Here is a 249,492-nt window from a genome sequence, read left to right on the forward strand (position 1 = left end):
GTCCTGGTTTCTATCCCCGTCTGGGTCTCTGTGTTTGCTCTTCTCTCTTGTGCTTTCTCGCTCTCTCCGTTTTTCTTTTTCTCTTTTTGCATCTCGATCAGGATCTCTGCGACGGCGATCCAGAGACTCTCCATCCCTGTATTTCCTGTGCTCCTCTTCTCGTTTAGATCTTCTTTTGCTCTCCTCATTGTGTGCCTGACAAAACAATGACAGTTTTTTTTATGGGTTGTGCTTTTAAAACTTGTCTTTTTCTTAGACACAAACAAACTGCAGATTACCTCGATGTGCACTTTTAAGTCATCAGACCTCCAAGTATCTTCTTTTGTTATTTTCTAATGAGAGGAAGGGGACATGGACAGCTAATATGTTACAACTGTGCAGAATGAAGCTCGATTACCTAATAAACTACTAACTAAACACAGCCTACTTACAAGCTGATTCTTTACATACCAAGTGTTTTATGATGAAGTGACGGTTTGATATTGAAATAAACAGATTTAACTAAAGCAGATAACTTGAGCAGTTTTATTTGGCTATCGATGAGTGGCTAATCGTGCTGTTCAGCTTTAACGTTTTCAGGAATAACAATCGCTGCACAACAGCTGCTCCAGACGGAATACGATTTGCTTTACCTTCACAGGGTCCATCACTTCAAAGGTCCTCTTCTTACTTCTCGTGTTTAATACAACAATCACAAGTTTATGTTGACAGCTTTCACCGCCATCCCGCTAGACGGCTAAAGCGGCTGCGCAGTTTAATGCTACTATGGTAACCTGCAAAGCCATGGTAACAACAGACTATTAAATCGAGCAAAGAGCAATCGCTCGACACAACTATTACTATGGTAACACTGTCGAATTTAGACAATATTCGAAACATCGAACTAAAAGACGTGTTTAAAAATATGACATAGCACAATGACATAGTGCTTGCTTTGTACTATACACTTGCACATATCTACAGTCATTGGCTACTTGTTAAAATAAATTAGTATATGTTGACGTCCTCCGTGTTTTCCGAATAATTATGGCATTCAATTTTTACCAAAAAAAGTGTTGACTGCTTTGTACAATACATTTGCTGATTGCTAAATTAGCATAGCCTTACTAGATATAAAGATATTGTAAAAATTGTACGAGTAGTAAAATTCAGCATATGTCTACTGTTGTGTTTTATTTGTGTCGTCCTCCTGTCGTGCGTTCAGCTTAGTTTACTAAAAGCAGCAACTTTAAAATAAAGAATAAAACCGAGATGAACGCACGACAGGGAGGATGACACAAGCACACAGCACATTTTGGCACAAACAGTCTATCAGAAAATAAGAAACAAGCAGCTTCTTGTTATTGTTCGTTAATTAAGAGTTAACACTTCGCTGTCGACGCCTCGTTGTTTGTGTATCTGCAGCTGCTTGGCTCAGGGGGGCGAGTTTGCGCTGTCTGCGACACTCACTGACCTCCTGAGACCCGCTCTGTGTGTGTGTGTGTGTGTGTGTGTGTGTGTGTGTGTGTGTGTGTGTGTGTATGAAGCGTCAGCTGTCAAGTTATAAACCAACACTACAGAGCGCACCAGGCAGCAAGAACACACCAGAGGCTCAGTCCGGTCTCCAGTTATGCACAGCTAGATTAAAGCCAAGCGAGACACTATCCGCGTCAAAATGGACTGGTTTACGGGCGAACTAACGTGAAAATATCCTTAAATTGTTTTAGCTGAGCGGGTGTAACGTTACTTGAACCTTATAGGGTACCGCGTGCACGGGATGGTCTGAAGTGTTTACTCTCGAAGCTTTTGCATTGAAGCGCAATGTACACTTTTGACAGCCGAGCGTAACATTTCGTCCGCTCTGACTATGACAGAGGACATAATGACGGCTGTGCGCGGAAATCTTCCTCAAACAGCAGACGCCCCGGGACAGAAGGATAGCGGACAAACTGAACCGACAAGCGGGGCGATCCCTTCCTCCTCACCCGCGGAGCTCAGCCGGGACTCCGCGTCCTGCACCGGCGAGCTGACGCGCACGTGGCTGCAGTTCGCCAAGACCTTCGTCATTATCTTCCCCATATATGTCTTGGGATATTTTGAGTTCAGTTTTAGTTGGCTCTTAATCGCACTCACGATATTTTTCTTCTGGAAGAGAAACACGAGGTGTAAGAACACTAGGTTGAACAGAGCACTTTCTATTTTTGAGCAAGAGGACACGGTTAAACAGGAGCTGGAGGCAACTGAGTTACCATCATGGGTGAGTTATTGATAACGTTTACTGTGTTTCAAAACATCAGAGTCAGTACACTAGAAAAGAAAGGAAAATTAAGAGTGAGTTTATTTTTATTTTCTAAATAATAAAACTGTCCATCCCCAAAGCTGGACTAAAAAGACAGAATGGGTCCTCTTTAGTGGAATTTGATGAGATTGCTGTCCATGTCAACATGACATATTACTTGTTTAGGCCTTTGTGGGTGGTAATGCTGTTTACAGTTTTACATTTGGTAAACAAACACAGGATATTTCCTTGATCAAAGTTGTTTTGCTTCATTCAGTCTTATTAAACTTGGACGTCTTTGGCTTTCAATGTTCTTCTGTCCATTCAGCAAACTCTGAGTGCTTGAAATATATATGATCCCAGGCTGTCAGACATAAGGCAGAACAATACTTTTTGCCCTTTCGCCTGTGAAGGTGAACAGTGTTTTTTTCCAAATGATGTAGCATGTGTCTCTACCAGTTTTCTATTTTTAACTTGTATGTAAGCATTATCTTGAGCCTCTGCTCATCATGGCTGTAATCAAAAGCCAAGTGCAACAAAGTAAATATATGTTATGCAATGAGATATTTGGACCTGAAGGGACTGAACCAAGGTCCGTCTGTGTAGTTGAACATGAGGATTCAGTGTGCTGCAGTCTGTATACTATAAAAATGTAATTTGTACAGAATAATGCCATAAAAATGTACAGCATGTAAAACTGTAAATAACCATTAAGTAGTTAACTGTAATAACCTTACCATATATGTTGAAAATTGTATTATATGTCATTCAATACTGTTAAAATTTAGTTTGTTTTTTTGCAAGTAAAAACCACAAATTGACAAAATTTACCACGAAAGACAGTAAAATTACATCTGATTATATCTTCAGTTTTTTCCCCCCTAATTTTAAATAGATGTGCTAAATGACGGAAAAGTTAGATCAAGATGGTATTGGAGGATTGTACTCAACCTGCAGCCTGTTTCTGGCGAAACCATGTAAAGTGTTTTAAAAGGGAGATGTTAGAAATTATTTATTAAAGGTATACTCCACCCAAAAATTTTGTAATTAATTCAATTCATTAATTAATCACTTACCCCCATGTCGTTCCAAACCTGTAAAAGCTTTGTTCGTCTTCGGAACACAATTTAAGATATTTTGGATGAAAACTGGGAGGCTTGTGACTGTCCCATTGACTGCCAAGTAAATTACATGGTCAAGGTCCAGAAAAGTATGAAAGACATCGTTTATTAAATTATTATTAAATTAGTGGTCAGTCAATATGGAATTTCCAATCATGGATTCCCAAAGTGTCGAGTTTGCATGTAATGCATACAGTCTTCTTGTCTGTGTAGTGTTAGTCATTTATCAGATACATTTTCTACATGGTCTCACAAGCACCCACTACCATCTCTTCATTTAGACTTCAACTTCTCCGAAGCCTTAATCAAATTACATTCTGGCATGAGTCAACTTGTCTGTGTCAGATTAGAAGTCTGTTGAACTGGTTTATGCCGATGAGTTTGAAGTTGTTGTTTTTTTTGTTTTGTTTTTTTTAAGAAAATGTTTCTGAACAGTGGTGTTATGGTTTCTGTGATTATTCACATTTTGTGGTGCCATGCTTTTAAACCAAGATGTATCTTCTGAAACATTCAAGACTTGTTTGTCCAGTTTCTCTGTGGTTCCTGGAAAGCGTGTGATGCATGATAAAGATGCACTTCTCTGTAAGTGGTGTCTTCAGCATGTCTTAAAGAGACATGTTATATCTCTTGCCTAAAAGCTTCAAGCTTGCTGCACCAATGTCTAGTAAAATGCATTACATAGTTTAACATATATATTCTAGCATTTAACAAAAATATGTTAATACATGTATTATCTTTTTTAATAAATCTCAGTGATCACAAGCAATTTTTCTTTTTACAATTTTCAATGTCACATGACAGCTCTCTGTATGACTATTTATTGGAAAACAAACCATTTACATCACAGATTATCAGATTCTCCTCAAATTAAGTCACTGTCAGGAATCTAGGCTATACTCAATCTATACACCTCCACATTAATGTGGCAACTCTACAATCTCAACAGTCTCATCTCCAGCCAGATTTTTTTTTAAAGGAACATTCCAATAGATATCTGTCTATGGTCTTGACAATGAAGAGAAATTCTCAGAAATCTCTAGTGACCATAGAAACACAGTTACCATGGGAACTTTCAGTGTCTTTCCCACATATCATTAATACTAAACAAAATAATCAATAATCATTTTGGACGGACACCTGAAGTCTAGTGCTGTTCGTAGTAGCTCTAGCTGCATCCAGACCTTTTTGCCCTGACTGATGGTTATATGCTACAGTATGTCCGTGGGAGAGCTTGCTGAGGAAAGTGCTGTGCTGTCATATATGGTACTCTGCTCAAAGCTACACCAACACTGTTTTACGATTAAAATAATTTCAGAGTGATTGCACTGCAGAAGGAAGTCACATACCCCCACTTTTTGCCTCTTGAGATTACAGTAAAGATGTTACTTTTCTAGGACATGTACACAAGGGGGTTAGCGTTATAGGTGCCGAAAAATGCAGTTGTCACAAACCAGATGTGGCTTACCTGAGATTTTCCTTTCAGCTTTTGCTTAATGTCTTGGAGAGAAGCGTTTATGGTTTTGCAGCTGTGTTACCATAGTGATGAGATTCAAATGTGCCCTATACATTTGTTTTGCTTGCGTGCAGCATTTGTTTTATAATTTAAAGTTTCAGTTCTAAGATGTTAAATTACAGGGGTCTTTTGTGGTCAGTAAGACTACATTCAGACTGGAGGCAAAAGTGGCCCAAATCCTTTTTTTTTTTTGCTGATAGATTTATTTATGTTTTTGTTTTCATAACTATGTGAACAGCACAAACCACATGAAATGAAATCTTTTTGGTTCTGATTTGGGCCGCTCACATACAGGTCTGATGTTTTGCAGTGCGACCTCAGTCGGAACAGTTATATCATAATTCATGTGAGGTTTATGCCACATTAACATTCTTTAATAAGAATTCTGCATTGACAGGAGTCATGCAAAGACTGTACATACCAGAATATGAAAGAAAACTGCAAAGGTAGTCAGTGGAGAGACAATGAGCGATTATAATAAGTATTACTGTTACAGCTCTTAAAGTTGATTGGAAACTATATGAGGGAAAAACTTTGCTTTCTTTCTCCTAATCCTTGTCCTCCCTCTTGTCTGCTCACAAATTTGCTGGCTTCTGCTGCACATCACCTTATAAACGAATGCATAAACTGACTTCAGTGACCTCCAGATTTAGTTCTGAATGACAATGTGCTGTGTGAAGTCTTTGTTATTCTTTTGTGCATGTGGGTCAGTTCAGGACCATGACCACTTCACACTCGAATCTGTCATTGGCCACAAAAATAATGTGACTATCCAAACCAAAAAATGGATCTGAACAAAATAAGGCTTGCAGTGTTAATGTAGCCGGAAGTTCTTTGTGTGGTCATAGTGCCTGTTGGGTGGAAGATAACTGTATTTTTGATAGCTGATAAGTTAAAAGGGTAGTTTACTCGATTCTGATTCTGTAGTTTACTAACCTTTATGTCATTTCAAACCTGTATGACTTACTTTTTTTTCTATAAAACACAAAAGGAGATATTTTGAAGAAACTTTTTTTGTCTATATATTGAAAGTAAATGGGGTCCAAAACAACTCTGGATCCCACTGACGTTATTGACTTTCATTGTATGGTACTGCTTGAGAAATAAAAAAAAAGTGCAGTGTTAGTGTGTCATCTTGCTCCCTTCCACTGTATGAAACAAATGCAGGCTAAACATTAGATTTTTCGCATGCAGGGATTTAACTGCAGCTACACTCATCTTTGATCCTATTGCTTTACATATAGACATGATCATACCACTGAAGTGAAAGGAAAGAAGAGAATACACATGGGTGCCACTTTTATGTATAGAGAACCTTTCACATGTTTAGACAGAAAGTCTTTTTATTTTGTCATACATTGACTGTTTATTTTTCATGCCATCTGTGGACCAATGGTGTGTGTGTGTGTGTGTGTGTGTGTGTGTGTGTGTGTGTGTGTGTGTGTGTGTGTGTGTGTGTGTGTGTGTGTGTAATAGCCAGATGGGTTTCTTCGTTTCTTCTTCACTGCAGCACATTTACAGAAGCAGTCTGGTTCCTTCTTTGTTTTATTAATATGATAAATTTGTCTATTTCTCCACCAGGTTCATTATCCAGATGTGGAAAGAGTTGAGTGGCTAAATAAGGTGAGAGAATTATTAGGTACTAATTGCCTGTCCCTCATAATTTTTAAGTGATCATCATCGTCTATAATCCAGTGTGCTTTGCTCATGTTACACTATACATAGAAACCATTTTTTCACATTCTGTGTCAAAATCAGTGGCTTTTTAAAATATTCATTGTACATGTACACTCAGTGGCTCCCAGTCTTCATAAAACATGCCTGATTTGAATATTTCATTGGAATTTTGCCCAGCGGCGTAATTTATGTACCTGAATGGCCTCATGCTTCTGCAAAGTATGTCTGCAACTTTCAAAATCATGCAGAATTATTTACATGAAACACTGCAGAATCACTTGTTTTTTTAACATGATAAAACTGAGAAAGACAAAAACACTTATTGTACTGTATCATACTAATATTACAACCTAAATTTTCACACACGCATTTTGAAGCTACTTTTTCACTTTCACTTTTCTCACTTTTTTCACTTCACTTTCATAAATGTGATATACATTATATCAATGTAAAAACATTTTTAATAGTCTTTTTTCATTATTTGGCTATCTACATCACTAACTTATTTAAATTGTTTTAGACATTATTTCTGTTCTCTTAGACACGGTGTCCTACATTTAGTATTTAATAATTCTGTTTGTGCTGTACCAGCCTGACTACCTGTTCTGGTGTCGTGTAGAATAGTTTTGCAAATGCCTAGAGTATTTACAGTTAGTCAAGTTACAACATGTCCTCAGGCCTCTTTAAATGAAAACTCTCAATCTTGTATCACACAACCTTGTTGTGGAAAAAAATATATTTTACACACATTGAAGATTTTGTTTTTAGTAAATGTAGTCAAGAGAGTATCAAACAACACTTTTCTGATAACTAATGAGTTTCAGACCAGCTTATTTATCATACTCAAGTCAGTAGCTGTAAGAACTGAAGATGTCTTAAGTGCCTCAGTTTACTCAGTTGTAAAGTACTCAGCAGATACACTCTTTGCCTTTCAGACAGTGAAACAGATGTGGCCTTACGTGTGTCAGTTTGTGGAGAAGCTGTTTAAAGAAACAATCGAGCCAGCAATCAAAGAAGCCAATGCCCACCTTAGTACGTTCAGCTTCACTAAGATTGATCTTGGAGATCAGGTATGCATGCTCACTGAACATTCAATGCTCACAAAGTGCATCCTATTAGAGAACATGTAAATCTTTGTTCATGATGTTTAATGTAACATCAGTCAAGCTGGATTTTGTTTTATGGCACTTTAGACATCAACATACTGCATTTTTTTTTGGCTCCTTTGCATCTCAGTCAGCTTGTGTTTTAATATATCCAGTTATTCAGAGTGTAATGTTGAAAAGAAATACCATCAGTTGGCAGCATGACTTAGCAGTTAATCCACATGAGGCAACATTTTGTGGTTTTGATCAGACAGACAACATGAGTCTCCACCTCTTCTACCCATTATTTCCTGTCACCACTGTCCCTATTAATTATTATAATGTTTTTTAAATTAAAGAAATCAGTAGGCATTGCCTAGCCCATTTACTCAATATAACTCAATATAGGGGCAATGGATTTTATAGCTATAGAAATATTTTAGCTATATATTTTTATATTGTGTAAGGGATTTATATATTTAAAGGGCACAGTGGAAGTACAGAATGGCAGCGTTTTTAACAATTCAAGGTCATGCTATTATACTCCATCACAGAAGGTTTTCTGTTGTAACTATTTATATTTATAATTATTTATTTATGTTTAGTGCAGTTCATCACCTAGACATTTAGTTATTCTTGTTTTGTAGTGTTCTCTTTTCCTACAGAAAACCATTTTTCATTCAAATACTGTGTATGTTATTTGTGGTATAAGACCATCTTGCATGTTTTATTAAAGATAAAACCTTGCTTAAGGACTTTGCACTGAAGAGACATTGCACTAAAAAGCTATATATTGCATCAGGAGAAGGAAGGTTGACGTAAGAAATTTAAACCTTTTGGAAAAGCTGACCACCTGTCAGATGGAAATAGTTTATGTTGTCAGGGCTCTGTGGAGGAATGCATGCTGGTTAAAGAAATGTCAACCTCCTGACGGGGCATCTGTGCTCATCTCTGTCACAGCCTCTCAGAATCAATGGGGTTAAAGTTTACTCTGAGAACGTGGATAGACGGCAGATCATCATGGACCTTCAGATCAGGTGACATCACATTAAATATGCTATGCTGACATCTTTAGATCTTTTATTTAACTTTCTGGTTGTCGTACAGGTTTTAATATTTGTCTTTTCTTTTTAGCTATGTTGGAAATACTGAAATCGATGTGGATGTCAAAAGGTACTACTGTAGAGCAGGGATCAAAAGTATACAGGTATATTGTTATATATTCTCATAAAACATTTTAGAGTGATAATTCTCTGCTCTTGTGCCACATACAGCAGTAGGATTGCACTGTTATTTGTTCACAACAGATAAACAGCAGCTGTTATGTATGGCATCTTCCACTGAGTTTGTCTCCATGACCCAATGGATTATGTTATCCAAGGCCAGAGAGTTAATTTGTTGGATACAGGGAAGTTCTTTCCTATATTATGATGCAACCACGTGTTTCATGGAAAGAATCCAGTCGACTGTAGAAGGGAGCCTATTTTTATTTTTACAGAAAGGGTGTGTGTGTATTTTTAGGGAGGCGTGTAACCAAATACTAAAATGCCCTTGTACCGTTTGTAGTGCATGATCAGATATATACACACATGCTCACACATTTACCGTTTTGTACTTGATTTATGGACTTGTTTCATTCTGTCACATTAAATGCATACCAGAGTAATCTCTCTGTGTGATAGCATGCTGTGTTTATGTATGATGCATTTTTTACTATATAGCAAGGAGGTCTATAATACCTGGAGAGAGCTATTAGCATTCCCATTAATCTCTACGACAGTTACACAGGGAAGTGTGAGACAGCCCTCTTTGCTTCATAGACACTCAGTTTCAGAAAAAAATAATTTCACATTTCATGGCTTTTAGAGCACTCATAAAATAATTAGCCACTGGTAAAAGATGTTCAATAATATAATGAAATGCTTTTGTGTTTTACGTGTCACAAAATTCGAATTAGTGAGTAAGGCAAGTTTAATTATAAAGCACCTTTCATACATAAATTTAAAGTACTTTACATACAAATAAGAAATAAATAAAAATGTATTGAAAAGAATAAGTAATAAAATAGTAATAGAATAAAACAAATGAGAAAAACATTATTATTATTATCAGCTATGACATGCTCACGCCACAGTAATCACTGTATTGCAGAATGAATAAGGAAGAAAAGGCACTTAATATACTGTACACACTGGCTGATCTTATATAACCTCTCCCACATATCATGATTCCATGAAGGACTACTTGAGACAGGACATTCCCTTGAGTTATTTGTTCTCATTAGCAGCTCTTTGGTACTGAATGATTGTTCAAAACAGAAGCTCTTTATTCTGTTGCTCAGAGCTGAAGTGATGGTTGTGAAGGTGAAATGTCTACCACCGAGCATGTGGAGTGCTGTCAGAAGCAAAACAATATATGCATCAGTGTTGAGATGCTGAAACATTCATCATCTGCCTGGGGCACATAGTGGTTAGATTGACAGCACTGCTTTCTCACACCAGAAATCTTTTTCTTGTTTTCCAAAAAAAAGAATACCCACGCTTAGAACAAAATAAATTTACATGAGATATAAATTTGCAGATATTAAGATTTTTTTTTTAAAAATGCAGTTCTGTCATTCCATTTGAGGACTCCTAGGCTGATAGTGAGTGTTCTTAATTAAGGCAGCAATACTTTCATTAATATAATCTGGTTAATGCCAGTTTTTATTTAGCTTTTTTAAATGAGGATATTTCATATTGCATTAGTCAGTACACGCCAAACCTCTAGTGAGAATCCATACCAGTGTTTTGAATTTAATGTAATGTGTCTGTCTCTCTTTCTCTCTCTATTTGTGTACTTGACTGCATGTATGAATAGCTACATGGAGTTCTGCGGGTGATTCTTGAGCCACTTTTGGGGAATATGCCGCTGGTTGGTGCTCTTTCCCTCTTCTTCCTAAAGAAACCAGTGAGTTTACGAACTATTTGTTACTACCTTATTAATATTGTATGTATTATTGCCTGGTGAAGACTGAAGTGATTGAAATGTTGTTTTGTTTCTGATCAAGTTTGGAACTGTAAAATCAGTGTGTGGACATGTATTCCCTTTTTTCACATTTGCTGCCTCTTGTCCTGCACCTATATTTAACTTGGATTTGAATGTGAGCATTTCACCAAATAACATTGATTTTACCATAGCATATAAAGGGGCCTTGTCTCTGTGACGCTGTTGTTTGTAGTTATTCAGCTCTAGAAATACTCTAGAAACACTTTTTGTATAATCCTAAATGTGAATAAGCATGTTTCTACTGCACATACAAAGTCCTGGGTGAGTGTTAGTAAGGAAGGAGCTCAAGGAAGGAGTGTGTTAAGTTTCTTGTTAAACAGCAAGAAATATTTTCACTTTTCAAAGTGCATCATAGAGTCTTCGGTAACAAGTGCATGCAGAAAGTCTAGGAAGAATTAGTTTTACTTCCTTCAGCTGCATGTTGCGGTCTGTCCAAGGGCAGCTGAAAAACTTTGAAATATATCTACAGATGTTCAAAGAAATCATTGATGGAGGGGAATAAGTCAAGAACTAAAGAGTTCTACAGTGAATTTCATTGTGTGGACAAAATTTTTGACACATTTCTCAGAATATATATGTTTTAATGTTCGACAGAAGAAGAAAGTCATGCAGGTTTGGAATGACATGAAAGGATTAGTTCACTTCCAGAATAAAAAAATCCTGATAATTTATTCACCCCTATGTCATCTAAGATGTCCATTTCTTTCTTACTCCGCGCAACGCGTAGCTAATGTAAGACGTGCATTTGTGGTTAAAAAGTATATACATTTTTCTTTTTTTTAAGAAAATTACAGATTGTTTTGCTAGATAAGACCCTGAAGGATAAGCTGAAGGATTGGCCACCATTCCTTCAGCTCATTCTGTTCATTATGTGGAGAAAAATCCTGGAATGTTTTCCTCAAAAACCTTATTTTCTTTGTAACTGAAGACAGAAGGACATGAACATCTTGGATGATATGGGGGTGTGTAAATTATCAGGAATTTTTTTATTTGAAGTGAACTAACACTTGAAGGCTGATGACAGAATTTTCAGAATTTTGACAGAACCGTACCTTTAATGTGCTCATAAAACCACGATCTATTGCTTTAAAGATCGTCCTTGACTAACTATATATTTTTTCACACACTCCATGAAGTCCACTTTAGTGGCCTATAAAGGATATTAGACCATTTTTCGAGACACCTTTGACATGAGGTTAGTTAATCGAGGGAGGGTATCCTCAATCAATTCAGCAGATCCAACGGCAATAACACATATAAGAACTTTGGGGAGTACAACTGATGCATAGTTGTTGTATAATTGGAAGAAAATGTTGTAAAGGAAGAGAAGGTTATTAAAGACATTTGTCTTTTTCAAAACTGAATGATTAAGATTCTATTTAAAGGTTTGCTAAACAGCATAAAATGATCTTAAGAGCTCTACCATGTGCATATAGCAGTGGCAGCCAGTCAACGTCACTGACCCAGATTCTATTCTTTCAGTACCAGATTAGTAGCAGGGCTATTTTCACAGCTGGTTATCACAGCTCAGCCTGATATATAGCTCACATTCTGCTGTTGTTCCTGAATGAAGGCTTGAATGTGGAAGGTATAGGAAAACTGAATGAGTTTTGAGTCCTGTGTGAGGTGTCCAGTGACCTGCGGTCTGACTGTAGTTTGTGATGCACTGCAGAGGTGGCCTCTCTTCATGTTTTCCTCTGCAGTGTGGGCGACACTGAATCAAATTCACAGAGGGAACAGGGCTAAGAGAATTTTTTTATATTGCATTTATCCCTGTTTTAATGGATGGTTTCTATTTCTGTGTTTTATTTTCTTCTATCCTTCACTCTATCTTTCTTGTTTAAGTTCTGGCCCACTGGGACACTGATTGTTCTCATCACAGTAAAAAATAGTACATAGTATTGTTATTTATGTGCTGGCTTTAGGGTGGAACTTGACATCCACATTGATATTAAATCACTGCCACAGGCATGTTCAGACATATTTTATTGTTTGTCATTTTGCTTTATCTGATTTGTGCTCATTTGTCTCCTCTAAACAGATATACCTGTATTTTCTCTGTGTTAGCAGTGTGTTTAAGTATATGCTTGATTCTCTCTTTTTCATTCAGCTTTTGGACATAAACTGGACAGGCCTCACAAATATATTGGACATTCCAGGGCTTAAGTAAGTGAAATTTTTCTTCCTACAATGGATTGTATTTTAACTTACTAAGACAACAGTCTTTGTTTCATTTAACTTATTTTAACTTATTTTCATACAAAGCATTTTACATAACCTGTGATTTGAACTATGGAACTCTTTACCTATTGAGACAAGGCAAGCAAAATCCCTTAGCATTTTTTAATCTCATCTCAAAACTTAGTTATTTAGGGAAGCTTTTACTTGATTTTTTGTATTCATTTTATATTATTTTATTTTTAATTGTTTTGAATGTGTTTCTCATCTTCTTGCTTATTTTATATTATTTTTTTCTTATGGTGTATTTTGTTTTATTTGTTAATGTAATGCGCTTTGTGATGTAACATTTAAATGTGCTATAGAAAATAAAGATTATTATTATTATTGTTTTCATGTTGGTTAGGCTTCTGGTTCTGTTTTGGTCAAAGGGCCTCTACGTTTTATAAATCTATGGACAAAAACTAAGAGTCTAGACCTCTTTTTTTGTTTTTGTCTTCATTTAGTTGCACTTGGATGTTGGCCTGTTTATTGTAGATAATTGAAAGAGCCTTTGTTCATCAGTTTTAGTGGATCATCAATGTTTAGTCAAGACATCCTTCTTTCTCTCTAACGTATGTTGATTTTAATTAACTAATTACCTTTTTGGCCACTTCATCTTAATTTATATTACCAGTCTGACACTCCTAACTGAATTTATGTTTTATACATAAAAGTTTATGCTTAAATGCTTGAAATTAGTTTTGTAGGCATTTAAATTGTGCCTTCATTTAAATTTCTTAATAAACCTGAAGAGAATATATATTTCATTGGTATGGTACACTTGATATAAGATAGCTGATTGATTTGTTTAATACCTTGCCTTAATTACCTTAATGCTATTGACGATAGTTTGCTTTCTATTAAAAATTATGAATGAAATGAAAAATGAAATTATTAAACACTTTATTCCTTTGGCTGTGTTATGGAACTTAATGTAATGTAAAATTAGTAATAATATTACAGGTGATTATTATTATAACAAGATAAAGTTGCAAAATCAAATATCATTCCAATATCAAACTTGCTAGTGACCGAGAAAATGTTTGCTTAAAATGTATATGTATTTATGATCATGCATCATAAACGTAATAGAGTAATTTCATTTTGATCAAGGCAAGGCAAGGCAATTTTATTTCTAGGGCACATTTAAAACAGCCACTGCTGACCAAATTGCTGTAGAGTATAACATAACTTCACAAAAACATATACCGACAACATAAAAATGTTAAAAGAATTAAACTGAGTTAAAAGAATAAAACACATCCCCAACAATGCAATAAAATAACAAGAAATTAAAAGCTAAAGAAAAAAAGATAAGTCTTAAGATAAGATTTAAAACTTCCAATATCAGGAGACAGCCTAATATGTGATGGTAAGTCATTCTACAATCTTGGGGCAGCAATTGAAAAAGCACGATCTCCTTTTAATTTCAAACGAGATCGAAGCACAGAGAGCATCATGCTATTGGAAAACCTTAATGTTCTAGAGCAATTTCTAGGGAGAAGAAGATCTGTAATATATTCAGGAGCTTGACTGTGTAATCCCTTGTAAGCAAACAGTAACACCTTATATTTGGTAAAGTGAGTTACAGTAGTCAAGCCTTGAAGTGATAAAAGCATGAATCACATTCTCCAAATCCTTTAAAGTTAAAAAGGTTTTCAACTTTGCGATAGATCTAAGATGATAAAAACTGTTAATAAAAACTGCACCGATTTGTTTATCGAATTTTAGTCCATTACCAAAAATCATTCCTAAGTTTTTTTTACATGTGCATGGGAGTTAGCAGATAGCAAGCCTAATTGATTGTTGATCAGAGTAATAGAGACCGGTGGGCCAAAAACTACAGTCTCAGATTTGGAGTCATTCAGCGTTAGAAAATTTGCAGCCAGTCAAGATCTCACCTCAACAATTCAACAGAGATAATAAGTTATGATTACCCCTATAGTTTAATGGAAAATAGACCCGCGTGTCATCAGCGTAAAAATTATATGGAATATTGTACTTTTGAAAAATACGACCCAGAGAAAGCTGCTATAGTGAGAACAAACCTGGCCCAACATAGAACCCTGAGGCACACCACAGTTTAAAGGAGCTGAGGAGGAAGAGAAATTTCCAACCTCCACCGAAAATGATCTGTCAGAGAGATAGGATTTAAACCACTCTAGTGGAGAACCTTGAATACCTACACAAAGTCTTAATCTTTCAAGTAGGATTGCATGGTCAATAGTATCGAAAGGTCTAAAAGAACTGCTGCTACTAAAAGATCATTCAACACCTTTAACAAGGCTGACTCTGTACTGTGATACCTCCTAAAACTTGACTGATACTTGTTTAACAGATTATTGGAATTGAGATATTCAGTCAGTTGATGAAAACCACTTTCTCCAAAACTTTAGATAAAGAAGAAAATGATCACATAGGGCGGATCACATGGTTCAAGGCTGGCCTTTTTCCTAAGAGGATTTACAACTGCATGCTTTAAAATGAGGGGAAATGTGTTTTGGTATAGACTACTATTTATTATGGTAAAAATAAAAGGTTCAACAGTGTCTAAAAACTCCAACAGCAGACGAGGAGGTACAACATCAAGAGAACAGAATGAAGGCTAAATTTTCCAAAGAACTTCAGAAAGAAAGGAGGGGGAAACTGGTTCAAACTCAGACAAAGAAACTGGACATGGATCAGTGATAAGAACATCCAAGTCAGACTGTGTAATCTAAGAACAAATAAAGTCAATTTTATAAAAAAATTCACAGATTGTGGGTGAGGCATCAGGAAATTAAAGCGAGGAAGGATTTAGAACCTGATGAATAGTGTTAAACAAAATCTTTGGACTGTGAGCATGTTTTGCAATCAGACTTGCAAAATAACTTCCCTAGACATCTTGACTAAGCACTTACCATACAGTCTACCATACAGTCTCTCATGTCTCGCTTATCCTTCTTCCAGTTTCTTTCAGCCTTCCTCCATTCCTGTCTAGAAGTTCTAGTAGCATTATTAAGCCATGGTTTCACCTGAAGTTTAAATTTCTTCATTTTAAATGGGTCAACAGAACTCAGAACATTGCTACAGAGAGTATTAAAATGAAAAAGTTGCTCATCCACAGACAAATCCAACAAGGAAGACATGATAGGGCAAGCATCACTGGTAAACACATCTGCATACAAAATAGCAATATAAGAGTTTACAGAGTGAATTTTGCAACCACAGGGTATAGAGTCAACCATTGGAGTGTTGAGGACAGAGATAAACAATACTGGTTTATGATCAGTGAGACAGAAGTCATCAGTCTGCAGATCGGTGATTGAAAGACTTAATGAAATAACCAGATCCAATATATGACCCTTATCATGCGTAGGCTTAGACACAGACAAAATCAAATTAAAAGAGTCAATGATTTGAAGAAACTCCTGATGTTTCAACCTGCTCTGTTCACTTCAAATACAGCAAATAAATATTGAAAAATGTTTACTGTTTTGCCCTGCAATGTATTCAAAATTAAATTATATTAATTACATTTATGCATTATGCATGTAGATTAAAGGTACCCATTTTTTTCCAGTGTTTTCCCCAGGAATTATTTAGATGCATTAACTAAAACAGTGTTTTCAAATAGCCTTAATAGCCTCTCTAATAGTGTTCTCTGTAATGGCAGATTAGAGAGATCCTTAATGTGTTGCTATATCATACTGTCTTGTAGTTGGAACAGATTCATGAGTGTTGTGCTGATCGTGCACACACACACACACACATACACACACAGACAGGTGGATGAGTCATTACACCCCTCTAGCTGTTCCTTAGCGCAGGCTACTGTGTACAGAGGTGGTCCATAGGAATGTACTGTATATGCTAGTATATTGAAGAGCTCCTTCAAAGTTTAAATAGTTGATACTGTTTGGGAGCTTGATGTCAAGATAATCCTTATTGCAAACACCGCAAACAAACAAAAGTACTATTAGGCTGTTGTAATTAGCACTGCAGCATTGAGAGTGCTTGTCTTAGGGTATTAAAGTTTATTGGTGCTGCTTTGGATCTTCACTGTACAAGTGCTGCTCCCATGTCAGCCCTGCTGCTTGCATCATATAGCTAATGTAAGACTGAAGAAAAGTACACTGATCTTATATCTGTCAGTCCAGGCAACCATGATACCATAATGCAGTGTAATTCTGTGCTATATATCTGTGGTGTCCCACTGTTTAGGACTGGTGAGTGATTTTTGTAGCCTCAGAGAGCGCTATGCTTGCATTATGAATATGTTTGGGGAACTACATCTGCTTGGCAAGCAAATCAATAAGAGAGTTATGATCGTCATTCTTTTTTATTTTTTTATGGTGTTTATAATTTCTGTTCAGAGTATTGTGTTTTATTACAGAGGAATAATTGAAGATATTGAATAACAATGAAGTTGCATTTTATCACAGAATTTGGGAGATTAAATGTCAAGTGTTGCTGACAAGAGAGATGAGAAAGTAATTTTGGGAAAAACAGACTGGAGGCAGGTGTAATGAAAGCATGAATGTGAACAAAATAGATTTTGGTAAATATAGAGACAGGCTGTGATAAGTGAAATAAGTTGAGATTTATATAAAAATAAATAAATCAGACTAAAGAGTTTTTAAATCTTGAATGATTGAATGTAGTTGCTCAAGCTCAACAAATTTAACTCTGATGTGGATATAATATTAGGTGTTGAACGAGCTTTGAGCTTTCTGTCATGGATTCATATTTGCAGATCGTATCTGCATCAGTCCGGTTCAGCATTCTTTATTCTGTTGTTGAGTGTCATGTTTCATTATTGTGTAGATGAGCTGGGTTCCAGGGAACGGATCAACTGGATTAAGCTTGAAGCTCATTTTTGTATGTTGAAATATAAGTATGCCAACAATGCACACAATGGTTAATGTTTCTTTCACCTTTTAGAAGTGTCCTTGGTTGTTTATAAGTTGAAATGTCCAGCTGTTGAAATTTGCCTGCTGCAGTGTAAAATCACTTAAAATGCAAAGTAAACAAATGTTTTGGAAGGGAAACTACTGTATTCATTGCATAAAAGATTATGATTAAGTGTATCGCCACTTTTGGCAGACATGATGAGTTTATATATGATGAATAATAAATAAAAACACTTGGTGCTCGTTTAATGGCATTGTTGTTGTTGTTGTTATACATGTCTTTGTTCAGTTGTTTTCTGATTGCGTTGTGTTTTTGATAGAACTAGAGGTGTTTTGTTGAATGAAAATGAAAGCTAGTTGGTGTTGACTACAGCCATGCTCGAAATTAGTAATTGCTTTTGTGATTAACTTAAATTTTAAAAACAGCAAAGCGCAATACTATACAATATACTGTAATCTATAATAATATAATACAGCATATTTGTATTGTAAAAAATAGTTATTTACTGTCTAAAGTTGAATTGGACTTATTCATTTACTTATCTTTAGCTATCTGTAGATATAATAGTATATGGCAGTTCTCTAAATTTACAAACACACATTTGTACCTTAGGTTCACTTATTACTATGGCAAATGTGATTTATCGTTCTGTACAGTATGTCCAGGCCTACTTGCCTGTGTTTGTGTGACTTGAGGAAACCCAGGCAGCACTGACAAAACTGCATCCTTTTCAACAAAGACAGTCAACAGCCCAGAAACAGGTGTATGGTTAAAAAGAGAGAGGAGGCGCTGAGGAATGTCAGCAAAAAACTCAAAATGGCATTATTGTTTCGGTGTGTTTCCTCTCCGTTGCTTCTCCCCTGATTGTGCTTGTATTTTAACAAGGCCTTGGTCTGTTTGTTCTGGGACAGACAGGCTGCAGGCCAGTTAGATGCATATACTGTCACACCAAATGTTGCTGTAGGAGTCTGCTGAAATAAAAAAAAAATGTATTTATGCTAATGTTACAAAAATATACTTAGGGGGTCATATGATGTTGCTAAAAAGAACATTATTTTGTGTATTTTGGTGTAATGCAATGTGTTTATGCGGTTTAAGGTTAAAAAAACACATTATTTTCCATATAATGTACATTATTGTTTCTCCTCTATGTCCTGCCTTTCTGAAAAGCGTCTTTTTTTTTTTTTACAAAGCTCATTAATCTGAAAAGTGAGGTATACGATGATTGGCTAGCTATCCAGTGCATTGTGATTGGCCGAATGGCTCAAGAGTGTGACTGAAATGTTACGCCCCCTTAAATACTGTGGTGCCGTGTCCCAGTAGCACGAGGCTCAGTCCAGCTGCTCTGCTCGCGCACATCCCATCATCGCTTTCTTTTAGCAGTTCAGTCAATGTACTGTTATGAGTAACTGAATAACTCTGGATATTGTTTTTTTTCAAGTCAGAGGGAGTGTCAGACACGTTTATAAACCGAATAACTTAAGTAATTTGTGGATTAATGCATACTGGAGACACGAACCGTTTCAAACAATTCAGTTTGATTCAGTTCGATTTGGTGAACTGGTTCGACCGGTTCACTAAGAAGATCCGGTTAAATAGAAAGATTCTCGTTCTCGATCTGGACATCACTAGATGAGACAAAACCAATAAAACACTACAAATGAGGCATTTGTTGCATCAAGTGGGTAATATAATATATAAGGACTTATACTTCTATATATCTTTTTAAGTGTTGCGTTGCATATCGCGCTGCATAAACATAAAACCATGTCTGCATTTGTAATCGGAGAAACAATAAACAACAAGCCTGCTCTACACTGCTGAAAACTTACATTTGAATCATCATTGGCAAATTATTAATATAGAAAAAATGTACTTACAGGCTGTGAGTCAGAAGCGCCAGGCTGTCCTTGCAAAGTTGAAACTGCCCAACTTTATAGAAACAGCCTTTGTGCCACAGACGCATTGCAGGCTAGTCTGCATGTTCAGGAAACAGTCCTCATCCTCCATAAAATGCACACCACACATATGAATATTTTGGTTTAAATGTTCTGGAACAGTGTTGTAAATACAGCTTAACCAATGATTTCTAGTTGTCCTCTTTCGGAAGGCCAGACAAAGTAGTTTTGCATTCACAATGAAACACACAGCGACTCCACAACATGGCAGCAGCGGCAACAGCAAGAATAAAAGTTACACCCTCTTTCTTTGAGTGAACGTTTGGGCGGCATAATGCTAATCTTCCCACATTGTGACGTAGACATGTGGAAGCGTGTTAGAATGAGCCATTTTAGGAAGGTGTGGTTGACTCTTAACTTTTATAAAGAATATCTCTTTGGATTTGAGACTTCAGTCTTTGCAACTTCACAGATCTTCTTCATGCACCAAGAGCTTGTTACTCTCCAAAGAGAAAGGAAAACATGAAATGGCATCATATGACCCCTTTAAAAAAACAGTGTCAGATGATCTTTGGCTTTTGTCATATTGTTGGTTAAGTCAGCAGGTCAGCGTTTGAATGTGGTTTTTGTGGTTTGCAATACATCTGGGAGGTAAAGGAATGTTTTTTCTTTCTTTCTTTCTTTCTTTCTTTCTTTCTTTCTTTCTTTCTTTCTTTCTTTCTTTCTTTCTTTCTTCAAATAATTTATGGAGATCAGTTAGACTTTGTTTTAATGCAACTTCTAACTTAAGACAACACCAGCTAGTAGTAAACAAACTCCTTTTAAACTGGTTTAGTTGCCAGCCACAGAAATGCACTTTCTACACCGCACTGAACAAAACACCAGCTTTTGAGTGATGACTCATCTGAACACCTCTGATTGGCCACTGCATTCATAAGCTCAACAGAATCATGTGTGATTGGTTATAATGCAAAGCGCTATAAAATGCATCTGTGTCTGGCTCAGTGCCAGCCTGCGAACGCAGTTTTGAATTTGGCAGCTGGTGATGTGCCGCAGTGAATGTTCTAATCACACCAGTGTGATCATATCAACTATATATAAAAAAATATATATTTCCAAATCCAGTTGTGCTCCGAAATCTGAGGGGCACGCATCTCCTCGGTTTGAATGGGGATGACGCCTCTGATCATAACACTGCCTGTATAACTTGTTTTCAACTATGATGTATGAATTATTAAACCACAAAGGAAAAATACCTTAATATTGTCTATAACATCAACACAAGATTTGAGCTTTTTCCCCACACAATTATGCATTATGAGTTACACATCTGTCCATTGCGTAGAAGATTATGGTTAATATCCAGAAGTACATCACCACTTTTGTACTTTCAAGGAAATTTTATTTTATTTTATTTTATAAGTCATTATTTCTTTTTCATCGGCAGTGGCTTTTCAGACCACATGATCCAGGATATTATCAGCACTTACATGGTGTTGCCTAACAGGATCACTGTACCACTAATAGGTGAGGTTGAACTGGCACAGCTCCGTTTCCCCATGCCAAAGGTGAATACACATACACACACACACACACACACACACACACAAACATCCACATCTCAACAAACCCTACAAATGTTTGTTCATATTAACATTCATTAACCTCTCATTGTCTTTTGCTATATTCTCTTTCAAACTCATTAGGGAGTTCTAAGGATTCATTTTCTTGAAGCTCAGAATCTGGAAATTAAGGACACATATCTGGGCGGGCTGATCAAAGGCAAGTCTGACCCCTATGGCATGCTGCTGGTCTGCAACCAGCTCTTTAGAAGCAAGACCATCAAAGAATGTCTGCACCCCAAATGGAATGAGGTGTATGAGGTGAATACATATACACACATGCTCGTTTACTGCGCTCATAAGTCTCATGTACATACACTGAAATGTGCATGTATGTGGTTTATCATCAGGCACTAATATATGAACATTCCGGACAACATCTGGAAATTGAGCTCTTTGATGAAGACCCAGATAAAGATGACTTCTTGGGCAGGTGCCACATTCATTTATATGGCTGAAATGTACAATGTTATCTATCGTAGACCTTTTTATAGATGTGTTATGTTTCTTTTATTTTGTTCCAGTCTAATGATTGACTTGACTGAGCTGCATAAAGAACAGAAAGTTGATGAGGTAATGCGGTCACACTCTTGTTTTTGTTGAGATTAATTTATAGCTCACAACAAATGTCACCATCAGTTCTATTTCAGCACCGTCTTATTAATAAACTGACTTTGAAATTCCAAATTTGTTGGCTGTATTGTAAGTAGGTTTAAGTTTTAAGTATATTTTCAAACTATTATGTTTTCATTCCAGTCATTCATAAAAATGCCTCCACTTTTATCACTCTGATGCATGGATTATTGAACCACAAAGAAAAAGAAATCTAATGTAGTCTTTTTACTTCAATACAAATATGGTCATCTTCTTTTCCACAATTAACAACCAGAAGTACATTCTTGTCTCATTCATGAACTGACTTGAGCTTCCATAGATGCAGACATTATCCTGTATTGATAATGAGTTTCTTTGTTTATCCCAAAGAAGAGATTATCACCAGTTGTGTAATTTGTTTTGAACTCTGTAGTATTTCATCATTGGCTTGGAATGAATTGAATGTTACTTAAGCCCATAGCTACCATTCTAGTGTGCTAATCACATTTTTTCTGCAGTGGTTTGACTTGGAAGAAGTTACTACAGGCAAACTTCATCTCAGATTAGAGTGGCTGTCATTGTACCCGAGTGCTGAGAAACTAAATCAAGTATGCACATACATGCACATAGACTGACTGACATTGATAGACATGACTGTAAACATACACTGGCTAAAACTTTTATCATTTCATTCTCGTCATCATCATTTGCTCTATCTTATTAGGTACTATGGAGCATAAGGGCCAATGACAATCTTTCCTCAACTCTGCTAGTTGTTTACCTGGACTCTGCCAGTAATTTGCCGGTAAGAACCGTAGTGATACATAGGTTCTGTCTGAGGATCTGCCATAGGACAACAGAAAATATCCTGCGGCAGATACTTTCTTGTTTACTTTCAGTTTCATTGTTTTTATATTCTACTTTTATGAAATGCTGGAAAGAGTTACTTACGTTCTTTGATATTCTAGTTTGATATGAATACAAATGTGAACAAACTGCAGTTTTAGACACCCTAATGATTTACATGCAGTGATGTTGCTCCCCAGGCTGTATCTTGCAAGGTGCAATTATCATCTTGTTTCCCCCTAAAGATATTATTCACCCAAATATGAAACATCTATCATCATTTACTTGCCCTCATGTTGTTCCAAAACTTGCTTTCTTCTGCAGAACACAAAATAAAAAAAATTTATAGTCCGTGCATACAATGAAAGTCAATGAGGTCCAAAACAATATTGCAATTTTCATTGTGGGCTGAACTAGCATTTTAAGGAATGTTTTGTATTTAATTGAGACATTTTAATTAACTATAAAGGTAATTATTAGTTTGCTATGACTGATGTACAGTGCCAACTTTATTGACGGTTTACATTGTGCCTTCCTCCTCTACTGTAAGAGTGTCTTTGAGGGCAGCTTTGGCTGTGGAAACCTAAAGGAGAGGAGGGCCTCTGGCCTAGTCTTTTGTGAGAACCCAGACTCTCTCTGTAGAACGTTATTTGTGAGTGTGCCAGTAATCTGCATCCTGGTTCTCGTGATCAAGCTGTAGCTGTTTACCTAACATTGTGACTAGGCATTGCTTCCATTCAAGCTGTTCTTCAGTAACAAACAAGCAACACCATTTACGTTGATCTGATGCATGTAAACTGCCATTTTTACCTGTTGGGCATGGTTTGTCATCCAATAAACAATGAACATCACATTTCTTAGATCTTTGTCCCATTCAATACTCCCATAATCACTTAGTAACTGAGTGATGTTTGTATATTTTTATTATACGTTTTTTTGTGTTTAATCTGTCAGAAGCCAAAGTTTAAATATATAGCTTTTGTTTTTACAGTCACATTAAGTCACATGATTAATCTTAATAAAGCTTGGTCATTCTTAGACATATGATTGACGTTTCCTGATCTAGGCTTAGTGAGCAGTCCAAAGAGAAAGGACAATTTTTTGGAGGTCTTTTTGTCCCTGCCAATATTGTTACAATGATTCGATATGCATATGTATTTGTAATATTTATTTGACATCTGTAGGGCTGGACCAAATCAAAATACTCATCATTCTTGCATGTGCTCTTGCTGTATATTAACTTTCCTATTCTCAAATTCTCTCAATCCTTCCTGTGGAAAGACCAATCCTCTTGACTTTAACCCTGATGGCCCCAAACCCCCTTATAAAGGCCTGAAGGTATATTGAGAATGCATGCAGTTTATATAGTGATGTAACAAGCATTGCACTCGCATCTGGACCCTAAGCATGAGTTTACGTCTTTTATGATTTGTTTCATTCTTTTGTTGTTTGGGTTTATTTCTCAATTGTTTCTCCAATGTATTCTTCCCTCATTCACCACTGCATGTGTTCAAAGACTTAGCAGATGGTATTTACATTTTCATAGATGAGTTTAAAATAGACTTCTTACCACAAAGCACTATTAAGGAGCATATCTTTAAAAAAAGGCTAACTGAGCTATGATGTAATTATGATTAACCAAACTAGTGCAATTAGCTCGTGTTACCAGAGAGCTGAAGTTGATTCTTTAACTATTAAAGGAGACTGGTTGTATTATCATACTGTACATTTGAATGTTTTCTTTCCATTTTTGTTCAGCAGTCTGGGAAGAAAGTGAGCATAGATCCAAATCCTTTTGTCAAACTGACTGTAGGACAAAAGATGTACACCAGCAAGGTAACATTCATTAATCAGCTTTAACCTGTTCATGACTAGCAATACACATACAGTATATCCAGTCCTGTTTTGCTCCTGATTTTCAGGTAAGATATAAAACTAGTGATCCGCTGTGGGAAGAGGCTTTTCACTTCCTTATCAAGAACCCGCACACTCAGGAACTGGAAATTGAGGTATTCTAGAAGGGAACACCCTAAAAGAATAAATATTAAATTAATTAATAATTACTAAAATAATGTTATTTACGCAAGTCTACCGTAGTTTACACTAGGGGTTCAAAAGTTTGACATTTTTTAAAAAGAAATGAATACTTTGATTCCACATGGATACATTAAATTGATCCAAAGGGATCATAAAGATGATTATAATGTTACTTTTTTTTATTACAAATACATTATGTTCTTATAAACATTTTTCATGGTTTCCACAAAAATAATAAACTGTTTTCAACATGGATAGTAAGAAATGTTTGCGCACCAAATCAGCATATTGGTATGATTTCTGAAAGATCATGTGACACTGAAGACTGGAGTAATTAAAAAAGAAAAATCAGCTTTGCCATCAGAAGAATAAATTACATTTAAAAATATATTTAAATATATGTTTTTTTATTTTAAAAATATTTCACAATGTTACAGTTTTTACTGTATTTTTGATTAAATAAGTAAAGCCTTAGTAAACATGAGATACTCCTTTCAAAAATATATTAAGAAAATTCTGACCCCGAACTTTTGAACAATAGTGTATTTCTCAGTGGTATATCATCAGTGTCAAATGTATTGCTATATATCGCTCAGTACAATGTAGAGTTGGTTAGAATGAAATACTGTTAATTTTGAAAACCGCTCAAGAGATTGTAGACAGTGTGTTCCTGTTGGGTTTTATGTGTCTCAGGTGAAGGATAGTAAGCACAAGTGCTCTTTGGGTTGTATGCGGGTGGCACTTGGTTCTCTCCTGAAGGAGGCGGACATGACGCTGAATCAGCAGTTCCCCCTGCAGAACTCTGGCCCCAACAGCACCCTCAAACTCAAAATGGCTCTCAGGGTTGGTGTGTCTGTATGCTATTAAAAGATATTGTCTCATTTTTGTGTGTATGTTTCATTCAGCACTTGTGTCAGACATGTAGTCCATGTAAATATGTTTTCATGTAAACAGGTCCTCTGTTTAGAGAAGGAGGTCACATCCAGCCAGCCGTCATCTGTCCGAGTCAGACGCACTAGTCAGAATAACACTTGCATGTCTCCACAACCTCAAACAGCCACTAGCACCAGCAACTCCACAGTCATCCAGCCGTCACACAACCCATCTTGTACCCTTGCACCAGACACCCCTCAAGAGAAAAGAGGACTGGATGGTTCCCCGGTGCGGATAGCAGAGGCAGGCCGCAGCGTCTCCAGTCTAGAGATAAGCAGCTTGCACAAGAATCAGTTTCACAGAGACTCTATGCCTAGTCTGGCCTCTGACATCTCGCTGCCCTCTGCCACACTGGAACTGCAGCAGAGGTTACAGAAGCTACAAAAGTGAGTCTGTGTCCGTGACACACTGATACCTATATACAGAAGTCATTTTGTTAGAAGCCACACTGGTGCGTTCTTTCTACTGTGTATGAGAAACACTTAAAGCCAAAACACTGCCAAAAGTGAGACACAAGCTATATCCAGTGCAGTGTGAACCATCTACACGGCACAATGAAGGAACATGTGACACTGAAAACTGGAGTAATGGCTGCTGAAAATTCATCTTTGCCATCATAGAAATAAACATCATTTTAAAATGTATTCAAACAGAAAACACTCATTTTAAATAGTAATCATATTTAACAATATTATTGTTTTTGCTATATTTTTCATCAAATAAATGCATCTTTGATGATCATAAAATACTTCTGGAATGATTGGATTGTAAAAAGTCGATGTTAAATACCAGAAGATATCCAGGGTGGTTGGAGGAGAGAGGTTTAAAACCTTAAAAGTGCTTTGTATTTGAAGTCAGTTTAATTTGTAATGATGTGGATCAAGTAAATCATGCAGAATGCAAACAGGAACATTCAAAATATATTTTGAATTCATGTTGACTTGTGGCAGATAAAGTTGCTGTTTCTCTGTTACAGCGGCTCTGGGCTGAGCAAGTATCCACTCGGTGAAGTCCAGCTCACTATCCGACACAGCTCACAAAGGAATAAACTTATTGTAGTGGTTCATGCCTGCAGGTGAGAATGCCACTGAGATTAACCTTCATCTTTCTGTGTTTTATAGTACAACTTCTAATCATTTTGTGTGCTATTTTTTGCAAAATTTTTACTTTTACACTGAACAAATCCAGTATATTAGTGTTTTTTTGGGGGGGTTTTTTTTTTGGTAAATGATCAGTGGTTAACTCTCTTGAACATTAACAACAGTGTGTGCAAATAAAGGGGGACATGTGTTTGCATTTGTATGTTTGAATTTATCTAAATGTGACGCAACAGGTCCTTGTGAAAATACTTGTCTTGCTTTTGTGTGAATATGTGTTTCCATGTGTCTTAACCACAGAAACCTCATAGCACTGACTAAAGATGGCTTGGACCCATACATCCGCCTGTACCTGTTACCAGACAAGAGCCGCAGTGGCCGCAGAAAAACCAGCACACTCAAGAAGACGCTCAATCCTACATATGACCAGTTGTAAGAAACACACTAAACTCAAAGAACATTTTAAAATCTGCAATTATGTTCTTTATAATAAATGGTGCAAAAGATTTTTTTTAAAAGAGGTATACTTCAGCAAACTTTTAAAAAGATTACTTTTTACAGAAAGAATGTACTCAAGTGCAAACGGAATGTTATGTTTTCTAACACTTAATTGCATGTTAATTGCAATTAAATCAGAATGTGTTATAGTTTAAATGTATATTAAATACATTTAGCTGAACTTTAGAGTGTTTTTGACCCACTTTAACCAATACTTAAAGGGATACTCCACCCCAAAATGAAAATTTTGTCATTAATCACTTACCCCCATATCATTCCAAACCCCGCAAAAAGCTTTGTTCGTCTTCGGAACACAATTTAATATATTTTGGAAGAAAACCGGGTAAATTACACTGTCAAGGTCCGGAAAAGTATGAAAGACATCGTCAGAATAGTCCATCTGCCATCAGTGGTTCAACCGTAACGTTATGAAGCGACGAGAATACTTTTTGTACGTGAAGAAATCAAAAATAATGACTTTATTCAACAATTTGTCTCCTCTGTGTCTCTCCTTATGAGGCTAGGAGAATTTTTTTTGTTATTGTATGAACGCAAACTGCATACACAGTGTTAGCCAAGCCACAAGGATATGTTTTCTATGTGTATTTACGCTTTGATATGTAAGAAAACTGCGCATCATTGTGTTGACGCTGACATAGAAGAGCGTACGCAGTTTGCGTTCAGCAGATGTTCTCCAAAATGGCGCTACGGTGGTGCGGAAAGACACAGAGGAGACAAATTGTTGAATAAAATCGTTGTTTTTGTTTTCTTTGCATACAAAAAGTATTCTTGTCCCTTCATAATGTTATAGTTGAACCACTGATGGCAGATGGACTTTTCTGACGATGCTTTTCATACTTTTCTGGACCTTGACAGTGTAAGTTACTTGGCAATCTATGGGACAGTCACAAGTCTTCCGGTTTTCATCCAAAATATCTTAAACTGATTTCCGAAGACAAACAAAGCTTTTACGGGTTTGGAACGACATGGGGGTAAGTGATTAATGACAAAATTTACATTTTGGGGTGGAGTATCCCTTTAAGTACATCTTTATATGTAATTTTATAATAACTTCTATTGTCTTTGAATGGTTGAAGTGTACTGATAAATACCGACAAGCATTTATAGTAAACTACTGATGTAATTTCTATCGAAACTTATGAAACATATGCAGTGTATTTACATATATTTGTAATTACACATTTGTAAAAATGAAGTTGCAGTTCAGTGAATTTAAAATATATTTACTTGATATCGTAATATTGAATTAATCAAAAATCTCTCTCTGTGCTTTAGTATGTTAGCCAACATAATACACAAATGAAGTGTATTTATTTTAAAACACAGAAATAGATTATTAAAACATTATCAAAACAATAACAAGTCTGCTGCACATTCAGTACAATTAAGCACACTTATTTTTCACAATCCATGTATCTCATTCAGCTCGGATTAGCAGTGTTATCATACTATCTGCATTCTTTTCAACAGAAAAGTGCCAGTTTTGATTAATCAAATTAAATTAACCTTGACAATAAACATTGTAAGATGTTTCTTTTGCTTGACATGGTACCATTTTAATGTACAGTATTGAGTAAGGTGGTAAATAGCAAGGTGATAATAAGTGCAGTTGAGGAGGAAATATGAGGAACTACACTGTTCATTGACTGTCTGAGGAATAAATGTTTGTAAGAACATTTTTTAGAACTTTTTTTCTTTTTTAACTCATTTAAATTGCATTCAAATGAGAAGAGGACCCACCAGATTGAGTCTTGTCTGCTGTTTATCTTGCTGTATGCATTTGCATGACATTCCCTTCATATTAAATCCACAACGGAGCTCCTTACTGAACAGAGCTAGTTAACCGTTTTACCCTCCAAACCAAGTCAGCCAAGACTTTATAATGTACTGTATGATGCAACTGCCAATGTTTCTGAGAAATGTTATTTTTGTTTAATTGCATTGCTGAAGGTTTCTCGATGCCAGTTGTCTGCATATTCAAGTGCAGATGCATGTAGCATAGTAAGCCAGTAACTATAGTAACAATCTCTTGTTGTGTTGCTTTTGTCAGCTTTGAGTTCAGTGTGTCAATAGTGGAACTGCACAGGAGGACTTTGGATGTCGCTGTCAAGAATGGAGGAAGACTTTTGTCCAAACACAAAGTACTACTGGGCAAGGTAAAAAAAACATTGATGCATTCACATTCCCTTTGTTTTCTCATTCTGTTGATCACTGGCTCACGGATGTCTTTGTCACAGGCGGTTGTGGACTTGGCAATTGAAGACATTTCTAAAGGATGGACTCGATGGTGTGATTCTCATTCATTTGTACAGTCACTCTTCTAAATGTACTTTTTCCTGATTACAAAAGCTTCCTTTATCTCTCAGGTATCATCTGACTGAGGATGGATCGAAGAAGATAATTCAGACGTAGTGGTTCATGCTAGAAAGCAGAAATGAATGGAACAGCAGATAACTGGGACATGTCACGGCACGCACGGGATAGAAGCTTTAGTAGCAGAAGAGCAGCGCTGGACTAACTAAACCAGGCTACTTCTACTGGGATTTACACTGGCCTATAAAGTGTCTCTCTCATTCTCACCAAAGCTAAAATTGCCACCTTAAGCATCAATGGCCCACTTACTCTCTCTTTCTCAAAGGATTCAATCTGATTGTCTTTTTTGTTTTATCTGCTTGTTTTTGTTTTATTCATCTTATTGGTATTTGGACAAATAATTTCACTTTTTTACCCAAATAGTTACCTATGGAGTTAAGAAACAATGATAAAAAAAAAGATTATTTAGATCATTAGATTTATTAATATTTATGTTGCTGGAAAGTCAGATATAATTGTAGCATTGTTGTTTGTTTGAGGCAGTATATTACACAAAACACATGGCCAAGGGCAAAGGACACACGCATACGTTTTTATGTATATATGTATGTATGAACATTTCTTTTTTTCTTAGATTTTATGCTTTTTCTATCTCATACAGCTATGGGAATTCTAAGTTATGTTCAGATCTTCATAGATGATCCACTGATAATTTATTTTAAAAGTATTTTATTGTATCCTGTTGCAGAACATAAAATGAAAAGATTGTACAGAAATGTTTGATACCCATTTTGTCTGCAACAGTTTTAAGAGGAAAAGCAAAATGTGTATTTTTGTATGTGACATTTGTAAGATGACAATAGCTTGGTTACAGAGTGTTTTGCTTACGGATTGGTTAAAGACTGTGAAATGGCTGTTGATATTATTTCCAGCCTTATTCTTCTCTATGCATAATGCATGATATCATTAAAATATGAAATTCAACTTGAATCTCTTTTGGAGATACAATTTTTTACGATTGCTGTGACAGTTTTTTTCAATACTTTTAACAACTTTCCTAAACTCTTAACGCACCAACACACCTACAACACACAATTGTCAAAAAAGTTCATTTCATACTCAAAATCACACATTGTAAAAAAAAACTTTTAATTTTTAAAATGCAATAATACATTAACACAATACACTATGACTACCGAAACACTGCAAGTTCATTTCATACTCAAAATCACACACCATGTCTAATAATAATACATAACACTATAATTATGAATACAAAAAATAATATACACCGAAACACTGCAAACATGTCTCAAAATCAAATAATTATTCCAAAACACTAACACATGTTCTCTTCCAAAAGGAACATTTAGTCAATCATAGCACAATGGCATAAAAACACTAACATCAGACAGAATTACAGAAACTGCATCATTTTATTAGGCCTGCCCTTATACAATAGACAGTATATTGTATTGATCATAGATTGTGTTTTGCACTGCAGATTCTTTGAAACCTCTCTACATTTTAGTGTTTAGTAAATGCATGCATTTTGTTTCTTTTGCTGCAGAAATTCAGAACAAAAAAGCAAATGAACCATCTCAGGTAGCTTTATGTATGGTTTATGAAAAAAAGAAGATGGCAGAATCAGAATTAATGCAGTAAATGCGTTATTTGCAACAAGACATTACTGCAAGATAACAAAAATATGTAATACAGCTGCCATCTATTATGTGAAAAAAAAAAAAAAAAAAAAAAATATATATATATATATATATATATATATATACACACACACACAAATCATATAAGCCACAGGGGGAAAAAAAATAAATAAATACAAATAAAGTAATCTTCTAATCTGTCCGGTCTTCTGCATTTGGCCACGTTCTCATCCACATCACATCTGATATCTTCTCTGGCAAGGCATCTTGGGAAGATTCTTTTGGCATGCCTTATCCACGCCTGCAGTGTTCAGCTGTGATGTCTTGGCATACAGAATCCATTGCATTCAGGAAGGACATTTGATCCTGTGGATGATGGTCAAAAACCTTCCATCTCCAGGCTGAGGAAAACTCCTCAATAGGGTTGAGGAAAGGGGGGTAAGGGACAAGAAAAATGGACATCATTCTCGAATGGGTGTCAAACCAGTCTGTGACTGCACGGGAATGGTGGAATGCCACATTGTCCCATGTGATCACATATATTGGAAAGTGGTCTGCCACCTGTCCCCTTTCTACCGCTGCCACAAGTCTTTCGTGCAGGTTTTGTAAAACAGGAGAAGGCGGTCAGTGTTGTAGGGACCAATCTCACATGTATGCAGAAGTGCACTTTTACACACAAGAACAGCCCAAAGTGGTGGTCTTTTTTACATACCATATGGTGATGCACTTGAAAGAACCTCAACACCTGAGTGTGTTTCCTAGCTATAATTTACATATTTGCATAACTTCAATCAGCTGCTCCTCATAAACAATGGAATAAAATATAGGGGATATTTTTGTTTTTCAGGTTACAATATGAACAGCTATTTACTTTGACTTTAGCCTGTAAGTTAGGTTTATAACATGATGTTAACTCTTCTGACCTACAGTGTAAAAGCATTTGTAAATTTGGCAGTAAAAAGCCATTGTTTTGCTCTTGGTTGAGCTTGTTTGTAAGAGAAGTTCAAGTTTTTAAAATTTGTGTTAACTGAATGCATTTTGTGTCAAAGCAACAAGAAATGTGTTAATTGTAGAGAACACAGAGACCGATATTGTGCTAACTGTGTATAGAATTTTGAAAATGTGACTACAGATTGGACAAAGGGATGTTAGCAATTGGAAAAAAAACTGTAAAGAGCCTGAATGCTTTTTTATCTTTATTGTCAATTCATTTTTTTTGTTTTGTTTTTCAAGGTATATTTTAACATGTTGTGTGGAATGTGTTGAAGCAACCTAATAAAATATAATGTTCAATATTTAGGCCTTTATTAGGTCCAGCAATACTCAATTATAGAACATGATACTGATAAAGAGCAATATTTTCTTATAACTGTAAAATCTAACGTTTCCTTGGCTTGGTATTCCAAAAAGAGGGAAAACAGATTAAAGTTGTATTATTATTTTTCTTTTATTAATATTTTTCTATAACAGAAAAGTATGTCATTACAATATAATGTATAATCTGTAATATCTCAGATAATTCTTCACCACTATGGCTCTCATGGTTTCACCAGTGTTGGACACGACTTTGCTTTTGGCTCCATCTGCTGGACATTAGCTGTTAGTTGTGGACATTGCCGTAGTAAATGAACAAGCCGATGCTATGACACAGTAGTTAGCGTTTGAAGCGTTATCTAAATAACGTTCTACAGAACCATTTTTAGTAGAGATGATGATAAATCTGCTGCATTCAAACTCAAGCGCCGTCCATCTTCTCTACAGCAGGTGGCGCTGTCACATTAAGAACGGCAAGGACGAAGCGTTACGCCTGGCGTCACGACTCTTTAAGTTTAAGCGGGTATCTCTGAGGCTCTAATCTTCTAACGTTAGATGTAAACAACGTAACAGGTTTGCCTTGACGGAAAATATTTATTACCTGTCCATGCATTATTACAGTTCTATATCATTTCAACATGTTTCTTTTTTAATTATATTCAATGTGAAAACTGCTTCACAGATATCACAGATTTTTATTTATTATTATTATTTTATTTTATGCTTTTATACACTGATTGTATTATTTAGGAAGGGAATTGTACTTCTTGCCAGTGGATTTTGCAGCATATAGGCAGGGCTGGACTGGGGTCCAAATTCGGCCCTGAACCTGTCCAGCCCATGAGTTCCCCCATGAATGTTTTGCTGGGTTGTATTTTGTCAGATAGAAATGCACTTGTCAGTAAAGCAATGATTTTGAGCTAGAATGCAAAATAAATAAATAAATAAATAAATTGTCATCCTTTCCTCACCCTCATGTGATTGCAAACCTGTGTGACTGACTTTCTTCTGTGGAAGACAGATATTTTGTAGAATGTTACCAAACCATTTTGCTTATACCCTTGATTTCTACTGTATGGACAATGTCTTGAATTTCTCAAATTATCTTCTTTTTTTATGTTCCAGGGTAGAGAGAAATTCATACAGGTTTGGAATGACATGATGTTGAGTAAATGGTAATTTAAATTTTTTTGGGTGAACTATCCCTTTAAGAACTTGAATATGTGTAAATAATACAAACTGAATTTATATAAGACACTGATATTTATCTTTAATCAGGCTCTTACTGAAACAACATTTTACTTCTATTAAAATTAATTAGAACTAAACATCTAAAGAGAAAAGTTCTGTCTTATAATTAGTAGGCCTATTAGTCAGATGGTGGTCACAAGAAGTAAAACCATGGTAAATTACTATGGTACTGAATTGACAAGCCTATGTGTTGGCATTTTTTTCAGTTTACCTCTTCACGCAGTTTACATTATCGTGGCTGTTTCAGCCAGCATCACTACAGAACCTTTAATGTTCTCATATATCACACGACTATAACAATAATTCTGTGTCACATCTGAATGGATGAAGCAATCATACATTTTAATGACAAAACTAATTGAATTGAATGTGTCACATCTGAATGGATGAAGCAATCATACATTTTAATGACAAAACTAATTGAATTGAATGTGCACGTGTAGTGTGATTCGAAACTTAAACGATTGTGACTGCAGTAGCACGTTTTAGCATGATTAGCAAAGTGCTAGAATGGCGCTAGCATGTTATCGCATGAATAGCAAGGACTAGCAGGTCATAGCATGATTAGCGATTGACTAGCATGTCACTAGCATGTTTCTAGCATGATTAGCAAGTGACTAGCATGTCACAGCCTTGATAGCAAGTTATAGCATGTCGCTAGCATGTTTCTAGCAGATTAGAAAGGGACTAGCTGTCGCTAGCATGTTTCTAGCATGATAGCAAGTGACTCGCCATGTCCCTAGCATGTTTTTCGCATGATTAGCGAGGTGGACTAGCATGTCGTAGCATGGTTTCTAGTGTGATGATTAGCCAAGTGACTGAGCATGTTGCTAGCCTGTTTTTAGCATGATAGCAAGTGACTAGCATGTCACTAGGCATGATTAGCAAGTTACTAGCATTGTTTCTGCATGATTAGCATTGGACTAGCATGTTTCTAAACAATTAGCAGTTGCTAGGTAGATAGAATAGATAGATAGATAGATAGATAGAGAGATGATAGATAGAAACAGTCAGATAATAGATAGATAGATAGATAGATAGATAGATAGCTAGATAGTAGATAGATTAAATCGTTGATAGATTAAGATCGATAAGATAGATATATTCGTCAGATAGATAAGTAATTTTTTTTAAAAGATAAATGAAATATTATATAAAGTGAATGCTTATTAGAGGCGAAACAAAGGCAGTTGTTAATGTAGGTTGAAGTATGCTAAAGTGTGCTTATTCACAAGGCATTAATGTAATGTACTTAATGCACTTTGTAAATTACGCTGTATACTGTGTATAACAATAGACAAGCAAGACAGTAAGTTGGCTTTCTATATAAAAGGTTATGAGTATGAGCCACTGTTTGGGTGACTATATGATGCTGTTGTTTCTTAGATATAACAAGTTTACTTTCAGATTTGTAGCTTTAAACATATTCAAAGACAATAAAGAAAGCAAAGTCTATGGATGCAAGATCACAGGAACAAGAGCTTTTTAAAACACCAAGTATTTTTTTGAAAAGATGCAGTTTACTTTCAGAGTAAAGAAAGCAAAGTCTATGCAAGATACAGAAAGAGCTAAAACACCAGTCTATATTATTCAGACGATCACACTGTTCACTGCTGAGAGAGGCAGGAGCTGTGGGAGAGACAGCTGAAGTTGCTGCAGCACAGCCTCACTGCTCACCGTCCAGAGCACTGGATCACTGGAGACGAGGAGGACGCGGGCGACATGGAGGAAGAGATTTCTGAGGAACAGGTAAGACTGCTAATGTTTCGAAAGAGACGGAAAACCAAGATCTTTTTGGTAAGGTGTCAAAATGACAGGTAGTTTGTTCTTGTTTCCTTTCAGATACAGACAATGGCTGTAATAGAGGGCATTACAATTGTTTCTACAGTCTCTGTAGACATTTTGCAGGAAAATGACACTTACACTTCTCTTCTTGAATGTGCCCAGATGCTAAACAGTAAGTACTTGTAATGTAACTCTTGAAAAAAATGCAAAAATGTGAAATAGTATTATGATTTAAATGAACTTTTGTTTTCATTTGTTTTATTGTGCTTTTATTCCTGTGCTGGCAAAACTGATTTTTCAGCAGCCATTACTCCAGTCTTCAGTGTCACGTGATCTTTCAGAAATCATTCTAATATGCTGATTTGCTGCACAAGAAACGTTTATAATTATTATTATCCATGTTGAAAACATGCTTAATATTGCTGCTTAGTATTTTTGTGGAAACGTGAAACTTCTTTGATGAATAGAAAGCCAAATAACAGCATTTATTTGAAAAAGAAGTATTTGTAAAATAAATGTCTTCACTGTCTCTTTGATCAATATAATGCATCCTTGATGAATACAGTAATAATAATTTCTTTATAGAAAATGTAATAGGTTAAATCCAAATGGTTGCAGATTTGATCTTATTTGATGTCATCATTGTCATAATTCCAATTTTTTTCTTAAATAGGGTTGTAATGTATTTCCTCCATTGTTGTCTTTTATTCCAGGTATAGAGAGCACTTTGCCACTGTCACACACACCCCTCCAGCAGGCTGTTCATTGGCTGTTTGAATGCTGGTGGAGACGGTATCTAAAAGGGAAGGAGGAGCTTGGATGGACTGCTTTCCTTGTCTGTTTAGAGAATACTGTTACACTTGAGAAACCAGTACTAGAACAACTTTATATCCATTATATATAATAATAAACAGGCAGATCATTTGATATTCTATATTGTGGATGAAAAGTGTTCATGTTCTGGGTATGTTCCCAGGTCAGTGAGCTCAGAAGGCTCTGTACTCTACGAGAGGTGCATCTGAGAGAGGGTAGCAGGTCATTGATCCTCTCCTCCAGTGTTTCTTTAGGGTCTCTCATATTAAATAAGAAGAGGTTTGTGAATATGTGTTTGTGGGCTCATACATCTGAGACATTATTTTCCACTGTAGATCATTTTTATATAATTTTGTTTATTGCTTATTTTTCAGGGGAAACAGTTCCTTGCCTTCCTTTTTTCTTGGAACGATAACTTCATTCGGATGATTCATGAAACTATTAAGAATCAGCTGCAGTTTTTCCCAAAGTATTTCAAACACTCATGACCTCTTGTTTTATAATGCCGTGCTTTGTAACTTTGTTTATGTTAAGAGACAATACGAAGGGGAGACAGGCCACTTGTAGTATGAAACAGAAAACCTGCTAATCTCAATATATAAAGTCGTGGCCAAAAGTTTTGAGAATTATATAAATATTAGTTTTCAAAAAGTTTGCTGCTAAACTGCTTTTAGATCTTTGTTTCAGTTGTTTCTGTGATGTACTGAAATATAATATCAAGCACTTCATACGTTTCAAAGGCTTTTATCGACAATTACATGACATTTATGCAAAGAGTCAGTATTTGCAGTGTTGGCCTTCTTTTTCAGGACCTCTGCAATTCGACTGGGCATGCTCTCAATCAACTTCTGGGCCAAATCCTGACTGATAGCAAACCCCTTCTTTCATAATAACTTCTTGGAGTTTGTCAGAATTAGTGGGTTTTTGTTTGTCCACTCGCATATTGAGGACTGACCACAAGTTCTCAATGGGATTAAGATCTGGGGAGCTTCCAGGCCATGGACCCAAAATTTCAACATTCTGGTCCCCGAGCCACTTAGTTATCACTTTTGCCTTATGGCACGGTTGCTCCCATCGTGCTGGAAAATGCATTGTTCTTCACTTAAACTGTTGTTGGATTAAGAAGTTGCTGTTGGAGGGTTGTTTTTGGTACCATTCTTTATTCATGGCTGTGTTTTTGGGCAGAATTGTGAGTGAGCCCAATCCCTTGGATGAGAAGCAACCCCCACACATGAATGGTGTCAGGATGCTTTACTGTTGGCATGCACACAGGACTGATGGTAGCGCTCACCTTTTCTTCTCCGGACAAGCCTTTTTCCAGATGCCCCAAACAATCGGAAAGGGGCTTCATCGGAGAATATGACTTTGCCACAGTCCTCAGCAGTCCATTCACTGTACTTTCTGCAGAAGATCAATCTGTCCCTGATGTTTTTTTTTTTTGAGAGAGAAGTGGCTTCTTTGCTGCCCTTCTTGACACCAGGCCATCTTCCAAAAGTCTTCGCCTCACTGTGTGTGCAGATGCGCTCACACCTGGCTGCTGCCATTCCTGAGCAAGCTCTGCACTGGTGGGCACTCCGATCCTGCAGCTGAATCCTCTTTAGGAGACGATCCTGGTGCTTGCTGGACTTTCTTGGATGCACTGAAGCCTTCTTTACAAGAATTGAACCCCTTTCCTTGAAGTTCTTGATGAACCTATAAATTGTTGATTTAGGTGCAATCTTAGTAGCCACAATATCCTTGCCTGTGAAGCCATTTTTATGCAATGCAATGAGGGGACTGCACACGTTTCTTTGCAGGTCACCATGGTTAACAATGGAAGAACAATGATTTCAAGCATCACCTCCTTTTAACATGTCAAGTCTGCCATTCTAACCCAATCAGCCTGACATAATTGATCTCCAGCCTTGTGCTCGTCAACATTCTCACCTGAGTTAACAAGATGATTACTGAAATGATCTCAGCAGGTCCTTTAATGACAGCAATGTTTTTTTTGGGATTAAGTTAATTTTTCATGGCAAAGATGGGACTATGCAATTCATCTGATCACTCTTCATAACATTCTGAAGTATATGCAAATTGCTATTATAAAAACTTAAGCAGCAACTTTTCCAATTTCCAATATTTATGTAATTCTCAAAACTTTTGGCCACGACTGTAGATGCTAAGTATAGCAGATACAACAATAGAAGTTTACTCTATAATGCGCATGTACATTAAATGCCTACCAAGAAAATAGTTGTCTAGGTGTATTAACAAGATGGGAGTCCAGATAACTGACTTTCTGTGGAATTGACCGTCATTTGCGATGTATCTTTTTAATGCTTTTTAGCAAGTAAATGACTCAGTACACCTTTAAAAAATTGAAATTAAATGGACCTTTACATATTTGATGGGAAAATTGCATGACACTACTTGAGTATCAGAGTTATCAGGTGATCACTCACACAGAATCATCTTCTCCACACAAAACTTGTCCTTATTAAAACAAGCCAAGCAAGACCTTCAGTAGTAACCTTCACATATAAGAGTGGTCTCTGTACTATCAAAGTACACTGTGCATTATGATCTGCTATTTCTTTTGATTTTTTCCCCCTGCTGTACCTACAGGACGCTGTCTGTTCATGTGGCTGAGATTTACATCAGAGCATGGAGAAAGGCATCAGGTTCTTTTCTAGAGGAGACTGAGTCCACCTGCATTCAGGCCTTGGTTCTGAAAGTATTTCTTTATTCTTTAAAAAAAGTCTTTGAGAATTATAAGCTATGAACCAAACCAACCAGCTACGAGGTAAATCGCAACATTACAAACTTTGAATAAAAGCAAAAAACTATTTCTTTGCAGAATCATGAGTAATGTAGTTTTTCAAGAGGAATTCGGCTGTTATGAATATTTAAAAAAATAAGCTGAAGTAATGCAGGCTGGTGGCTTTAGCAAAAACATTTACCCTTGATTAACAACCTTGTAGAAACAAAATCAGACCAAAAGCATGCACATCACTGGAAAAACTCTCAAACAGGGTGCTTGATAAAAAAATATATATACAGGTCCTTCTCAAAAAATTAGCATATTGTGAAAAAGTTCATTATTTTCCATAATGTAATGATAAAAATTAAACTTTCATATATTTTAGATTCATTGCACACCAACTGAAATATTTCAGGTCTTTTATTGTTTTAATACTGATGATTTTGGCATACAGCTCATGAAAACCCAAAATTCCTATCTCAAAAAATTAGCATATCATGAAAAGGTTCTCTAAACGAGCTATTAACCTAATCATCTGAATCTACTAATTAACTCTAAACACCTGCAAAAGATTCCTGAGGCTTTTAAAAACTCCCAGCCTGGTTCATTACTCAAAACCGCAATCATGGGGTAAGACTGCCGACCTGACTGATGTCCAGAAGGCCATCATTGACACCCTCAAGCGAGAGGGTAAGACACAGAAAGAAATTTCTGAACGAATAGGCTGTTCCCAGAGTGCTGTATCAAGGCACCTCAGTGGGAAGTCTGTGGGAAGGAAAAAGTGTGGCAAAAAACGCTGCACAACGAGAAGAGGTGACCGGACCCTGAGGAAGATTGTGGAGAAGGACTGATTCCAGACCTTGGGGACCTGCGGAAGCAGTGGACTGAGTCTGGAGTAGAAACATCCAGAGCCACCGTGCACAGGCGTGTGCTTTTGAACCAGAAACAGCGGCAGAAGCGCCTGACCTGGGCTACAGAGAAGCAGCACTGGACTGTTGCTCAGTGGTCCAAAGTACTTTTTTCGGATGAAAGCAAATTTTGCATGTCATTCGGAAATCAAGGTGCCAGAGTCTGGAGGAAAGACTGGGGAGAAGGAAATGCCAAAATGCCTGAAGTCCAGTGTCAAGTACCCACAGTCAGTGATGGTCTGGGGGTGCCATGTCAGCTGCTGGTGTTGGTCCACTGTGTTTTATCAAGGGCAGGGTCAATGCAGCTAGCTATCAGGAGATTTTGGAGCACTTCATGCTTCCATCTGCTGAAAAGCTTTATGGAGATGAAGATTTCGTTTTTCAGCACGACCTGGCGCCTGCTCACAGTGCCAAAACCACTGGTAAATGGTTTACTGACCATGGTATTACTGTGCTCAATTGGCCTGCCAACTCTCCTGACCTGAACCCCATAGAGAATCTGTGGGATATTGTGAAGAGAAAGTTGAGAGACGCAAGACCCAACACTCTGGATGAGCTTAAGGCCGCTATCGAAGCATCCTGGGCCTCCATAACACCTCAGCAGTGCCACAGGCTGATTGCCTCCATGCCACGCCGCATTGAAGCAGTCAGTTCTGCAAAAGGATTCCCGACCAAGTATTGAGTGCATAACTGAACATAATGATTTGAAGGTTGACTTTTTTTTGTATTAAAAACACTTTTCTTTTATTGGTCGGATGAAATATGCTAATTTTTTGAGATAGGAATTTTGGGTTTTCATGAGCTGTATGCCAAAATCATCAGTATTAAAAACAATAAAAGACCTGAAATATTTCAGTTGGTGTGCAATGAATCTAAAAGATATGAAAGTTTAATTTTTATCATTACATTATGGAAAATAATGAACTTTTTCACAATATGCTAATTTTTTGAGAAGGACCTGTATATATTGATAATGAAAACAGAAAAAAGTTGGCACACCTAGGCTCCAAATATACAAAAATGTAATAATGGACTATCACACAGGTGACGTTTCGAGCATGCTGGCTCAAGATCTGATGAAGAGCCTGGATGCTCGAAATGTCACCTGTGTGATAGTCTGTTAACATCATCTTAGCTCACAGTAGGTCTGTCTGCATCACTTTATAAGTTATCATTAAAAATTTGTTCCCTGTGGAGAAAATGATTGGGATTTTTACTTTGGGAAACTGACAAATTGACCCTTTGTGTCTCTATATGCTCTCCTTGATGACCCACAGCCCCTCGTGTGCTCTTCTGCAGTGCTGGGTGGATGTTCTGCCCTGGCTCATTGCTGGGAGGTAATCCCATCCACCATTATCACTGACCTCCTGGAGAAGCTCATCCTGCAGCTGGCCAATGACACAACCTCTCCAGATGTCCACTGCTCCGTCTTCACAGTAAAACCTCAACTGTCTTATCAGTCACTTGAGCAAAGTGATAAGAGAGCTGGGGAGAAAAATTGGGCAACAATTTAAAGCCATTTACACATCGAGAAAAGGACAGTCTCCTCCTGAGTAATTTCAGCTTGATTTAGTCATTTTAGAGCTTCAAATTAAAAGGCTACTTGGAGTGAATGGAATGTACCCAACCATTAATTAAAAGTTCAGAGGTTAGCACTGCTTACAAAGACATTTTAACCTGAAAGAGAAAATACATTTTAAATATGTTCACAGTTCATTTAAACTTTTTACTTTTGTGCTATATATTTTGAATGAATAAGCCTTATTATAGCATGTTTTTTTTGCCCTGCAGTGCATGTCTTTAATTCTGGATAACAGTTTATGGAAAAACTGTTACCTGCTCTGAAGAGTAGCCTCCATGACAGCTCTGAAAAGGTGTGTGTTGCCTTTGTGGGCATGCTCCTCAAGATCAAGGCTGTATGGGCAGCCAAGGTAAGACAAATATATGATTATGATGAAAAATAAGTGTTTAATATATATGTATACATACATATATGTGTGTGTGTGTGTGTGTGTGTGTGTGTGTGTGTGTGTGTATGTATGTATATATGTATAGGGCTTTCAATCCATTAAAATTAATCACATATTAATCGCACATCGAATCTGGCCAAATTGCCAAAGAATTTACCAAAAGATTAACAAAAAGACTATTTAACAAAATATTATTTAATATGCTTACCTATATCATATGATATAAATATGAGACAAAAACGCATACAGGAACATTTTTGCCCCAATCTCTTGAATTTTAGAGGCAAATAACTACATTCTGTAGGCTACATCACACAGTGAGTTGTTGCCCTGAATCGTGTTCATCCTCAATCAACTGTATATGTGTGACATCAAAGTACTGCAAGAGCTGTAGAGAGTAGATGGCTCTAGAAAGTATATGAAAAAAGAGCTTAAATTACATTCCATTAACAGATTAACATTATTAAACAATTTATTTGTTCTCTCACCAAATTTGCTGTTAAAATTTTAGTACAAAAATAAAAAAAAATTGTTAATACAAAATATTAGAGTACTTATTTTTGCCTATTTTTTCCTACTTTGTCATGCTACAGTTTTAGAAAGTTCTCCTTGTAGTCAGGCTGATGCTGGTGATCCGAAAGTGCCTATGTGTGCATTCAAAGTGCAGGAGATAATGAGTTTGCATCTAGCAATAAAGAAAACAGACAGATGCAGTTAAAACCTTAAAATTTTTATTTGTGGATTTAACATTAATGGTCTAAAGAAGAACTGTAAAAATTCTAAAAATCATATTTTAGAGCTTCTTGTATTTAAGTTTTCATAATCCATTAGAAAAAATACATTACATATTAATTAATAAATCTGTATGAATGAAATGATTTATTTAATTTACAAGTGTCGTGTTTGTGATTTTTATTCATGTAAGCTGTAGCTTCTGGCCTTTAAATCAAAACATACTCATAATTTTATAACATCAATGCTACTTTATTTATTCAGAAACACAAGTATCAATGATATTTGTGTATTTTACTTTTATTTTATTACAAGTAGGCCCTAAATAAATAATAGGTCTTACCGGGTGGGCATTAGGACCCGGGGGAGGCTGCTGCTGCTGCATGCGCAAGTAAGGGTTGACTCTATCGCACACCGGACGTATCAGTCTGTACTTGTATTCTAAAATTAAATGCGGCAATCCAAACCAGTGAATCGAATCACCATTCAGGCAAAGGTTTGCTTCAAGAATGACCACACTGCTGATGTGATCTTATCACTATCACACACTGAGAGCACATGATGTCAACTATTCTTATCGGCAAAGCATATCGGCATCATTTTTTTTAATGTTAACATTTTAAGCCTTTATCATCAGAGTCCAATAACTTTCCGATAATATTATGCATCCCTATTTAAAAGAACAATATTTATTTGAAATAGATATATTCTGTAACAATGTAAAAGTTTTTACTATTGGTTTTGATCAATTTAATGGATCTCTGATGGGGGAAAAAATTTACTTCCTTTTAAAAAAGACCAAACTTTCAACTGGTATTGTATGTACAGTCATATATTCTTTAAAAACTGAATCTCTTAAATGTTTTCCAAACTGCCGAGCAACGATGGGGAACTTCAAACAGCTATAAATAATAATATTGTTTATGTTTGTCATTGCCACTAGATGTTGGAGGAAGTTCTTTCAGTGCAGGACACTGTCTCCATGGCCAGCCTGCTGGAGACCTTGTCATTCTATGGAAGAGTGTTCAGAAGTCTCTCATGGCTAACCAAGAGGCCTTCGAGTACACCATGTCAAAGTTCTCATCTGTTCTGCCACAGTATCTTAAAAACTTTCAGGTAAGACGCACATTCACACAGGGAACCAAAGGACGATTCAAAGAGCAAAACTGAACACTTTAATCACATCTTTAAAGCTGGTGCAATATGGTTGCAACATGACGCAGTTTTGTGCATATGTGTGTGTGCAGGAGGAGCGGTGTAAAGCCCCTCTCATTCTTCTAGCCTCTCTACTTCCTGCCTCTGCTGTTCCAGCTCTGAGGTTAGGAGGACTCTCCCCCTCAACTACCCCTCAGTGCAGCTCATATTGTTAAATGCCCCATTTTAAACCAATAGTGCATTAATTAAAACACCCCCTTGACATAAGATGATTCTGAATTGTAATTTTTTGTAATTTTCTGTAATTATTCGTGCAAAGGACAGTTCAATGAAGAAAAGAGCATTTCAAAATCTTCTTTCCTGCTGAGTGTTTAGCACAATCCGCATGGTGTCTCAGCCATCTCCCCAGAACAGCAGGTTGGCTCAAAAGTGAAATGCCAATTCTGATTCCCATTTGATCCAATAGGCGTCCTTTAATGCTGGTGGGATTGAGTGTGTTTTCAAGGCTTTAGAGCGATCTGTAGGGCAGTCTGGGTGTATTGCATGACTGTGTTTTCCTCTCTGCAGGAGTAAAGTGATGTCTCACTTGAGGAGTTTGAGAGCGGGCACCGCTGTGACATCATACAGTCAGTCGGTGGAGTGTCTCTGTAGTTGGGGGCAGATCAGCCATATTGTGGAGCTGATAGAGAACTGGCTTGTGGTGGCTGCACCTGTGAGAGCGGTAAATAAAGTGTCCATTTGGGTGGGTGGGTGGGGGGGTCATTAGGTTTTTATGGTATTTTCATATCCTTTATGATCACTCACTTGTCAGCAAGGTGATGAAGATACAACTGGCAAAGTGCATTTTGATGGGCGAGAAGAGTCGAAACCAGATCTGGGCCTAGACTATCTGGATTATCTGCTCCTGCACCCTACAACATGAGACTCTCTGTTCACACAGCCGCTTGATCAGATCAGACCGCTCCATAAGGCCCTCAACAAATGGAAAGTGCAGAGGTTTGATGATTGCTATTACAAAGAATTGGTGCTAATGTACTCTTTTTGTGATATTACTGTCATTAGTTACAAAATCAACATGGTAATTTTCACAAGTCTTGCTTTGAAGATACTGCTGCACAAAGCCGTTCAGCTAAATGACATGATGTTTTTGGCTTTATTATATTAGTCAAAGGCTGTGATGAGCTTATAGAATTATTTTGTTCAAGGGAAGTTGTATTTACTGAGGTCTTCAGATATTATGTTAAAATGTTCTGCCTTTATCAGGGCCTGAAAAAGAACTCTGAAAAAGAACTCTGATTTCGAACTCTGAATTGAATTTATTTAAAAAAAGACAAGTAAACAGTCAGTAATAAAATAAGAATAGATTAGTGTCACGACACCAGACACTGACAATTAGGGATGACAACACAGCACGTGTCTGTCAGCAGATAAAATAAAATAAAATTTATCATAAACTAGGTTAGTGGATAATTCGGCAACAAAAGTTATTCTAGAAGAATCAGTGCACAATAATTTTAGAAATCCAAACATTGTGAAAAAATATTTTGTGGGGAACAAATAAGTGTTGCACTAAATATGGTAAAATGTTACACATTTCTATTTGTATTATTATAAAATTAATTCATTAAAAACATTCATGAATGTATTTATATGTAAGTATATACTATAAAATTAAAATACATTTCTTTTAAATGTATAGCATATTTTTTAATAAGGCAACAACATATGATAGATACAATAGGACAAAACAAATACAGTGCAGCACGAAGTGCTTACAATGTGCGCATCCTGTGTGCAGAATGATGCACTAGAAGCAACACGGCATCAGGCTGTGACTCCGTGTTGCTTCAAGCGCGTCATTCTGCAAACCAGATGCACACATTGTAAGCACTTTGTGCTGCACTGTATTTGTGACGCACAGCACGCAGCAATTTGCATTAAAAAGTGGAAAGCACAAAGGGAAGAGGAATTGATGTGTAGTGTATTACAACAGTTTTAAATTTCAGTTACTGTGCATGTTAAAAAAAATGTATAGTCTTTTCTACGCCTGTGTTTTGTTCTCACAGACAGCCGGTAGCAAGTAACAAAACAACATTAAACTCCGGCAAGAAGATAAAGTCCTTTACGCAAATTCATAGACATGTATTTACAAATCAAGTATAATAATGGGGGAACAGAATGATCTCGGAGAAGGCTTTACTGAGCTGACTGTCGTAACCGAACGTGACCAGGGTTTAAATGCTGAACGAATGACTGACAGCCACAGCTGAGAAAAGAGTTTGTGTGAACTTTAATGTAAGGACTTAAATATTCTGGTTGAAAAGTTTTTAAGTTATTTTTATGCGTAGCTCTGAACCGTACTATCTTTTTGGAACTATTGTAATTTCGCTTTTGTTTATGTGTGCAGTCACTGTTGTTTTCCTCCCTGAGCGGAGCAGAGGTCAGCGTGGAATACATTCAGACAGCACTGAGAGCTTTTATCCTCCATGGCCGACTCAGTATCCATCTTCAGCACAAAGTGAGTGTACTGCAGTAACCCCACTGCATTCACTCTTTCAGTCCTTCACACTCCAAACAAAGCCAACATTTACTGAACACACTCACTCAAGCGATGTTAAGATGTGAAGAGAGGTTTAAAGAAAATAAGTTGTCTGTTAGTACTTTACCTGTACATTCTCAAGCACTGAGGTGACATGACAATTCATTTCAGCAGTTTAAGTAGGTCTCAGAATCTCAAGCTTATAATCCAGTATTGATGTCTTCTATCTGTCTTATGCTGAACTGTGCAAATGGTTTTCATTGGACATGACTTGGATTTTGTTAACTGCAGAACAAGCAGTAGTTGCCTGAATGGTCTGTAAGCTCACTTTCAGATTGAACAAATAAAACTCATAATCAGCACCTCTTTCTGATCCTATAGTACCCAGAGGAACGGGAGTTCCTCAAATCCCTGGAGCATTCAGTGTCCTGGGTAGAGAAAAGAGTCCTTCGTTTTCTGGCCAGCTCCAGCAGTGAGCAACAGTTGTCCTTAAGCAGGAAGACCATAGAAGTGAGTGGAATGATCAGTGTGAATTTTTTTTTTTTTTGTCAAATTGTTGGCAATTTGTTAATTTAAATTGTCATAATATTTCGCAGTATTACCTTTCTTATTGTATTTTTGATCAAATAAATTCAGCCTTGGGGAGCATAAGAGGCTTCAAAAACAAAAACAAAAATCTTACCAAAAAACTTTGTGTACATGCAAAACATTTGAAGGCTTTATACAACGTTGTATATTAAAAAAGTGCTTTCCTTGTTGAAAATGATAGACAACACATGCGGCCTAATCCTAAAACTAATCCAATTTCACAATGAGTTGTGCAGACACATAAGATTTTGTGTTGGATGTATATAATTTCTTTCCCTTTCTGTATCATTGTCAGAGTTGATTAACAGTGTGCAAGAATGTGCTGCGGGTTTCTGTAGGAGACAGTGAATTCAGAGACCATTCACTGCAGCATGTTGCCTCTGTACTGCAGACAGGTGAGGATTAAGTATTTATGCTGATCTAGGGCCCAGTGATTGTATGAGTTGTGTTTAGTCAAGATACAATGTTTGACCACCTTCCCACAAAGGTTTACAATAGAGTGCTGCAGCTGTGATGCCAAAACCCGGAGGACCCAGTGGATTTGCCTGAGATTTTTCTTATGGGTTTTTCAATTCTTGTTTAAAATAAGGTCTGTAAGAATAACTTGAACTGCACACATTTACACCCACATGTTCTTGTGTAGTTACCCATTATAAACATTATAAAAAAAAATATTAACTAGGTCTGGGCAAGTAAACGCATTAATGCATTAATTAATTAACGGCAACAATTATTTTATTGTACATTAACGCAGTTTTTTTATTATTATTATTATTTTGAAAGTCTGTTGCTCACTGGCTCTGAATACATATACAGACAAACCATGGGTCACAGGAGTGGTGGGATGTTGATCAATACTGGTTTGGGATGGGCGTTATCATGCGTCTCAACCAATGACAGCATTTAGGCCTGACTCCGTGTCTACACCGGACATGAGCGGTGATGCTGTCTACACTGGATGCAGTGCGACACGACAAATCCTCAACAGTAAACTGCTGCCTCATTCCATCTATGACGTACTGTCACAAAATTCAAATGATTTGCAATGGTCGTTTTGTTGCGTCCAGTGTAGACATTAGTTATTTACACTGCACATGTCGGTGGCACTTTACGGGTCCGATGAGGTTATGTTCCGTCCTCCATGCGGTGCCAACTCACACCTGGAGCATTTCAGAAGCGAAGCAACAGGATTCGCAAGACTACATAATTTGCCTGTCCGACGTTGTTTGTCTTGATTATTTGTGTTCTAACATGGCTAAGTTGGCTAAATGTATATGTTTTGTACAGTTTAATTCTGTTTATAGTTGTATTTTTTGCTAAGTTCAAGAACAGGTGAACGTTCGTAGGATCGCAATGAATGACGGCACATATGATCCTCCCTCAAGACACACCATCACAAAAAGTAAACACAAGTTGAATGAAAAGGAGATTTTAATTTGATCACATTAATGTTCAAGTTGAGATTTACAAAAAAATATTTTAACTGCTACTATGTAAAGGGAATACTGCTGAAAAAGCACCTTATTTGTTTAATGTGTTTGCAAACCAAATGTTATTGCACTTTTGTTCATACAGCGGTACTTTTAAAAGTGAACAATACACTACTTTTGAATTCATTATTGAATTTTGTGCATAACAATACGATTAATCGCGATTAATTGCAGAAAAATCATGCGATTAATCACAAAAAAAAACAAAAAACTAAAAGGTAAATCATTGCCCAGCACTAAAATTAACATAACTGCTTTAAAATTTCCACTTTTAGTATGGCTATGTGTAATTTACATTGCACAGCAAAACATCCAAGTATTGTCAATTTATATTTATCACAGACTTTGTTTTATTCATAAACTACAAAACCCAATTATGTAAACCCATAGGAAAATCTCAAGGGACCCCCTAGGCAAATTATTTAGAGAAAGGATACATGTGCACCCCTCCTGTGCTCGCTCTGTTACCAGGTAACTTTAAACAACAGCTAGAACTAAAAGCCTTTGTTTATACTGTTGAACACTTCTGATTCATTTTCTGGTATGTTCTAGGTTTTTTCTGTCTGAAATAATCTCCTCCATTGAGTCAGAGGTCTTCGATAGTATCACACAATGGTCTGCAGTTACACACATTCTGACCATCATCAAACAATGTGAGTTTTTGTTACTCATTTTTTGCTACTGTTAAGGCCCATCCAAGAAACACCAAGACAAATAACTGTAAAGATGACTAGAACTATATTAGCATCTGCATCTATGGATATGTCATTCTCCACTTTAAATGCTGAAGCTCTTCAAAGGATTCTGATTATCATTCATCAGCTGGGGAAAAAAAATAGATCTGAAAGTGATTCCAATGATTTGTTCCTCTGTGTTGTTATCATTGTAGTTATGGTTTGGCCTTCCCTGTTCACACAAAATTTTAACAATTCTTAAAACTTCATAGTTATCATCCTTGGTGTGAAAAGGCCTTTACTTGGTTCCAACACCTGAATGCTTGATAGTAAAAATGTGAGAACTTTGTATAAAAAAAATATTCTTTTGAACACATTCTCAAAGATTTGTAATCCCAATTAATTTCACACAGCCTAAAGCATATAACTACTCCAGTGGTGTTGGACTTGGAGAAGAACGAGTGATATAAACTGAAAAATGAGACTTAGTTTCATTTGTTTCTTTGATAAAATCCTACGAGTACATGATTGTTTACCTTTCTGCTCTGTTCCTTACAGCCGATGCATTTATTGTGGAGTTGAAGGAAATTGCTTTGTCTGTACGCAGACAAACACAGAGCCATTACAACATCACTGCAGAAAACACTGACAATATACAGAGGTAAAAGATTTAGAGGTCATATTGTGAAAGCTGTCGGAGTCCTATATACATTGATGGCTGTACAACTGTTATTGTTGTTTTGCTCTCTCTCTCTCAATCTTAGGACCATCTATGAATCCACTGTCAGGATGCTGAATGACATCCTAAATCCATGCCAACAACCAAACAGTTAAATTGACAAGCTAATAATTTAGAGTTTATGCATATTCCCACAAAATCCTTTATTCCTTATTTTGTTCTCTCTGTCTTGCATGTTTTTGTTTTCCACTCTGTATATAAGAACATTCACAAAACGTCATCTTGGTTCACTAGGATCACTATTCATTTTATTATTTTTTTGTACATTTTCAGATGCAACATTGTTTCCATTGCATATAACTGTAGGTTATAATCTTATCAATCTACTTAAAACCTTCTGTATTGAAGACATTTCAGTGAATCTGGTATATCTTAAGATACTTACGTTTAAGGTGTCTTTGATGAAACATGTCCCTCCTATTTACCTTTTCTGCTTTATCCTCAGATCCATTCCAAATACTGGTCTGAGATGTGTTATACTACTACTTTTCCTTAATAAACTAGAAGTGTACAGACAAGTAATTGCTAAATGTAAACACTGAGATATGTATGTGAATTTTTTTTCTAATCTGAGGTTTTTACAGTGTCACAGCTTATAATCATGGTGTGAAATAAAGAAAAAGCACACAAGATTAAAATTGATTTTGAAGAAACTGTTGCTCAAACCTGAAAGTAAATGGATGGATTGAGACTTTTCCTCTTTTCTCTTTTTCTCCTTTTTGATGTCTGCTTTTCTTCACATAACCCTAGTAATACATTCCCATTAATGCTCAATTAAAACTCTGTCCCATCTTTTAATTAATCAAGTAAAAAAGTGAATTGAACCCATAACCATTTAGTCTTTGCTATCAGTCCATTGTGTAATCTTCATTTTCTCTGCTTTAGAGGGTATGAATGGAGATTGTTTGACATGCTAGATTATAGCATACCTTTGACTTGTTTATTCGCCACACACGTGGCATGTGATTTATTATTGTAGTGCGTTGTTTGTCAAGAACATCACACCAGAGTTTCGGTAGGGGGCACAATCTTTGAGCAAAATAACTTCGCTCGAGAGCCACGGAGATAACCTCCCTCAACCTCTTCTGCCTGATAAGAGAAGTGCGGTCCATCGCTTCAAACTAAATACAACTGACTGCAGAAGTCTTAAAAAACACATCGAGAAAGCGCATGTAGCTAGTGACGTCAGTGGCTGAGGCGGGGCGCTGACCGTGGTGCTGAACGCTCCTCGCGCCTCTTGAGTTGAGTACAGGACCCGGGGTAGCAGAGCATCAGTCATCTCACTATCCTCAATCTCATTCGCCTCTGACCTACTTCCGCTCTAATCACATCACCCCTGAAACGTGAGAGGCGCTATGCCGAATTAACGAGAGCTGTTTGGGCTCGATGGGCAGGATGGCTTCTGTGCGCGCGCTGCTCCTCGCCGTGCTGTCTGTCCACGCGCTCGCCGTTGCACTCGCGGACAGGAAATTCGGTAAGTTAGTTCAACATGACGCCCCAGTAAGTGTGTGATGTTTGTCGTCCTTCCCTTTAGGAATAAGCCAACTTGTGTTTGTGTACTGTATCTGTTTTCCTTGAGTGTAATGAGGTTAATCCAGCAGTTTGGCTTGCAGAGCTTGATGTATGCTTTTTATTATTTTTTTTATTATACATGACTCGATTCATAAATGTATCCAACTGGTTGGTTAACAGCGTGGTCACATAAAATCCTTCACCCTTAAGTTATGAGATTTTACAGCCCTTAGTGATTTGATTCTGGGTCACATGTACCTGAATCAGCGTCCTTGTTGCTTCTGGAGCAATTTCCCCATCAACCAATCAGATTGCAAGGATGTAAAGGACGTGTACACTATCAACTTATCATTTGTTTATTGCACTGGAGAAAAAAAAAAGCCCAGCAGCTTGTCATTTGGGAAGTAGCCTTAAAGGGGTAAATGTGTACATTATTTGGGATTATGGTACTAGTTTAAGGGCACATAATACTATTCCAAGCTACCAATATGCACCTATTACTGGGTGTATATCTATTTTTTAGGTTACTGTCCCAGTGATGAGCTGAAACTACAGATTTTTGCATTTCTGACAGTGTATTTTAGTAGTTGTTAATGATGCTGAAACTCTGATAGGATTGTTGCTCCAGGACAATCAAAATCTGCTGTTCCAGTAACGTGTTCCGGTCCTCAATAGAAAAAATGGTTCATCTCTATGCTTTACGACAGTTACCTCGGAGCCTTGTTTCCTTGAGCATGCAGAGCGCATAGGGTCGCCAGACAAATGGGAGATCGTTCTAGTGCTCCTCACTGAAGGTGGATTACATAATTGCGTTACGGTTCATTAAAGCATCTTGGCAGGCTTCATCTTTCAAAGGCACAGGCCAAGAGTGAGAGCCAGCCTCGGCTGGGAAGGACTCGGCTCGAGCTGTAAACAGATACAGCTTTACATGCTTCATGAACCGGTGCATTCACACATAGATAGTGAGGGAGCATTGATCATTGAAGAGACGATTGACTGCAAACTTTATTAAAGATTGGAGCCTTCAAAGACTTGGGCTGGTTTGTATGACATTTTCAACATGCCATGTACATCAAAATTTTGTTATAGATCAGAGCCGTGGCATAGTGGGCAGACCATGTGCTCACGGGAATACAGGTTTGATTCTGGCTTGCGTCATGTTAAGATCACATTCTCAGTCTCTCCCTCTCACCAGCAGTCTTGTTATAGACTTATTTACTTTATCATGCAGATCTGTATTCGTTATTTGAGAGCATTTTAAATATTGTGTAAGGGCTGATTTATATTACATTCACTACCCTGAGAGTTTAAATCATTGTTTGCAAGCTAAAAGCCAAATCACAGCTTGTGATTCTGAAGTTTTTTTTTTCTTTTTTCTGGAATGCACAGCGTGTTACTAAATGATATGCAAATACTTAGCTGGGTTTGGTCAGCAGCATTGTTGTTAAGCAAGCTGTGGTTGGAGAACAAGGCATCATGTGATGGGTGTTTAGAAACAGGCACACTCTGCGGCTGGGATGAGCAAGTTCTGTGAAGCCCTGATGAATAGAGCAGTTAAGCATCTCCAAACAGTCTGCTGGAGGCTTATTTCACTGCATTCAGACTGATTCTGGGCCTTCAAATTTCTCCATCTTTCTTTTTATCTCAGTTTTTTGGTTGTTCTGTAGGAAAATATCTGGTAACACCATAAAGTCTGTATATTTATAATGAATTATAAGGATATTCTTAATTAATCATTATGCATACATATAATGCCTTTTAAAAACCCTTATAAAATATTGTATCTAAAACCATAACCATTAAAAATGCTTAAAATAAAAGTTTTTTTTTTTTTTTTATTAAATAGGAAAACTTTAACATTTTTAAAAACAACATAAATGTTGTCTTGGCAACTAACACAAATAAGTTTAGGATGAAGCACAAATTGACTGCCCTGGAAATCAATAAAAATTAAAACATAAACCTAAAAAGTAATATTAAAAAAAAGGAATAAAAATAATGAAAGCACATAACAAAATTACAAAAAAAGTACACACTTAAATGTTACTCATAAAGTTGTAGTAGTGTACTGTGCAGATCTTAAAAAATGTTGCGATATGAGATATTTATAACCACGGGAAATATAACCCTTTCAAATTTAAGTGGAAATAACATGGTGTATGTTGTGTTTGTTTAAATCATCATACTCTTTAATGTCATAACGTACTGTTATAATTATTTCCAATGGCATGGACACAGAGTGCGATGCTAGATTTTTTGGACGGGAATTACAGATTCCAGAGACAGAAACGGAGTGAGTCAGACTTGTCCTATGAGAGATGCAAATGGTCAGAGGTTCTACATTTTTTATTTTTAAGGTTTTGTTATAGTCTTAGTGATGGTTGTTTATGTACACACACAGAAGCACATTGTTATTTTTAATAAGTCCCACTGTGTATTATGTTTACGTCATCTAATGAAAATGATATAGGAGATGGTAGTTTTCCTGCATCCTCTTCAGCAGCTCCATGAACTTCCTGTGAGGAGATGGAGAGCGTGGGAGATATTTCTCATCGCAAATGTACAGGAAGCAGCAGAGATTCAAACTGAGTTGTTTTAACAGAACAGATTATTTATGGGTCACTTAGAATCTCTGGTGCTTCCTGTACATTTGAGGTGAACAATATCTCCCACACCTGACACACTTAGCTCATGAGCTGACATTTTCAAATACAAATAACTGACAGTGTTCTTCTCTAGTCTCATGAAAACGAATATTCCGTTGAGTACAATTTATGCTCAAGCAGTAGCACTCAAGGCATACTGTTGTTAACCACAAAAACATACATGAATAAAATAAAAAGAAAAAAATACAAAATAATCGGATTGTCCCTCCTTTTCTTTAAAAATAGCAAAAATCTGGATTATTGTGAGTCACTCAATTTGGAAGTGAATGGGGCCAGTTTGTAAACATTAAAATACCCACCATTTCTATAGTGTAGCCACAAACATAAACATTATGCTTGTTAACATGATTTTAGTGCACTGTAAAAATGACTTGTAATTTTAACAGTAAAAGACCAAAAATTCTATGGTAAAAACCTGAAAAGGCCTGTTGGATTTATTTATTTATTTTCAACTGTAAAATGTACAGGTTATTCTGTAAAATTGTTACATAATTGTTACATGATACATGTTTTACTTTTTTTACAGAATTATTCTGGCAACTACAGCTACCAGTTTTATTCTATTAAAATTAATTAAAAATAAAAAATACAAAATTTAAGTTAAAAATTTAAGTTAAAAATTACTTAAACAACACTTAAAATCACCATAAAAATGACAGGAACACATTTACAGCTCAAGTAATAAAGCCAGTTTTATCAGACAAATTGAAGTGCTTTTATAAATGTATCTGCTATCCTCTATCCTTCACATCCTTCACTATCCTACTATCCTTCACATTTCTACTATCCTCTAAAAACTGGCCCCATTTATTTCCTTTGTAAATGCCTCACTGTAACCTCAATTTTTGCTTTTTAAATTTATTATTATTATTATATTAAGAAAACAAGGGACTGTTTTCTTAATATACTATTATATATTAAGATATTAATATTTGTACTGTCAATTGAGATGAACTTATAAGGAATATTCCTTCAATGTTTAGATAGTACACCCTGACCTCAGCTAATGGTCAAAGTCTGCTTGAGGCTATATATAGGCTATACTGTAGGTCAGAATAACTCCATTATATATACATAGATAAATGGACAAAGTTTGAGATAGGCATGACCCCCGGTCATTTATCTCAGTCAATTTGTATTAAATAATTCATTATCAACCTCTGTCTCCATATCTCATCCAAGCCATTCACTGAGGTCTGTTTAAGAGAGAGATTATTTCTGTGAGCCCTGTGAGGTTCAACTTCTCAGTGCGTTTAATAAAGCTGCTGTCAGGCAGGTTAGAAGAAAAGAGAGGATATGATCAAATGTGGACAGCCTGGCTGAATTTCATAGCCTGGGTCTCATCAGGCTTATCTCATGGAGAGGCCTATGGCCTTCAACATAAAAATGTATTTTAACTGATGTTTAAAAGAAAATTAGTTGAGGTCAGCAAATAAGCAACACCAATCAAATATCTATTTGAGATAACATAACAATAAATAATATATAGTAAATAGTAGCCTAAAGAGATTTTTCAACATTCATCCTGAGTAACAAGCTTAATCAGCATGGTGCTCTGCTCATTTTCCAGTGAAATGCATGTTTCTCATAATATTTAGAATCAAATTATTACAAATCAAACTATTGACTAGGATAAACAGGTGTAAATTTGTTAAATTTGCAAATAAGTATTACTGCTTTTCCACAAGCTTTACAGTTGATACTTGCTGTATCACTGTAATTTAAAAGTCAGTCATATAAATTTTAATAAATGTTTTTGTTTTTTTACATTACATTGACATTTAGTCATTTAGCTGATGCTTTTTTCCAAAGCGACTTACAAATGAGAACAATGGAAGCAATTAAAATCAACAAAAGAGCAATGATATACAAGTGCTATAACAAGTCTCAGTTAGCTAAATGCAGTACGCATCGCAAGAGTTTTTTAAATAATATAATAAATTAAAAGAAAATAGATAGAATACAAAAAGATTTGAAAGCTAGTGTTAGGTTTTTTTTAAGAACACAAGCAGCAAATGAATAGAGTGCAAGTCTAAAAGGGTTAGTATTTTTTTTTTTTACCACCCCTAAACTACTTAAAGGGATAATCCACATAATAAAATTGAAAATCTGTCATCGTCTACTCACCTTCATGTCCTTCCAAACCTGTATGAATTTCTTATGTGGAATGCAAAAGATACTTTGAAAAAAAAAATCTTTATTTTTTTCATACAATGAAAGCCAGTGAGGTTCTGTCATTTTGAACCCCACTGAATTTCATTATGGGTACAAAACCAGTTAAAAAAATAGTGTTCCAAAGAAGAAAGGAAGTAATACAATTTGAAAACAGCAAGAGTGCGAGTAAAAGAGAAATCCCATTAGGTATGTCTATTTTTGTTGGCTGTTTCTCAATGAAACTGTCAAGAGAGCCTCATAAAGCTCCGAGTGTCACTGCTAATCGTCTCAGTGTGAAATCTGATTGTTTCTGAAGCACTGCCTGAGCTGAATGTGTCTGTCATCCCTGTCCTGTTTTTGCTAGATGAGCTTTTGTATCTGTGTGTGGTCTTGTCATCTGCCTTTGTTGGAGTGTGAGATGGAGAGAAAGTCCTTCTTTCTGCTTATTTGTGCAGACACAAGCTGTTATCTCTGAATGTATCCCAGCATCCTTTTAGCCCCCCACAGTGTCTAGCATTCTGGCACACACAGGTAACACAGACAGCAATTATAACACACTAAGTAGTATGTGTGTGTGTGTGTGTACTTCTCTGATATATCAATTGTGGCATAATTATCCATTTTACTGATTGTATAAATAATCAGTGACTTTTTAGATATTGGCAAATTATGAAAAATCTCATTCATCATGTGATGGGGTCACCTCACCTTCCACCCGCTGTTATTTCACGTATGTGCTTTCTGCAAACCAGAAGGACAGGCCATTGAAACCCACCCATGCGTGCTACAGTGGTAAATGTAATTAAAGCAGAGCTGTGACTCGAGTCTCAAATTTGAGGACTTGCAACTTGACTCGACATAATCAAAGAAGACTTGTGACTCGACTTAGACTTTGACAACCATGGCTCGAGACTTGACTTGGACTTGAGCCCTGTGACTTGGAAAGTCTTTATGCCTACTTTCTAAAAACAGAAAACAGAGTCGTGATAGGCTGGTTACTGAAGCGTATGATAACACTGGTACGATTAGCGTGGCTTTTGACACTGAGCCAGAGAGGGGTTTGCCCAGTGAGCGCTTGTCAGTGTTTTCACCCACATAATGTGTTAGGCTATTTAATGTTTCAGACATTTAAAATACACATTATCACTATAAATCATTTATAGTAATAATAATAATAATATACACCAATGTATATGGAAACGTAATAAACCTTTCAAAAAAAAAAAAATTTTCCCGTCAAACGCGAATATTTAGAAAGCCAACCTATAAAGTTCACTCTATTTTTCTTCCTGTTTACAAGCCACGCACTTTCATGTCTTTCAGAAGAAATGGATGAATTCACGTGTTGTAAATCAGACAGGCTTCATGGTAGCAGATAACCCCTAAACTAAGCCATCAACTGTGATCATTATGAATTAGTTTGAGCCACAAAATACATTCACTTACATATATTTGAGAATCTGAATATACAGTTTTGGTGTGAATAATTGTGACACGTGCAGTTTATTTGCAGCCATGACATATAGGCTACTCATAAACTTGACATATTAACTCATATATTATAATTATTGTTATATATTTACTTTTCAGCTTCATTAAAGTTATATTTCTGACCTACGTCAGTAGGTGGCGATAAATGAGTGTCTGATTTACGTATTAGCAAGTTATTAATTGACTCAATTGATTTATTAAAATCACTGAATCATTTACAAAAGAAATGGTGAACATGAAAGAAAGTATTCATTCACTTAGGCCTACGATTTGTTCACAAACAATGATTCATTCCTCCATGAAACACCACTTATTATTATATCTTTATTATTTTTTTTTTATTTTTTTATTATTTTTATTTTAATTTATTATATTTATTATTTGTTATTTACTGTAGGAATTAATACAGAGACACTACTTTGGGCAAACAGCACTAATGACTTTTTTAAGACTTGAAGAATAAAGTTGAGGACTTGCAACTCGACTTGGACTTACCTATCTTTACTCAGGACTTGACTTGGGACTTGAATGCAAAAACTCAAGACTTACTTATGACTTGCAAAACAATGACTTGGTCCCACCTCTGAATCAAAGCATCTTTTCATACCACATGGTACAAGCATCCATACACAAAAACTACCAGAAATAGTCATAGCACGTCATATTTTATTGAAACACATTCTTGTATCTACAGGTGTGTTGTTAAACAGCAGAGAAAGCTTTGTCATTGAATGGGTATTAGAGAAAGACATGAGTGTGTGGATGTGAAGTGGACATAAAGGGTCCTATCTCACTCCCGGCTCAATTGGGCGCCATGCGCAATGCAAGTGTTTTTTGCTAGTTTCAGCCTGCACTAGTTATCATTTTCACGTCCTGCACCACGTTGTTTAAATGGCAAATGCATTTGCGTGCCCATGGGCGTGCTGGTCTGAAAACGAGGTGTGTTCAGGTCGCATTGCTGGTGCTTTGCTATTTTGAGGCAACTGAAATAGACTGCGCCATTGACCAAAGGCTGGTGCAATATTTTTCTTTGTTATTTAAAGAGCGCGTTAGTAATATGTGCCTATAGGTGGGTGCACAACGTGCATACAATTTGCTTATTACACACACAGGGATGCGCAGCAGCACACAAACATTTAAAAAAATAAAATAAAAATTTCAATTGCACCATTTAAATAGCAAACACCGCCATGGCGCGAGCGCAACTGGCTTTTAAAGGGAATGGGAGATGAGACTCTGATTGGTTTATGGCATGTTACACCCAAAACACACCCATTACTCATTAAGAGAACAGTGTCTACACTTTTAGACTGCTGACCATTTTTCTTGTCCTTAAACTAGCAAAAGGGGATTCAGATATGCCCTAAGCGCAACTGTGCTGTACACTTTAGACCATGCGGTTGGATCGTTAAAATAGGGCCCCAAGTTTCTGATGTCAGTTTGATTTGGATATTTGAGCTGTTTTTTTATGTCAATGATTGATGTCAATTTCAGGTCTTTTGAACAACATTTGCCCACTGGGACATGTTTCAAAAGGAGATGTGGCAAATCGATGCTGTCCAAGGCCTCAGTTAAGAAAAAATTCTACTTAAACTTAATCAGGCTGACAAAGAATTCTTATTGTGCTATACTTCAATCAGGACCACTTCCGTCAAGTATATTTATAACAATTATATTGCATAAAGTTAGTGTTGGCGGTATGGTTATGTTCTGGGCAACACTCCACACGACTGTCCATGCAGCCATGCTTGGACAGAGCGGGGAGAGCAGCAAGACAAACCCCCCTGGGTTACAGAACAGAACCATTATATGCATACATAATTACAATTCACAATTACATGAGTTGTAAATGAAATGTGATAGAGACTGCTTCCAATGAAGAGACTATAAAGAAAGAACAAAGTTAGATTGGATTACAGGTTCAGTTGGTGGAGTTGGGGTTGGAGGAGGGAGTTAATTGCAAGCAGCGATGCGACGGAAGAGATGCTGAAGAATGGGAATTTAAATAGACCGCATGTGATAGGTGTCAAGACTGGATTGGTACACGTCAGGAACAGCTGACTGTTGGCTGATGCAAGCGTGACTAATGTGGCCTGACTGAACTAACGCGATGCTGAATATTTCAATCAATCACACAAATCATTGATGTCAATGTGATGTCCACATGACATCAATTTGACATCTAAACCATGACATTTATTTGATGTAAACCGAATGTCATTGAACACATTGGCCTGTATACACATTAAACCAATTTCAGTATTAACTTCATATTTTCACCCAAGAAATTGCTGTTCAAACTGACCTTAAAATTATACAGCATCTTGATGTTATTCAGCATCTTGAGTTCCATCATGCTTGCTGTAACAAAACCGTGTGCAACAATCTGAGTAAGTATTATGTAAATTCTTGAATTATTTCCCTAATGACCTAGATGTAGACGTGCTTTTTACAATCCTTTCTTAACAGATCTTGTATTTCCCATTGACCTACATACTACTGCAAGCAATGCAGTAGCTGTAATTTCACACATTAGACTATGAGTTATTCTGTATTCAGTCCAGAAGCTTCCTGAGCTTTCCATATAATTTCTTTTGGAGTTCAGCATATATTTGTAGAAGGAAAGTAAGGAAAAACACTAGCCCAAAACCGCAAACTTAAATCCAACAGTGTCTCATGCATCACAGCCCAATGCCCAGGTAGACAACAATTTCTCAAACTTAAACCTGGCAGTGCATTTTATTTCATTTCTCATCCATGCCAACTCGCAACTTATGTATCATGAAATTTGAAGAATCATTATCTACATGCTGTCAATAGTATTATATATTTGAGAGCTGAGATGTTTGCTTTACACAGTGACTGATTACTTGGACATTCACAATTTTTCTCCTCACAGACTTACTTTAACAGGTATTGTTCAGCACTATGGCGCAGGTGTTCTGAGATTGTTTGGTTCTTAATAAGGGCATTAATGACTTATTTGCCATTCAGGCCACTGCTATACTGAACATAAATACATTGTTACATCAAGAGAATCTTGAGCAATATTTTGGGTTCAAATTCAGTCAACAGCATTAGTGGCATAATGTTGATTACCAAAACGAAACAATCGATTGAGCTTACCTTTTATTGAACCCAGCATATTCCTTCAAACAGACCAACTGGCAAGATATTGCAGTTAATAAAATCCTTTCCTACTTCTCTCTCTCTCTCTCTCACACACACACACACACACACACACACACACACACACACACACACACACACACACACACACACACACACACACACACGCACACACACAACAAAGCGGTCCTGACACTCTCTCACCTCTATCTGACAGCTGGTATTTGGGCAGAGTAAGTGGTCTCACATGTCCTTAATCATCGTCACTCATGTCTGAGCATGTGGATTGACTTTGCTAATTAGAATGTTAGTTTTCTCTATGGTATGCCATGTCAGTGTGTGTGTCCACAGGCATTTTGTCCCCCTAAAAGAAATAGCTCTCTTTTCTCAAAAATATGTTGTCCGTTGTCTTCTATCTTTCATTTTCTTTCCTCTCTCTCTCTTGTGTATACATCTAAATCATTCAGCAGGACAGAGGGAAAGGTCACACTGTCTTTTCCTGACTCCCATAGTCCCACCAAGTCTCTCACATCTTTAATTCATAATGATAGGTTGATTTCTGGAGCTCCCTAGTATGTAATTGCTTTCAGCTGGACCCAGAAAAAAGGTGATGCTCTGCTTAAATTCCCACTAACAGCAATTTAATCGATTTTAACTCCTGTACAGAATGATGCTTATTATGTTAATTTGTTTCATTTACAAAGGAAAAAAAGGTTTTTGTTTTTATATAGTTTTGTTCTTTTCAGATAGCTTTGTTTCCTCTTGGGTTGCAATGAATTTGCCACCTTGGAATTTTTATCTGTATTCTGAGTGGTTTGCAAATATCAACCTTAAAGTTTTTGCATTCCATGTACTTTGTAGATAGAATCTTTTTGTTTTCTAAATAAAAAGTCCCAAAAAATCACATTATGTAAATAGGTTGTCACAGAATAACTCAATTTTGACAAAAATGTCAGATATAATCTTAAAATTCCAAGGTGACAAAATGTTTTATACGACTCCTTGAGAAATACATGACTAAGAAAAAAGCAAAGCAAATGTTTAAAGAACCTTGTTTTGACTGGTGGTGGAAGAAATGCCTAAATAATCTACTTAAAGATTTAAAGATACTCTACCCTTATTTAAAGATAATCAGGGTATCTCTAAAGATTTAAAGACAACTATTTCTTTTAAGCTTCTAAGTGCAAAAGTACAAAACTGTTTGCTTTTGTGTGTTCTTTAGTATCAAAAAAGTAGAAATACTGATTTATTAGTACTATTGTTCTTTGCAGTTTTGTATAATTCTTTCTTAAGTAATACACCTCTTTGAGGATTGAGGGCTCCGTTGTTTTCTGATTGCTTTTTGACAAATAAATATGCATGATTTGCAAATATGTATAAGAATTGTCACTCAGGATTTTTCATTCTGGTAGTGTGTGTTATAATTTGTCACAGCTAGAGTTTGTGTTTTTAATATTCTGCTGCAGTTGTCATCAGTGATGGATCCATGGTTCAGGGTGGCAGTGCTTTCTCCCGCACACTGCTCTGACACGCACACCCTACACATGCTGTGAACATCTTAAAAAACAAAACAAGAAACAAAACTGAGCAGTTCTCTGAGGAAGAAAATGGAATCCATAAGTCTCTGCAAGAACTCCTGTCACCGGTTCCTTCAGTAACCCATAATAAACCATAAAGGCTTTGAAGCATAATATTCATCTATAGGATATGGAGTAGGATATTTATGGCACCTTCATGTTTCTGAGAAACCCCCAATGATGTTGAGTACTTTATTATTGTCCACTATCACCATTAATTCTTTCAAGTCAAGATTGTTGGATAAGTAACATTTTTCTAGGCTTCTGGCAATATTGACAACAGCAGTTTCATTGGGTAAACCATACACTGTAAAAAAAATGATTGTGATTTTAACAGTAAAAGACATTAAAAATGCTACAGTGAAAACCTGTTAATTGGTTAATGGTGAGATACTATATACGGTAAATAACTGTAATAGATCTAACCTTAAATTTAATGTAATTACAATTACATTTCATTGTCAACAATTCATTGTATTGTTTACAGTGAAAAAACTTTAACTGACATACCCAGAATTCCCTGCATGACACTTTACATTTGATTTTTTTTTTTCGTTGAAATAACTGTTTCTTCTTAGTTTTTTTCTTATCATTTGTGTACATTATGTTTTTATCTTACATCGAATGTTGTTAAATTAATGTTTATTGCATTATTTTAATACCATGTGTGTTAATATAATGGTTTTTAGTATTGGTGTGAATGACATTGTGTGGCTTATATATTAATATTTATATCCTCAGCTTGTAGAAAAGCTGCTTGTGATGAACTTTGATTCATTGTGACGTTCACCACCTGTTTTTGATGGTTTTCAGTGTATTACAGAGTCACAAAACAGATGTTAGTACTTCAATAGGTTGGTATATTAATATTATATCAGTTAATGAAATACGGTTTTAACTGTAAATTTACGTGAAATCTGTTAAACCTAAAATATATATATATATATATTTTTTTATGGAATAGTTCTGGTAACCACAGCTGCCGGTATTTTACTGTAAATGTCACTGATTTTTTTTTTTTTTTATAGTTTAGTGTTAATAAACTTAGATTATGATATTAGATTCTGTCCTCTCTTTACACTGATAGAGAGGGCCAGATTGAACATAATGTATGTGGGTGTGTGAAGATTATTTACGTGTATGTGAGCAGTAACATTTTTAATGAGACTCAGTGAGCACAAAACTCTCCTGTTCAAGATGTGCTATTAATTTACTCTCGGGTCATGTACCCTGTCTGTGTGCAGAGTATGCAGCTGAAAACAACACTGCTTCTTTTCCATTCCACTCTCATTTCCGCCTTCTCTCTCTACTACCCCTTCCTCTCGCTTTTCCTGTCTTATCTTGATTTGCCTCTTTGCTTTACCTCCCAAAAGCCCATTTAGCAAGGTACACCAAGTGACAGTGTGAATCTGTAAACAAGCCAACAAAAAAGTTGAAGGAAGAGAGAGTCATGTCCTTGGCATATGTCACAATGGATGGTAATTGGAAGAGTCTTAATCAAATGTCTCATATGGTTGCTACACACCTAAACTGTAACATGTAATTCCTCCAGTGAAATAAAGATCTTTATAAACTGAAAAAAAAAAGACCAAAAATTGGTGGTACAACAGCAATTGGGTAGCACCCTTACAGGGACATATTTGTACCTTATATACCCCTATAGGGTGCATATTTGTAGTCGTGGCCTAATGTATAGAGAGTCGGACTTGTTACTCAAAGGTTGCAGGTTCGAGTATCAGGTCCGGCAGGAGTTGTTGGTAGGGGGAGTGAATAACCAGAGCTCTCTTCCACCCTCAATACCATGACTAAGGTGAGACCCTTGAGCAAGGTACCAAACCCCCAACTGCTCCCCGGGCGCCCCAGCAATATTGCTGCCCACTGCTGTGGGTGTGTGTTCATGGTGTGTAGGTGTTCACTACTGTGTGTGTAAACTTGGATGGGTTAAATGTAGAGCACAAATTCCGAGTATGGGTCACCATACGTGGTCACACGTCACTTCACATTTAGAGTAGTAATGTAATCAGTAGTAATATAATCATATTATTAGTATTTTCTGAAACAGTTAGCTCCATTTCTTGATTCTGATTGGTCAACAGCTGTGTTTTATTCACGATAAAGAATTGCTATGACCACTGTGATGGTTGTGTATCACTGCACAATACCCTTAACAATCAATTGCAAAACAATCAATATAGCCAAGTATTATCAGCAAAATTAACTGTTTATTTTTATGTAATGAGTTATGTGTGACCCCTGATGGCATTATTTTGCGTCATTTACCCTTAATTTTGAGGCCACGCCCTTCCCGCTGTCAAAGAAAGTTTTAAGAGATGGGAGATACAATAATGTGGTGTGTGTCTGTGTGGAAGCCATGGTTTCCAAAGTGTGGAGGGAATATTACTGTATTTATTAGTTTTCAGTTTTTAGATATGGTACTGTACAGTATGTCCATCAATTTACACTGTACACTTGCAAACTCACGCTGTGCTGCGAAACCCACAGTAAAAGACAGAAAACATCTCTGCATTATTTCTCTCATGTTGAGAAATAAGCAAGATGTATATGTGTGAGGAAATATCATACATGTTTTTTTTTTTTTAAATAAATAAATAATTGACACAGCGGATTAGAATAGTTCTTGTTCTCTGTTTTTATTTGAGCTCCATAAGATTACCCCTAGGAACTTTCTCTTGCCATTAACTGTCACTGTCAGGAACTATTTTTTTTAGCAGAAGGATAGCATTTAATGAATTTACTGAAAAATAAGTAACATATCAATACATAAACTTGCATCGTATTGAGCTTCACATCGTACCTAACAATGCCCTTCACCCGTGACTTATTCACAATACAGTCAGCATGGCCTCTCATAGCTTACGCCCAATTGATTTTTTTTTTCAGAAAGAAACTGACCTCCGTGTGCTTTTTTCAAAAAAAAATTTTCCCTCATATCTCCCTCTACTAATATTTAAGAAAAGGAGTCATAGAGTTGCTACAAAACTAATTTCAGTTAAGATAAACAATACCCAAGACCATTTCAATGGAATAAAATCAATGAAAACACATTTCTTACAGCCATAAGAAAGCACTGGAGGCCTATTAAAAACACTGCAATGATTCTTTCTGCAGCATGCGGAATAGTAAAGAAGGGGGTGCTAGAGGTCAGGTAAATTCATTGGCCGAATTTGAAATGCATCCTCGGGATGAAGTGATCCTGAAGGATGGCAGGTCTTTTTCTGTGCTTGTTGATGGAATAAAACATCTAGACGCTTTCCTGAACTATAAGATAATTTTTAGCACATTTATTGCAATATAACATTTCTGAAAACGAGTTTATTAATTATATTGGTTATCAACATCAGTATCTCCTTAGCTACTGACTCTAATCCAAGGCATAGTATGGAATAAAAGTCTTAACAAATTAAAACACAAAGAGTTACTGTGAAATGCTTTTGTTCCAAAAATAAATCCATGTACTTCCAAAGGATCCATAAACTTTTTATGTGTAGTCACCATCCTAGACTTCTTAACATATATGTGGGCATGAATAATCTCTGGAAGTATTTGTTGGTACTTCGTACTGTAAGTAATACAATAATTTTTATTTTATTTACAATAAAATGTCAATAACGCTTTCATAAATATAGCAGCGTATACAATGTTCTACATTTACAATATAGCTTTTTGATAACTAATTAAGGCTGTTAGTTGTTGAATGTTATAATTACACTTATAGTGATAATGTAAATATCCTGAGAACAACAAACTGTGTAATTATATATAGTACCTGTTAGTTCAATTTACATCCTTATTAAAATTGTCTACAATAATTCCTGGCCAAAAATGATTAAACAAGTTACATAAGTGAATAGAGTCCCCTACCCTCCATGGATCATAGTGAATTAAAAATTCAGAATCCAGGTCACTTGGAACTGGTTATTTTTAACCTCACCAAAATCCATTTTCACACCACATGTAGTTAAAGGGGTCAAATGATGCGATTTCAGTTTTTCCTTCCTCTTTGGAGTGTTACAAGCTCTTGGTGCATAAAGAAGATCTGTAAAGTTGCAAAGACTAAAGTCTCAAATCCAAAGAGATATTTTTTATCAAAGTCAAGACTCTGCCACGCCCCCCTAAAGCGGCTCGTTTAAACACGCCCCCACATAGCTATGTCACTATGTGGAAATATTTGCGTAATGCTGACCAAATGTTAGCGCATAGAAAGACGGCGTGGTTTCAGCAACCACAGTTAGTGCTGAAGCAGCCATGTCAGGAAAATGCTTTGTGTTTCTAGGTGAAACAAAAGCAGTTAATTTGGCCTTCTGAAAGTAGATGCATTTAGGAAGCTTTAAGATTACTTACAACAGAACAGCAATGCATTTTATGGACGACCGTTTTGTGAACCTAAGAGATGAGGTAATTCTGACTTTGCTCCGACAATCTGTCTCTTCTGAATCAGCTACTGTAAGTATGTTTTGGTATTAGTTTAAGTATTTGCTATTGACTGTTCAAATGTGGAGTTTGGCGCGCCATGTGTGGTGGTGTGTGTGTGTGCACGTACACATGCGTGTGTGAGAGAGACGGTCACATCACAGTGGAGTCAGCTGTCCTAGCCGTCTGTGGCTTGTGTACTGCAAACACATATGAGCTTCATCACTGTGTCTGTCACACCACTCTGTTACCCATTTGGGCTTGAACTGATGGTAAAACTAAGGACATTATTTAATGTCTTTACATTTATTTAAAAAAAAGATGAAACTTGCGATTATGGAAAGGGGCGTTACATTTTCGACGAGTGCTTGAGGTGATCGACCAATCACAATGCACTGGGTCAGTTGGCCAATCAGAGCAGACTGCGCATGTCAGAAGGAGGGACTTTGTAGAAAACAACATGTTTGAAAGAGGTGGGGCATAGAGGACCTACAATAATGTACAGTATTTGAAAAATAATGTGTTTTTTGAACATTAAAGCATGTCAACATATTCTGTTACACCAAATACCCAAAATAATGATCTTTATAAAATCATCATATGGCCCCTTTAAGACAGTAGAATTAGTATGGAGTGCAAGTGTTTTTAGCATCTGTTTCATACATATAAACTGTTATTTAGCATAAAAGGTGTTGGATATCCACAAAAGGCAGGAATTTAAGTGTTTATATATCTCCCTGGCTGAATAAAACTCTAATTCATGCCATAATCGCTCAGTATGCAGTTCTGCAGGTTTGCTTTAATCACCATAGAATGGGGCTTCACACACACTGCTGTTGTTGTTCATCCTCACAGACTGAACCTCTGGGCAAATGAGGCACTGTGTGAGTGGTGGGAGGGTTAAAATGGATTCTTCATAAAGATGTCAGCCTGTAGGCTTCAGTCAAAGTGTCTTGCTGTGGGAGGGGTGAAGAGTCAGATGAGCTCGGAGTAAGAAGGAAATTTTCATCAGACACAAGCACAAAATGTAATCTGTACTAGACTGTTGCGTGTTAAGAAAACTATAGAATTAAATGTTTGTTTAATTTTTTTCTATCCCTCTGTGTGACACTGTACTGGTACAACTGGCATCTCAGTTGTGTATGCTGTAAATTGAGTGCAAGAGTTATTTCTGAAATCACGCTGTTGTAAGTCTCCTTTTTAATGATAACTTGTAATCTTTTAGGGACAAACAAACTGTGCGCTACGCTCACTTGCATATAAACTTTTTTGCTTCAAATCAAAGTTTGTTAATCACCTTGTAAATATTGTGCAAGGCCAATTGATTTGTAAGGGTCTGGACAATTTTTTTTTCCTTAGCAGAAGCTTTAATTATAATAACGTAATCTTTATGTCGGGTTAGTATTTTAATAATGTCCACAAAACCATTATCCCTTACATATTGTCTTATTATACAATATTGTCACTGACAATGACTAACAATCTCAAAACAAGTGTATTATTTAGATTGAACCATGGTAATCTATCGCTGAAGTGTCCCTCTGTAGTGCGCTGTGCCATGGGAGCTTCTTGTCTTCCCTAAAAAAATAGACTTAAGATATTACACTTTAATTATGTTTTCTTTTAATCAACCTCAGGAGCCAACAAGCACAAGCCGGCCAGGGTGCACAGACAATCTTTGGAGATAAAAAATTGGTTTGTCGATCTGATGTAGGAGCTATAGTAGCAGGCAGAACGCGTTTATCCAGACAGACGTCAGAGTGAGGATCGGGGGTAATTAATATGGAATGCTGATGAGAATTTTGACAAGTTCTAATAAAGAGGCTGAGTGGTTTGATTAGACTTGAGTGCCCAGGAGTAATTACAGAGCTTTAAACAGTGTGTAGAGCAGAGTTTAGTGTGGGACTGTCTTCATGTTTAATAGAGACAGAATCTTCACTTGACTCTCCCTCCACCATTGAGAGGCCATTTATTACAGCCAGCTTTCTGATTCAGCATGCTAATATCGGCACTTCATGGCATATCTTTTAGCCAGATTTTCTGAGTAGATATGAGGTGTTTTGCAGACTTTATTTTGCTCTAGTTTGTTGATTCCTTTTGGCTCCTTTATGGATTAGGACTTATCCAGTAATGACAGCTGTGAGGGCATACAGACAGGGACAGAGAAAGACAGATAATAGAGCAAATGTGTGAGTTATAAAGTGATTTCAGAGGCTTGAGAAACGAGAGAAAAATGAAACATTTCTCTACTGTGAACGATGTAATAAATGTATGTGGTAATGAAAAAGGGAAAGGCAAAATGCTAGCTCTGATTCTTGCTCTCTTTCTCTTCCTTTCAGGGACATTTGTCTTTCCCTTGTGCTTTATCAAAGGACAGCTGCTAAGAGTCCCTTGGCCATGCACGCGCGCACACACACACACACACACACACACACACACACACACACACACACACACACACACACACACACACACACACACACACACACATACGTTGGCACATGTACAAAGCTCTATAATCTTTCCTCTTGTCACCTAAGAGCTCCCTTTCAGTCCTGTCTCCATGGAGACAGCAAACTGTTTTGTGTCACAGTTTGTGTTCTGGTCGGTTCAGCCTCAGCAGTCTGTGTGTTCGCAGCTAATCCTGCCTCATCTCTCTAGAGCTGATGTCCACATTAATTACATGAACTTTTGTCATTTTCTTTATGTATCCACCATATCGGTGGTCAGCAGGGAGACCTGTCTGTTTCATTCCTATGAACTCCAGAAATGATTCAGAGGAAGATGGCACTCAGTGATGAGTGACTAGGTCAGTGGAATTACACTGAACCATGAAAGGCTTGCAAATCACATGAATTCAGTAGATCACATGCTGCGGCATCACACCTCTCTTCCTCTTTTGTCATTTATCCATCTGTTATTATTTTATATATCACACTCCACTGACACTTTTTCTTTAATGCTCTGTGCCTTCCTGTTCCTCCCCTTTACCTACTAATCATTATATATTTTTTATCTGAATATGAAAATAAATGACACGTCATTATTATGAAGATTGGAGTGATAATTTACATGATCAAATTCAACAGCAAGAAATGTATATAGTGTTGATGTACAGTTCAACAGCACAGGGAATTTTCAATCTGGGATTTAGGTGGTGGGATTTTTCTGCACGTTGCATCGTTACGACAGTAGGTGGCGACAAGTAACTGTCAGCTGAGTCAATGATTAATTCACTCAATGATTTATTCACTAATTTAATAATTTACTGATTCATTTAACAACAGTGAATCATTTAGGAATTAAATAAGTGAGCCACTGAGTCGTTTACTCAACTGATTCGTTGAGCATAGGCCTACTGATTCATTTAGTACTGCCATGACTGTGTGTTGCCCAGAGGCGCAGAAGGTGAAGCAAAATATAGGCTACTCATGATATTGATCCTAAAATGTAATTTACTCAATAGTAACTTGTTTACTGAATTGCTATATATTGGAAAAACAATATCACACTTGCTATATAGCTGTTGCATGGTCTAAAATTATAGCCATCCAGTGTCAAACCAAAGTGTATTTATTATAAATAAGGATATTTCAAATCCTGTTTACTACTCAAATTAGAAATCCCACTAATTAGAAGTCTGTCTTACATGGTTAATTTTCTGCTTCCTCGGGTTGCATTCCAGAAATTGATCAGCAGAAACTTGATGAGCTGTACAAACCGCTTTTATGAATTCCCTCACCCATTTTAGTGGCTTTCCATACCAGTGTTGATTTTTGTATTTTTTTCCCCACAGGTTGTCTGTTTGAAGATGAGGTATGTGTGTCGTATGAAGTCTGCATCAATGGTGAGTTGTTAAAAGATTATACATTTTGCGCTTTCACCCTTTAAAATAAATGCTTCTCATTAAAACTGCAGAAAACTCACAAATAAAGTCTCTTCCAAGCTGGCACTCTACTACCCACAGAGAGCTTTACAGAGTGCATCTGTCTAACTTTTTATGGCTATAAATGATCTTGTGTTTGGATTTATTTTCTGGGGACATGTGTTTTTTATCAGTCTGCACAACATATAACTGCTGCAAAAATGTAGGCTAGTTTTTCATTGGAACAAAACGGTTTGTGTATGTTAAACATTTAATTTTACTGAGAAATGAAATGTCAGGTTAATATAAAAGTTTATTTATTTATATTATTTTATTTGTTTTGGGGAGTTTAATCAAAATTAATTTTGAAATTATGTTTTAATTATATTGTGAAATGCAACCAGTAAGTTTCCAGCCTTACCTGTGCTGGTGTGATGTGAATGTATCTTTGGAAACCAAGAAAGAGCTTCTTATGAGGAGTGGTTATGGTATTGTAGTGTTGAGGTGGCTGGTTTGTCCTTATTATGGAATGAGGTCAGGCCGTAACTGCAGATTGATCATTGATGGACAGCTGGCTGGTGTGGGACTACCATCTAACATTTCCCAGAATGCAAAGCAATGACTGTGTGGCCTTTAAGAGAGAAAGTGAGGAACTGAATGGAGACTTGGCTAGTAAAATGGCCTGTCAAGTTCTGTAGGCTGTAGGCTGTAGGTGAAAAGAACCAATCAAGGTTTCTGTCAGCATTTAAATGGTTCTTTACTTGTCTCTGGTTATAGTCTGGTCATGATTATCAAGTAACTGGTTTATTGTCAACATCTCTGACTTTATGCCTAAATAAGAAGCTTTAATTTGTAATCACCCTTTTTTTAAAATACTGTCCGAACTTATTTATGGTTGTTCTTTATTATGTTCTTATAGTATTTATTTATTTATATATAATATTTTATTTCAGGTGTTGTAATTATTATCAGCATTTGCAGATGCTAAAAGCTCTACATTTGATGGTTTGATGTACACTAGTGTTGTCGCTATACATAAATTTGAACAGTACCATAATCAAAGTATTGTTTTATTCACTCAAACTCTGTTGTCAGAGAGAAGAGAGTGAGAAAGTGCAGCTGGTATCTGTGTATCCATAATATGGAACAGTTTCAAATATTTCAGTACTGAAACATGGAAAAGTCAATATTGTTTTTTTTTTACAATGCTAGTATGATATATTATATGTAGCAGCACAGTGCATTGGCCAAAATAGTTAATGATACCTGTAAACTTAGTGGCTTTTTTAATCAAAAGTTAAATGTAAGCATTTCTTTCATTTGTTTAAAGCTGTGTTTGGAACCATGTGTATGACGATTTTCTCTTGACGTGGAATACATTTAAAGCTCAGATAAGATAAGCACCATTTCAAGCTATTCACTTCAATTAAACAAAGCAGTGAAGAGTGAAAACCTAAGTACTTTGGGAGCGCTGTCAAACCTTAGGACTTATGAAGGAACTATCCCAAGGACTGTCAGGGGACTTTTATCTCCCCTGAGTTTCTGTCTCCATCCTTTACTTCATGTTGTTGCACAATCTGTTCTCTTGAGAATGATTTGGAGTGACAAGATTTATTTTTGATGGATGGGCTGCTTATCCACTCTTTTTAACAGAGACAGAAAATAAATCTTTAGATTGAATGTGCTTGATCATGCTGCTTTATCTTTATACCTTCTGATGTTGGCTCACCTCAGATCACCTGGAGCAAAATGAAGGCCATCAGTGGCTACAAACAGGCCCATAATCTGATAATGTGAGAGATTATAGACAGGGTATCGAGATGCAATTTTAACTCTTTTTCTTTTCAATGTTAACTCTAGTGTGATAGCAAAAAACCTTTTCACCTTCATGTGAGACCCCGTCAGTCCCTCTACTACCTCCAGCACCCTGTGAGGCGTGATTATTGTGGGAATCACCCACCTTACTGTCAGGTAATGTTGTGACACTGCAGGGAATTGTCCTGTCTCAGTTCCTGTTCAGTTTCTACACAATATATGTACCAGTACAACACCTGCTCATGCCACCTGCAGACATTCACAGGCTTCTCCGTTGACAATGCAGAGCATTCAGGAGACAGGAAGCTAGTGGTGGACCCAGTATTTTGGCATGAGTTAGAACAGCCTGCAGCTGAATAGAAAGAAGAAGAAAAAACAGAAAGACACATGAGTTGGTGGAGAAAACATGGAGCTCTAGAGGACTGTTAAGACCAGTCATCATTCAGAATGAGGCGGAACAGTCTGGGAATTCAATTAATAATCTAGACAGGGCGTTGAACAGCCAGAGCGTTGAAATGTGGACTGATTCAGTGCTTTTTTCCCCCCTGTAGTTTGTCAGTGAGCCCTTAAAGGTTTAGCTCACCAAAAAATGAAAATTGTCACCCTCATGTTGTTCCAAACCCATAAGACTTTAGTTGGATCAAGCAGTAATAGTTGAGTTTCCATTTACTGTATTTGATGTGCTCTATATACAGTATATATTCTATGTTATATATATATATATATATATATATATATATATATATATATATATATATATATATATATATATATATATATATATATATATATATATATATATATAACTTATTAAATCTGTTTATAACATAATGTGATCATGTCTCTTCAGAAGATTTTGATTAAACAACTTGATTCATATGGATAGCTTCAATATTCTCTTATGAATCTTTGAAGTGTGAAGTGGGTGAATGGAGGGGCGGGTCAGAAATCTCTCAGGTTTTATTAAGACTATCTTTATTTGTTTTGAAGGTAAATCACTTTGGAGTTGCAGAAGTTTTATTTAGTGGGTATTTATTAGCAAACATCTATGTCCAATTGTATGTTAGCCTTTATTCTCTGAGTAATCAGGTGCTTTTGCGCTATATTCATTTTCTGCTAATTTCTTTGTCAGTGTTTGTACAGACATTCACAGAGACTGCTGTGCCATCATCAACAGCTTGTGCTTGCCAGTCTATTATTGTGATATTAATCAGTTTTAGATTTGCCTTCCCCTAAATGTCTTGTGAAAATGAAACCAGCTCTGATTATTTGCCTGTTATAATGGTCAGATGGTTTGTTCTCATCTTTAGTGGGTGGTTCTTGGCTAGAATAAGCTGTGAAGTGGACCAGACTTTACACCGGTAGTGAAAAGTCTGGCTCTGTGAGACTAGGAAGTGTTTAAGAAGACCAGACAGTGTGAGTGGGTGTATTTTATTGTCACATTGTATTCTTCTACTGTATGCTTGAATTATATTTGAGATAGAAGATTACACCAGTGTTGACTACCACGGATATGTTGACAGGAGTTTCTAAGTAACTCTGAGGATGTGCTTTTGATAAATTGCAACTGGATAAATATGTGATTATCAAGGAGAGCACTCTGAAAGCATTAATTCAGTAACAGTTTAATTCAGGTAAAACTGTGTTGCTGTCAGAGCAGTTAGTGCTTTATTTTAGATATATGCTGCAGGTCTATAGTACTTTTAAAAGAGAGTTTGTGCACAAAAAAGAATATGTTCAAATGTATGAGCCAGCAACTGTTAGTAGTCTGTCAAAAGGTACAGATTGGCCATCATGAGCAACATACCTTAAAGAGCAGGTCATATGGTATTTTAAAGTGTCCCAATATTGTATTGGAGTCCCCTACATCAGGTTTAAATGCATCTAAGGTCAGAAAACATTGTAATTTTCTCAGAATATACATTTAATATTTGAGTCATTTGCCAATGATTAGGAAATGATTCGTTTCAAGCAAGTTCGGAGCAAGCCCCTCCCTTCCTCAAGCCTACTCTGCTCTGATTGGTCAGCTGGCCAAACCTGTTGTGATTGGCACAGAGATGAGTCCTTGAGCCAGTTAGCCAGCTCTACCATTGACAAAGCACCTTTACATAAAACAATAATATAGTCAATCCGTTCTTATAATGACATAAAATACAAAAACACTTATGCAAGCGAATCGTGCCCACAGCTAAAGTTTAGCTGCTAAACTGTGAACACTAGGTGGATACGTTAGCCGACTGCTAACGTGACTAACTGATTAAACAATACAAAATTGTAAACCAAAATATGTCTACTGTAATGTTTGAAGAACGACAGGCAAAAGACGCTTGGTCTTAACTTTTAATCAGAACGCAGAACAGTTGTATCACAGGAGCACCAGCCGAAATTACTCATCTCTCCCGCATTAACCCTGTAACTGCCAGTGTAGCACAATAAACAGCAGTTTCACAATTATTATAAAGTCTGTGTGCTACACTACATTCTTTATTATTAAACAAAGTAATTAGAACAACGTCAGTCTACAATAATCGACATATTCTTAGGTTCACTGCGAATTTTTAGAACTACTTGAGTAAGACAGTAATATCATGCTTTACCTGGAAACCTAAAGCTGCACTAGGTATACATCACATATTGGCACAAAAAAATTATATTTTGAGCACTCAATTGAAAATGTACACCTAACGTATCAATCGTACTACTTACAGGTCGTGGTTCAGAGAGCTTGTCAGTCCAAATTAAGAAGATTAGAAGCCAAGGAAGATAAAAGCCCAGATTAGAGAAGCAGTTCTTGATAAAATGACAAGCACACAACAAAAGGCTCGAATTGTATTTCTGTGGTATCCTTGAACACTGTGTCTTCTCAACATGATGTAAACGCACTAATAGCAATAGTGTTTGTGGGCAGATCAGACTCTGTTCGTATTTCGCGGGCAGGCGGGGATTATGCAAATGTGTTACCCTGTGACGTACACCGGTAACAGGCAGAAGAGTCGAAAATATAACGACTCGTTACGGCAATTCAGAACCGACTCTCTCTTTTGAGAGACAATATCTTTATTTATCATGCACTTTTTTGATTAACAACTTTGCAGATTGTTTTCATTTAAGGATAGCTACGTTATAAACTGCAAAAGAGAGATTTTTCAAAAACCCATATGACCTGCTCTTGAAATTCATGAATATACATTTGCCTGCAAATCACTCTTTTCTCATTAGTCTTTGATGTGAATATGAATGTTACTTTATGTGAGTTGTGTGGCACTCCATTTATGAATGCATTTTTTATTAATTTTTTTTAAGTACTATAATGTATTAAAAATGCATGTATTTTGCTAGATGCTGACAATAACACAAATGACATTCATTACTAATAGATTTAGTCATATTTCTATTTTATGACAACAGTTATTTATGGCGTGTCAGTTCAGATCCCCAATAATGCCAAAAAAAGAGGCCGAAAAAGGAGCCTAAATACATTCTTCTAAGAGCATTTCAGTTTTGATTTATTTGTTCTTGTTGAGATGCCAGCTATTGATCGTCTGTGATCTGTCTTCTACTCTGAATGATAATTACACACTGAGATCATCCATAAAATAAAGTATTTGAAAACATTTTAGTATCAACGGGAATCATATTAAGATGTTAATGTTAAAACGGCAACAGTAAAATCAGACATACAGTACAGTGTGGTACGACATAATTTGCATTTCCACCAATGTGTTTGAGGACGTGCTACACAGTATGTGCTGGAAATTGTCATCACACTTATTTCGCTACAAACTGCCTGCCAACTGCAATATTTCTGGCTTGCTCTGTTATGAAAAAGCTTTTCTCAAAGGAAGAAGTTGACCAGTGAAATTCTTCAAAGGAAGAATGCAGGAATATTCTAAAACTAACGGGACAATTCAAGGGACATTCAAGCACATTCATGGAGGCCATTATTTACCTATGCCATTAAATAACTAAGAGTCAAACAATATAAATCTGTCACTGCCTAGGATTTTTAGAAAATAAACAAACTCGCAGGAAAGCTGCCAATTAGTCCCTTGACCAATTAGACCTCTTCAAAAAAGAGATATAAAACATCTAATAGAGTAACTACAAGCACACACAGGACACTCAGTATATTCAGTATCAGAATGCAAGTCATTATCCGCTTAGACAATCTAACCTTTTCTAATATTTCCTTTGCCTTTTGCCGACTAGAAATACATCTCTCTTTCTCTCTCTCTGTATATATATATATATATATATATATATATTCTCTTATATATATATATATGTATATAAGGACTGTGGTGGTAATAATATGGAAAATTATTTCCTGGAATAGCTTTAAGTTTGAGTTGATGTATGAAAAATTAACAATGAAGCTTCACAATGTTTTTTTTTATTCTCGGTGCAAAACATGCTAAATTCATGGTTTGAAGTTTTAATCATGGTTCTGTGTTATTTGTTCGATTCAAAACAAGAAGCCAGGCTTGTTGTTTTTATTAAATAGTTATTTTGGTGTTATTGGCTTGCTTTATTGTAACCTAAGCTCTCACTCTAATGTGTGACCAAAAGTCCTCATAAGGTGTCATATCTATTATTGCAACACGTTTTGTTGCAAGAATGCAGAAATGGGATAACAAATGAAACAGAAAAGGAAAAACTGCTTGAAGAATAAAACCACCTATTGTATTCTACACAGTGATGCTGGTGAAATAATTTTGGAATCATTATGGTAAAATTATACTGCCTGTGTGAAGAACAGAGATGTATTTCTAGTCAGCAAAAGGCAAAGGACCTTTGAGTCCTATAGTTAAAAGGAACTGGTAGTTACTCTAATATGCCATATATTGCTGCTTTAGTCTTAGGTTGAATAACACAAATTTTGTCTTTCATATTGTATAACTCTAGTGAATCTGTCATGAGACAAGCATTAATTTATTGTTGTATCTTTATTTCAATCATTCGGATATTTCAGCGGTCAACTGATATATCACCAATATATTTTAGCATATTTTCAATTATCGGTTTTTCTGTTTAGGTAAAAGAGTAGTTCACTTCCAGAATGAAAATTCTGTCATCAATTACTCACCCTCCTTTTGTTCCAAAGCTGTATGAACACAAAAGAAGACATTGTGAAAAATGTTTGGATCCACTATTTACTGTATTTGTAGTCATTCAAAAAAAGAACTGTGAAAAAATTTGAAGAATAGAATAGAATTGAAGAATGGAATTGAACAGAATTGAAGAACCAAGAAGTTGCTATCTGAAGTTTAATATTTAATTTACCAGTTTTTTTTATTTTTTTATTTATTTTTTATACCAATTTCAGTTAAAAAAAATTGATATTAACTCTCAAAATTAAAGGTTCCAAAATGAGTGTTCACAGTGTTGTCACAGAAGAATCATTTTTGGTTCTCCAAAGAGCTTTTCAGTGAACAGTTCTAAAAAGAACCTATTTTTCTTAGTGTGTGAAGAACATTTTAATTATCTGCAGAACCTTCTCCCACTATAAAGAACCTTTTGTGCATTGGAAAGGTTACATGAATGCTAAAGGTTTTTCATAGAACTATAGATACCAATAAAGAACCTTTATTTAGAGTGCTGATTAATTTTCAAATTATTTATTTCTAATTTACTAAATATTATCTACAATAAATATAAATCAATATCAATTGACCATAATAATATTGCATTGGTGCGTAATGTCTTAGTAACCATTACACTGCTGTATGGGCTTAACTTTCAATGAGAACTACAAATGAACTAATTGTCTGAATGAACAAAGGCCTCAACATATCCAGATAAACTACTGAATTTGTGGTTCTTAATGCTGCAAAAATGGACTCCTCTTCTGTGGCACTGGCTGTTCTTCATCTTCATTAGTATCACTCTGCGGTCCACTCTGCATGGTGAAATCGATTTTCTGCGGCCATCCGTGGGGTCTGTCTGAGACTCATTATAGTAATGGTTTTAACATCTTTGAACAGCTGACTGGGTATCTGAATAAATTTGAAGCTCTCTGTTGTTCATTGTAGCTGTTGTCTCACATACTGTATAACTGAAGCCTCCTGTTCTGTCTTTATCTGCCCATCTCATGACTTTTATACCAAGGTCTCGACTGACCAGCAGACAGGGAAAAAAATTCAGGAAAAAGAGCGAAAATTAGAATTACTATTGATTTGGTTGCAACATCGTGTTTCACTTGTTTCATCGATTAACGTAATTGCCTCAGTATTGTCAGTGTGAGACGTGCCTCACTGCCTCATTCCCAAGAGCTCTGTTCGCAACCCCATGACCATTGAGGAGGAACTCTTGAGTTATTGTTATATTTGTGAATCTTTGGCTATATTAGAGCAATTCTTTTAAGATCCTTGCCATCTCTGACAGCAGCTCAGTTAAATGTGGTTTTTAATGTGATGGGTTAGGAATCATAACTTGAGAGGAGGACAGGAGACATTTCAGTTGTTTCAGAGTTTACTCCATAAAAGATTTCTGAGTATAGCAGATCCAGGGACCTCAACTGTGCTATAATAGTGTCCTGTCTCTTCCTAGAAGAAGTGTTTCATAATCTGTTTACTCATGGGGAAACAAAAGAGATGAGAAAAGAAAACCACTTAGCAAGTCTGGCATCCACAATTTGCTTGTAATGCCAGTTCCTCAAAAAAGGGAACATCTTAGATATGAGACACAAGTTTAACGTCTCATTTTTCTCCCTTCTGCCTTTGTCAAATACACTGGCAGAGTAGATTTACTGTACTGTGCAGAAGTGTCACATAGGAGAATTTTCTAGTTACTGTGCATTTGCATTTTTTCCTAATGTTTGTTTCAGTTCAGTAGTTTCAGAAATGATTTGAAATGTGGTCTGCTTTCTTATTACATTCCTAATGCTCTCAGTCTGTTCAGTAGTGTCATTTGCTTAAAATAGTACTCCGTTTTATTTGGCTGTGTGTATTGATTTGAAATCCATCAGTTATAAAGCCAATGCCTACTGGCTTCTTGTCTTAGTAAGAATTGTGTTTTAGTAGAACTATGGTTAAAATGTAATTAAAATAATTGATTTTTAATGATGCAGTCTTCAGTGGAGCTACTGTATATCTACACATGAAATAATAAAACAACTCAAACAAAAAACATATACAATTTGAGCAATAACAGATTTAGGCAGTATCTACTACTACTATAGACAATGGATATATTTAACACAGTCATTTGCCAATAGCAGAACTGTTCTGTGTGTGTTGAGTGTATCAGTGGCCCATTTTGCTTGTTAAGTCTCCTCCTTGTGGTAGATCATAAGTATTACAGCACATTAACGTGTTGGCTCTATAAAGTTTAAGATTATGAGTGAGAGAAATAGACATTTTTCATATAATATTAGATCAGTATAATAACAGTAACAGAGTGTTGACCAATAATTGTGAGGTATTTATTTTAGTATTTTAATTTGTTTGGTTATGGCATAGGTCTAACAATGTGACTGACTACTATTAGAAGTTTAGGTTTTGTTAATTTAAAATAATCAGTTGTTTCTTTGAAATATTTGATACTGTCATTTTCAGTAACATACTAAGCTGTTTTTTTTTATTCAAATATAGTTGATTTGCATATGTGTAATGTTAGAATTTCACATGCTTGAAACCATTTGTCAGCTTACACTGAGAAGGTTTCTCTGTGTCAGAGGCAGTTTGAGAGATCCAGACCTTCTCTAAATAGGTCAAATGTTGTGAAATGTCAGTCTATATTCTCCATTTGCACTTCATCTCTGATCTATCAGAGGACATAATGGCCACAATACTGAACCTAGAGCAGTCCAGGATTTTCTTGACGTCGGACCTACCAGAGCTCTCAGAGCTGTTATTAAGCTTATCGTAGCTGGTATAAAGAGCATTTTGCAAATGAGTGACAAAGTGCAGAGTTCTAGAGGCATATCATTTACCACCAAGTGGGAAGCAAATGTATCATGTTTGATAATTCAGCCTGCCTGATAGATTTTATATTACCACTCACTCTATTTCCCTGAGGCTCTGTTTTATGGTTGTACAGTGTAGAGCTCGAGGAATCGTGGGATAGAAGAAAGCGCAGCCGAGTCTATATTTGAGCGCGATGACTGTAATTAGAGTGTGATTATTCCCGGAGACGACTGGAAAAAAAGGCAGTCGACAGTGAGGGAGGTTGCTATGGAAACCGACACGGAGGCAGTGAAAAGGGTCTGCTCGCTGGTGGTTATGTCATGTGTCTGGTGCGCATGTAAAAAGTTTGGACATGGCAGGTTTCGAGTCAAAAGGAGGTAGAGTAGGATGTTTAGTCTGTGTACTCTGAAGCTTCTATTAAAGCTTTTGTTGTCTCATATTAAATACGTATTCTCTTAATTGCTTGCTTGCATTTCATTGAATTCTTTTTTATTGCTCTTATTCTACCCTAATGTGTCCAAACATGCTCATGTTCACATATTAGAATATCATTCTGCCAAAGAGTTGCTTGTTTACCTAAATATTTTAAGTTAGCCAGTTTGGAACTTACAGTGACTGAATTATTTATGATGAAACAATAAGGCTAATTATATTGACCGTTTATGCCTTTATTGTACAACATTAGTCTGAGAGTTTCCATCACGTCGTGGTGCAGATGAGCAGCACTTACAGAAAACAGATGAAAACTGCTCTTACACAGTGAAGGAACACTTGTGGTCATTAGTATTCCTTGTGAGGACCGCTGCTATACCCTGCATCCTCCCTGTTCGCCCAGATAGCCATTGAATTATGAAGCCAATCTGAGCCATGGTTTGGGTTGCCTAGCAACGGACAACTGCGTGGCACTGGGTCCCTGGTGATGGGGAGATAATCAAGGGGCCACATAATGTGTGTGTGTCTCTATATATGTGTGTTTCCTGATGGCCTGTGTGCTTATCTTGAAAGTGTCAGAAAGAAAGAAAAAAAGAAAATACCCTAAACCCCTGTGGCTATTATGACCCCAGGCAGAAACTTCAGCTTCACAAAATAAACTGATGGCTGTAGACACAAACAGTTGTGCTTTTCCTTCAAGCCTAACATGTTATTATAGTATTATAGTTTCTATTATTATAGTTTCTTGCTAATTTAAAGATCAGGGAGCTGTTTACATAATATAAAATATTATTTGCCTCAATAAATCGTATATTGTGATCCTGACAGAATGATTGCCTTGTATGTCTTGTATGATTGCCAATGTCTTGTATAGCTTTTTGTTAATTGTATGATTTTTGTTAAGCACTTTGTTATTGCCTTGCTGATGACATTGTGTTTAAAAACATGTTTTTAAAAAATGATCATACAGTGTGTGTTTGTAAAAGTTGACTGTATGTTTATTTTGCAGATGGGGTTTTTGGTCAATGTCAGAGTTATCCAGGTTCAGTTGCCTACACTTATGGCGTGTCTCCAGCAGCGGTGCAGCGTTTGAGGAACGTTCTTCAGAAGCTGGCCCACAGAGGTATCACATCTCTTTGTGTGCACAGCACTCTTGTGTGCTTGTTTATCATGTTCACGTATCACATTTAATTGTTTTCTTATTTCAACAGTATAAGATACGTTTCACTGTGGAAATTATTGTTTATGTGTTCACAAGTCCATTGTCTGTTTTTCTAATTACACATCTCTTTGTTTACCAACTTCCCTGACTTCATTCAGCTCTTATCAGCTGTCAGATGCTTTAGCTTTCAGTCTGTTACCTTTTTTTTAGATCTGACATTAGATTGTTGACTTGTCATCTCACTTCACCTGCTTATTTACTGCCACTCATTTACCTGTCAGTGTTACTGTAACTCTTTTGCCCTTTTACCCACATACTGTAGAAAAGCTGTGAAGTACATGAAAACATATGTCTGTCTATTAGTTGTCGTAATTCTCGTCTACATGCTTACAATACCATTCAAAAGTTTGGGGTCAGTAAGATTTTATTCTTAAAAAAAAGCAAAAAAAAAAAAAAAAAAATTATTTACAAAGGATTCATTAAATTGATTGAAAGTGATCGTACAGACTGTATGATTTCTGTTTCAAATAAATGCTGTTCTGAATATTCTATTCATCAAATATTCTAGGAAAAAAATTCATCATGGTTTAAACAAAAGTATTAAACAGTAAGAGTCAGTTGTTTTTAACATTGATAATAATGTGAATCAGCAAATCAGCATAATAGAATGATTTCTGAAGGATCATGTGACACTGAAGACTGCAGTAATGACTTTGCATCACAGGAATACATTTTAAAACATATTCAAATAGAAAAAAAAGTTATCTTAAATTGTAAAAATATTACAAAATCAAATCATTGTTGCTATATTTTGATCAAATTAAAATAATAATAATAATAATAATAATTTAAAATGTAAAATCCTAACAACCCCAAACTTTCACTGGTTATTTGTTGACCTTGATTGCTGTACACCTTGTTGACATGATTAAATGCTGGCCAGATTTCTTTGAAACTGAAGATTAGTGAGTAACAGACTAAAACCTCATCAAAACTTCACTGACAGCAGTTTCTGGTTTCGTCAATATACTTAGCTAGTAAGTTTTATCTTTGGCAGAACCGTGTCACAGTCAGTTCCAGAACTCGTCATCTCAAGTCAAAGCTGACACACAGCCAAACGTACGCTCATCTTTTGTGGCACGATGTTGCTGTCTGTCACATGGACAGATGAAAGAGAGTAGGATGAAAGGATGAGACTGAGCACTCATCCACTGCTCAGGGGCTTGGAATTGGACATCTAAGGGCTTTCGTGACAGAAAGGTTTCTCAATGATACACTGTGTTAGCATTGCTGGACTGAATGTTCTATAACTGATAGAGGAGAACTTCTGCAGAGATGTGAGTCTTAATCTGTTCAAGCTGAACATATTTTTTTGAACATGCCTGATCTGTAGGTCTGACTTGAGATACTTGCACTTGTACAACAAACTCTGGGCACTCTCTGTGTTAGACGTCTGTTCAATGTGTTGCAGCTTTGCTAGAATGGGGTTTCATCAATAACTTAAAGCCAGTTTATATGAAAAGCTAATTAGTAACATTGAAGTGATTTCATACAAGGCGTGTATGTGTGTGTGTGTGCGTGTGTGTGTTCACACTGTTTAAATAATTACAACAAGCTATTTCATCTAAACTTTTTCAAACTGTATATGTAATATACAAACTATACTACTAACCCTATAACAGAATTGTTCAGTCAGTCATCTGTATTATGAATTCAGAGCATTCAGATTTAATTTAGAGGGTACAAACATTGGTTTTATTCGATGAGTCATGTTCATTTAGCTGCAATAATACAATTTACAAAACATTTTATAGGAAAAAGATATAAAAAGATGTTTAAATGGGACCAAAGGGATAGTTCACCCCCCAAAAAATAAAAAAAAAATAACGTGTAATAAGACCCCTAGAACTTTGTTATAACAGCTATGGTTATGGAGATAGGTCTAAAAGGGATGGTTGATTCTGTCATTGATTACTCATCCTCATGTCTTTACAAACCCTTTAGACTCACTTTCTTCTGCAGAACACAAAAGTAGATATTTTGAAGAACATTCAGTTCCTCAGAAGAGAGTAAGCCAAACATGTTTGTAAAAACTTGAGGGTGGATAAATGACAGAATATTTATTTTTGTGTGAACTATCCCGTTCAGACCTTCCTTCATAACCATAGCTGTTATAAGACAGTTCTAGGGTCTCTCTTTGTCATAATGTTATTTACTGGGATGTAAAAATGTACAGCTGCTCATGTTAGGGTTTTTTTTTTTTTTTTTTTTTTTTTTTTTTTACTGCAGTGCATATTCAAAGCATTTTTTTTTCTGACACCAATCAGAACGTAGGGCTTCTTGTTGTCAGTTTCCAGCATAGCCATTTGGGGGCAGCATGCTCCATCTGTCGGTCTCGGGTGAAGGCTCTGAGCCTTTAATAGGCTGCAGAGGCTTGCTCCCGGCTTGATCTTTTCAAACAGCCATAAATGAGAGTTGAAAAGCGTGGAAGGCACGCAACCATCTTTGGGTAAATTACCAACATGGTAATGAATATTAGAGAGCCAGAGAGATGGCCGACTTACTCCAATTACCCAAGCTAAATAAAGAGAGAGAGATCAGGAAGATGAGAGGCTGTGTTCAGCTTCCTCTCTCTCTTTTTTTTCTTTTTGGATGCAGATGGTGTCTGAAACCTCGGCTTTTGATTGACATGCTGTGTTGCAGTGTTTTTATTTTAATTTCAGAGCGCTTTTGCAAGGGAGATCTCAGGCGTCTTTAGATGTTCCCCTGTGTTCGTTTGTGTGTTTGAATGGCTGTGTGTTGTGCGCATGTGTTTTGTTTGTGTGCTTCCATCTATGAATTTGTGCCCAATTCAGCAGACAGATGACAAATGTGTGAACCATTAAATTTAAATTTTATCTTATTTTTTTTTCTTTTGCATTTTATTTGTGTTTTTTTATTTTTGTGTGTGTATGATTGTTATACACGCTTAGTTTTTTTTTTTTTTTTTTTTTTATTTTATGCATGTGCAAGATTTCAACACATCTGCCTTGCAACCATCACATTGCACTTTTTGTAAGCCTTACAGGACTCTTTAGCAGACCAACATCCTTCCACATTCCTCCTCACAGGAGAGAGTGCGATAGATGTAGAGAACATCAATGCCATTGACTCACAATTCTCTTTATCACGCGTTTAGAGTAGCTGTAGAAATCACGCAATTTGTGAAGCCGCCGCCGCCGCACACCCTGCACAATGTCATTAGATCGATGCCATTGACCGGACGGCAAGAATGTTCTCTCTTTGTCATAGGGGTCCATCACGACAACTGACACCCCTCCCTGTTGTGAGCTGCCTCATATTTCATGCCATTGTCTTTAGATGTTCTTCAGATTTCCCTGCTCCTGGATTTGAACAGCCTGCTCTTAATGCATCGTGCCATCCCTTTGATCTTCAACCATGGTCAGTGTGTCTATAGATAATGGGAAGTTACAGATGTCTCCTGGAGTAGAAAGCTATTAATGAATAGAGAGGGACAGATAAGAGGTGATAGAGAGACAGTTTGGTAAGGAGCAGCTGGAAGGGAGAGTGAGAAAGAGGAGACAGATTTAATGGCTTGGCTCTTAAGTGAGGCCACACATAATAGACAGCTGAAATACCTCAGAACTGATTCTCTGAAATCACATGAAGTTATTTGTTCTTTAAAAACAATACTCAGCTGGATGTCATTCATAATGTTTCTCATGCTGTTTAGATGCTCAAAGTCAGTTATGTTATGCCTGGTCTGTCAGTCAGCTTTTAGTAAAATTTGTTTAAAATTTAATTAATTGTATTGTATGAATCACAGTTATATATACACATATACACATATATATATACACATATATACATATATACATATATACATACACACACACACACACACACACACACACACACACACACACACACACACACACACATATATATATATAAAACTGTTTTTACTATTTAGTCACACACGGTAGTCAAGCTCGTATTCCTTACCAGTTACCATAGCAACAGTGACCAAAGTAAAATCAAAGATGGCGACATCCATAATACTTAAAGTTTTATCACTTATGATGTGACAAGAGTCCAATCAAGAGTCAAATTTTCATTAACCGACAGCAGCTTTTATATTTGGGTGGAGAGCGGAGCATGTGAATCGCTTACAGAACACAAAACTGACGGGAGCGGCTCCGGTAGAAAACTCATTTCTTCGTCACTGTAAGTTACCGAAAACACGTAACACACGATTGATCCGCGTTTGTGCGGCAGAGCGGCTCTCTCTCGCGCTGTATGACGTGACAGACAACTAGTTGCCAGTCCTGTTCCGTTCGCACAGCACGTGTGTCCCGAGAATGCGGTTGTGAGTCCTGAAAATGTACAGGTGTGAGTTCGGCTACACTAACAATGCGGTTGTCACACCCGTAAATAACTGAACTGTGTGAACGCAACCATATCAAGCACTCAAATACAGGACTGACAACCGTATTCTGCTGCTGTGTGAACATGGCCAGATATTACAAAAAGTAGCTTTAGAAAGAGTTTTTTCTTTTTTCTTTTTTTCTTTTTCCTTTTCATTTTTTGAGGTGAACTATCCCTTTAAATAGTTTTTTTTAAATTATTATTATTAATATGGACTTTTTATTTTTATGGAATGAAGTAAATGGCTCTTTTTATGAATGGGCCATTGAATCATTGGTTCACCCGATTCATTCAAAGCGAGTCATTCAGAAATTATGTGATGCTTGAAGATGCACAACAGTTCTGCTGTGGCTTTAATAAGTAATATTTGCGTTGGCAAGACAAACAGACAACACAATACTAAGCTCTTATTTATCAAACTGTTCAAAATCAATTTTCACATTGGCACTTGTGCTATTCAGGACAAAAACAGAAGTCGTGTGATATTGCACTCGTTTCTTGTGTGATATTGCTTAACTATATCATATGATATAAATATGAGACAAAATCTCACACAGGGGCATTTTTGCCCCAATTTCTTGAATTTTAGGGGCATGTAACAAACAGACCATTCGGTGTTTGACATCAAAGTACCATGAGAGATATAGAGAGCAGACAGCTCTGTATGCATTCGAAATTGCACTCACAGTACATAGATGCATGAAGTATGTGGGCTGGGAAGGGGTGGGTGTGCTAATTGTGTAAAAAGTTTTATTGTATTTTTTTTCCATAACGAATTAATTAGATTTACGTGTTAAATCGACAGCCCTATTGTAAAGTATTATATTATTAAGGAAGACCAAAATTATGCTTATGAATTCAATAAATTGCTTGTTTTTAGGCATATTACTGGTCTTTAACAGTCCATAACAATCCATTTTGCAGTCTGTACGAGGTAGACTTTGGGCTATTTTTTTTTTAACAAAGGATGTTTTGTTGTGTTCCATCTACACTATTTTTTTAATTGCAAGTATGAAGACAGACATCTTTGGCTATTTAGTCATAGTCACACATCTTACACCATGAACATCACATTTTTAAGATGCAGTGTTAGTGTAATAGATCTTTAAAAAACGTGTCTCAGGATTCCTGTGTTCTGTTCAACACTAAATAATATAATACATATTCTTAATTACAGATACTCCATCTCAAAATATTTTTTTTTCCCCTCATACATTTTGATGCGACAACACATCCAGTACTTTCAACAAACTCTTATTTTCCAGAATAGTTGCAAATATACAGATTTGTTCATTAGAAGTATATAGTGGACCTGATTTCTGAGCAATGTAGGTTCTGGTGGGGGGTTCAGGTAAAACAACACAAGGCGTATGAAGAGACACTGGTGCTGTGAGACGTGTATAGATGTGTAACATGGCCCTCCAGGCTTACTTGTGACCTTTAACCTTACCATCATCCAGGTAGAAACTCCTTGTTCAGATAGAAGTTCAGCGAAGCAAACTGATTGACCTTGACATGTGCATTAGAGCTACTTTCTCTCATGGCCCACGAGAGACGAGACACAGGGGAACAAGTATGAGAAAGGCAGATAGAAGGAGAGCAGGGGACATTGGCTGCAATAGTGCACTACATGTTTGACATATACCTCTTAGACTCTGCTAAAGCCATCCATGACACCTGTGTGGTTGTTTGTGTGCAAGTGAGAAGTTCGAACAACTCCTGGGAATTCATTTGCTTAACAACAGATTCTTGACATTTCTTTGTGATACTATTATACCATAGTAAATATTAGATGGTCAGTTTGTTTTCAGCTTGTTAGATGCTGTGCTGAGCTGTAGGTCCATAACACAAACACACACACACACACACACACACACACACACACACACACACACACACACACACACACACACACACACACACACACACACACACACACACACACACACACACACACACACACACACACACACACACACACACACATATATATGGAGCTCAGTATTTTAAAATCATTTATTTCACATACAGACATCTTTAACTTTAAAGCTTGAACTGAAAGTGGAAGACATGACAATATGAGTAATGAACTGGCACATTTTGCACAACTATGGTAACTAGCAGTAGGATGAAAACATTGTTATTAAACTTGCAAGTAGCATAACAAATAACATGAAAACACAAATGCATAACAATATAGTACAATTCAACAGCAATAGTAAGGCAATAAATTAGATTTCAGCAGCCACAATGCATGCTGGGGAAATGCTATGCTCTGCCAAGCAAACTTGGGTGTGCTACAAATGTATTTATATGTGTTGTTTATTTGATGGTGTGAGAGAAGCACTATATTTGACAGATCAGGGTGTGAAAAACACATTTGATTGGTACCTATTAGCCTGTGTGTAAGCCCTCCAACATGCTAAATAATGAGTCCTGCAATTTACTTATATTTCTCCCTGGCACACTCAAAGTTAACTGTCAGAAGGGCTGGTAAAACCAGCATTGCAAAACAGGAGCCATTACATTGTTATCCCAAGTAACAAATTGTTGGTAATTAGTGAAATCAGTGCTTTAACACAGCAGAAGTATGTGTCCTTGTACATTGTATATCTTGTATATGTTTATTTATTTATTTATTTTTAATTGTCTGTTTACATATTTGCAAAACATTTGTATTAACAAACCCGTCAGTATTCATTTGTTGATTTAAAATTACTTGCATTTAGTTTTGGGGATTGTTATGTATTTATTTTTTTAATTCTTCAAAAGTGCTTTTCAGTACAGTAAACGTCAATAGTTTCTACAGAGCTCTCAGTGGTTCTCTTTTCCATAGAGGGCTTAAGATTATTGAATTATTTTTCTGCATCTGTTGCTCTGCAGCAAAGTTCACATCATTTTGCATGAGGTTCACTCAAGACAGCCAGCCAGTATTAATCTGTCCAGAAGCACTCTTCTTGAGAAATTTCAGAGTTTTCTGTTTTTGCCATTTTCTGGCCAGTGACGATGGCTTTTGCAGTAGATCGGGTTTGTGTGTTGTGCTTAGGAGGCAAAAGAATGATGACCTTTCATCATAATTAGTATGGAAGCACCGAAATGAAAATTTCTTGGCCAAAGCAGAAACTGAACAAAATGAAACACTGGGCTGAAGATTTTTCCCCATGTATTTTGCCAGTTTTTTCACCATTGCACAAATTAATTACTGTTTTGTCTTGCTTTCCAAATAAAAAATAAATTACAAAACAACAATTTAAAAATATTTAACACTGAACATTTTTTTAACATTCTAGCAGAGATTAAACTAACAAAGCACAATTTAACTTAAAATTAATAAGTTAGTAAAATAATACTTTTTGGCTATCAGGCCCCCTTCTTGAATCAGGCATGTATTTTTTACAGTACAAATAAAAGCAGCCTTGCTGAGCATAAGAGACTTCTTTTAAAACATTAGAAAATATCATCCCAATTTGAACACTATGTGTGAATGTTACAATTACAATACTAACATTTATGAATGTTGATGGAGTTCTTGCTTTTTCTCAACTTTTATTTTGGCAGAAATGTGCAGGAAAACCTCAGTGCTTCTTTTTGTTGACAACAGCGGATTTATAAAAGAGTCTCATTATGATTACGTCGTACGTATTGCATTGACACGTCTTGTAAAAAATCATAAAAATGTGACTGAGCAACTGACGAGGAAGACTGTTTCATTGCAGATTTCCCTCGCGCTTTGGACTTTGAACCCTGGTTGACAAGCAGATCCGCCGCGAGTTTGTGCAGCACTGTCAGAATACATGCGATTCGTGCGTGTATTAGAAAGCATAACGTTCTGCAGTTTATTTACTAATTGTTTAGTATTATACAATTTCGCGATTTCAATCATCAAACAGTAACCAGCAACAATCACCTCTTCCTCTTCTCATCGAAGACATTGTGTCATGTCATTGTTCTGTACAATTTATTATGCCTTTTCGCTTATTCAGTTGCTGAACATTCGGTGCATCCCTAATAATTAGATAGGGAATATTAGATCTCAGATCCTTGATTGTCGACTAAAAATTCAGGGCTGAACAGAAACCAGATATTCAAAGTTGGTAAATACTGCAAATATCTGTCAATTAAATTATCATTCTGTAATTGTTAATGGCTTTTATGGAAGGTTTCTTTATTTCTTTTCTTTTCTTTTCTTTTCTTTTCTTTTCTTTTCTTTTCTTTTCTTTTCTTTTCTTTTCTTTTCTTTTCTTTTTTTTAGAAAGGGAGCAAAATCATAGTAACAGGGTTGTGTGTAAAATGTTTTTGTTAATTAAAATGAGTTATGAATTATAAATATTATTTTATATAAATAATATTTTTGCAACAATTAATTGTATTTCAATTAAATAGATTGTCGGAACCACATTTTAATGCATTTTACTTTGAATGTTACTTTGAATGGTAAATTTATTTTATGTTAGATACTCGACTTGGTCTAACAACAACAACTGAAAAAAAATTTGATTTGTGCCTTTAATGGTTGTGGAATGTGCCACCTGAGTTGAAATAATTAGTTCATGAAGATACTATGGAAATCCCATATAATCCAGGAAAAGCCCACCTGCCCCCTTGCCTAATTTATGCTATTATACTATCACAATAAATTAGGCAATTTTATGATGAACAGAATTAAATCAGTGTTTGTCAGCTTCACTAATTGGAAGATGGTTCCATATTAACTTGTGCTCCAGTTTGCATATTGACCCACACAACCAAAAGCCAGTCAAAACAAAGAATGGAAGGCATGTCTGCTGCTGAAAAGGAATTTAAATATTTGAAGATCATGGCATTCTTTATATAAAAAAAAAATGAAAAAAAGCAATAGATGTCTGGAAGAAACCCCCCACCAACATCACCCCTACACAAGTTTTGATAGCAGTGACATCCTTGACCGGTCTGCTAATTAGTAATAGCACATTATATCAGGCTCCATCTAAGACCTAATGAGGTGGACCTTTGCTGAGGCAAAAGGGTGTAGCACTCTGGGTGACAGGAATTTAACAACATTGTAATATGTGTGTTTCCTTGAAGGGTAAATGCTGATGTAACACAAATGCTCAGCTGTCCTCGTACTTGCTATTCCTCTTACGTTGTTCACTGAATTTTTATACAGTTTTTTTCTTTTAGTCAGTTTTGGATTTTGCTGAATATGGTGGAAAGAGTACGAAAATATTCTACTCAAGTAAAAGTACCATTACATGAATGAAATTGTACTTAAGTACAAGTATAAGTACCAGTCTAAAAATCTACTCAAGTAAAAGTAAAAAGTAGCTTGTTTAAAATTTACTCAGAGTAAAAATTACTTGGTTACATAACAGTAGGAGGGAGGGAGTGGGACCAAGGGTGTCAAACTCAGTTCCTCGAGGGCCATAGTCCTGCACAGTTTAGATATAACCCTAATTAAACAAATCTGATCCAGCTAATCTAATCATTTAGGCTTATTTGACAACTACATGGTAGGTGTGTTGGAGCAGGGTTAGAACTAAGCTCTGCAGGGCTACGGCCCTCCAGGAACTGAGCTTGACACCCCTGGGATATGCCTTTAAATCTCAAACCAGTTGAAGGAGTCAGTTATTCAAAATAATAAGACATTTGGGCTGTTACCAGGCAAATTAAATCAGTATCAACGAAATTCATCTTTTCAATGCAGAGAAGCTGCATCTGAAGTGGCATTTAGATGTATTTACATAATGTTTAATGCAGACATGAATGCATTTAACCTGCAGTTACACATGCAAAAATAATGTTTTGATATATAAGACATAAAATGTTAATTAATAAAAAATAATAAAATAATACATTAAATGTGAAATTAAAATCACCAGTAGACGTCAGCAAGTCACTGTTAATAAGTGAGTCATTGTGATTGAACCGAATCATTTAAACGGTTGATTAATTCAGGAACGAAACACTGTCATTCTTCAGAGATGCAAAACTGTGCTATGGTGGCTGTGTTTGGAATTATTTTTGTTGTTGAAAAACAGGCAATATGGTGTCTAATCCGCAAGTCTCTTAATTAACTTCTTGTTTATTGAACTGTTGTTTTTTAAAAAAAAGTTTATTGAACTGTTGTTAAATTTCTGAAAGAAAAAACCCACTCTTCATGTGATACTGATTTACTATATGAAATTATATAAATATATAAATTTTGTGCCCCTATATCTTAGATTTTTTGATCATTTTAAATGCATTTTAACAGACTGAATCAGGCAGTGAAAGAACGCACTCTAAATGCGTGTGCGCACTAGTCTAGTCTACTAGACTTCAAATCGCACATCGTTTAAAATACAATTACGTTATTATCGCAGATCGCACACCCTGCACCACTGTCTTTTTGGCTAATTTGTGCAAAACCTTTTGCTAAACTGTCAAAGCTTCATTTTAACCACCAATGCAACGATGCAAGTATTAACCTTACCTCTACATGCTTGCGAAGGGTTGATGTCAAAATTTTATATAAGCTGCTAGTTTGGTCTCCCTAGGCAAACACAGCTTAGGCTACACTGCATAATAGAGCATAAATATGGCCATGGGTTTCAGTTCATTTCCTTCGAGTTCAACTTCAGCGGAATACTACAGGGTTTCGTTTTCAGCTGGGTCTGCACCATAACGCCTGTCTGTCCGCCTGCATCTTTCTTGTGATTTTTAGCCCCAGTTTGCTTTCCTTCCCTTTATTTATTGCAGTAGTTTCCAGGGAGCGATTTTTTTTTTTTTACTCAGTAATTAATGCTTTTTAAAATGTAGCAAAGTACAATACTTCAAACAAATTATACTTAAGTAAAAGTAAAATTACAGATTTTAAAAATTACTTGAAAAAGTAGAAGTACACAAAAAATTTAATTTGTTACTTTCCACCTCTGCCATTAAGTTTAGTCAGTATGTCATGGTCATTCATTTTAGTCAGTTTTTAAATGGCGTCTAATTTTAGCGTACAAAAATTATGTTTTAGTTGATGAAATTGTGCAAAATTAAACCAAATATTCAAACGTTAAATGTTGATACAGGTTTAAATTAATACTGTATTTAACAAGTGGTCTCTTTATGTTTTAGTTATTTAGTGTGTTATGGATTGAGTGTATTCATAATGTGACTTGCACATTCTGACAAGCACAGAACCCCTTCTCTTGTCATATTTTGTTAACTGTTTATTTGAATTAAAATTAAGTTATGTCATGATATTCATTTTTGTCTTATTGAATGAAAAACCTTCATTAGCAAAGACATTGTTGGTCATTTAATTGACAAAAAATCTCTTTAAAAATGTATTATATATTTTGTGTTACATTATTAACACGCATCCTCGGATCCCTCAAAAAGGCACAGCATCTGTAATGTGACATTTTCTCTCCTTCATTCAACATACTATTTGGTGATGTATAGAATAGATGATATTTAAGTGTAAGCCAGCTGAGCTGAGGCCCCACTGTAAGCCCATGATGTGTCTTCTGCCTTTTTTAGCGATATATGTGCTTATTAAATTATACTGGCTTCCTGTACGATGCAGGATTCATTATTAACTGCTATTATATGTTTTTAAAGCTTTGCATGGTTTAGCACCAGAGTATAGTTCAGATTTAATCAGTTTGCATCAATCTAATAGGTCTTTGCGTTAAAATGATCATTTACATCTGATGGTTCCTCGATCTCGTTTAAAATGCAAAGGTGATCGGGCCTTTTCTGTTGCTGCTCCAAGACTTTGGAATGACCTTCCTCTGTCTGTAAAATCTTCTCCTACACTTCCTGTATTTCAGAGTGCGCTTAAAACTCATTTGTTTTCATTAGCATTTGATAATGTTTTGTAATTTGTTCTTTGTTGTTGTTGTGGCATGTTTATAATGTTTTATGCTTGATTTTATTCTTTTTTTTTTTTAGTCTTCCTGTACAGAACTTTGGTTTCCACATAGTGGTCTTAAAAGTGCTTTATAAAATAAATGAAGTTGAAGTTGAAGTTGAAGTATGTAAATAAGAGATTTACATTGTCTGCCCCTCTTCTCAACCCCACTCGTCATGTTTCCAAGAAAACAGATTAGCAGGACTGAGTGTCGGAGGCTGGTGGAAGGCTAATGAGGTCACATCTATAGGGGCTTAAGGAGATGCTCTTCACATTCTTATTCGTTCCTTAGCATCTGTGGCTGGTTAATGACATTCCTCCCATCCATCCGTTCAGTCACTGCATACCTGTGTCACTTAGTGTGATAAACAATCTCAAGTATGTCTGATTCGGTGACATTTGCATGAAAGCTGGATGAACACGTTTTCAGAATGCACAAGATGGGATTTGATGCGTCAGTTTGGTGTTTTTCCTCCCTGGAATTTAGAAAGTGTTGTAATGGATTCCGACCTGAGTTTTTTTTTTTTTTTTTTTTGACCAGATGTTTGACATTCTTTACAGTGTGGCATTTTTTTAAATGGTAAATTCAGGTGAATGAATGATTTTATACGTGAGGTACTAATACAAATTCTGCTGATTACTGTGCAAGTCTTTAGTCTTCAAGAAAAGATATGAACTAATTAGTGTGAATTCTTTGAATATCAGCAGCAAGTTATTTAAAGTTATTGTGTGCAAAGAGCAGCAGTGCTCTTTATCCATGATGGTGACTTAAAATAGTGTCTCTTGTCTGGTCTTTGTAATGTCTTTTGAAATGTCAGCAATTCAAGGTGTAAGCGGGGTTTCTTTGAATATAATCCGGTTAGTTTATGTATATGCTACTTTATGGTTCTCTCTGTTCATTTTATTATAGGATATACTTGGCAGGATGACACAACTCAGGAGGTAATCTCAAAAGAGCTCTCACAACTACCCAAGATTCCTCTTGAAGGATTTACAAACACCTTTTCTCATTTCAATGGCAATTCCAGGTGAGCTCCTAAATCCTCTGTTGTGTTTAGCATCCATGACAATAATGTGTTTATGGAAACTTTTGTTGTCGTAGTTGTTGTTGCAATCTTTTATTAACTCAAGTTTAGTATTTTTATGTAACAGCAGTTGATAAGACAAGTTTCATTCGTTAACATTAATTTATGCATCTGGTGTCTTGAAATAATTTTGCAGCATTTAATTAAGTTAAAGTTAATTTATAGATATACTATATTTATATACCGAAAAAGTATTTTTCATTAATAGTGAATGCATCTAATGTTGACAAATTGAACCATTTAGTAAAGTGATAATCTGATAATGTTTGCGTTCTAGACACTTTTTATCTACTAAAATCTGTTTATCTGTTTTTAAACATGGAATTGTATTATAAACATTTCCAATGGGGACAGGAAGCAGAAAGAAGAAGTGAGCAGGACACTGCAGAGGTACCTTCAAGGTTTCCTGCCTTCTGATGTTGCCTCCTTCAAACAGAGTCCTCAAGGGCAGCAAGTGCTTTGGAAGGTGAATCTCCAACAGCTATATATATGAATAGTTCTGTTTGCTCACATATCACTTGAAGTATTTGAAAGCATAGTGACTATATGGCAGTTGTCCTTAAAGGTGTCCTTAAAATCTTCAGCTTGGGGCTGTAAACAACGTGGCAGAACTACCACATATACTGTACACTGATACACTGTTGATGTGTATGAAATATAGTAGTTACTAAATGCATTACTTTAATGCCCTTCTAACAAGTGCACTGTACTGTACATGCTGTGGAAAGTCAAGTTTTGCAAAAATCGCCATGTATTGCTACTTGCTCAGCACTTCATTAGACAACTGTCAGATAAGCACATAGCTACTGGGGACATGTAATCTGAGGTTCAACCTGCTTGGTACCCACAAACCATCACCAAACAACTGTTCTTGAAGTTAACAGTCGTGAGAGTTGAAAAGTTCACTGCACTATTGAACATTAGTGTCCTGCAGTGCTTTTGGAGCCAGCCGTTTGTATGTGCTGGGCTGTTAATCGAAGCCCACCCTGCGGTTCTAAAGTCAGTTGGGCCTTCTATTTTGCAATGGTGGGAAGAATATAATTGTTTTATATAATCTCTCATATAGAGCAGAACAATATGCAGAGCAAAAAGAGGGAGGCTGATACAATGTTAAAATGAGACAAAAACTCTTTAAACAATATTATTTTTTTTTCAGTCTTTGATAAAAATGTTTCTACAACAACTTTATCGAAGTGGTACCATATGCAATATTCCCTCTAAGCTGCATGCGTGTGTGGCCGTGCAGAAGAAATAATATGCCGCACACAGGATAAACGCAAAAATGAATTGGGAAAGCCATTTGATTGAATTCTAGTAAATGCAAAATAACATTTCAGATGCTGTGGAACAAGATCGGTCCGCTGGTTAGTCAGGATTTGCTTTGCCATTGCTTTCACATGACTTTTTGGATGCACTTGGAAGAATTTATTTGCAAAATGCATTTCCATCTCCCATTATTCGCATCAACCCTTTTTCGCAGTCAAAAACCACCTCAAGCGAGGGTAAACTTTTTTGCGAATTAAGGGATTTTTATTAGAAATTTGGCGTTTCCATCACTCGTTTCTCATGCGATACATTAAAATGTGCATTAAAATAGGGTAATGGAAACATAGCTTAAAGAGAATGATGTGCGCAAAATCAGTCCCTGTAGAATACAAATACTTCAATGGTTGTGGATGAAATAGCTCAACATGAGAGCTAATGCAAGCGGAACATGTGAAATAAAACGTCATCATGTTTGAAAGAAGAGTGCATTGATTAAGTGGTGGAACTAGAGGATTATGGGTGTGTTACTGTAAAATAATTCACGTTCATGTTTTTTTAATATTTATTATACTACAGTATATTATATTATATTATAACTGCTTCATTTTTTATGTTATATTATATTATATTATATTGTTATAAAGAATTGAACTGTTCTGTGTAAGATTTTTTAAAATGTTTTTTTAATTGAATTTCTTGGCAACACAGCACTGTAAAAAAAAATATTTTCTCAGTTAACCTAAAATGTGCATCATTTAGTTACATGAAAGGTCAAATCAAAGATCAGGTGACTGAAATATGCGCCTAATAGAGAAAAGTTTTTCTTAGCAAGAAAAAATTAGAGGGAACATTAACCACAAGTATATTGTAGGTTTGGTAAGTGGAATGTTTCTGTTTTGCATGCCAAATTCTTTGTTTATTTATTTATTTGTTTACATGTTTATTTATTCTTCTACCATAGTACAAGGGAGATGGGCCCCGTAATCATAAGGGTGTAATTCAGCTCAAAGAGAAGACTCCCTCGCCCCGCATCTTCCTCCTACAAGGCCAACCTGATCTCCCTGCAAATGTGGAACAGCCTCCCCCAGGTCGATCATACTTCACTGGTTTTGAGCAGGGTCGTACTGTCCCTCTTGCTGAGCTTCAGCAGTATCAAGCTGGGCCCATGAGAGCACAAGATCCTGGTAAAGGTCAAACACAGGGAAAGGTGCATTACTTCAGCCTCCAGCACACTTCTGCTACCAAAATAGAAAAACTGCCAGGAGCTTCCAAGCAACCTCCAAAGCCCCAAATCGAAAAATTGTTTTTCAAATCTTCAACAAGCAACCCTGCTTACAAGGAGGCCCTCAGTTCAGTAGATGGTGAGCTAATCCTTGTTCATATATATATGTGTGTGTGTTTGTGTGTGTGTGTGTGTGAGTGTGTGTGTGTATATATATGTGTGTGTGTGTGTGTGTGTGTGTGTGTGTGTATGTATATATATATATATATATATATATATGTGTGTGTGTGTGTGGAAAAAAGTTTCAGTTTATCTGGTATTAATATTTATACAGGTAAGTATGTGTTTGAATAAAATTAATATTGTCTGTTTTATTCTATAAACTACTGACAATATTTCTCCCAAATTCCAAATGAACATATTATAAATTAGAACATTTATTTGCAGAAAATGACAACTGTTCAAAATAACAAAAATATGCATTTTTAAACAACACAGTACTAATGTTTTAACTTAAAAAGAGTTCAGTTTTTGGTGGAATAACCCTGATTTTCGATCACAGCTTTCATGCATCTTGGCATGCTTTCCACCAGTCTTTCACACTGCTGTGTGGTGACTTTATGCCACTCATGCAGAACTTCAAGCTGCTTGGCTTTGTTTGATGGCTTGTGACCATCCATCTTCCTCTTAATCACATTCCAGAGGTTTTCGTTGTGGTTCATGTCTGGAGATTGGACTGGCCATGACAGGCTCTTGATCTGGTGGTCCTCCATCCACACCTTGAATGAACTGGCTGTGTGTGGCATTGTCTAGCTGGAAAATACATTCCTCAGAGTTGGGGAACATTGTCAGAGTGTCAGTCCTGTATTTTGTGTTTTGCTACCCATGTGTTCCATGACCCAGTTTTCCCATGTCGATTGTTTTCAATTTGATTCCAGGTGTGTCTCGTCTTCCCCTGATTAAGATTGTATATAAAGTGTGTTCTGCCTATTGTTTCCTGTCCGTTATTGAAATTCGTCTCTCCCCGCTATGTGTGTGTTCTTGGTTCCTTTGATGTCAAATAAAGTCTGTTCATTGGAAGTTTACTCCTTGTCTCCTCATTCCTCACTCCACGCTCCCTCACAGTAGCAGAGTGTGACACAGAGCAGAAGGAAGCAAGTTTTCTTTTTCAAGACAACTTTGTACGTGGCTTGATTCATGGGACCTTTATAAAGATGAATGGGCCTGATTCCAGCCTTGTTGAAGCACCTCCAGATCTCCGATCCTCCACCAACTTTCACAGTGGGTGTGAGACACTGTGGCTTGTAGGCCAAGTCTCTGTATAACCATTAGATGACCAGGTGTTGGGCAAAGCTGGAAATTAGACTCATCAGAGAATGTCCAGTCCTTATGGTCTGGCTCAGCTTGGCTCTTCTTTGCTTCTCATTGATGAAGGGGTTTCTTCTAGCTTTGCACATCTTCAGCCCTGCCCCTAAGAGCCTGTTTCAAACTGTCCTTACCGTGCACTTCACCCCACCTGCGGTTTGCCATTCTTTTTGTATGTCACTTGATGCTATCCTACAGTTGTTAAATGACATTCAAATGAGTTGGCGGTCATCCCGGTCAGTGGAGAGTGATTTTCATCTCTGCCGGTCTGTAGCTTTGTTGTCCCCAATGTCTGCAGCTTGACCTTGTTCTTAAGAATTGCTGTCTTTTAAATTTTAAGGATGGAAGCAACCTGACGCTCACTGTATCCCTCTACCAGTAAATCCAGAATTGAACCCTTGTTTTCCTCACCAATTCTTTTTCTTTTCAACTCTTTTGGCGTGGTCAATCATTATTATTTGATTCCAGTTACTTTTGAGGTACTACTAGCCATCCAGTTTTTTTGCCATCCAACTGGTCCTACAAAAAGAGGATATTCATGACCACAGCAGTGGTTTTTATACTTTTCCTCATTAAATAAGAGGTGATTACCTAATCGGTACTTCATTAAGCAGAATGAGGTATGCCTGAAATTCAACAGACACTGGAATGGAATGGCTGCCATACATGTAGAGATGCTGATTTAAGAAAAATTGGAGTGATCTTTTTGAGTGGATTTTTTTTCCAGAGCTGTACAGTATGTTGTATATTTACATAAATATTTTTATATGCATTAAAAAAGAAGCCAGGAAAAACAATGAAAGAATTAAATTATCATATTATGTTCAGTCAAACTCATTTAATGCATTGGTTGGAGTATTTGCATTATACTAATTCATGTTCAGGATCAGTCTGAAGTGAATGAGGAAACATTAATATCATTGTGATAATTTTATACCCCAAAATAAAATAAAAAACTCACACACAATTATTAAATTATAAATTTACCTTAATTGCGAAAGAGAATGAGGTAGAGATGAGAAACACAGTCTGGCTCCAAATACTTATATCAGATGAATTAAGCATAATGTGCTGAGCAATTACATTTATTGGATTGCACACAAACACTGACAGTTCCATGATGAGTTTGCTCTTATTCTTTTTTTTAATCAAACGGGGTTCATACAAATTTGAGCAGGGTGGTACACTTGCAAAATACTTTACCAGATTCTATCCTTCTATCCTTGCCTCTGTTTTCTCTCAGAGAAGTTCATTGACGGAGTGGTTAACCAGCTCGGACGTCAGAGCGTCAGTGTGGATACTTTGACCCCAAAGGACCTGGACAAGCTCTCCAGGGTCATCACCCAGGCCCTGCAGGTGGTGGATGGAGTGGAAGGGGTCAAAGGTAGAGAAGCCACACAGGATGAAGTGGAGGCAAAGAGAGAGCCCCGTCAAGGGTTACATCAGATGGAGAAAGCAGATGACACCACACATGAAGGTAGTAACCCCTTAACAAAGATAAATATGATTAGTTCCTGGTTACACATGTTTTAAAACCCCAGTTACAGGCCTTAGGTAAAACAATTTTTGGTCAATCGAGAGCCATGAGCTTTACCATAATTTTTAATTCTGTTTACAGAAGCAGAAGATGCTGCCCTTAAATCTGATGACAAGGTAATATATGGAAATACACAGGGCCATGTGACTCATGATATATCTTTGTGATAAAGTCAGTAGAATTCCCAGTTTAATTTTCTATTTCCAGGACAAAGGTTTTATCAGCCAGCTGCTGGAGTTCCTGGATCATAACTCTGGCACTGGATCTGTGCATCCTTCCCAAGCAGAAGAGCCTTTTCTGGGGTACATCGACCAGCCAAATGCCGGAAGCCCGTTGAGGGCTAGTTTGGAGAATGTCCAGAGCCGGACAACACAAACAGAACTGGACCTGATGAGGAAGAAAATGGAACCTGACACTTTGGAGACAGAGCCACTGGTGGACGCTGAGGTAGAACAGTGGATGCACGGTTCTCCGGAAGTGAAACCAGAGGTTCAACCAGGAAAAGAGCCCCAAAAAAATTCCATGGAGAAAGAGGAGGTGGAAAAGAAGGGTGTGAGAGTGGAAGTGAATGTTGGGGCATATTCAAGTCCACATGATGGAGACTTTGGCTACATTATTACTGAAGGGTAAGTATATATTGTATAGAAACACTTACATAGATTGTCATGATGAGGAACAAGGTGTTTGCACTCATGAAGGGCACATGGATCTATAGTATGCTTTTGAAAAAAGTCTCTTATGCTCACCAAGGCTGCATTTATTTGATTAAAAATATAAATAAAAAACAGTAATATTGTGAAATATATTATTATGGGTTAAAATAACTGTGTAATAACGTTTGTGAACGGCGAACATTTAAATAAAAACTTTAATAATAAAATAAACACAAAATAGGGCGACAGCCCCTCGTGGACTACTGCCGTGCACAAACAGAACCAAAACACAAAATAAAATCCAGGCCTGGTCCTCTCTCGTCCTTCACTGTCATTACTCCTCCTCTTATCCTTCCAGAGCTCCTCCGTAAGACCGGTGAGTGGTGCAGGTTTCGCTCATTTTCAATTACTCCACCGGCCTCGCTCCATTCCCACGGCTCTCGGCCCTGCCCCACTCGTCACGAACTGTTTTTAATTTGATCATATTTTAAAATGTAATTTATTTCTGCGATGGCAAATCTGAATTTTCGGCAGTCATTACTCCAGTCTTCAGTGTCACGTCATCCTTCAGAAATCATTCTAATTTGCTGATTTTGAACTCAAGAAACATTTATCACTGTTGAAAACCAGTTTGCTGCTTAATTTTGTGGAAACTGTGATACACTATTTTAAAGATTCTTTGCTGAATGTACATAATAAAAGATTTTATTTGAAATAGAAATCTTTTGTAAGATCATAAATGTCTTTGTCACTTTTGATCAATTTAATGCAGCTTTGCTCAATAAAAGTATTCACTTGGTCCCACTTTATTTTAAGTGGCCTTGACTACTATGTACCTACATCAAAAAATAAGTACAATGTACTTATTGTGTTCATATTGTATTGCAAAAAACTTTTGCTAATATTGAGGTGGGAAACAGGTAAGGTTAGGGACAGGTTTGGTGGTATGGGTAGGGTTAAGGGTGGGTTAAGGTGTAAGGGATGGGTAAACAGTGTAATTATAAATGTAATTAAAGAAATTAATTACAGATGTAATTACATGCAGGTATTTTTTTAAATATAAGTACACTATAAAAACATACATGTACACAATAACTGCATTGTACCAAATGATTAATTTAAATTTAAACAACACTCGTACTCTTTTTGCCACTGTTGAGAGACTGACAAACCCCCCAAGTCAGATTCCCAGTGAAATGCTCTCAGTTACCAAATGCAATGAGTTTGCTTCCTTCTTTTCTGAGAAGATCATTAATATCAGGAAGGCAATTAGCACATCCTCAAGTAATGCAGAGGTCAGACAGATCTGGACGCAATATCAAAAAGATACTATGTCTATTTTTGAAGCAATTGATAGCAAAATTTTGGAAGAAATAGTGCAGCACCTAAAATCGTCAACCTGCGATCTTGACACACTTCCCACATCTTTTTTCAAAAGTGTGGTTTAACTGTTTAGAAGCAGATCTCTTAGAAGTGGTGAACGCCTCACTTCTTTCTGGGACATTTCCAAACTCCCTGAAAACTGCAGTTGTAAAGCCCCTCCTGAAAAAGAGCAATCTTGATAACACCATTCTGAGCAATTATAGACCAATATCTAATCTTCCTTTTATAGGCAAAATTATAGAAAAGGTAGTTTTTAATCAGCTGAACAAATACTTAAACTCAAATGGATACCTGGACAATTTTCAATCTGGTTTTCGACTGCATCACAGCACAGAGACAGCGCTCATTAAGATAATAAATGATATTCGCTTAAATTCTGACTCTGGCAAAATATCAGTGCTGGTATTGCTAGATCTCAGTGCTGCGTTTTGACACTGTCGATCATAACATACTACTACTAGAGAGACTGGAAAACTGGGTCGGGCTTTCTGGGAAGGTACTCAAATGGTTCAGGTCATACTTAGAAAGGAGAGGTTATTATGTGAGTCTAGGAGAGCATAAGTCTAAGTGGACGTCCATGACATGCGGAGTCCCACAAGGCTCAATTCTGGCACCGCTCTTGTTTAGCCTGTATATGCTCCCACTAAGTCAGATAATGAGAAAGAACCAAATTGCCTATCACAGCTATGCTGATGATACCCAGATTTACCTAGCCTTATCGCCAAATGACTACAGCCCCATTGACTCCCTCTGCCAATGTATTGATGAAATTAATAGTTGGATGTGCCAGAACTTTCTTCAGTTAAACAAGGAAAAAACTGAAGTTATTGCATTTGGAAACAAAGATGAAGTTTTTCAAGGTGAATGCATACCTTGACTTCAGGGGACAAACAACTAAAAATCAAGTCAGGAATCTTGGTGTGATTCTGGAGGCAGACCTTAGTTTCAGTAGTCATGTCAAAGCAGTAACTAAATCAGCATGCTATCATCTAAAAAACATTGCAAGAATTAGATGTTTTGTTTCCAGTCAAGACTTAGAGAAACTTGTTCATGCCTTTATCACCAGCAGGGTGGACTATTGTAATGGTCTCCTCACCGGCCTTCACAAGAAGACCATTAGACAGCTGCAGCTCATCCAGAACGCTGCTGCCAGGATTCTGACTAGAACCAGAAAATCTGAGCATATCACACCAGTCCTCAGGTCCTTACACTGGCTTCCAGTTACATTTAGGATTGATTTTAAAGTACTTTTACTCGTTTTATAAATCACTCAATGACCTAGGACCAAAATATATTGCAGATATGTTCACTGAATATAAACCTAACAGACCACTCAGATCATTAGGATCGAGTCAGTTAGAAATACCAAGGGTTCACACAAAACAAGGGGAGTCCGCCTTTAGTTACTATGCCGCTCGCAGTTGGAATCAGCTTCTAGAAGAGATCAGATGTGCTAAAACTTTAGTCACATTTAAATCTAGACTCAAAACTCATCTGTTTAGCTGTGCATTTGTTGAATGAGCAATGTGCGATGTCCGAATTGATTGCACTGTATTTTACATATTCACTATATTCTATGTAAAAATCATTTTCTATTTTTAACTGTTTTAAATTCATTTTTAAATACGTCAATTTTAAATCATTTCCAATGTTTTAAAATTGCCTGTTTTATGTTTTTAAAATTGCTTGTTTTTATTTTTGTTATTATTTTTCTTCATGATTATTTTACCTTCTTTTATGTAAAGCACTTTGAATTACCATTGTGTACGAAATGTGCTATATAAATAAACTTGCCTTGCCTTGCCTTGCCTAATTTATTTTTGTTATTATTTTTGTTCATTTGATATAAAGTGGGACCATCTAACAGTGGTAATAAGGAGTCATCTGTTGTTTTACATGGTTATATGATTTCTATGCATAATTGAGTTTTTAACTCTCTCAGTCATATTTTCTTTTGTCATTCAGTGTTCATGCTCAGTTTATGTTACTACATTCCATATTGCAAATTTAGTTTCCCTCAGTCATCCTCTGTGTGTGTATTAGTGTTAGTGTGTAGATGATTGTGTGTGTTGTGTACATTTCTCAAAGCGAAAAATAATAGCATCCACAGCCACTGCATCTCCAATAACTAGATTTATCTCACAGAGGCTCACTTACTGCAGTCCCATTTAACTTAGAGTACCTGAAAACTCAGACATATTCTCAAAAAGGAGATTTAAGTGTGTAAGTGTGTATTGGAAGGCAGTGGTAGGCGTGAAAAAGCATCAGGAAAACAGTTGCACTCTAGCATCTTCTAATTCTCGCTTTCTTTCTCATGTGTGAATACACTTCCATTTGGATGCATATCATTCTTCAGGCTTGTGTGCAAGTTGCTTTGTGTGTTTGCACGTGCTCTGATGTGTGAGTGAATGTGTGTGTTTTAACTCGGGCTGGCGTGGCCATATCATAAAGACATCACACTTCACCGGGATTCCATTTACACCTTATTGTTTGCCTCATTGCTGGAAAATACAGGTGATTTATCAAAGCATACAAGCCACCTGTGTCCTATTCCCTATGTGTTTTATGCACTCTCTGCTCTCTGTATACCTCCTGTGAGCTGTGTTAAGTATTGTTTCTGTTATGGCATTCATTTAGCAGCACCCAGATCTGCATAGTTGAATTTTTAATGTTCTCATATTGTTGACAGACCTCATTTTTAACTATTATATATTAAGCGATGTTTTTGAAATGCATATTTTAAATATTAATTGTTATATTTTGCAGATTTGGTCATGTTCATCCAAGAACAACTGCATTAATTTCTGCAGTCTCAAAGTTGTAGACCTAAATATTAAAATTATGATGTGTAACTATGTTATAGACATGATTCATACCTTAAATCGAGCAGGAGAAATGTACTATAGTATGTACTCTTTTAAATAATTAGATTTTTGATTTTTGCCTGACACAATACAACAGGTGAAAAAAAAAACATCTTATAGACTTAAAGTGAAGGAGAGACGTGAGCCATATCAGAGACTTAGGATTTGTTTTTAAATTATTGCCAATAATCAACCACCTACACTGCCAGAAAAAAAGGTACAGATACAAATACAAATTCAAATACACCTTCTGAAAGGGTATTACCCCAGTGACAGATTTTATCTTTTTTCTCTGAGAGTTTAGCTACTGCATGACTACACTATAAAAACTACATAAAACATTTTGTAAACCCATAGCAACACCCTGGCAACCAGCCACAACACCGTAGCTTTGTAGCACCATACTTTCTTGTGAAAATGTACAGATCTAGCTAATTGTTCTTTCTTTATTTCTCTTCTCCTTTTTGTCCATACCTAGATCGCTGTCCACTGACCAGGGGCTGAGCCTCATGGAGCTGTTAGCTGAGAGAGTCAGCCTTCACGTAACAGATTTTCTACAGCTCTCGTAAGTGCATACACACACACACACACACATACATACATACTTGTTGAAGACAGTCTCATGCTGGTCGACAAACTAATGGCACTAATGGAACACTCAACCTGTGGTTTTGTTTTGTTTTTTCATTTTGCAGTATAGTTTGGGCTAAGTACTTATTTTCAAGTGACAGCACAGTGATTATGAGTGTGTTCTGAATTCTGTGCATGTAAGTTCAAGCTTTATATAAATGGTTCAGAAAGAGAAAGAATGCATTTCAGTGTGTGTAGGTGTGTGTTATTCTGACCTGCCTGCAGTGGTAAACTCAAGTTCAATTACAGCACATTTTCTGATGATAACCAATGTTCTACAAGTGCACAGATTAAAGGCAGCTTTCTGCTTAATTGTTTGGAATGCAACAAATGCTTTCAGGCACTCTTGTATTTCACTGAGAAACTTGTTGTGGTTACATTTCAGTCACATTTAATAAATGAAGCTTTATATACAACGATAAAGAAAATACAAATATTAATGAAATTACTAATTTCTTGGACTCTCTCTCTCTCGTCCTCACAGCTTTACTTGACTTCTGTTATTTAATGTACAAATACACATTCTCACCCTAACTGAAAAAAAACCTTACTTTATTTCTATATTGTTTTTACAAATGAGGATGTTTTGGAAGCCCACAGCTGAATTTTTTTTTTTCAAAATTAGTTTGCTAAACACACACACACACGCACACACAAAAGCATTTTATAGATTCAAATTTCACTACCATTAAAAGCATTTTTTTTACCCAAAACAAATGAAAACACTTATTCAGCAAGGATGCATTAAACTGATCAATAGTTACAGTAAAGACATTTATAATGTTACAGAATGTTTCTATTTCAAATATTTGCTCTTCTTTTGAACTTCCTATTCATTAAAGAATCCTGAAATAAGCAGAACAACGATTTCTAATAAATGTTTCTTGAGCACCATAATAGAATGATTTCTGAAGGATCATGTGACGCTGAAGACTAGAGTGATGGCTGCTTAAAATTCAGCTTTGTCATCACAGGAATAAATTACATTTTATAATTATTGAAATAGAAAGCAGTTATTTTAAATAGTAGTAATATTTCACAATATTATTTAATATTTAATATTATTTTCCTCTGTACTGGTAGTGTGAGAATAAATATAAGATATTGTTAAAAACATGCTTTACAGGCCTCACTGAAAAAAAAAAAAAGTCTAATATATGTGTGTACAGTTGAGAGCTGTTCAAGGTAAGCTGTGTTACCTGCTAATGTATCTTTGGTCATCTAATGTGTTTCATCTTTTCTGAGAAATAATGGAAAGGTGTACTGGATGATGCACACTCTTATATAAAACATTATGTCATAATGTCTGCATTTTTTGGACGGATGAAGATAAGATGGCTAGAAAAGTGTACAAGCAGACTACACAGTGCAAAAGCAAGCTTCTGCTTACACGATCATATCAGCAATCAAAGATCATGGAAATTCAGAACACCCTTATGCAATCGTTTGTACACTCAAATGTGGTGCTGCCATATTTCGGCTTTGCACTGTGTTGCGGTTACATAAAGAGTTAGAGTAGCACCTCTCTGAACTCCAGACATGACGTAAGGGTTGTACTGTGTGCAGACAGTAGGGGGCACAAAAAAAAAAAAAACATACACACAGTTGTGTATTTGCAATCAGACAGACTTGTTCTCATATACACATTGAGACATTAACACATTCATTTACACTAATTCTACCTCTCGTCCGTTCTAGCACTCATTTCTATTTTTTTTTTTGACAACCCACACATACACACTCAGTCTACCTGTCATCGCCATCCCACACTCTCCCCCATGGTGCAAAACGAGCCGAACAGAAGCGGTATCGTTATGTTATGGCTTTCCTCTCTCTGTGTACTGGATGTTGGCATTTTACTGATAACTTATCAGCATTGATGCTGCTATAAACGGGAGTCTGGACCATTGTGTTTATTTAGCTTTAACAGCCACTGTTTTCTTCCAGAAATGTCCAGAAGCCTAACAGAGGTGTGTGCTCAGGTATAGAGAGGAAAGCAAAAGTGTAGGGAAAGTAAATATGAGTGGAGTCACAATGTGTGAATTTTTAGGGGATGAATTATGATTTTGTAAATGTTAAAAAGCAGCATGTATGAAGACATTGGTAGCAAAAAAACAATCACATTATACAGACCTAACTATAAATTATATAATGTTTATTATAAATAAAAATACATTGAAATACAACAGAACTGTATATTACATAATATACAGAGATTCTTAGCACCTTAACCATACAGCTTCCTTTTTTAAAACAATTCATCTTATAGATTACTGTTTTTGTAGATTACTGTTTATCCTGCTCTGGATATTATTTTTAAAACTTGAAAATGAGTTAACATTGAGCTATGGCTTACAATAATTTTAAATATAATAAGAATAAAATGAGACATGAGAATCTAGAAGCTCTATTATTTTCCAGCAGATATCTGGGAGTCTGTGTGTGTTAATTCTAAGGATGAGAGGTTACCTTTGACTTGCTCTTGCCACCTGCTGACGTGTGAATGGAATTTTGTTCTGGTGACAGATTCATTCCTCTGGTCTTCCACCTCACTCTCTTTTTCTCTTTTATTTTCTCCTCTCGTCTCTTTTTCTATTCCATTTTTTTCTCTCTATTTGTGACCCTCACTTTACCCTGGTCCGCAGTGGGAGTAGCTTCAGAGCTGCATCCCAGATAAATGCATCTGAATGCCTCAGAATCAGGAACTGATTCTGGATTGGATTTATTTCATGGAAGAAAGCTAATGGCACAGATCTGTCATAAGAAAATCAACCAAAACGCAATATCCCCTAGTGATCTGCTGTGGTATTGCGGTACTGCAGTTGACTGCATCTGCAACAATGTATTTTTTAAATGATAAAAGAGTATGTTCATGACTCACAGCTGCAACAGTTTGCTCATCAAACTCTGCATACTGGCGTTCTTTTAATCTTTCTTTCCTCTTCTTGTTTTCTCCTTATTGTCTCATTCCCGCTCTTTCTCTTCCTCCCTCTCTTTTTCTTCTCTGTGTCTCTCAGGGTTCTGGGTCCAGCAGTAACCTTTCGAGTGCGCCCCAATGCTCGAAACATCAGCACGGCCCAGCTAGCCAGAGTGGCAGGTAAACACAAACACACGTACAAACACACGCACAAACACACACACACACACACACACACACACACCACTCGTTCCGCTTCTGCATTCTAGTTGCTATTCCGATCATCTCCTGACACATTGGGGAAGAATCCTCTCATAGAGCCATGACCCTGATTGCAGCATTAGTTATTTTCAAGGTTTAAACAACCTTTTTACACACAGTTCAAACACATATGTGCACACACACAGAAAAGCAAAAAAAGCAAACCAAAGTGTATTTACTGTACTGTTTTTAGTTTCAGTAGCTGTTTCCTTTGTCTTTTGTCTGCTGGTGTTTTGCACCAGTATTTTCTTTTTAGAGTAGGCTCTACAAACTATTAATATTTTTTGTTACACTTTTCTTGGTGGTTGTTTAAGCAGGGATACAGCTTTCTTTGTGGGTCATGGTTTATGTAATTGTGCGGTATTGACCAGTACCATGGTTGGACAAAATTGATTGATTGAAAACTGATGAAATGGCTCCCTTTGAATTTGAATTGGTCCCACCCAGACGAATTTGAATTACTGAAAGTGGAATTTAGTTAATTCCACTCTGGTACATTTACTCCATAGATTGTTGGAATATTTGGGGCCAGTAAGTTATATATATCTTTTCTAAAATCAATTTCAAAAGAAATTAATGCTTTTATTGAGTAAAAATATATCTGTTTCCACAAAAATATTATAATGTTTTCAACATTGATAATAATAATGTTTTTTTGGGCAGCAAATCAGCATATTAGAATGATTCCTAAATGATTATGTTACACTGAAGACTGGGGTAATGACTTAGCAATAAATTATATTTGAAAAATTCAAAGATTCGTAACCAACAGTTATTTTATATTGTAACAAAATTTTGTATTGTTTACTGTATCAAATACATGCAACCTTGTTGAACATAAGAGACTTTATTAAATTCAACTATTTACTAAATTAAATACAAACTTCTATGACTTAGTCTATGACTGACATAGTAATCTGTTTGTCTGACTGTTTGTAAGGCCTATAAAGCCTTTATCCTTTTACTTTAAACTTTAAGATAAGGATTTTTCAAGCCAGCTTGGCAAGTTTTTATTTGAACGTCTATGCAAGGTAAAAATATACATTTATTAGTTATACTGTATGTATTTCTTTAAAATTTCTTAAATCTTAATTTAAATGAATTGAATTTGAATTGCAGTTGTGCATCCTGATTGCTACCTCAAGTTTACATTAAATTGGAATAGCACTTTTAATTTAATTATAAATGCTGCACAATGCAGGCCAATAAAGCATGGTTCTGACCATGCCAGTTGATTATGACTTTGCTACATTTGGAATTTTAAAAGTCTTTTGCAGTATTGTTTGAAAATTCAACATTGCAGTCAGGGATTGATCACATTTAATTCATAAACTGGAACAGAATAGACTGTAGTCCTGCTTCCCCTTTTCAGTCACTGTTTTAACATTTAACACTCAGGATTTCATATTTGATCTTTAATGCACAAAAGAAAGGACAAAAAATGAAAGGGAAAAACAAAAGGAATCTGACATTATAAGGTCTGTATTCCCTTGATCCACCATAATTACTTCTAGGGAAAACATATTCATGTGAATTTTTCCCATGCCTGTCTGTACTTCCTGACAGATAAGATGAGGTCCACAAGGGAAAGATTTCACAGGAGACTTTCCAAACTGGACCAGAAATCTCTGTATCTATGCTATCACAGTTTTGACTTAGTCATTATGGACTTTTTGTTTATTTCTTTTTGTTTATATCTCCTGCTAACAAATTTTCACTATCGCTCATTGAAATAATGACATGCAGCCAACAAGCCAGTACATGAAGTGCATTTAATGACACTTTTTTTTCTTTATTTAATTGTCAGTGTTTTGACCTCGGGAGTAAATGCACTTATTTCAGTTCTACGAATAATGCATGAGTGTATTTGTGGCTTGTTGTTGAAGTCTTTGGACATGTCGTCCTTCTCAACCCGTTTCTGATTAACATTGTGTGAGCAAATGTGTTTGTGCATGTTAAAGCTTGTGCATTAAAGCCTTGGCATCTATGGAAATGTGCCCAAATTTTGTCCAATTGCTGTGGTGTGAATTTCGACTTTTATTTGTGTACATGCGTCTACGTGAGTGTGTAATATCTCCAGTCTCTCCTCCCTTTGAGAATCTCTTGTAGCATGTTGAGAGAGTTAATGGCTGGGCTCGTCAGACCCAAATGTCAGACAAAATGTTAAGTCAACATGATCAGCCGCTCTCACACAGCAGATAAATTATGAAAACCCTGGTGCCTGAATACCAATTTATTACTTTATTTAAACAGAGAGGATCTCTCCTCACACTTTATTACTGCTGTATACACACCGCTGATCGCACCTAATCATTTATTCCAATTTTTGTGCCTTAGGCATCACATACACCCCTGAGGTACAGTATTTAAGCAACTACAAAGTATTTTTGTTCAGTGGAAATATGGTGGAGTGTTGAGGATTATGTTTAGGTTGTAACATGATAATATGTTTACATGTCCATAATCTAAATCTTGGCTTTACCTAAATCTTTCCAGGAGCAATGCGTTTATTTAACTTATCAAATGCTTACTCCAGTATTCAAATGATATTAGAAAATTTTGTTACACAGTAGCTTGAGTAAATAGATTTTGTGTCTTGTTAAATATTCTCTAAAAACCTTAATATATGTGGCCACCAGCTTAGCAGTCCAATTTTTAGACACGCTGAAAGGCATTAGTCTTTTGTGCATGTAAGGAGCTGGTTTGTAGCTCCACTAAAGCCACATGTACTGTTGACCTAAGCACATTAGAGAACATTAGATTAGCATATTAGGCAGGATACTTGCTTTGTACATATAACCCACCTCTATTCAGACACACAAAATGGAGAAGGTTCTGCCACAAGCATCAGTCTATGACAGTAGCTCCCATCTGTTTTGTCTTTGTTGTATGTCATACAAATGTGTCAACTTACATTTAATTCCTATATTTCCCGTTTGGGGTCAGTAAAATGTGTCTGTCTAAATGTAATAATGTAAGAAGAAAAAATTAAACAACTGAAATACCACACCATACCATTTTTAGTTAATTGTTATGTAATCATCAGGCATTTGTTTATACAATATTAATATATCAGAATGCACATACAAAGAGTAAATAATTTATCATTTTAGTTGCAAATAATTTAAGTCTATGCCATATCAAAGACATATATGACGATCAGTCATTTATCCTAAAGGTTTGCCACCCTTAAAGTTCCTTGTCCAAATACATAAATAAAATCATATTGCAAATGCGCATGCCTTTATTGCTGCACTAAGAGATAATTAACATTTTGTCAGGAAGAAATCTTGCTGGATAACATATATTTTATATACAGTTTATGCACACAGGATCCATATGTATACTGATACATTGTATACTAAACCAATGTAGAATATAGAATATATATGATGAATATAGATATGGCGTATCATTTATTAATATTCTCTTATTACTTTGATGCAATGCACTCTTTCAAAAGTCGTTTTGAAGTGTACTGTATGTCAGAGCGGTGTAACCATGGCTTCACAAACATGTAACCATTAATTTTCTCTGACAAAAAAATAATCACTTCCTGCCAAGCTATTTCCAGTGGAGGAGCAGCAGTATAGATGGGTCGACTTGTATCCTGTAGGGCCTATGTATATGGGCAGGGATTTGGTATTCTGATGCAAAGCTGTGCTCAAGTCATTCAAGCTGCTAGCAACACAGAAACTAACTGAAGGGCTTTATGGGGGGTCTGGGGTACATTCATTAGGATTGAGGAATTTGCTGTTGTACCCTATTCATCTGGAAAGAAAGCTTTGGACAAAAGACTGGATATGGTAATCCCTGCTTGGTCTCAAAACAAAAGATGAACCCCCTGCTTTATCTGTGTGTATGTGTGTGTGTGTATTGTGTGTCCTTCACAATCATTTATCGGGCCATTGATTCATCCATAGTGTTGATGAAATGGCACCATAAACTGCACAGTGTAATCTTACAATGTGTCATCTCTCTCTTCATCTCTCAGTCGCTCTCTCTTTTCTTTCTTCTTTCTAACATGCTTTCTTCCTCCTATCTGTCTGTCACATTTCATTTCTCCTTGTCTCCCACTTCTGCTTCTCCTCACCTTTTGCAGTCCCCAAGTTAATTTATGTGGCTTGTTTTGTCTTTATACTTTGTCGTGTGTGTTTGTGTGTGTGTTTGCTCTGTCCTCTTTTCTATGTAGCGTTAAAGCCCCCCGACCTTTCCTCTTGAGCATACATGTCATTAAATCTCATCTAAACATAAACATTTATAAGATTTATTACAGGTGGACAGAGGTTAATGATCTAATGTTTTGTGTTGTGATCTGTGAATTTATTTTGTTGCATATGAAATTTAAAATAGTTTTTTATTTTGAGTATTTTTTTTTTCCTTCCATACTTGAAGGAAGATGCCCCCCTGAGAATAAGGACAGAAGGTTGCTGGCGTTTTTATTATTAAGTTTAGTAATTACAATTCATGAAGATTATTGTTTAATAATTCAATGAATTATATTCAGATAGATCAAAAAAAAAATCATTATTCATTATAATTTAAAGTTTTTTTAAATCTAATATTTCAATCCGGATTCATAGTATATTGCTTTTATGAAATTCTTTCAAATTAAAAACACAGGAAAAATATGTGATGTAAAAATATATGTGATATATACATAATTACATAGAATAATTCATATGTGTTTCTTTGACTGGTTATTTGATTTGTCTTTGATTATTGATTAAATAATAAAAATCAATGAACTGTCAAAATGCATACATTCACTTAGAATATTTGATTTAGTGTTTTAAATTAATGGAAGCTTTTTCAAAAAAGAATTAATAAAAAATGACTTTTTTGTCGTTCTGTTTAGTTGAATTTTTTTTTTGTTGTTGTTGTTGTTGTTTGTTTGTCTGCCTCCTTTTTGTTGCATTCAGCCACAGATGTTTCAACAAGATGACTGCAACCTTGCATGTTCACAAACATCATATATACACACACATATACAGTATTCTGTTCATTTATGACATCCTGGAAAATGCTCTTGAGAGAACTGCAAGTTACATTTTCAAGAAGGGACATTCTGCATCATCATTTGTCTTTTGGGTGAGATTTCATTAAAGTCTGTTGTACACTGGTGCATTTTTTATGATGCTCTGATCAGACGATATTAAACTCATAATGCTGCATATCAATCACGAGAGAAAATGGTCTCATCTAAATTCATATGCTGAAAGGGAACATGCGACAGTGTAGATTTTCCTGTGATAGAGGAAAAGGCTTTTTTGATAAAACACAATGCATTGTGTTTCAGCCTCTTTGAAGTGAAATGTTTGTGTGAGAAGTGTGTGTGTGTATGCATGAGGTAGTTTTTTTGTATCTGGATGTGCTCTTCTGGAGAAACTCTGCTTCATTTTCAGTGTAGTTGCTATATATGACAAAGCAAGCCCAGGGACACTTAAATGTGAGGCACATTCTGTTTTTGTAGATTTTAAGAATGTGCCATATGGTGGGCATATCAGTGTAGGTTTAACCGTTTTAGTGTTATCTGATCAATTCAATAAAATAGGCTAATATATTTTAGCTGAATTGTAGTCATTTATGATCATGGGACCCCACAGTATTTCTAGTTATCCTATGATGTTAAACACAAATAAAATTCAATGTTTACTCATGGCAAAAAAAACACTTTGTTTCTTTATATATGAAACAAATATGTTATATTTGAGAAAGCTGTATTTTGCCTTTTATAAAAGAAACTTTGACATGTATATAGTTTTAAAATTAGAAGTAGTTTTCTACTGTGCTTGAGCCTTTGGTGTCATTTTCATGTTTAGCTAACACACACACACAACAATTTTTCTGGCTCTAAAAATCTGAGGCATTCCAAGGCGGGTAATATTCTAGTGGTATTGGAACTCCAACCGTTCCACCAATTGTATCACTCCGTTTGCAGTATTTCTTACAGAAAGTGTCATAGCGGACACCCACATCCACTATAATTTTATAAATAATGCTGTTTTTGTGTCACGGAATGTGTTTTTACGAGTTTTTCACGCAAGAATGTTCATATGGGGTTTGTTAGGAAAGATTGAATTAGAAATGTATTGTCCTTTGCACAATTACGTTACAGTACAAGTGCATTAACGTCTATTTCAAAATTAGCTTTGACGTTTTCGAAAAATGTGAGCTCCAGGGTGAAGCGGTCGTTCAGCGCTGATGAACCCGCCGAGAGCAGCCTTACCTCAGCCAGATCTTCTAGAATTTGCCACTGGCTTTGATGTCTATATAGTGATTAAACATGAGATATAATTTGTTTTGGGTAAATCTAACGGGCAGTCTCTGGTCTCATTAATATATTATTTGTTCCAGTGCAAACTTTTTTGGTTGAGGGCAAAGTCTTATAACATATTATATATAACTTTAATGCTGTATATCAAAGCGTCTTTGTACTTTTGACTTAATTGCCTAGAAAGTTTTATGATGGCTGTTGTTGTTGTTTAATAAATATTATTATTCAATAAATATTTAATAAAAATAATAGTAGTAATTAATAATAATATTTATTACTGTGAAACGGTGTGTGTGTTTGTGATGGTGATATTAGTTACATTGTTCCACCATAAGATGGCAACAAGCCATGTGAGGGAGTCAGCAGTAAAAACTTTTATATTGGAAGAGACTGAAACAGTTGTAAACAAGGAAGTTATTTTTGTTTTTAATAACAGCTTGTAAGACGCAGTCAACAAATGCAGTAATCAGTGCTGTCATCGGAAATCTCCCTTAACAGATGAAAGGACAGTACGACAAAGACATCGCTTTCCTCAGCAGACATTCAAACTAATGTTTTATTGTGAACATGAGATTGAGCTGAAGAATGAATTCTGTATCAGATGCAGGTAATCACACATGCTCAGTCCATCTCTCTCTCCCTCATAATACTCTACTCCACATAATACAGTGAGCTTTAAATACAGTGATACAATAAGCTTTTAATGAGGTGACTAAACATTTCTTCGTTACTAGTTCTAAAGTGATGTTTTCAAATTAGTAACGGAGGCTTGGGCTCAGCTGTTAAACTGTCAAACTGAGATTTGAATCATTTGAATGCTCCCCGGGCACCACAGCATAAATGGCTGCCCACTGCTCCAGGTGTATGTTCACGGTGTGTGTGTATTCACTGCTGTGTGTGTGCACTTAGGATGGGTTAAATGCAGAGCACGAATTCTGAGTATGGGTCACCATATTTGGATGTATTTCATGTCACATCACACTCATATATATATATATATATATTTATATATATAAATTCCATTTTTGTTGGGGTGTGAGAAAGACTGGGTATGAGGGTGTGTCAAGATAGTGGGTGGAGAGATGACCACTCTTTGTCTGGCCTTTCATATCTGTGGGGGATATCTTGGGGGTCTCTAAGGGGTTGACCCCAGTGTTGCTCTCAGGCCGTGAGAACTCTGGATAGGTCAGAGTCTGGACAGGTTAGGACAGATGGAACAAGGAACCCTGATGGTCATGTCCCACCGGTAAAACAATCAGAGCCACTGTCAAGGCCATCTACACCTGCTACCACAGCAGAAATGTAGAAATAGACAGGGATAGCAGTTCAGGTAAACAGATAAAAAAAGAAATTAGAGAAAATGTGACAAGTGTGCCGAAAGGAAAAATATACTAAAGGTTAGACAGAGTAAGAGTAATCGTACCCTGAATTGCTACCGTGTCATAGGTCATGACCTTCTAGAACAATAATGGTCGTGTTCTCACTTTAACATAGGTCAAAGTGACAGACTGCGACAGCCTCATTTATTCCTCTCTTTATCTTCCTCTCCCTTGCCCCTCGGTTAGCTTTGAGGAAGTTAAACTGAGTCGGCGTTTGTTTCAGAGTCTGGTTACTTCATCTGATTTGTACTCCCTCAGTCTCATGTTGTCTTTATTTTTGCTGACATTTCTTCACATCCGTCCACATATCTGACATCTCTGCCATGTTTACTTCCTCACCCACTCATCCCTTTCTCTCTTGCACTATCTATCTCTCTTTCTCTCTCTGTAATTGCAGTGGCGCGGTGCAGGGGCTGCTCGTCTGCGCTCCAGCTGGGCAGATTAGCATAGATCTCCCACGCAGACACAGTTGACCTTCACTCCACCAAACACTTGTCAAAATGCCAGCCATAATTACCCTGGCCTCTCCAGTTAAGTAATGGCTTACATATACCTGACTCAGTCTTTGCCACCAATTGGATGTGAAATATATTTGAATATGTGAATGTGTGTGTGCAGTGAGATTTATTGTGTGTGTGTGTGTGTGCATGTGTGTGTGTATGTTGAACTGTATCTTCTCACTGGTCCTTTGAGCATTATATGAGGGCTGTATAAATTTTCACCACAAGTGTACAATAATTCACATCTCATCAGCATTTGACAAATTAATAACATTTCCTTAAGGATTTTGATTGACTTGGCTATTTATTTAATTGTCAGCGTCACAGATCATTTAATACAGATTATTGATATTAAGTGTTCACGGTTTGCACTATGATATGAGGTGCAAAAGAAGTGGAAACATGTTCCATTTGTAGCATATTCAAGCATCTCATACCGTTCTACAGACGATGCGATTTCCTCCACCCTCCACCTGGCTCTTACCCACCTAGAAAATAAAGACTCCTATATCAGAATGCTGTTCATCGACTTCAGCTCAGCATTCAACACCATAATCCCACAACAACTCATTAAGAAACTAAACCTGCTGGGCCTTAACAATTCCCTCTGTAATTGGAATCCTGGACTTTCTAACTGTTTTCCGTGTCGGCCACAACACCTCAAGCACTACCACACTGAGCACAGGTGCCCCACAAGGCTGTGTGCTCAGCCCACTGCTCTTCATGCTGCTAACACACGACTGCACTGCCAAGTTCAGCTCCAACCATATCATCAAGTTTACGGATGACACAACTATGGTAGGTCTCATCAGCAACAGCGATGAAACGCACTACAGAGAGGAAGTGGCACAGCTGGCTGAATGGTGTGGCACTAACAACCTGTCCCTCAATGTGGAGAAGACAAAGGAGGTTGTGATGGACTTCAGGAAAAACTCCGTTGACCACCCCCCACTGACCATTGACAGCTCAACTGTGGAGAGAGTCAGCAGCACTAAATTCCTGGGAGTGCACATCATAGAGGACCTCACCTGGACCACCAATACCATGTCACTCTCCAAGAAGGCACAACAGCGGCTACACTTTCTCCGCCGGCTGAAAAGAGCAAGTCTCCCTCCACCCATCCTCACCACATTCTACAGAGGAACCATAGAGAGCGTGCTGACCAGCTGCATTACTGTCTGGTACGGTAACTGTAGTGCAGCAGACCGCAAGACCCTCCAGCGGACAGTGAATACAGCTGCAAAGATCATCGGTGCCCCTCTCCCCTCCATCCTGGACATTTTCCTTACACAATGCTCCAGCAAAGCCAACAGTATCGTGAAGGACCCCACCCATCCCTCCCACATTCTCTTCCAGTTCCTACCATCAGGAAGACAATACCGGAGCATCAGAGCCCGCTAGACTGCTCAACAGCTTTTTCCCCCAGGCTGTGAGAGCCCTGAACTCAAACAAACCCACCCTCCTCTGAAACCCCATACAAACCCCCTACCTCCTGAAACATGGACCATCTTACCTCCTCCACCCCCCCCACCCCCAACCACATCACAGAAAACTGTCTGAAACATAATTTTTTGTGCAATTCTCCACTATGCGCACTAGACACTTTTCACACACACTGCTGTGTGTACATAATCCCACAAAAGACTCAAATATGTGTTTACATGATCACACATTACGTGCACTACAAATCTTCTTGCACTATTCCCCAGCCAGTTGCTTGACTTACAATGTTTCTCTTTGCACATGTATAGTATTATGTGAAGCAATCGTATAGTCTATATATATTTTCCTTTTCAGTCTATGTATAGGTAAATATTTATATATAGTATATTCATATTCAAAATCTGTCAGTAGATTAGTTGTGTATAGGTACAGTGTTTATGTGTAGCATTTGTATAGTTTGTGTTTTGTTTTTAGTTTATGTATAGGTAAACATTTATATATAGTATTTAAAGTCAAAATCTGTCAGTAGGTTAGTTGTGTATAGGTATAGTATCATGTGAAGCATTTGTATAGTCTGTTTTTTTTTAGCTTATGTATATGTAAACATTTATATATAGTATATTTATAGTCAAAATCTGTCAGTAGGTTAGTTGTGTATAGGTTTATACTGTTTCATTAATTAATTAATTGTTGTATGTCTGTATTTATGTAGCACCGTGGTCCTGTGAGGCACGACATTTCGTTCCACTGTATGTCCACACATATAGCGGAATGAAAATAAAGCTCGACTTGACTTGACTTGTTTAGAGCCCTCTAAAATGAGCAAATATCTGCTATTATATAATAAAATATTTGAGATTTATGTGTTTCTTTAAAAAAATTATTGAGCGAGTAGACATCAGCACCTCAGACATCAGACAGGTACAGCTCCATGGTGCGCTGACAACAACCTGCTCCTTAACACCAGTAAGACAAAGGAGCTCATTGTGGACTTCAGGAAGAAGAAAGGAAGCACGCATGACCCCATCCACATTAAAGGGATGGTTGTTGAACATGTCTCAAGCTTCAAGTTCCTGGGAACCACCATCTCGGAGGACCTGTCCTGGATTACAAACACTTCCAGCCTGGTCAAGAAGGCTCACCAGCGCCTCTTCTTCCTTAGGACACTGAAGAAGAACCAACTGTCTTCAGCCATCCTGGTGAACTTCTACAGGTGTGCGATCGAGAACATCCTGACCAGTTGTATCACAGTCTGGAATGGGAACTGCTCAGTTGCTGACTGCAAGGCACTGTAGTAGGGGGTGAAAACTGCCCAACGCATCACAGGGACACCACTTCCTGCTATTGAGGACATCCAGAGAAAACACTGTCTACGTCGAGCTCGCAGCATTCTTAAGGACTCCTCTCACCCTGACCATAGACTGTTTAACCTCCTGCACTCCGGGAGGCGCTTCAGGACAAGGACCAGCAGACTCAGGAACAGCTTTTTCCCTACAGCTCTCTTCTTACTGAATGCTGCCCTCTGACACCACCCCAGAGATTGTTTAGAGCCCTTTGAAGCTGCATTGAAATGGCAGTTTAGACCTTCATCCCGTTGGCCACCATTTAAGTCTATTATGTGGAGAAAAATCCTGGAATGTTTTCCTCAAACCTTAATTTCTTTGCGACTGAAGACAGAAAGACATGGACATCTTGGACGACATGGGGGTGAGTAAATTATCAGGAAATTTTTATTCTGGAAGTGAACTAATCCTTAAAAGTATTAATAAACGTCACACGTCTGGTGTTGTTTAAAAATCAACAAGGCATGCTAACAAATATAAGTCACCATAATGGATGATCATGCACAAGTAATGACTTTTAAAAAATGAACGATTTTGTCATCGTTACACTGGCCGTCAGGGAGTGTGTACACTTGGTGAGATGCAATCATTTAATGTCACTTCATTAAATAGGAATTGGATCACAAGTGTTGTTTGGTGTTGACTGGCTTATGTTCATATTTTTGTAGCTTTTTTTTTTTACACATTTAAAAGCACATTACACATTTGTCTTCAAACAAAACCTCTGATGTATAATGACACCCTCTTTTTAGCCCACTGCCATCTCTGTGAGTTGAGTTAATTCCTGCCCTTCTTAATTTTCTCTTTATCTCTCATCTTTCCTTTCTCTAATTCCCTCCTCCCCTGCTTTCTCACACTCCATGGGTCTCTGTTCCCCTCATTTGCCTCCCACCCCTTTCTCCTTCTCATCCTTGACTGCCCTCCTTGGTTGAGCGCACTTAGTTCTGTGATCAAAAATGTCCCCTATCTCCTCTTCCTTAGCAGGCAGTGGGTATGTAAGACAGAGGAACATAGTGATATTGTTTTTTAAAATATGCTAGAAATTGAAAAATGCATCCTAAATAAATTGATCCTGTTTCAATTTGTGGATCTGTATTATGTACAATTTTTATATGAATGTGTCTGTGGTAGAGCAGTTAGGATGAATTTTCATCCTTAATGGGCCAGGCAGATTCTCGGCTTCACCTGGATGTCACCTTTCAATCAAATGGCAACTACTTTTCTCTTTCTTTGACTCTTGATTATGACAGCTGAATTGAGCGTTTGTAGTGAAGGTAATTTGTATCTTACTGTTCTTATATTGTATGTATGTTTGTACATTACAGTTCAAAAGTTTGGGATCAGTAAGATTTTTTTAATGTTGTTGAAAGAAGTCTCTTATGCTCACCAAGGCTGCAATTATTTAATCAAAATTACATTGAAACTGTAATATTGTGAAACATTATTACAGATGTTAAATATTTAAAACAGCCGTTTTCTGTTTTAATATATTATAACATATAATTTATTCCTGTGATGGCTATGCTGAATTTCCGCAGTCATTACTCCAGCCTTCGGTGGCGTGGTCCTTCAAAAATTATTTTAATATGTTGATTTGATCCTTAAGAAACATTTCTTTGTTTTATCAATGTTGAAAATGGTTGTTCTGGTTAAAGGAGAGGTCTAATGCTGTTTCATGCATTCTGACTATTTACACTGCTAAAGAGTTGAATTCTCACGCAAAACATGGCCAAAGTTTAAAAAAAGTAGTTGGATAAATGACATAGTATTTCTTTGCCATATACACTGCTTCAGGCTTCATATAAGTTTCGGAAAGTTTTCTTGAGTATGGCCCTGTATAACGTCTTGAAAGAAGGAATTCCTTGCATGTGCACTTCTCCAGGAAGAGTGCGTGCACAGCAAACAGATCGAGAACCAGAGCAGTCCATCAACATGCTTCATTCAGGTCACAGAAGTCGTTGGCAGTGCTGCACAGGACTTGCACAGGATTTGTCATTATGTTTTACATTTAGTCATTTAGCAGACGCTTTTATCCAAAGCGACTTACAAATGCAATCAAAATCAACAAGAGAGCAATGACATGCAAGTGCTATAACAAGTCTCAGTTAGCTTAACGCAGTACACGTAGCAAGTTTTTTTTGTTGTTGTTGATGTTTTTTAGACTGCGAAACCAACAGTCACCAAAGAAGTGTGTTTTTGGTTGTGAGGGAAAGAGATAAACTTGTTCAGCTTCCCAAAGAACCCAGCATTAAGGGAACAGAGGATGCAGCGATGGAATTGTGCAAGCGCGTTTGTTCCTGTTTTAATTGTGTTGATGTCACAGTTTGCAGACAATCACTACACAAAAGCTGCGCATGCTCGTGACTCTTTAGCTCCACCCATGGCACGCCTCCAGAAGCCCAACTGTTCTCGGAGAGAAGTATAAAGCTTTATCTGTCTTTTATAAATCTGATAAAACTAAAGACTCTTCAGAAATATGAAACATGCAATACTCTATAGGTACTCAAGATTAACATTAGATTGGCTGAAACTGTGTTATGTCCCCTTTTTTTGTGGAAACCATGATACATACTTTTTTTTTCAAGATTCTTTGAATACAAAGTTCCAAAAAACATTTCTTTGATGTAGAAATCTTTTGTTACAATGTAAAAGTCTTTGCTATCACTTTTGATCAATTTAATGCACTGAATAAAAGTATATAATTTTTTTTTTTTTTAATTATTGACCACAAACTTTTGGACTGTAATGTATATATGGTTTGGGATCAGTTGGACTGCATTATAGCATTATATTTTACAAATAATCAGTGTCAGTACTTGAGTTTGGATTGAGATTACAATAACATGAAATATAAAAGAAAACCCTTCATCAGGTTTGTTAACCTGTGATTACAGATGAAAACATGAGCCAGTTTATCATTAATTTCCAACCGGATGGTCTACAGTTTTTTTTCACTATCATCTCCAGCTGGTTAATTTGAACCTGTGTCTGGCTGAGTTGTCCCTTTCTGGACTATAGCTCTGTGCTATCATATAATCACCCTCGCACTGATTTTCAGACATTATGCAAGCCTTTGATTAGGTAGCATGCTGTCCTCTGTGCGCTTGGATATGTGTCTAGGCTTTTCTCACAGTAAAAAAACTTGAGTTTGAATGAGTGTGAAATTTGGGTCGTGATTACAGCAATGTCAGGGCGTGCTATACTCTGGGCATACTGTATAGCATCTCGATTAGGGCTTGGGTTTTTTGTGCATGGAGTTTTATCCGGCTTTGAAACTGAGAAGTGAATTGAAGGAGAGAAAGATTTTATCAGCTCTGTGATCTTTTCTTTGTCATGGCCTGTTCACACCAAATGCAGAATAAATCATTGATCGAAAGTCTGTTTACACCGAGTCTGAAAGAAATAGTCACTGGCCTACATGAAACTAAAATTCACTCCTGTGCAATAGGTGGAGCTGTTTGAGAAACCACACAGAGCACGCAAGAAAGTCGAAAACTCTGTCCAGGCATTCTTGATTCCAATAGGCCTGTCAATGCGGACATATTTAGTGTGAGATTAATTAAATGTTTTAAATGCTAATACATTTTCCTAATTGCATATGAAAACTGTCTCTGTTCTGCACTTCTTCATACACTGTTTTTGTGAGAGCATTCCACATCTTTCCTGTCTTTGTATATTTGCACATAAATTTTACTATAAGTGCAGTTCTTAACCGCATTCTGAACAAAACAGATATTTTAAATAAGGTACAGTGATATTCATTTAATGTTTTCAATAGTTAACACAACAAAAACACCAGGTATCAGGTACTTCAGGACCATCTCCTACTACAAAATAGCGTTAGCACTAATAATATGAGAGACTGTGTAGAAGCATGACCAAAAACTTGGGTGAATAGGTGATAGGAATCCATTGTTTTTCAAAATCTCAGACATATACATTGATTTAAAACGTTCCACCTTCTTGGATCATGTGTTTTATGCAAGCTCATTGTTAGCTCTCAAACCGTTGCAGTCCAGACGAGGTGGCAAAGCGGTAAGCACTTGCTGTGTCAACACAGATTTGTGGAGAGGAACTTCAAAACAGTGGCAGCCAGTTCGACAGCCGGCCTGAGCTCTAGTGTATTGGTGGAGGCTCTGCCGTAGACTGGGATTAGGAGAATGTGGGCACTGTTTTTGTCTGCTAATTCCCACAGCGAGGTATTTGTGAAAAACAAGCATGAATAATATCAAGTGATTTGGGCTTGATGAACACGAAAGTGTTGGCAAGTGTGAGAGATTAAGGAAAGTGACAAATGAGAGAGGCTGTCAAAGAGAGAGAGAGAGAGAGAGAGAGAGAGAGAGAGAGAGAGACTACACACTGATCTACAGAGACTGAGCATACTGTAGGTAAACACAAATTTATTATTATTTTTTTTTCAGATTTTACCCATGATACCCCAAGACATACCAATACGTTTTTTTGTGATTATCATACAGTATGTTAAATAAAGATGGTTTATATTTTATGGAGGTTTTATTTGACAAATGTAAGTATCAATGTCACCTTTTGCAATATATTTAGGTACATTTTGCAGTGAAGTTCTAATTCTTTTAGTTCAGTTTATATTTTAGATATTTTAGTTACTGGTCACCAATTCTGCTACTAACAGGGCAGTAGGCCTACCTTACACAGGGACATTTTCCAACTGTCATATCCACATCCAATAATTCTCAGTCCTTCTTCAAGTCCTTCTTCAAGTCTTTTTCATTCTATTAAGTTTTACCACCGTTGCACATCAGTGCATTTTTTTCTAACATGAAAACCTATGCAAAGGTTGCGTAGTTTACATGTAGCAACGTGAACAACATACTGCCTTGAACAAAGCCCTGTCATACACAAATATATTTATATTTAAATAAGAAAGAGTGTCTTCAGAATCAAGAGCAGTGAGAGAGTTTTCTCTTTTTCAGCATTATTGCTGTTTGATTGTTTTTAAGGACATCACAGACCATGGCAGATCCAATAGGCTGCATTCACACTAATGCACAGATTTATTTTGATGTTTCAGATGTTTTGTCTTGTCTGTTTACATTCCCTAAAGACATAAAGACAGTTTAATTTTTGTGTCAGAAAAAGTTTGAGCATTGTTGATTTTAAGTGAGTATTTTGGGCAATAAGTGAATGCTTGTGAATAGTTGTGTAAACGTCTCGGTTATGTATTGTAACCCTCGTTCCCTGAAGGAGGGAACAGAGACATCATGTTGGATGACCGAATGTGTCATCCGACGTGATGTTGAGAGTGACCGACTGAAAGGGAAAGAGTGTTTCAGTATGTTTATTTTATGTACTGTATTTTATTTTCTAGGGAGGGTGATTTTTATTTTTTTTTCACCAGGAGTAGGATATTGATAGGCCGTAAAGCTGACCTCAGCATCAAAAAAAAAAACAAAAAAAAAAACCTTGACTTAAGGATCCCACCATTAGGAAAATATCTGTCATTAATTATTCAGTCACTCAAAAATTCAGTCACGTTGAACAGGTCCTTGTCACCTTGATATTCATAATCTGTTTCTATAAATCCGGGTCTGCTACTCATGCCACCACACAAACAATAAGAATGAAGAAGATTGATAACATTCAATGTATTTATTTAATTATTTTGAATTCCCCCTGCATTTGCATGACAAACAACCCTGTGCAGTAATCCTTCTGTATTATCACACAGCGGATAAACATATTAAACCCGGCATACGATTTTAAAAATCCATGCACAAAACGTAATGATGGTGACACTCACATCATTAAGGGAAGAGTTTCACGGTAAATTATCACCACATGACATATAAAAAATGATTCATTCATGCTATGGTGGGAAACTGAGTCCAGAATCCAGCACCACAGACACCACAGTGGGAGTGAATGAAATGAATAAAAATGACACTCAGTGTCAGAAAAGTTAGCAACCCCTGCTGTAGACCAACACATGCCTGTACTTTGTTTCATATCAAAACTTGTAGTGTTTAAGTCATACTTGTTTGTTCCTGTTTTAGAGTGCTTATTCTTTCTTTATTATATATTTCTTTGTGTTTCTGTAAATCTATTTATGCAAAATGGTATTGCCAGATTATTAGATTATTATAGATTTTTGCACTTGAGATCCTTAACTTGTAGTTTAGTATACTAAAGCAGGACTCAGACTACAGGAGTTTTAAAATCCTAACCAATTATGAAATGTGGTTGTAGCACAACTATAAGGAAAATCTTTGTAGAAGTCAAATCAAAGTCTGTCAAATCTTAAACATGCACACACTACAAGATTTGAAAATCGTGGTGCATCACACACTACATTTTCTCAAGATTATCATGTCAGAGGAAGCACCTAATGGGCTCTCACACAGCAGATCGTCATTGATGTTTCAACAACTGTTTGCATGCGTTAGCTAGCGTGCTAGCAGCTTTCTACACTCATACGGTACGTTCAGAACTGATGCGATTTCGTCCCAGTGCTTTTCTTACGGTTGTGGTATATTTTCAACACATACAGACAGTTGTGTTATTACAAAACTTTCACAAGAAGACCACCATCTCCAATGGTCGCTTGTTTTGCGGTCACGCATTGGCTATTGTGAAAGTACTGATGTAATTATAGCTATCATCCCGATTTAAAATGTTTGATATGATCGGGAAGGCCCCGTTTTGTGTGCGAGCAGATCGGGAGGTGCAAGGTTCGATCTGTAAATGCTTCACATTACCACATAAACTGCGCCAAACATCGGAACCAATTGAGGTCCTCAATAAGATTTTTTTTTTTTCTCTGATTCTCAGGAGGGGACAATCGGGGATAAATCGGCCTAAAACACCTTTAGTGTGAGCCCAGCTTTAGATACAATCGAGGTAATTTTCAAATCTGTGTCAAAAATTATGGTTACACTTTGTTTTTTTTGTTTGTTTTTTTTTAACTGTTTATTTTAATATTTTCTTCTTACCATATACAGAAAAAAGAACAAAAAAACTTGTAAAAAAAAACAAAAATAAATAAATAAATAAAAAAAACCTTCAATCCATATTGATACATGTTATTGCTTGCCAATCACATCCAAAATAATCTTTAAGGGGAAACCAATCATTTACAAAAGTATCCAGAGTTCCATCCAGTACATTATGCCGTCTTTCGTATGGTAACAGTGCCAAGAGTTTTTCACACCAAAGCGTTACAGTAGGAGGGTGTTGTTCAATCCAAACATGAAGTATGGAAAGGCGAGCAGCATAAAGCATTATAGACGTTGTTTTTGTTTCCGGTACACAGTTGTTTACACCAAGGATACACAATCTGGGATCCAGTGGTACTTTAATCCCAAAAGATCTTTCAATTTCCTGAACAACCGAAGTCCAGAATGATGCAATTAAAGGACAGGTCCATATTAAGTGGAAATAAGTTCCAGTTTCCCTTTTACACTTCAAACTAAATTTCGTACATGTGACATATTTACTTCGAGTTAAAGGAGTCACATGCAGCTTGTTAATAATTTTATATTGTACTTCATATGATTTGTTTGATTTGGTAATTTGTCTTGGATGATCTAATACTTTGCTCCATATCTGGTCTTCCAGTATAACACCAAAATCAAGTTCCCAACTTTGTTTAATATTTATTGAACCTTTATTATTTGCTGTAACTTGGTCATAAATATATGTAATTGTTTTACTTTTCAGTGGAGCTGCCTTTAATAAAATGCTATCAAGCACATTCGTTTTCCCACCTTGTTTATAATATTCGATAGAACTAAGGTAACTTCTCATTTGTAAATATCGAAAGAAGTGGACTTGGGAAATATTAAACTCATACTGTAATTGTTGTACACTTTGTTTTAAGGTGACGCTGTTCTCATATGAATGAACTACATGTACAGTACTTACTATAGTCTGAAGGTTAAGATTAGGGTTTGGTTTTGGGTTAGTTGCTTGTGATTTTGAATAATTTATTGTTATTACTGTAGTAAGTGCATGTAACATGCAGCTACATCATAAAATAAAGGGTTAGCCACTGCCCAACACTGTCTAAATAATTTCCTGAAAGTTTTTTGCCTGAAAAGCTTTGCCAATTTCAAAGACTTGATTCCACTCTTCACTCTAAAAAACATAGTCAGCTGGTTTCTTTCAGGTAGTCTTTCAGGAGGAAGGCGATCTGATCGATTACAGCCACAGGGGGTCTTCTACATGCTGGCAGAATGTTCTAGTCTTCCTCACACTGCAGCTCTCTACACTAACAAGACTACAGTATTCTTCCTCTCCTCCACCTTTCTCCCCTCCCCTCTCTCCTCGTCTATAACTGCCCCTTCTTGTGTTCTTCTTTCTCCCCTCCTTTGCATCTCCTGGATGCCCTCAGATAGCTGGCTCTTGATGGAAACAAGTAGTGGAGAGAATTGATTGGTCTACTTCAAGGTGAATGCTGATTGTAATTGCACAGAGCCTTATTTGGCTCTCCGGCTGGACAAACTCAGGAAGTCACAGGTTCTGCGGCTTCAAGGTTTCTGTGATTTCAGGCTGTTGGCTTTGCTGATTTAACTTTATCAGTTGTGTGTACCTCTGATTTAAAATTGCATTGTCACGCTGGATATTATTAGGCACTTGGGAAAGCTCAAGGTTTTAATTGCTCAACATTTGTATGACCTGTTTGCATAATTATTATTTTTTAATATATTAAGATCAGTCTGCTGAGGATTTTTAAATTCGAAAACAGTCTAATTGAAACTATTTATTCATAACAAACATGATTCAAAAGATGTGCCATATACAATTGTATAATTTCTAGTATATTCTTTTAAATGTTTTCATACAGAATTTATAGATTTAGGCAGCCATTAGTTTTTCTGTGCTAAATATGCTTTACATGAGAGGTTTATACAACTATGTGCATAAATAATATTGTACTGTATTTATGGTCCAGTTCCTCCTGTCTATTCAAGTGTGTGTGTGTGTGTGTGTGTGTGTGTGTGTGTGTGTGTGTGTGTGTGTGTGTGCGCGCACATATGTTTTCTTTCTGTATAATAGAAAAGTGTGTGTCCAAGATGCCCTCTTGAAAGCAGTAGTGTTCCGTCTCGCTCACTTGTGTTTTGTGAACACACACATAGATAGAGAGAGAGGGTGGAAAAACAAAGACAGGCACCCTTCACTTCAAAGCAAGCGGGTGACATTTAGGGCCCTCTGTGTTCAAAGCCCCCATTTTGCTTTTGTAGTTCTGCTTTGAGTATAATTAATATATTTCCTCTTCTAAAGGACTTGTTGGGAGTTGGATTAGCACACGACTTCAACCAGTCTCTGCTTATTTCATTATGCAGCTGCACTAAAGGAGAAATTCATGAATATGTCTCTTTGTTTGATTTTTTCCCCCCTCCCAGTATTTTCATTAGAAACAAGTTAGCTTATGAACATATCTGCTACCACAGAGACAAAAAAACACAAACTGTGAAGAAAAACTTGCTAGTTTAATTTTCAATGCAGTTGACAGAATGACAACTGAAATGATTTTCGACTGAGAAAAATGCCTTTATTTCAATGACATTGTCTGTTTTCATACAGATTTCACAACCATTGTGTAGCTGTGAAAAGCTATTTGATCAGATTCTCAGTTTATCCTTTGGTTTCTCATTAACTCAGCTGTCATTGCGTCTTCTATCTGCTTTTTAAGCCTGTATTTCCCACTATACCTTTTTAGTCTGCAAATCTACCCTTCAGGCTTATTGAGCTTTTGTCTTGTGGTTAGTGGTGTTGCATCTGAAAGTTTGACTTCCTTTATACTTATGTGACCTGGATGTTTTTAAAACGGAAAGGATGAGAGCACTATAAGGTTGGTGCATTTTTTAACCAAAAAATGATTGCTTTCTCCATTTTAGAGTTTGAACTGTGGTCAGTATCTCTGCTCCTAGCTACTTGCTTTATTTTCTCACCTAATATGTAATATCAATTGTAGTACTTCAAAATTGCAATACTGTCAAAGACACATATTTATTTTACTGCTATTTTTATTTGTTCATATCTGATTAAGTGTGTTACTTAAAATTGGGGTCTAAAATAAAACTACAACTCTTAAAAATTTAGTCAGTTACGTTTTGATATGAAGGCTTTGATATTTCATTGAACAAGCTTTAAAAACTTTGACCTGGAATGAATTGGTCTGAGGCTGTGTGTTCAACCAAATGATGCTTATCTCTTGTGGTTAAACTCATGTTTGCTCTATGACTGACAGATGAAGCTCTTTTGTTCCAGTCATGGAGGTGTATTGGTGGACTGTGGCTCTTTCTTGTTTATTGAAGCCTCTCATCTCCTTATGCTTATCTTCACCCTTTCCTCTTTCCTCCACACCCTTTGTTTTCTTACCTTTTTTTATTATCCTTATATATTCATTTTTTTAGAAGGTCAGCACAAAAATATTTGCATCATATCCAAAGAAAAAAAATCCCCCTTTATATCTCACTCATAGGCCACTTAAGTGATGGCTGCTATTTCACAGATAGCACTTCCCCTCATCCTCAGCAACAACATCCCAGTCTCTGCCTTTAAGGTAACAGGATGGTTTGATTTAAAAGCATTGGCTAATATAGAGGTTCCTCTTTAACCCTGCACCTCACATTCAATGTCAGCCATCATTTATATCCTGATGAAGATCAAAGTTTCTATTGGGATGCATCCAAAATGCCAACCCCTAATCCCTCACTAAAATTGAAAGTACCCTGGTGTGCACCCTTCAATAAAAGAAAAACTGAGAGAGGACGAAGAAGAAATAGACACAGAAAGAAAAGTGAGAAAAGAAGATAAAGCCTGGAATGAATTATGTATCTCTCCTTAGAGGAATATCACTCCTCTTGGTTGGCCTCTCTATCTTGCTCTTTAAATCGATACAGGCTCACTGTCATGGGTCACTACCCAGTGTGCACCAGGGTACCACTGTGCTTCCAAAGTAAGTCATTCTCTGCTCCCCCATCCAGCCGCTCTCATGGTGATAAGTCTGCCATATCTGAGCCTTAGCTCCAAGAGGACAGACTCTTTCAATTTAGCTCCAATATCCGCTTCTGATTGAGTAGCGTAGGCCGAGCGGAGCAGAAATCATATATTCACCACTCTTCAAGATTTGCGTGGGGGCTCTTGGCCATGGGGAATGGATCCAGAGTATGTCATTATAAACCTGCTCTGAGTGAGATGTGTCATGTGGTGCCCAGTGTTAATTTTGACAGCAAATTTAGATTTAGGTTTAGTCATAGTCTTTTGACTATATATAGGTTATATAGGTTTGATATTAAGTTTTATTAACGATTTAACTGCGGTGACACACAACATGCCTTTATGTTAAAATGAAATAAGACCACTTCTCATAAAGAACAAGAACATGGTCTTCTTTTTAATGAAATACCAATGGTTATATACACTCTTAAAAATAAAGGTGCTTCACGATGCCATAGAAGAACCTTTTTATCTAAATGGTTCCATAAAGAAATTTTAACATCTGAAGAACCTGTCTCACAAAAGGTTCTTTGTGGCGAAAGAAGGTTCTTCAGATTTGAAAAAGGTAAGAAATAGATGGTTCTTTAAAGAACCTTTGACCGAACGGTTCTTTGTGGAACAAAAATGGTTCTTCTATGGTATCGCCGTGAAGAACCTTTTGAAGCACCTTTATTTTTAAGAGTGTAGGCTAATTATGCATTTTGATTTTCTGTCTTTCTTTTGTTGCTTGATTAACATCAATGACTCAGACAATAGCAGCTAAATTAGGCTCCTATCCCTTTAAAACCGAATGCACAGCTGCAGTGGATGCAATATACTTATGCATGCAATGGATGCAATATACTTATTCTCCCTGCTGTTTACGTTCACTTAAGACGTAATCAACTGTGTTTAAATGAATACTCGTCAAAACTGACAATTCAACATCATTTTGTGTGTAATTCTCCGTTCATGTTACGCGAAAGAGTACTCGCGTGCTGTGAGATGTGCTCTTTGTGTGTATGCTTCAGTGTCTGTGCTCAGAATACCAGACTGAATTGAGTTCTCTCTTGCATCGTCAGATTTATCCATATGTCTGCTCTTCTCTTACTCCCACATATTGAAATTTTTGAAAGTTTTATGCAACGTGCAGCAAGTGTATGTTAGCTTATGTCCCGCCGGTTCATATGCATGCACCTAATCTCCAAACTATGCATCAGATTCTTTCTGAATGAATCTCTTTCCAAATCGTCCCACCCTAACATTTTCGTCTCGTTTTTATTTGTTGACGAAAATGTCAATAGAGTTATGTCATAGTTTTTGTCATTCAAAAAGAGTTTTCATTAGTTATTGTCTCGTTGTCAACAAAATTAACACTGGTGGTGCTACATCTGTCACCTCCATTTTGTGAAAAGAGGCACAAATATCCCCTCAAATTTTCAAATGAGCTTTTTCTAATGATTACAAAATTGTTTGTAGTTAATCTAGAAAATGCATCCTGAGGAATATGCCAGGTTCAGTACAAGATAAATTCAGCTGACACTATTTGTAGCATAATGTTGATTAGTGTGAAAATTAATTTCTGCTTTGTCCCTCTTCTCCTTAAAAAAATGTGGGTTACAATGAAGCAGCGGAAATTAAAGTGAAGTGACGTGTGGCCAAGTATGGTAACCTATACTTGGAATTTGTGCTCTGCATTTAACCCATCCAAGTGCACACACACAGTAGTGAACACACACCCAGAGCATGCGCCCAGGGAGCAGTTGGGGCCTTGGTGCCTTGCTCAAGGGTCTCACCTCAGTCGTTGTATTGAGGGTTTTAAGAGAGTGCTGGTCATTCACTCCCCTCACCGACATTCCCTGCTGGACCTGAGACTTTAGGTCCGCAGCGTTCAGGTTACAAGTCCAACCCTCTAACCATTAGGCCACGACTGCAAACTGTGAACTGTGAACTTTAAAATAATCTGTGGTTTTAAAAGTATAACTACATAAACAATGTGTTAACAATTTTAGTGTGAAAAAACTCTTGCTAAACTTATCTATGTAACAGTATATCAAATATTACAAATTCATTGCCATGACAACGTAATGCCTAAAACCCTAAAGGCTGTGACAACAAGCCAATGGTCTGCAATCTGTGAATGCTGGGCCATTGTTGAGATTTTGTCAGCTCAGTTTTTGCAGTGTGTTCTGCACTACTTGCTCTAGTCAGACCCCATTGGCAGTTTTTTGGACGATGTTGTATCGCCATTAGCAGTGTTGGGTGTAACGCGTTACAAAGTAACGCGTTACTGTAATAATATTACTTTTTTCAGTAACTAGTAGTGTAAGGCATTACTCGTCTGAAAATGGTAATATTATTAAAGTTTTCCCGAGCTAGTTACTTGCGTTACATTTGCCAGTAGCACCTTCATCACACACAACTAGCACACAACACAGAGAACAGAAGGGAAGGGGAGGAGGGCGTGAATGGAACAGTCATTGGTCTGGGTTTGGCACGAGGTATCATTTACCATCACCGATTGGTCGACACCCGGCAGCCAGCAGCAGAGCGGCACCCTCAAAGACAGATGGGGAAAAATGGAAGCGTCAACAACGGCAAGCTCTTTTTCAGAGGAAGGTTCCCAGCAACAGAAAGCTAGTTTTGACGGTTGGAGATTCAGTAATTATTTTGAATATGTTCAACGGAAGGAAAATAACTTGACGGTGAAGTGCCACACTCTGCCCGGGGAGAAAGCTGCTCTCCACCGCTTGTAACTCTACCTCCAACTTAAAGAAGCACCTGCAGCGACAGCACGGACACATCAAGCTCGTTGCGAAGCGACAGAGTGACATGAACGACCAGCCCCACAAGCAGCAAAAACTTTCATTTGAACATAAAGTACTACCAACATCAAAATCCGAGATAAATAAGCTTGTTGCCTCGTACGTAGTAGAAGAAATTTTACCTCTTTCTACCGTCGAATCGCTGTCTTTTAGGAAGATACGGTGTTTGTTAAACATTGAGGAAGTTAATACTTGTTTGTACTTGATTGCACAAGTACAGTTGTTTGTAGTTATTTGTGCTAGACAGTGTCAGTCTGTTGTTGGCGTAATAAAGACCCTAAAGAACACTCCTCCTTTGTATGTTCTCCCTCCATCTGATGCATCTCAGGCAATTTTATAGAGTAATTAAGAAAAAAAATGTAACTAGTAATATAACTAGTAATATAACTAGTTACTTTCTCCAGGGAGTAATAAAGTAAAGTAAGGCATTACTATTTTTGAGAGTAATATGTAATATGTAATATATTACTTTTTTGAGTAACTAGCCCCAACACTGGCCATTAGCCAGTCAAAGAGACAGATCACTCTGATTGGCTATTCAGTTTATCAAATCAGTGCATGAGAAGAAAAAGCAAAGAAAGTGGTGAAAATTAGCAGATGATGAAGTCACACAGAAGGCTGTTTTAATTGTATGTCATCTTACCTGAGCATATAATACGTAAATATTTTCATAACATTGTTGTCTGAAATGAAAAAGTCAAACCACTGATCAACATAATTCATATTTAAAATGGAATGCAAGAGTTGCTTTATGATTTGTATATCCTATTGTTGGTTTCCCTTTGAATGATGTACATAGACTACTAACACATGTTGACAAATCTGCAATCAGAAAATGTATGTTTAGTCGGCCATTGGCTGTAGTTCAAGCTCAACTTTTTAGCCCAGACACATACAACGCGAGGTGAAAACTCACTTTCATTGACACTTGTTCTATGTCAGTTTGTTGTCAGTTTGTCACAGCTTTAACATGACTGTAAAAAAGACAAACTTTACAGCTCAAATAATATACAAGTTGTAATAAAAAAGTTGATGCAAGTTCTTTTATAAAATTATAAACTTCTCATTTCTGCTTTTTTTGCCTCCAAAAAAGGCCCCAGTCAGTTCCATTGGCTCTGTCCCAAATGGCACACATGCACTACGGTCTTGAGTATTAAGATGAGTTTTTCTAAAGATCACAGTCATATTTATAGTTACTCTGGAAGATGCACTTAAACTCTCCTGGAAGTGTGTGCATAAAATCTCAAAAACAGATCAACCTCAATTATCCAGCCTGTTTAAAGGCAAAGCGCTATTTGCTATACAGTCAGACAACAGTTAATGAAAAAGTATAAATTCTGTCACAACACTGTGATGGTGGCATTTGTATTCGTGGCCTTACACCAGTGCCACACTAATTACCTGCCTGAAGGTTGCTGTGGAGAGAATGGCCCTCTGGTTATTTCTGTACTTCACACAACACCTCTCTTTCCTGTCAACACACCGGGGACACATCCCTCTCTCTCTTTCTCTCTCTCTCTCTGACGCTCTTTCCATCCATCGCTTTGGCCGAGAAGGTGTCACATTATCACCTGGAGGTGTAAACAGCCGAAGAATTACCTTTTCCACACCGATTTCTCACATACACACACACACACTTTCAGCTCATACACACACTCAGGTACTTATATACGCTGTCTCCTGTTCAGAAATGAGTCTTTCTTTTGCTCAATGAATTTGACCACCTATGTATTTTTGCTCTTAAATTATTCTTAAATGTTTTCCCCTTATTCCAGTTCTCTTTTACTATTGTTTATGCTTACAAACCCCTGTCTTTCTCTCCATGCATGCACCTCAATGTCCCTTGTTTCTCTTGGCTGTCTAACTATTTTTGGTCTCCATCTCTCGCTCTGTCCATCTCTTTCTGTCCATGGATGGCTCACAGAACTCACAGAGGTGAGAACTCCTCTGACGTTCGTTGTCCTCTGCTGTCAAAAAAGCATCCTAAATATCATCTTTGCATAATGCAAATCTTGCATATTTTTCATACAGCATACACTTTTCCCAAGTGTAAATGTGTTTCCTGGATGCCAAGCTTAGTATACAGTTTATTCATTCTATACTGATAAATGAGAGTATGTAAATAGTGTACTATAGTATCGCAGAGTTGCTGACATGCTTACATATGTTAAAAACATGGTCTTTTCAGCAGAGGCAGTTTCTTCATTAAGGCAATAAAGCGACGCACCACCACTGTTGTACTGTTCTATACTGTTTCTTCTGCCTCTGAATTTACAGTCCAATCAGCATAAAGTCACATTATGTGGAGTACCTCCATTTTTGGGGCGATTTTACTCTGGCCGAGAATTGCCCAGACTGTTCTCACAGACTTCCATACAAAGATTTTATTTCGAACTGCAGTGACTGCAGTGCAATCTCTATGAGTTCATGCTTTCGTCATCATGCGTAACCTTACCTTGTGCAGCATTTGGTGGGAACAAACATATCTCTATTAATTATCTTTCAGCTGAAGTCAGGACTAGTCTGTATGCCCTGAATAAAGCAAACCAGTATATTACCAGTAAAGTTTTGATAGATGACGATTGTAATGGAGGTAAAGACAATAACAGTGACATGCAGCAGTTGTAAATTATTAGACATATGTGAGTCTTTTATTATTAGTGTGCAAATAAACAAACCGTGTGTTAGATAGCTTTTTGCATGAGCACATTTCAGTATGGTCGCATGTGTTTTTTATAATGGACACTCACTGAAGAAGCGGGTTTTTATATGAGTTTGCTGTTTGTAATGGTCAGTGGTGTTTATATACATATGGACATCAACACTCACTCTGACAGAGGAACTGTTCACTGGTCAAGTTGAGCTGCCTTCAGATTGCCACATTTAACAAATTCAGAAATTCAGAATCAGGTTTTTATTTGTTTTTTAATTTGTGTTTTGGTCTGTTTAATAATTCTGAATGGATCTGTATATATTTATATCCAGACAGGTTAAGGAGACTGGTATATTGGTCTGTAGGCATCTTTGTTTGGTCCTGTTAAGTATGCAACTTGAACATGGTCTAAACAAATGTGACATTTAATGTTTCATCACAGTTTTTGCTGTTGCACTGTATACATAAATTGCAAATCATGAAAAAAAAAAAGTTTTAATTTGTCTTGAAAAATTCTTGCAGAAAATATAGTTTTGTGAGAGTCATCCTCAAACTTAATCTTGAACTTGGTAAAACAATTATCTTTATTTAAAATGTTTCATGTTTTAATATTTTTCTTTTGCTATATTGGGATAGGATAAACCTCCCTACCTAGAAAATTTTCCACCAGCTGCCACTTCTTTTGAGTTTTAATCTTTATTTTGAAAGACAATGTTACTGATTTTAGAAAGACTTGAATTGTATTGTAATTGACAGAAAGCGCAAACTAATTTACATAAAATTCCACAGTTCTAAATGCTTAATTGCACCATTGTTTTTATGTCTCGCTGCTAAAGAGCAGGTCTCCTTGTTAAAATGTTCTCAATAACAGAAGAATAGTCTTTTAAAGGGATAGTTCATCCAAAAAATTCTGTCCTCATTTACTCACCCTCATGTTGTTCCAAACCATATAACTTTCTTACATTTTTGAAGAATATCCTGCCCATTTTCTTGAAAGTTAATGGCCTCTGGAGGTATCTCTAACCAGTTTTCCTATTTTGGAGGGGGAGGCTGTAGTATAGATGTGCCATTGATGCTGGTACATGGATTCATAGATGAGGCTGCTGTTTGCAGCTGCCTGTTTGTGTGTTTACCTTTGTTTCCTATTGTGTTTGTATTTGTCTGGGTGTATTTCGACTTTGCCAGACTGTGTAAGCTCCTGCAGTTGCTCCATGTGGTCTGTCTACTCTCTGGCAGTATTGCAGGGCCTGATGTTGGCAGTTCCGCCCTGCCAACCCCGGCAGCCATCAGCCAGAGAGAACTCTAGCCACAGTCATTACACATACCAGGAGACACTTGCCAGTGTCACCACCACTACAAGCACTGAAAGAAATCTTTATTGTTATTAGCTGTGGAAAAATTTGTAAAATAATCACAATTAAGTGGAATTTATTTTGTTATTTCTTCATTTTAGTAGGTTATAATAAGTTTTAATAACACTGATGTACTAGTAAAATACTTTACAGACATACACAAAGTTCATCGTGTTTGAACTTGCCAGTTTATGTGACATGAAAGTCTTTTTTCTCCAGGCTTTATTCCTAACAGGGAGTCATGGGAACTTATTGAAATAAACCTTGGTTTATTTAGACCATTTCCAAGTAAAGGTTAAGAGCTTTTTTTAAATATCTGATTTAATCTAGATGTTCATCTAGATTGTTATATCATAAAATTAATTTGTGCTATTTTGAATTATAAAGAATCATCTAGCCACGATCTAGACAATACTACTATTTCATTATTGACTAAAATATGTAAAAGGTTGAACAGATAAACACTGCAAAAAGTGATTTCCTCCTTCCGTATTTCTGCCTTGTTTTCCACTAAGAATATTTAAACATTCTTAAATCAAGATAGATTTACTTTAAGATTTTATATCTTATTTTCTGAAAGATTTATCAAATTAAGTGAGTTTAAATGTAAAAGTTAATTCAAATTGAAAACAAATTTCTTTTTGTAAACCCATTGGCAGATATAGTTCTTGTTTTAAGCTTAAACACAGTTAATTTTGATACTCTTTTAAAACTTAAGTTCTCCACTTTGTCAATGAACCGTGTCTGAACACATTCAAACTGATCAGTAGTGATCAAGCCCGTCACTTTTCAGTCGCTCATCAGAAATATTTCTTGTGGAATACATAATATGCTTTAGTGTTTTGAATGTTCCTGACACTGACATTTATCATGACTTTAAATGCATCGATTCCCACTGTCTTTTACATCTCCTTTAAGCATGTGCTTATACTGTACTTAAGCTTTAAGTGCATACGCTTATTGTAAATCCTGAATCATAAACTCTCAGCCACCCACAACCTCTATAAAAGGGCTTTTTAACCCCAGTCTTTGCATTTTGATGATGTGAATCATCCTCTCCTCATCAGACAATGAAAATATATGTTTGAATCTGAATTGTTCTTGACACTTTGAACCTTTAAACAAACCTCTCAGCACTTGATGCACAGACAGTGAAAGTGAATCTTTTTAAACATATATGTACTGTATGCAGTCTTTGGAGTTTCGACAAACTATGCCACCAAATGTATTCAAGTTCTCAAGAAATTATTGTTTAGTTGTATCTAAAAAGGTAATCATTTTTGTGCCACGAGAAGTACTGAACAGAATTGCAATTGGTTTGTTTCTGCAGCCCGATTAGATGTTGAAACAATGGTGTAAGTTTTGGGAGACTACTTTGTTTTGAATAATGGTAGACACGGGAGAGTTTGAAACTTGTGATGAAAAGATAGGTATTTGACCTGAGTTCTAGCTGCAGTGCTTACAAGGATGAAGAGGTTTGGATGTATTGAGATTTTGATTGATGGAGGAAGAGTCTGAACTGAGTAGTAAGAATGTTTTTGAAAGAAGTCTCTATAGGCACCATTTACTGCATTTATTTGATTCAAAAATATATTAAAAACAGTAATATTGTGAAATATTACTACAATTTAAAATAACAAATTTTCATTTAACTTTAATGTTTTAAAATGTAATTTAATCACATGATTCTTTTGTCACATGATTCTTCAGAAATCATTCTAATATGCTGATTTGGTGATTTAAAGAGACTTTTTTTTCTCATTTATTATCAATGGTGAAAAGTTGTGCTGCTTAAAGAGCAGGTCATATGGGCTTTCAAAAAATATATTTTTTGCTGTTTGTAATGTAGCTATCCTTCAATGTAAACAGCCTGCAATGTTGTTAATCAAAAAAGTACATGAAAAATATGCATACTACACTTGCACCTCAAATAAGAAAATAATAATAATGAATGCAATAAAACTGCTGTAATGTCACGTGAAGTACCACATGCAAAGTTTAAACTTACCACTGAGAAACGTCCTGATCAAGTCGTGCTTGAGTTGGAGTTTCTGGTAGAGCACTGCAAGGGTATTATCCTCGGACTCATGCTCGAATTGATAAGGTAATATTGATGCCATTTTTGTAACCTTATGGCATCTTTGTCAGAGGTGTCAAGTAACGAAGTACAAATACTTCGTTACCTTACTTAAGTAGAAATTTTGGGTATCTATACTTTACTGGAGTAATTATTTTTCAGCCGACTTTTTACTTCTACTCCTTACATTTTCACGCAATTATCTGTACTTTCTACTCCTTACATTTTAAAAATAGCCTCGTTACTCCTATTTCATTTTGATTTGTTTTCATTTAAAAAAAATAAATAAAATAAAATAAAATAAAAAATAAAAACCTATCCAGATAAATCGCGCCATCCGGATGAAGTGAATTTGATTGTGGTTGGATGAGAAACATACCATTCCGACACCTGATCCATCGCACCTGCACATGACACAAATCACATCACACTCCAGCAAGGACATAGCCAGTGTTGGGTTCGTTTATCAAAAAATATATTTCTTAAAAGATATTATTTCTTACTACTGGCTGATTTATCAAATGGGTGCTTTCTCTTCTTTCTCCGATAATTAAGCTACTGTAGGTAGTTCGGTAGCGAGACGTTTGAATAAATTGGCATTTGCGATTGACAACGCAATTGACAATGTTGTGATAAGTAGGCTATACCAACTTTGTAACTCGTTATCCCCTCGTTCAACTTTTTAAAAACATATCTCGAGAATTTATGGTGGCTTTTTCCCCATCCCACTGCCTCTCATGTTTTTAAATATAAAATGTATTGTGTGATTGGCTTTCCGCGCTTTGTATTAAACTATGCATGCATACATGATGCTGTTTTTTTTTATAGTTGTTTAAGCAACTTAATTATAATTGGTTTATAAACATTATTTTAAATATTATTCACTTAACAGTCATGTATTCTAATGCTTGAATAAACGTACATTAGTAATATTTTGCTCGATGCGCCCTCTTGTGACCTCAGGAGAAAAGCCAAAAGCTTCTCTTCACCCTAACTGAAATTATGCATTTTAAATTTGAATATAATTCGAATTTTGATAATACATAAGTAAAAAATTCGAATTTAGTTTTTCAGCCATTTTGACAGCCCTATAGCAGACGTATGTAGCGAATACAGGAAGGTGTCAATTAAGAAGGTATCAGGATTATGAGTTATTTTTCATTTTTATTTTTTGATTAAACACTTGGATTAATCATTCATTTTGACAGCACTAATGTTTATTGTATATAGACAACCATACAAGGGTAATTGTTACTAAGCCTGCCTTGGGTACACCAATTTCCTTGTCCATTGCCCTCGCAGATTCCTGCAGCTAAGCTTGGATGTACATTTACATTCCATTAAAGTTTATGGATGACATGCCTCTGAAGTTTGACTTTTTGCACCATTACAATACTTATAGGCAACTAATCATCATATCTCTAGTTCTTTAATGTATTTGCATTGTACTAAAGTGCGTTCATTTTCAATGGGCATATATGCGGCTGAAACAGGTAGCCTATGCATCCCAAATTTTTAGAAAAATGTTTTTTTGAGGAGGTGGGGTAGTGGCGCGACCTAAGCTTTTGTTCTTAATGGCATTTTTTTCCCCTTACATTACTTTTACTTTTATACTTTGAGTAGCTTTTGAAACCAGTACTTTTACACTTTTACTTGAGTAAAAAGCTTGAGTTGATACTTCAACTTCTACAAAAGTCTTTTTAAAACCTAGTATCTATACTTTTACTTGAGTAATTAATGTGAATACTTTTGACACCTTTGATCTTTGTTTAAGTAACCCTTCGGAGCAAAAAATCAATTATGGTAATGGGCGTTTCGTTTAGTTTCTGACTGATTCTTCGAACTGCTTTGCATGAGTCGTTTACGAATCATTTAGAAAAGAGGTAAAATTAAATCTATTTTTTGAGAAAACCATGTGTTTTTTTGACCTTACATGTATGTAAACCTCTTTTAGGAGACTCATAAAACAATATTAGCTACCTTAAAAATGCCATAATAGGGGCACTTCAATGTATTTCTGGAAACCGTGGTACATTTATTTTAGGATTTTAATGCATTTATTTATTAATCCTGTATAACAATATCAAAATCTTTACTGACACATTTGATAAATTTAATGCATCCTTGTTGATTGTATGTATTTAAAAAAAAAAATGCTAATGTAACTGTCTCTACTCCTTTGTGCTATTTGATGTAATTTAGTTTGAAATTGACTCTTATCTATATCAAAACATTTAAATAAACCTAATAATTACTAGGTAAATAATTAAAGGGGTCATGAATTAACTTTTTTTTTTATTATTTTGTACTGTACTTTGAGGTCTACTTATAATGTTACCAAGATTTTAACATTAAAATACATCATAATTTAGCAGTAATATGCTATTTCCTATCCTGTTTTGACCCCCTCTCATCAGAACACTCTGTTAGAATAGGCGTGGCAGATTGTAGACTCAAAAAGTAAATCCCCTCCGCTATGATTGGATAATAGTTGTATAAGTGTGACAGAGACATCCTTCATAGCTGGACGCTGCTGTGATTTAGGTTAAAAACGCATAAATACTGACTACATATCAAACGATCTTATTAACAGACAAAGCAATCGTGACCACATAATAAAAACAGTTTTCTGACATAACTTTACGTGAATATTCACAAGCTGTTTTATTTACGGTATAAATGCTTGGAAATAATATTTAGAGTTTTCAAATCATTGTAGCACGCGAGACACCCAATAATCGCTATAAGCTTTGTGCTTTTTATTATAACACAAAGTCTCATCCTTCTGTCAATTTTAAGATAAAAAAAAAACAATAAATGTGTTTTACTCTCTTTTAACTATATTCGCAAGCGGCATGTGAATCAATTATGTTTTCCTCTTTAATATTTACATGACAAAATAAACATGAATAAATATTTGAATGCATATTGAAAAAAAAATCTGAACAATTAAATACAAGCTAATGTCTCATGAAATCGATTAAGTAGAGTATCAAAAACATCTATAAGCCTATGTTTTGTTGCTGTTCTTAGTGTTAAGAATGACAGGTTGGATTCCACAGACATTTTTTTTTTTTTTAGGTGTACAGTATAGGTGTAATTTTCACATTTTCACACAATATAACATGACTTTGTTATCATTATTTTGACTTTATTCTTAAAATAGTATGACCTTAGTCTTATTTATTTAGTTTAGCATGACACTAAAATGCACAATCTTGGCACAGCGGCCCAAAAAAAAAAAAAAAAAAAAAAACTCCCAATATCTCCTCGTTTGATGTGCCTTTAGAGAAATGCAACTTTTCGGATTACATAATGAAAGAGTTTTTAATTTTTAATTTAAATTATTTCATTTTAAAGTAGTAATTTATAGCATTCTATAAATATATTTATCATGTCAGTAAGGCAAGTATTTGCTGAGTTTTGGTTCACTTTTTGTGAAGCCTTCCTGCTCAAGATTGATACTGCAGTTTTGTAGTCTGCAGCGTTTTGTTAATATTGTGATAGCACACAAAGAAAACTGTTTACAGTTCTGTATGATGTATACTCTCACCTTTACGAGGAAAAATGACGCTGTATTTTAATTTTCCACTCTTATTAAAAAAAAATGCAAGTGATCATGCTGGCGCCTCCATGTCCTTCAAAGCACGCTTCAGCCATATTTATCACACATTTATCTAATTTTTTTTTTACTTTATATTATGAAATGCATAAAGTTTTTTATGTCTCAAATCGTGTTTATTTGAGAAGGCTATACTGATCAAACATATGCTCAACTCACTGTCTGGCACTGGCCACTTGGTATTTAAAAACAAAAACAAAAAACCTTGAATTTAATAAACATAAAATGTTCCAATCATGTATCTAAATCAACTTAAAGAAACAAACAAAATATAACCACTTTGCCATTAAAAACCTAAACTGGGGAGGGACTTGTGCGGAGAATTCTGATAAGCTGTCGGACAAGGGCCGGGCCCGTGCAGTGCTCTATATTTGTTCCCTTGTTTCAATTAAAAGTCCCTCCTCGGCTCAGTGGGCCCCCAATCTGCCCTGGTCCATATGCACCTGCATACCCTGCATACCCAGACACTACGCCCCTGGTCTTGTTGTCTTCGAAGCATCTTTATCATTTGGTTTCTGTGTAGACCTGTGTTTGCCTCTCTCGTTATTCATCTACTACATGTGCGAATCGGTGGGTGGGGCTAAACAGGCAGTGATATAGAAGCAGGCGTTGATCTTGCTCTGCGGAGGAGGGGTTAGACTAATTTTTGAGTTCTGAAACTCATTGGATGTTTTTATAGTACAATGACCTCTTATATGTCGAAAGATAAAGGGAATTTTGATTTCTCAGTTCATGACCTCTATATATTAAATCACAACATTTTGCTCTCATAGATAACCACATTTGTTGGATCCTTTTTTAGTTATGTCAGTGCTTATAAAATTGAGTTTTTGGATAGTGCTATTTCAACAGTACTTCCCAAGCACAGCCAGGGTTTCCAAACTCAATTGTCTTCCTTTCCTTTCTCGGCATATTAAAAAGCAGCGAGGAGCTCAGAGTTAGAAGTTCTTTGTTTTAACCAGGACTTTCTTTATTAATAAAACTATCGCATCTACTCTGCAGTGCTCTGGGTTGCCACTGAGCTTTTATCTCTCCTGAGAAACAAAAGGGGAAATTAAGCTCTGGGGCGGCCATTTTCAAACTTCAGTCCAACTAATGACTAACCATGCAGAGCTCTCCAAAGCCGTCCCTCCCTCTCTCCCTCCAGCTGGACTTATCACTGTGCCATATATGATAACATTATTAAAATTTCTTCTCCCAATATTACAGTTGCTCATTGTTAAGGAGTAGCAGCTGAGAGGAGACAGGAGAGAAGAAGGCCAAAATGGAGGGATGCGTGTGTTATGGAGGTTGAGGTGGGACGTGTTTGTGAGCCACAAGGTCATGAAGGGGTTCAGTGATTAATGCATTTTGTGTTCTGTGTATGTGTATGTGTGTGTGCGTGCGCGCGGACGTGGGTGTGGGAGGGGGGTGATATGTAGTATATCTGATAGGTGTCATTTTCAACTACACTGCTCTCTCTTTTTCCCCTCCTCTCTCATTGCTGCTCTGAGTGACGCTGTGTGTGATTTTTAATGACAGCTGGAACAAATGGGTTGTAATGAGGTGACCTTGCCATGTAGTCTTTTTGCCTCACCAATTTCTCTCTCGTTCTCTCTCTCTGGTCAGAGGGCCATGGACCATGCATTTGAAGCAGTGTGAGAATGAACCAGTTGCAGGGGAAGGTTATGAAGCTTTTGGTAGCGTGGTGAGTTGGCACCAAGTTACTGATGCGTATGGCAGGTAATCTGTGTTGGCAGTTTGTGTTGTAAATGTTTGTCTATTTTGTAGATTTATTCTTCCATTGCGTAAAATAATGTATATTATTATGAACCCTCTGGCACATGTAGATGCACAGTTTTTTCAGGCAAACTATAATGACTTTCATTTTTTCAGTTTTCACTAGTTTAAGGGACAGTTCACTCAAAAATTTACATTTTGTCATCATTTATTCACCCTCATTGCTCAACACCCTCGACTTTCAATAAATGAAAAACACAAACAAACAAACAAAAAAACTCTCTTTATTTAATATCTTCTTAAAGTCATACAGGCTTGGAACAATGTGAGGATGAATAAATAATGACAGAACTGAATTTTGGGTGAATTAACCTTTAAGAGGCAGTGGTCAAGACCACTCAGTAGATAGCTGTGTCATTACATTGTCCCATCTATTCCCAGCTGGCATCACTTAAATCAAATGAATTATTTATTTAAATACCATGTTTGCAGCATCAATATTTACTGAATACAAAAGTTTCAGACACTGTTTATCGCTGTGATTCAGTGCCAGTAAAGCAGCTTATCTGTCCAGGCAGAGCTCAGGATCTGAGCATGTAAAAGCATATTCACACCCCATACCTCCTACTGCCTTAGTTTTAGCCAAAATGGACATCCTCCTTCTGTGTCTCAGGGCTCCCGGAGGAAAAAAAAAAGAAAGACTACAGCTGGTTACCATATTGCCAGATCTTACTTCGTGGATGTGTATACACTTGGCTTTGGGACAGAGAAGCCATCAAAACTAATGAATCTGCTTTGACTGTTTCTCAATGATATTTACACTGATGGAAGTGATGGTTTTTCACAAAAGAACTGATTTTGATTTAATTACAAAATGTATATTATTTACAAAACATTATTTTTTGTAATTTAATGTAATCTTTTTTGTAAATTTTTCATAATCCTAAAATGTTCTATTGAAAATTCCAGATTTTCTGTGTTTTTAGTGGAACTTCAGTGGGCGCTGTAGGTTCGGTACAGATAAGGCTCTGGCGTATAAAGTAAAATAATTTTGGAAAACAGCTTTAACTGGATGAATAAATATGCCTAAAACAATTTTGCCACATTTTCTCATTTCTGGAGTTTGCATTTAGCACCCACATACCGAGAAGCCAAACTCCCCCATCTCAGAGTTTTGGACCCCTCTGTGTACAAGGTATACAGATAACTGATTAAATGTTTCTAATCATCTACAGATTGGTAATTGTAGCATTAGCACTGCAGGGTGACTAAAAGGTGCTAGTGGATTAGAATATTATGCAAATTATACAGGTTTTACTGCTCATTTTTAAAATTGTTTTTCAAAACAGAATTATTGTGTTAACTGTGAAGTTATGCTTAATTTAGAGAAATTGAAAGATAAATCATTTTATGAAAAAGAAGATTTTGTGTTTCATGATTTGGTTTGGCTGCTTTCAGAGGTCCAATGAATACCTCAGTAGTATTCACAATACCCCAGTACCAAAATAAATGCTTTTGGAAATAAATTATAAATGGAAAGCACAATTTTAAGTTGTTTGAATCTGGCTCAAGTAGTATTTCATTCATTCTGAAAAAAAAAAGAAAAGGAGGGAGAAAAAAACTCTGTTTAAATCAGTGTGAAAGATTAGCATCACCATCTCCTCTCATTTGACATGCCTATATACACAGTATTACAGAAGTCACAACCTATTAATCAATATGTGTGTGTGTGTGTGTGTGTGTGTGTGTGTGTGTGTGTGTGTGTGTGTGTGAGAGAGAGCAAAAATGTTTAGGTCTTTCCAGTGTGTCAGTGTTATCTGTGTTTTTACAGTTTCTCTATTTAAATGTCATCTAGAGTTTGAACATAAAAAGTCTGATGTGAAGTGGTATCATTGTGTGTATTAGTTAGTTTGCTGGTGGGTGGGTGCATGGTCGTATTTGTGTATATTTGCATGATAGACTGCTGAATTTAGTTGGTAACAACTAGAGATGTGTGAAATGCACCATATCTAGCAACAGCCTTTATCTGAGACAAAATCACATGACAATGAACACACAAATCCAAGGATCTGAAAACAGCCGTCGGCTCTAGAGTCATTAAGAGTGAGTGAGAATAATTTTGTTCTATTTCAGAGGTTGCTAGGCAATTTTTAGGCCAATCGGGTAATGCATCCTTACCTTACCTCCCTGTTAGACCAATCAGGTATTGATCAAGACTGATGATAAGAAAGTGGAAAAGCTAATAAATAATCCGGTTGGACGATGCATGAAATAGATTTCAAAGATTTTCAGCACGGGCATTTGGTTGTTAATAAACAGATCCTGACAACCATTAGTGTACACTGGAAATAAGAGTCGACAGTTCCAGTGTACAACACCCATTCTGCACTGATTTAGCAGTAAACAGCCTAATGAGTCTTTCTCTTTCTTTCTCTTTCTTTCTTTCTTTCTTTCTTTCTTTCTTTCTTTCTTTCTTTCTTTTTTTGAACTGTGGTGTTTTATACCAGATTTTTCTAATTTATGCACATCTAGACACAAAGCATGCCTTGATTTTACATCTATAATTTGGAACCATTATAATCTAAATAATATTAGTGTTGATAGTTTAATAAATACAAAATATACACAGTTATGTTTGAAATTAGGGCAAACAACACACTAACCTGTCACCAGTTCTGAGTGCATTTTTTCAGTTTAGTTTTCTGAAGGTTGTCTCAGTAAATAATGTTTTTTAATGATCAGTTTATGTTCAACTGAGTCTCTTGAATCTTTAATATCTTACTAAAAATGTTCTTTGTTCTTATTTGCAGTATTTTGGTAAATTGTTTTGGAGTATGAGTGAAAGGACTGTATGAGGTCTGATGTCTAGCCTTCCTCAAGGGGTGTCATTCAAAACAAAGGGTCTGATTAGCTTCGTCCACAGCTGCATATGGGCGTTACAGTTTATCAGATCTGTTTGTTTGTGTGTGTGTGTGTGTGTATACAATAGAAAAAGGAGAGGTAGATTAACTTACATGTCTCAATAATATTATTCCAAAGACATTTTAATGAAATACTTTGTTATTTTAATGAAATACTTTGTTTCTTATTAAACTCTCAGGTTAAAGCTGCAGCCCGTAACTTTTTTGTTTAAAAATGATCCAAAATCAATTTTTGAGCAAGTACATAACCAGCCAGTGTTTAAAACTATCAGCTTACTTTAACTCGATTCACAATGGTAAATTTGTAAAAAAGTTTTCTAATTTGAGTGGTACGGGTAGGTTTTTGTGGGAAATTCGAGCATGGGGCTGCGTCATTACATCACATCTGTAAACATAAAAAAGTTGTCCCGGCTAGTATGCTGTGTCACACGTAAGGATGCTGCAGGTGACAGATCGTTTATAGCCTTTTCTCACAGCAGCTGGAATAAATGGCAGATTGAATTTGAAAACAAAGAATAACAATAATAATAATTGGCATGGTTTGATGTGATATGAGTGTCACGGGGTGATGAATGACAGGCGGAACCACTTTTCGTTGAGGATGTTTCCCGGTCGGAATGGTTCCGGTGTGACACCTGGCCGGTTCCGGTTGCCCCGTGAGCGGTGCTCAGATGCCCGGATCAAATAAAGAAATGAATAACAGGTGTGTGATGAGAGGGCGGCGATCGGTGATTGGGACAAGTAACGGGAATGCGGCTTATAAAAGGACTTTGTGGCCAAAGGAAAAGCATGGGGTTTGTGGGAGAGACTAGTGCGAGAGAGCGAGAGGTCGGGAAGAGGGGAAGCGTGACGAAAACGGATTTTCTACAAGCTGTGGATAGGAGGTAACGTCTTTTCTACAAAAAAGGACAAACAGGGACTGGAGAACAGATGTGCACATGCATACTGGGAACAAGTTAAGTACCACGTTTACCTCCTATATGGGTCGTTGAAGCTTGTTGTCCCCATTTGGATGTGGTGATTGGATGCTCGTTGGTTGGAAGCTAAATACTATGAAGGTCTAAACCCTTAATGTCAGCATGTTTGTGGTTGCCCACCACTCTCACTGTCTTTGAGTTATAACTCTCTTGAAGCTGGATATTCTGTTCTGGTCTTTCTGCATCCGTGCGATGATTGTTTTGCTCCTAATCCACATGGTGATATTCTAACCTCTTGACACAAGGGTGTCTGTAGCTGTTTCTCTTCCCCGCTGCTTTATGTCTACGGCTGGTTATCTGTTGTGCTGTTTCTGAGTGGAAGGTGTGGAGGACGAAGATCTAGCTCCTGTATCCAGTGCTGTCCCCTGACAATTATATTTCGGGCCGCCCACGAAACCTCCTTACCTTCAAGGACGAGGAACCGGGTTGGAGCCACGAGCGAAGGCCTTAATTCACTGTGAGTGTGTGGATTGTAGTGCTTATGGAGTAGATTTACACGTGTGAAAGTTTTTGAAGTGTCTTGCTGAATACATGAGTGTGGGGAGTGTAGAGTTTCGCTGGTGTTCGTGCCTTCGACCTGATTTGCTCCCCATCCTAGAGGGGGAGGGGGCAACGGGTTTTATTAATCAGTGTTTGAGTGTATCATACAGAGCTGTGAGTTATGCATCCCCTGCTTCCCTGACGGCCTGGAAGAGGAGCCATACCCGCATACTTACTTCGTCCGGTCTGGAGCTGCCTTGGCAACGATAGGAGCCGTGCCGTACACTTACCATTATCGGGACTGGAGCCAATTGTTGAATACGTGAAGTCATCCCTCCCTTGCTGCTCTGGTCTGCCTGGAAGAGGAGCCATACCCGTATACCTACCTGGTCTGGCCTGGAGCTGCCCCGTTAATGACGTGAGTTGGGCAACAGGTTTCATTAATCAGTGTTTGCGTGTATCATACAGAGCTGTGAGTTATGCATCCCCTGTTTCCCTGACTGCCTGGAAGAAGAGCCATACCCGCATACTTACCTCGTCCAGCCTGGAGCTGCCCTGGCAACAATAGGAGCCGTACTTGTACACTTACTATTATCGGGCCTGGAGCCAATTGTCGAACACGTGAAGTCATCTCTCTCTCGCTGTTCTGGTCCGTTTGGAAGAGGAACCATATCCGCATATCCACCTTGTTTGGCCTGGAGTTGCCCCGTCAATTATGTGAGTTCTCCCCCTCCCACCCCCTTTGCTTTCCTGATCTGGTTGGAAGAGAAGTCATATCTGTATACTCACCATTGCCTGGCCTGAGGTTAATTGTTGAAAATGTGACACTGTCCTTTTGCTGTTCCGGTCGGTCTGGAAGAGGAGCCATATCTGCATACTCACCATTGTCTGGCTTGGAGTCGATTGTTGAAGACGTGACATCCGGACTTGCATACTCACCATTATTTGGCCTGGAGCTAATTGTTGGAAACAGGAAGTCATCTCTCCTTCGCTGCTCTGGTCTGCTTGGAAGAAGAGCCATACCCGCATACCTACCTTGTCCGCCCTGGAGCTGCCCTGTTAATGACAAGAGCTACCCCCTGCCTGCCTAATCTTGTCCGGCTTGGAGCCGATACAGTAATAAAGAGGAGGAGTACCAGGATTCTGAGGAGAAGAGGTCGACGAGCAATGTTTTAGTTGGGAAAATTACTTTTAATTAAAGACAAACTTTGTACTTTTCTATAGATCTGTCTCGTCTCTGGTGTACTCTGATAGCTCCTCGAGGTGGTATGGGGCAGGGTGTAAGGTTCCGGCCCGCCACGGCCTGTGACATGAGCTAACCGATCGTTAGATTTAATCACCATTGATAGCGCAATTTATTGTAATGCTTTTTTCCTCAGTTTATCAGAACAAATATGGCAGTTGTTACTTGTTCAGATGACATTCTCCAGTGAAAAATCTTATTTGGGTCATACTTTCAAGATGTAGAATCTGTGAATACAAAGTGCAGTATCCACACCGGTGCAGTGACTGACGGCCACACATTATTTTGGTCATATTTTGAGGATTTTGGGTGTGTGATCAAAGTGAGGTATATAATTCGGTGAGTGGCTACAATTGCAGGTTTTCAAAAAGAGATGGAGATAGCTTTAAATATTATAAAAGAACTAAACTATTATATAAGAACCAAACTCTTATATTATTATAAAAACACAACCACCTAGTGGTTTAAAAATAGCACACGCTTTCATACTCAAAACCGCTTATGAGGTAATTAACATAAACTGCACTTAAGGATGAATATGAACTTCAAATAAAGAGCGACTAAGTTAGTAATATGACTGTAACATACAGGAGCATACAAAATCAAATTTATTTACATTATTATTTATGAGAACTCGAGTCATTATGATCATGATGGCAAGACATATTCAAATGTGCTTGACAGTGCACGATACGCTATAACACTGATAAGACCTGGCCTTTCTAACACTGCCGCACCCAAACCTGGGTCCAAATTTGCTCTGTTGAAAGGCTGACATAATACAGTCTCATTAACTGGTAGGAATGTCATCCACTTCGTCAGGGACCTCTGGCAGTACAAATAGGTGAGCTATGGGCCTTGTGTAGACTCTATCCTTTATCTGTACCTCGGCTGTTCTGATCCCAGGGTGGTGTGAAGTGCAGCCTTAACTGAACAATCTCTCGTTCCCACTCCCCTCCAAAGTGTGGAGCAAAGGGAGGATTGAAATGAAAGTTAATCTGTTGCTTAGCTAGCTGCTGCTGTAGCTCCTGACTGAGCTGATGAAATGCCTCTTTAAGTTCTGTCCTCAGACGTTGGTGCATTGGTCTGAGTATAACTCTGTGGGTTTCCCACGTTGACCTATGAAAGGTCATAGTACCACGATGTCAGGACCTTGAGGTGCACAGCCTGAGTGGTCAGGCATTTGAATAAAAGGCCCCATCTCTTTTCTGGTCGACGTTCCACCTTGACCAATAAAGGTCTGAAACAATCCATTCTGGTTGAATGGAAAGCAGGTTTGAACAACCGAAGTCGAGTTGGAGGGAGATTTTAAGATCCACATCCTCTGGCATAATGCTGCAAGCACTCGTTCTGGTCCTGGATGTCAAAGGTGAGTTTCATAGTCTTTGATGAGTAAACGGGTGTTGGGGTGATTGGGATCCAATACAGTAGTGTAGTGCACTTGGATCGAGGCCTTCTGTCCATCTTAATTGTCCTCTAACTTGTTTAAAGCTTAAGCTGTTAGAATGAACAGGCTTACTTCTCTTTAACAGCTGATAGTCCTTGGGAAAACTGTCTATTTGGGTGAAAATGTGGATCTCACGAGTGACCTCTGGGGGGTCCATCCTGGATGGGATGTAGCATCTAGGGAATACTACATGGGGTAAATACTGAAGCTCAGCTATCCACACTTTCCATGCCCTTTGAAGATCCTCAGGAACTTGTGGGTCATCCCAATTTCTGTTCTTCAACCAGAGTTGCTGATCAATCACTTGTGCACAAGTGGTAAAGGGAAGAATAACACCAAGGGGGTCAAACTGACTTGCTAACACATGATATATGTTCTGCATTGTCAGAGCACTGTAATTAACAGGTCTGTGCTTGAATCCTAGGTTGTTTATCTCACAGTGCCAGCTCAGTCCCAAGGTGGATTCACATGGATCTACTTTATCATGTGAAAGCCACATCTCTAACTTAGCAAATCTGGCCGCAAGTAACTGATGACCTCTTGTATGTTGCTGGCCCATTGACAGATGTTGAACCCTCCAGATGCTAGCAGCTTACAAAGTTTGTCCAGCAAATGCTGTGTCTCTTGAGAAGTTGGTATGCTCTGTAGACAGTTATCTACATAGAAGCATCTCTCCACGGAATGTCTCACATCCTCATCCGGTGTGCTGTGCGACGAGATGTGTCTTTGAAGGGCGAAGGTTGTACTGCACAGACTGCACGTGGTTCCGAATGGCAGTACTTGCCATTCATAAATGTCAGGTGGTTTGTCTTGTCTCATGCTGCGCCAGAGAAAGCGCAGGAGGGGCTTGTTCTCAGGTAAGAGGTCACTGCAGGTAGCCACGCTACTCTCTAAAGTAACACCCAGGAGAGAGAGGATCAAGGCTGGAACAGGCAACAGAGAATCCTTCAGATTCAGTTAAACACAATATGGTCCTTGCAATTATGGCTGACCAAATGGTGCAGGATATACCAAGACTCCCCTGTTACAGTGCCTTCATCTGTAGGGAGTTTAGAAGCCTCAACATTCAGCTCCAGCTTCTCTATCTCAGTACTGTAAACAACTGCTTTCTCTGGAGTTCAAATCAGCCGCTGCTCCATATTCCTGAGGCTTGGCATCACCACCTCCTTTGGAGCATGGAAAAAGGAGGAATCCTTTCTGCACAGCAATGGTGTTGCATAGCATAATATCCCATTTACCTCCACGTAATTGCCCTGGTGTCCATAAGGTTAATGGCCTCCCGATTCTCCCTGGATCTTGTTACCCACTGCCATAACTTCTCAACATCTTATATAAGAGTTCCATTTCAGCGGGTGTAAGGAACAAAAAAAAAAAAAAAAACCCTATTGTTGCTATTTCTGAGTCTCCAGGAGCCTGACTGGTCCCTACAGGGTCCATCCAAACCTTGTATTTATGGTGGCCGGACAACCAGGTGGGCCAAGAGGAGCTCTATGAGCTGGCTTCAGCCCAGTGGACTGCTTGGATTGATAATGCACCTGTTCAGGATAAGCAAAGGTCTCTCTTGGGGGCTCATACAATGTTCTTGAATACTGATGAGAGATAGTGAAAGTGAAAGTGAAAGTGACATGACATACAGCCAAGTATGGTGACCCATACTCAGAATTCGTGCTCTGCATTTAACCCATCCAAAGAGCATACACAGAGCAGTGAACACACACACACACACACACACCGTGAACACACACCCGGAGCAGTGGGCAGCCATTTATAGGAGTATCCGGACAGTTCTTCACTGATAAAAAGTGGAACTGGTTTCCTCAGGATGCTGCAAAGGAGAGGGACTTGAGTAGTTACACTCACCCCACTGGGCTGGATTCATCTATGATTTAGAAGGTGTGGCAGCCAGAATCTGATCTTTTATGATTTGGAGTTCACCCATCATCTTTCCCAAAATTTCCAGCATGTTAGAGTCACTTTGAGGATCTACTGTTCCTTCCTCTGCTGGGTTGGGCAGATTTTGATAAACAGTCCCCTGATTCAAACAGTCCCCTGACTGAGGAGCCCCTAGTCATAATAGGGAAGGGTTGGCTTGGCCTCACTGATGGTGCGTTGTGCAGGCTGTCTGGTTTCACTGACCATAGGTAGGCTGGGGCATTGACAGAGACAACATAGACCCTTGATGGTAGGATGCAGTTACATGATGCATGGGTGGCCTACCCTGTTTAGTGAAGGATGTCTTTGTTAAAGTCACTGTAAAGGCAATTTAAAAAAAATGTCTAAACACATTATACATGTTAGAAATGTATTGCTAAAACATATTACAAAGACTGTGAATTGTAAAACACTGAATTGTGGAGTTAGACCTTTAAACAGTTTCTCACCATTGCTTTGATCTGGATTTTTTGGGCGGGGCTAAAACGGGGGATTGATGATGCACTGCGTCCCCCTGAGATCCTGGCCCACCCGTAACAATATAAATAGAGCACATTCGCATCAGTTCGCTCCTCAACCGCGAGTTACTGTCATACCGTTACTTACTACAGCCTACAGTTTGCTAGCTATGCCTTCGTCACTAACCAATTAAGCTGTTAGGAGCATCCATTCCGGCTGTAGCGGTGACAGTTGAGTGTGGGGACTGCAGCTTTCCCGCGAGTGGGCATGGTTTCAGCGCAGCCAGCGGACATGCCCCCAGCGTTTGAGAGCTGAGACTACTGCTCATTTTTTCGAGATTTTGATAGCTTATTTTATATATTTACCGGCTTTTTTATCATTCAAATTTTGCTGGGTGGCTAATAACACATTTTTCTGTGGTATGACAAACTCAGAACACATACTTAAATTTGACTTTACAGGGACTTTAAAGGAGCAGGCTGGTTCACTTTCCATGACCAGTGAAACGGAGAAGGTTGAGGATGGTGAATAGGCTGTATTGGGGTGTAACTGGGACAAAGTTGCTGCGTTTAGTGTCATACACATTCTGAAAGGGAGGTTCCTTCTCGTAGACCATCCATCCAATGTGTCCCATTGACCTTGACTTATAGGACTCGATACTCTTGAATAAGGTGAAGGGATGCTCTCTGCAGCATCTCCAAGGCCTTGTGCATGCTGTGTTGTAAGGCAATACTGGCTGATTGACTTGTCTTTGACGTACAGTCGTGAGGACAAAGTCTTTAAGGTAGGCAGGAGGATGGACCTGACTTTTGGGTCTTACAATCTGTGCAGACGCTTCTTCTGGTTGCATGTTGCTACTGATCAATTCTTTGTCTAGGAGAAATGCCAGATCCGGCTCAAAGGACCATTCTTTTGGAGTATGTATTAGGTGAGTTCTAATATCTACTAAATCTGAATCTTTTGACTTGCACCATTTTCTCTCCGCTGCCCTGAGTTTAGTCCGATGCTTGCAGAGCACTTCGGTTAACCAGGGGTTGGAGGAAGTAGCATGTGCTGGTCTGAGGAAATAGGACAGATATTGTCTAGGCATATAATGACATAATTTGCATCAAATGATGAGAAGTGTGTGGGGTTTGGAAGAGAGGATGATTCCACAGAGGAAAGTCGAGAAGGAGGAAGAGACCTTAGGTTTCGTCTAAACGAAACTGGCAGAGGGGTTGGTGGTGAGGACTAAGTTAAATGTAGATTAAAAGTAATAATGAAATAATCTGAGACATGAAAGGGTTTGACCTAGATATTATCTGTGATACAATTGCATGTGATCGAGTTGGTTACCTAATTTATGGGCACCTGTGGTGTTGGAGGCTAGGAGAGAGTGGAAGTCAGCAGCATGTGGCTTCTCAAGGTAGATAATGAAGTCACCAAAAAGTACTACAAGGCTGCCATCCTCAGCAAATGAGGACAGCAGCATCTCCAATTCTTCTAGAAAGTTGCCCTGCTGACCTGGAGGATGTTAAATAATGTGGATTTTTAGAGGGAGTGTGACTGTAATAGCATGAAATTCAAAGGAAGTATTGTTAAAGTTTTAAGAGCATGTGAGGTATTTCCAGCTTTTGGAAATAAGGAGACCAGTACTCAGTACCAGTACTCCCCCCCCTTTTTTTTCCCCCAATGGATGTTGTGGTTCTCTCATGATTCTGAAGAAAAAAACATTAGACAACTAAACAAAATCACAAGTAATTAATATATAAATGATTCAATGACTCACTCAGGATGCACTTGTTTCTTTACTGGATGAATCAGCGTTCTTAAAAGAATCTCTTGAATGATTCAGAGACAAATACATTTTAACAGCCCCTTTTTGCCACCTACTGGCGTAACAATGTAATCGACAAATCTTAATTTGAAGTGTCAAATTACTTTAAAAAGGTGATTTACTCTATTTTAATCACTACCATACACATCAGAGTTTATATCTGAACTCTAAACTTTTATCCCAGCACTTCTGTGGTTTGAATGTTTGTAACACAGAAATAATGATATTACGTGGTTGAAAAGATTGTAAAGCAGTTTCATTGATATCAGATGGCAGCTGCTCACTTTAGGTCAACAGCAGTGTGAACACAAATTTAAATGTTCAAATCACACTGATGTGATCATACTCTGCATGGACGAACCAACAAGTGATCACAACACTGAATGCACACGTCAAAGGTTGAGTAATGAAACAGACAAATTATTGTAATTTAGGAATAGAATCACACTGGTGTTTGAATCGTGTTTGCGATCTTTAACGATCTATTAAATTAAAGTGCTTTGTCATGTTGGTGGTTACACCTCTCTTGCAATATGTTTAGCTATCACAGATATTATACTATTTTTATTAACAAGTATCTGATTCCTGACCTTAAAGGGTTAGTTCACCCAAATATTAAAATTATGTCATTAATGACTCACCCTCATGTCGTTCCAAACCCGTAAGACCTCCGTTCATCTTCGGAACACAGTTTAAGATATTTTAGATTTAGTCCGAGAGCTTTCAGTCCCTCCATTGAGAATGTATGTACGGTATACTGTCCACGTCCAAAAGGGTAATAAATACATCTTCAAAGTAGTCCATGTGACATCAGAGGGTCCGTTAGAATTTTTTTGAAGCATCGAAAATACATTTTGGTCCAAAAATATCAAAAACTACGACTTTATTCAGCATTGACTTCTCTCCCGGGTCTGTTATGAGCGCGTTCACCTCACATCCGGTTCGCGAACGAATCACTCGATGTAACCGGATCTTCTTGAAACCAGTTCACCAAATCGAACTGAATCGTTTGAAACGGTTCGCGTCAACAATAAGCATTAATCCACCAATGACTTAAGCTGTTAACTTTTTTAACATGGCTGACACTCCCTCTGAGTTCAAATAAATCAATATCCCGGAGTAATTCATTTACTCAAACAGTACACTGACTGAACTGATGACCGAGCCAGATAACGAACGAAACATTGACTCGTTCTCGAGTCAAGAACCGGTTGCATCGGTTTTCGGATCACCGGTAGTGATGGGAAGTTCTGTTCTTCTCCCGCGAACCGGTTCTTTTCGGACAGTTTGATTCAATAAACCGGTTGCCGAAAACGGTTCACCAGTTCTTTTGCGCTCGATGTAATGAGTTCATTGGCGATGATTGCCCTTGATTCAAGCCTTGGGTTTACCCGCGCTCATAACATTAGCACAGAATCGGTTCAGAATCAATCACCAAAAGAGCCAGTTCGGTTCAGACGTGCTGTGTGTCAGTCTGAATCACGCATGCGCAGTATCATCAGCTCCTCGGTTCTCGAATCGGACGCGCGTCCGACAGAAACGGTTCTTGACTCGAGAACGAGTCAATGTTTCGTTCGTTATCTGGCTCGTTTCAGTCAGTGTACTGTTTGAGTAAATGAATTACTCCGGGATATTGGTTTATTTGAACTCAGAGGGAGTGTCAGCCATGTTAAAAAAGTTAACAGCTTAAGTCATTTGTGGATTAATGCTTATTGTTGACGCGAACCGTTTCAAACGATTCAGTTCGATTTGGTGAACCTGGTTCAAGAAGATCCGGTTACATCGAGTGATTCGTTCGCGAAACCGGATGTGAGGTGAACGCGCTCATAACAGACCCGGGAGAGAAGTCAATGCTGAATAAAGTAGTAGTTTTTGATATTCTTGGACCAAAATGTATTTTCGATGCTTCAAAAAATTCTAACGGACCCTCTGATGTCACATGGACTACTTTGAAGATGTTTTTATTACCTTTCTGGACGTGGACAGTATACCGTACATACATTCTCAATGGAGGGACAGAAAGCTCTCGGACTAAATCTAAAATATCTTATACTGTGTTCCGAAGATGAACGGAGGTCTTACGGGTTTGGAACGACATGAGGGTGAGTCATTAATGACATAATTTTAATATTTGGGTGAACTAACCCTTTAAGTATCTGATTCTGTAATCAGAATCATTTTCGATTCCCAACCTTAGATACTAATGTGCCTTGTCAGTGTCTTTGCTCATTGGAGTCACGCAGGTAGAGTCGGAGGGCTGAATATGAGGGCTGAATTTTAATTTTATCTTTTCACTTCAAAATAAAGTCTATTTTTTTTTCACAATTCTAAAAACATTGTTTCCACAAAAATCTTTATTTAAAATAATAAATGTAATGTCACAGATTTTTCAGAGACACAATTTAATCAGATAAAATTCAGTAGTGTTTTGACTGATTAAATCTTACAGATGTTGATGTTCAAATGAAATGAAAACATTAAGAAGAGTGCCATTAAATGTGTTAAGATGAGGTTTGTGCTGTTTATGATCAAGAGAAAAATTTAAGGTACCTCGGGGAGCATCTTACCCTGTCTTCTCTAATGCCAGTATGATTCAGTTCTTTAAATAAAAAGCATGAAAACATGGGTGTGAACAAGTTTCTTTAGTGATTGTGTATTTAGTTGACTGGTTTGCACCAAGCAGTTTGCTTACTTTGCCTGTTGCCAAAATTCTGATCCGGATCTGCTCACTGTTTCCTGGATTTTGCATTCAGAGCTAAATACCATTAATGTGGCCTTGAACTATTGAACAGTTTTGATTCTAAAGTATGGCGGCAACCTGCAGTTCCAGCCATTACATATCCAATTTTTTACTTGCATCTAGCTCTGACTGCATATGACCAGAACACTGCTGCATTAACCATATATTAAACTACTGACTCTTATTTTTCTGACATTTCTCTGGGTGAGGCTGTATTTCAATGTTTTCTCCAGACCAAACAGCACAGATCTGCAGGCTGAGATGTGACTGTGAGATGTAAGACGGTCTGTGTGGCTTGTTGCTAACTGATCAGCTGCTTGCTCAAACACCAGCTCTTTGTTGCTGCACCTCTCATCTGTCATAGTTGCTTAATCTTATTGTCTCTCTCCCCTTTCATCTCCGTCTCTTCGTCCCTCTTTCTGCCCTTCCATTTTCATTCCGCACCTTTCTTTGTTTCTCCTTCTCTCTCTTTCTGTCTCTCCCCCTATCTTTTTCTCTTTCAAGCTTTCACTCTTTTGCGTACTTCCACTATCACATCTAATTTTCTCTCTAATATTCATTGGTGGACACAGAGCAGAAGGTTTCTTGCTTTGATTCCATCTCATAGGCTTATCAAAGGCAGGCCAGCACAATGTCATATCACCACTGAAATACATCAGGACGAGATGCATTACTGCAGGAGGAGAGATGATTGGTCGCTTTTTAAAATGGTTGGGGGGAGAAAGCGGCTTGAATTTGTGCTTGTTTTTCCTCCTGAGACACAACAAGCCCTGTGACCATGATACAAATGAAGCAAGACCGTCATTTCATGTTGAATGAAAGGGTTGAATTAAGACGATGTGCCTGTAAACACACCTATTTGGGCTTAGAGGGTGGGGATTCAACTCCTGAACATCTGTCTGTAATGTCTGTGGGTTTTCTTCTGTTTATGAAATAGTCTTAATGTCTAAATACAGCTTGGATGAATCATGTTTGGAGCAACTGTACAACACTAAAAATCACACATCTGTGATAAATTTTGCAAGTTTCTGTCTTTCTCAGAAACCATAAAACGTATTTATTTACTTGTTAGTAAATACATATTGCATATTAGGGCTGTTATGTTGTCCCATTTTTTCACTTCATGGTCACTGTGAGCAAAGGAATTCACAATAATGTTATTGTAAAACCTATAGAAATTAAAAAGAAAATCACTGTCAGTAAAAATTGGTTATTTATTTACCAATGAATCACAGTCAAAATATGAGTGTAGCGAGATTTTGTAACCATAATTATACAAAAACGTTCAAAAAAATGCCCAAAAACTCCTACATTGGCAAGTTAACTTTTTTCGGGTAGAAGTAAAGAGCAGGGATGGGCATTTTTCAAAAATATTGCATTCGAATATTTGAGCTCATAAAAAATATATTCGTTTATTTAATATTTAACAATATTCGTTTATTTAAATGACATTTAATGAGAAAGATTTTTTTAATCAAACAATCTTATCACAACAAGCTCATACATTATATCCTGTGTTTTTTTCCATTTGAAAACATTAAACATTGTGTGCAAAAAAAAATTGAAAAATGCACAGAAAAAAGCATTTAACGCAGAGCGAATGAAAAAACAGCTATAAAGCATGCTGTAGAGAAATTGACTGGTCTTCTCGGCTCGCTCGGGGTACATCTGTGCCTACCTGCAGTAGTGAATGCAGTGATGTGCCGCGGATTTTCTTCATTCAACTGATCACATTGTTCCGGTGTTTGTATTTCATGATTCCTCATTTTTCAGAATTCGTGCTCTGCATTTAACCAATCCAAAGTGCACGCACACAGCAGTGAACACACACACATCGTGAATACATACCTAGAGCAGTGGGCAGCCATTTATGCTGCAGCACCCGGGGAACAGTTGGAGGTTCGGTACTTGCTCAAGGGCACCTCAGTCATGGTATTGCTGGCCTGAGCCTTAGGGTTAAGAGTCAAACTCTCTAACCACTAGGCCACGACTTCCCTAAATAATTCACTTGACAAAGTTTGCTTGCACAGGATTTATCAGGGATTTACTGCATTTACGGCCAGCAAAGCAACATTTTAGCGAAATTCGAATAGTGTTTTTATTTTTCGAATACTTATTGCAAATAGAATATTTGACTATTTGTGCACACCCCTAGTAGAGTGTCATGCTTTTGCCTGTCATCTCCTCTGATATGATTTTGTGCGTCAAGTTGTGGCTACACACTGCATTGTCACAATTATTTCTTTTTATTGCAGGTGGTAACCAGTATTCAGGTGGAGCACCCCAACCTACAGTGTTGGAGTGTCAAGGAGTGCGTTTCTGTAAAGCATTGTTAGCCAACTATGGTCGCAAGTTCCGTCATTACCAACATAGTTCAACGAGTCTGTTGTAAGGGAAACAGGTCAATTTAGCTCAAAGGGAATCATTTAAGATTTTAAAGGGAATTTGAACAGAATCACTGTTTCACGGCTGATCACTGAAACGGCCAGCGATTCACTGAACGAGCCGTTTAACATCAAATCTGCGCTGGATATTAATATCCAAAGTATAGTGAAAACACTATTAATTAGCACAGTAACAAGATCGGCAGTTTAAGACATTAACTTGTGAGCACAAAACACAAGATACTTCTCTTTTTCAATATAAATAAGGCTTTATTAGATAAATCTAAGACATATAAACTAATCTAACACATAAGCACACGCACTCACACATTCACACAAGTTGCAGGAGGATAGAACGTTAGGAAAGAGTGAGTTTAAGAGAATGAAAATGTGAAATCCCAAGTTTACAGCAATACGTGAAATTGCATAGACATGAACAACCATTTAATCACTTAATTAACCCTCGCACTGAGTTCCTCAATGAGGTTAAAATCATATTAGATAACACCAGTACAGATGTGAGTCTGGAGGTTACTTGCGTTGCCTGTTTAACGGGGTTCCCTTTTGTTGTCGCTGAAAAGGGGGTTTCCCGAAGTTGCTGATTGGCTGGAAGTTCAGTAGTCGTTGAAGTGACGTCTTGGGAAGCCCGTGGTTGGGCGTTGGCTGAAGATGCAGAGTTGTGGGCTGGTTGAAGTTTCAGACGGGCATGCGAGGTCAGACTCGGAGACACGGCGTTACAAAACTTAACTCAGAACACGAAACTCTCAAACGGAAAAGAAAAGAAGTAAAGTTTGACGAGACTAGGTAGTGTTTCTTCTCATTGTGGCTAAGTAGCAGCAGGCGTGCAGGCCGAAGCACGCTGGAACGGCGCTCGAAGAACGCTAAAAGTGATGACAAAGCATGACTAAAAGCTAAACTACAAGCAAAGCTAAAAGCCGGCATGACTGATAGCAAAAGCTTGACAAAAGCTAAAAACTAAAAGCAAAATTTGATGGTGTCCTGAGTATTTAAACTGGCCTTTTGGCCACACCTCAAATGTTGTCTTGACCAATTAGATATTGTCTTTTCTCGTGTGTTGCATTGTTTGTCCCACCCATTCATAAATCATATGTTATCTTATCAAGCACGAGGTCCGAATTTTCCCGCTCTTGCAGGGTATAATTTGGACATGATTCCTATAACAAGAATATGATACATTTGACAAATAACTAATGGTCAGAAACGTTTCAAGCAAGAATATTCGAACACACACATACTAAACATGAATATGATCCCTTAAGCTATTCAAGAGTTATTTATAAAGACATACACAATAAGTGATTAGAAACATTAAAATCAAATGTGTCGGTTACCATAAATGATATGGAGTTAAGCAATGGACTGATATCCATTTAGAAGTCTTTTTTGAGTTCATTTTGGTGCATATATGCATTGGAAGGCATTCTCTGTGCCATTCTGGGGAGTAAGGATATGTCCTGTGGAGACCAGAGGGGTTAACAGGTCTCCTTAGGAATTTCAGTCTGGTTTTGCTAGGTGGGGGGAAGTCAATCCAACGATCTTGTTTTCTCTGTCATGGCTTTACATGTGAGGCTCAGACTGTCCATCTCTTCGATTACTTGCCCCAAATTAGACAATCTCTTCTTCGAATTGAAATTGTCAATAATTGTTCTAATGGTGTTAATGTTGAAAGCTGTTCTGTGAAAGAGTCGGTTATCAGACTGTGGTGCTGGGAGTTGATTTACAACATCCTGCCTTTCTGTGGAATTCGGCTCATGTTTCAACCAGGCTCCCGATCGAATCTTTAATTTGTCTGGTTCACGCTACACTGTGTTTCCTGAAACCATAGTTCAAACGAACATTCGCAAACAGCGTCACAAACTTGCGTGGTCAGAGCCACAGCTCTTGAGAGCTCGTTAGAAGACTAGTTTCTTGTTAGCAAGGGATATGGGCTTAAATAAATATGATCTTGGGCACAATAAGCAAGCTAACATGCAGTACAATCTATATATTCCATTCTATCTAATATAAATGCATTTTAATCGATGTATTTTTGCGTGTCCTCTAAAATCGCCATTTTTGAAGAGTACGCATGTGCATAAATACCTAAGGGAACTCCGGGGGATGACGTAAGAGGAAACCCGCAATGAATCAAACATCAAATGACAGGGAACAAAAAAATAGTAAATTAGTCATCAGGTGCCATGTTCAATACAGCAGCATCTTAGAGATGTCTAATCAGTTAAATAGCAGAAGTTATTCCTCCACCACATGTGTGCGATGTCATTAACAATGGCCCTATGTTGTTGAACTAATGTGGTTCAAATGAAGGAGATGCGACCGTGTTCGGGAAACAGTCGTAACTTGCGAGTTCGTTTCAACAAAAATGCATCGTACTATGATGGTTAATCAGCGAGTTACATTGTTGTACGGGAAATGCACCACAGATCATTTCTGACAATGGATTAGTAGAAAATAGTCAAATGTAGCTATGTGAATATATTTATAATGCAAATATAGTTAGGAATATTTTTTATTATTTAAAGCTGTGTATGCTGTAACATTTTATATGTTGTCAATATTGTGACATTGTCTGTTTTTGTGCATTTCCACCTGATTTCCAGATCAGGCTATATTTTGCTGTTAAGGACTTAAGACTATGTGATTTTACCATGAATAAAAGAACAGAAGTGATGAATCACTGTCACGCATAGCCTCTCGTGGCTTGTTGCATAATTTGAATTCACACAATCTGTTTTAATGAGTTCCCTTTCAGTCAGTCATGTTCAACATTACGTCAGTGACTGACGAATTGGGATCTCGCTAGAGAGACAAATCGCCTTCGAGTGTTAACAAAACAAGCCAGTGAATGTTGGCGTGCAAGATTTGCGTCGCGCACCCCGCCCTGCAGCGCGGGTATATAAGGAGAGCGCGTGCAGTCGCACATTCAGCTTTTCGCTTTGGAGGCAAGCCTTTCAGCTTCCTGAGCAGAGTGTCATCAAGACAGCCTTTTGACGGTTGAGTGTTGGTGTTACGGCGCGTCAGCAGGGGTTGCCAGTGCTGTTGCTTTGATCTCGGCATGCTGCAGCTTCCCATTCTGCGGTCACGCTGCAACTCCTCCTGGGCACTTCAACACTTCGCTGTTCTCACAAAATCTAAAAGAGCAATTACTAAAAGAGCTCCATGAGTGACGGGGTGTCTTTTTAAAGATGTCTTTTCACTCACTTTCTGGATGTGGTTGCTTTCTGGCTCCATCTGATGGTCATGATCGATCACGGAGAGGCAGCGTTCGTGGATGAGTCATATTCCCATTGCGGTAATATGAACATTGCGGTGTTGCGATCACTGCTCCTCTTCGTAAAACGAGGAGGAGTCCCCCTCCCCATGCCCCGTTCTAGTTCCTCTGCCCAGAGGAGGACTACTTTGGCTCATCGCCAGGGTGATCTGAGGGCCACAGTGAAGGCTTCCCCGCCGAGCAAGTGTCCACGGGCCCCTCACTCCTCCAGCGCATCGTACCCTCTGGTGTACCGTGATGCGGATGCTGGTGCCTCGGACAGGACGGGGCCCAGCACTTCATACGGCCCACCAGCAGATGACCTGATGTCGATCACTGCATCGGGAGACGAGCCAGGCTCTGGAGATGAAGATTAGGCTGCGTTGCCTCCTTCTGGGAGAACGGAGAGTGCCTAGAGTTGCTGGAAGTATGACTTGCTCTACGCCGCTTCAAGCAGAGGCTTCGCGACAGGCACATACTGGTCCGGACGGACAATACTGCGACCGTTGTGTACATCAACCACCAGGGCGGTATACGCTTCCGTCGCATGTCGCAACTCGCCCACCATCTCCTACTTTGGAGTCACAAGCATCTGAGGTCGCTTCGTGGCATTCACAATGGCATTCATTCCCAGGCAAGTTTAATCGTGCAGCCGACGAGCTATCACGTCAGCCCGCGACTCCACCCCGAGACAGTCCAGCTGATCTGGAGATGCTTCAGGGACGCTCTGGTAGACCTGTTTGCCTCTCCGGACACGTCCCACTGCCAGCTGTTCTACCCTGGCAGATATGAGGGAGTCTGACAAGCACCGCTTCTTGGACTCTCCGATATCCCCTCGGCACGGACCCTCGGCACGGATGCGCTGGCACACAGCTGGCCTTGGGGTCTACGCAAGTATGCGTTTTCCCCCAGTGAGCCTTCTCGCACAGACGCTGTGCAAGGAGGCTGAACCCTCCGCGCCCTCACTTGGTACCTTCTTGGGATCTCCCCTTGGCCTTGAAGCAGGAGCCCTTCGAGCCTCTGCAGTCAGTAGAGCTTAAGTTTCTGTCGCTGAAGACAGTGCTCCTCACTGCATTGGCTTTGGTCAAGAGGGTCGGGGACCTGCAGGCATTTTCGGTCGTCGATACGTGCCTTGAATTCGGGCCGGCCAACTCTCACGTTGTCCTGGCCTGGATACGTGCCCAAAGTTCCCATCATGCCTTTCCGGTGGTGAACTTGCAAGTGCTGCCCCAGGAGAAGGCAGACCCGTTCGCGCCTTGCACATTTACGTGAACCGCAGGCAGAGCTTCAGGACCTCAGGCCAGCTCTTTGTCTGCTTCAGAGGACAACAGAAGGGAAAGACTGTCTCCAAACAAAGACTTGCCCACTGGATAGTGGAGGCTATAGTCTTAGCATATCAGGCCCATCGCTTACTGTGCCCCCTTGGAATGAGACCACACTCTACAAGAGCTGTGGCTTCCTCCTGGGCTTTGGCACGGGGCCTTGATAGCATACATCTGTAGAGCTGAAGGCTGGGCGACACCTAACACGTTTGCGAGATTCTATAATCTTCTTGTAGAGCCTGTGTACTCTCGTGTACTCACCTCAGATGGCCGGTAATGCTGGACCGGCTCGGTGTCAATCACTCTTGCTGCGCCATTCCCCTCTACGTACCAGATACGTGTGCTTAGGTGCTACGCAGTTCAGTTTCCCTCTTGGCGAACCCTGTTGAAGTTCCTCCCGCACCCTCGGCAGTCAGGCGTGGCAGAGCACCAGATACCAGGTCCAGCACTCTTGTGTATGCCCAAGGTCAGCCCTTGTGCTGGGCTAGGTGCCCGTGTGTAGTAATTCCCCCTTCGGGTGATCCCACATGTGTATTCTTCCAACGTACGGCTTCCCTCACGTTAAGCCAGTGTCTTTTTCCTGGCAGAGATTTCTCTGCCGTCTCTGCTGCATAGTGATCTCACCCCAGGCGGGCTGAGTCTACCGCAGGGACTTCCATACACTGGAGGGGGTCAGCAATAGTGGCACTTTCCATCAAATCCCAATTCGTCAGTCACTGACGTAATGTTGAACGTGACTGACTGAAAGGGAACATCTCGGTTATGTATATAACCCTCATTCCCTGAAGAAGGGAACGGAGACGTTACATTACGTCGCCACAGTTGCTGTACCACCACTGTACGGCCGAGGCACACTGTCACGGCTCCTCAGCGTAAAACTGAATGTGCGACTGCACGCTCTCTCCTTATATACCCGTGCTGCGGGGAGGGGTGCGCGATGCAAATCTCGCACGCCAACATTCATTGGCTTGTTTTGTTAACACTCAAAGGCGATTCGTCTCTCTAGCGAGATCCCAATTTGTCAGTCACTGACGTAACGTCTCCATTCTCTCCTTAAGGGAACGAGGGTTACATACGTAACCGAGACGATTTCATGAATTTCTTGCAAGGATTGTGGTCTACTCCATCCTATGCTGTTCACTTTTAGAATCTGCATTTTTTGTTTTTAACTCCTAGTTGACGAAATTCTGTCTGCTAATTGAATGACATTTGCTAAACATTTTCTGCCCGTCTGCCTGAAAAACAAGCATCCCTCATATATCCCACCTCTCTCTCTGTCTCTCTCTTTTTGTTTTTCTCTCATTCTCTGTGATAGATACATATAGACAGGCTTCATACAGTATGTGGTGTGTTTGGCAATGTCATGATGTCTGCTTTAATTCTGGAGTGATTGTTCGATAACGGATATAGCCATGTCGGGCAGGCACTTGTCATCATCTCTCTGCTTGTAGCCGTTTTCATTGGCAGCCATGGAGAGGGATGGATTGATTGGGTGAATAGGTGAGCAGAGGAACGTGGGTGATGAGATAAGGATGTGAAATTAAAAGATCCATGAGCACTTTATAGAAAATGCTTTTTTTCTGTCATCCTCAAACGGCATCATATTTTTGCGAACAGATCGGGGGAAAGACATGATGGGATGGCCCTCATTACATACACAATGTCACTCTTCCTCTCCTCTGTAAAATTAAATAGATGCACACAGGCCTCAGCTCAGTATAGGATGATAATAAACAAATAAAGTTTGTGTTGCAAAATGTATTCTTTAAAAAATATAGTTGCATAAAATTATGACATTATAGTAAAGTGCTGTTTGAATATGCCATTGCCATCAGTATAAAAAACATACACAACTATAAATGCTAGAACTTGTTTAGTGAAACTGAACAATGTCACTAAAGTGACCAAAGTTAATTAATCAGACACGCACTGTACATATATTCACAGCCCAGTCTTTATCAGGTCAATAAGTTCTGTTGACTTGTTTACATTTTACTGTCATGCTCAACTTTCTGTTTAAAGTGGGCCACAATTTCCAAAAGTCCTTCAGACATCTTGACTTTTGCAGGACAAGTGTAGAGAGAGAAGTAGCACTTGTTTCTGATGAGTAGTGTGGTTTAGATAAAATCCCCTGGTTCAAAACCCACAGGCAAATCAAGCTTGATTCAGAGCCAGTCGAACAGGCTGTCCTTGTTCCCTGTCCAATGAATCTTTGGATATAAATTGTTGTTTACATTTACAACCAAGTTTTGGAACTTACATACCATCACACAAATGGTACCATTGATAGATCTGTTTCAGTTTAACTGTTTAAATTTGTAGAGATATAAAAATTTACACTGGTCTTGGCTTAATATGCGGAGAGGTTGAGGGAGCCAAAACTTTCACCATCGATCAATTTCTAATCAAAAATCAAAACAAAACATTTCAAATTAATTTTAAATGCATTTAAATTGGCTATTTATGTCTTTGAGAGGACTTTCAAAAACATGATGTATTAGTACAACTGAGGTGTTGGAACAGCTGGTACATTAAGAAATGCATATCTGGAATAAAAGCGTAGTGACTGATACAATTGCCAATTAAAACCAGTTGAAAAACAACTTGAAAATCGAGCCTGACACATGTTTCCATGGGCTGTCTTGAATAATTTGGAATGTCGGGACAATTTTTTACAAAATAAAATATGCAGTTTCCAGAATTTGTTTGTGTGTGTGTGTGAAACAGATTGTAATTCACATACTGCTCTGAAATGGGCTTATGTTATTTACTATATTTTTATTTGTCAATATGACAAATGTCATGTATGAAATCTGATGAAAATATGTTTCATTTTTAAAGGCCTCATTATTTGCTCTTCATGGCAGCTTTGCAAGACCACCACCGCTCCTGATCATTTGGCTGCTATCTTCTTTCATCATCTGTGGACAGATCTTTTCTCTGTTTATCTTTCATTACCTTTGAACCTCATCCAAATCCAGCATACAGTCCTAAATGCAACAAAACACAAACCTTCATGAGGCATTTTTTTATTTTATTTTTTTGAAAAGCAGGGCATCTTACCCTCATGCAGTCCCTTTCCCCTGAGAAACGCTCAGGCTCCCTGACTCTGTCCCCAGCCTTTCATTTACATTTAAAGTGGCTGCAGACAGGCCTGAGTGCAAAGTGGATGGAGGAGGCCTCCACAGTCTCTAAGCTCTAATAAATGGAGACTCTGAGGGGTTCTGGGGATTGGCTGTGACACAAGGTTAACCTGGGTGCAGTTTCATTCGCAAGAGTGGGTCAAAGCTCAGCGCAGGTGAGAGTGAGATTTAGTCCCTCATGTGTGAATATGCAATGTGAGAAGGCATGTTTGTTAACATGGCTGCATTTGCTCTCATTTAGCATTTCTTCAGTACTCTATGGAGAAAACACATTAGCAAATCATGGATAGTGGCCCAGTATTTCTTCTTGTATGCCATATGTGAATATAGTCTAAATTCCTAGTTGTGAAACTGAAATATGTATGATTTAGTTAGATTCCTTTAAATTATTTAACATTATCTAGGTACTTCATTAACAAAAATGGGTCAGTGACATAAGATTGGCCATGATAAAGAAAAGTAAAAATATCTTTTTAAAAATCTCCTTTAAAAAAAAAAATATCAAAACACATGTGCTTAGAAATATACTCTTTGGTTACTGTGATTTTGCCAAGTAAGACATGTTCCTAGATTAACATCTTTTGTTGATCCTGGATCAACATTATTGTCCAAAAATATAGCTTTAACCCAATTCCTACCCATAAGTTATTCCTAAAATCAGTGGGAACTGATAGCTGATTAACAAGGGTGTAGAAGCACCTAACCCTAATTTTAAGCCTAAAACAGATATTTCCTGAAAAGTTAGATCTCAATTCTGATTGGTTGATTGGAATGTTGTTCTTGGTGAAATCACGTTCACCATACTCTTTGTAGTCATGTTTGTTTCATGTTAAATTTTTAATCACTTAAAAAAAAAAGAATTAATACTTTAAAGATGTCAAGTAGTGAAATTAAAATATTTTTAAGATATTTTTTTTAAAGAGATTTTTTTTTTATCATGATTTCATTATTTCTGATTTAAAAAATGGCTCATGATATTTTAAAAACCTGAACTTGCCCAAACAAAGGTCAAATTATATGATATTGTAAGACTTTGACCTTGACACAGTCAATAGGGTCTGCATGGGTCTTCTCCATGTGACCAGTTCCTGTTTTATGGTTTAATTTTCTGGATTTTGGTTGCATCACATGACTCTTGTTTGGACATTTTTAATACTCAGTTTAGGGGTGAAGTTATTATTATTATTATTATTATTTGTAAAGCAGAGAGAATATTTGCCGCCTCTGTTTCTGTCCCTGTACAACAAAAAAAAGTATTTATATGGCAGTGATATATGTTTAGCGAGCTTGGATGATCTCTGTCTCAAGAAGTGATGTTGTGGTGCAGAATAGCTCAGCTGTATTTGAGACCCAGACACTAAAAAAAGTGTCTTTCATTTTCTCTCAACCGCAGCAGCTGATAGGCACTTTAGTTCACACACTCCCTCATTCTCGTTCTGTCACACACACACATACACCTGTTTATAGAGACCGGGCTTTAATGCTGTCACAGGCGGGAGAGTGGGAGAAGGAGTTCTTTGATGAGTGAAAGACAGACAGACGGTGATGTAAGGAGAGATGAGCCGCTTGTTGATTGTTCTGAGGCATCGTGCTTAATCATATGGAATGTAGCATTAAGAGTGTACAGCGAGAGGAATGGGCTTGGATAGATTAAAATCCTAATTAAAGAATCTCCAGCAGACAAGACCAGCTTCGGAGACCAACTCAGCTGGTGTCATTAGCATAGACGCCATCTGGGGGCACTTAAAGAAGTCTTTCTCTCTCTTTTTTCTTTCTGCTCAACTCATTCTGTTCTGTATTTCTTCGGAATGTCCAGATTCTTCACCTTGGCTTCCTTGCATCGCCATTTTATTTTCACACTTTTCTTGCCTTATCTTCCTGCGTGTTTGACGGTCTGTTTTTCTTATATATCTTTCTCTCTCTCCACTATCTCAGTACTGCCTCTTAACCCCGCTTCCTCCCTCTGTCGTTCCTGCTCCGGCAAAGTAAACAAAGTCAATTATAATTCCACACTGCATAATTATTTTCCCTTCTGTGTAATCTGTAAAAAGCCTTTTAATTCACCCTCTCTCTCTAAATGCATTATCAAAGCTGTGCTTGAAAAGAGCAACTTGCCTGAGAATCAAAGTAGGAGAAAGTGTTTCATCTTATATGTTAAGCTTTTTTTAACTAATGCATTTTGTTTGATTCTATCATCCTAAAATATGCTTCAATCCACATACATTATTAGAGTGTACACACTCTCACACTTGTGTTGTGCTATGTTCCTTTATGGCTTATAGAACATGGCTGGTAATTGTTCGCACATTTAGATCAGTAAATCACTGAGAGATTCCCACCTCTCGTAATGAATAAGTCTAATGCCCTATTTGTTGCTGAAAACTGTTAATTGTGCAGGTTTTTTTTTTTTTTTTTGACAACCAGACAGAGCACCGGAAAAGAGGGTAATATTAGTATTTCCTCATTAGTATTTTGCTCAGTTATTAACTTGGCAGTGTTTCAGAGTATTCATTTAAAAATATAGAATGTCAACATTAAAGTTTCTGCTTTTGGTGCCACTAAATGAAAATAGCTTCATGACATCAAAGACATCCTTAGGATGAATAAAAGTTACATGCTAAAATTGATTTATCACAGATTTATCCCAGTGACTAGCTATAATAAAGTAAATACATTTGCATGGCCTGATTCAAAAATAATGTTTTTGTGCATGGATTTTAGGAGCAAAAATTCAGCTTTCATCTCTAAGCTGGTCATCAGAATCATGTGTTCCAGACAGTCATGGAGTAATAAAGGAAAAGGGTGTTGGTTAGAATGTATGGTAACTTTTGTTGAATTCTTAAAGAATATTTGCTACAGTTTATATCCATGGCTATTTAATGCTCATTCTAAGGTGTGCAATTATTTTCCAGTAAATGCACAGCTATGCAGTAGTTTTAAGTCTGACAACTGTGTATCACTTCACTAAATTATTAGTTCAAAGCTTCTTCCAGTCTACAACAGCAAATGAACTAAAACTCTGAAAGACCACTGACCAAGCAAACAAATAGGACTTAACAATAGAATAAGAAATACAATTTCCATGTTTTTCCAAATAATTACCATTTTTCATGGATAAAAACTTGTTGTATGTGTTATCCTTATTTATGTGTTTAAGGATTAAACATGTAACAACATTATTGAAAGGAACCACTGATTTTAGTGTTCTCAGAAGTTACCAAAGAACAGATATCTCTGATCATCTGAAACAACTGCTTAGTCAAAGACAAATTGTTACCTGAAAACAAATCCTTTTTTTTCTTTTGACAAAAAAAAGCCCACACACAGGGTGTCATATTTTTTCATAAAATACAAAAGCTCTGAAAGCTTTAAAAATAGTCACATACTGAAAAAAGGTCCGGAATTCTGATCCATCAGCTGAAAATATTACAACATCCACAGCGGTCTAAGAAAATTCAGTTATTGCAACCACACAGTGCTCTTTTTTAACCACTGCCCCCAGATCCACACAGTAGGATAAATGTTTGTACTCGCATGTTTCAGGCTGAAACCTATTTTGCTTGGTGTATTTTAGAAGATGTCAGTCTCCCTGGAGCAATACACTAAAGTCCCTAAAATCCTTTTTTAGTGCTAATAATCCTGAAGAGCATTTTACACACCCACTTATCATTTTCCTCAGACCCTCTTGATTGTTTCTCACAGATATTTGTCATTTCATATATCTTTTTAGTATTTCAGTATTTTCTAATATATAAAGTAATTTTTAAACAACAGATGAGCTCAAGCACACCTGTCACACACACCTCCATCTCAGCACTGATGACACGCTGTATACCCTCTGATGTGCTCTCACTCAGTCACCATTTTTTCTCTTTGACAGTTGAGCAGAAAGGACAGCTGGAGAAGGAGAGTGGTCTGCAGATACTTGAGGCTGGACTGAGTGATGTAAGTCAGAAGAAAGGAGTCTTCTTTCTCTCCCCTCTTCCTCCCTCACCAATGATGACATCCTCCTTTCCCAGAGTGCAAGCCCTTATTGAACATGTTTTACTCACAGAATCTGTCCCCTAACTTAGCATTCTTTTATAGATGGTGTATATATCGAACTCTAGAATGAAATTTCATGGATTAGCAACAGCACCACCAGCATTAAACGGATAGTTCCCCCAAAAATGAAAATTCTGTCATTTACTCGCCCTCAAGGTGTTCCAAACCTGTATGAATTTCTTTCTTCTAAAACACAAATAAGTACCTTTCTAGTAGTACCTTTTTTCCATACTATGGAAGTCAACGGAGACTAACAACAGTTTGGTTACCCAACACATCTTACACCCGAAGGAATGAGGATACATCATTAAACCTCTTTCTGTGATTGTGTGCTATATATTTATATACATCTATCTCTCTCTCTCTTTCTCTCTCTCTCTCTGTGTGCGTGTGTATGTCTGTGATTGCCATTAAATAGAGCTAAGCGGCTCTTTATGTCACTGATTCAATTCGCTGTCTGCTGCAGAGGCAACATGCCAAATATACTCTGTCAATCAAAACGGCCACACAACAGAGAGAGAGAGAGAGAGAGAGAGGATGGAGGGACAGATGGTTATTAGTTATCTCAGTCAAATACATGGAAAGAGATGTTTTGAGACTATTGCCTAACACGTAGACAGTTGGCAATTTCACTGGATACTTTACTATAAAATGATTAAAAGTGCTGTGATGCATGAAACATAAAACTATTTAAAACATAAACTATACTGCACAGGTATATACAACTGGGTAGATTATCTTAGATTAAAGATGGGAAAACCTGTTTTGCTTTTTGGGATAATAATCAGAGAGGATATCATTGTATTGTTCTCAGAATTTAAGGAAACACAGAGCGAATGAGTCTGTTCTTATCCTAGGACATTTGATCTCACACCCATTGACCACCTGCCCTTAAGTCTGTGTTGTTCTGGTGGTAGATCTTTAGCGACCCATTGAGCACTGCTTAACAATTGCATTGATGCAACATTGCCTGTTTGACCACTGTCAGAAAGAGAAGTGTTATGAATTCTAGATTTTTGATGATGATTTCATGCTGATTTCAGTAAATTAACATTTATTAAGCTAATATCAATGATGAAACTTTTTTTGTGGTTTAAAATTAATACACATTTTACATGATGTGTCACTTACATACTGATTTCTCAGAGAATGTAATAGAGAATTCATACAGTATGTTTGTAAATGATCGAGAATATGGGATTGCTTTTGTTTTATTTCCATAAAATTTAAACACTGCTCTGTATAGACCAATTTGTCAGTGGAGTACAAGAGACATGGAATTATTTAGAATCCACTTCATGGGGCAGTCATGGCCTAATGGTTAGAGAGTCTGACTGTGGGTTCGATTCTCGGGGAGGTGAACCCCAACTGCTCCCCAGGCACCGCAGGAAAAATGGCTGCCCCCTGCCCCAGGTGTGTGTTCATGTTGTGTGTGTTTGTTCAGCACTCACTGCTGTGTGTGTGTGCACTAGGATGAGTTAAATGTAGAGCAAAAATTCAGATGGGCTCCATACTTGGCCACGTCACGTCAATTTCTTTTTATTTTTCAGCATTCAAGTCAGTAATTTCCTGTAAATTTGTGAGACTTCCGATTCATTAGCTGCAAAGTGACTTAAAATAGAGGATCATAAGCAGTTTGTCACAAACTCAAATCATGTTCATTGTCGGGTTTAGAAATCTAGATTAGGAAACAAGCTATATAAATAACAAGAAGAACAATAAGGTGCAGTAAACACCAAGCCCATTTTCACTACAACCCAGTGTGTTTATGATTACAATAATACATGAAAATAATATTATAACAAAAAAGCAGCATAATGGTCATAATGGAAGCAGCTGCCACCGGTAGCCTTGCACTGCATTGAAAACAAGGTGCATTCATCCACAGTATTTAGGGTAAAATGTTGTGTTTTAATCATTCACAGCACATGACAGTAAGTGATTTGCAGGAAGCAGTTTAAAAATCTTTTTTTGGAATGCGTTTTAAAAAGTGTTGGAATATTTTTGATGATTTGCATGTGTCGTCAAATGTAAACATTTTATTTTTTTTGTGTGTGTGACTTTGGACAATCACTGAGATAGATGTTTTTAATTTTCAAGCTTCTTTCCCTCTGCTGTTTGCCACGTCGCTTCCATTACATGAAAATCCAGGCATTGATTGTTTGCCAAGAATTAACGTCAGGCATATTCCTATTGAAAGCAGCACTTTGATAACCCATCCTCCCACCTCCACAAATTGTTTTCCGATCCACTTAGGGTTGTCTCCATGCCAACATAAGACAAACACAACAATAGAAAGAGGAAAATAAATAAATAAATAAAGGGATGCATGTTTTTTGACACATTAAGCAAGAGATGCAGCCATCTCGCTAAGACAATAACAGGATTAGCTCAAGTGCTGTCAGTCTGTGAGCTGACATAATGCAGCCTTTAATATTCATAAAGAAATTAAGTGAAGAAGGTTTTGAGGGGCAGTGGACAGATGTGATGAAAGGAGAGGGTGCGTGTGCATCCACATCGATAAATATTCATCGAGGCCTCTCAGCGGAGGTGAGAATGTAATCAAGTAGGGTATTGATGTGCCGGCAGCCTTTATGAACCTGGTCTAAATGAGCTTTCCAATAGAGAATGTGACCATAAGACCTCAGTATGTGTGCCACAAACAAGCAAAGAAGAGAATACATCGCAAAACAAGCTGCGCTTCTTCCATCTCATCCATTATCTTTTCATCCACTGTAACTGCTGGGTTGGTAGTAAAATTTGTCATCAACATTATTATTTGAATTTGACAGGGTCATGAAACAGCTTTTATTCTTTACTGGTATGAGCGTATTTGAGAACTATGTTTGCAAACTATTCATGAGTGTATACATTTTTCAGCGCCGACTGACAACATATTATGTTGTTTATAAAAATGAAGAGTAATTAACGATAAGATTGATCTGCTGGACATGTTTAACATCCATATTGACCCTTTTTAAAATCTAATTTTAACAGCAAGGTTTTTTTTTTTTTTAAACCCAGAGCTCTCATTACAGCGCTCTAAAGATAATACTACCCTTTTTGGCCCTCTCTTTCTCATTCTCTCTGCTCACACACCTCTGATAGTTATTTTCACCATGCTGTATGAGTACAGGGCTGCTGTCTAAAGTTTGTCATCTTGGCCCGTTTTGTTGGTAATTAGCCTTAATCACGACTGCACTGCAGGGGTCGGCGGAGGCGCAGGACTCTCAGCTGGAAGGGAAAGAGAAGTTATCTCAGCTGTTTGAATGTGCTCAGATGAATAGTGCTGAATAAAATAAAAAGACAAAAACCTTGTCTGCTTATTTACCTAGCAGAAGTGTGTGACAGTAGGTGGACTGACAAAGGTTATGAAAGGCATAAGGAGAAAAAGATGGGTATACTTGTAGGACAAAGGAAAAGGATCATAAGCAGATCTTAAAGGGCCATGACTGATCTAGGAAAAGAAAAAAATAAAGAAAAGAAATAAAAAGAAAAATGCCTTCCCATGGGGGCCAATCAAGTCATAGGATTGCTCTCACTTCACGCATGACTGAAATCTCTCTCTGTTTCCTTCTGCTAAAGTAATGGCAGAAGTGCTTAGCTAGAGATCTGATATGACAGTGGTAGATGTGACTGTGGTAGATGTAGACTGAGGTAAGGAAATGTCACAGAGATAAGGAGGGAGGATCGATAGGCCTTCCACAGGTCACACCTCCATGTGGGCACATGCAACATTTAAAAAGAAGACATGATTATTTGATGTGATGTCTGAATGTCATATAGAGCTCCTGCATGTAGAGCTCTGTTGTTTTGATATTTGTACCTAGGTGTATTTTTTTTTCTGCGCAATACAAATACAGAGGGTGGCAGTAGAGATTTTTTCATATCGATATACAGAATATATTGAATATGTGTGAAATCTGGTAGAGATGAGAAGACAAAAAAGTGTGTGATGGAAGCAGGGAAGGGGAAAAATTCTTTTTTCAGTTGATAGTTGATAAATGTGTTGATTAATGTTTTAATGAACTCATTTGCTGGCCAGTATATCATATCTTTCTCCCTGTTAAAAGATGAACCTCTTTATAGCTCCTTCTCTGATTAAAAGATAAAAAAAGTGAGAGAGAGAGAGAGAGAGAGAGAGAGAGAGAGAGAGAGAGAGAGAGAGAGAGAGAGGATGGGATGAAGAAACACAGGGTTATGCACAAAAGATGAAAAATAAAAGGGAACGGAAAATAGGGAGAGCAAGACGGGATATGAGAGTGGGAACGTGAAAGAGATATACATAGCTCATAAAAGGCAATAGGAAAAGCATGACCTTTTTCCCTCTTTCTATCACAGCCAGAGGTCACGGGGGCACACAACACCTGGTGATATCACCCGCCCCCTGACCACCTGTATGTCAGCTGGCCCAGTTGTCATAGCGACAGTGACTCTGCCACCCCACGTCAGCTATGATAGGGGTTTCCATAGCGACTAAATCCCCAACACTCTATGTCAGCTGCACAGGCCTATCGTTAACTCAGTCTTTGCCTAGCAGTTGGTGGGAAGTGTGGGAGACATCCAGGTGTAGAGAGGTGATGGAAGGAGAGCTTTAAAAAGAACCGTCCATCATCATACAAAACCAGCTGTCTGTTTTTCTCTGCCCAAAAGCCTCAAGATAATATTTTTGTGTGAATTTAAGGTTCAATTTGTTAACATTCATTTATGAAAAAGCTAACATGAACTAAAAATGAACAAAATCTTTATAGCTTTTATTAATCACTATACATATATTAAATAATTTGTAACATTTAAGTAATACATAAATCATAAATAATTAAATAAACGTACAAAATATTAGGAATGAACATCAGTTAACAATGAAAGATGGTATTTATTAATTAAAATGAACCTAGATTAATAAATGTTGTAAAAGAAATATCTATCGTTGGGGTTTAATACTTAATGCGAAGGCATTAACTAATTTTAATGAATTTAACCTTATTATGAAGTGTTAGCATTTTTGGTAGTGTGGTGGTGGGTTTTTGAACTACAGCTGTTTAAGTTTTCCTAGCAATATATGGGATGGAAAAGATTTAAATTCCAAATAAAAAGAAGAACAATACAAAATCTTTCATTGTTCTTGTGGAAACAGAATGTTCTGAACAGTTTTTGCAAATCTCACATCAAGAAAAAAACTAGTTAAATAATAACTTGGTAACTAGGTAAAAAACTGAGCTTTTTTGTGTATGAGATAATTATCAAAACAATTCAAAAAAGGGGAAAGAAAATAAAATATAAAGCAGGCTGCTTAGGCTGAGAGGACACAAATATAAATGAAGAAAGACTGGCCTGTAAGTATTGCTATCAGATTGGTCAGAGTTGGACTTTTTTGACATTTGGAAATTCTGTAGGCTACTTTGATGGGGCATTGGATGCACTTGTGAAGAAACTGTGGATGATTGGAGAAGGTCAAGTGAAGTATTTTAGAGGAGAAGAGATGTGTTTGAGAATGGTATTCATGTGATGATCAGTGAAGTGCTGGAAGAAAAGTTTAGAAGCTTTTCAGGAGGGATGGGCTGTGATGGCATCTGGCACAGGAGCAGGTAGAGGGAAGGATGTGTATGTATGAGCCGCTGCTGTTGGCTACTTTATTCTCAAATTAGCAGGAGGCAGATCCTGTCAAATGGTACATATGACTGAGTATGTGAATAAATTGGGGCAGGAATTATTTCAGGTTGTTTATGCATGGATGCAGCCATTAGCAGGAGAATTCTCCAAGCACCACTTCAACAGATAATGTAGGAAGGAGCAGAAAATCATCTATGACAGGCAGGAATCTCAACTGAGATTTTCCTGATGTGTGTGTGTGTGTGTGTCTGTGTGTGCGTGTCTTTGTATATACATTACATGGAGAAAATTAAGCATGTCTACATGCCTGTTTTCATAGAATAGTCTTAGTGAAAGGCTTGTAAACCTTATCTGCTTATTTACTTTCGCTTATTTCCCCTTAATTTAACCAAGTAGGCCCTTAAAATGCAAATTCTTATTGTAGAATGGGATCTTGGCAGGTAACGAGATAGTTCAACCATAAATACAACAGCAAACAATAAATAAATAAATAAAAGACTGGAGACAGAATGCTAAATTAATTGAAACATGAAAAGTCAGTAATCATTAAAAGCTGTTATAAAGAATATTTAAACATGTAAATTAATAAAAAGACATAACATATAGGCAAAAAATTATTAAATGAGTTTTTAGCCATGCACTTCATCAAAACATCACAAAGAGAGAGCGTTAGTGTGTATTTGTATTTGTATATGTATGCGAGCACAACCTCAGAGAGCCTTCCCAGACTCTCTCTTCATCCCTACACTGACGTTCTCTTCCCTTCTCTCCCTCCCCCAACCCAACAAGAGAGTAGAAGTGGAAATAAACGTTAGCATATAATACTATGACATGCCAAGAAAGGGATTTGCTGTCAAATCACATCTTGCAGGTGAAAAAACAGGAAGAGCTTTCTCCAGTAAGTTCACAGATTCAGGCCTTTTCACCAGACCTTCATTACAGATTTTTGCCTGCCTCGCCCTGCTAGTGTTACACATCATGTTACATATGTGCCATGCTGTCATATGCGCAAATGCAATATGCACCCACATCTCATTTCCGCAGTAAAAGCTCAGTGGCAATTAATGACTTGTGAACTATTGTGAGCTAAAAAGAGTCAACTAAATACAACTTTATGCTATAATTCGGCTTAGTGTTATTCAAGATGTTTTATTGCTGTCCATTCTGGTCTTGAACAATATCAGGGTTCTTTCTAATACTGTAATTAAGGCATTAAATTGAAACCTGAAAATGCCTCACACTTCTAGCACTTCTAGACAGCAGTTAATTTAACAGCTCTGCAGTTGGTGTGTAAGCTGATGTTTTACCGCAGCACTTGAGAAGTCTTTGGGGGAACATATTGGTGTTTCTATTGTGATATGTAAATGGGGTTTCCGTGAAAATCCCCATTCGCACTCATGACTCATTAAGAAGCTTCTCAGAGTCACACGTGTGTCAGATATTAGACAGTCAGAAGACAGGAATACTAAGAAAAAAGGAATACGAAGCTAGACAAAGGCATTCACGCTTGGTTTGTATTTTCAGTTATTCTCCCACATTTGGTGCTTTATTTTATTCAAGCAGTTGGATGTGGTGATGATCTTACACTAAATTATAAGACAACGTTTTTATATATATATACTGTTTTTAAACATTTATTGCTCAGAATGTGAAATTCACAAATGTATTTACTTAAAAGGTGTTTGCAAGACTGAGCTCAAACTGTGGAATGTGCTGAAATGTACATCAATTTGTATCAAAGGGATATTTGATAAATTTCTTTGCCTTATTAGAAATGACCTTGAAGTTGATAATCAGCCAGACAGAAAGGAAGAGACAAAGTTGTGATCACCATGGCAACACATATTTGTTTCATTGAAGGCCAACAAATATGGCCTTTGTGTCCATTGTGCAGTGAATATCTGCTTTACCCCTAATGGTGGCTTTCAGATTTTGTGCACCCGATACCGCTCTATAATGTGGGGCTTCATTGGTGGTTAGATCGAACATCAGTTTGCTGTGTACACTTTACGTGAGGGAGATCACAACTGCACAGACGAAAGCCGGCTGTGAAGATCACCTCAATCTAATCAGGTGAATGATCAGATTATTATTGATTCAGGAACAGAAGGTCAAAAGCAGCTGCACAAAAGGCCTGTGTGAGCTTCCATTGTACAAGTAGGGGTATAAAAAGTATCAATATTTACCTAATTATTTCCGGTCTTGCATGTGAATTTATGATGGATGCTTTGCTCAGTTTGAAATTTATGACAAAACATAATTGTGAAACTTCTTACTGTTGTTATTTACACAATATTATTTTGTACATTTAATTGTTTATAATTTATTTAAATATGTGCCAGCTTGAGGAGGAGGTTACTCTGATTTCTTACAAGTTTTCTTCCTCATCTACTTCAATAGTTTTTCCTTGTTACGATCGCCTTTAACTTGATTACTGGGGGATTTGCAAGGCAGTAAAGCTGTTTTGGAAAAATATGTTTTGTAAAAATACACTATACGAATTTAAAAATTTAAGCCATTTCCTAACAGGCCCACATGGCATTATGCTTTAGTCTGTTATTTATTAAAAGCAAAATGTTTTTGATGAAATCCTGACGTGACGTCGTCATGTCTAGACATGTTTATGTATAATAATTCAGTTACTGGAATTTGTGCATTTCTTACATTGTATAATGTACAGTGAAAGTCAGTGAGGTCCAATGTTGTATTGTGTTTTATTATATGGACAAAAATTATTTGCAGAAGAAAATACTTGTACTTAGAATACATACTTGTTTAGAATGACATGAGGATGAGTAAATGATGTCAGAATTTGCATTCTTGAGTGGACTATCCCTTTAAGTCAGGTCATGGTTGTGTCTGTTTTTGTTGTTGTTGTTGTTGTTTGGAGCAAACAAATAGAACAGATTGATCATAATTCATGATCTATTACCATAAGCATTTTGTTTCAAACTTTAACATGTCGTACTGTCCACTTTGAGCCAGTCTGGACATAATTTAGATTTTTGTGCCAGTCCAGAGATTCTTTACATCTCCACAGCAGAGCCATGATATTTCTGCCTCAGACATCAAAGCAAATGATGTTGTTCTCCTAATGCAGAGGAAAGAGGGAGTAACACAAATGAAATGAAATCACAGATAATAAACTTATCCTGAAATACCAAGAGTGCGGCACACAACTTCAAAGCTTAACCCTGTTTCCTCTATTTCCATCTCCTTTCTTTTTTTTCCCAGCTTCTTTCAATGGTCTGGAGATGAAAGTCCTCTCTTTTTAGTGCATATGCTTTTTATATGTGCACATCCTGTTGTGTATGTTTTAAGCATTTAAATGTAAAGTGGCTGTGGCATGTTGAACCCTTTATGATAATCTTTATTCCAACAGCACCTCAAAACTCAAGGTCTTTTTTATTATTTCAAAACTACATTGATCAACTGCTGTCTTACCTTTCCAGATTTTAATAAAGGCAGGTTATTGTTGTATCAAACCAAAAAAAAAAGGACAAAAAGATTTTCTATAGCCATGTTCTATCTTTTATCGGTGTTGTAAATGAGAGGTCAAAGATCCCGTCGCTTGGTTCTTCAAAGCTCAGCCATGCTATTATTTGCAACTCTAACTGACATCATAAACACCTACACTTGCAACAGATGGAGGGCATCCTAACTTCCTGTGCAAAAACACTGTGTGTTAATGAGGTGCCGGAGTGCTAATGTGGTGTGTAATGTTCATATTGTGTGAACCTGTCAAATGAAGTGTGTGTGTGCGCATGTCTGAGCTTCGATGTTATAACTTTGTTTATGCTGCATTTTTAGAGTCAACCTAATGTTCCGAGATCTGCACTGCCTGTGATAGAGATTTCAGCGGGCACATCAACCCGACACTAACAACAGCCATGCCGTTAGGAGCCCGGTCTGCCTGCTTGAAAAGTAACTTAAATGTCAGCGGTTGCTGTGGTGGATCCCTGTGTGAAATGTCATATTGGAGCAGCCGCTACAGAGCGACTTTCTCTCTCCTCTCCCTCATTCTCTCTCCTTCTCTTTCATGGGAGCAAGGGCTCCAGAGGATGGATGAAAGCAAGGAAAGAGAGGCGGACTCACAACTCTTGCAACCTTTTACCATGGTCTGACCTTTTGGTCAGGGAAAGAGCATTTGATGGCAGTCTGTGCAGGCATTCCCCCCCCCACCAATCAACCCCTGAAGCAGCTCTCCAAAGCAGTGGATTTTTTTTTTTTTTTCATTTATGAGTCTTGAAAGGGAATAGTGAGTTATATGTGGGCACCTGAATCTAGCCCTCATTACAGCTTCCTTTCCTTCTCCGTTTTAAAAGGTAATGGCTAGGTCGGCCTTAAGCTGATGGGATTCAAACCAGCTATTTTGAAGTTACATTAAAAGTGCTGTAAATGCTGCTGCTGTCATGCCATTAGAGCTTGTCTGACAACAAATGCTTCAAATTAGACATCACTCCCACATACTGCAATTTTATTCCTTGAAACCCAAATGCCCTACCTTATGTTATTGTCTCTCAATTGATTGTAACCTCAGGTATCCAACAGAATAATGGCATTTTTTTCCTGAAACATGCCAAATATTTTCCTTACATTGGGGGAGTATTGGCTACTTTGAAGCCATGTCTCACTGAGCTACAAACATCATTTGTAGTAGTTTTTTACACTTCAAGATACAATCATAAAGTATAAGTACATTTAGGTAACATAAGAGGCCATGTTTTTTTATAAATAGAAAAATAAAACTTTATGTTGTATACTACCATTTAAAATTTTGGGGTTGGTAAGATTTTCTTTAATGATGCTCAAAGAAGGCTCTCATGTTCACAGAGGCTGCATTTATTTTGATCAAAAATACAGTAAAAACAGAAATGTTGCAAAATATTATTAAAGTCTAAAATAACTGTTTTCTGTTTTAATGTATTTTAAAATGTTTTATTTATTCCTGTGATGACAAAGCTACATTTTCAGCAGCCATTATTCCAGTCTTTATTGTGACGTGATCCTTCAGAATCATTCTAATATACTGATTTGCTGCTCAAACATATTTTTTATGTTTTTGTGGAAAATTATACTTTCTTTCAAAATTCTTTAATAAATATAAAGTTCAAAAGAAAAACTTTAATTTGAAATAGAAATCATATGTATCAAAAATGTCTTCAGTCACTTTTGATCACCTTATAAATAAATAAAGTAATAATTTCTTACAAAAACAAATCTTACTGACTCCAGTCTTTTGAATAGTAATATTATTTATAGTTTAATCAGAGTTGTATACAATGAAGGCTTTGAAATGTATTAAAAATCTCAATTAGGGTGTAAACTAAAAAAACAGGTAAAGTTATACTAAATACATGAAAACCATTTAACACCTTTCATAACTTTGAACATAACTTGTTAGAAATATAGTCCAGGGAATTTCAGTGTAAATGGATCAAACTGAGACTTTTGAAAATGATGACGTGGCTGCCAACATTTGATCTGCGTATCCTTGACGACTGTGTAAACAATACCAGCATTCTCATTGTTGTACCTGCATGAATCGAGACCCTCCCTATGGAGGTCCTTTCCGAGATCCTTTCTGAAACGCAGTGAAAACGCAAGTGTAGACGAGGATCGTTTTCATTTTAAAACACCGTTTTAAAACAAAAACGCACTAGTGTAAACAGGGCCTCAGTGAATGTTTCTGGGGAGTCATTTACATTAATCATCCAAAAAATTGATTCACTAATGAATCAAATCTAAATTTTAGATAGCAGGGCCATTTAGGATGATTTGACTCACTAGAATCCATCACGACATATCAGAAAGGCAAATGTCTTGGTATGTGTCACGCTACTGAAAAAAAATTTAGCTAGTTATGTAGTTAAGTTATTAAGGCCTGCTCACACCAAGGATGATAACTATAAAGATAACGATAAAGATATAGTTCTAAAATTCATTCTCAGTATTAAAGAATAGCAGAGTCCACACCACAACCATAACGATAAAGGCACAGAGAAACAATATCGTTGGAATCACTTTCAGAATGATTTTTTTCTAGCTGATGAACGATAAAAACATTGACAGCCAATCAGAAATCAATCCTGCTATCACAAGCTCGAGAATTTAAAGCAGCAGACGCAAGTGCGCTTAGAATAAACAGATGATATCGTTCGCTGGTGTGGATGCTAATATCGTTATCTTTATAGTTATTGTTCTTGGTGTGAACGGGCCTTTAGTGTCAACACTGGTTAAAAGTCTGTGAATTATTTTGTCTTATACTACCGGGCCATTGAATGCTTGAATCTGATTGGCTGACGGACGTTCTGAGGTGTGCAATTATTTTCTGGGAAACGCACGGCGAATGTAGTTCCAGGCAGCTCTCCTGACCGCATTACAGTTCCATATCACTTCGCATATAGTAAAACTGTAATAACGGTCACGCAGTTTGCACAAAAGGTGTTGTCAGCGCTGCCCTGATGATTTTATCAGTTAGCCTATATAGTGTAGCAACTTAAAGGCTACACATGACATTTCAGCGCTCTTTAGAGATGCTGCAGCAGAAGAGTGTTTAGAGACGCACAGAGGTACGTTAGCCTAATTCACACAAGTTCTATCTCTTTCTCTCTCTGTGTGTGTCTCTGTCACTCTCGTTCTCTTTCTAATAACTTCATTAATAACTGCATTAGAATGCTATCAACGGCTCAAGCCTCCATTACCAGCTTTAAAATGACATTTTGGTACTAGCAAAAGAGGCATTGGATGAGATGCGGAGGAAATAATCCTACTCACAATAGCGATTTAAGTACAAAACCCGGACGAATCCCTTTAAATAAATCATCGGATCGATGTCTTGAGGTTTGGTAACCACAGGCAGAATAATTGACTCCGGGCCGTTGAATTATTAGAAAAATAATGCACACCCAAGGTGTAAAGCTTTGCGTCGTGGCCGCATCACCACTTCGGGTGTGCATTATTTTTCGAATAATTTAACAGCCCGTCATCAATTATTCCTTACTCATAAGCTAGTTCCTTTCAAAACAGTGAAATGATCAGTTTATAACAGCCAGCTGTTATTTGAATGATGCACTATTGCCACATGTTAGTCTGGTCTAGCTTTCCTCCCAGCATGTCGTCTCATTTGTGTGTATGTAGAAAAGAGAGCGAGAGAAAGAAACAGACAGAGCTAGCACCCTCAGGCACTGATGGAGGGTGGTGCCGGGTCACAGCTGGGTACAATGCTGGGGTTTAAATGTCAGCCTGGCAGGGTCTCCCTCTCAGTGCCATTTTGTGGGATATGTCACAAGGTAAAGCACTGGTGGGGTCAGAGGCAGAGCAAGCCTGAAACCCAGTGAATGGTCGACTGCTGTTTCTCACGGCAGGCGTCATTTTGTGAGTCTAACAGCAGAACACTCTGTAATACCAAGTACATTAAAAATACACTGACTTCAGCTCAAACTGTGTAGCTATATCATAGTGTTGCGAATGTGTTAGCGGTTGGTGATTTTCAGATTGCTGTCCATGCTATAGCAAAAAGCAGGTGCAGATTTGGGTTATGCAACACGCATTTGAGTAAATTAATCATTAAAACTTTAAAGATGTGATTAAGATTAAATATATTAGTGCTGCACTATGTTAAAATCAAAGGTCAGTACTGTTGCTAGCGCTACCAAAGACTATAGAATACCCAAGACATGTCACTCGTATAGTTTTGAATGGGAAAAAATGCAGCGCTCAATCGCAGGAAGCCCCGCCTTCTGAATGAAGGAGCCAATCGCTAATCGGTAAAGTCAGCGCGTCACTGCAGCTGCCGTTAGAAGCGTCCGGTCTCTATAGAAACAGTCAGCGTTCTGAGACGTGCGCTCAGGACTGCGCATGCGCACTGGCTGATCTAGCCTGAATAATAAGCTTTTTATAACACTATTTGAGCAAAATAAACAACATTTATGACACAGTTGTTATCACATTTCTTTGGTGATTTCAAATATGAAATTTAATCATAAGCCTAGTGAACAGTTTTGTAGAATTTGATGTTTCCCCATTCAAAGAGATAGGTGTTGCACTTGCATGCCCGAGAGGCATTTCAAAGATGGCCGCCGAGTGACATGACTTGTCTTAAAGGGACTTTGACGCTACATGTTAGATGGTGGAAGGATTGAGCATTTCAGTGCATGGTTTTACTTAAATTACCTGTGTAAAGAAAAGAAAAGTAAAAACAAACAATGAATTTGTTTAAACTGGCCAGTAGTCCCAGAAAGTGTCTGTCTATAAAACACATTTTTTTGGTTGGAGAAATATTTGAAATTCTGTGAATTGGATATTTACATGGGTAAATGTGTTAAGAGTACCTATTATGTTCTGAAAGCATTAACAAATTAGCCATCCAAAATAAATAAATAAATAAATGAACAAACACACAAGGAAATAGAGAATGTGTATAACTTTTTGAATGACGGGCATTCAAATTCTGTGGTAATACTGTATCTGGAATTTTTTTCAGAGTCATGCAGGCATAAATTCCAAATGGATGTGCTCATTAATAACACTAGAGCTGTAGGTACACTACCGTTCAAAAGTTTGGGATTGATACTTTTTTATGGCTTTGAAAGAAGCCTCCTATGCTTTTTGACATGTTAAAGTATAGTGTATGCAATATCACATTTATTTTTGTCATATGAAATATGGAAATTGTCATCCTTTATTAAAGGAGTCATGAACTGCCTTTTTTATTATTTTGTACTGTACTCTGAGGTCTACTTATGTTATCATTTTTTTTTACATAAAATACATCATAACATTTTAGCTGTAATAGGTTATTTTCGGTTTGACCCCCTCTCATCAGAACACTCTTTTTGAATAGGTGTGGTGGATTGTAGACTCTGAAGTAAACGCACACCGCAATGATTGACTAACAGTTGTGTATGTTTGACAGCTCATATCCTTCATAGATGAACGTTGCTGTGATTTTGGTTAAAAACACATAAATACTCACTACATATCAAATGATCTGTAATAACAGACAAAGCATTTGTGACCACATAATAAAAACAGTTACTCACACTTGGACACTGTCGGATCAAATATTGTCGGCACAGAATCGTCTTTTAATTTCAGTTTTTCTGAAAATCCTGCATCAAATTGTGCCTTGTTTGTAAATGAATCTGCGGTAAAATGAAGTGAACAAAGGACCAAGTTCTGACTGACCAGTCTTGATCTTCATTAAAAATAAAGTTCATCCACTCTTTCCTAATGTTGGGATCAGAAGGAAGGCAATGCAAAGACTGTGTTTTTCCACAGCTTGGCGCTGCACAGTGTCTTGTTGTATTCGGAGCATCTTTATCATTTGGTTCCTATGTAGACCTCCGTTTGCCTCTCTTGTTATTCATCTACTGTACTACATGTGCAAATCAGTGGGTGGGGCTAAACAGGCAGTGATATACTGTAGAAGTTGATCTTCTTCTGCGGATGCGGGGTTTAACCACACTATTACGTCATAGAGCGGCACATTCCATAAGCTGTCATTTTGGCAGATTGGCTTCAATATAAGCTGTTTTCAGACTAAAGACAAAGTTTTGAGTTCTGAAACTTACAGTTTTTTATAGTACAATGACCTCTTATATGTCAAAAGATCAAGGGAATTTTGATTTCTCAGTTCATGACCCCTTAAATGCATGTCTGGCCCATTCATGCTTTTGCATATGACTGATGCTATGTTTTTCTCCACAGCATGTCTTTCATTAAGGTTATTCAGCTTAAATGAGCTGCTAATACAACTGTATATTGTGGAAACACTGCAAAATAATCAGGGCTTTTAAGGCGTCTCAACATGAGCTGATCATTAAAAATAATGAAGTAATAATGTGCGCTAATCGAATATGTCGCTGATTGTCTGTGGTGTTTGTTCAGTGCATGCTCTTATATACATATATTTTGCTTGATGTCCTGTGAATCTTTTGAAAATGTCAAGAATTTTGTTTTACTACAGTTTAGCTATGGTTAATGTGCTTTAAACCACCATAACCAACACCTGCTGACTATCTGACTGCTCTAATGTTGTGCCTGGTGGTAGAACTTAGCAAAGGACAAATATAGCCGGACTGTTCTTCATAGCAATTCCTGCCAACATACACGCATAGGCATAGGCTTCATTACACATTCACCAGAGCTTGAGATGAGCTTGGTCTTTTGCCTCGAGGCAAAGAGAGAACAGCTTTCATGTGAACTTAAGACACTATTAGCTCTGGTCGAAGTCCTCTGGAATGAACTGAGGGAGAAGCCCAGGCTCCATAGCATCATTAGCAGTTGTGACACTGTGTTAGATTAGCAGTAATTAAGCGTTGAAATCAGAGTGATTGGCACCGAGTCAGGTCTCAGCGTTGGCCTGTCAGGAGGAATTGTAAGTTGATGGATCAAACTAGCCTGGCTCTGTTCCATGCTCTTGACCATCTCTTACTCTTCAGACACAAGGGGAAAAGGAAAAACAGACAGAGAAGGCAATGTATTTGTCCACCTTACAGACCCACTTCCCAAGAAACTCAGTTGCATGATTGATAGACAGGCAACGCATGTAGAGGATAGTCATCAAGCTGTGTTTCAGTCATGTTGTCATGGCAATGACTAGGCCGCGAGGGAAATGTCTTCTCCCACTGGTTGCGCTGTAGTAATGAAAATGCTAATGAGAATTTATGTGACCATTATGTTGTCTTTTTTCTTCTCTTTTTTTGTCTGCCTTCTGTGTAATGGCACTTGGACCCTCTTCCCTTAATGACTGACCTCTCTTGCAGTCAGTAATGTGTGCTTTGTGAGTCTGTGGTTGAGCGAAGTGGTGGGCAGGGGAGACAAATGAAATGTACAAATGAAGTAAACATTTTACGAGAATTCAGAGCATGTGTCAGCAGTGTGACATCAGCAGCCATTGTTGTTATTGGTGTTGCTGTAGCTCTCCTTTGCTGTATTGTTTTTGTGGCAGGTATCTGTCAAATCTAAATGTGTATAATGAGTGTTTGCTGTCTTAAGAAATGGACTTGAGGTTTTAATGGAGGGTGTGGCAGGATTATTGGTCTAAACCAGTGTCAGAACTCTGCAAATACATAGACTGTCTGAAAATGTACAAAGAACTCTGAATGTACAGTATACAGCACTTTTTTTAAAACATGTTTTGTCAAATGACATTTTCTGAATGTATGCTTCAGTAATAGCACATTTAACAATTAAATATGACCTATTGTAAATGTCACCATTTACAAATTATAAATGAGGAATTTTTAAAAGGGATCATAAAAATTATATGTTCTTTATTTAGTACTGGACTGAATAAGCTTTTTCAAATGACGTGTAGTTCAAAATATAAAATAAAAACTGAATATATATATGCAGAGTTGGTTATAACGCGTTACTGTAATCTACTTACTTTTTCTGGTAACACAGTAATGTAACACATTGAATTTTAAATTTGTGTAGTCAATATAATTATGTTACTTATGTTACAAATGTAGTGTTAAGAAAAAAAATATTTATTTGCCTTTTAAAATCATGTTTTGCACCGTTTCGATGGATGCACTGGCGCAATCACTTTCATTTTTTCCTGATAACAGTAAAAAGAATTAAAAAATGCTCCGCCAGTTTTGATCGTACATATAAGTGTGATACATCATTTGAATCTGTGAAGGGTATACTTTTATTTGTATACAATCACAATATCAACAAAACATTGTGCTTTTGTAAAATAAAGAAATCAAACAGGGTGTGCTTTCTGCTGTCTCAGTCTCTGCAAACTTCTTTCTGAAATGCATCAAAATAAACCACTAAAATGAACCAAAACTCAGTGAATACTTCACACATAGACTCGAGAAACATATCTATGGAAAGCTTGAAGTGTCTGCTTTTAAATGAAGTATTATCTAAAACAAATATTCTCTGATTAAGTAATCTGTATGAAACCAACGCGATGTACAATCTTTCCCTGTTTGAATTCATTATCGGTAATGTGTTCACACTCAGCACGCGTGGTTTATACTAAGAATGTTACGTTTTAGAAATGGATTAAATCTTTAAGTCAAGTTGCTGTTTTCATACCTTTGTAATATATTTCAGTCAATAATAAATTACTGAAAGAACTACAATTTTCACTTTGAAGTGTGTTTTTTTTTTTTTGGTTTAATATGTTTTCAGAGTAACTTGAAAGTAAAGTAATTAGTAATCTTATTACTTTTTCCATGCAGTTATGAGTAATGTAATCAAATTACAATTTTCAAGTAGTAATAAGTAATTTGTAATCAATGACTTTTTTTTTTAGTAACTTACCCAACACTGTATGTGTGTGTCCACTTTATACTTGTGAGGACCAAATGTCCTCAATTTTATTGTGACTTATATTTTTATTTAAATCTAGTGTTCTACATGTTTCTGTGGGGGTAGGTTTAGGGGTAGGGATTGGGTTAGCTGATAGAAAATATCATTAACATGATCATAAAATCAGTGGAAGTCTATGCAATACCCTCACTAAGATAGTGAATCAAACGTGTGTGTGTGTGTGTGTGTGTGTGTGTGTGTGTGTGTGTGTGTGTGTGTGTGTGTGTGTGTGTGTGTGTGTGTGCAAAATATATTTCCTTCTACACCAGAAAGATCAGAAAGATTTTCTGATGTCTGATATTTTATTAGACATTTATGCGAATTGTAGAATTATGTAAAGCGTATTCATCTGCACATGGAGACGTTTTTTAAGAAATCCACAGACTTGTTTGAAATTTAGTTACAAAACAAGAAAAGGCTTTGAAATCTTTTGACTTAAAAACTGATGAATGACCAGTAACCTTCGCTGTGCTCTGTAAAAAAAATGGTGTAGAATCAATTTTCTCTTAGAAATAGAAATATTCATATTAATAAATATAAAATAAATAAATTCCACAATTAATTACAAAGAAATGACAAGTAACACATAAATGTGTAATGACTTAAATGTGAATTTTGAACTAGAAATACTGAAATAGTATTTTCTTGTAAAACATGCTTCAGTAATAACAGTATTATTCTGAACTTTTTTTTTTGTATTAGGAATTGGCACTTAGGATGGGATAGGATAGGCAGATAGGATGGCCAGAAATTGTCATATATAAAATAATTATTTATGCATTCAATATTCTGTATACATTGACTGCAGGGGATGCACATTTGTAAAGCAGTGTACATGCTATGAAATGCAGTTTTATGCTGAAGAAAGTGTATCACAGTAAAGCTGCTGTTAAGGAGTTTTTTAAGCATCATCAGAAAGCAAGAAAAAATTGCATCTGGCGGGTGTTTTAAGTATGATGCTGAACTTTAAACACTGCCACATTAAAGAGGCATTCACACATAATATTGTACAAAACCTGTTAACAGAAGTGGAGCAATGATCCACAACTTCTGATCAAGGTGTGTTTAAGCATTCATTAAGGATTCATGAAAGAGTATGTGGATAATATAATCTATAAAATAGTGTTTCCTAGCTGTATCCTAATGAAAATCAGGTCATAGCCATAATTTAACAGAGACATGCAAAATAGATTAAAGGACCTCACCAGCAAATGTAATTCTTAGATGGATGACTATACAAAAAAAAGCCATTTCTAACTCAACATAGTCCATCAAACATTTTTAAAAGGAAACAAATTAAAGCCACAGTGTAGGGGTATGGACTGTCACAATAATAATAATAATAATAATAATAATAATAATAATAATAATAATAATAATAATAATAATGGTACAACTGTACTGGTACTATTGTACTTGTTTGTATTTGTACAAAAGCACTTTCTTCCTTTTTCAAATTACATGCATTGTATCTGTTGATCACAACAGTCTCATGCGATGCTAAAGCTTCTTTGTGAGTTGCTCTGTATAAGAGCATCTGTTACATGCCTCGAATGTAAAAGTTCCCCACATCAGTTTGCCTGCTAGAGGTGTTTCTGGCTGTTTTCTTTAGTTTCCAGTCAACTGGTGTATGTGCAGAGGATGACCTGATAGCTCTTCACTATTTTCAAACCCTCACTGTCTTTCTTTATAGTCACAGGCTGCTTTTAAAAATGTCCATTACCAGATCAAGGGAAAAACAAGGTGTCACGTGTGAATGAGAGTCCTAATCAGCAGTAATGAGACTGCATACAGGAACAAGGTGGCAGATCTGACACTGATGTATGGATGGTGAGTAATGATGTCTGTGGAGATGGTGTAACAATAGCCCCTTTCACACTGAGATTCCGGAAAATACACGGGTAATGTGTCCCAGCAATTGTTCCCGGATCGCTAGATTTTGCCCCTTTCACACTGCCAGTGATTTCCTGGAATATGTGCATGCGTTCACACACAACCCGTAAAGGTCCCGTAATGACACGTGACATCAGGATGTGACGAGTAATGTACGAGTCGAAAACACTAGGCACATTAACTTTGACTTAAGCTGGCGAACGATCTCAGCTTCAGCGCGGATAGTGAGGAGCTAACTGATCTCTGGTTCATTACAGTTTGCACATATTTTTTCGTCGTGAATGTTGATCTGCCTTCAAAACACCTGCTAAAAGAGTCACACGATAACGTGCGTCATCACAACGACACACCCTTTACGGCATTGGTTCTGGCTTTTTATTCACACAGAGCTTATTCCGGGACTGAACCCGGCAATGTTACTAGGCCCCCAACCTGGGATTGATCCCAGAATCAGTCCTGGGATGTGTTTGCATTCACACAGAATGCGATCCGGCAATTTTCCGGGAAAGGGGCTAATGTCAGCTGTCTCAGAATCCTCAGTTTACAGACCTCGGATGTTTCTAGAAAACATCATGGACTGTCTTAAAAACATTACCCAACTCTTTCTAAGGTTGTTTAATATACAGTATGTTTTATGAATTCATGTATGTTTAATACATTGCAACTGTAAATATAAGCTTCCACACAAGCTCCAAGTGTATTACAGAGTAGCTGTTGCTACTGTATATAAGTTTTTTGTTGGAGAGATCTTGGGATCTGTGAATTCTTTGCAGGTCATTTTAGGATTCTGCTTCAGGAGATGATTGACCATTGAGATCTAATAGATTGACTGACAGTATCTATGTGGAAGTGGAATAATAGGATAGCAAGATATAGAACACACACATTTTTTTTCCTGTTGTTGTTGCTGTTTCAGATCTTTAGGCTAAATAAAACATAAAACAAAGCCAACCTGGTCAAACATACAGTTTTTGTTTATTTATTTATTTATTTAATTTATTGAAGCTAAAAAAAAAATCTGATTTATTAAGTGAAAAGCATAATGCCCCCTTAAACTTCTTAAAAATCTAGCACTGTGGTGGAATTTTGGCCAACTCTTCTTTGCAGAACTTCTTCAGTTTAGCCACATTGGATGGTTTTCAAGCATGAACTACCCATTTAAGTTCCTGCTACAGTACATCATCTCAATAGGGTTCAAGTCAGGACTTTGACTAGGCTACTTCAAACTTTAATTTTGCTAAATTTAAGCCATTCAGTGGTGGACTTTCTCTTATACTTTCAATCACTGTCTTCATAATCCAGTTGCTCTTGAGCTTCAACCTACAAGCTAAAGACTAGACATCCTCCTTAAGGATTTCCTGGTAGAGAGTAGAATTCATGTTTCCCTCAGTTACTGCAAGTCTCCTATAGGCCCTGAAGCAGCAATGCATCCCCATACCAGCACACCTCTTTTGTGGAATTTAGTCTTTGGTTTATATCAGATGTAACGGGACCCCTATCTTCCAAACATTTAAGCTGACAAAACAGTAGACAAATGGTTTGAGGATCAAGGTGTATCTTGGCAAAATTCGGACCAGCCTTACCAGTGGTTTTTGCTTTGCCACTCTTTCACTGATGTAAGAGAGGTCTACAGTGCATTAGAGCATATAGCAATATCCAGTTCCTTCAAGTGTTGTCCATTCAGACAATGAACCCACATTTCAAAGTAGAATAACTGGCTGTATCATTGTTTTGTGGGGGAAAAGTATGTGAAGTATGAGCAAAAACATTTTCACACTGGCCCAGATGGTATTAATTAACTTTTATGCTTCAATAAATATTAGCACTTAATACTGCATTTTGTGTTTACTTTGTTTTATGTTAGATTTTGTTTTAATTTCTGAAAAAAAAAAAAAATAGTATGAGATATACACAAAAACGTGGGAAATCAAGATGGGAGCAAACATTTTTTTACAACACTGTATACTGTATGTTCATTAAGATTTGTTTTCAGTGGAATTACTGGAATAGCCAAACCTGTTATTTACAAGGCGTACTTTATACAGACTTTTGGCCATGTTGCAATTTTGCAAATATGACTTAAACTCCAGTGTCTAAATTATTATTATTTTTTTTCATGATATTTATTTATTTGTCAAGAACAAAACATATTTTTCAAGCATCACACTGATGTAAATGCGCCAGGTTTAGCCAATTGCTAATTTTCATCTGCTGTCCGTATGTGCAAATAATACTTTCTAGCTTTATACAGATGTAAAATGAGTCAGGAATATAGTATATACCTGTGTGAGCTAAGTAGTTCTTTAGGGCAATATGTTTTTTTTTTCATTCTATAATTTCCTTGTGGGCATAGATGAATTAAAGGTTGTAGCCACTAACCACTCACATCTCTTGACTTATCAGCAATGGCATCACAGTAATCTTTCTTTTTACACTTTTAGACTTTCAGCGACTGCTTTTAACGTAACTGCGGGACTTGACCCATAAAGTAAAGACATTTCATCTGTGGCAACATAATGGCAGTAAGAAATAAGTTCTGAGAAAAGTCTCCAAATTCTTTAGTAGGTAGATCACAGTACTTAGGTCACTGGTCTTTTGAGGTTTGAGAGGCAGTGGTGGAGCAGCAGTCTATAATTACTGCATCTGGCAGACTCTTAGTGGAGGTAAGACACCTTCAGCAAAAGGCTTCTCTGATTCTGTGCAAGGTTTTTAAAACTGGGCTTTCTCTTTAACTTCAGAAGTAATGCTTAAGTTTAAAGTGGTGTTTATCAATTACAGACTGTGTTTTAAATGCAGTTAAAAGTAGGGCACAAATCAGAGAGCGTGGCACCTTATACTCTGTGCGGGGGTGTTTTAAACTAAAGGGATATCTGTGCTCCAAATACATAATCTGTAAGATTCTTCTTAGGGGACAGATTATAAATGTTTTCTTTTTTTAACTATAATGAAGAATTTAAACCTTTTAGCCTCACTAACACATTAGTTATAGTTAATGTGTAATTAAGGCACAACTGAAAAGTAAGGCACAAAAGAAGCAATAACAAATAACACAAAATTGATTACACTTTGTACATTTGAGCAGATTCATCATAGCCTTCCATCTGATGTTTGAAGTGTCCTAAATGCCATAATGTGCTGCACTTTCATCATTACATTTCGTCATATCTCATTTCAAAGTGGCTTCCAAGCATGTCCTTTAAAAAGCAAGAACTGCTAATAGAGTTCAACATAATAACTATGGCTGAAGGCCCTGAGAGTACAATGTTCCTAATGAAATCCATTACTCTTAAACTTTAAAGAGAGCTTATCAGAAGTATTGATATGGGCATTAAGGGAATATTTTAATTGTTGGCCCTAGCCCCAGCAGCTTCGAGTAAGTTGGACTGAACCATGAGTCAGCATTTTTCACCAGCTCAGCAGCAGTGTGGAACAGTAATTGTGCCGCTTAGGATTTTTATGACGCGGCACAAAGTAGTAAAATTTGGTGAATAGATGTTTTCACAGGGGAGCGAGCTGATACCACATCAGTCTAAGATTTTTAAGGATTGTTAATTGTTTCTTTACTGAAATCATGTGTCCGAATGTTTCAACTTGATGTATTTAGTGTTAAACAGCACAAGCAGTGCTGATATTCCTTTGACATCCTACTCACCATATTCCATGGAGTTTTATTCTTAGTAACTGTGTCGTCTCTTGGTTTGATTTTCTTTATTGGTTTGCTTTTCAATGTTATTTTGTCGCTACGTAAGTCAGCTGTGTGTGTTGTGTGTTGTTGGGTTTTGATCATGCTGAGTCCATATACACAAGATGACAAGCGTAGCATTTACCTTGATCGCTAGCTTGTTCATAGCTTTGAACCGCCTGGCATGGGTCTTTCTCTAGCCTAGATTCAGACAATGAGGGAGCTTATTTTAACAAGCTAATCTACAGCAAAGACTGCAGCGACATGGCCGACACATATCTCTCCCTAAATTAGTCCTTTAAGCCTTATATATGTATGAGACATAGCAAGCCAAATATTAGCGCTCGCCAATTAGTGCAGCGGTGTTCAGCGTGGATTAGAGACGGGTTGTTTTTATTCCCCATCTTCTCCCCTCCACCAAATCTCTTTCATCCATGAAGGAAATGTAAAGTTAATTCACTCCAAAATGCCCTGAAAATGTCACACGACATCCTGCTGTTGGCTCATCAGTGGTGAAGTGGATTCATGTTCTAAAACTAGCCAAAAATGCAAAGTGTTTAAATGCTCTGACAGACAGGATATTTACTAAGCAAATGCTTGTTTTCTCATATTTCATATAGGAATGCTGAGTCAAATAATTATTTGATTAGGCTATTTTTCCTTTTTAAGGTGCACTCACATTTACAGCTTTTCAGGTGAATTTTCGTGGTTGAAATTAAGAATATGGAGAGTAGGACATCAAATATTGGTGATGTTTTACACATGCATCTTACTAAGTTATATTTGGACACATGATTTCAGTGATGAATCAATTGACAATCCTTAAAAGTCTGACTTACATAGTATTGCCTGGTAACATTGTAAAAAGATCTGTTTAACAAATGTTACCGCTTTGTGCCAAGTCATTAAAAACAGCCTAAACTGCACATTTGCTGTTCACAAAATGGTACTAATGTGATCGCACCTTTGTACCATCACAGTCAACACTCTTTCATGGTAACTTAATAGAGTATAGCAAAATCTTATGATATCAAACGAATTGGGTCATATGAAAGGTATGTCTTTAATAGTTGGTTTTCCTATTAAAATGATGGTTAAGTTTAGGTTTGATTTCACCATCTTGTACAAATTGCTTGGACTAGCCAGCTCCATTAAAAAACAGCATGTTGCTCTTTGTCTTACTTTTGTGAATGAATAAAATGCACAAACTTTGGTAAGGATAGATATCAGGAGTGTACAATATGTACTTTCAGTTTTTGCACCTAATACTAAATTAAGCTGTAACATCCTTTCAAGCAACATCAAAAATCAATTACCCTGTTGGGAAATAAATAGTCCTGTCACAATTTTGCTGTGTAGTATTAGAGGGGTTAGACAAGTTAATGGGTTTGATTGTTAGATGCATTAAACAAAGAAGAAGCATAGGGAGAGAAAGCATGGAGAATGACACATTTTAACCGAGAAGATGAGCAGAACAGAACAAATATCAACAGAATATCCAAATTAATGTATTTTTGTAGAGCAATCTACAATCGTGGCACCTTTTAGCATCAGACAATTTGCCACAACCGATTAAAATAAGCAATATTCTATGTAAAGCCTACATTCACTATACACTGTTCAAGCATCTACATTTGAGACTGGGGGTTATACCTGAGGAGAGACACTGACAGGTGGTGCTGTGGGTATGGTTGGAGGCAGCCTGACTTCACCCTCTATGCAGATGCTTGTTAAACATCACTCCCTCCTTCTGCAGTCTGTGATTTAGATTGATCAGTACAGTTAAAAGAGTACATCAAGTGATGGTGCTATTGTTTGTCAGTCACCACAGGACTCTTTACAGCCTGAAAACACGCAGTGCTGTCTCTATATAATGCTGAGTGACACTGCAGTTCTAGGTTTAGTTACAAGTTAGTGTTAAAGTCCTTGTTGAAAAATGATATTGCATTTTTTGGTGACATTAAATTTCTATAATTTCACATATCATTCCTTGAACAGTTGTCTGTATGTGTGTGTGCTTTGAGAAATGGCAGTGAAGTTTTTAGTCATCCAGATTTTGTTCTCTAGAAAATTGCACAAATGGTTGATGCATCATTGCTTGAAGCTGTGAAATAATGATTCAGTGCATATTAGGACACAGATGTACCATTCTTGCAGGAATTTATCACAAAAACGTATAGACAACATAGGCATATGGTCATAAAATGGATAGAGAAAAAAAATTATGGAATAAATGTTTTGTGCTCAGTGTGGTTATCTGAGCATCCCATGGTTTGGGGCTTCTGTGCAGTTTGTCCATGTCAAAGATCTTATTTTATACAAATCATTCACTACAGCATGCCCAGATTCTTGCAGCAAGAAAGGAAAATAAAGCGAGGTGAGGTTAAAGGTGGAAGTATGTCTGAGGTGTGTTTATCTGATCTCGAGATTCTGGAATGGGTGAACCACTTTATTTGTTCCTCTCTCATTTCTGCCAACTCCAGCTGTCACGCTGTGGGACAAAGAGGGGTAAGCAGGGGACAACGGAGGGAGGAGTGCAGCTGAAACCAAAGATAAACTGAAGACCCTTTCGCAGACTCGTCATCTGCATTTGACGGGACCCCACCCCCAGTTCTTCCAACCCACAGACACACACACCCACACACACAGCCACTTACACCTCACGGGCACGTTGTATAGCTCTTACACACTCTCCCTCTCTGAGCGCTTGCATTGCTTTCTCTTTCTCTCGCACACACACACAAACACTCAAACAAGCCTCCCCCTCCCCTCTTTTCCCTCTCTCTATTCTCTTCGTTAGACTTGGTAATCCCTCTCTGCTCGCTGCAGCTGTTGCCCTCCTCAAACCTCACAATAGTCCCCCAAAATTGTCATTTTTATAAAGAATAAAATAAGTTCATTTTTTTTGCTTATTTAGTCGCTACTTCACTGCATGGGCTTCATCTCACTGACTATAAAGTGTTTTGTTGGCCTACAATGAAAAAAAAATGGTATCCTTTCATGTGGTACCATTTAAATTCATTGATTTTATTCAAATAAAAAATGTTATTTAACATTGCTGAATCAACCCTAACATATTAGGTTACACCAACAAAACTAATTTTAAAGGCCAGATTAGGTAGAAATAGCTCTTTAACATCTTTAACAATTTTTTTACAGTGTATTTTATCTATCAAAAAACAGTTTTTTTAAACTGTACTTTCATGCATCGTTTATTATTATTTTATTGTATTATGTAATGCTTTATTTTTGTTATTATAATGCCCCCTGAGCAAACCAAATCCTACTAAGGAAAGAAAATAAATCTCTATTAGATGTTTAGGTAAAGAAGGAGGAAAAAAGCTTGAGAGAAACCAAACTCCTCCTCTTGCAATAAACACATTGTAAAAAATTTGTGCATGCTACATATTTAGTATCTAAGTATGTGTAATACCAGTCATGTGTGCTATATTAAATTTAAAAAATAAGGTAATATGCAAGACAATGATTAAATGGTAATTGATTTATATTCTTTACAGTCAGTCGTAAAACGTCGGGTCGATACAGGCAGTGGTGAGTGAAGCGTCCTTCGCAGTCTGGCTCGTACAGTCTGTAGTTGGCAGTAGGCGTTGCAACATTAGTTAGTTCTGATTGTAATATAACGGGTTAAAGACGTGGGAGAAAGCTTGGGGAAAATCCAAGCGCGAGCGATTCAGCAGGCACAGAAATCCCGAATAGTTGAACAAATAAGTGACAAGCTCTCCGTGCATTCAAGCTGGCCCTGTACCCCGAGCGCTCTGATTAGCGCCCCGCGCGCTGTGGACAACATGTGGAGGCATCGCTATAGCAACCAGAAGATGTGACATGTGCTACAGACAGCGACTCGAGTCTCGCTGAATATAAGGAGGGGCTCCGAGAGAAGAAGAAAAAAAAAACCTGGCTTTTCAGTCGCACATGATCATTCAAAGGACCAGACAACCCACTGCAGCTTCTTATAAGTCTTTGGGAAATGTGGAGGACGATTTAGCTCGCCTTTTTTCTCCCGCTCTGCCTCAGTCATTTTCTTTCAAAATCCTTTTTTTTTCCTCTCCATTTATGTAAAAAAAAAATAATAATAATAAAATACCCGCCGGTCTTTTGTTGAGGTGGACGCGACCGGGAAGGTTGAGAACTTTTCTTAGGTAGCGGGATTGCGAAAGGAGGCTGCAGTCGCCAGTCGGACATCTGGTGTAGAAAGGCGGAATAGGATCTTGAAAAGCATCCCTCGCGCGCTGTCCGAAAATGGAACTAGGTAACTATCTATTGCACTTGCACATGTCTGCTGATGCGCATGTATAGTGGTGGGTAAATAAATGTTAGGAGGCTCTGAAAACGCCATTAAGCGTCACCTAAAACTTATTGCGCATCCGGATGCATCTGGACTGATAATGAGAGTGACACTGTCCTGCAAGACTTACACGGCGGTGCTCCAGCACGACACATTTCATCGTGCTTTTCATTTAAATCATTTTCTGCTGAGAGAAGCTCGTGGGTAGTGTGTGCGATGTAATGGCTAAGATGGTTTGCAGATCGTTATGTAATTGATATGGGTCGTGGGTCAATGTAGAGTGGTAGTAAGAGCTGAGCAAATGGTAGAGTACAAACAGAAACATCATTCTGTTTCTTTATAGAGGTGGGAATCGATCGCACTGAAAGCGGTGTGTTCAGTCTGCGTGGGTCTTTGCAATTTCCAAATGATCTGGAGCCCAAAATAAATAATAATATGAGAAAGATGAATAGGTAGGTTGATGGTGGAGAAATAAATACAAAAAACTCCGTGCACTATTTGGTGGTAATTTATAGTTTCTTTATCTCTGAAAATGTAATTTTTTTAAAAGATGTTCCATACGTGCTAAAGAATGGAATGAGTCCTGTGGTCCTAATGTTGTATAAACTTCAAGGTGCAATGATCAGAGATTCATTCTATGCTTATTCCATATATTCAGCTGTAAGGTTTGAGGTTTAATGTAAATATTTTTTACACATTGCCTATGTCTAATCTGTAATTTACATTGAAAAGTTAACTTGAGTGAAATAATTAGTGAAATATAAGATATAAATAAAGTCACGATGTATTTGCATATATTCCCTGATGTACAATGTAACTTTGAATTTATCTAATAGGATGCCTACATTAATGGGAATGCAATTTAGACTATCTTTCTATATACAGTATAGTAAAACAAGAATATTTTTCTCACTTAATACAAATTTAGTGTAGTTTTGTGGTGTGCAAAAATATTAGAACTAGGAGTGCATATTAGAAAGATTGTAAGACTGATTTTCATTTGTTTAATATCGTGTGCATGATGGGTTTTTTTTATTATTTCTAAGTTTTTAGTTCAGTGTATTTATTTATTTATTTTCCTCATATTTTTAAGATCTATAGAGCTGAGATTGGAGTGGATGGTTTTAAAGTAGAGTGATTATTGTGTGTAATAGTGAAAGGATATAAGGGCGGCCCTTGTCTCAACCTTTCCCCCGTCACAGTCTCTCCTCCACCCAACCCTTCCCTCAATGATTTAAATCAGCCGGAGCATCCCAAATCCATTTCCCTTTTTTTCAAATCTTTTTGACTATCTTCTATCCTTTTTAGAGTGGAAAAATAGAGGGTAAAAAAACTTCATAAAGATCAAAAGTCTGTACATACAGATTGCTTAAAGAAGTTAATTGCTATCAGTAATATTTGTCTGGCCGTACATTGATCTTTTTGTTAGGTGTTAAGTTTATGTTTTACCTTGGCTTGGACAGTAGTCCTGGACTGAAGTGTTATTTTATATGGACACTGAATCACTGTTTTACAAATGTTGTTGTTATTTAATTATATTTAATTATTTTAAAATGTAGATTTATCAGCATTTTTGGTAAAGTTTCATTCGAGAGATTCATTATCTGAAAACGGAGGATAAGCAATCTGATGACCCTGCAAACACACGCATTAATCCAGGAACACATTCACCAAGTAACATATTTTTCCTCTTGTTTGCCATTTCTTGCTTTTCAATTTTTGTGTTTTTTTTATGTTTATCATATTATCCGTTTTTCTAAAAAATAAATAAAAAAATCTTTTTTTCTTATTCTTATTTAGATAAAAAAAATAGATAAAAAATGTCTAAATTTTTATTTAGATTAAAAAATTTAAAAGTAAATGGTTTTGTTTTATTTGAACTTTTTATTATATATTTGTATGAAGAAAACATTTCTTCACTGAAACAAATTTATGTGGAATTCTAGATACTTTATAGATTTACATGCACAGAATTCGTTGTATTTCTACTTTAAATGAGGATCTGAGATCCCTAGTTTTTTTTTTTTTTTTTTTTTTTTTCTAGAGAAAAAGCTTTATTTGAACTTGTGTCTTTTTTTTAGTAGACCTGTAAATCAGAAATTTGCAAGTCCAATTTTATTCCCTACAGAAGAACAAAACCATAAAAGCATAAAGGGTTCTGTCTCTCCCTCACTTTTTACCTTTTTTCTGACTTGTTTTTTCCCTTGTTTCGGTTTTCTTCTCTGCTTTTACGTGAACTGTCTTTGTGGGTTTTCTACTAAGACTAAATGTGTTGCAGGAAGAGAGAGGATTTGACACATTATTTCAATTGAAATAATCAGCAGATTTGTTTTCTTCATTAAAGATTTATTTTTGTTTTTTGAGAGTAAAGATATAGGTAATTCCACAATACAACATGCCATGTAGAATCTGCATTGTATTTCTACATTTTTGTTGTCCTCTTATAATAAGAGAAGGCATGGCATAAACTGATTATTTATTTTTCTTATTATTTTTCTAAGAATTCCTCAGCGACATTGAGTTTTTCCCTCATTTTTTTATTATTACTTATTATTATTATTTTTATTATTATTATTTTTTTTTTTGCTTTTAATTACATATATCAGTTGTACATGCACCAAATAATTATGTGCAAATCATTTAGAACCATTTTTGTATGTATATACAAATATGCTGTAGAATTAATTTTTCGTAGTCATCATTCATTTCAAATGCACTGTAATCTGCGTTTAACTTGGGAATAGACTATATCAGGACAACATTTTTCAATTTTTCTTTTATATCTTCTCTCACTTTTAGATTCATTTTCCAGTCCCTTGCTCAAATGCCTAATGCATGTATTCTATTTAGTTATAATTAATTGCAGACATTATTTAGCCAAGCACAATTTTCTTTTCAGAGCCAGCTTTTCATGTTAGAGATCTTTTCATGTAATTCAATTGAGAGCGCTAAGCCTATAGAGGGATGGAGGGAAGGAGAGAGGGGGGATTCTATTCCAGCTGAAGGCACCCTCCTCTCTACACACTCTCCATGCAACGTTTGAGGGGTGGAAAGCAAATCATTTCTACACCAACAAAAGCTCACAATCACAAAAAGTAGAAACTAATCCTTAGAAACTACTAAACCTCACATTTAGGTGCTAATATTTTCAGCAACGTGTAGCCAGTGTATGGGGGATTTCAGCATGTGATTAAATGGAGTGGCATATGTAATTAAAGCTTGATTTAAATATTTTGTGCTTCTCAAATTTGCATTCTGTTATACAAGGTGTAGCAGTCCTAAATGTTATGGTTTAAGAAAAATAATACTGCAATAAAAAATGTGAAGTAGATTATGAGTATGATTCAGGAAACAGAAAATAGTCACCGTTTCTAAAATAACGATCAGAAAAATCAGTCGTAGGATGGCATCTCATTTGCTCGCATGCCTTATAGTTCTGTGATCAGTCAGTTGGTATTATAGCACTGAATGCGAATAGAGGCAGATTAAAAAAATTCTGAACCCCATTCTAAAGGCCTCAGTCTATTCAGCCTCACAAGGCATTTGGAAACAATACGGCACCAATCCCCAGCAGCTTAGCCCCGGCTGTCAGCCCTCCCCCCGAGGGGCTAACAAGCCTGACAACCCCCTCTACAGTGGAACGTTAGTGGGGCTCGGACCTTTTAGGTTCTCCCCCTCGGCTTAGCCCCTCTCCCATTTTATTAACTTGGAGGTCTGAGCCAATTCCCCCATCCCGACCAAACCCAAGACTTGGAGGCTAATTAGCAACAAGCTGGTACAGTGAGGACCGACCCTAATTGCTCTGTGGTGGTATGCTTCAACCTGCCAAGACAAGAATGGAGCAGGCCTTCACTTCCCAGGTGTCGGCTTGAGGTGTATCTACATCAGTGTGTAATAATTATAAGCAATATATAAGCTTCTTGGCACCTAATTTAAAGTATTATATGAAAACACAAATTGGACATTATACTATGATCAGCTGGGTGATATATATATATAAAATACATCCTCTATATTTGTCTTATATATATATATATATATATATATACAGTATATATATATATATATCTTACATTTTGAAATATTCAATTCAATTTTTTTAATTTTTTTTTTACAATTAACGGTTTTATGTTTCAATTTATTTTAAATGTACATATACCTGTGATGGCAGAGCTGAATTTTCAGCAGTCATTACTGAAGTCTGTAGTGTCACATGATCCTTCAGAAATCATTCTAATGTGCTGATTTAGTGATTTGCTGCTCTATAAACATTTCTTATTATTATCAGTGTTGATAACAGTTGTTCTTCTTAATGCTTTTGTATATTTTATATATAATGTGTGTCTGTATTATCTTGTTTTCAGTTCACAATGTTTATAAGTGTTTCTCTCTCTTCTCTGCTCTAATTTCAGAGTGGCAAAACTGAACCACATCCCCGTGGTCAAAACAGAGTCAAGTGGAGCCAGGCAACTTTTTGATTCTGGTGGTGGTTTCCATGGTTTTTATTGTGATGGTGTTGGGGATGTCAGGGGCTCTGTACTGCTTGCGCTATCGATCCCACCATAAGCTGAAGGAAAAGCTCACTGGATTGGGAAGCTACACAGGCCACGATGCCACGACAGCCTATCAGGTAGGTGCAGGCAGATTACTTCAGCCAGTCGTGTTTTTTTCTGACATTCATCTGTGCAGATTAATATGAATACAGTAAGCATCTCTGATTTTCAGATATACTGAACAAGTTGTCCTCAACCAAGGTTATTTTTTACCTTCCATTCAGCTAACCTTTTCTAAGTAACACTGCCAAAATGTGCGATCATCACCAGTTGAATAATGGTTCCAAAATTATTGTAGCTCATTAAAAAAGGCAATGAAATTCATTTAGAGTTTCTTTTCCTTAACTATGACCCATTGGAGCAGGCGCAGATGTCCTTGCATGACTGCAGTGTTTAATATGAATCCTAATTGAGGCAGAGCCCTTTTTTAGCAGGGAAATGAGTTTGTTGTCTGACCTTTCTCTCACGGCTCCTGGAGGGAGGGCTTGCGGTGAAGGCTTATTGATTTTGTGTTGGGCTCAGCTGTACTCAATGAGACGGGATCGCAGGGTGCAAGCACTTGGCTTCCTCCCCCACCTTCAATATTTAATAAACCTCTCACACTTTGTCAAGAAGTCCCTTCCATAAACGTCGTCCCTATCAGTGTGGCAAAATAATCATTGTTTCTCAATATTATTATGGTGTTGCCACACGTTATATCTCGACACCTTTGTAACGTTTTCATTTTCAGGTTTCAATTACCTTGTATTGATTATAATTGTGTGTAATTTTTGTCGTATCGTGGTTTATTGTGAGTGCTTTCAGCCCTTTAGATCTGCCAGGTTGCTTAGGTTTTTCTTTTTTTTAACTGAATAAGATTAAAGGCGTAGACAGGGCTCTTACTGTGTAGTTGAAAGGGATTTCCCCAACTGCTGCAGCTGGAATGAATGCAGCCTTGTGCACAGGGACTCTTACAGTGAAACATGCAATTAGAATCAGTTCTGCCGCAATGATTCTGTAGCAGATCAAAAAACAATTCCCCCATCCCGACCAACCCAAGACTTGGAGGCTAATTACGCCAACAAGCTGGTACCGTGAGGGACCGACCCTATTGCTCTGTGGTGGTATGCTTCAACCTGCCAAGACAAGAATGGAGCAGGCCTTCACTTCCCAGGTGTCGGCTTGAGGTGTATCTACATCAGTGTGTAATAATTATAAGCAATATATAAGCTTCTTGGCACTAATTTAAAGTATTATATGAAAACACAAATTGGACATTATACTATGATCAGCTGGGTGATATATATATATAAAATACATCCTCTATATTTGTCTTATATATATATATATATATATATACAGTATATATATATATATATCTTACATTTTGAAATATTCAATTTTTTTTTTAATTTTTTTTTTACAATTAACGGTTTTATGTTTCAATTTATTTTAAATGTAACATATACCTGTGATGGCAGAGCTGAATTTTCAGCAGTCATTACTGAAGTCTGTAGTGTCACATGATCCTTCAGAAATCATTCTAATGTGCTGATTTAGTGATTTGCTGCTCTATAAACATTTTCTTATTATTATCAGTGTTGATAACAGTTGTTCTTCTTAATGCTTTTGTATATTTTATATATAATGTGTGTCTGTATTATCTTGTTTTCAGTTCACAATGTTTATAAGTGTTTCTCTCTCTTCTCTGCTCTAATTTCAGAGTGGCAAACTGAACCACATCCCCGTGGTCAAACAGAGTCAAGTGGAGCCAGGCAACTTTTTGATTCTGGTGGTGGTTTCCATGGTTTTTATTGTCATGGTGCTGGGGATGTCAGGGGCTCTGTACTGCTTGCGCTATCGATCCCACCATAAGCTGAAGGAAAAGCTCACTGGATTGGGAAGCTACACAGGCCACGATGCCACGACAGCCTATCAGGTAGGTGCAGGCAGATTACTTCAGCCAGTCGTGTTTTTTTCTGACATTCATCTGTGCAGATTAATATGAATACAGTAAGCATCTCTGATTTTCAGATATACTGAACAAGTTGTCCTCAACCAAGGTTATTTTTACCTTCCATTCAGCTAACCTTTTCTAAGTAACACTGCCAAAATGTGCGATCATCACCAGTTGAATAATGGTTCCAAAATTATTGTAGCTCATTAAAAAAGGCAATGAAATTCATTTAGAGTTTCTTTTCCTTAACTATGACCCATTGGAGCAGGCGCAGATGTCCTTGCACGACTGCAGTGTTTAATATGAATCCTAATTGAGGCAGAGCCCTTTTTAGCAGGGAAATGAGTTTGTTGTCTGACCTTTCTCTCACGGCTCCTGGAGGGAGGGCTTGCGGTGAAGGCTTATTGATTTTGTGTTGGGCTCAGCTGTACTCAATGAGACGGGATCGCAGGGTGCAAGCACTTGGCTTCCTCCCCCACCTTCAATATTTAATAAACCTCTCACACTTTGTCAAGAAGTCCCTTCCATAAACGTCGTCCCTATCAGTGTGGCAAAATAATCATTGTTTCTCAATATTATTATGGTGTTGCCACACGTTATATCTCGACACCTTTGTAATGTTTTCATTTCAGGTTTCAATTACCTTGTATTGATTATAATTGTGTGTAATTTTGTCGTATCGTGGTTTATTGTGAGTGCTTTCAGCCCTTTAGATCTGCCAGGTTGCTTAGGTTTTTCTTTTTTTAACTGAATAAGATTAAAGGCGTAGACAGGGCTCTTACTGTGTAGTTGAAAGGGATTTCCCAACTGCTGCAGCTGGAATGAATGCAGCCTTGTGCACAGGGACTCTTACAGTGAAACATGCAATTAGAATCAGTTCTGCCGCAATGATTCTGTAGCAGATCAAAACACACACACCATCGTCACCATCGCCACCCACCTCCTCTCTCTCTCTTGTTCACACACACACACACACACACACACACACACACACACACACCCTCTCACATTATTACACTTTTATTTTTATTCCTTCATCAAACACACTCACGTACTTTCACACTAGTTTGTTCTACCTGCTAATATATGATACATTTCTTAATCTAAGATTTTTTCCTGTTGTAATAAAGTATAGCAAAGATACTTTTTGGGTTTGTTTCCACTCCTCTGACTTATTTTGTTATTTTATCTTTGTATTTAGTCAAAGGTGGAACAGGCTTAAACAGTTCATATTTGAAGCAATTTATATTAAGTCATTAATTTGTATCTTGCCTGAAATTTAATTCCAAAATCTGGAAAAAATCAGTGTTATGAGACCAACAGTAGTTTTTCAACTCTTTTGATGTTTTTTCAAATACATTTCATGATCCTGTTTATATTCGTCATATTCTAACCATGCTTATATCCATCCAGTATCCACCAGGAATTTTTCATTAAGAAAAATAGTTCCATTTGTGTTACCATGCATTCTTTATAAACTATTTTGACATTATACGAAGGTTATAGTTACGTACATTACTTAAAGCAAAAATGTGCTGTTAAAGTAATAATTTTTTAAAGAATTAGATATTAAAGGATCAAATCATTTTTGCGATTGATTTATGAGACTAAGTGCAGGCTGGTAGACTACAGCATGGCGCTTGCAACATCATAGCCATGGGTTCAACACTAATGAAAACAAACATGATGATGTACACCTTGAATACGCTGAAAGTCACTTTAGATAAAAGCATTTACCAAATGCATAAAAATGTTAATGTTAAATGTGCTCAAGAACATGCATTCATTCATTTACTTTTAGTTTATTTATTTATACAGCTTTCACTACTCCTTGATGGGGGAATGATCTTCCCAACTTTTCCTGAACAGACAGGTCTCTAGTTACCTTCAAGAGACATCTAAAACACGTCCTCAATGAGCATTTGACTCACTGTCTTCAAATCTTCAACTGTTCTTGCACTTTTCTCTGACATTAGGTTTCACTTTATTTACAGTTCCAGCCTGTTTTTTGTCTTGTTTTGTTTTTTTCTGATCAGTTTTGGAAATTGCTTTAGGTGCATATGGTTGGTAAATTATTAAATGCAAATGCTAAATGATTTTGATACTTATTGGTTTACTGATTATAAGAGAAGCAAATTTATGTGCTAATTTGTGCTGGGTAACATGGACGTGATTTTTTAGTAGCAGTTTTACTTATCTTAAGTCAGAATGACTCATGATGGACATCAGCTCAGATATTAATATTAAGGGTGGACACCATCCTCTAGTCTGTGACTGGGTTTAGAGCTCTGTGGCCTCTGTTTAGCCCCCACAAGCTTCCCTCCTGGTTTCTCTCACTGGGGAGCTCCATTAGTGAGATGCACTAAACTTCCACCTCCAACCCCCACACTCCCTCACTGACCCTCACTAAACCCTGTCAGCCTCACTCTACTCTCTCTCTCTCTCTCTCTCTCTCTCTCTCTCTCTCTCTCTCTCTCTCTTTTTATCTGGGCGCTTTTTTAACTGTTGAACATTTGATCTCAGATAGGGTCATACTGTTGTCACTTGCAACTGCTTCAAAAAGCCATTTGTCTGTTCTGTTTCACCAAAGGAAAAAGAGAAGTAATCACAATTTGGAACCATGCGCAAAAGGCTTTTCACTCAATAAAAGTGAAGCTTTTAATGCTTTTAAAATGGCTTAAAAATATTACAAAATGCTGTTGTGTTATACCAAGAAACCTCGATGCTATTTGCCTGAAAATGTGTATTGTTGCTTGAAGCTTTTGAGAATGGATTTAATTTCTTGTAAATCATTTTAAACATTATAGAGCGCATGTAGTCAGAATTGTTTTATTAACAGTGCTGTAAGCGATGTTAGCTATTTCACTATCTTCCGCCACTGGCTTAGACTGCCCTCCTCCCTTTTGAAATTCCCTCCCCCAAAGATCAATCCTGATCTCACCGAATCAAACGGGCAAAATGACTGACAGGCAGAGAGCATCCCATTGTCTTCTGATTGGCTTAAAAAATAGCGTCTTACTGTCGAATTTATAACAGACATTATCTCAGCTCTCCTTTTTCAGCGATATCTAGTGCAGACATTTTCTGTGTGCTCTTCCATGAATAATTGCCCACAGCAATTATGTGTTGAGTGCCAGGTTAGCAGGGATCTAATGACACATCTGTGAGAGAATCCAGTTTGTACATTGAAACATACATCTGATATCCTCATAGAGTGACTGATCCTTGGGAAGGTGATTTGAAAAATCACCAGCAGACAGCAAAGGGCTGTTTGTATCTACTTTTGTTCTTTCAGTCTGCTGCTTTGTTTCATTTGGATGAAGTGACAAATGGTAGATAAAAGCTTGGAATTATAATTCTTGAATGGCGTGGGTGATGTGACGGAAATGTAGTCATTAAGGCCAAAGGAAAGATTTGTGAGTATTGCAGTAAATACAGTTTTTAGCTGGTTGATAAATGCAGTGGCTTTGTTCTGAAAGAAAGAGAGTTAGCTGTATTTTCTAGTCAGTTTCATTGATTTTAATTGCTAATTCGGAATGTTCTTGGTGGCATTTTATGAAGAACTTAGTCATCAACTGTCATATTGTAAGAAAATATGCATACTAATGATTAATTAAATATGTAAAAGTATTCTTTTAGAGGTTGAACCCTTATCTATGAACTTTGTGTTTAAATATGACTGGTAGCATATAGCAATTATTTGCTCCACTGGGGGGTCGTGAGTTTATGCAGATGATTGATTTCATCTTTTAGAGCAGACAGTGATGTAATGTGTTGTGGGCTGTATCATGAGATGCAAAGTGGAGAAAAATGAAATAGAGTTGATTTGATCCAGAATGCTGATGCGGAATCAGTTTGTATTTGTGTGATTTTCTTATTTAAATACCTTTTATAATATTCTAAGCATAATAATCAGTGCTTTGATGTTGTATTTTGTGTGATTGATCATTTTAGTATTTAGAACAGTTTTAGTTTGCCCCAGATAATGTCTTCACAGATAAGACTAATGTTCATCCATTTTCTCGATAGGATCTCTGTCGTCAGCGCATGGCTGTGCAGACATCAGAGCATGGAGACCGATCAGAGGTGTTTCACCCATCGCACACGTCACGCATTAACAGCGTGTCCTCACAGTTTAGTGATGGGCCGATGCAGAGTCCCTCTGCCCGCAGCAGCACATCCTCCTGGAGTGAAGAGCCTACCCAAACCAACATGGACATCTCCACTGGACACATGATACTGGTAATCAGTTTAATATATTGTATGCTTACGTGAACTCAGGACAGGGACTATTAAACAAAGTGCCTTAAACTACCCACACTCTCCATACACAGCCTGTGTCACTGCAGTCATAATCAGGATGAAGATAAATACACTTTATAGATATCCAAACATGTGCCTCTGCTTCTGTCTCTCTTTCTTTGTTTTTCCTTCACCTCTATCTCACATCAGTCATTTATTTCAGATTTTGGGTTTGTTTTTGCTCTGAAAGAGACTGCAGGGCTTCATGGACACTGGCTTTTCTGACACAATGGATTGTTTTAATTTTGCCCCGACTTTTGTTTTATTAATCTTAGCACAGCTTCGACAGGAAAGACTGATAGGTGCCTGGTAGCGTTGTGTTCATTACCGAGCAGGGAATCTATCATACATCCAGCAGTGGAGCAAAAGACAGCCACTGAGTTGATTCATTTAGCATATTGTGTTTTCCTGTAATGGATGTCCCTTATTGAGACTGTTTAAGGTTTTTTCAGCAGCTAATAAAACCATGTGCGTTGTTAGGCAGAGATGCTTGTGCTAAAGCGTACGCAATTACAAAGCCATTGTTCAAGCATTCAGAAGTTTGCAAAGTGCTGTGGAAATTATTTAATTGATTATTCAGATGTTTTGAAGCATCTTGTCTTCACACACACACACACACACACAGCAATGATAGTAAAACACTAGGCAGGTTACTCCTATAGACTGTGTTAGAGACAAAAAGATTCTTATAGTTTTTTATGTAGTTCAGCCATAGAAACTGTCTGTGCACATTCTCAATGTTATGATGCATATATGCGCATTGCGCTCTGAACAACTTTTTTTTCTGAACTTTTATTTTGACAGCTCCTAGACTTTTATTTAGATGTGCAGAAACTTCCATTCTTTGTCTCCATTAATTCGTTGTATATATTTAACTGTTCAATTTAATAAATTATTAGACAGTAATGTTAAACAAAATAGTAAATATATATGAAAAAGGACTATTATTAGTTAAAGAAAAGCGAACACTATTATACTTGTATATGATATTTAAATATTTCTTTATTTGTAAAAATACTATAATAGGATTTCAGAATCAAGAATTTTGAAACATTTCAAATAAGTTTTTAATCAAATAATAAAAAAAAAATCCATGTTATTTTTAAAAATGTTTTCTTAATTGCAGCATGTTTTAAATCTTTAAATTAAATTGTGTGATATCCTATATTGGCTTTATATCGACCATCAGCCACACTGCTCTCAACATCGGCCTTGAAAAAAATCCAAATTGGTGGATGTGCTACAGAAAACTTCAAAATCACATCTCTAAGCAATGACTGCAATACCAGCTAGTGCAATGTACTATCAGAGGTTACTGCTTGTACACTATCCAGCTCTCAATGGGTGCAATCAAAGACAGGTTATGAAATAATAGCTATTCTGATAGCGTAATCCTTCAGTATGTCAGGCTGCTATCAGGCATGTTTTCATCCCTCCTCAAGGATAAGAGCAAAGCTAGAGAATGCATTCTCCATAGCCCAGCCTCATATGGAGCTGCCCACTGTTTTGCTGTCATATTTTGATTGACAATCCTACAGCTTTTTTCTCTTTGGTTTAATATATACTATGCATTTGATTTCTCATGAAATCTCATGAATATACTGCTAATTTTTTTAATACATTATTACAGCTGTTGTTCCTGTACATTTAAATGGATCAGATATGCATGTTTTTTTTGTGCAGAAAATGTGAGGCTTAAATCAGATATTATGAAGTATCATAGGTTTAATAGTATGCGAAAAACAAATTACACACAAAAAAAATAGTATGTCCAAATACAAAGTACTTTAAAAGCAGTAGATGAAAACGACCCAGATGACCTACTACTTTCGGCAAGATTCTAAAGGGTGCATTCGATGGGCACTTTACTCTCCCATGAGGCCACAGGAGAGGATTTGTGATTTGGCAGTGACATTACTGATGCTGTAGGTCAGCAATTTGGTTCATATTATATATAACATACTTTTTTACTGGTTCTGTAGTAAGTCTGAGTAGTACCTGCACAGATAGTATGCAATTTCGGACACACTGTGAGATTTAGCCCAGATATCTGACCTTTTTATTATATATAGCTACTGCGGGATCATGAAGAACTAATTCAGAACCTTGGACAGTGCCACAGTTCACTGCTGTTGCTCCACTGCATTCTGTGTTAATTATTCCACTTGCAGCACGGACATGGTGAAAGATAATGTGGGAGAGAGACAGGTTTTGCCTTTTCATTTTATTTTTGAGTAGAGCAACAAGTCCTTGATATGTTCAGTATTAAATGTGTGTGTGCATTTGAAAGCCATCAGTACCCTGTAGTATTTAGTGCTTATTTAAAATTGCTTAAAGAAGAGGTGGGGTGATTTTTATTTATTTAATTTTTTCAGTGTGAATGGAGAGAAAAGGGTCTGCTGTCTGTCAGGGAGAAGTACCTCAGTGATTAAATGGTTGGCTAGTTGCCAAATCCCTCTGTCTCTGATTAAATCACGCATCATCTTGCTAATAGAGGAGGTATTAGAGAAGGCAAATAGAGAGAGTAACTGTTACATATGGTCTCAGAAATGCACACACATAGGCAGATGCTCTATCAACCATCTGTAACATATAAACAAGAAAAACTAAAGGAGAAAATAATGAAAAACTTCTGCCCAGAAGGTCAGATGTATGTTTAAGAAAAGCAAATTGTCCTCATAACAGCCATATGTGGCCACTTACACTGGCTGTTTGTCCACTTATGGCACTCAGGCAGAACTGGAGAAGTAAACTGATTGCTGGGTAATTTATTTATCTTATGATAATATGTAACATTTTAAGTGCAACTGCCTGTCACTGTTTATGCTTGTAAAATGGTAGTGGTTTTGTGGAAAAGTGCTTTGGCTGTTATTAAGTTAAGCTAGATAGAGATCAGTAGAGATCATGACTTAGTTTGATTGTTGTGCAGGAGATTTTTAATTATTCGTGTGCATTATTATTCATGTATTTACAGTACTGTTCAAACGTTTGGAGTAAATTAAGGAAATTAATATAATACTTTTATTCAACAAAGATTGTCAAAAGTGAAAATTAAACTTTTATAATGTTACAAAAACATTTTTATTTCAAATAAGAACTGTGATCTTTCTGTTCATCAAAGAATTCTATCCTGGTTTCCTCAAAAATATTAAGCAGCACAATTATTTTTAACATTGATAATAAGAATTTATGAAGGATAATGTGACACTAATGGCTGGAGTGATGACTGCTAAAAATTCAGCTTCACCAGAATAAATTATATTTTAAAATATGTTTGAATAGCAAACAGTTATTTATTTTTTTTAAATCTTACCGACCCCAAACATAATACTGTAGTTGTTATGGAAAATTTGAGTAATAGCTGTGCTCTAAAATGATAGCAATGGTATTTGTGTCAAGCCTTCTGACACCTAGATTTTCTTGGCCATTGGCCCCATTTTTTCTCCTCTTTAAGTTAATCTTATTACAGTGGCATTTAATCAAAGTCTTTTCTCCTTCACCAAATCATGAATTCCATATGAACCATAATTTCTTTAATTAAGCTACTTGTCACACGGTTCATCACCTCTTGAAACAAGGTCTCACACACACATGCCCACTGTTCAGAGGAGTGCAAAATGCTAATCAAATAAGAATAAATATACAAGTGATGTTGGTGTGAAGAAACTGATGTACTATAAATTATATATTTAAAATGTTTTAAAAGAGCACTTTTGGCATGAAGGAACATTGTGAGTCAAAGCCCTCCGAGATTACGGATTGTTGTCTGTGTACGGGCCAAAAAGATTCTTGACATTAGGTTATGAGTGTGTAATTGGTTTCCACACAATAAACTCATAAACACACATTCACATGCCAACATGCGCAAGGTAAACCCCTTCTTGTGGGTTAACAATAGGAGGCCAGAAATAAGCAGCCAAAAAACAAGACACCAACCGCCAAACAACACTTACGCTCTTACACTCTGGCCAGCAACACAGTCCTCTGAGCTCTCTGCCTGTCTCTCTTTCTCTCTCTCTGTCCCTGTCTCTCCATCCACTCCCCTTTGTCTCAGTTGAATTCAATTTGGGCTTCTTGGGAAGGCGGCTTAAGCGTAGACAGTCTTATCAGCATTTGTGCAAGCAGTGAAAAGGAGTGATTGAAGCAGGCTGAAGAGGCACTGGCATGCCCAGGCCTTTCAGGAGTCTTAATTGCATGTGTGATTGTCAGGACAAGCCCCCTCCCTGCAACCCCCCTTTCTCTACCCCTCTCTCTCTCTCACTCTCTCTCCCTCTCTTTCTCTCTCTCTCTCTCTCTCCCCTCCTTTGTGGTGCATGTTTAGGATTACTGTCTACGATTCCTGTGCTGAACGGGTTTGAGCTCTTGTCTGTCTGAAGATGGATAGGTGAGTGATTGTATTGTTGGGTAAAAAGAAAGCACAGAAAGCGATAGGTTGGCCTTGGAGGTAAAGCTGGATTATAGCATACAAATGGAAACTTGCTATGGAGCTTTTTTCTCACCGGATTTAGGGGAGGGACAGAGACTTAATTCAAAAACATTTACACGGGAAGGCAACGGCACATGAAATGCATAAGCACAAGAAATATGGTTCATGCTCTTGTTTACGTTGTATAAACAATAAATGTAACCCTGCGTTGAACTGAAATCCTCTTCTGTATATGTGCGTCATTCTTTTATATGTTGTCTGGGCTGGTATGCTTTTTTTTTATTATTGAGTTATGCAAATTACAGGAAATATTTGATTCGCTATAACATCATCAGGACCTTTCAAGCAACTTTTGTCTCTGTGTCTTTCTCCCATGTGCAGTCGTATATGGAGGATCACCTGCAGAATAAAGATCGTTTGGATAAGGAGTGGGAGGCTCTCTGTAGTTACCAGGCTGAGCCAGCAGCATGTGCGGTGGGTCAGGAGGAACAGAATGTCCAGCGCAACCGCCCACGCGGCGTCCTTGTGTGTGAGTGCTTCGCAAATCGTATCTGCCTCGAGTGAATTTATATTTGTTTCTATGCCGTAGGATGGCAGCACAGCCTGTCACAGGCTAATGTGTTCTGTTTTGATTAATTTAGAAGTCAGGGGCCTCTTCTAATCATACGCTAATCAGAACTTTGTATCCATTTCATTTTTATAAAAACCTGCATTCTCTACTAAAGGAGTCATCACATGTTTAAGAGAAGTGTGTTATTGAATTGTTGATGCTCTAGTAGTTACGTCATCATTGGTCTCTGTCTGTCTCTGAATACTGTAGATGATCACTCCAGGGTCATCCTGAAGCCGGAGAATAACCAATCCAGATCTGATTACATCAACGCCAGTCCCATTGTAAGTAGCCACACTCGCTATTTACATATTTACGCATCATGTCCATTAATGGGAGTGAAAACACCCTTACAGGTTGTTCACGTGCCTGAAACACTGACTATTTTTGAAAAGGTGTTTTTGTCTGTTTGTGCCAATTGTTTGGACCATGCCAGGTCTATTTTAACCTCTCCTGTGAAATCGGAGGCTTGCTGTTATATTTTATTTATTTGCTCTTAGACATGTTCCCCCTTTCTCCTTCCCTTCTTTACACTGTGGATCAACAGTGACCTTTCTCATACTGTTAAATAGGCTCTTTTATGTATATGTAGAAGCACAGACACTGAGAGACTGAGAAAACACAAAGAAAAAAAAACTGAAAGTAGGGTTAAATAGTCAATCATTCATTTCTAGAACAAAAATAAACACGGCAAACATTATGAGCCAAAAGGAAGGCTTGTCTTTTTGTGTGTGTAACATAAGACACAGAGCACATGAATGCTTTAAAACCAAACACTGTGATTTCATCTCCATCACAGACACAATCATTTTTGTTTTGGCCCCTTAATCAGTACATACACATATGTTAATCAGTATAATACCTGTGCAGCAATATCACACTGAGAAAGTCAAACTGAGTCATTTTTACATGCTGTTATTTTTGGACTCCAACTCGTCAAAAGATGAAACAAAAGGCATAAGCGAGTCAGCCCTCCCTCCCCGAGGGTTTTGCGCTGAAGTCGGGGTTGGGTGCACTGATCCGCTGGTGCGGAGACAAATGCATGGAGGCACGGTAATTAAAGCGCAGCAGGGATTTGGCAATGTGTATTTCAAAAACTGTGATAATTATGTCTGTCAATGTTTGTGGCTTCTTTCTCATTAGCTGCAAGAAAGAAAAAGGCCTCAAAGTAAATCATTTATGATATTTTTCACAACCCCCTTACACCAACACCCTATCTTTCAGATTTGGTGACTGTTTGGGGTTATGCTCTGGATCTGGACTTATGCTCTGGGTCTTTATTTCTATATCTTTCAATCATACAAACACAAAAAAGGTATGAGTGGTGCAGATAAAGCTTTTTGGATGATATTTAGAAACGCTTCATTCCTTTCAGTAATATTGAATAAATGAAACCAGGTGAACAATATTACATTCTTTTTTTTTTGTTCCATCAATCTTGACTCCTAATATTTTTGTTTCGCTATAAATAATATTTCACATATCAAGGTAATGTATCCTGTGAACAAATCATACTTTGCCCTAATCTTCTTCTTTCTTTCCTTACAGAGCATCAGAGGATGCTGAATTTACTGATAAACTGCTAAAAGTCTCTGATGTCTTAAAGTAATTAGACTTTAAGGGTGTGATAATCTCTCTGAGTGTCAAATGACAAATCAACTATAATAACACCCTTTATAGAGAGCGGGTAGTCAAAAAACTGTTTCATATAGACTGCCAGCATTAGCCAGCTTGTGTATATATAATTGTTCTACCCTTAAATTGCTCTTGCCAACAATTAAGGTTGTGCAAAGCAATTATATCCATTTTCTGCCATGCTAATGGTTGTGCATGTCATTCACTGTAACCATGGGGTATGAATCTGTCTCTCTCATGCAGTGGTGTTTGATCTTTTTGTGAAGCTATAGAGAAATTAGTGCAGAAGTACTGAACCATGCAATTACTTTAGCAAAAGTTTTGAAAGGCTTCATGATCGGCTTTTGTGCTTTTAAGTCATATGTGCTCCCAAACGCACTCACAAAGACAGACATGCACACTATCAAGCACACACTCACAGACAGCTGTAGCATTTGATCGATGTGGTGAAATATTCATCAAATCAGAACTTTCTGGATGTGAAAAATGGCCACATTTATCAAAAGGACTATACTTTTTAAATGACCTTAGCTTGAAGCTTCAAGGACATACACAAACACATACACATCTGACACCCTAACAAGACTGCATACCTCACCCCCTTACAGCAAACACGCTTTTGTTACAGCTTAAAATGAGCACATTCCAATCTGATGACAGTTTTCGCTTCTTTGTGTTAGGAGACATTTCATTTCAGGTCAGGATCATGTTCTCTGGTAATGCATCCAGACCATTATATCTTTCCTCAAATATGAGTGCGGACAGGATGTTGCAATCAGTGATTTTTATATTATTATTATTTCTTTTTTTTTGCTTCTCCTTTTTTTTAGACCTGAAGAATGATGTGTTGATGTTCTTTGATGGACAGATAGTGGAATGTGTGGACTAATGGTCAGAGCGAAAGACCGGATACCATACATCAGACACAGATAATAAGAGCTAAATTCTGAATTGTGGTCATCACAGCTTGTAGACACAGATTAATAAATAAGAATTGATCAATAGCATGCCCCATTCTAACCATTCTCCTGCACTGCATAAGTCAGTAATTGTTAATCGAGTTTACGTGTACCCTAGAATATATGTGTGATTTCCTGGGCTTGTTTTCCATCCACAGTAGATTCAAGATTTGATTTTTATTTGGCACATACACAGTTACTTACAGAATACAACCAGCAGTGAAATGTAAATCTGAGACTGTACATAAAATATCTAAAGATAAACAGAGAAAAAATTATGAAAAACAAAAGTAAACACGAAGCAAAGACGGTATACATCAAAACTAAGTAAACAATAAAAAGTATATTTTTTAATGTTAATATTATAATGTTGAATTAAATTTCTAATAATGCTAAATTAAATTCAGTTTGATATTATTTAAAAAATAATATTAAGGTAATACATAATATTAGTATGAACAGAACAAAATATTAAATCTAAATCTAAAAATCTAAATTAGTTGGTTTTATCCAAGTCAAAACGTATCAGTGTAAATACACAGGGTTATACTATATCAAAACTACATTTAAGGGTTAGATCAGGTAGAAACAGCTCCTTATGGTAACAATTAAAGATACCACTTTTAACAGTGAGTGAACACATTCTAGTTTGTGTCAGTGAAGAGATACTTGAGTCTTACTGATGGAAAGAAGGTTGAGAAACCCTGACATAGTTTGCAAACCTATTAGATTAAATAAGTTAAAAGAGGTGGATTGTCCATTTGCTGCGGTTTAAAATCTACTGTTGCTTGTTATGATTTTGCTGCTGATTAGCTGAAGTGCTGGTGAAGCTCTTGCCTGTCATTATTTAATTGTGGCTAGTGCATGATGAATGTCATAGTCCATATACATATCAAGTTTTTTTTTCTTTCCATCATTAGCTTCTTTCCATCAGGACAGCTTTCACTCAGACAGACACAGAATTACACGCAGGCACCCTCCTCCAGCCACTGAGCTTCTCATCAATAAATACGTTTGATTAGAGAGATGCCTTGCTTTACTCCCAGAGCCTGGTTTAATCAGAGGTATTAAAGAATGCACATGCTCGGAGAGGACAGACAGGGGAGAGAGAGGAAGAAGGGCTGACTGGAGATGATAGAACGATATAGAAATGGAAGAGAGAGTGGATGTGGAGTAGATAAAAATGAGACAGACAGGAGAGGGGAGGTGGTCGTGAGAGAGACAACTCTGCTCTCATTAGTGACAGACCTCTGTGCCTTCTCTTTATTTGATTTGCTTTTCCTTTTTTTCTCCCAAGCTTTTTAACTCCAAACAGAAATCGTGGACATTCTGTTTCTCTTGGCAGCAAGTTTGTTTACCCCTTCCCCAAAGATCGGAGGGGACCGAAGAAATGCTCAGAAAGCAAATAAATAAGATAAATGAAACAGTGCAGATTACATAGAGGCTTCATGTCAAAGGAGAGCACCATAGAAACTTGCGTCCTTTCCAGCATGCAGCTATATCGTTTTTGTCCTTCTGTAGAGTAGATATATAATATCAACAGACTGCTTTTCATTTTCAGTTTTAATTGAAAATGTTCTTTTCATGAATATTTATGAAATATTTACTCCGTCTTTTCAATTTTAAATGGACCATGACCCCCGAAACCCAGCCTATATCAGCGCTCAAGGTCCTCTTCCCTCCACAGTGGCAGACTTCTGGCAGGTAAGATACTCAGTGTTGTCCACGTCTAATACATGTGGATAAAACACAAGTGCAAGAATGAAAATGTTAGGTTAATGATTCATGATTTAAAACCACTATTCAGAGTGAATAGTTCCTTTTTACTTTTTTAGACTCATGCAAACCTATTAGCAAGAATCGCTTTTTTCATTCATATTGGTTTTGATATCTATCTGTAAAAGCAAATTCAGAACTTGAAAGATAATGTGAAAGCATCTGTGCACCATATGAACTCTAATATAAGGCAAAACTGGGCCTTTTTTGGTAATGTTAAGGGCAAAAGGACACTTTGCATCTGCTCTCAGAAAGCTGCTTCATGAACATCACCATATTACCTTAATTAGGAGAGGCAAAGGTCCCATAAGATTTGGGATTCCTCACTGCACAGTGTCAGTGCTAAAAATACGAGTGAATATCTGAGCTTTTTCTGCTTTGAATGAGAAAGTCTCTCACTATAATAGTTTTGATTATAACAAATAGATTTTAGTGCTTTTATTTGTTTGTTTGCATATTAAAATCAGTGTTAATTGCTTAGTTGATTTTAAGAAACACCTAAATGCTTTTTGCTGTCATGTGTAGGATGATTTTAACTCAATTAATATTTTCCAACCAGCAGATAGCAGCAGCTTTGAACGTGTTTTCACTTTGTTTCATGTCTGTGCTTTTGTGCTTGTTTTGTTGTTGTTGTTGTTTTTGAAGGTTAGATAAGTAGATGGTGTTACAGACAAACCATAATCTACATTTTAATAAATTGACTGTGGTAATGTGTTGCTGTCACTTGACCCTCTATAATCACAAAGCTGTGTTTACTAACAGATGTGGGTGTACACTAATTGATGTCATTGGTTGTTTGAATTTGTCATTTTGTCAATTACTGACAGAAAATTAATTATCTAAATTGATTTAATTCCATGCAGATGAATTATAGACAGTCAAACCAGTTCTGAATTCAAAAAAGGCCATTAAAAGCTCCATTTAAATTAAACTGAGTACATTAATCCCTGTCAATTAACGTAGTGATGTCATTGTCTCTGTTTCTTCTCATTAATGAAAAGATGATTCATACCAAACAGAGCCAAGCTTTTAAAAGTTTGCAGAGTCTTAAGTTTTTTCCTTAATATAGGGCACGTATACATGCATATGTTCTTGTATGTTAGGTGCAAACCTTTTCCTTCATTAGGCATGACTGGAGGTTGTGAGACTTTCTCTAATTTGTCATTCACACACACACAAAAAAATACAAACTGTTAATTAGTGATAAGCATTAATGTTGATCAAACTTCTGAAGTCATTCATAAAAAATTTGCTGGTCTACATCCAAACAGAAACTAATTATTAAAAAGATTATTATAAAAATGTAATTTAACAAAACTGAATATGGCATATTGGTGTTTAGGTCTTTTTAGATGTACTACTCCTAAAGACAAGTGATGATTCTCTTTAGGTCCACATTACAACGTGATGTTTTAATATGAATGTCAGAATTGGAGATTTGTCCACGTTTTTTTTTTTTTTTTTTTTTTTTTTTTTTTTTAATCTTTGCATAATATTATGAAAAGTTTTCCTCAGATGGGGAATGAATATTTCAAGAAATATTCAATTGTCGCTTTGTGCAATTTTTATTCAGAATTCTGACCAAGCACAGAGCACTCAGAAAATTTTAAACTACACAAAAAATGTTTTTTTTTATAATACTGAATAACATTATTTGACTATTAATGTATACAGTGATAAGCATATAAACACATTTCTGTCTTTATTCCTGTTACTACATTCAATGAAAGCTACTTTGTATTGCCACCATTCTCTCACCATACAATCATGAATTTAAGACCTTTTATTTTTCAGCAATTTCCTCTCCATTGTTTTGTAAGATTAAAAATGATAACATATTCATAATGATAATTTTCTATTGCTTTTTGAACCACTTTTACCATGGTGTAATGTCTCTACATTTCTCTGTTAATGACTCTGTGGGGACGTGTGGCACATGAGTTTGATTATTTTATGAGCAGGATCATTGTATTTTATTGCTATCATAAAAGTCAGTGTTTTCCCTCATTTTCATAATGGCCGCAGTGGGCTTTTCTGTGATTGAAGGACACAGTAAAAGTGTGATTAGGGGAAATGGAGCAAGGCTGAGGAGGTTCCTTATACAAGGAGAAGGGGAGATCGAGAGAGGTGGGCTGGAAGACTAAACTAAACCTCTATTAGTTACGAGTGGGGTTAAGTTATTAAGACCAATTATGTTTAAAGTGAGCGCCTCTGAAAAACTCTCTGAATCCAGTCATTCCATAAAAGAAGGATTTTTTTTTTTTTGTCTTGAGAATTTATTTTTGGCTGTCCTCCCCTGTCTACATTGTAACATTGATTTAGCATTTTCTGCTCTATTGTGTAGATGGTTTGGGAGAGTGGCTGTGTGGTTATTGTCATGCTGACACCTCTTGCTGAAAACGGGATCAAACAGTGTCATCAGTATTGGCCTGATGAAGGCTCAGACCTCTACCACACATATGAGGTAAAGCTCCTGTGGACACTGTGGTTTTATACACAGTATTTGAATGATGTTTTTGTTATTAATTCAGGTTTTTAATATACCTTAACTTAATATAAAGTCAATGTCATATATATGTGTGTGTGTGTGTGTGTGTGTGTGTGTGTGTGTGTGTGTGTGTGTGTGTGTGTGTACGTTTATAACACATACTTTGTTTTATATTACCTTGGCATTTAAATTAAGAAAACTATTAAACGCTGCTGCGTGAGTTCCTAATGAAACAGCTGAGGGAGTGACAGCAAATTTGACATCTTTCTGTCTTCTAACTACCATAATTAATCTCTCAATGTTTTTTTCTCTTTCCCTCTTTTGGAAAATCTTAGAAATGCTATCGATTTTTCCTTTTGCTATTGGAGTAAATGGGAATTCAAAAATTTATTTGTTGTAGTTTCCATTTGCCATGATAGAAGTTTACCAACTATGCCGACTACTTTTCCACTTCTGAGAACCCTGGAAATGTGAAAAGGTTCCATAATTACCCTATTAGTAGTGCCAAAAAAACAGTCTTTCCTACAAGCATTGTCTGTGTTTGTTAGCATTATACATGCTGAATCGAAAAAAAAAACCTTTAATGTCAGAGCTTTTGATGATACATTTGCCAAAATCTTAAATTCGATTTTGAACCTTGTCAACTTGAACCTTGACAATCTTCCAGTGATAGTGTAAAATCACACTCTCCTTGTGTTCTTGAAGGTAAATCTGGTCTCTGAGCATATCTGGTGTGATGATTTCCTGGTGCGCAGTTTCTACCTGAAGAACGTCCAGACTAATGAAACCCGCACAGTCACTCAGTTCCACTTCTTGTCCTGGATGGACCAGAATGTTCCAGAGTCAGCTAGAACCTTGCTGGACTTCCGCAGGTATGTGTCCAGCTGCTGTATGAATGCTTACCTAAGCAGTTTTCATCTTAATCAAGGTTTGAGCCCATGTACTTATTTTCCTAACAAGTTTTTGTTGTTTTGTTCAAAGACTTTTTTGTATTCCAGATCCTTTTATGTGTGCAAACACATGGCAATCCCTACGCAATAATCTCTATTAAATTAAACACTCCAATTAAATGTGAAATGTTCAGCAGTAAAACAGTAGTGAAAGGAAAGCCAACGGCAGCAGGCACGTGCACACATAGACATAAAAGGGGGCTTGAGCACCTGCCCTTTTTCTTCCTCGAGAGAAAGTTCCCTTTTATCTGGGAATTTTTTTAAATAAATGAATATATGTATTATGTGTGCGTGTGTGTGTTTCTGTTTGTGCACAGCTTTCCCCATCAAAAAAATAAATAATTCTAAATATCATGTTGGGTTGGGAAATCCGTGCAGGCACGCAGCACAGCAGTGTAGCACATCACATCACATAGTGGTCGGCACATCACAGACACGAAGAGAGCCACAGAAGTGAAGCCCTCCCTCCCTTTCCACTTGTGTTTGTCTTGCTGTGGAGGTGAGGGGTGATGAACAAAAGACTAAGCTACCTGTGCCTCCAATTTACAGCTAAATATCCAAAAGATAAAAGGCATAGTTAATTTGTCTTACTAACATCTCTGACTCATGAGCTACCATGTAATAAGTTAGCTAAAGTTTAGTTAAGGCAATATAGCATGGGCATACAGGCTAACTTAATGGAGAAATGACAGCTGAATACAGTAAAATTAATAACGTCATCAGAATAGCCACATTGATATGCAAATAAGGCGTTGATTAATTAAAATGCGCTAATTTTTCATACATTTGACAAGGTATTGCAGATGAATAGGATAAACAAAATAACTAAAGCATATCACCACAAAACTTCCCCAGTTATTAGTTAATGACTTACATCAAGAGTCCTTTTGTATGCTTATTGGTCTTACAGCCCTCCCTCAAATGTGAAACAAAGTTCTTGTCACCATTGTGTGTGTGTGTGTGTGTGTGTGTGTGTGTGTGTGTGTGTGTGTGTGTGTGTGTGTGTGTGTGTGTGTGTGTGTGTGTGTGTGTGTGTGTGCGTGGTACAGTAAGTGTAATTATAACAATATTATGAACTGATTATTTTGTAGACATCTGTTGAAAAATTAAACAACATGAAACAATTGGGTGAGTGTAAGGGAATTAAAATAAATTGGTAAGTAAGTCAGAGTTGTGTTAATATATTTAGTTTTGTTTAGAGAAAAAAATAAATAAATATGAGAAGTTCCATTTTTTCCACTTGAGCCTGTGCCCCTTAAAATGTATGTGCACATCCCTGAAGGGCAGTATATGCTTACATAATTTTTCACCTGCTGTGAGCGTTCTGAAGAAATTCATAGGCCTCTGGGGTAAAACTTAAAGAAATTTAACAACCCTGGCACAGGCGGATATATAGCTGCAATAGGATGATCCATTTTGGTCTTCCAGGTCCGTTGTTTATGCTCAAGCAGAGTTAACACAATTTAGCATGTGTTCTGCTGTGCTGTTACATTTAGTTTATTAATCCCACTACTTCACCACAGAATGCAGGGAAATTATGTTGGCATGTTACATTTCAGACTGTCTGCTTTGTACTTTTGGAGTTTTATGTGTAATCTTTTGGAGAATTTCCTGTAGTTGACTCAGAGCTCTGTGCAGCTCACTCTCATTTGCTTACATTCATGAATCATGGTATATCCATCATTTATCTAACTATTTTATTTAACACATTTATTTAATACATATTTAATATGTAGTTAATTATGTTACCTGTCATATGATATTAAAATGTAAGCATCAGATTGGGAGTGCTGTTTCTCTTGTTGGAATCATGGGAAGACTATTGGATCATGCACAAACATTTAGATTTGGAATGCTGATGTTGGATCTTGTGCCCTGATAAATGAATAGGGTGGGTCTGATCCGCTATCAACTGTCTCACTGATGATTGACATATTATCCTTGATTCTGAATTATCACTCCCATTCTGAGACCTAAAGTGTTCTGAATATTCTTTTCACTGTAGAAAAAAAATCTCCCAAAGTTTCAATGACACCTTGAGCATTGAGGCTTTGGTGAGATGGTTTTAACCCTGGTGCTTCTCTTTGACTTGCTTTGGTTTCTGTTGCCCTTCTGAATAGCTCCCCAAAGGCCTGTGACACAGTCTTGTCTCATACACTTCCATGACTCACACAGAATCTGTCACACGCTGCTCACTCACCTCGCTTGTTTTTTCGTTGGCCAGCTAATTAGCGGTTGCCAGTGTCATTTTTGTGATGTTGCAGCTAGTTATATGAGCCCAGTTGCATAGTCACAAAAGTGATCATTGGAAACTGTATCTCCTCTTCCAGGCCCTTGATTTTTCCTTGCCTCCCCACCTGTATCTCAGACTCACCAGACGTCCCTGTTTCTTGCACTCACCCACCCTTTTTCTCTGCCCCTCTGTTTTGCCAAAAACACACGCTGCTGCCCTAATGCCCAATGCATGACAGTCCCCTCTGCATTCTTTCAGATCTGCCCTATCTCAAAGAAAACTGCAAAAGAGCAAATATTTAAAGCACTTTTATTACACATTTATTGTGGAGGAAACATCAGACTTCATTTTATATTTATTTCAAGGTCCAAATTCAACTTTTTTTTTATCAAAACCATTTATTTCCCTCATGCTATTTTTAAATGAATATTACAATGAAGGAATGTTTCAAATTTGTGTTGCTAAAAGAAAAATAAAACTTTAGGCATCCTTCTCATGGTAATTTTTCCACAGAATTAAAAGTCTGTAGAGGATATGTGAGTAATGAGATTTTTTTTTTCTTAGTAGTTTATTATTTATTTTTATTTTAATTGAGCATGCCACTTACATCAGTGTGGCTAAGATAACCATTCATATACTTTGCGAAACAATATGAGTTAACACAGTAGGTTTCCATGGCAACAGCACATATGTGCCTTATACTTTTGGAAGGTCTTATGGTTTTGAAGGCATTATAATTGTGCAAGGTTAATGTGTTTTAAATCATGACACCTAACCACATATCATTTACTTAATGACTTCTGTCCCAATGTGGAGGATTTAACAACCTCTCCAATTGTTTTAATTGTTGGACATTGACCTTTTGGTTTATTATGATTTTGATAGACACAGGTTAGAAAGTCCTCTGGTTTGACATTAGCATGTTTGAAAATTAAGCAATGTCATATGTTTATATGTGCTCATATTTATAAGACTTTCTAAAATGGTAATTAAATATGTCCGTTATCTACTTATTTGCACTTCGAGTATTAATGACCTCTTTTTTCTGTCATTACAGAAAGGTTAACAAGTGCTACCGGGGCAGATCTTGTCCAATAATTGTTCATTGCAGGCAAGTACAATAATAATATAAAAAATGCATTTATAAGCTAGTTGCATCAGTCTAAAATACTATGACACTATACTAATACTAATACAAATGTGTGTGTGTGTGTGTGTATATGTGTGTGTGTGTGTGTATATATATATATATATATATATATATATATATATATATATATATATTATATATGTATGTATATGTATGTAAAAATAAAATCAATATTCAGTCCAATGGTCTAAATTATCAGTGGTCTTAATTATTTCTCATGTTCTGGTAAAAAAGATCCACTGGTAAAATAATTTATTTAGTATTATGTGGAATGTGTGTGGTTTTTGTTCTGTGTGTGTATGTGGGGTTTTGGAGTGTGTGTGTATTATAAAAGTGTGAAAATGTTATTTAACACTCAGGGGTTAATGACTAACATGTTGTGCATTGTGGGGAAGACAGGCTTCACAGCTGTCATGCATATTTGAATAATTCAGAATGATATCAGGGGATAGGGAAGAGTTTCCCTAAATAGTTCTCATTTCCCAAACCCCCCACATGTTATCCTGTTTAACTTCAGTGTCTGCTGTTTTGGGTTAAGCTGAGTGTGTGTGTGTGTGTGTGTGTGTGTGTGTGTGTGTGCTTAAACTTGAGCAACCTCAGAAAGTGGCATACACACACATTCATTCAGTAATACACTCATAATATTCAGCTGCATGTCTTGAAAAGTAACCTTGATTTCAAATCAGAATGCAGTTTACCATCCACCTGCATCTGAGTTTGGTTGGTTCTCGCAATTTAGTAGATTGTGTAGAAGGTAAAACGAGTTTAAAATGCTCTTGCAAGTCACTTCAAATCCCACTGTGTTCAGATGCTTTGTTTTTGCTCTTAAAAGAGCTGTGTTGTTATTTAGTTTTTTTTTTTTTGCAAATACAGTTTAGTTCTCCAAAGAACAGAAAAACAAGTCAGCAGACGTCTTTGACAGAATTATTGTGAATGCTGAAGGATGATGCAACAGCAAACAATGCAGCTGAAACACAACAGAGAAATGAACGCTTTGTTTTTGTTTCAGCAGGCATATTTGAATGTTCATTCAGACAGGTCTGGTCTTTTCTCAGAAATGATAACGAGTTTCTGTCTTCATTTGCAGCGATGGCGCTGGAAGGAGTGGAACTTACATCCTGATTGACATGGTTCTAAATAAAATGGCCAAAGGTAAGAGCACACGGCACAGATGAGGAGGTGCTGTCATAACACAAGGAAGGTCTCGTCGTGCATTAGGGGATGATTGAGGTCTTTAATGAATAAAAGTGCATGAAAACGTGAAGGACAGAGAAAGCGTGTATGTGATTTTTGTGGCTCGTGTCATAATACATTTCTCCTTGTGTGTTTGCATTTGTAAGCAAATGCAAGGGTTTCAGTTTGACTTTTTCACATGCAAATATTAAACGTTCAGTGCTGCATAGAGTTTAACTAGTCATGTGTGTCCAGCCATGGAGACAGAAGGTACCTTCATAACCTGTCCAATCATTTCTCCAGCACCGGCACCATTCTTCCTGACCCCATCTGGTGAGGTCACCCATGCATTTGCCTCCCCCCATCCTTCTCTATTCTGGTCACCAGTCCATCCCTACTCCTGACCCGACCATGGTCTGTAGCGTTTTCCATAATGAGGAATCAAAGGCCAGATGCAAAGGAGAGTGTCTCCGCATTTGTGCCTCTTTCCCATGCTGTCAGGGGCCTGGAGCCTCGGTGGCCCCCTCCATCTCCCTTTTGTCTGCCCTCTGGGAAGGAGGAGGGGCTCCCAGGTTGCCCACTTTTCAGTGCTCACTTGTGTGATCAAAGCCCCAGAAAGTCCTAAGCAACAGAAATCTCCCTCTTTCATTCCCCTTTTCTCTCTCCTGTTCTTCATGTCTTCCTCCTCTCTCTCTCCTTCTCTCTTGCTCCCTTTTTTCTCAAACACCCTGTCGTATTTTTCTTTCGCTTTTCTTCATCTCCAGGAATGAATTGTAAATTAGTGAAGAATGCTGTTTTAATTCCAAAGCCTTTTCCTTGTTAGATGGCCCCCTCCTTTGCTTGCTCTCTGTCTTTCCCCCTAAACTTCGGAATCTTTCACTTCTTAAGACATGAAAGTGTTGGAGCACTTTTGAGGCTGGAGCCCCAGCTGCACTCGCTCCCTTTCAGAAAGCATCTATAAGGATCCCCCCCCCGCTTTTTTTTTTTTCTTAAGGATTCCCGCTTTTTTCTTTCCTTCACCCTCAAACTCTCTCTCTCTCTCTCTCTCTCGTTATCAATCTGTGCAGAAGGGAGGGGTAGACTTTCTTTTCTTTTTGAAGAATGAATGAATGAATGAATGAGAAATAAGGCCTTGTTAGACCTCTACTGCTCTCCGCTCATTTATGTGGAGAAATAACAATGGACATGGAGAAAAAGTCATTCAAGTTAAAGGGAAAGGAGAGATTTCTGCTAATCAGCCTTTTCACTCTTACTGCCATGTGAAAAATGTCATATTCACTTTACAGTTTTGGTTCAGTCAGTGATGCAGATGTAAATTTGTATTGACAAAAACAACAGCTCTACATGAGTGCAGTCTTATGTAAACTGTGTGCAGGTTCAGTATCTGTGTTTTCACGAGCTTTACTGGTATTAACCACTGTCTCAGAATCTCTTATTTTAGGTAATTATTCATGTTAGAATTCAATTTATCTGCAGGTCTTGGCTAAACCTGCTGAAGTATATAAGACTTGTAAAAAGAGGTGACCTGCAAAATCTAAATGAATGGCTTTATTCAAGTCAAAAAATATGATTTAATATAACTGAATCAATCTGACTAGGTTGTTACACCAAGAACATTTATTTTAAGAGTCAGATTGGGTAGAAAAAACTCAAGCACCTCTAATGTTCTGTGCTTTTTTAGGCATGTACAATTACTGTTCTTTTTTTATAGATGAGATTTTTATCACTGGTATTATTGTATTTATTTTTTAAAAAATGACTTAATTTCTTCTAGAATTAGCCATGAAGTTATTTACTAAAACAAGGCTAGCTAAAAACAAGGTAGAGACACTGTCTAAAAGCTTTGTCCAACATTGTAAAGGGAATGTAATTCCACAGAAAAAGCGGGTGCTGGAGAGAGTGCAAGATGATCTATGATTATGGAGTACTTTGAACTCATGTTATGTGGCTCTGTTGCAGGTGCTAAGGAGATTGATATCGCTGCTACCCTGGAGCACCTGAGGGACCAGAGATCTGGCATGGTACAGACCAAGGTAAGACACCATGTAAAACTCTGCATAAAGAACAGTGTGGAAGTCCGAGGTGATGGGCAGGTATTTAGGGTCTCTGTTATATATATATATATATTTAAAAAAAAAAAAAATTGTTTTAAATTTAGAAATTAAACATTTGTTCTGTGAGTGTAGGCTTTTTTTCTGTAGCACTGCTGTTATTGCTTTGAAATTTTCTCTCATGAATATGTTTGTTCAAGGCAGATTTATCGCTTATTTGGTGCATTTCTAGCATTTTAACAATAATTCAATATTAATGCCAATATTATTATTCAATTTAATACAGTGATAAGTTCATCATCAGAAGGGAAAGTTCAGTCAGCTCCCATTTAAGCGACTGAGTATAAGTGCAATTACACCTGCACACATCGTCCCGAGACCTCCTGTACAATACGACCCTAACCACACTGCTACAATTAACATTGATTTGTAATCGAAAACCACATAGTCAATAAAGCAGCAAAAGGCAGGCTCAGAAAATTAACTTGTAATTGATCTCTTCTTCCATGACAAATACGTCCTGTTGATGCCGCAAGCAACAATGTTTTGAACATCAGCCAGAAGGGCCTAGAGAGTCTCCATCGTAGTACTGACTGATACAAGATAATTTTTTTTTTTTTTTTTTTTTTATAAACTATGCTAAAGAAACATATATTTAGCATTCTACTGTTTGGAGATAAAAAGATGAGCAAATGTCAGTCCCCTCCTCAGAGCCACACTGAATTACATTAGCTGCTGTTAATAAAAGATAAAGACCTGACTACCTGGTTAGCCCCTGTAAACTGAGATATTAAGCCTCCATGGATTAGGTTGAAAAGCTGCCAATCTATATTTAGAGAATACTGAAAATAGTGAAGATATAAGAGGTATAATATAAGTAGTAATTCGGTAGAATATTAGCTTCCTCTCTGTTAGGTTATTTTTATTCATTTTCTCATATATTCAGGTTAGTGAATACATTTTGTTGGAGCAATCAACCTACTTTACAGAATAATCAGCTATTAATTTTTTGGTGTGCAACGAATTCCTAATATTTGAATGAAAGCCAGAGTTGTTTCCTCAGCCAATAGTAAATTGAATGGTTTCTAATGTAACTGCAAGTTAACAACTGTCAGAATGTAAAATATGGTTTTTTTTTTTAAATCATGATGGAAAAAATGACTGCTGTTATTTCCTGAGCAAGTCCTCATCTTCCTCATCAGTTCCTAGTGATATTGTTGTTGTTATTTTGTTGTTGTTTTTTTATGCTGTGTTTTATTTGATTGATTAATCAATAATATGTTTTTTTGTTTCTGTTTTGTTTCCACTTATTTATGAGCAAAATATTATTAGTATTACTAATATAATTATAATCAAGTCATTTAAATTAATTAAAAATCCTTGTACATCTTGGGACTTCATTAGAAAGAAAAAATAATATATTTATTTAAGTATTTACCTTAACCTAACAGGTTGCTCTCAAGCTCTGTTGTTTGTTAATTCAGTACAGTTTTTGTGATTTTACTGTTCTGGTCTGCTTATTTAGTATTTCAGCTCTGTGTTGCTCCAAAAAGCAACATATGTCCCAAGGATGTCCCCTCGCCCTGCACGTTTAGAACACTCTTAAAGCAGGTGCTCGTGTGTGAAATTGGTCTGCCTCCTAAAATCCGTTCTACCCTCTCCATTCCTGGCCCAGAATAGAAATGTTTTGTGCATTAGCAGCTCCATGAGCTTTTGTTTACCTTGGAAGAGAAGCTCATAAACAGCTTGCCTGATAAGATAAATATCCACAGCAATACTTCATCATGTCTGGAGAACATTGAGGCATTAATGTGACACCATCTAGTGGCAAAATGGTCACATTTACACTTTTACTATGCAGTTGCCTTTTAAATCGCCTTGCATATGACAGTGAATGATAATTTTGAAAATGATCAAATCCTTCTCATGCATTTATGATCATTTGCATGCATTAGGTGGTCCATGTCTTAAGCACAAGCTTTTACCGCTAAATAGTATATTTATTCAAGCTGTTTAGTTTTTGTACTGACCTCACAAACCTTTACCTTTACTTGCTACATACCACATTATTTGAGAGACTAATTTATGTTGGTTCAAAATACAGCAAAGTGCATGTTAAGTTAATTCAAGAGGGATTTTTATGCGTTTCTTGTTTTGTGAAGCTTTGCATCTGACTCAACGCCCACTTTAGCTTGGTTTATTCCATGGCCTGCAGTGGGAGGCTTTGGTTTCAAACGTTAGTTTTGAGGGTCGCTCTTCAGACAATGATCGATCTTCACAGGGTGCCCCTCAGGGAAGAGACAGATTTTGAGTCATAGTTTGAACAGAGCACATTCTCTGCAGCTTTAAATACACACATCTACACAAAGAGTACACACACAGTTTATATGTACTTTCCAGCAACTTATTACAGTACATCTTCTTCTGACTGCTTTTTTGATGATTCTCTTTAGGTCCATTTTTCCTTTATTCCACAAGCTATATCACTGGCATGTGTTTGTGCTTAGTGTAAAATGTTGGTGTTTTTCAAGTACTTGGCTGAGTTTCTTCCACTTTCTCTCCTTCTGTCTTCAGGAACAGTTTGAGTTTGCATTGACTGCTGTAGCAGAAGAGGTGAACGCCATCCTCAAAGCTCTGCCTCAGTGAAGGAGACTTTCACAAAAACTTCCAACCTATATTCTTTTTTGTGTAACCTGGATAATTATGAAAATTGACACCATTTTAATCTCTTTCCAAATTCAGATGCATTGTATTGTATGAGACATTTCCTTGTACTAAGTGTGTAAAATTCTAAAGCATTGAAATAAATGTTTAGAACTATATTCAACTAGCCAGCTAGGCATGCAATCATAGATTGTCTTTGCTGCTCGGATTGGTGTCTACATACCCACTAGTTGTGATTTGTGTGAAGCATATGTGATCTTAGCGGTGTTGTATTACACTGTATTAGTTCACTGCAGTTATATTCTTCAACAGTGAGTTCATGTGACTACACTTAAGTTATGGATGAACAATACTAATGCGACTTTGAGAATACTACAGTATATTAGTGTTCTTCAGTTGTGATCTTGGTATCAACTTTCATTATTGTGATATATTGTTTCTAGATCAACTAATAAACAGATTGTATTACATATAGATGAACTGATTATACATACAGAATGAACAATGTGATAAAAAAAAGCTCTGGCAAAATGTAATTGTACATATTATTTTCGTGTGTGCAATTTAAAAGTAACATAATAAATCTCAAAATGCTGAAGCTTGAGTGATAATTGCATTCGTGAATCATTTTATGTATAATGGAGGAAGAAAGACTGAATGAGAGAGACTGTACCAACAGTTATCCTCACGTGAATTGTCGCTCAGTTCTCTAAAATCTGTTCTGGTGAGTTGAACAAGAACAGAAAAAAAGGACAATTTTCAGTTTTGCTCATCCTTGAATAAATTGTATAGACTAATGTCCAAATAATAAAAATGTATTATTGTTAAAAATGATTTGGAAACTTTTCACTTAGGCGCATACATAAATATTCACACCTCTTAATTTCCTGTCTGCAGTGCTATTATTGACAGCACTTTTTGAATTCCATGTGTTTTTGTTATTTTTTTGTGTTGTTTTTTGTGTGATTTTTGTATGTGTATGTGTCTTTTAATGTGTGTTTTATGTGTGTGGAGAATATGTGTGTGTGGGGGGGGTGTTATTATTATTTTGTATAACTATATGGTAACCATAATTGTGCATGTTTAATTGGTCGTCATCAGAGGGATACAGGTTTATTAGAAAAAAATTATGGATGGTAATTGCTTCCTGCAGCAACTAGAGTATTATGCGGGATTGTGATATGCTGTCGTATCCCGTTCAGGGAATTCATATTTCCTGGTATCGTTCAGCACTGCTAACACGATTAATTATTGCATTTGGCGACAGCTAGTTTAACTCAAGCTGATTTTTTAATTAACTTAGTTTCACTATCATTCTTTTTAAAATTCATCCATTTAGATTGTCCTTGATAATTTGCATTATGATTATTCTCGTCTGTTCCAAGTTGCTTAAATCAGAATGTCATTATCCATTTTCTTTTCTCTCTCACATGAAGATATCTCATTTTTACCACCACAATGTCTGAGTCAAAGAGGAGGTATTACTGTTAGTATTATTAGTCCTAAATTATTCAATTTCATTACATTCACTGACACACTAGAACTGCAAATGATGGCCTATTTGCATGTTTTTCTTGAATTTGTCAGCTTAAGACCTCAAGTGAACCAAAAACCTCCAAAAGTCCACAAAACTTCATTTGCAAGTCATGGAGGTTGATGTTAGATATCACAAGCATAAAAAAAATTCAAAGCTTGGTATCCTTAGAATTACAAAACTCACATATGATTAAATGGAAGATATAGATTCAAACTGAAAGATGTGCCTTGCGAATGATCATTAAATCGAACAAGTACCATCCAAAATGCCATTTTATGGGATATATTTAAAGCAGAGCGATTAAAACAATGTTCTAATTGGTTTAACACCCATTAAAATCAGTACATAAGCATTTTACTGTTAATTATCACAAATGACCTTGTGTGCTCCTGTACTACATAAGAGATTTAGTTCTACCTGCCACTGCATTAAATGATAGAAAGGAAACCGGTGAGAATATACAGAAAGACATAAAGCTACACAGAATGCCCACACCCCCTCGGTACAAATTGCAGTCTTGGATCACACAGAAAGGGCACCTAGATCACACCAAAAGGGCACTTTTGCGCCGGCGATTAAAGGGGGCAAATCCCCCCACCCCCCACAATATGGCAGACGTGTCGACGTGCCTGGAGTGGTTAAATATGGCATCTACTTATACATATGTATGGTTGTCATTAGTCTGATTGTTCCCAGCTGTGTCTAGTTAGTCTTGTTTACACTTGTGTATTTAAGCCCTTGTGTTTCCTGTGTTCATTGTCTGGGGTTGTTCATTATGGATGTTCCATCAGCATTCTCATTCTGTTCCTTGTTGTTTTGTATTTTTGTTGTTATTATTATTTGAGTTGATTGGTGTTACAGATATTTTGAGCATCGTCACCCCATCTCATGTGTAAGGGTTCCCACAATATTCTTATAGCACTTACTGATGTGAAGAAAATGAGATTTCCCAGCTCCGAATTTTTCACTGTGAACGGACTAAAAGTTACGATTAGAAGTCCTCAAGAGTATGACTCAATCAGAGCCCTGTAGTGAAGCTCACTTAGAAACCCAATTATCTTTCCATATTATGCCCAAGTCTCCTCTGACAATCACTGGTCCAGTATCCCAGCTCTTTAAGAGGGCCCTTTTCAATAGGAGATTCCCTTCAATAGCACTTCAAGCTCAGTTCCAATCCAGCTCATAATCATGTCTTTGCACCCGTTGCCCTCGTAAGAAATAGGCTGAGTCAATCCAAAGAAGACGACAAAGAGAATCTCATGTTAAAAAGCAGTTTGTATTTACTCCGAAATCAAAGCATATTCAAACCTACTGTGGAAAAACTTAAGCAGTGGATAATTGCATTTGATTTTAATATTTAAACAACATCCCACTAACATATAATGACATAACAGCTATATTACAGTATGTCCTACTATAGCTTTAAGATGTATTCAGAGAGCCAGTTGGGTCTGTCTGAAATGCTAGGCTGTGTGAATTTCCATTTTGCAGACTAGTATAGATACTTCCAATAAATATATCTTTAGGCATAGTGCAAAAGTTCATTGGTTTTAAATCAGAAATAATCTAAGCACTTCTTGGTTTAGCAGCAGCAGTTTTTAAAATGGGCTGCTTTTAAAAGTACCTGTTTCTGCACAGGTAGCCCGTTTTACCCCTAAAAAACAGTGGTGAACCCTGATGCTGTTCGGCTTGGGTGACTTCCAGAAGAGCCATGTGGGAAGTGATCCAGGTCTCCGTGAGACGGCTGACTGAAGCCGGGCTTGTTTTCTCCCATCTGAATGTGCAAGGCTGTAATGAGAGGGGAGCAGATTGCAGCAGTAGCGTCTCATGTCTGGCCAAGACCCCTGCTTGCTTTGATCTCCAATAAAACACAAACAAGCTTTTTAAACATGGTGCTACAAGGCAGGGACTCTCACCGTGTTCTCCAATGCAATGGACCCAATGAACAGAAAACATGAATAGGAGTTTACACACACACATACACAAGCGTTCCCATTCTCCCCATTGCCTTGATATGCTGGTATATGGATGGAGCTCTTTATAGAGCATCTTTAATGACCTCACCAACTTATAACCAGGCTCTTTTACAGACAATGTATTACAGAGTAAATAGGTTGATTTCAGAATGAATGAAATGAAAATAATAACAAACATAGCACGATTTATATATACAAAACATTATATTTACATCCAAATTAAAATGTTTTGAGTAGTTTTGACTTAGTTTTTTTTTCTTTTTTTAAAGAAATTAATACTTTTATTCAGCGAGGATGCACTAAATTGTTCAAAAGTGACAGTAAAGACATTTATAATCTTACAAAAGATTTCTGTTTCACTTAACTGCTGTTCTTTCAAACTTTTTAGTCATTAAACAATATAAGAAAATAATGTACCATGGTTTCCACACAAATATTAAGCAACATTATCAACACTGATAATCATAAGAAAAGCTTCTTGAGCACCAAATCAGTATATTACAATGATTTCTGAAGGATCATGTGACACTGAATTCAGGTTTGACATCACATGAATAAATTCCATTTGAAAATATTTTAAAAAGAGATAACAGTTATTTTAAATTATAATAATGATCAAACAAATGCAGCCTTCTGATCAAATAAATGTAGCTTTGATGAACAGAAGAGACTTTCAAATTTAAAAAAAAAAATCTTACTGATGCCAAACCTTTGAACAGTGTATCTTGTGTATTCACTATAATATTTATTTCGATATAACATGAATTCATGCACATGTATACAGTATACATTTGGCTAAGCCGGATGATTTAACACCCAAGGTGACTTCCACATGTTGAGGAAGTGAGTGTTAGATAAGGGAAATCTCCTGATCTGAATAAGAATCTCCTCTCATTACACCTCGTGCTCTCGCACGGTTGTTAACCATAGAGGAAGCACAAGGAGGGGCTGACAACATGAACGAGAAGGAAAAAAAACAGACTGACATTTCACAAGCTTTCATCCCTGTCCCATCATGCATCAGGGGACACTTCTGGCATTTTGTCTCCTCTTTTTTCCTCGTTTTCATCAGTGTCGTTGACGGAGGTCAACTCCGCGACCCCAATATTGCAAACTGTCACTCAGAGTAAGTGAGTTTATCAACACACATCTAATCGGCCAGCCTCTCCGCAGGGACTTTAACCATCTGCATACTGAGATTGGCTTTTCCCTCCCTTTCCTGCTCGGAGTCGAGGAGGCGTCGCCCCGTGCTCACATAATTATCAACGATAAAGAGTGGCGCTAACAAGAATGTCATGGTATATTAGTGTCACAGACGTATTTAGACACCTAAATGATATGGATTCTGCAGTTGGAAGTCAGAGGTCAATGATGATACGGGAGGCTTAAGAGGTTATTTAAATTCTGAAACTTAATGAAGGATCATTAATGTTAAGATCTGTGACACAGAAACTCCAAACAAGCAGTGATGCACATAATACCCTAAAGAACACAAAACAGTCTTACTCGAAAATCCTAACAAGAATTAAGTAGAATAACCAAAGACTAATGATGTCTAATTTAGGCAAATTATGTTCATGTAGCCGTTTTTTCGGTTTTTTTCGCATTTGTGTACTTTTTGTTTTTTAGTTGGTTAATAGGTACACCACTGACTTATTCTCCCCCCTACAATGCAAGTGAACTTTTTTTTGTGTGTGTGTGAGACCATGTGCTGTCACCGTGTAGGTGTATGTGCATATGTTTCTGTGTTTGTGACATTGAAACAGCAGGCTCCATGTTGTCCTTCATCTGTTTATGGTAATTATGGCTTTTATACCTTCTCAGCACAGGAGGCTAGTCGGCCCGATTCCATATGAAAGGTTCAAATGGTTTATAGAGGAACAGCTGCACCAGTAAAAAAAAAAAAAAAAATTTAAATAAAAACCTTTGTATCAAGCATCTGTGTTGTTGTTGTTGTTTTTTTTTTCTTAGATAAAGGATGAAATAGCATGCGCTTGTCACTGCTAAATCCCTCCCAATGTTCATTGTGTGAAAATTCAATAACGTGTTATTAAAAATGCTCGCAGCCATTGTAAAGACAACTCGCACGTTTAGACTGAGGTGGAGAGCTGATTATGCATTTTAATGTGAATCACGGCGAGAAAAAGGTGAATAAAAGACTGAAAGACAAAATGTGCCATGCAGAATAAGCTGCAACAACTGAGTCTGCATTCTGACAAAGTAATATAAAACACTCGAAAGGGTTGCTCAGACTCTCTTTGGACAGACATTTCGTTATCCTCTAGTGTTCTGCTAAATGTAACCTTTCTTTTCATTGCAGCCAAAGTGGTCCAATAAGGGTCTCATCCCATTTCACATTTGCTGTTACATAGCCACATCCTTCTCTCCCCTCATACCTCAGATGTTTTTTTTTCTTTTCATCTCATTTCATCCCTATTCCTTTCCAACTTTCCTCTAGATCTTTCCTGTCTGACCTTCCCTTCTCCCTCTTCCCACTACGGCACTCTCTATTCCTCTCTCAGTGTCTTGTCACTCATCAGTAGCTAATCTCTTAGGTTAGTGGAGGTCAGGAAAGATCAAGAGGTCAACTCCCCGGGGCTCCTGCTGAACAAATAACAGATAGAGATCTCTGAACCTCGCCTTTGCATGAGAATCAACATCATTTTTCTGCAGCTGGTTACCACAGCAACCAGGACTGTGCCAAACGCCTGCCCTAGGGTTTCAAACACCCCCCTCTCCCCCCCCCCTCTCTCTCTCTCTCTCTCTCTCTCACTTACTTCCCTCTCATCTGCATCACAGATGAGTCCTCTCTCTACTCTGCACAAAAAAAAGAAAAAAAAAATCATTCATCCATAATTCATTATGTGTGTCCCACCCCCCTTCCGATACGACAGCCCATCCTAGTAACAGGAACCTAGCAACAGCAACAACTCTCCACTAGGCTTTCAGCCTATAGGGAACTTTCAAGTCTCATCAAATTCAACCAATAGGGTGAGAGTGGAGAAGAGGGACAGGGAGAATAGTGTTTTTCTAGACAACTGGGAAGCACAGGCAGGGTGTGCTCCAATCGTCCAATAGTGCCTTGCAAAGTGAATTTTAACGTGGTATTTGGCCATCTTAAGTGAGTATAAAACACGTGTCAGTTACAGTTCATTCACCATGGGTTACAGTTAAAAAGACAAAACACATTTGTTTTTGTATTAAAATTGCAACAATTGCATTAAATAAAAGGATTTATATTTACTGCTTAATGTTGTGTATAAATGGGTGTCTACATGAGATGTAATTTCTATATATGGGGTAAGATGGGGGAAGAAGCCTCCCTTAAGAACAATGTCCATATACTGAAAAATGTACATGAGTTTAGCATGCAGAGGATCGTAATGCATCACCCAACATACTATTATGGGCATCAAATGGAAACAATTGACAATTTAGTTGTAATGGCACAAAACTGAAAATTATTAAAAGGGGCCATCTTGCTTCATCGTTGGGTGCATGTATGTATATATGTGTGGGTGTGTGTATGTGTGTATATATATATATATATATATGCATATATTATAGTTAATAATGTAGTTTATTATAGTATATAATTATGTACTGTATACTTATACTATATATATATGTGTGTATACTGTACTATATATATATATATATATATATATATATATATATATATATATATATATATATTATATATATATATATATATATATATATATATATATATATAAGCATATATAATAAGCATATAATAGTTATTTGTAGTATATAATATCATCTTACTCAAAAATACTAATTTGCAGCGTTGTCAGTGTTTGATGATGTTTCAGGACATTCCAAACTTATCAATTATTTTAACTGTTTCTACAGATATCCCCTGCTCAGTGTGTAGGGAGCAGTGAACACTCAAGTGTAGGACAAACTTACTATCACCAGCAAATACACATAACTAAAATAAACAATGGTAGGAGGAAAAATAGAGGCTAAAAATGAGGAAAAGAAAAGGTAAGAAACCTGAGCTATATTTTTGTGAAATTTACCACTAGAAGCAAAACTAAAGTAATAAAAGATAAGTTTGTTCTAGAGGTGATAGGAGCAATAATAAAGCAAGCCAGTATTTTTATAAGAGAGACACGCTGAGGTAGTAGAACTATGTAAGCTCCTCCAGGAACACGCAACACCAGTACATGATAATGAATTCTGATCATTTTTATTTTTTCCAGGCCACTTGACCTGTTGACATATTCAGTGAACCATATGACAAAGAGACCAGAGCAGTCCACATCAACAATTATCCTCTCCAGTGATGGAAGATTAAAGCAATGCATTTGTCAAGTGAATGTGAAGAGTTCTGAAGACCAAAAAATGGTTGCAGGTCTGTCCTAATCAGCCAGACAACAGGGAAAAAATAATGCTAAATGAAAATAATAAAAGACATTTCTTACATTTATCCCAGTCACACCTCTCTTGTCTGTCTGCAGGTGGTAAAGTGAAGTGCACAGATGTTGCAGTGTACACAGCTCCATCAGCCATGACATAAATTGAGTATCTTGTTCAGTTTATATTTTTCAGGGGCAAACCAAACAGCAGTGTAACTTGGGTCAAATTTGATCTATGGTGTTTTTGTCAACCAGCTGTTCAGCAACTGGTGCTAACCAAGCAGTTATACTCATAACAGTCTCTGACTTAAAAGAGATTTTAAGCACAAAACTACCTACCACATAAACATCAGTTGGTCATGTTCTCTCTGTAAGCAGCAAAATTGTCCCAGAGTTTCTTTATAGGAAAATAAAATGTTAGCATTTATATGATGTAAAATGTTAGGACCATGAAGAATTATGGCCTTCCAGGGTGTCTTTTTACACAGCATCAAGTTTAGCCATTTAATCCTGGCAAGTTGTACTCTCAGAGGTAGTATAATGTACAATAGAAAGCTGGTTATATATTAAATGAAATTAAACTAGCTAAAAAAAAAAAAAACTTGGAAAAGCACAATGTTCAAAAACATTTGTGATAATGAACAAAACATTTACTGTTACTGTGCTGTTCGTGAGAAACTTGGAACCATTAAAACAAACAGAGAAGCAATGCAGAAACTGCATTGAAATGAATGCATTTTGATGATGCCATAAGAATGAGTTCATCAAATGCATGAAACTCCGCAGAGGTTACCACAAAGGTATTCGTGGTCTGGACACACATCAAGTATTTGGCACTTTCAGCTATGTAAGAACAGTTTGAGTTCTTGTGTTCTTTCATAAAACTTATGGAAGGTGTAGGTTTATGGCTACCACTGTAGGGGGAAGCTGTTGAAATCTGAAATAGAATGGCACTGGGACAGTGAACCTCCAACAAGCTTCAAAAACATAAAATCACTAGTGTACCAGCATATTGTAGTGTGTGAATCAGACGTGAAGGTCTTAGAAGATGTTAAGTCTTAGAAGGTCTGAGGGAATTACAGTGTGATGCATACTTATGGACAGGTGGTTGTAAACAAAAATCCAACATCAATGAGCCTCAAATTTCTGTCATTCATACATCACGTTCAGTTTAATTTCAGTACAGTTCCAGTATATTATAATAATTACTTTGTTAGTGTTTTTCAGTGATTTCAGATTTACTCAGCCTACATGTCCAGTGAACTGGAAATGTTACATTACAACAAAGTTAGTTATTCCCTAGCTATAGCTCAGTAGCTCTGTTGTAAGTACCTACATAGGCCAAGTACACAGATCAATATGGTTGTCACTCTTCTTAAACGGGTCATCGGATACAAAATTTACTTTTGTTGTTGTTAAACATAAATGTGTGTTGGAAGTTATAATGATAAAAATCCCTATTTCCCTAATCAAATCAGGCTGTTCTGAGATTCCTGTCAGAATGACGTAGAATGTTTTCCGATTACGCGATTGAGGTGTTTTGTTGTTGGATGTAATAATGAACATAGCAGTCATTATTTACTCCCAACATCTGAGCCGCTGAAGACGCAGAGCATTAATGTTAATTTTGTTTTTGAAAGGAATGCGCCAATCTCAGATCTGCCTAAATGTGTCTATGTTCGCACGAATCATTCATGATCCAGCTTCATCTACAGAAGAAGTGAGTATAAGAGTGGGGTAGGGTCTGCAGAGCTCATTAGCATTTAAAGCAACACAGACTAGAACTGCATGCTGCAAACAGAGCTGATTTTGACAGGGTAAAAAGGGTGTTTTTTACACTACCATTGAGAAATTTTAACCAAAGTCTGTTATAGACTTTTCATTAAGACCAAAAAGAATCATATCAACTTATGGAAAATGGGCATCTGATGACCCCTTTAACTGAGTTCTGTACACAGACAGTAAATTCTCGGAGTAAACCACATTCTACAACTTAGTTTACTCCCAAAAATCAGGTAGTGACAGCACAGTTTAGATAAAACATGCATTATGTGTATACAGAAGTGAACTAAACGGGTAGTTGTTAGTGCAGTGACGCCACTCTGTTTTGGACAGCACTCTTGATTGTAGTTTAAGGAGGCTGTGAGACATTGCCATTGTTATCGTGTCTTTCAACAGTCATCATGAGTGACTTGTGTTCTGTACACGGACAATAATTGACTCAATGCAAGATCTCGTCTGCATTTACTCTCAGTGGCCACTACAGTCTTGAGGAAGTGTGACACAAGAGGACAAAGCTGAATTTATACAGACCACCTTTATGCTAAAGGCATTTGAAGCTTCTCAAACTCATTACTTAAATATTGTTTTAATATAACAGCCTACTGAACTGTTATGTTTACTATAATGTATATTATATATATATATATATATACGATATATATATATATATATATATATATATATATATATATATATATATATATATATATATATATGTATATATAAACAACTGTAATAAAATTAGTTGTGATCTGCTCTTAGTAGAAATATGGCAAAAAATAAAAAAAATTTTGCAATTTGCTCTTGCATGTACACGTGATTCTTTTATCAGTGCTCTATTTTGAAAAAGTAAAACAGCAGACATCAGAGCTGACGTTCTGTCCGCCAACGTTTGTGTTTGGTGATTTTACATATTTGTTTTCCTAAACCAATTTTAAGGAAATCTATGACATACTGTATGTTTTAGAACCAATAATTGAATTTGTATTCAATAAAGGGAAGAACTGAACTGCAGTCAGGTCATCAGACAGATAACCACTCCTTGTAACACACAACAGAGCTCCACAATCCTGCACAATGAGTTAAATGTTTAAAGTAATTTTTTTCCTTTTAGATAACATTTTATCTTTAAATATTTCTTTCTCCCTGAAGCATACAGTATATTATTGAGAAATGATGGGTTTGAGAGCTCTCAGTCGAGTCACAGATCAGACTTCCCAAAGCAGTGTGGCGCTCTAGCTGTTACTTCACATCGTGAATATACTGTAGCTGTGGCCATGGCAGGCCGTTTCCCCTTGGATACATAAAACGGCAAGCTAATTACTGTGCTAAGCCCATTCATAAATCATGTCTGCTCATATTGAACTAATGCCACATAAGATGCTGTGTCAACGTTTTCTTTTGCACAAGTGTGATAACTACTGGACATGCAAAAACAAATTAATGCATTGCTTGCTATTAAGGGTCAGTAAATAAAAGCGTAATTGAAGGCGTAAAAACAGATAACAGTATTTAGGGATTTTTTAGGGCCTTTATTTCATGAGTTGGGTTAATGACGTTGTACATTATAATGTGGTAATTTGGGTACAATCTTAATACTGTTAATAGGGGAAATGACGATACAGACTTTAAGACTGCATGCAAACACACTGCATCTTTTGCTGATTTCATTTTGAATTGCTGCTATCCAAAGAAATGTCTTTCTTTCTCTTTCTTTCTATCTACAAATAATACTGCAGCTAAAGTTACCATAGTCATTCAACACATGATTTTCTCATCTGTTTTTCGAAGACAATATTTAGTAGGTACACATATAGTCTTTGTTTCTTATTGGTTATTAAAAAGATAGTTCACCCAAAAATAAAAAAATGACATTTTTCACCCTCAAGTTTTTCCAAATCTGTATGAGTTTCTTTCTTCTGTTGAACACAAAAGAAAACAGGCCGGTAGCCACTGACTGCCATAGTATGGAAAAAAAATGGATGTCAGTGGCTACCAGCAACTCTTTGGTTACCAACATACTTTAAAATATCTTCTTTTGTGTTCAACAGAAGAAGAAAAATCTCATACAGGTTTGGAACAACTTGAGGGTGAGTAAATGATGACAGAATTGGAATTTTTGGCTGAACTATCCCTTTAGTGTTAGGTAAAAGAAAATCGTGTGCATCCAGTGATTCTGTAAGAATGTACAGTATATTTGTGGCAGGTACAATGAAGTATCCAGACACTGGTAGTAGTTACAGTGTGACTGAGCTAATCAGAAACAGATAGAGAAGGTAATGCAAGCATGGAAATCATCATGTGAAGTCTCTATGCTAACGATATCTCTGAAGCTGATTGAAACCAATTGGGGCTAATGTAGAAGCATATTGTCTTCAGGCAGAGACAGAGGAAAGTTGGTGAGTAAAGAGATGTAAGGGAAAGAAGAGAAAAGGCTCAGGAGGACAGGAGGAGATGGAGGGAAAGCGGAGTAAGAGGAAAAGATCTCACGGGAGTTGTGTGTTAGAGCATTGTTTACCTGAGATGGGTCGATGTGTGGGTGGTGAGGGGGCAGACTACTCTCTGAAATCTGTCTTTCCTTCATTCTCCATCTCACAAAGACAGTTTTTTTTTACATTGTAAGCCTACGGCAGTGATTGCTATCCGCTGACCAAGACAGTCTTAGTCATCACCCAGTATACAACAGGAAATAATTCTAAATCACTTTTCAGATTGTGCCAAATGCCTGTAGGTATACTTTAAGAGGAGCAGAATATTTGTCTATAGTGTACAGAAAACATTTGTGAAAACTTTTATTCACATTTTAATTATCTGCAATACTATGGTCTTAATCGCTGCAACTGACCAACCAAAATCATGTATTCAAGAGTCATAAAGCCATATGAGGATGTGTTTAATGAAACTGTAAGAAAATATTCTTCCTCACAGAAGCTGTTCAACTGTTCAGCTGTAAAACATGAAACAATTATTTGAGAGATCTCAGGAAACCAAAGCAGTGTCTCACATTAAGTATTGTCAGTAATCCTGAATTCACAAAATAAACACTACATGAAAAATGAGGTAAATCATTAACCCTAGCCCTTTAACCCTAACCTTAAACAAATAAAAGAATCCTGTCAGAACTATTTCACCAATTGTTGTAAAATACTGAGCACCGAATATTGCAAGTAACACTTGAATAAAGATTAGCAAAATGATGCTAAGTGAACAAGTTTACAGTTACAGTTCCCGATTCTGATTTGGATTTGAATTGAGGAAGCAAGCAGGATGCAAAGTACCAATTTGAATTTACAATGAAATGATTTAAATATATTTTAACTAGAAAAACAAGTTTGTCAAACTTTGAATGTTGGCTTGGCAACTCTTTGTTTAAAACTTAGTCTGGATAATATTTAAGGTGAAATTAATACAGGATTACAGATCATTCTAAAAGATTACACCACTTTAGTGTTTCCTTCTTTGCTGTACTGACAAACATCTCCACCTAGTGTTTCTTTACAGACCTCTCAAACTAAACCTACAGATATGCTAACTGTGATTATATGAAAGCAGTATGAAACTATTAAGAAGGTCAGTTGTAGCTGTATTTCTGTTAAGTGTTTCTGAGTTCTTTTAGATAAACTCTTTCTAATGTTATATTTTGATAGTTTCACCTCTGAGGCATGAAGTTGATTTGCCACTGTTTGTTTGACAAATCTTAGAAGTTAATAATCAGAGATCATGCTAATAATAACTGAACCAAGTGTATACATCAAGATAGCAATAATTTGGAGTATTACTGTAAAATATGACAACACTTACTTCAAAGATCCATACATGCCACATTTATAAACAGCGCATTTAATTTTGGTGAGTTTCTTTTTTCAATCAGCAAGAACCACCTGATTCTGAAGCGTTCCTTCCCATCAGGATCTATATTAATCTGAGTTAAGACAGATTGCAAGTTGAAAGCAATGGAGAGAAGGTGAGCCACCGATAGGACTGCCGCTGTGCTATCTAATTAAGCCCTGTGAGACTTCAGTCAACCAAACAAGACCCAAATTACTCTACAGGTCATGCACACATACCTTGCCATGAATAATACTGTACTCCACAAGCGGCATTGGTACATTGGCAATTATATGTAATACACAAATGGTTTTTTTTTTTTTTTTTTTTTTTTTTTTTTTTTTTACAAATTACTGATAATACATTAACAGAACATATCAGAATGTGCAACTTTAAGGCTTTATTGGTGTATGTTTAAAAAAAGGAAGAAATAACTAGACATACACGTTTAAGAAATACGTTTTTTTGTCAATATTACAAAGAAAAACCTTCACAGCTACAGTATAAGTGAACAACAAGCCATTTTCTAGTGTGGTTACAATGTTTTGTGTTGAGTGTTTTCCCCCCAAAACACAATTTATTAGTTATTGCTGTAGAGAATGAACAGCCATTCATGGCTTTGAAAATAACAGTTCTTGATTAAAACTGCCTCAGTTCACACCACTACCAATTAACAACTTAAGTTTGTATCAACAAATAATACATATTCATAAAGCATCAGCGAAAGTTGACTATAACACATCAGATTAGAATTTTTTTAATGTGTATTACTAAAAATGTGTCTTTGTAGGGCTTCATTTTTATTTCCCTTCTTAAGGAACTATGATTTTCCACATTCCACAGATTTGGGTTTCTGTTTCATATCGAAAAACAAAACAAAACACATACATGCAGTAGTCGGGGGAAAATTAAAGCCATGCTCCCAGTTCTGAAATGTCGGACATACCACATCTGGAGTTTTCTCTGAAATATTGATACAGTGCTTAAGACTGGATCAAAAGGCAGACTGGTGAAAACGTGTTTTCTCACATTGGCGGATGAATAATTAAAAAGTCTTTTTCCCCTCTGTCCTTCTCTCTTTCCTATCTCAGTGCAGCAGTCCGACCTGTTCTATATTCCCTCATCAAGCTATCTCTTATTTGTCACTTCCACATTTATGCTTTCAAGCATTTTACATAATATATCATTCCTGAGTTTGTGCTCCATCATCTAATACAAAATGTATAAAGCGCTAAATGTATGGCAAACACACAAACTTTAAAGTGC

General features: G+C 37.0%; 3 protein-coding genes, 1 long non-coding RNA gene and 1 pseudogene across 11 annotated transcripts in view; 4 read left to right on the forward strand and 1 right to left on the reverse strand.

The window, feature by feature from the left end:
* Positions 1–938, reverse strand: part of LOC109064497 (cytoplasmic dynein 2 intermediate chain 1-like) — a 10,453-nt gene extending 9,515 nt beyond the window's left edge. For both annotated transcript variants that reach the window (XM_042760505.1, XM_042760504.1), the window contains exons 1-3: positions 633–938; positions 279–332; positions 1–195 (exon numbers count right to left, since the gene is read on the reverse strand). The exon at positions 1–195 is cut by the window's left edge and continues 469 nt beyond it. In XM_042760505.1, the coding sequence (XP_042616439.1) occupies positions 1–195; positions 279–332; positions 633–647 (264 nt within the window). In that variant the 5' untranslated portion in view covers positions 648–938. The remainder of the gene's footprint in view (positions 196–278; positions 333–632) is intronic.
* A 567-nt stretch (positions 939–1,505) lies between these two features.
* Positions 1,506–30,663, forward strand: LOC109053138 (extended synaptotagmin-2-like). 6 transcript variants are annotated; one of them, XM_042760508.1, is made up of 23 exons: positions 1,506–2,236; positions 6,473–6,514; positions 7,504–7,638; positions 8,614–8,690; positions 8,788–8,860; positions 10,513–10,602; positions 12,812–12,867; positions 21,160–21,280; positions 21,419–21,595; positions 21,685–21,767; positions 21,859–21,907; positions 22,447–22,536; positions 22,653–22,733; positions 23,325–23,426; positions 24,533–24,610; positions 24,697–24,783; positions 25,505–25,654; positions 25,766–26,130; positions 26,721–26,819; positions 27,142–27,273; positions 29,411–29,516; positions 29,598–29,647; positions 29,727–30,663. In XM_042760508.1, the coding sequence occupies exons 1-23, from the start codon at positions 1,847–1,849 to the stop codon at positions 29,770–29,772; spliced, it is 2,679 nt and encodes an 892-aa protein (XP_042616442.1). In that variant the 5' UTR covers positions 1,506–1,846; the 3' UTR covers positions 29,773–30,663. The 6 variants fall into 6 exon arrangements, with proteins under 6 accessions (XP_042616442.1, XP_042616444.1, XP_042616445.1 ...); XM_042760510.1 differs by having other exon boundaries at positions 24,536–24,610; XM_042760511.1 differs by lacking the exon at positions 23,325–23,426 and adding an exon at positions 24,056–24,112.
* A 4,857-nt stretch (positions 30,664–35,520) lies between these two features.
* Positions 35,521–37,204, forward strand: LOC122145659. The gene is made up of 3 exons (XR_006160475.1): positions 35,521–35,651; positions 35,745–35,859; positions 36,401–37,204. It is a non-coding gene; the product is annotated as an uncharacterized LOC122145659 (long non-coding RNA).
* Positions 37,205–41,179: 3,975 nt separating this feature from the next.
* Positions 41,180–50,702, forward strand: LOC109092779 (annotated as a pseudogene).
* A 449-nt stretch (positions 50,703–51,151) lies between these two features.
* LOC109064506 (receptor-type tyrosine-protein phosphatase N2-like) lies at positions 51,152–235,322 on the forward strand. Of its 2 annotated transcripts, XM_042760506.1 has the most exons (23): positions 51,153–51,512; positions 70,795–70,845; positions 82,027–82,140; positions 95,382–95,499; positions 95,911–96,022; positions 97,784–98,183; positions 100,653–100,886; positions 101,028–101,062; positions 101,154–101,572; positions 106,325–106,411; positions 109,494–109,573; positions 173,819–173,883; positions 208,068–208,283; positions 212,331–212,543; positions 217,411–217,558; positions 217,850–217,923; positions 221,860–221,937; positions 224,354–224,473; positions 225,203–225,369; positions 228,738–228,791; positions 229,918–229,982; positions 231,963–232,036; positions 234,629–235,322. In XM_042760506.1, exons 1-23 carry the CDS (start codon positions 51,425–51,427, stop codon positions 234,698–234,700), a joined length of 3,084 nt encoding a protein of 1,027 aa, XP_042616440.1. In that variant the 5' UTR covers positions 51,153–51,424; the 3' UTR covers positions 234,701–235,322. The 2 variants fall into 2 exon arrangements, with proteins under 2 accessions (XP_042616441.1, XP_042616440.1); XM_042760507.1 differs by lacking the exon at positions 70,795–70,845 and having other exon boundaries at positions 51,152–51,512.
* The last annotated feature ends 14,170 nt before the right edge of the window (positions 235,323–249,492 follow it).

This window comes from Cyprinus carpio, chromosome A7, assembly GCF_018340385.1.
Source record: "Cyprinus carpio isolate SPL01 chromosome A7, ASM1834038v1, whole genome shotgun sequence".
Taxonomy (NCBI): domain Eukaryota; kingdom Metazoa; phylum Chordata; class Actinopteri; order Cypriniformes; family Cyprinidae; genus Cyprinus; species Cyprinus carpio.

Bases quoted from the DNA above. Each gene is read 5' to 3' on its own strand.
- LOC109053138 (XM_042760508.1), top strand. From the start codon at position 1,847: ATGACAGAGGACATAATGACGGCTGTGCGCGGAAATCTTCCTCAAACA. The intron at 10,603-12,811 runs GTGAGTTTACGA...TTTTTCATTCAG, and splicing joins TCTTCTTCCTAAAGAAACCA to CTTTTGGACATAAACTGGAC. The intron at 21,768-21,858 runs GTGCCACATTCA...ATTTTGTTCCAG, and splicing joins AAAGATGACTTCTTGGGCAG to TCTAATGATTGACTTGACTG.
- LOC109064506 (XM_042760506.1), top strand. From the start codon at position 51,425: ATGGGCAGGATGGCTTCTGTGCGCGCGCTGCTCCTCGCCGTGCTGTCT. The intron at 221,938-224,353 runs GTAAGATACTCA...TCTATTGTGTAG, and splicing joins CAGTGGCAGACTTCTGGCAG to ATGGTTTGGGAGAGTGGCTG. The intron at 224,474-225,202 runs GTAAAGCTCCTG...GTGTTCTTGAAG, and splicing joins ACCTCTACCACACATATGAG to GTAAATCTGGTCTCTGAGCA.